The sequence below is a fragment of the Hyperolius riggenbachi genome, chromosome 10 (genome assembly GCF_040937935.1).
Source record: "Hyperolius riggenbachi isolate aHypRig1 chromosome 10, aHypRig1.pri, whole genome shotgun sequence".
NCBI lineage: Eukaryota > Metazoa > Chordata > Amphibia > Anura > Hyperoliidae > Hyperolius > Hyperolius riggenbachi.
This window is the reverse complement of record NC_090655.1, coordinates 113,045,398-113,333,755: the sequence shown is the minus strand read 5'-3', so window position 1 is coordinate 113,333,755 and position 288,358 is coordinate 113,045,398. Positions and strand designations below refer to the sequence as shown.

The following is a 288,358-nucleotide window of genomic DNA, read 5'->3' as shown; positions in this document are numbered from 1 at the left end:
GAGGAGGGGTGAAGCAGGTGCAATATCCTGTACACGTGAATTCGGGGAGGTAATTATAGAGGAGGACAAAAAAAGGTCATGTGCAGATCCGTTGGGTTGGTATCTGGAAACTAAAGAGGATATGTACAAAACAGAAAGATTGTGAAGAGCTTTGTAGGTTAGGGTTAGGAGTTTGAACTTGATCCTCTGGTTAATTGGTAGCCAATGAAGAACTGCACAGAGAGGAGCAGTAGAGAAAGAGCGAGAAGAAAGATGAATGGGACGAGCAGCTGAGTTCAGTACAGATTGGAGTGGTGCCAGTCTGCTAGTTGGTAGTTCACAAAGTAGTATGTTACAATAGTCCAGGTGAGATATTATAAGAGCATGTTTTGGTCCTGAGTGAGAAAACGTCAGATGCGGGATATGTTTTTGAGTTGGAGATGAAAGGAGCTGGTTAGGGAGTGAATGTGAGGAAACTATGCGACATTGCTTTGACAGACATAGTGTAGCCAAACTAGGCTTAGCTCATTTGCTTCTCAAATCAGAGATTATTTCATTGTGTGTAAAAAGATGTAGGGATTGGTGACAGGGATTGTGTGTCCTTAGGAGCCCTTTGTTTTCATAATTTTGCAATCACAATATGGTTCAGGACCTCTACCCAATGTGGAAAGGTGATGCATATTTATACCACTTACGTTCCTCTTTCCCCTATCCCCGCTCTCCGTTAGACAGGATGTTTAGGGGTTGGAGGTGCCCCATAAGTTTAGGCGCCTATGTTATTGTGGACCAACATGTCTACATGCTCACAGTCCAAATAAAATAGCACACTCTATTTGTAGCCACAGTTTGCATTTACTGCATTTCCTCTAGGCTAGCTAAAATGGGAATAGTGGATAACAATCATTTGTTGAGTAGCAGAAACCATTAAAAAAAAAAAAAACTTGTTAAAACAAAACGAGAGCACTAGAAATAGCAACACCATTGTGGCATACAATACTCTTTTGTAAATTGGAATGTTCTATTCAGCAGAAGCTATATGGCCACTGTTCAAGCAGCTACATCCTTTTGCACGGATGTACTTCTGTCCATGCCCTTTGTTATGGGAGCCCACTGGACACTAGAGGTGTAGCATCTTCAGTAAGGCTTGATAGCCTAAATGAGATCACAGATTGTTCTCTTGAACCCCTTGCACTAGAAACACCAACTCAATACTGAACAGCATCCAGCAGGGGCATAGGAATGGAGGCTGCAACCAAAACTGTGCTCCTGAACAAGAGGGCCCACTTAAAGGACAACTGAAATGAGAGGGATATGGAGGCTGCCATCTTTAATTCCTTTTAAGCAATACCAGTTGCCTTGCAATCCTGCTGATCCTCTGCCTCTAATACTTTTAGCCATAGACCCTGAACAAGCATCAGCATGCAGCAGATCAGGTGTTTGACATTATTGTCAGATCTGACAAGATTAGCTGCATACATCATGCAAAGATTATTCTAACTTATAGAAGACAATTAAGACTACTATTTATTTACTGAATGCTTACCGCTGAAATACAGCACGGTTTACCGCACTTTATGCATTTTCCGCACGTTTTACCGTATGTTTTACAGCATGTGAGAAGATTATGGAAGTTGCTATATTTATTTCTTTTTAAACAATACCAGTTGCCTGGCAGCAGTGGCGGCGCCAGGGGGGTGCTTTGGGGTGCTGAAGCACCCCCTAAAATTCTTCAAGCACCCCTAAAGCACCCCCCAGCATGAACTGACTTTCGGCATCTAATAGACGCCGAGTCAGTTCACCAGCAGCAGCAGCCCGCAGCTCCGGCAGCGGCAGAGCAGGGCTACAGTAAAATGGCGTCCAAAGCCCTGCTCTGGAGATTTCGAGTCTGCAGTGCAGGGCTTCGGGCGCCATTTTCCCGTAGCCCTGCTCTCAGCGCGGGAGTTTCAGTTGCTGGCTGCAGAGGACTGTGGGAGCTGCGTGCCAGACGGAGGCCCGGGACAGGAGGTCTTCAGCGGGTGAGTAGATATTCTTTTTTTTTTATTCATTAACAGGTGTATTTTCTGGTGAATTCTGCCACATATGATTGAAGTGTTTTCTGATCAAGTCTGCCACACATGATTGAAGTGTTTTCTGTTCAAGTCTGCCACATTTGATTGAAGTGTTTTCTGGTTAAATCTGCCACATGATTGAAGTGTTTTCTGGTTAAATCTGCCACATGATTGAAGTGTTTTCTGATCAAATCTGCCGACGTGATTGAACGTATTTTCTGGTCAAATCTGCCGACATGATTGAACGTATTTACTTTTCCAATCTGCCGACGTGATTGAACGTGTTTTCTGGTCAAATCTGCCACATGGTTGAACGTATTTTCTGGTCAAATCTGTCACATGGTTGAACGTGTTTTCTAGTCAAATCTGCCGACATGATTGAACGTATTTTGTGGCAAATCTGCTCACATTACGTGTATTTTCTTGAGAAGACCTGCACAATTATGTGAATTTTCTGGGGAAAGGGTCACCAAAACTTGGGCCCACTGTCTTTGCATTGCACTTTTAAAGGGAACTCAAGGTGAAAGTGATATGGAGGCTGCCATATTTATCTCCTTTTAAGCAATACCAGTTGCTTGGCTGCCGTGCTGGTCCTCTGCCTCTAATTCTTTCAACCATAGACCCTGAACAAGCCTGCAGCAGGTCAGGGCTTTCTGACAATATTGTCAGAACTGACAAGATTAGCTGCATGCTTGTTTCTGGTGTAATTCAGTTCACTACTGCAACTAAATAGATCAGCAGGGCTGCCAGGCAACTAGTATTGTTTAAAAGGAAATAAATATGGCAGCCTCCATATCACTCTCACCTCGGGTTCACCTTAAATTACAGTTAGCTCCGCCCTCATCCGGTCATGACCACGCCCATTTGTTTGCTTTGCGCGCCGCAGGTTATAGCCACACCCATTCACGTGTCGCGGGTCATCAGCTACCCCAGAAGTTGGTCCAGCACCTACATAGCACCCACCCCCCCCCCAAAAAAAATCCTGGAGCCGCCACTGCCTGGCAGTCCTGCTGATCTATTTGGCTGCAATAGTGTCTGAATACCACCAGAAACAAGCAAGCAGGTAATCTTGTCAGAGCTGACAGTGATGTCAGAAACCCCTGATCTGCTGGGTCAGGGTCTATGGCTAAAATAATTAGTGGCAGAGGATCAGCAGGATAGCCAGGTAATTGGTATTGCTTAAATGGAAAAAATATGGCAGCCTCCATATGCCTATCACTTTAGTTGTTCTTTAAAGGACTACTGTAGGGAGGTAGGGGGAAAATGAGTTGAACTTACCTGGGGCTTCTAATGGTCCCCCGCAGACGTCCTGTGCTCGTACAGCCACTCACTGATGCTCTGTTCCCTGTCTCCGGTTCACTTCCGGAATTTCCGACTTTAAAGTTGGAAAACCACAGCACCTGTGCAGCCGCGTCCTTGCTCCTGTTGACGTCACCGGGAGCGTACTGCACAGCTGCAGACCGGACTGGATCTGCACCGTACACTCAGTGACATCAGCGGGAGCGAAGACACGGCCGTGCAGGTGCAGTGGTTTTCCGACTTTAAAGTCGGAAATTCCAGCAGTGAACCGGAGGCGGGGACTGGAACATCGGTGAGTGGCTGCGTGGGCACAGGTCGTCTGCGGGGGACCATTAGAAGCCCCAGGTAAGTTCAACTCTTTTTCCCCCTACCCCCCTACAGTACTCCTTTAAAGAGGATTCTAGTCTAGTCCCAAACAGTTCCTGCTCACGACCCAAGAACCAGTCAGAAACCTACGCAATTCTTGGACGTTTACCAGATGATGATTTGGTGAAAAACTAACAAGATGTAAACATCTGAATGCTGATTTTTTCACACATGAGAAAAGCTTCATAAATTAGAAATTAACATTACAGGAAGATGTTAGCTGTTAAAGCTCCAGTAAAAAATCACTAATTAACACCTCATGATGAATCAAGTGGCAATGTCACACACTGCAGTAAAGTACCACTTGAATCAACACTTAATGGATAATGAATTTTTAAAATAAATTTTTATCATTCAATATCTCCAAGATGATACGTGCCACTGCTGCTGTCCTCTGTCCTTCCACCCCATGTGTGTAACATCACACTGCTATACATATAGAGTGATGTCACATGACACATGGGCCTGCGAGCATGGAAGAGGAGTATAGCAGTGACTGACTGAGCACACATCACTGAAGCAGCTAATTAAGCAACAGCACGCTCTGTCAGCACTACTCTGTAATGCAGAACAGACAGCAAGTGGGGGATATGAGGATAGGGTATAAGAAGATATACAGATGCTAGGGATCCCAGTCAAGGTGCGCCAGAGATATGACAAAAGAAGATGGGGAGGAGGCACATTTCTGGAAGCAAAAAAAAAAAAAAAAAAAACACAATACAAAGGCTGGATTTTAAACAGGAGAGTAAACAAGGGATGGGGATTTGGTCACCCCATTTTAAATGGGTAACCAGATACCACCATAAGCCCCGTTATGGTTTATTGATGAGTGAAAATGCTGATTCTTTTTTGCATTCATTTTCGCAAATCTAATGTTAATTTGGACTTTCAATGAAAATGCTATCGAAAATGATATTGTAATAAGTTTGTGATTTTTTTACCACATTGCAAAAATACAATGTATTTCCACAAAAATGTTCTCAAAATCGTTAATATCATTTTCATGACTTTTGTGAAAATTTGCAAGCTACACTGTTATTATTTTACGCGGAGTAGGTGAAGATGAGACCCTTGTTCTTAAGGGGATACTGTAGGGGGGTCGGGGGAAAATGAGTTGAACTTACCCGTGGCTTGTAATGGTCCCCCGCAAACATCCTGTGCCCGCGCAGCCTCTCACCGATGCTCCGGCCCCGCCTCTGGCTCACTTCTGGAATTTCCGACACCAGGAGTGTATAGCACAAGCCCAGTATGGTCTGTGCCTGCGCAGTACGCTCCTGGTGACATCAGGGGAAGCGAGGACACGGCAACGCAGGCGCAGGGGTTTTCTGACTTTAAAGTCAGAAATTACAGAAGTGAACCGGAGGCGGGGCCGGAGCATCAGTGAGCGGCTGCGCGGGCACAGGATGCCTGCGGGGGACCATTAGAAGCCCCGGGTAAGTTCAACTCATTTTCCCCCGACCCCCCTACAGTATTCCTTTAAAGCAGATCTTTAGTCAAAAAACAAAATACTTTCATCAGTAGAGGGCTTTGCTGTGTTTGCTTCTTACTTTTCTGTTTTTCTAAGGCTTGATTGACACTGTGTGCGTTGCATAATGCACACATTATAATGTGTGAACTGCAATGGAGACTGGACGTAGACTTAGAGGGCTTGTTCACACTATGGGCTTGATGCACTAAACTGTGATAACTCATATCACAGCCGCGTTAGCATTTTTGCATATGTTTTTGCGTGCAGTCGCAAATTTTCGTGTGCAATCGCGAATATTTGCGCACGGAAATTTGCGGTTGTGTGCAAAAACGCTAGCGCTGCTGTAATATGCATTATCACAGTTTAGTGAATCAAGTCCTAAGAGCGTTTGCATATTTTTTTTAAGCGCAGGCGATTTTAGAAATCGTCCTAAAAGAGCTTGTGCAATGATTCCCTATGAGACTGTCCAGAAATGAGCGGTTCGATTGTGATCCGCTTTCAAAAGCGCTGCCTGTACCATTATCTGAGCGCTTTGGCTCAATGGAAGGTATAGGGAAATCGCTAAGTTCTTGAAAAAGCGCTTTGTATAGTGATTTCCCGAGCGCCTCTGTGAATAAATTGTATTTATTCATTTCCGGATGAAAGAGTTCACTTTGACTGACGTCAGGTAGTGAAGAAAGTATCGCTCTGCAAAAGGGCTTAGAAAAGCGGTTTTCTAAGCACGAAGTGCGGGGAAAATCACAAACAAAACACTCAATAAATCACTCAGCGCTTGCGATAGCGCTGGAGATTTATAATGTGGACATAGTCTCACAGAGCCCTGGACAGACCCTTAAAAGAAAAATCTGCACTTACCTGGGGCTACCTCCAGCCCCCATGAAAGTTTGCCAAGGCATTGCCTGCCCTGCATGGCCACAGCACATTTATTTGGTAAATGTTGCAAGCAATGAATAGGGTGGCATGCATGCACATGACAGTAATTTTCATCTTTAAATGATCTACGGCCTCACATTTTTGTATTCCACTGACCAATACAAAGCTAGTGGAGGTAGTGCTTCAATCTTCTCTCTCCGATTTAATGTGGCCATACATCAAACTATTTTGGCGGCCGATCTACCAAGAGGCAGAGCTCTCTCTGATTGAATCTGGGGGGATGTGGCCGGGGTTTTCCGTTGCATTCATCGTCTGCGATTATCACACGCTGTTACCGCTGAGCATCCTATTGAGCACGTCAGACCGAGATTTCCCAGCATGCCCGAACGGTACATATCATCCATTGGGCATGCTCTCGGCGGCACAGATTATCTTAATAATTATCAAATCGAATGGTCAATCGGCCGCCAAGTCAACAGATGAATGGACACCTTTATACTGATACCAGAAAGGAATTTGTAACAGTGGTAACATGATCTCCATGATATATTCATCATTGTAGAGTATTTATTAGTTGAATTGGACCACTTATTGCATAGTGGATGGTCACTGTAAAAATGAAAGCAGAGGTGAGAGAGTATCCCACAATCACCACCAGCCTTTTAGAAGCTTCAGTCATGTGATCAGTCACATGATTGTCCTCAGAGAGAATTTATATAGAATAGCATCTCTGTTGGCCAGTAAACCCCCTCCAAAACCCCCTCCAATCAGTAATTGTGTTTAAAGAGAAGCGGAAGTGGAAAAAAATGATATAATGAATTGGTTGAGTAGTACGGATAATTAGAACATTAGTAGCAAAGAAATATTCTCATATTTTTATTTTCAGTAACATAGTTTTTTTTATAACATTCTCTAATATTTGCAGTTTACACACTACTCAGCATTCTAAATGATTTTACAGAGCAGGCTAGTGAACTTTTGAACTGTTCTCTGAAGAAAAAAAACAATACAGTGCCAGACACTTGAGATAATAAGCTTCAGAAGACCGAGCTCTCTGCGACTTTGAAAGTCGTGGAGCTCAATGGCTCTTTTGCATAGATAACTGGAGTTTCTTAACTCTTCCTGTACTGAAAGCAATATTAGACTTATGTCTCTGCTCCTAATGTTTTATTTATTAGCTGTACTACACATACAAATCATTATATCATATTTTTTTCCGCTTCAGTGTCTGTTTAAATCCCAGGAATCAATCAGAGACCTTGTGCACTTAACACAGACTATCCAGTCTGTATTTCCCTTACAGCAAAATATGAAAATTATCTTTTCAGAAAAAAGACTTGAAATGCAAAATTAATTTTGGGTATAACCGTTACTCATCCCTAATGTTTAGGGGAAACTGGTCAAATGGAAATGACCCCTCCAGCTAGCATGAACCACTGGAGCCAGAGCTGATTGTACGTCAGCAGTATGTCTCTACAAGTATCCATAGAAGGTCCACACACCACTTTAACAGGAACTATTTATTGCTCCATCACCATATACACACAATCGATTGTAAAACCGGTGATTGTTTGTCAAGGCAAGGCACAGTTATGTTCATATCACCAGTGTTATATACAACCCGGTTGTATGCACCGTGTTTCCACGAAAATAAGACACTAAAATTAATTTTTGCTTCAAAATATGTGCTAGGGCTTATTTTCAGAGGATGTCTTATTTTTGGGGGAAGCACTGGTAGTTTTCCTATACAAAATGTATATACTGCATGCTATGCTGAAACACAAGCAGCATGCACAGAGCTTGTGGTTTGCAGAAATTGGCTCAGCCTCTCACGTACAATAAATGGATTCTGCTGATCATGTGGGTAAGAGTCTATTTCTTGCAGGCCGACAACTCTGTCAGGCTCCCCAGAGCTATGATAGGATAAGCTGTGTGTCCTGGGAAAAGGTGAAGAGGTGAAGTGCTGCTGATGCTTATCACGACAGATCAGGAGGGCTGGCTCCAACAAAAACACTAATTGCCTGACACATACAGGACTGTAGAACTCACATTATGCTGCTGCTTTCCTGTATCCAGGCGTTGTATTGAGCGCGACTTGCTGGTGTCATGTGGGCTGCTGCTAGGGCTTACATTCAGGGAATGTCTTATATTTCAAGCATGCTAGAAATTCCTGCTAGGGCTTATTCTCAGGGGATGTCTTACTTTAGGGGAAACACGGTATGTAACACTAGTGATATGATCGCAACTGGAGACCCTGTGTGGCCCCGAAACAATCATCAGTTTTGCGATCAATTGTGTGTATATGGTGATGGAGCAATAAATAGTTTGTTAAAGTGGTGTGTGGACCTTCTTTGGATACTTGTATGGACTTTGGCTACTTGGTCGTGCACCCACCACCTCTGTCGGACGTTGGTGTCCGATCTTTGGGATTACAGTAGTATGTCTCTAGCACACTTGACAGGGGGACCGATAGGGGCCAAACACCCTTCAAGGGTGCCTAGCTTGGCTGCATACTTCAGCAACCAGTATGGAATACAAATGCCACCTGGAAGAGCAAGAACCCAACCGATCTTTATTTTCTTTTGTTATTTTTAAGTAGCTGTACATAAAACGTGCTGCTGGCACACTCCAACTAGCAGAAAACAAAACAAAATGGGAAGGCGGGTAGTGATTTTTGTGCCATTGCCTGAACCACTGTGCTGCTCTAGGCTGCAGCTTCCCAAGGCCTATGTGTGTCTTGGCTGCCAGATGGAACACTCCGAGCATTGTTCTTTCCCTCGCTGGATGATCTATTATAACTGCTACTTTCTGTCTTTGTGGTTTTGTATCCATTTCAGTAGCTAGGCAGCCTGCTTTGCCTTACTGCATGCAAAGACAGAGAGCTGCATTCCATCTGGAGAGAAGCTGTAAATGTATAAATCAAGATCCATGCAGCATCTGTGGAGGGGAAGCAAACAAAGGTTATGTTGTAGCTGAGAACAGGATGGAATGTATATTAAGCCTATAGGCACAGTGTTAACCTGAGTCACCTGACATACGTGGAAGTGACACAAAACTTCCCTATGCAACACTGACTGCTTTATAACAAAACACGTTTTCTTTCTCTCTTTTTTTTCTCTTCTTATTGTAAAAACAAAGTAAAGTATTCCTAGGCTGACGGCAGACTTGCCATCATACATAAAAGGGAATTGTTAGGCCGCTTCCAATAAATCTGCACCAATCCCAAGCCATAATTGTCATTAGAAACACAGGCATTAGTAACCCATATTTGCAAACACATGATAAGCCATGGGAATGCAACACACTTCCTGTGCTGTGTTTATGGAACTCAGGAAAACCTACTCATCGCTCATATTTAGTGCCTGAATGGTTTCATCAGATGTTCCCAGATAAGCCCAGTACTAGTTTCTGGGGTTGCCAAACTGCTGGTACTTTATACCATATATGGTGGTCGTGTCATGTGGTGGTCAGATTCTGGCATAAAATTATTAAGCTAATTAATAAAATCCTCTTGATCCATATTCGATTGGATCCCAAAATGTATCTTCTTGGCGTTCAACCTGATAACCTGTCCCACGCACAACATAAACTTTATACTATTTATTGCAAATGCCACCAAGACTTACATAGCTTCACAATGGCTGCAACCATTGTTGTCTTATCAGAGTGCTTTATCTAACTTTTAGTCTGTTTGTTTCTTTAAACAGATTGACCAATGTTTTATACCATCACCATGCCCGGAATCCAAGTTATTTTCATATGTTGAGATGTTTTCTATTAGATGAGCTTTGTATATTTTATCTGCTTTTCATAATATTGTAGAAGTTTACAAGATAATCTTCAACTTAGTGAACTCTTTTCTAACGCTTCCAATTGAAATTACCATGACTGCTTTATTCTGCTGTGTTACCTGTACATTTTACATGTTTCACAATAAGGTTTTGAAACTAAAAATACAGGCATTAGTTACATGTATTGAAAATATACTACAACCCGTAGTTGTACAATAACCTTCCTGTGCTGTGTCCAGGGAACCTGCTCTGGCATCCTACAAGCAGGATGTGCATAGCAACAGAAAAAATGTGACAGAAACTTCACAGGAGACTGCCATTTACCATGACATATGGATGTGAGTCCATAATTACAATAGCCCAGATCCTGTATATAAATGAAGTGCTATTTAGTTTATATGGTCACTTTCTGTTTATATACAACATCTTGGATTTAAGTATTTCTTGTACAAAGAACTGATAAGAACTGATAAAAAAATGATTCTCTCCCACATTTAATAGTTTCAGCTAATAGGCTGAGGTGCCTTCACCATAGCTCCAAGTAAAATCTAGTGAATTCTTCCTGTTTTTTTAAATGTCACCAGGAATATTTTGTCTGCAGTATTTAACAGTATAATGCGTTAGGGCCCATTTACACTTAATCAGTTGGTGTTAGTGTGCATTAGTACGCGTTGGTGTGCGTTTTTTCCATAGCAGTGCATTGTGAAAAAGATTTCAGTTAAAACGTGTTAAAGAAGAACTCCGGTGAAAATACTGTAATAAAAAAATGCTTCATTTTTACAATAATTATGTATAAATGATTTAGTCAGTGTTTGCCCATTGTAAAATATTTTAAATCCCTGATTTATAGTCTGACATTTATCACATAGTGACATTTTTACTGCTGGCAAGTGATGTAGCTGCTGCTTGCTGTTTTGGTAGTTGTTGTAAACAACTGTAAACAGCTATTTCCCACAATGCAACAGGGTTCACAGACCGGAAACTGCCAGGACCATGGTCCTCAGAGTTTCTTGTGGGAGGGGTTTCGCCCCAATATCAGCCATACAGCGCCCCCTGATGGTCTGTTTGTGAAAAGGAATAGATTTCTCATGTAAAAGGGGGTATCAGCTACTGATTGGGATGAAGTTCAATTCTTGGTCGGAGTTTCTCTTTAAGTGTGAAAGGTGCCATAGGAAAACATTTTGAAAATCAGTTTTCTTTCAGTTATAACTGAGATCAACTGATCAAGTGTAAAAGGGCCCTTATACAAATCAATACAAATAATAACTGTTGCTTTGCTTCTGTAGGGACAGCCTTACAATTTGGCTGGAGTGTTGCAGTGCGACATAATGGATACATTGTAACGCGGAAAGTTGTATTGCAGTGTCAGCTCTGTGCGATGTCCACAGTGTGCCTGGTGAGGTATCTGCGTTACTGCATAGCGCGCACGCTAACCGTGACGGTGAAGCATACTTTTCATTGACTATCTGCATCACTGAATGCGACACACCGTGCGCATTCCGTGCTGTGCAACTTTTCTGTTCTGTTGCATTCCTGTTTCTTTTCCACCAAGTGACATAGTATCTGTTCTGGGATCTGTCAGTCATGTATTCTTTCCAGAAGAGATTGAATATCATATCTTATCATCCAGGCACTCTCTGCTGTACATCGTTCATGATAAAACCAAGGCCGGATTTATACTGTTACTGCCCCTAGGTCAAGTATGTTGGGGCTCCCCTGTGCAGCAGCCATTCCATGTGTAGCCCCATCTTCCATGTGTATCATACATGTACACAAAGCCCCTCCCATGTGCAGCCCCCTCTTCCATGTGTATCATTCATGTGCAGCAGGCCCTTCCCATTTCCATTTGTTGCTCCCAATTTGCAGCCTTCTCTTTCATATGTAGCAACCCCATTTCATGCCCAGGTGCCCTCTTGGGCTGTAGCCACCCAAGGCCCGGGCCTTTGTGACCTTTCCAGAAATCCAGCCCTGGATAAAACCAATTGGGACTTATGGGGTATAACCGTGTTTACTTACCTGTGGTGTACTAGGTTAATTTACTTGCCAAAAGAAAAAAAAAAGTGTAGTATTATAAAAGAATGGCTGCCTGTCCCGGGGTGCCTGTGAGATGGCAACACTTCAGCTCTGTGCAGAGGGTTAGAGCTGGCTACCTAGAGCTCTCTACTGGCCCAAATCTCTGGCATCTGTCACCAAGCGAATTATCATATAAAACTACAGATCAGCAGTTACAGAAAATGTGTGTGGAGTGCAAATGTTTTATTGTGTCCGCTTTTAACTGTTTCGTGTATAGCAGTGACCTAACATTTCATATGTATATAAAAGATTATGTATTACAGCTCTTAGCAGCTAGCGCCATTAAAGACAACGATCACACACTGACTTTGTATTGTCTGAGGTGACCCAGGGAGCTTAAAACAAGAAAGCTTAAATACTGCAACGACTGTCCTTACTGTTTTATAAGAATACATAGAGGGAGGAGGAGGAGCAAGGAAGCATGGAGTGCGCTAATATTCAAATACCTCCTACGGAAAATAAAATCCCCCCCCCCCCCCCCCACACACACACACACACATACATTTTTTTATTTGTTTGTGTTGTGTACATTTTTATACCCTCACCCTGTGAGCAATTTAGCCTAGAAACTGCTCTGATTGGAAGCTGAAGCTTAGCTTCTAATGCGCACTCTGCATCACGCACACAGGGGAGGCATATGGAAGGGGGGGTCTTATACTCAAGTCAGCTTATACTCACCATTGGCGTGCTGATCCCTCATAGTGTACCTCCGATAGTGCCATGTTTCCCAGGGATCGGTGTTGATGACACAGGGTCACGCAGCATCAGCAACATCTGGTGGCAAGCTATTTTTTTCTAAACAATAACATGTGGGGGATTTCGAAGACTGATGAGCACTGTGCAGTGGGGGACACAGGACAGGTAACGTATAAATGCAGACAATGGGGTGCATTTATACACTAGGGGGCATCGGTGAGGCGGCGGACTAGGCCGTTTCCCAGGACATTTCTTGCTGATATCGATCGGAAATCGGCCTGCAGCGTATGGGCAGCCGACAAATCTCTCTCTAATCTTGGTTGAATCTGCCCTTCATTGCTAGATGTATGGCTAGCTTTACATTCATATTAGTGCAGGTTGAGCAGCTGCAGCTTAGAAGTGTAAATGATCAGAGATTTTAGGTAATCCTTTTGAAATTAAGTTTGGATTTGATTTTCTGTTCCAAGCTTTTATTATACTCAAAATGTGTACTAGAAACTTAGTGGACACATTTTGGTAAGTTACAGGAAAAAATGGGTATAAAAATTAATTGGATCACTGTTTGCACAGAAACGCCAGGGAGGTAAATAAGAGTAAGCCTACAAATCACTCTTACATCTACAGTAACTTTATTGTATACGAAGGCAGGCTATGTCTGGATATCTATAGAAATGACATATACACAAGGATGGGAGTCATAGTTGAATCTGAGCGCAGACAACTAGTACTACTGCACTAATGGCCTCCCCCCCCCCCCCCATTCATATGTTACTTTCCTTCAAAAAGTCTGTAGTGGATGACTAAAGATTTGGGAATAAAGCATTTTGTATTGAAGACATGGATGTGCCCTCCACTTTATCTAGATTTCACTGGATTGTCTTGGGAGCTGGCACTCCACTGTGAAAGCCTATTGCAGGTAGTGGTGCATCTGTTCTATTTTTTTGGATTGTTAGCCATACTGCTGTGATTGATTTTTAAATAGGAAGAGCACCCTGATAGTTTGTCTGCAAACAGAAAAAATGAACCTTTATTTTCCACCTACAATCGCCTATCTATTGTTATATATTGGTATTCATCCTAGGTAGTGCAGGTCAGGGGCGTAGCTAGAAATGACTGGACCCCATATAAAAAAAAAAATTATGGGCCCCCCGACCTTCCAACCCCACGGACCTTGGACCTCCCACCCAAACATTTTGTGGGGAAATCTGATTTCCCCACAAAACGCAACCAGATTGTCGGCAGATTTCCACACAATATGCAACCAGATTGTCAGCAGATTTCCCCACAAAATGCAACCAGATTGTCGGCAGATTTCCCCACAAAATGCAACCAGATTGTCAGCAGATTTCCCCACAAATTGCAACCAGATTGTTGGCAGATTTCCCCACAAATTGCAACCAGATTGTGGGCAGATTTCCCAACAAAATGCAACCAGATTGGCGGCAGATTTCCCCACAAATTGCAACCAGATTGGCGGCAGATTTCCCCCTAAAAATGCAACCAAATTGGCAGCTGATTTCCCAAAATAATGCAACCAGATTGTGGGCAGATTTCCCCACAAATTGCAACCAGATTGTCGGCAGATTTCCCCACAAATTGCAACCAGATTGTCGGCAGATTTTCCCACAAAATGCAACCAGATTGTCTGCAGATTTCCCCCTAAAATGCAGCCAGATTGGCAGCAGATTTCCCAAAAAAATGCAACCCCAAAAAAATGCAACCAGATTGGTGGCAGATTTCCCAAAAAAATGCAACCAGATTGGTGGCAGATTTCCCCACAAATTGCAACCAGATTGTCAGCAGATTTTCCCACAAAATGCAACCAGATTGTCTGCAGATTTCCCCACAAAATGCAATCAGATTGTCGCCAGATTTCCCCACAAAATGCAGTATATGTAGCCAGGTCTATAGTGGGCTAACATTAATTACCTGGAGGGAGGGTGGTTGGGCAGGCTGGCACGCTATTTGCGGTGCAGGCACTGCACTGGGTAGATAGCAAGGAAATGAGCAGCGCTACTTAAAAACAGACTAGTGCCTACCTGCAAAAGAGTGCAAGCCCCACTTGTGGGGTCGAATACACACCGAGCATACACATGACCTGTCTACCACTAGAGGAGGATGTTGGTTTCCATTAACAGCTTGTATGCAACCTATTAAGTACTTGTCCCTCCCACTGCGAAGAAGTCAATTCTCCATGGGAGGGGCCTAACACTAACTAAATCCTAACCTATGTATATGCATAGCCTGGGTGCGGCTAATCAAATAAAATTGAAAATTGCGCAAAAGGTGGATCAGCGCAACACCAGGCCGCCTCCGAATGGCCTCCATCAGAGATGCGCTGAGCCCCCCCAGGAACTACAAACACACCTTGAACCCAAACAGAAGCTCTGCATATACACCAAAAGCATGGCTGTTAAGTGGGAGCAGCTGACCAAAAACGAATTACATTAGTACATAGCAAGGAAATGAGCAGCGCTACTTAAAAACAGACTAGTGCCTACCTGCTCCACTTGTGGGGTCGAATACACACCGAGCATACACATGACCTGTCTACCACTAGAGGAGGATGTTGGTTTCCATTAACAACTTGCATGCAACCTATTAAGTACTCGTCCCTCCCACTGCGAAGAAGTCAATCCTCCATGGGAGGGGCCTAACACTAACTAAATCCTAACCTATGTATATGCATAGCCTGGGTGCGGCTAATCAAATAAAATTGAAAATTGCGCAAAAGGTGGATCAGCGCAACACCAGGCCGCCTCCGAATGGCCTCCATCAGAGATGCGCTGAGCCCCCCCAGGAACTACAAACACACCTTGAACCCAAACAGAAGCTCTGCATATACACCAAAAGCATGGCTGTTAAGTGGGAGCAGCTGACCAAAAACGAATTACATTAGTACACAGCAAGGATATGAGCAGCGCTACTTAAAAACAGACTAGTGCCTACCTGCAAAAGAGTGCAAGCCCCACTTGTGGGGTCGAATACACACCGAGCATACACATGACCTGTCTACCACTAGAGGAGGATGTTGGTTTCCATTAACAGCTTGCATGCAACCTATTAAGTACTCGTCCCTCCCACTGCGAAGAAGTAAATCCTCCATGGGAGGGGCCTAACACTAACTAAATCCTAACCTATGTATATGCATAGCCTGGGTGCGGCTAATCAAATAAAATTGAAAATTGCGCAAAAGGTGGATCAGCGCAACACCAGGCCGCCTCCGAATGGCCTCCATCAGAGATGCGCTGAGCCCCCCCCCAGGAACTACAAACACACCTTGAACCCAAACAGAAGCTCTGCATATACACCAAAAGCATGGCTGTTAAGTGGGAGCAGCTGACCAAAAACGAATTACATTAGTACATAGCAAGGAAATGAGCAGCGCTACTTAAAAACAGACTAGTGCCTACCTGCAAAAGAGTGCAAGCCCCACTTGTGGGGTCGAATACACACCGAGCATACACATGACCTGTCTACCACTAGAGGAGGATGTTGGTTTCCATTAACAGCTTGCATGCAACCTATTAAGTACTCGTCCCTCCCACTGCAAAGAAGTCAATCCTCCATGGGAGGGGCCTAACACTAACTAAATCCTAACCTATGTATATGCATAGCCTGGGTGCGGCTAATCAAATAAAATTGAAAATTGCGCAAAAGGTGGATCAGCGCAACACCAGGCCGCCTCCGAATGGCCTCCATCAGAGATGCGCTGAGCCCCCCCAGGAACTACAAACACACCTTGAACCCAAATAGAAGCTCTGCATATACACCAAAAGCATGGCTGTTAAGTGGGAGCAGCTGACCAAAAACGAATTACATTAGTACATAGCAAGGAAATGAGCAGCGCTACTTAAAAACAGACTAGTGCCTACCTGCAAAAGAGTGCAAGCCCCACTTGTGGGGTCGAATACACACCGAGCATACACATGACCTGTCTACCACTAGAGGAGGATGTTGGTTTCCATTAACAGCCTGCATGCAACCTATTAAGTACTCGTCCCTCCCACTGCGAAGAAGTCAATCCTCCATGGGAGGGGCCTAACACTAACTAAATCCTAACCTATGTATATGCATAGCCTGGGTGCGGCTAATCAAATAAAATTGCGCAAAAGGTGGATCAGCGCAACACCAGGCCGCCTCCGAATGGCCTCCATCAGAGATGCGCTGAACCCCCCCAGGAACTACAAACACACCTTGAACCCAAACAGAAGCTCTGCATATACACCAAAAGCATGGATGTTAAGTGGGAGCAGCTGACCAAAAACGAATTACATTAGTACATAGCAAGGAAATGAGCAGCGCTACTTAAAAACAGACTAGTGCCTACCTGCAAAAGAGTGCAAGCCCCACTTGTGGGGTCGAATACACACCGAGCATACACATGACCTGTCTACCACTAGAGGAGGATGTTGGTTTCCATTAACAGCTTGCATGCAACCTATTAAGTACTCGTCCCTCCCACTGCGAAGAAGTCAATCCTCCATGGGAGGGGCCTAACACTAACTAAATCCTAACCTATGTATATGCATAGCCTGGGTGCGGCTAATCAAATAAAATTGAAAATTGCGCAAAAGGTGGATCAGCGCAACACCAGGCCGCCTCCGAATGGCCTCCATCAGAGATGCGCTGAGCCCCCCCAGGAACTACAAACACACCTTGAACCCAAATAGAAGCTCTGCATATACACCAAAAGCATGGCTTTTGGTGTATATGCAGAGTACATAGCAAGGAAATGAGCAGCGCTACTTAAAAACAGACTAGTGCCTACCTGCAAAAGAGTGCAAGCCCCACTTGTGGGGTCGAATACACACCGAGCATACACATGACCTGTCTACCGGTCTGCTCCCACTTAACAGCCATGCTTTTGGTGTATATGCAGAGCTTCTGTTTGGGTTCAAGGTGTGTTTGTAGTTCCTGGGGGGGCTCAGCGCACCTCTGATGGAGGCCATTCGGAGGCGGCCTGGTGTTGTGCTGATCCACCTTTTGCGCAATTTTCAATTTTATTTGATTAGCCGCACCCAGGCTATGCATATACATAGGTTAGGATTTAGTTAGTGTTAGGCCCCTCCCATGGAGGATTGACTTCTTCGCAGTGGGAGGGACGAGTACTTAATAGGTTGCATGCAAGCTGTTAATGGAAACCAACATCTTCCTCTAGTGGTAGACAGGTCATGTGTATGCTCGGTGTGTATTCGACCCCACAAGTGGGGCTTGCACTCTTTTGCAGGTAGGCACTAGTCTGTTTTTAAGTAGCGCTGCATATTTCCTTGCTATGTACTAATGTAATTCGTTTTTGGTCAGCTGCTCCCACTTAACAGCCATGCTTTTGGTGTATATGCAGAGCTTCTGTTTGGGTTCAAGGTGTGTTTGTAGTTCCTGGGGGGGCTCATCGCATCTCTGATGGAGGCCATTCGGAGGCGGCCTGGTGTTGCGCTGATCCACCTTTTGCGCAATTTTCAACTGCACTGGGTAGGCAGTTAGGTAGCTGGGTGGGAGGGTAGACAGTTAGGTAGCTGGGTAGGCAGATAGGTAGCTAGGTGGCAAGGTAGGCAGATAGGTAGACAGGTAGGCAGCTAGGTAGCAGGGTAGGCAGATAGGTAGCTGGGTGGCAGGGTAGGCAGTTAGGAAGCTATGTGGCAGGGTAGGCAGATAGCTAGCTGTGTGGCAGGGTAGGCAGTTAGGTAGCTGTGTGGCACGGTAGGCAAATAGGTAGCTGGGTGGCAGGGTATGGAGATAGGTAGCTTGGTGGAAAGGTGGGCAGTTAGGTAGCTGGGTGGGCAGTTAGGAAGCTGGGTGGGAAGGTGGGCAGTTAGGTGAGCGGGTGGGCAGTTAGGTAGCCGGGTGGGCAGTTAGGTAGCCTCAGTTAGGTATCCGGGTGAGAAGGTGGGCAGTTAGGTAGCCGGTGGGAGGGTGGGCAGTTAGGTAGCCGGGTGGGCAGGCGGGCGGTTTTGTAGCCAGGTGGGAGGGTGGGCGGTGAGGCAGCCATGCGGTTAGGCGGCTGGGTGGGCGGTTAGGCAGCTGGGTGGGTGGGCGGTTAGGCAGCTGGGTGGGAGGGTGGGTGATTAGGCAGCTGGGTGGGTGATTAGGCAGCTGGGTGGGTGGCTGGGTGATTAGGCAGCTGGGCGGGTGGACGGTTAGGCAGCTGGGTGGGCGGGTGGTTTAGTGGGGTAGGGGCCCGACTCCTATCCCCCCTGCCTCACCTGGGGTCCGGGGTCTCCCCTCGTTTTACGAGCGGCGGGAGGTGCGGCATATTCAGCAGGCTCCGGCAGGGTAATCAGAAGCTAGAGGTTCAGCTGCCTCCCGGGCTACGTTGTCTCCTGTGTATGCCGCGCAATAAACCAGGAAGCAGTGCGCGCGGCATACAGAGGAGACACCGTAGCCCGGGAGGCAGCTGAGCCTCTAGCTTCTGATTACCCCGCCGGAGCCTGGTGAATATGCCGCACCTCCCGCCGCTCGTTAAAGGAGGGGGGCCCGCCGAGGTGAGGGAGCCCGGGCCGGCAGTACAAAAAAAAAGTCCTCTCAGACAGCTGCGGGCCCCCTGTGACGTAGGGCTGTCGCGGGGCCCCATCGCAACGCTATGGCTGCTATCCCCATTGCTACGTCTCTGGTGCAGGTTCATATTTATACATATATATGTAAGGCCTGCCACCTTCCCTAAAGGTAAATGGCTCCTCTTGCTTTGCCAAGGCTAGTAGTGGCTGGATAGTGTACTGGTTAAGGGCACTGCATTAGACATGGGAGACCAGGGTTCAAATCCTGGCTTAGGGTCAGTATCTATTCAGTAAGGAGTTCAAGGCAAGATTCCCTAACAGGGTGGCTGCTTGAGCGTGCGTACCTGCAGCTCTTGAGCGCTTTGAGTCTGACGGCAGAATAGTGCTATACAAATGCTTGGATTATTATTATTAAGGCTCGCTCCATTTTATCAAGGCGCATGCACAATCTGATAAACTGCACTCCTGAGCTCCTGCGGGCTGCACATGTGTGATGCACCAGGATGAAAACTACAGTGGGCCTCAGCAGATGAACGGAGGAGTCCCCCAGCTACCTCAAATTCTTCTGCAGCACTTTATAAAGTACAATATCATGTCACTGACTGTCCTTAGAGGAGCTCACAACAGAACAGGGCCTGTGTCAGGAGTCTGCACTGCAATGGATTGTGGGGCTACAATAATCAGGTGCTGAACATTAGGACACAGAAACAGCAACTGATCCTGCTTTCCTTCCTGAAGACAGCAGACGCACATAGGCTGTGATTCATTGAGCAATAATCCCTCTATGATACAAAAGGCGCATGATCTGTACATAAACAAAATCGCTAGAGACGTAATGGGGTCTTCTGGCTGCTCCTATAACGAAACCTTAGTAACCAGGCTTGCAAACAATGCCATTTTATACTGTGGACTACTCAAAAGATATCAGTAGTAATTACAGAATTATAGTGAAAATAATGTTTTCAGTTATCTATTAATTTACCACTACAAGTACAAATATTTTCCTGGAGCTTCTGGGCTCCAAGTTGCAGAGCTTGGTTAGAAGTCTGTGTAGAAGCGCCATGATTTATTTATTTATTGTATTTATAAAGCGCCAACAAATTACGCAGCGCTGGACATTAGCTCAGGTTACAGACAATATTTAGGGGTGACATACAGCAAAATGACAATACATGAATACAAGAAAGACCACAGTATGAGTACAAGGTAATGCTTAGTCACTGGAGGGGAGCATGGAGATTAGGCAAGTTAGGTTCACTCAGATGCATAGCATGGGTTCACAGTAATGGAGGTGCATGATCAGGTAGGACACAAAAGGAGGATTAGCAGATATCAAATAGTTCACTGGTAAAATGACTGCTGGCAGATATTGGGCAAAGCATTCCTTTTTTGGCACAAGGGCACCTGTCATATCTCGCTACCTTATTTGCAGATAGACGGTGGGAGCTACCTTTGTCTGCTAACAGAGGTCATTTGTAACTGCTGGCCAAAGTGGGAGTAATTCTATAGGGCCTGTAGCTGATGCTGGTACTGGTTTACATTGGTTCTTGATGTTCCATCGTTGTGTTTGAAACCCCATCGGGGGCATGGAATCACCAAATGCAACCACCGCTGCATGCTACACAGGGACATAGAGGCAAAGGGGGCAATTAAGTCTGTGGGGGCCCCCAAGGTGCCCCCTTCCCCTCCAGCTATGGTGACGCATGAGAGCGGGGATGCTGCGTGTACACTCCATATAGGAAAAGGAGGAGGTGACTAATGGACTGGATCAGGCCTGGCAGCTGGCTCAGAGGGTGTCAGGGGAGCCCCCCAAGTTACTTTTCCCCCAGGGCTCCATTATAGCTAGAACCGGCCCTGACACTACATGCAATGCCCCCAGGAATTGTGGTAGACAACTTGCACAACTGCTGGCAGATGCTCATGCGAATAGGGTTTGTTCACACCTAGGGCATTGTGTGTTTTTTTGTAAAGAGTAACTGTTAGACATTAAAGGGGAACTGAGAAGAGAGGTATATGGAGGTCGTCATGTTTATTTCCTTTTAGACAATACCAGTTGCCTGGCAGCCCTGCTGATCCTCTGCCTCTAATACTATTAGCCATAGCCCCTGAACAAGCATGCAGCAGATCAGGTGTTTCAGTGGTTCAGACTTATAAGTCAGATCTGACAAGACTAGCTGCATGCTTGTTTCTGGTTTTAATCAGATACTACTGCAGAGAAATAGACCAGCAGGGCTGCCAGGCAACTGGTATTGATTAAAAGGAAATAAACATGACAGCCTCCATATACCTCTCTCTTCAGTTCCCCTTTAAATACAAAATTAACTCTATTGCAGGCTGTTACAATGTTAAAAAGGATGCTAACCAGGGAATTCAAAACTTTAAAATCAATCTTACTTTTTTTTTACAATTAGGTTTTCTCTTCCCAGGCTCTATATTGGTACACAGATGCAAAAAAGAAGTGACATGGCATGCTGAATCAGCCTGAATGGCTGAAGCCTCTGTCACTCACTTCTCTCCTCTGTGATTGGCCGCCTGGTCTCCCCTTCATTGTGGTGGTCACGACCGCTGTTAGGGCGCATGGGCGGGGGGGGGGGGGGGCAGAGGCTATCTCCTGTCACTATCCTCGGCCCCGCTCCTCCAGTGGCATGTCCGCCCCCTCTGCCTCATTCCCCCTCTTTCCTGTGCTGAACATCGGGAAGGATAAAGGCGGCGCACACAGACTCACCTAATAATGGTTCCAGGTGCTGCAGTTCCCTTCTATACTCTCTGCACCACCGCCGGCAGAGAATAGATGGGAACAGCAGCGTTTGTATCCATTATTAGGCGAGTCTGCACCTGCTGCATTTATCCTCCCCGCTGTGCTCAGAATTAGTGCGGGGAGGAGAGAGATGTGTGTGTGTGTGTGTGTGTGTGTGTGGGGGGGGGGGGGGGTGGATTTTTTAACCTGGAGGGCACAAGATGGCCACTGCCAGGAGAATGATTACATTTTAAGAAAAAATAAGGAAATCCAAAATGTGGAGAGTGCAATACATCTGTGTATGTAAGTAGAGCAAGTATTTATCTACTTACATATGTATTTTTTTGTGGGGGGCATATTATGCCTAACAGTTGTTCTTTAACCACTTAAGCTCTCAGTCGTTTTCACTTTATGCATCCGAGCAATGTTCACCTCCCATTCATTCGCCTATAACTTTATCACTACTTATCACAATGAACTGATCTATATCTTTTTTTTTCCGCCACCAATTAGGCTTTCTTTGGGGGGTACATTTTGCTAAGAGCTACCTTACTGTAAATGCATTTTGACAGGAAGAATAAGAAAAAAACAGAAACAATTCATTATTTCTCAGTTTTTGGCCATTATAGTTTTAAAATAATACATGCCTCCATAATTAAAACCCACGTATTGTAATTGCCCATTTGTCATGGTTATTTCACCGTTTAAATTATGTCCCTATCACAATGTATGGCGACAATATTTTATTTGGAAATAAAAGAGCATTTTTCCCATTTTGCATCCATCACTATTTACAAGCTTATAAAAAAAAATATATAGAAATATTTCATCTTTACATAGATATTTAAATAGTTTAAACCCTTAGGTAAATATTTATGTGTTTTTTTTTAACCACTTGAGGACCCACCCTTTACCCCCCCTTAAGGACCAGCGCTGTTTTAGCTGATTTGTGCTGGGTGGGCTCTGCAGCCCCAGCACAGATCAGCGTGCAGGCAGAGCGACCAAATCGCCCCCCTTTTTTCCCCACTAGGGGGATGATGTGCTGGGGGGGTCTGATCGCTCCTGCCTGCCGGGTGTTGCGGGGGGGGGCACCTCAAAGCCCCCTTCCGCAGCGAAATCCTCCCCCTCCCTCTCCTACCTGGCCCCCCCTGGTAAGCCGGGCTGCACAGGACGCTATCCATCCTGTGCAGCCAGTGACAGGCTGTCTCCTGTCACATGGCGGTGATCCCCGGCCGCTGATTGGCCGGGGATCGCCGATCTGCCCAGCAGCGCCGTACAATGTAAACAAAGCGGATTATTTCCGCTTGTGTTTACATTTAGCCTGCGAGCCGCCATCGGCGGCCCGCAGGCTATTCACGGAGCCCCCCGCCGTGAATTGACAGGAAGCAGCCGCTCGCACGAGCGGCTGCTTCCTGATTAATCAGCCTGCAGCTGGCGACGCAATACTGCGTTGCTGGTCCTGCAGCTGCCACTTTGCCGACGCACGGTATAAGCGTGCGGTCGGCAAGTGGTTAAATTGTAATTTTTTTTTTTTTTTTTTTTAATTAAACATTTTATGTGGGTATTTTTGGGAGGGGGGGGGGGGGAGTAAATAGTGTTTTATTTAGGGAAAAATTTGTGTAGTGTAATTTTTTTTTACTTTTAGATATAGTTTTACTCTTTGGCCACAAGATGGCAACCTCGAGTTTGTTTACATGACGTCACTCTAAGCGTACAATGTCTCAGAAAAAGCGTAGCTTTCGAGAGAAGCTGTCGCTTTTTAAGCGGGGGAGAGGAATCCGTGATCGGGCACCATACGTCAAGGAGGACAAAGTGGTTAAGCGCCGGCGATTTTATAAATCATCCTAAAAGCGCTTGTGTAATGATTCCCTATGAGAGTGTTCACATCTGAGCGGTTCGTTTTCGCTCCGCTCAGCAAAGTACTGCCTGTACAATTTTTGAGGTTATTTTCCTATAATGGCAGGTATAGGGAAATCGCAAAATGTTTGAAAAAGCAATTTTAAGAATAAATACTGTATATTCCTGCGTATAAGACTACTTTTTAACCCTTGAAAATCTTCTGAAAAGTTGGGGGTCGTCTTATACGCCGGGTGTCATTGATGCCAGGTGATACGCCCTATCCTGTTACTGCCTCTCAGATCTCCATGCTGAGGGAGCGCAATCTATTCTTCCATACCGCTCTGATAAACAGGTAGACAGGGAGAGCTGACCAGTCTACTTAACCCTCCTGGCGGTTTGCAAAAAAATCGCCAGGGGGCAGCAAATCTTTTTTTTTAAATTTTTTTTTTTTTTTCATGTAGCGAGACAAAGTCTCGCTACATGATAGCCGCTGCTCAGCGGCATCCCCCCAGCCCCTCCGATCGCCGCCGGCGATCGGAGATCCGGAGATCCCGTTCAAAGAACGGGATCTCCTGGAGGGCTTCCCCCGTCGCCATGGGGACTCCGATCTGCCCCATAGCGCTGCCTGGCACTAATTGGCCAGGCAGCGCACGGGGTCTGGGGGGGGGGCGGCCGCGGCGAGAGGAATTGCGGCGGATCGGCGGGTAGCGGCGGCGATCGGGCACTGCACGCAGCTAGCAAAGTGCTAGCTGCGTGCAGCAAAAAAAAAATTATGCAAATCGGCCCAGCGGGGCCTGAGCGGTGCCTTCCGGCGGCATAGCCCGAACTCAGTTCGGGCTTACCGCCAGGAAGGTTAAGGAGAGTTGACCAATGCAACAAGTCAGTTGACTATATACTGTTATATACCGGGTAAGACATACTGTACAGCACCAGTATCTGTCCATACACAGCACCAGTACATGGTTTTGTTTATTTTTATTTGGTGTGTGTTGAAAGAGGGGTAGTCTTATACGGCGAGTATATCCCAAAGTCTATATTTTAGCTGGAAAAGTTGGGGGGTCGTCTTATACGCCGGAATATACAGTACATTGTATTTATTCTTTTCTGGGTCAAAGAGTTTACTTCCTGACTTGCATCAGGAAGTGAAAAAACAAATCGCTCTGCTAAAATGCTTTGAAAAGTGCTTTACAAAAAAACTAAGAGCATAGGTAAGCGCCCGGGAAGGGGAAAAAATCACTCACAAAATCAAAAATCACTTAGTGCTTCAAGATTATGAGGCTCCGCAGTATTGCTTACTTGGCCATCTCTCCTGCACAGCTTTCTTTCTCATTTCTGAGAATGGGTTTTCCCAGCTTCATCTCCCTCAAACTGTCCAATCACTAAGAAGGAGGGAAGGGTGGGGAGGTTGTATTCCTGGGAGCCCCTTCTTCTTGTCCTTGTCCTCCCACAACTATACTAAAATCTCAGACCATTATAATATTGTGAAAATGTTTAATAATCTAGGCTCAAAGTGTCAGACTCTAATCAGCTAATTCACCCAAAACACCCGCAAAGGGTTCCTATTTCTTTCATATATTACTTTCACATTTTAAAGAACAACTGTAGTGAGAGGTATATGGAGGCTGCCCTATTCATTTCCTTTTAACCTCTAGCTGATCGCGTCATGACGATAGGTGTGACCGCGGCGGCAGCCTCAGGACTGCCTAACGCCTAGCGACGTAAAGTCCTGGGGCCCGTCATCAATCGCCCTACGGCAATCACCGCTAGGAGACTGTTAGATAGTGAAGCCGCCATCTATTTAGTCTGTACAGTGCTGCGATCTACTAGAACTCTGTTGGTGGGAAGAAAGGGGGGGGGGGGTCACTTGTGTTCTGGGTTGTACGGCCCTGCAGTTGAGGCCTTAAAGCTGCAGTGGCCTATTTTGTAAAAAATGGCCTGGCCACTAGGGGGGTTTAAGCCCGTGATCCTTAAGCAATACCAGTTGCCTGACTATCTTGCTTGACCCTCTGCTTCTAATACCTTTAGACATAGATCCTGAACAAGCATGCTATTCAGACACTGCTGCCAGGCAAATGGTATTGTTTAAAGAGACACTGACGCGAAAAAAAAAATATGATATAGTGAATTGGTTGTGTACTATGAATAATTACTAGAAGATTAGCAGCAAAGAAAATATTCTCATACTTTTATTTTCAGGTATATAGTGTTTTTTCTAACATTGCATCATTCTATAATATGTGCAGATTACACAACACTCAGCATTCAAAATGAGTCTTTCAGAGCAGTCTCTGAAGTAATGACTTCTCCTCTAGCAGAGGAAAAGTAAATAGTCCAGGAACAGTTGAGATAATAAAAGTCAGATAACAGCCCTCTCCACGACTAACTTAGTCGGAGAGCTTAATGGCTTGTTTGCATAGAGAGAACAACTGGAGTTTCTCAACTCTTCCTGTACTGGAAACAATTACACTGATGTATCTGATCTTAATGTTTTATTTCTTAGCTGTGCTACACATACAAATCATAATATCATCATTTTTTTTTTGCTTCAGTGTCTCTTTAAGGGGGAATAAATATGTCAGCCTCCATATTTTTCTCACTACAGTTGTCCTTTTATTTGAATTACTGGACTATTGCACCTTTTAAATTGATGAAAGGACTTTTGCACATTATTCTAATTTTTTGGGTTTCACCTGTAGTAAAATTGTCTCCTGTGCTAAAAGCTTGGAAATCCATTTTCTGCAAATGCAGCCTGCCTGGTATGGTGCTTGAAGAACAATATTTAAATTCCTCAATGACAAAATTGCAATCATGTAGACAAGAGTTTCAGCAATTAGCCTTCTTTTCAGGGCTAAAAGCAGCTTTTGGTATGTACACAAATCCAGGTAGATTTTCTTTGCTCTGCGCTTAAAATAACAAAGGCAGAGAATTCAAGGAGGGTCCTGTCAGTCTGCCTTTACATCATGATGGCTGCGAGAACAAGAATCTCAACAAAACAACATGTTGTCCTATGCACTTCAGCCCTAATCAAGACTGTGTCATGGTTTAAAAAGCATAGATCCTACAGATTAAACTGCTTTCGTAGAAGGTTTGTACTAAGCAGACATGCATTCCTGACTTCTGAGACACAACTAGAGAACGTGAGCTAGAGAAACTGTAATTATCTATAAATAAAAGATGCGTTCTGAAAACACGGGATTATGTATCAGAGACTGCTTCATTTAGATTTTCCAAAAACGTTCCAATGAGGTCTCCTGCCTGCAGCTACACAGAGCAGGACTGGATTTGTGGTTTTTGTGTGACGCTGATTAAAGAGGACCTGTTCGAAAATGTGACAAGTGCTAGTTATGATGGAAGTATACACAGAATTTCCCTTGCGCTCTCATAGAATAAGCATTCTATAAAAATCTGTGCGGAAAACCCTTTGTTTTACAAAGTTACTGAAAGGGTTAATAGACTGTGTTTCACTTTACTGGAAAAGTTAGCAATTACATGCAGTGGAAGTTCCCCATTTGAACAATGATTTCAGTTGATTAAACTGAGCAAACACAGCACTGAGGGTTGGTTTTTTTCTCTGTAGGATTCAGTGACTGTAAGCAGCTCTGTAAACATAGGAGACATCGCCAAAAAGATTGCAATAAATTTGATTATATAGATATTCTTACACTTATTCTTTCATTAACATTACGTCAAATTCCATTCATCCCAGTCCACTCTAAACTACTTGCTAAAAATCTGTTTTCTATCTCCTCAGTTCTCAGGTTAATAGGTGTTACCTGAATCAACAATGTGTGTTCCTCCTCTGTAAGGCCCGGTGCACACCAAAACCCACTAGCAGATCCGCAAAATGCTAGCAGATTTTTAAACGCTTTTTTTTATTTTTATGAGGGGTTTTGCGGATTGCTGCTGCGGATTTCAGTGTAGCATATTTCATATATTGTTACAGTAAAGCTGTTACTGCACAGCTTCTGTAACAAAACCGCCTGACAAACCGCTCTGATCTGCCGTTTTTCAGAGCGGTTTGTGTTTTTCTATACTTAACATTGAGGCAGAAACGCCTCCGCAATCCAAAAAATGCCTCACCCCGGGAGGATTCGTTTCTGCAAAACGCCTCCCGCTGTGGTGTGCGTACCCCCATTGAAATATATTACCCTAGCGTATCCGCAGCCGCAAAAATGCTCAAAAGCCCGCTCGGTGTGCCCCAGCCCTAAATGGAGATTGAATGAGATGCAAATTCTTCTGGCTTCTATGCAAATTTAATGCAGCTTAAACTTGGCATTCAGTGCATCTGATTTCAAGTGAAGGTCTGGAAAACCTGGAATCTTCCAGAAAGAGAGAAAAAGCACAAGAGAGACCAGGAACCCCTTATGGGGTAGTATGTTATGCAAATGGTACATTAGACCAATAAACGGGTTGTGGAACGGAAATACAGAATACCTGTCCAGGCACTCCAAGCTGTGTTATGCTTGCCCTTAGACACTATTTACTGACGTGAGGAAGTGGGTAAACTCCTGTGAAACCTGTTGTCTGCTTTTGTTTTTATTTGCTACAAATAAACTACCTCTTTTTTACCCTAAACTATGTTATCCTGAGGTAAGGTCCTCTTGCCTCTATCCCCCCTCTCCTCCCCCCCCAAGTTGCATCTGATTTCAAGATGCATTAAATGTACATGCCAGCAATAAGTATTTGCACCCCATTGACTGTATGTACTCCTCTCACATGAGGTCTCATCATTCCATGATGTAGGTACCTTCCTTCCCCTATCGGTGCGTACACTGGACAAGTTAGCACCTCCTTTTCCTGGATAGGTATAGAGGCTTCCTTCTCTCACAAGGCCGCCTATGAATGTAAGCAGTTTCATGGCACTTCCGTCTATCATAAGGAAGTGAGCAGACAGCCCAGTTCTTGGACTGTTTCACATTTGAGAACAGGTTGACTACCTTACAGTAAAGAACAACTTTGATCAGGTATGGCCTGGCTAAGGATTACCTTAGTCCTAGGCGCCTTATTAAAACCAATATATCAGATTATGCTGTACCTTCAGCCCTGGCTACCACTGTTACACTCAGCCATGAATGCCACTTGTGTCGCAAATCATAATAGATTTTCCAACAATTCTCACAACTTGAATTTAAAGGGTGACTTCCATGGCTACCACCCCAACGATAAAGTCATGACAAAAACAACACTTTACTAGTGAGGGTTTATGGGAAACATTTTCAATGTGAGCAAAGGTCTGCTTTAAAGGGAACCCGAGGTGAAAGGGATATGGAGGCTGCCATATTTATTTCCTTTTAAACAATATTAGATGCCTGGCATTCCTCCCGATCCTGTGTCTCTAATACTTTTAACTATAGACCATAAACACGCATACAGCGGATCAGGTACTCTGACTCAGCTTTTACTGGATTAGCCATATGCTATTTCCAAGGTTTTGACTCAGACACTACTTATGCCAGAAGATCAATAGGGCTGCCAGGCAACTGGCATTGTTTACAAGGAAATAGATATGACAGCCTCTATATCCCTGTCACCTTAGGTTCCCTTTAAAATGTCCCATTGTCCCTTCAGCTGTGAAATCTGGAGAAAGGATGGTGGTCATATGGGAATTATAAAGCTCTAGTTTACGCTCCCATACTTTGTATTGTTAGTAAAGGTGAATGGGGGACTATGCTATTACTCACATATTTTATGGTTCGTAAAGGTGATTGGGGTACAATGCCATTACTCACATACTTCGTTGTTAGTAATTCTCTACCATCCACGTCGACCCGGAGGGGGAATAGTAATTAATGCCGCCGGGACTTGTGCAGGAGCAGGGTAAGCCTTATATCGGCTATACCCTGCTCCCAAATCTCCCGGTGGCATATTCTGAAGTACGCCTCACATACTTCATTGTTAGTGAAGGTAAATGAGGGACTATGCAATCACTTACATACTTCATTGTTAGTGAATAGGGCTGCTCAAATCTGGATCCGGGAGACACCCGGATAGTTGCTATCCGGATATCTCCCAGTAAACCTGTGCAGGGTGTTCAAGCTTACCTGTCTGACGTCTTCTTTGTCCATCCCTGCCGCCTCCCACGATGCGGTCCACGCGCATCACGTGACTGCAAACACTTCCTCCTTCAACCCGGAAGGAGGAAGTGTTTGTAGTTGCGTGGAACGCATCGTGGGAGGCGCCAGGGACGGACGAAGAAGACGTCAGACAGGTAAACTTGACCCCCCCGCCCAGGTTTACTGGGAGATATCCGGATAGCAACTATCCGGGTGTCTCCCGGATCCGGATTTGAGCAGCCCTATCATTGAAGGTAAAGCGGGGACAATGCCATTACTCCCATACTTCATTGTTAGTGAAGGTGAATGGGGAACTATGCCTTTACTCGCATACTTCATTGTTAGTGAAGGGGAATGGGGGACAATGCCATTACTCACATGCTTCATTGTTAGTGAAGGGGAATGGGGGACAATGCCAATACTCCCATACTTCATTGTTAGTGAAGGGGAATGGGGGACTATGCCATTACTCACATGCTTCATTGTTAGTGAAGGGGAATGGGGGACTATGCCATTACTCCCATACTTCATTGTTAGTGAAGGGGAATGGGGGACTATGCCATTACTCACATGCTTCATTGTTAGTGAAGGGGAATGGGGGACAATGCCATTACTCCCATACTTCATTGTTAGTGAAGGGGAATGGGGGACTATGCCATTACTCCCATACTTCATTGTTAGTGAAGGGGAATGGGGGACTATGCCATTACTCGCATACTTCATTGTTAGTGAAGGTGAATGGGGAACTATGCCATTACTCGCATACTTCATTGTTAGTGAAGGTGAATGGGGTACTATACTATTACACACATAGGCCCATATGCAATTAACCTTTTCACTAGAGTTATCTCCTAGGAGATAATTTTCATCTTCTCTTTAAACTAACTTTTCAGCATATTTACAATTGAAAAAATACCCAAAAGTTGTTGAAAAATTACTATCAAATGTATTTTGAGTATTTTCTTGTTTGCTGAAGAGAGAGGTATATGGTGGCTGCCATGTTTATTTCCTTTTAAGCAATACCAGTTGCCTAGCAGCCCTGCTGATCCTCTGCCTCTAATATTATTAGCCATAGCCCCTGAACAAGCATGCAGCAGATCAGGTGTTTCAGACTTTAAAGTCAGATCTGACAAGACTAGCTGCATGCTTGTTTCTGGTGTTATTCAGATACTACTGCAGAGAAATAGACCAGCAGGGCTGCCAGGAAACTGGTATTGATTAACCACTTGAGGACCACAGTCTTTCTACCCCTTAAGGACCGGCCACTTTTTTTCCATTCAGACCACAGCAGCTTTCACGGTTTATTGCTCGCTCATACAACCTACCACCTAAATGAATTTTGGCTCCTTTTCTTGTCACTAATAAAGCTTTCTTTTGGTGCTATTTGATTGCTCCTGCGATTTTTACTTTTTATTATATTCATCAAAAAAGACATGAATTTTGGCAAAAAAATGATTTTTTTAACTTTCTGTGCTGACAATTTTCAAATAAAGTAAAATTTCTGTATACATGCAGCGCGAAAAATGTGGACAAACATGTTTTTGATAAAAAAAAAACATTCAGTGTATATTTATTGGTTTGGGTAAAAGTTATAGCGTTTACAAACTATGGTGCAAAAAGTGAATTTTGCCATTTTCAAGCATCTATGACTTTTCTGACCCCCTGTCATGTTTCATGAGGGGCTAGAATTCCAGGATAGTATAAATACCCCCAAATGACCCCATTTTGGAAAGAAGACATCCCAAAGTATTCACTGAGAGGCATAGTGAGTTCATAGAAGATATTATTTTTTGTCACAAGTAAGCGGAAAATGACACTTTGTGACAAAAAAAAAGAAAAAAAAAAAAGAATCCATTTCTTCTAACTTGCGACAAAAAAAAAATGAAATCTGCCACGGACTCACCATGCCCCTCTCTGAATACCTTGAAGTGTCTACTTTCCAAAATGGGGTCATTTGTGGGGTGTGTTTACTGTCCTCGCATTTTGGGGGGTGCTAATTTGTAAGCACTCCTGTAAAGCCTAAAGGTGCTCATTGGACTTTGGGCCCCTTAGCGCAGTTAGGCTGCAAAAAAGTGCCACACATGTGGTATTGCCATACTCAAGAGAAGTAGTAGAATGTGTTTTGGGGTGTATTTTTACACATACCCATGCTGGGTGGGAGAAATATCTCTGTAAATGACAATTTTTTCATTTTTTTTTACACACAATTGTCCATTTACAGAGTTATTTCTCCCACCCAGCATGGGTATGTGTAAAAATACACCCCAAAACACATTGTACTACTTCTCCCGAGTACGGCGATACCACATGTGTGGCACTTTTTTGCACCCTAACTGCGCTAAAGGGCCCAAAGTCCAATGAGTACCTTTAGGATTTCACAAGTCATTTTGCGGAATTTGATTTCCAGACTACTCCTCACGGTTTAGGGCCCCTAAAATGCCAGGGCAGTATAGGAATCCCACAAATGACCCCATTTTAGAAAGAAGACACCCCAAGGTATTCCGTTAGGAGTATGGTGAGTTCATAGAAGATTTTATTTTTTGTCAAAAGTTAGCGGAAAATTGATTTTTATTGTTTTTTTCACAAAGTGTCATTTTCCACTAACTTGTGACAAAAAATAAAATCTTCTATGAACTCACCATACTCCTAACGGAATACCTTGAGGTGTCTTCTTTCTAAAATGGGGTCATTTGTGGGGTTCCTATACTGCCCTGGCATTTTAGGGGCCCTAAACCGTGAGGAGTAGTCTGGAAATCAAATTCCGCAAAATGACCTGTGAAATCCTAAAGGTACTCATTGGACTTTGGGCCCTTTAGCGCAGTTAGGGTGCAAAAAAGTGCCACACATGTGGTATCGCCATACTCGGGAGAAGTAGTACAATGTGTTTTGGGGTGTATTTTTACACATACCCATGCTGGGTGGAAGAAATAACTCTGTAAATGGACAATTGTGTGTAAAAAAAATCAAAAGATTGTCATTTACAGAGGTATTTCTCCCACCCAGCATGGGTATGTGTAAAAATACACCCCAAAACACATTGTACTACTTCTCCCGAGTATGGCAATACCACATGTGTGGCACTTTTTTGCACCCTAACTGCGCTAAAGGGCCCAAAGTCCAATGAGTACCTTTAGGATTTCACAGGTCATTTTGCGAAATTTGATTTCCAGACTACTCCTCACGGTTTAGGGCCCCTAAAATGCCAGTTCAGTATAGGAACCCCACAAATGACCCCATTTTAGAAAGAAGACACCCCAAGGTATTCCGTTAGGAGTATGGTGAGTTCATAGAAGATTTTATTTTTTGTCACAAGTTAGTGGAAAATGACACTTTGTGAAAAAAACAATAAAAATCAATTTTCCGCTAACTTTTGACAAAAAATAAAATCTTCTATGAACTCACCATACTCCTAACGGAATACCTTGAGGTGTCTTCTTTCTAAAATGGGGTCATTTGTGGGGTTCCTATACTGCCCTGGCATTTTAGGGGCCCTAAACCGTGAGGAGTAGTCTTGAAACCAAATGTCGCAAAATGACCTGTGAAATTCTAAAGGTACTCATTGGACTTTGGGCCCCTTAGCGTACTTAGGGTGTAAAAAAGTGCCACACATGTGGTACCGCCGTACTCAGGAGAAGTAGTATAATGTGTTTTGGGGTGTATTTTTACACATACCCATGCTAAGTGGGAGAAATATCTCTGTAATGACAATTGTTTGATTTGTTTTACACACAATTGACCATTTACATAGAAATTTCTCCCACCCAGCATGGGTATGTGTAAAAATACACCCCAAAACACATTATACTACTTTTCCTGAGTACGGCGGTACCACATGTGTGACACTTTTTTGCAGCCTAGGTGCGCTAAGGGGCCCAACGTCCTATTCACGGGTCATTTTGAGGCATTTGTTTTCTAGACTACTCCTCGCGGTTTAGGGCCCCTAAAATGCCAGGGCAGTATAGGAACCCCGCAAGTGACCCCATTTTAGAAAGAAGACACCCCAAGGTATTCCGTTAGGTGTATGGCGAGTTCATAGAAGATTTTATTTTTTGTCACAAGTTAGTGAAAAATGACACTTTGTGAAAAAAACCCAATAAAAATCAATTTCCGCTAACTTTTGACAAAAAATAAAATCTTCTATGAACTCGTCATACACCTAACAGAATACCTTGGGGTGTCTTTTTTTCTAAAATGGGGTCACTTGTGGGGTTCCTATACCGCCCTGGCATTTTACGGGCCCAAAAATGTGAGTAGTCTGGAAACCAAATGTCTCAAAATGACTGTTCAGGGGTATAAGCATCTGCAAATTTTGATGACAGGTGGTCTATGAGGGGGCGAATTTTGTGGAACCGGTCATAAGCAGGGTGGCCTTTTAGATGACAGGTTGTATTGGGCCTGATCTGATGGATAGGAGTGCTAGGGGGGGTGACAGGAGGTGATTGATGGGTGTCTCAGGGGGTGGTTAGAGGGGAAAATAGATGCAATCAATGCACTGGGGAGGTGATCGGAAGGGGGTCTGAGGGGGATCTGAGGGTTTGGCCGAGTGATCAGGAGCCCACACGGGGCAAATTAGGGCCTGATCTGATGGGTAGGTGTGCTAGGGGGTGACAGGAGGTGATTGATGGGTGTCTCAAGGTGTGATTAGAGGGGGGAATAGATGCAAGCAATGCACTGGCGAGGTGATCAGGGCTGGGGTCTGAGGGCATTCTGAGGGTGTGGGCGGGTGATTGAGTGCCCTAGGGGCAGATAGGGGTCTAATCTGATAGGTAGCAGTGACAGGGGGTGATTGATGGGTAATTAGTGGGTGTTTAGGGTAGAGAACAGATGTGAACACTGCACTTGGGAGGTGATCGGACGTCGGATCTGCGGGCGATCTATTGGTGTGGGTGGGTGATCAGATTGCCCGCAAGGGGCAGGTTAGGGGCTGATTGATGGGTGGCAGTGACAGCGGGTGATTGATGGGTGGCAGTGACAGGGGGTGATTGATGGGTGATTGATAGGTGATTGACAGGTGATCAGTGGGTTATTACAGGGAAGGACAGATGTAAATAATGCCCTGGCGAATTGATAAGGGGGGGTCTGAGGGCAATCTGAGCGTGTAGGCGGGTGATTGGGTGCCCGCAAGGGGCAGATTAGGGTCTGATCTGATGGGTAACAGTGACAGGTGGTGATAGGGGGTGATTGATGGGTAATTAGTGGGTGTTTATAGGAGAGAATAGATGGAAACACTGCGCTTGGGTGGTGATCTGATGTCGGATCTGCGGGCGATCTATTGGTGTGGGTGGGTGATCAGTTTGCCCGCAAGGGGCAGGTTAGGGGCTGATTGTTGGGTGGCAGTGACAGGGGGTGATTGATGGGTGATAGGTGATTGGCAGGTGATTGACAGGTGATCAGTGGGTTATTACAGGGAAGGACAGATGTAATTAATGCACTGGTGAATTGATAAGGGGGGGGGGGGTCTGAGGGCAATCTGAGCGTGTGGGCGGGTGATTGGGTGCCCGCAAGGGGCAGCTTAGGGTCTGATCTGATAGGTAACAGTGACAGGTGGTGATAGGGGGTGATTGATGGGTGATTGATGGGTAATTAGTGGGTGTTTAGAGAAGATAACAGATGTAAACAATACATTTGGGAGGTAATCTGACGGCGGGTTTGCGGGCGATCTAATGGTGTGGGTGGGTGATCAGATTGCCCGCAAGGGACAGGTTAGGGGCTGATTGATGGGTGGCAGTGACAGGGGGTGATTGATGGGTGATAGGTGATTGGCAGGTGATTGACAGGTGATCAGTGGGTTATTACAGGGAAGAACAGATGTAATTAATGCACTGGCGAATTGATAAGGGGGGGTCAGAGGGCAATCTGAGCGTGTTGGCGGGTGATTGGGTGCCCGCAAGGGGCAGATTAGGGTCTGATCTGATAGGTAAAAGTGACAGGTGGTGATAGGGGGTGATTGATGGGTGATTGATGGGTAATTAGTGGGTGTTTAGAGGAGAGAATAGATGTAAACAATGGATTTGGGAGGTGATCTGATGTCGGATCTGCGGGCGATCTATTGGTGTGGGTGGGTGATCAGATTGCCCGCAAGGGGCAGGTTAGGGGCTGATTGTTGGGTGGCAGTGACAGGGGGTGATTGATGGGTGATTGACAGGTTATCAGGGAAGATAGATGCATACAGTACACAGGGGGGGGGGGTGTCTGGGGAGAATCTGAGGGGTGGGGGGTGATCAGGAGGGGGCAGGGGGGGGGATAAAAAAAAAAATAGCGTTGACAGATAGTGACAGGGAGTGATTGATGGGTTATTAGGGGGGTGATTGGGTGCAAACAGGGGTCTGGGGGGTGGGCAGGGGGGGGTCTGAGGGGTGCTGTGGGCGATCAGTGGGCGGGGGGGGGGGGGGCAGATCAGTGTGTTTGGGTGCAGACTAGGGTGGCTGCAGCCTGCCCTGGTGGTCCCTCCGACACTGGGACCACCAGGGCAGGAGGCAGCCTGTATAATACACTTTGTATACATTACAAAGTGTATTATACACTTTGTAGCGGCGATCGCGGGGTTAACATCCCGCCGGCGCTTCCGTATGGCCGGCGGGATGTTACGGCGGGTGGGCGGAGCCAGTTGCCGGGGGAAGCGCGCGTCATCAATGACGCGATCGCTCCCCCGGCATGCCTAAAGGACGCGCCGCCTGAAGGCGTATTGCGGTCCTTTAGGCGTCCACTTTGCCGCCGCCCATGGGCTGTGGGCGGTCGGCAAGTGGTTAAAAGGAAATAAATATGGCAGCCTCCGTATACCTCTTACTTCAGTTCCCCTTTAAAAGGGATGTTATGACAAGTTATGAAAATATCACCTAGGAGAAAACTCAGGAGAAAAAGTGAATTGCATGTGGGCCATAATCTTCCTATTCGATGCAAATGTTCCAGAGAAAAAGGAAGCCATGTGCCGAACAGGTGTTTTCCACCTAGTGAGTAACTGTTAAAAAAACTGAAGGATGTTGACCAGGTCTGTCCAGTAAAACTGCAGTCGACTCAAGAACAAAACCTACAGGATCCAGCCAGCCAGACCCCTTTAACATATTTATTGCAAAAAACAGAGATGTGTAATGCATAAAGCTTCATGCATTGCTAATTAATTACCGGTAATGCACATGTACTATCATATGCAATGGCAGGCTAAACTAGGGCTATAACATGCACACATCCACAAATCAAGCCAGGAAAATTGAGGCGCAGGGTGAAGATGAAAAACTGCTCGCCCTGCTTTTGCAAATTTCCTAGCAGCGTTAAGGGCTGGTTCACACGGGCGTCTGCTGAGCTTTTGCTTGGCATTGCGTTCAAACGCCAGCGTTTAAAAGCTAGCTTTTGAAAAGCGTTCAAGGCTAGCAGTACTGGTCTCTGCTATTGTTTCCTCGCGTTTACTGCCTCTGAAAGCAGCATGTTGCTTTTGAGACTAGACGCAACGCTGGGATCTACTGCCAGGCTTTCATGAAAGCCTGCAAAAGCCAGCTCTAAACGCTCCCATTCACTTGCATGTGATGGCAGTAGATCCCAAAAAACGCTGCGTCTGAAACGCTGCGTTAAACGCCACAAAAACGCCCGTCTGAACCAGCCCTAACGGATACCTTAGCCCAGAGTTCCCCAACCCTGTCCTCAAGTACCACCAACAGTACACATTTTGCAGAAAACCACAAACGTGCACAGGTGAGGTAATCAGTGTCAGCAGAGCTGATTATCTCTGTGGATTTCCGCAAAACATGCACTGTTGGCGGTCCTTGAGGACAGGGTTGGGGAACACTGCCTTAGCCCTTAATAATTCAGCAATTGACGCCGTGTCTGTGTGTGCATAGGCTTACCGCACGTTCTGTGGCCCGGCGTCTGTCTCCGTTCGTCCTCGAGGTCCCTGTACAATGCAGATTGGCAGGGATGGTGTAGTGGCAGTATGTCCGCAGGAGTACATGCGCACTTCCTCGAGAAGACTTAGTCGGCGTGCGTGCCCTCTGGTGTCCAAGCGGACATACTGCGCATGTGCGCACAGTATGCCCAGGTCAGAGGGCACGCATGCCACCTAAGTCTTCCCGCGGGAGTGTGCGCATACTCCTGCGGACATACTATGACAGCACCAACCCCTGCATTGTACCAGGTTCTTTTGAGGACGAATGGAGACAGATGCCGGGCCACATGACTTGCGGTAAGCCTATGCGCACCTCCCCACACAGACACATGGTGTCAAGTGCTGAATTTATTAAAGGACATCCTCTACTGCGCCTGCGCAGCTGTCAATGAAGTCCACATTGTCCGGAGTGTACTGTGCAGGCATAGAACTACTGCGCCTGCGCAGTACACTCCGGACAATGTGGACTTGAATGACAGTGGCGCTTTCGCAGCCGCAGTAGAGGACAACCTCGAGGTCGGCCTTTGCACCAGTGGGGACCCCGGGCAGGTAGCTGGGAGCGGAGCTGCGACGTGGGAGGTGTCGGCTGCCATGAAATTTGGAAAGATGCAATTCGCTGCTAGCTACCATTAGCAGCTAAATTGCACTGGTTTTTTTATCATTTGCCAGTGCCCAAATTACCCTCTGAGCACCGCTATAGCCGTCATTCACATTACAGCTATGTCTGGCGCCCTTTTTACCTGCCTTGCTTTAACATACATGTCAGTGCTATGTAAACTTGTTTACACAAAGCAACTGGTACACTAGCAGATTCTGCTGCATGATTAATTCCAACAAAACAAGCAAAAGTGAAAATAGATTGTGACGCATGAAGTACTTTGGAAATATCGAAGCTTTAATCCATGTAAATAATACACAGACGTGCAAATTGGAATTGATTAGCATCATTCCTCCCCAACCACTGTACCTTCCCAGCATGAAAAATTAAACCACACATATGAATAAATATTTATATAAATTATGTGAATACGTGACAGTCTCAACGTTTATTTAGCTCGTTATACAGCATACTTTAAATACAGCAAATGAATATACTGAGCAGCAGTGTAGAGTAACTATTGTTTATTATCAGTATCAACGCTGACACCTCCAGGAAACCTGAACAGAGAGGCATATGGAGGCTGCCATATTTATTTCCTTTTCACATTGCCAGGGGCCTGATCTACTGGCTTCAGGCATTTCAGAACACGAGCTGCATGAATCAGGCAGCCAATAAACTCAGAGGGGAGCAGTCAGCCAGATCACCTGATCTGCACATTCATTCAGGGCCAATCAGAAATGGCAGAGGATCAGTACATTATCAAATAGGATTTCTATAAGTGGCCTGCAGTTACCCTTTCCACATTACTTTACGTGCTGAGATCTGTCAGGTAAAACAAGGGTTATAGGAGTAGATTAATTAAACTACGGTAAGCAGAATAGTGTGTCTTAAAGTAAATCTGAGATGAAATAAAAGGAATAATTTATACATACTGTATCTAGGGCTTCCTCCAGCCCCCTTCGGCCTGATTGCTCCCTCACCGCAGCCCTCCACCACCTGGATCCTACGCTAAGGCTCCCGGTAACTTCGGGAGTCGGGACTTACTACATATGCGAAACAAACATATGAGAAACAAATAGAAACTTCATAGGTTAGAACTGTAAAACTTCAATATTGCCTTCACTGCATCCACCAGTGGATACTTCTCCCATGGATCACAATAACACCACATGAGTGGCAGGCCCCCCCACTTAGCCCACACTCATCCCGGGTTCCTCTAAAGCAAGAGGTATGTATATCACTTTGGGGGGTAGATGTAATCCAGCCAGATCGCCAACCATCCATACTAGGACTCAAAGGGAGTATATATAGTGAAGTACGGTGTATTAAAAACATTAAAATCCAGAATTACACTCACAAATTTCCAGAAGTTACAAGCATGTCATATGGGGTGTTCCCGGGACACCACTCCCACCACATCAGCCTCTGACAATTTAAAAGGTGCCAACATGCCCCGCCATTCACCGTCACCCTACGCGTTTCACCTCAAAAGACTCATCATGGGCTTCCGATTGGCTGCAAGGTTTTGGCTTAAAGGATACCTGAAGTGACGTGTAACATGATGAGATAGACATGGGTATGTACAGGGCCTAGCACACAAATAACTATGCTGTGTTCCTTTTTTTCTTTCTCTGCCTGAAAGAGTTAAATATCAGGTATGTAAGTGGCTGACTCAGTCCTGACTCAGACAGGAAGTGACTACAGTGTGACGCTCACTGATAAGAAATTCCAACTATAAAACACTTTCCTAGCAGAAAATGGCTTCTGAGACCAAGAAAGAGGTAAAAAGGGGAATTTCTTATCAGTGAGAGGGTCACACTGTAGTCACTTCCTGTCTGAGTCAGCAACTTACATGCCTGATATTTAACTCTTTCAGGCAGAGAAGGAAAAAAAAAGGAACACAGCATAGTTATTAGTGTGCTAGGCACTGTACAAACACGTCTATCTCATCATGTCACTTTGGGTATCCTTTAAGACCCTAACTGTCTGCGCCCCCCTGGTAATAAGGCAAGCTAAAAAACATGTAATACTCAAATTAGGGAGCAGCCAGGCCAAAGGAGGCTGGAGGAAGCCCCAGGTATGTATGATATTTCCTTTCACTTCATCTCAGGTACATCTTACCGCATGAGGAGTGAGCTGGAGACATTCGGTTCACCCTGCTGCCACTCAAATTCCTGGAGGTGTAAAATACAGTACTGTTCTCCCTCAGTCATAGCAACTCAGAGAAACGTAATTTGGGATCTGGTGATCGGCAGAACCCAGAATTCCCCTTATGCTCCGCCCGCACTATAGAATTATTATTGCTATAGCGGCGCCGAGACCACCTGCTTCAAGGTTTAGAATGGCCAAGTCATGATGGCACACAGATACTCCCCATGTAACATTGGGAAGAGTCTGCAGTAGTCTCTGCACGTATTTGCACATTAGAACAAAGCGAGGACCTACAATTGGGTTTGTTAAAATCCTTATCTGTAGAGCTGAAATTCGACAGAAGCAGTTTCATTTTAACCCTTAAACTGCCGATGTCTTTAGATGTCTCTGAATTTCCGCCTCTATATCCCAGAGACATCTAAAGACTGTTTTCCGCAAAACTTCAAAAGCCTGCTGCAAATCTCTTTAAATGTTGCAGATTTTCCATTAACGGCAGCTACTTTTGGAAAAAAAAAAAAAAGACTTCTGCATTTTGTGGAAGTCTAATGCTCCGTCTACACGCTCCGATGTGGCTTATCAGCGGCTCGATTGATGAGATCCGACAGGTCCGATCTCGCCGCCGCTTGATTCCCCACGAGTGGACAATAGCGGGGAATCGAGCGGAAGATAAGCGGCGCCGGCCGGGACAAGCGGGTATCGAATCCGCCGGATCGCTCCGTGTAGACTGAGCATTAAGGTGTCTTCCGCCAAAATTACTGAATATTTGCTTTTTGTTTAACACCCCCCCCCCCCGGTTTTTTTTTTTACCAAATTGGCTAGAGATATGCTCCATATATTTGAGTATGACAAGATCAAGAACCCCTGAGCCCAACTAAAGTACCCCTTGGGGTATGCAGGCCATGTGTTGAGAACCTGTGCAGTAGAGGATTCAGGATACCCTTCTACATTACTGTGTGGGGAAAAGAGAGTGTATATCTCTGCTATTGCTGTAACTAATTGTACTTTATACTATCTTGCTGTTACTGTACCATCGCTGACCCTGAATGTGCCTTAGCGAAATAAATGATTCTGATTCCATACTGGCTTTTACAGATGTTGGTAATGTATTGCTTGGGTAGGTCAGTGGACTATGTTGGAGCTCAGAAGGTCTGGCAAGTGTAAGAGGCATGATGCCCTTGTACCATGGGGTGCCGGTTCTAGCACAGATTGTTAAAGGCGACATCTTGTGCAATAGTTCAGGCACTGTACACTAGCATCCGTTTATTCTTTTTATTATACAACAGCTTCAGTGAATATTTGATGAACTGCCTTCTATTAAACAGAGTTGGGACCACATGAACTGTACAAAAGTATATCACTAGCACCTATCTTCAGTACACTACATTTTAAATGACATATCAACACCAGTGCAATGAAAACTAGAGCAAAACTGCTGCACTTGCCCTGAGCTGCTAATCAGAATTTTTTCTTAACAGCTAAAACTCGATTGGCTGGCTTTGTATATCTGCTCCAATTTGCTTTGCACTAGACTGTCCTGTTGTTCAGGATGTGACTGAACAGTTAATACGGTCCCGGCAGAGAATAACTGGACACAGTTCACAATTCATACAGCAACAGGAAGCATTTAAAAACCAGACTGACAAACAATCAGCTTCTTCACTTGTGCACATTTTCAGTGTTAAATTTACAAGCATAACATCCCAGGTTTTTAAAACTGGGTGGTGCAGCATCTTTATTTATTTATTTATTTTTAAACTTGCAGAAACTATTAAAGTCCAGTGATGGGGATAGGCTAACAGCTGGTGGCTTACTTCAGTTGTCTCCCTCCAGCCAGTAATGAATATGACTGCAGATAGGAAACAGGATTTTTGTTATTCTGAATAAGCAGACTGATCGCCTAGCAGTGTCATTTAAATGGCTAGCGGGAGTAAGGCCTTGTTCACATTATCATCGCCAGTGCTATCGCAAGTGCTGGCGATTTATGGGGTGATTTTGAAAGTGCTTTTACAAGCGCTTTCAGGGCTTGTTCACACCAGAGGAGCTTTTTCATTTTCTTTAAAGGGAAGGTTCAGGGAGGGTGGGTAAAAAATCTAAATCAATTTCCACTTACCTGGGGCTTCCTCCAGCCCGTGGCAGGCAGGAGGTGCCCTCGCCGCCGCTCCGCAGGCTCCCGGTGGTCTCCGGTGGCGCGCCCGACCTGGCCAGGCCGGCTGCCAGGTCGGGCTCTTCTGCGCTCCAAGTCCTGGTACTTCTGCGTCCCACGCCGGCGCTCTGACGTCATCGGACGTCCTCCGGGCTCTACTGCGCATGCGCAGAACTACTGCGCATGCGCAGTAGAGCCCGGCGGACGTCCGGTGACGTCAGAGCGCCGGCGTGGGACGCAGAAGTACCAGGACTTGGAGCGCAGAAGAGCCCGACCTGGCAGCCGGCCTGGCCAGGTCGGGCGCGCCACCGGAGACCACCGGGAGCCTGCGGAGCGGCGGCGAGGGCACCTCCTGCCTGCCACGGGCTGGAGGAAGCCCCAGGTAAGTGGAAATTGATTTTGATTTTTTACCCACCCTCCCTGAACCTTCCCTTTAAGCACTGGCGATTTTTCAAAATCGCCCTGAAAGCGCTTACACCATGCTTTCCTATGCGCTAGTACAGATTTGGGTGTTCTGTTTGCTTTCTGATTTGAAAAGCGCTGCATGGACCATTTTCGGGGTGATTTTGCAATAATGGGAGGTATAGAAAAAGTGCAAAGCGCTAGAAAAAGCACTTTTGCCAGCGATTTTTGTGGGCGTTCTTTTCCCTGTCAATTTAAATGTGAAGTTTTTCCGGGATTTTTAGGTCATTTTCCCTTTAAAAATAAGGCCTAGGACACTTAGAAATCGCAAAAAGCGCTTACAAAAATGCCCAACGCACAGACACCTCTGCAGCCAAATAGATCAGCTAGGCTGCCAGGCAACTGGTATTATTTAAATGGAAATAAATATGGTAGCCTCCATAACCCTCTCACTTCAGCTGTCCTTTAAAGTGCCCATTAATGGTACAATATTTTCATCAGATGCATATCTTTCAGTACAATATTTATGCTCAAACTGTATAGAAAACAGCAATGTTGTTGGTGAAAATCAATGTAAAATGATTCATTGGTTGATTGGAACTAAAATTTCAGTCGATCTGAAAGTTACATTTTACGCTCATATATAAAAGCAAGAAAAGGCCCCAATCAACCAGTTTATGGGAACAATCGAGAATTACCTTCTGATTACTTTCGATTGTAAAAAGTGCATCGAAAGATTGCATCCAATGAAAAAATTGTACCGTTAATGGACACCTTCACTGAGACTCCTAAATATTTGCATTAAAAAAATACCTTGTTTCACTGATAATTTCACAGCTGCTGCACTGCTTGTTTGAACACTAGAATGTGCTGACAGTACAGTTATCATTGCAATAAAGTGGTTTTTGAAGCAAGGCTACATACTACTAGGTGTTTTTATAAGTAAACCTCAAATTTAACTCTTGCCGTTTTACCTCCCTAAAATACCGTATATACTCGCAAGCAAGCCGAATTTTTGACCCCCCAAAAGTGGGCCAAAAGTTGGGGGGTCGGCTTGCTTGCGAGTCATGGGTGGGTGGGTGTGTAGGTGCTGTCCCTCCCCGCTCCCCCCGCCGCTGCTATTACCTTAGGCGGCGCCGCTTCCACTATCCCCGTCCTCCTCCGGTAACTAATTCACAGCAGCGCGCCCCTCGCTGCTGTAATGACGGAGGAAACCATAGAGAGCGGCCGTTACTATGGGAACCGCTCTCTATGGTTTCCTGCGTCATCACAGCAGCGAGGGGCGCGCTGCTGTGAATTAAATAGTTACCGGAGGAGGACGGGGATAGTGGATGGAAGCGGCGCCGCCTAAGGTAATAGCAGCGGCAGCCGCGGGGGGAGCGGGGAGGGACAGCACCTACACACCCACCCACCCATACTGGGGCACTATGCTAGCTATATGGGGCACTATGCTAGCTATATGGGGCACTATGCTAGCTATATGGGGCACTATACAAGCTATACTGGGGCACTATACTAGCTATAATGGGGCACTATACTAGCTATAATGGGGCACTATACTAGCTATAATGGGGCACTATACTAGCTATACTGAGCACTATACTAGCTATACTGAGCACTATACTGGCTATACTGAGCACTATACTGGCTATACTGAGCACTATACTAGCTATACTGAGCACTATACTGGCTATACTGAGCACTATACTGGCTATACTGAGCACTATACTGGCTATACTGAGCACTATACTGGCTATACTGAGCACTATACTAGCTAAACTGGGGCACTTCACTAGCTATACTGAGCACTATACTAGCTATACTGAGCACTATACTGAGCACTATACTAGCTATACTGAGCACTATACTAGCTATACTGGGGCATTTTACTAGCTATACTGAGCACTACCTACCTATATTGGGCACTATACTAGCTATACTGGGCACTATACTAGCTATACTGAGGCACTACCTACCCATACTGGGCACTATACTAGCTATACTGGGACATACTGGGGGGATCACGCGGCCAGCGTTTCCTACCCCCGGCTTATATGAGGGTCAATCATTTTTTCCTGTTTTTTGGGGTAAAAGTGGGGGGGTCGGCTTACATGCGGGTCGACTTGCTTGCGAGTATATACGGTACCTCATTTTGCTGTAGGGTAACCACATAGACAAATGCAGTGTATGCAGCCCTTCACAAGTCATATGTATTCATATAAACTTAAAGATAGTGCGGTACATTTGCCTGTCTGTTATCTCTAAAATTTTCCCGTAAAAGCTGCTGAAAACAAAAATTGCACTTCCTGTGTTGGCATGACCACAGGTGTTAACTACCTAAAGACCACTCCACGCCCATGGGCGTAGCCGCGGTGGCAGCCCCAGGACTGCCTAACGCCAATTGGTGTCAAGTCCTGGAGCTGCAGTTTGCAGGAGATCGCGCGCATCTCCTGCCTTCAGTCTGAGTGTCAATTGTCACTCAGGAGACTGTTAGACGGCGAAACCGTCTTTACCTATAGTACAGCACTGCGATCAGCAGCAGCGCTGTACTGGGGACAGCCGTGTGACACGGCTGTCCCCCTGGGGAACAAGAGAGCGATCGGCTCTCAAAGGCAAAAGCCTATGACAGCCGATTGCCAGGATTGGCCGGCTGGGGGGAGGGAGAGGATTATAAAAAATAATAATAAAGAAAATAGCCAAAAATAAAGAAGAAAAAAAAATATTAAAAAAAATAAAAGCGGGGGGATGGCCTAGGGTGCTGTGTTGTGCGGCCCTGCTGCTTGCCCTTAAAGCTGCAGTGGCCACTTTAAAATTAAAAAGGCTTGGTCTTTAGGGGGGTTTAACACTGCGGTCCTCAAGAGGTTGATTACTGGTGATTCTAACTCTCGTTGGCCAACACAACCACAAACTGACGTCAGCCTTTGGGTTTCAGCTGTGCCATTTTGGGTATTATCATGCTGACAAACACCTCTGGGGATCATGGGAAGTATAGTCCTGTATCCAACAGCTAGTTGGTGCAAGAGACAGCATCAACCACTCCCAGCAGCCTTGCTCCTAGGAAAACAGAGAGGAACTAGAAATGTGATGTCATCAGGATATTCAAAAGTGTTTCAGAGCCCCATTTCCACTAAGAAATGTGATTGTTTCTCTCCAATTTCTACTGCTGTGATTTGGCAGCGATCCATCAGGTGCATTTGCGCTGGGGAGAAAACGAGAGCTGGAAAATATTTTCAAATGCTGTATCGCAGGAAAAAAAAACATAGGGGCGTAATTGTTGTGCGATTTTCCTCCACTCCTATACAAAGTATAGAGCTCAATCACACGGAAAATGCAGCAAATCTCATTACGAACTGATCCTAATAATGTAAATGTTCGCTATTAGTTTTTATTGAGTGTCACTTTACTTAGTGCTTTTGCGATCTGCAAGCGATCAGAATTGGATAGCTAAATGCTAGTAGTGGAAAGGGGCCCTTAAAAGCATTATTGTATTTATTTTAAGACACTTTAATTGCACTTCATTGTAAGTGGCTGATCAATAATCCAAGATTTTTACCTCATTTATTTAACCCCATCCACTGGCACAGCATGCCAATATGTACAGTAAAATCTGTTACTCTGCACCTATACTGATTGTAAACTACCTGCAATGTGTCTTCATTCCCATTAGAAATATATGCTTCTAAAATGTTCCAGTGCTTCTGGAGTGTTCATTCTTTTGTAAATTGTCCCTCTGCAATCCTGAACAGCTAGGTGCAGATCTAATAAACACTTCAGTGATATGGAGCACAGGTGAGTGAAGAGTAACTTAATGTAAACAATAGCACTGACATTGTACCTTAAAACAGAGCTAAAATCAGAAGTACAAACATATCATAATTTAGCAAGGACTCATTTTAAAGAGGAGCTGTCAGCCATACTATCTCTCTCTCTCTCTATATCTATCTATCTATCTATCTATCTATCTATCTATCTATCTATCTATCTATCTATCTATCTATCTATCTATCTATCTATCTCTCTGTTCTATCTACTTACATAGCATATGTATTGCACTGTCCACGTTTTGATTTTAGTGATTTTTCTATACTAAAAAACAAAACCCTTCTTGGGATTCTCCATCTTGAAGCAATCCTGATGTCATTTCCTCCCTTACTCTCCTTTGCTTGATTGTGTATGCATTGCTCGCCCTCCTCCCAGTCTTCAGGCACTCCCACCAAGCTCCACAATAGAAAGTGCATTGTCTCAGCATGAGAAATATTGGCCAATCAGAGAGGAACAGAGGTGTGGCAGGGGAAAACAGGAGGGAAAGAGTCTTCAGCCAATCAGGCTGCATTAGTTAAGTCTGAGAGAAAAGTAAAGAAGCTAAAAAAAAAAAAAAATAGCATGCCCTGCAACTTCCTTTGTGCAGCAATGTACTAAAGAAGAGTCCGGTAAAGTGGGGAATAATCATTTATCAACAAGTAAAAGTGATTTTTAACTTTTGGATTGTATGGTTAGCATCCTTATTACTTGTTTAACAGATAAAAATAAAGTATTGATTTTTGATTTTATGCCCCACAGTTATGTTAACCACGCTTGATTTTAGGTACACGATCATATGAATGGAAAGTGGAGATGTTGCCAAGAGCCTTGTTTAATTGTCATAACAAAATAAAAGAAAACAAAAACACAGCTGGAATCTGGATGCTATAAGTGACCACCACATGTCATGGAATACACTTGGGATAAGTACCTTCATCTGAAACGCTAAAATAAATAGCAACAAAAGGCAGCTAAAATTGTGTAGGTCCAATGGAAACAACATTAACGGAGACAAAAAGTGAAGTGATTAATTAACCCCTCCCCCCACAAAAAAAAACATTCCCCCCTCACCCCACTTTCTCACCTGTAGTGTGAAATGGGTCATCTGAGCATTATTACAGAGCAGCTTCTATTTAATGGTATTCCTATGTAACCCACTGACGCCAAGAAATAGTACAAAAGGCATTAAACATGGAATCTTTTTCTGCACCTACAGTAGATCTTCAGTTACACTGGAGTCTAAAATACATCACTAATTCATTGAAAAGATTAAATACATGGCATTTAGGCTAAAAAACTGTTTAGACATGCTTTGTTTGCAATGAGCTACTGTAGGCCAGCAGAGAGTGTTTGTGTTGTCCGGTGACCAGGGAGAGGTTAGCTGTGACCTCAGAGTCCTCTGCACGTGAAAAGAATGTTGGTGGTAGAGAAGTCTTGTGTGTTTCCATGGCTCTATCCCGGCCATTATTTCTTCTTTGCATTCACATTTTTGCAGACCCAGTTCATGCCGTCCTAGAGAAAGAGACAGGCAGGTTAATCACATGCTAGGCACCATTTAAATGCGGCTGAAATTCACTACCTCACTTCCATTCCAAGTAAGAAACGAAAAGCACTGTATTCATGGACTCCCCTCGCTATGTTGGGGCCACAAATTACTGCTTTATTTCCAACTCAGACAATGTTATCTTTTTGTCATGTACACAACACGGATCATTTTTATATTCTAAAGCATTTTGTTCAGACACAAGCTTGCTCTTAAAGAGTAACTGTTAGGCATTAAATACAAAATTAATTTTCTACTGCAAGCTATTACAATAGTCAAGAGGATGCTAACCAGGCAAATCCAAACTTTAAAATCAATCTTACTGTGCTCCTTCTCTCCCTATGCCCCCAGGCTCTAAGATGGTACGCAGACTAACGCAGACGCAAAAGAGAAGTGACATGCTATGGTGCATCCGCCTGATTGGCTGAAGCCTCTGTCACTCACCTCTCTGCGCTGTGATTGGCCACCTGCTCTCCCCTTCACTCTCTATGCTTCAGCCGCGTTAGTGCGCAGGGAGGGGCATCTGGGGGCTGTCTCCTGTCACTGTCCCCCTCCCCCTCGGCCCCCCTCCTCCAGAGGCATGTGGGCTCCCTCTCTGCTGCATCTGCCGTCCGCAGAATTCTCCCTCTTTCCTGTGCTGAATATTGGGGAAGGATAAAGGAGCTGCACACAGACTCCCTGAATAATGGTTCCAGGCGCTGCAGTTCCCTTCTATACTTTCTGCACTGCCTCAGAACAGATGGGAATGCCAGCACTTGGATACATTATTAGGCGAGTCTCTGCCTGCTGCCTTTATCCTCCCTGCTGTGCTCTGAATCAGTGCGAGGAGGAGGGGGAGATTCTTTAACCTGGAGGGAACAAGATGGCCCCTGCCAGGAAAATAATATGAATTGAAAATTAAAAGAAACCAAAACGTGGACCGTGCATTACATCTGATATGCAAGTAGAGCAAGCATTGTGGGGGGCATATGATGGCTAACAGTTGTTCTTTAAAGGATACCACAGCCCAAAGGCTGTGGTAAAATCAAAGTTGCAATGCGGAGGGAAAGAAAGATACATACTTACCGCTTCCCTCGTTCCCTGCCGACGGGTCCCGCTCATCTGTTACAGCTCCCGGTACCGACCCGACTCTCCTGACCCTTCACCCGGACATACTGTGCTGCGCATGCGCAGTATGTCACTATACTCTTCGCTTCTGCCGTCGCATCGTGACGGCAGAAGTACGGACACTCCCCCGCCTCCTCCTCTCCCAGCGTGTGCGCTCCAATCTAAAGCTAGCGTGACATGCTGGCTGGAGTTCGCACTGGGATAATCGATGTGGAGAGAGCGGAGGGGGAGTAAGTTAAAAAAAAGACACTGCCGGCTGGAGGGAGGGAGCGAGTGAGTGGGCGGGCAAGTGGGCGGGCAGGCAGCGAGTGGGCGGCGAGCAGGCAGCGGCAGTACAGCCCAACCATTCTGTACATAGATGCAATGACATCTATGGTACAGCGAGAAAATTATCCCCACATTTATCTCTGCATATGTGCATGTATATACATGTGTGTACATGTATATATACACATGTATATACATGCACATATGCAGAGATAAATGTGGGGACAATTTTCTCGCTGTACCATAGAGGTCATTGCATCTATGTACAGAATGGTTGGGCTGTACTGCCGCTGCCTGCTCGCCGCCCACTCGCTGCCTGCCCGCCCACTCGCCCGCCCACTCACTCGCTCCCTCCCTCCAGCCGGCAGTGTTTTTTTTTTAATTTACCCCCCCTCCGCTCTCTCCACATCGATTATCCCAGTGCGAACTCCAGCCAGCATGTCACGCTAGCTTTAGATTGGAGCGCACACGCTGGGAGAGGAGGAGGCGGGGGAGTGTCCGTACTTCTGCCGTCACGATGCGACGGCAGAAGCGAAGAGTATAGTGACATACTGCGCATGCGCAGCACAGTATGTCCGGGTGAAGGGTCAGGAGAGTCGGGTCGGTACCGGGAGCTGTAACAGATGAGCGGGACCCGTCGGCAGGGAACGAGGGAAGCGGTAAGTATGTATCTTTCTTTCCCTCCACATTGCAACTTTGATTTTACCACAGCCTTTGGGCTGTGGTATCCTTTAAAGGAAACCTTCGAGGACAAAAAAACCAGATCTACTTACCTGGGGCTTCCTCCAGCCCCTAGCAGCTGATCTGTCCCTTGCCGCAGCTTCAGTGTCCCCTCCGTTGCAGTTGCCGACCTTACTAGGTCGGCATCTTCTGCACCTGCGCAAGCACACGGCCGCAGAACGCTGCAAGCCACATGAGCACGATCACGAGCGGCGTGACCTCAAGCAAAAGATGCCGACCTGGCGAGGTCGGCATCAGCAACGGAGGGGACAGTGGAGCTGTGGCAAGGGACGGATCGGCTGCTAGGGTCTGAAGAAAGCCCCAGGTAATTAGATCTGTTTTATTTATTTTTCTTCCGACATGTCCTTTAAAGGAAACCTGAAGTGACAGGAATATGGAAGCTGCCATATTTATTTGCTAATACATATGGCAACCTCCATAACCATCTCACTTCAAGTGTCCTTTAAAGCAAACGGAAGCAGACCAGGTAATATCAACAGAGCATGTGATGAAAAATTACACCACAAGAGGCTACCTGCTGTAAAAACTGCATTTTCAGCGCTCCCAAAAATTGCTTCAAACAAGCCTAGAATTGCTCTGAAAAACCACTTCAAAAACAGCTTTTTGGTGTGCACTGGCCCTTAACAGAGAGACCACCTCTCAGCAAGAATATTAATTTACATATTACTCACCCTGATATAAAACTTTCAGAGAAGAATTTTGACTGTAGGTAGTTGTAGGTAGGTAGTGTGGAAGCCAATAGTTGAATATTGGTAATAATACAGTATATTGCCAATATTTTAACTCTTGGAATCATCTGGCGCTCAAGTAAGCACACAGAATTGATACGTACTTGTAGTAGGAATAGTACAGACGCTTTTCAGATCCTTCTGCAGCCCACTGTGGCCATGCCCCCGATGTGTATGAGCGCAATGGCAGGCTTGGAGAGTATCTGGGAAGCGTCTGGATGATCCTGCTACTTTGGTAAGTATCCATATCTAGCAAACAGATAACATTTGAAAATGTACCAGCTTTTCTCCTGTGCCGTCAGAAATACTTATTAATTAAAAACACTAACATTTTCTCCATATTCAAAACTGCTCTGTAGTTCTGTTTCATTCCTCACATACTCACTTATTTACAATCCTGCATTTAGTGGAAGGATGGGTATAACACTAGCAAAAAATACAAAATAAGCACTCTTCAGACTTCTGAGTTTAACCTGCAATGCGCACGACTGTCACAGCCATGATTGGAATACAGCAGCCATTTTGTTCTCTGCTAGTAAGTGGCTTCCTGTGTGGGCATATCCAGTGATGCTTGAAAACAGTAGGCCAGGCAGCAGAGAAGCATAAAGTATGGTAGGTAAAAAAAAAAAGCAATTAAACATAATTGAGAAAGGAATGCTCTACTTACGTTTTATGCAGACAATGAAAATAAAGGTGAACTTTGACAGTGTTTGACATAAAGTTTCAAAGGTGCTTTGGAATAAAAACAAAAGATTTTTTTTTTTAATTGAGGCCCTCAGTGCTCCAGCACCAGCTTCCTGTTTTATGGCCTCAGATCTGAAAGTGCTGTTGGCCAAGATCTTTTTACATTACAATGAACAGTTCTGCTGCTGGGCACCTTTTGTAGTTGAGTGGTGGGGGTGGTGCTGAAACATTAATCACCGTAAATTGGAAAATACATTATTTTCTAAGTTGTTTGGGACTGACTGACTGAATGTACCCAATACACCTCACAATAGTGCAATAAATTAGATGCTAAATAAAAAAAAAAAATTCTAATATTTATTAAAAAAATAAATGTTCTTTCAATCAATGTTCCATCCTGAAAGACTACTCTGCCCATTAAGCATGATTAGTGCTGCAGAAAAGGGGAGTGTTTGGGGAACTATGTGCAGGAACAGAATGTTACGAGTGGCTAGATAGCTGTGTACTGCACTGAGCAATACAAATTTGGCAGTGGAAGTAACAGTGTTATTATTGAAACTATTGTGTATTTATATAGTGCAGACAGCTTCTGCAGCACTTCACAGCGTACATAGTCCTGGTCACTAACTACAGACCGTACACATGCCTGACTTAAGTCAGCTGTGGCGGGCGATAACAACCGCCTCAGCCATTAACCAGGTGTGTGTACGGGAGCCCCCAACCCCTAAGCAATCCACCCGTCGAATCTACTCACCCCTGCGACGCCAATACCATCATTTGCACTGATCCCCCGCCCACCGCAATGAATGCGTCCACATGTGTCTGCACCCCAACCGCCGCATAGCAACAAGGCGCATCAGTTAGGGCTGGTTCAGATGGGCATTTTTGTGGCGTTTAACGCAGCGTTTCAGACGCAGCGTTTTTTGGGATCTACTGCCATACCATGCAAGTGAATGGGAGCGTTTAGAGCTGGCTTTTGCAGGCTTTCATGAAAGCCTGGCAGTAGATCCCAGCGTTGCGTCTAGTCACAAAAGCAACATGCTGCTTTCAGAGGCAGTAAACGCGAGGAAACAATAGCAGAGACCAGAACTGCTAGCCTTGAACGCTTTTCAAAAGCTTTCAAAAGCTAGCTTTTAAACGCTGGTGTTTAAACGCTGGCGTTTGAACGCAATGCCAAGCAAAAGCTCAGCAGACGCCCGTGTGAACCAGCCCTAACACCGCTGAATTGGCGCCAGTGGATAATTAAATCTTAATAACAAGCATCGTTAATGAAATTAGTTAATGATTAATACCAGTTTAAACCAGATAATGAAAAGATATTAACGTTAAAAATCGTTACGTAAATTAACCATACAGCTTAATCCAACCCTACTCTCACACAGAACCCTCCCCTGGTGGTGCCTAAACCTAACCACCACCCCCAGTGGTGCCTAACCCTAAACACCCCCCCCCCCCAGTGGTGCCTAACCCTAACACCCCTCCCCCCGGTGTTGCTTAACCATAAGTTCTCCCCCGGGTGGTGTCTAAACCTAACCACCCCCCTGGTGGTGCCTAACCCTAACCATTCCCCCTGTAGAAACACCCTTACGCACATAAAAACAATAATATTTTTGATAACTTAAAATCCGTATGTACAAACTAAATAATATGAGCAAAACTAACATATTTCAAAAACTTGAATGTTCTAATGTTGTTAACGATATTTATCGTGCACCTTTTTTTCTGCTTTGGGCGCTGTATTCGCAATAAATGCATTAGAGTTTATGTCGGCGCCTTTTTTGTCCACTAGTCGCCGACACCCTTTTTTTTTCTGCTTCCGATCAGATGTTTCTGACTGAAGTCTATTAGCTGCATGCTTGTGTCAGGTGTGTGATTCAGACACTCTTGCAGCCAGAAAGATCAACAGAACTGCCAGGCAACTGGTATTGTTTAAAAGGAAATTAATATGGCAGCCTTCTTATCCCTATTACTTCAGGTTCCCTTTAACTCTGAATAACTCTGCAAGGTTTGATATAGACTGGAGAATGCCTGTAATATACAACAATCAAGCTGGTAAGAGACCTTTTGTGCTGGTCAGGTTGTGCGGCTACTGTACGATGCATGGAAGAACCTACTGAGCTGTCACAGAGCATATTAGATGGGGGCTGAACTGCTTTTTCTGACTGCACAGCTGATAAATTGCACGACAAAGGCTGACAGGAACAAGAAAGGAGCACAAGCACCATGTGTGGATATCTAGGGACAAAAAGACATTCAGGGTTATGAAGTGCAATTAGGTAATTACTTAGAAAACAGGTGTACCCAGATCCAGATAACATCTTTGGAGCAACATAATAGTTCTCCTGAAGCATACCAAAGCCTGGTACATCATAATGCAGCCGCTCAGCAGACAGGTGTACGCAAGCGTCAGATAACATCTCTGGAACGTCACACTAGAATCATTTTCCAGGAGAGCAATACCTGGCATAGTGCTCTGCTAGGGGAAGAGCGCAGCATGAAACGTACCCTTCATTCCGTATGGGAGGATTATTTCAAATCAGAACCAGAAGACTGTAAACAATAATCTACACCAAACCCCACTAGCTCAGTCACTATGGAGGCAGATGGAAGTAGGTGGTGACAGATGGAGGCTCGGTGAAGATGCTGCTGTGCTAATCATACGCCTAGTGCATGGCCCACAAAATGGATTGATAGGCTGTAACAGGTAATGAATTAAAGGGACACAGTCTTTTTTTTTTTTTTTTTTTTTTTTTTAAACCATCTGTCAAAGTATTTTAAAATTGAAGTAAAAATCATAAAAAAAGCTAAAAAATATGTGGGCGGTACCAGATATGCGTATTTTTGAATATACAGTATAAACTTGTGCAGCAGCATATGGCTATTTAGAGTAAGGGGCACAAATACAATTACTGTAAGGGGCGGGTCACCGTGCTTCTGATGGTGTCTCGTTCAGCTGACGGTTTTCTGAAACAGAGCAGAAAAGCGTTCAGCATCGGTTCCGGTCATCCCATCAATGTGTTTACAGCCTTCTAGGGCACACGGAAGCGCAGAACATAGCCGGATCCTAGATGCTGCATCCAGACCAAGATGAGGGGATCTAGCACAGCGATTGTAAAGCCGCAACCATTGCTTAAAAATCCTGTTTTATTTATAATGCTATACATTTGAATGGGGAGCGCTGGAACAATAAATGACGCAACTGCCGCTTTTAGATGCCTGTGTGAGCCAGCCCTTTATTCTGTTTTATGGGGAGTAGTAGTTCCACCTTACCGTGCATTTGTTGTGCTAAAGCTGCTGTTACGGAATATCACCCCCCTATTCCCAACAAAGACCTCAAATAGGATAATAATCCCAGCTGTAAAGTGCATACAAACCTTTAAATTTTGCCACCTGCTGGGATCAGGACTCAATGTGTTTCTAGACTCCATGCTAGCGGCACGTTGTGTTGCTATAGAGGGGGGAGGGTCAATAGAACTGCACATGATGGAATGGGCCAGGTGAGTGAGAGAACAACGCCCTTTTTACTGCAGGGAAGTTGAAAGGGTCAATAGCCCTGCTGTGTTTCCTAGTTTAAAATACAGTGTGGGTTGTTAATTTCAAATATGATAGAATGATGCAAAGCTATAAAAAAAAAAAAAAAGTTATATACCTGAAAATAAAAACGAGACTCTTTTCTTTGCTACTAACGGTCTATTAATTATCTATACTACACATACAATTTATTATATCATACATTTTCACTTCAATGTTACTTTAATATTAAGATTAGTATAAACATTAATGTAACTAATTTCAGGCGGAGGCCCTCCCTCCTGCCACAGCAAGGGATCCAGTAGGATTTGGGACAACTGCTACACAGGCTCACAGAATCGCAAATGCAAACAAAATCACCCCCCCCCCCCCCCCAAAAAAAAAAAAATCACATTCATTCACACATTTCTTGTGTTTGCGGTATGGGATTTTACGCATCTGCATTTTCAGAGATGGTGGTAGCCAGAATCAGCCCGATGGTAGCTCATTATTTGCAGCTAACAGTCAACTTTATGAATCCTGGGAAATGTGGTCATATTTCCAACTGGTGCAGGTGCACTGTAAAGGTACCTGTACGTTTTATATATTTAAAGCTATGAAGCCAGCCTAGGCAGTAAGTTCTGCAGTTATACTATGCTTTTATGCTAGGAAGGCGCTTATTGTGCATTGGATTCAACCAACCAACAGTGATAGACCAAACTACTCAGCTCAGAGTTCTGCAGTTGTTAGGATGGAGTACAGGTAGTTCCTGGTTAACTAATGAAATAGGGACTGCAGATTTGTTCTGAATTTGCCCATAAATCAAAGCACTGTGCCATCTCTGTCCCTTGCACCTCCTCTGCGCCTCCAGTGTCCCCCCTCTATGCCACCTCTGCCTACCCCCCAGGGAATTTGTCTCCCTGTGACCTCGGTGTACAACAGCAAAATGTCATTTCACTGGTTTAAAAAACAATTTCTTTGATTTATTTTTAAATTGAGCTTCTTAAAAACTACAAGGCCTTCTTGAAATATTCGATTTGTTCCCACACAGATTTCACATTTTGGCCATTCATATTGGCGAGTTGTTTGTAAGTTGCGGACTACATAATATATATAATCAACAATCCAAATTTCTGATTTGACATTTTTACTCACCAGGTGTGTGCAGTCACAAGCGCAAATACTACATAAGAGATGGGCTGTTTCAGCAAAGTATGCTACAATCCTTGCAGTGCTTACAGCAGTGGAGTTAAACTTTAAATTAGAGATAAGAACACCCTTTTGTAATATTTAGGTGGATACATTCTGAATGGAGGCTGGGGGACTGTTTTCATGCTGCCTGGAGTTGTCCTTTATCATATTTTTATAACATACAAGACAAACGTGGCATTTGCAGGAATCCGAGGAAGCAGTTAAGTCTGACCTCATCCCTGAGACCGCGCTATCTGCATTCACCATTACCCAGCATTATAATCAATAAAATATCTATCCTGCACACATTTTCCCAGCTACCTACTGGCTGCGGTGAGCAATGAGAGTGGAGAGAAATCTGCTGGAGTATCAGATGCGTCTCTGGAATGAAGTCATCCCATGGCTCTGTAGCCTGATATCCATCTGACCGTATCAACAGCCATCATGCCAAACATGAGACAAGGCCCTTCATTAATTTTCAATGTGGTTTCGAAGACTCATTCAGAACAGCTGATCCAGCTTAAAACAATAAAGATGTGCTGACACCTTCCTCCTACTCTGTGCACTTATTCCATAAACAACGCTGGCCTCTCTGCACAGCCTCCTCAGCTCATCTATCTACTATATACACTCACAGCTATTAAATATGGTCTGCTCAACAGCATGAGCTCTATAGAGTGCTATGGATTAGTGTAAGGACAAAGGGAGCTGCAGCATGTTATTATAGCAGGCATGCACTGTGTGTTTGAATACGCCCATTGCTGACCTCACGCTACAATCGCTTGCATGGTGATCCTTGCTTTTCAATCTTTCAGAGCTACCAGCTCAGGAAGAATACGCAACAGGCGTTCTAAATCAACCCTGGTTATTTATCACTTAACTAGCTGCATACTCATTGCAGAGGTGTGCAACTACTGAAGCCCAAAAGTCAGTTAGGGCTTGTTCACACTATGAGCGTTTGCGTATTCTTTTAAGCACTGGCGATTTTAGAAATCAGCCTAAAAGTGCGTGTGCAATGATTCCCTATGAACGTGTTCACATATGAGTGGTTCGCTTGAGATCAGCTTTCAAAAGAGCTGCCTGTACCATTTTCTGAGCGCTTTGGCTCAATGGAAGGTATAGGGAAATCTAAAAGCAGTTTGTATAGCGATTTCCAGAGCGCTTCTATTAACCTCCCCGGCGTTCTATTGAGATCGCCAGGGAGGCTGCGGGAGGGGTTTTTTTTAATAAAAAAAAAACTATTTCATGCAGCCAACTGAAAGTTGGCTGCATGAAAGCCCACTAGAGGGCGCTCCGGAGGCGTTCTTCCGATCGCCTCCGGCGCCCAGAATAAACAAGGAAGGCCGCAATGAGCAGCCTTCCTTGTTTGGCTTTCCTCGTCGCATTGGAGTGACGTCATGGACGTCAGCCGACGTCCTGACGTCAGCCGCCTCCGATCCAGCCCTTAGCGCTGGCCGGAACTGATTGGTCCGGCTGCGCAGGGCTCGGGCGGCTGGGGGGACCCTCTTTCGCTGCTGCTCGCGGCGGATCGCCGCAGAGCGGCGGCGATCAGGCAGCACACGCGGCTGGCAAAGTGCCGGCTGCGTGTGCTGCTTTTTATTTGAGGAAAAATCGGCCCAGTAGGGCCTGAGCGGCAGCCTCCGGCGGTGATGGACGAGCTGAGCTCGTCCATACCGCTCAGGAGGTTAATAAATACATTGTATTTATTCATTTCCGGGTGAAAGAGTTCACTTCCTGACTGACGACAGGAAGTGAAAAAAAGAATCAACCTGCAAAAGCGGAAAGCGCAGGGAAAGGAGATTAAAAAAAAAGTGCTTGCAATAGCGCTGGCGATTTATAATGTGCACATAGCTTAAGGGCCCATTCACACTCGGGCGCTTTTCTCCCACAATTAGCTGATGCCCGGGGGTCAGCAAAGTGTTGTTGCACAAGTAATCCTATGGGATTACTCTCACTGCAGCGAATGCAATTATTGTCGATCGCAAACGCGCTGCATGCAGCTTTTTTCTTGCGATTATGTTGCAATTCTCATTCCCTAGAACTAGAATCTTCAAACACAATCGCCAAAACATTGCTAGAAAAGTCATGCAAAATCTCTAGGAATTTTTGTTCACGGTTGTGAAGGTCTAAGGTCTGGTTCAGACTCCGGTCGCAAAAAAATAAGCATTATAAATTTTCTGCGATTTTTTTTTTTTTTTTTTTAGCTATTGCATTCTGCAATTTTTGATGGAACCAGAATCGCATTGCGATCAAAATGCTGCACCCATTTTGCTAACACTGCAGTGAGAATGATCCCATAGAAATACATTTTTACAGCACTTTAATGATCGCTGGTAAAGTGCTGAAACAACCCAGCATGAACATTATAAGGCAATTAAAGCTTTTTTTTTTTTTTTTTTTTTTTAAGAACAAAAGTCAGAAAGTACATGTTTCATAATCACACAGTATAGGTCTTCTTTAGGGCTGGTTCAGACAGACGTCTAAACAAGCAGAACAGCAAATAATGCTTTTACTGTTATTGAGCAGAAAAGTATTGCGGTGGGAATGTGGACGGCACGCTGCAGATTTCTGCAGCCCGCAGCCAAAATGCTATAGCTGTGCCATTAATCGGGCTGCGGCCGAATCGGAAACTGCTGCGACTCTTAGTGGAAATGAGCCCTCAACCTGAATACTGTTTAATTCAGATACATGAACAAATGCCTCAATATGAAACATATTGTTTAAACCGTTTGTCATGTTTCTGTCAACCTGGTGCTATTACTTCAGCAAAGTCATATCTCAGACTCGTGAGGACAGTATACCTGAGGCAGGACGATGCCAGAAACATGTAGGGTGTACCTCTGTAACACAGTTGCATTGCTGAGCAATGTGACTGACCAACCCTGAGCATAGCGGGAAAAATGCTTTCATTCTGATGGAAAGTATTGTAAGGGGCTAACTATTACAGCATTTTCAAGGCAGTAACCGCCAAATTGTAATTATCACCAGCACTGAGAGCTAGCAATAGTTCAACGCAAGTAAGTATTTGCATGATTCAACTGGATAAAAAAAAATGCAGTTTAAAGGCCTTTTTCCACTACCCTGCGATTTGCGATTTGATTCTGATCACAAATCGCAAGAATCGCAAGGTACTTTAATCTAATGGAAACTGCAGCAGCAATTTCCATTAGTGCGATCCGATTGCGATGCGATTTTGGTCAAAGCGCAATAGTCGTCCTGCCGCGTTTTGTATGCGATTGAGCTATACTATGAGTATAGTAGCTCAATCGCATGGTGGAAATTAAAACGCGATTGCAATCGCGATCGCAATTCATAGTGGAAAAGAGCCCTTAAAGAAAACCTGAACTGAAAATTAAAAGTCAAAATAAGCATACACAAGTCATACTTACCTCCCGTGTAGTCTACTCCTCTGTGTCTTTCTCCTGTCCCACGTCCTGTTTGTTCACTGTGATCAAGGGAATTTTCCTTCCTACATTTTGAAAATAGCCATTACCCATAACAGCTTTCTGGTCAGCACACAGTTAAACTGTAACATCGCCCACTTGAGCCATAGGAAAACATGGACATTACCTGGTACATCAGTTTTCCTCTCAGCTATAACTGACAGCAACTGATATTTTACTGACAGCAACTGATATATTTCAGATCTGACAAATTATTATCAGAACTGGAAGGGATTATTGTCAGAAGAAAATGGTGAGCCTCTGAGAGGAACTGATGGCAAGGTAACTATGTAATGTTCATTTGAAGTTACCTCATGTGTTTATTTTAAATATTTTTACTCAGTACAGGTTCTCTTTAAGGTTACCTTGCCTGTGAGATAAAAATTGCTGATATGAAATCAACATCTTCTTTTGATTCAAGACAAGAGACTCATCCCCACCTTTGATGCCCAAAAGCAAGGGATTTATGATGGAATCTGGAAGTGCCCTTTAAGAAGGAAACTCCTAGTTTGGAATTACAAGTTTGGAATTCAATTTAATTTAGACGACCCCCTTTCTTGGGGTTCTCCCTTTGAGAGTCATCTATACTGAGTTGTAGGTGAGAACATCAATCACATCTGACAGAACTGAAGATTTACCATCTGTCTGCTCCAGGGGTTCCACCACCATAAACCTGGACTGCTTAGAGTGCCTAACCACATCACCGCTGGCATCCTTGTTGCCTGAATTAGAAGGTAAAACAGACCTTGCAGGCATGCTTGTAACCATCAAAGGCATGGAGAGTTTTGTAGGATGCAGATAGTGATTTTTATAGGAAAAAGAACATGCTTATCAAAAGGATGACTGTGTGACACCCCCCGCCCCCTCAATTGGCTGCCAAAAGGGTCTTGTATGGAAGATATATGCCAAGATCAGCATATATTAACTTCTAAATATTATCTGCCTGTGCACATTCCTGATTTCTGCCGAATAAGTGTGGCATATGCAACGTTCTAATTATAATCAGTCTTGCTGCAATTCTACCCCACCCTTCCCTTCTTAACAACATCAACAGCTCAATAGCTAGATGGACGTTGCCCATTATGGCAACATTATGGAACACATGCTGTATGCATGCACGCCTTCTCCAATGTCCAGGGTCTATTCTATGCCGTGGGTGCCTAGGACCTTATGACATGTACAAGGTCGCATACATGTTGTTGCGTTGTGGGGTAGAGGCGCCCCCCCTGGTGGCGATGGACAGAAGACACGGAACATTGGAGGAGGTGCGTGGGCAAATAGGTGAGCTTAGGTTCTACTCCCATATTCACCACGAGCCTGTGGGGTGCAAATTACATAGGGGAGACCTGGGGGCCTGACAGGTGGAGGTGGCTGCACAGATTTCATACTGAAATCTACTGGAAATCTGTGTACATTACAGTGGCAACAGCCCAGATTTGATCAGTCTATCGAATGGTCGAATCTGCTGGCCATCTGCCAATATACGGGCACAGAGCGCATAAGAATCCTCACCAGGCTGTCAGATGAGCATAAATACTAGAGCAAAATTGCTCCACTTCTAAACAGCAACAAAGCTACCTCATTATGTCTGCTGGCCTGCACGTCATGTAGATTTACATAGAACCATAACCAGACTGTTAATAACCAAGGTTTTAAAAATGACTGCAAATATCCTTGTTGTTCCTTTCTCCTCCAATGTCAGTGTAATGTTGCTTTCTGGAAGGCGTGGCTATGTTAATAACCACCGCCAACATTCAGGAGACAGAAAAGAGATGAAAGGAAGGTAGCACCTCAGGCAGGGAGGATGCAGGGGACTGCTAGGAGTACCCGGCAAGCATTTGTCCAACACAAGGAGCAGCAGGAGTCACATGACTGCACGCGATTAAAATGCAGGTATTTCGGGCTGGTGTTAAACATTCAATATACAGTGGTGTGAAAAACTATTTGCCCCCTTCCTGATTTCTTATTCTTTTGCATGCTTGTCACACTTAAATGTTTCTGCTCATCAAAAGCCGTTAACTATTAGTCAAAGATAACATAATTGAACACAAAATGCAGTTTTAAATGATGGTTTTCATTATTTAGTGAGAAAAAAAAACTCCAAATCTACATGGCCCTGTGTGAAAAAGTGATTGCCCCCCTTGTTAAAAAATAACTTAACTGTGGTTTATCACACCCGAGTTCAATTTCTCTAGTCACCCCCAGGCCTGATTACTGCCACACCTGTTTCAATCAAGAAATCACTTAAATAGGAGCTATCTGACACAGAGAAGTAGACTAAAAGCACCTCAAAAGCTAGACATCATGCCAAGATCCAAAGAAATTCAGGAACAAATGAGAACAAAAGTACTGTAATTGAGATCTATCAGTCTGGTAAAGGTTATAAAGCCATTTCTAAAGCTTTGGGACTCCAGCGAACCACAGTGAGAGCCATTATCCACAATTGGCAAAAACATGGAACAGTGATGAACCTTCCCAGGAGAGGCCGGCCAACCAAAACTACCCCAAGAGCGCAGAGAAAACTCATCCGAGAGGCCACAAAAGACCCCAGGACAACATCTAAAAAACTGTAGGCCTCACTTGCCTCAATTAAGGTCAGTGTTCACGACTCCACCATAACAAAGAGACTGGGCAAAAACGGCCTGCATGGCAGATATCCAAGGCGCAAACCACTTTTAAGCAAAAAAAACATTAAGGCTCGTCTCAATTTTGCTAAAAAACCATCTCAATGATTGCCAAGACTTTTGGGAAAATACCTTGTGGACCGACGAGACAAAAGTTGAACTTTTTGGAAGGTGCGTGTCCCGTTATATCTGGCGTAGAAGTAACACAGCATTTCAGCAAAAGAACATCATACCAACAGTCAAATATGGTGGTGGTAGTGTGATGGTCTGGGGTTGTTTTGCTGTGTCAGGACCTGAAAGGCTTGCTGTGATAGATGGAACCATGAATTCTACTGTCTATCAAAAAATCCTGAAGGAGAATGTCCGGCCATCTGTTCGTCAACTCAAGCTGAAGCGATCTTGGGTGCTGCAGCAGGACAATGACCCAAAACACACCAGCAAATCCACCTCTGAATGGCTGAAGAAAAACAAAATGAAGACTTTGGAGTAGCCTAGTCAAAGTCCTGACCTGAATCCTATTGAGATGTTGTGGCATGACCTTAAAAGGCGGTTCATGCTAGAAAACCCTCAAATAAAGCTGAATTACAACAATTCTGCAAAAATGAGTGGGCCAAAATTCCTCCAGAGCGCTGTAAAAGACACGTTGCAAGTTATCGCAAACACTTGATTGCAGTTATTACTGCTAAGGGTGGCCCAACCAGTTATTAGGTTCAGGGGGCAATTTCTTTTTCACACAGGGCCATGTAGGTTTTGAGATTTTTTTTTCTCACTAAATAAAAAAAAAAAAAAACATCATTTAAAACTGCATTTTGTGTTCAAGTATGTTATCTTTGACTAATAGTTAACGGTTTTTGATGAGCAGAAACATTTAAGTGTGACAAACATGCAAAAGAATAAGAAATCGGGAAGGGGGCAAATAGTTTTTCACACCACTGTATGTAATCAGTGCATTGTAATAATTATCCACAAGAAAATGAGAGAAGTTTGTGAGCAAAATGCAGTTTGTGCTGTGCTTGGCAAACTGCAGGTGGGAAATGTCATTAGTTGCTGTGGGCAATGCGGACTGGTCTGTGAGACATGTTCACACAAAAGGCCTGTTCAGCTGTAGATGCAGGAAAGAGCAAATGACATAAGATGGAAAAAGTGGGCAGGCAGGCAGTTCTTTAAGCCTGAGCTCTACAGAATTTTAATCTGCCATCCATACCAGCATCCCACATGGAGATATGATCAGAGAGGAATATTTCGCTGAGACATCACTGTAAAATCACGCTCGCCTAGTAAAAATGGCCACACCACACGGTGCAGCTTCCAGCAATGTAGAGAACGAGGCCTAACTACACTTAGCAAGTGTACAGGCATGAAGGAAGATAATAAAGAGGAACAGTAATAAAATCCGAGTGAAACAGAAATGTAAGATTTGTACATCTAAAGTTTAACATTTGATTCTTGTTCTTTCAATAACTCTATAGTTTACTACCACTAAGCTAAAGTCAAGACATAAAAAAAAAAAACAATTGTAAAATAAAATTGTATGGAAGGTAATGGTTTTACATATCTTTCCACTAATGCTCTACTTATGTTCTTTTTAGTGATGGTCACGTCTAGGAGATCTCATTGAGAAGCATGTGATTTGTTTGAACTGTAGGCACAGAGGCACCAGTAAAAGTATAAAATATATTAAATGTTTAAAAGGAGGAGTTAGTGGTGGACTTACCTCCCCAAAGTAGACACAATTCTGTTGATTATTGTCAACAAGTATAGAGGTGCTTGGTTTCCTGACCTATCCACAATAGTTTGCTCCAATTACCGCCTGATGAAGGCAGATTACACCTGCGGAACGGGTTGCACTGCGGAGTATATGAACAAAGCTACTTGTTGACAATCAACAGAATTCTGTCTACTTTGAGTAGGTCAGTCCACCACTAACTCCTCCTTTTAAAAGGTTTTTAATATATTTTATGCTTGTACTGGCACCTCTGTCCCTACCTACACTTCATATTATAGTCCACTCTTGGTGGAGGGGTGAAACCCCCTTTTTTCTATTTACAGAGAGTGATTTTTTAACCTAAATGGGGTCAGGTCTAATTTCCCCACATGCCTATATAGTGGTTGCCTGATTGGTAACCCATGTTTGTGAATATACTTTATTCACTTTTACTATGTAATGCCTGTTGTACCTTAACATACTACTAGTAGGCTCTCAGTTTCCCTTTTAAGTGCTTTGTTTGATCAGCTGATAAATTTGCAAAGGTCTGATTTGCTGTGATCACATCCTGCTTTAGCACATGATAACTAGCAAATCAGAGCCTCACATATATCAGAATCATTATTGTAACTCTGTTCAAGGCGATGTCCGTCTGAGGGAGAAAACTAACAGTTTCTCTCAGTACCATTATGGGCTGCCTGATATATTGGCAAAAATATGATTATCCTACACTGCAAAAAGATTGAAAAGCTTGTTCAAAGTAGAACTACGTGGTGGCTTTGCTTTATACTACTATGCATGATCTGTTATGATGCCAACTCCATTCATAACACTGAATGGGGAAATGCAGAGAAATGCATATAGCCATGCATTACTATAATGTACCGGGCTCTCTCCAGAAAATTATTATGGCTGGTGCCAAAAAGTAAATTTGTCCAGTTCTGAGTGGTGCCACATGACCTATTTAGTTTGCCAAAGTTCTGATGCCCCTATTAGTGTGGTAAAGTTTTCCATATTTTGCTATGTCCAAACTTCCTAATGCCTGTAATCCAGTCCCAGCATCCCAGAAATTGCCCCCAGCTTTCTAGTCCCAGCATCAAGGGCGTTTCAGCTTTGTTGGGCTCCCTGTAATTTTTCTCTAGCATTGTGGTACTTTAAAAGTTTAGACAGGCTCTGAGACCGCGTACATGTATTTAGGCCCTGGGAAATTTGGGTGCAGGTTAAAGCTGAAAAACAGCTCACCCTGCGCCTGCAAAATTCCTATTACTAATTACTATTTCTTTTCTAGGCCGCCACGGACTCTGTAGTTAGACATCATTTGGCTGCCAGCTATTGTTGGCTCAAGAATAATGCTGCTTTTATAGTAATTTGGGTGCCGTCTTTTGACGGCACCCAAATTACTGACAGAGTACCAGTATTCACATGACACAATGCAACAACATAAATCACCCACAAAATTTCTCCCCACCAAAATATAGCAGAGCTCGGACTTGGGATATTTGCTGGGGGAAACTCTGCTATATTTTGATGGGGTGCAATTTTGTGGATTATTTAGGTTGTTGCACTGTACCTTCTCCTGATGAAGCCCTGTTTCAGGGTGAAACACGTTGTTTGCCTCCATATCCTTCTCACCTCGGTTTCCTTCCATGTAGAGCTGAATTGGAATATACATAAAAATGTATTTACCAGCATACAAACTGCACCACAAAGTGTTGGCTGAGAAGCATACCTACAATACCCGTTCTCTTTTCCAAATGACTTTTAATAGCCCCACCCAAGTTATCTTGCATCAGATAACTTCTGGCAGGCCTGTCTCTTCTGGAAAAACTCGGCCTGCTTAGTGCAGAGCCGGTGCAGGGAGCACTTTCATATTTACCTGTTCCGGACACTGGATCGGCTCTCCTCTTCCTCCACCAAGCGACCGCTGTAATGCTGGGTACACACGGTACATTTTTTCGAGCGATTTTCTGACCCGATCGTTTCTTTCCGCTCGATTCTGCACTAGATTCTTCACTCGATTGTCTTATCTTCGCTAGTTTTTCTTATTTTTTCCATTCAATACTATGAGAAATCGAGCGCAGAATCGATCAAGAGTAATATTTGACATGAGGGATTTTATCAATCGGATCCATCTATCACACGGAAAATCGTACCGTGTGTACCCAGCATAATGCTGACGTCCTGTTCTGGGTCCTGATCACATGTTATAACGTGATCTGGACCCAGAGGATGGTTACTGCATCAACCAAACATCGATCACTTGCAGATAGTACATTACACTCTCTTAGTTAAAAGACATTTATGTCGTCTTTAATACAGGTACCATATTTGAATCTTCCCATCCCGCTGGCACCATGCCAGTAATTAAATAGAATCTGTAAAACTGTTCCTCATTTGTGTGGTAGCGGCTCAATAAAAGCAACCTACAATCTAATTAAGTTGAAGTTCGGTTTACTTTTAGTGGTTCTATATATTACTTCAAGTACTTTTTACAGTGTCTGGTACTGACAAATTTACAGGGAAAAAGTATTGCCTGTTAGAAAGAAGCGAATGAAACTGCCATCACAACAGATAGAGCTTGTACTTTAAGCTTCATGGAAAGGAGACTGCAAGAGAACACGCCAGCCAGACATGGGTGCTTCCCAAAGCACGCTCTACTGCCATCTGGTGGTGACCGACGCTAGTGTTACTAAGCTACAGCAGCACACCATAGCAACCAGCCAGAGGGAGCGATAGGGAAGATTCATGTGGGAGGAATTGGGATTGATGGTGTTAATTTTCTGCGGCTGTCTGCTACTATTCGGGTTTGATAGGGAGGAATCTGAGTGCTGGCAAAGACAGGCTTCCCTTAGATAACCTGATAGGAATACAGGAAAGGAATGGGAGGAGGCAGCCCCTCTGGCAATGAAGGAAGGATGGATTTAGAAGGGACGGGTGGATGAGGCAGCTGTGAAAGTGTAGAAAGAAAGCAGCATTGTGTACAACTAGATGATATTAAAGCAAGATCCCCATCAGCACAGCAGCGGTGTGAAAGGAGATGGCAGGGAGTGCACAGAGCCAGTTCCGAGCAGTCCCTTGCCACAGGCCTGCAATGGATTTCAATTGACACAGCACACCACTCCTCCCAAGAGGTCAGCAAAGGCAGGCTCTTAAAGGAAAATCCCCCGTTACAGATACAGCCATGAAAAGATCCATATGAATGCACTAGCTGTACACTACAGCAATCAGCAGAGACCCGAGGTTAATCAACGCACATACTTATGAAATAATGCATATGCTGTAGTAGTGAAATATGTTTATTTGTGTGAAATCCTATTTTTATTTGAAAAGGCTCTTGTATTTATCATAATAGGCAAACAATACCTTCTAGAATCGGTACCTACCTCTGTCTAATCACATTCTATAACATTATATTAGAGTACAGCAAAGAGGTGAGTACCCCGTGTTGTTGGCACATGTGCCCACGCAAGTATTCCCCCACTGTCTCTATGACAACACAGATGTGCATGAACACTATGACGGTGCATGCATGGAGAGGTCTTCAGGTTACCTTCTGCTTGACTGTACTTTGTAATGCAACATAAGAAGGTGCTATATAAAAGAGGAGCTATAGTAAAAAATACCATAATAAATTAAATGGCTTACTTTTTACAATATACATTTATAGATTTAGTCAGCGTTTGGCTGTGGTAAAATCTTTCCTCTTCCTGATTTATATTGTGAAATTTATCACTGCTTGGCAGTTGGAAAAAGCCGTCATTTCCCACAATTCAATGAGGTTCACAGACTGCAAACTGTTAGGACCATGGTCATGACATCTCACCGGGAGGGGCTTCACCACAATATCAGCCATATAGACCCTTCTGATTTGAGAAAAGGTATAGATTTCTTATGGGAAAGGGGATATCTGCTACTGAATGGGATAAACTTAATTCCGGAGTTAAGGTTCCTCTTTAAATGTGGAAGAGAGAACACATCACATACTGGTATTTTGCTGCCACTTCTCTACAGAATGCACAGGAGTGCTATTAAAGTGGATCCGAGATGAACTTTTACTCCTTGCATAATTGTGTTCCTTACATATAGTTTATAGGGCATTCCTCAAGCCAAATACTTGTTTTGTTTTGTTTTAATACCCTAATTTCCTATAAACTAAACAAACCACACCCACAGCTTCTCCAGAGTGCCTTGGCGCTTGCAAAGGATTGTGGGATTTCAGTCTGGGCAGGTGAAAAAGGTGTTACTAGCTATAGATTTCAGAGGCAGAGTTTTCACAATCTGAGAGCTGCAGTGCAGATACAGATCAGTTGCCTGTGTAATGGAGGAGATAAGAGTGGAGTTTTCACAGAATATGCAGATTAGCATGCCTAGATACAGATAAGCTTGCCTGTGTGTGTGATTGTGTAATAGTGACAAGCAGAAAACATGTCTGCTCCCATTGTATCACAGGGAAAAATATTAATATACTGTTGAAGCTGTTTGAAGATAGATTTGCTGTGTAAACTATCTAAACTTTAGATAAGATATATAGACAAGTCACTTGTTATATTTAGTTTTTCATCTCGGATCCGCTTTAAGCACTAGGAATGTTTGAAAGGAGAAGCTGGTACAGACTTCTAATGGTTGTTGATTATTATCAAGGCAGAGCAATGTATGAACTGGCTTTTCCACTTGGCTGAGTGTGCTTGTTCCTCTCTATAGAGAAAGGAGTGGAGAGAGGCAGCAGGTGAGCACGTTTAAAGCAAACCTTCATCAAAAATCTGCTTAATGCAGTAGGATTAGCCATACTATTCCAGTGGGGAAAAAAAACATGTATAGGTAGATAAATACTTGATCTACTTACATAAAACATTGTACTGTTCACATTTTGATTTCAGTGAATTTTATATAGTAAATGAAGAGAATTCTGTTCCTGGTGGTGGCCATGTCTTTTGCCCACAGTTTAGGCTAAATTCGGATGTCATTTCTGCCCTTTACTGTTTTTCTTTTCTCCTCCAATCGCTGAGTCACCTCAGCTTTGCTTGTAAACACAAGTGAGCAGGGGGTCGTGTTTCAGATAAGCAGCTAGGTAGGGAAATAAATGGAAGAGGAGGAATATATTATAGATAAAAAAGAACCCCCAGCATGCAGCAGTTTGGCACCGACTACTACAGGGCCAGTGCTCCTAAGGTATGTGATAACTCCAAATCATAACAGCAGAATTTTTTTTTTAAAGTTTTGAATGCAGGATTAGCATATTTATCACTTAATACACTCAAACCGGTTGCTGTTGAAATTTGATTTTTATGGTGACTATCCGGCTTTAATAAGTGAAATGTGTGTACAGATGTAATGAGTTATAATGCTGATTTGCCTTCTGCGTTTTCACACTTTGTGGCATGGACATTTTCTAATTGATGTACTCATGTTTTAGGCCATTGGTGTTCAGGAAGTCAGACCCCAGCGTTCTCTTGAAACACACACAAATGCTTAAAATAAAGAAAAAAATAGCCTGCATGGAGATTATTCAGCACCTGTATCTGACTGCCAGTGCGAGGAGAGGGTGTGACCATGCAGTGCGTTATGTTATGTTGCGCTTTACCATATTTTAGCTAACAACTGTCTCTGCATAAAAATAGCAACTTAAAAAACATGTAAAGTGATCCAGACTTTGCCAGAAATAAAGGTATTTCTCTGGAGTTCTTCCGATCACCATATTAAGAAAAGTGGTAGTCATTTCATCTGCTCTTTACCATTACATAGTTGGATTGAAAAAAGACATACATCGATCAAGTTCAACCAGCAACAATAGCTTTTATAAAGTATTCACCAGTTTTACAGAGTACAGTAACTCTGAGGACCTCCCAATCTAATCTTTACCATAGACATACTGTAATGTCCCTACCGTAGTCCAACGCTTATTTTAGGGAGAACCAATACATTTCTGAATATACAGTGGGTTGCAAAAGTATTCGGCCCCCTTGAAGTTTTCCACATCATATTACTGCCACAAACATGAATCAATTTTATTGAAATTCCACATGAAAGACCAACACAAAGTGGTGTACACATGAGAAGTGGAACGAAAATCATACATGATTCCAAACATTTTTTTACAAATAAATAACGACAAAGTGGTGTGTGCATAATTATTCGGCCCCCTTTGATCTGAGTGCAGTCAGTTGCCTATAGACATTGCCTGATGAGTGCTAATGACTAAATAGAGTGCACCTGTGTGTAATCTAATGTCAGTACAAATACAGCTGCTCTGTGTGGGCCTCAGAGGTTGTCTAAGAGAATATTGGGAGCAACAACACTGTGAAGTCCAAAGAACACACAAGACAGGTCAGGGATCAAGTTATTGAGAAATATAAAGCGGGCTTAGGCTACAAAAAGATTTCCAAAGCCTTGAACATCCCAAGGAGCACTGCTCAAGTGATCATTCAGAAATGGAAGGAGTATGGCACAACTGTAAACCTTCCAATACAAGGCCGTCCACCTAAACTCACAGGCTGAACAAGGAGAGCGCTGATCAGAAATGCAGTCAACAGGCCCATGGTGACTCTGGACAAGCTGCAGAGATCTACAGCTCAGGTGGGAGACTCTGTCCATAGGACAACTATTGTACAGGATACAGAGGCGCCAATAGAATAAAAGGTAATTAAATGAACTTAAGAAACCAACTGGTTAAACAGAGAAGGCAGCGGTGGTCTTACCCCCTCCAAACAGACACAGGCAAGGACTGCGATTCAGACAGTCAACAATTTATTCGGAGTTCCGAATAAATTGTTGCCTGTCTGAATCGCAGTCCTTGCCTGTGTCTGTTTGGAGGGGGTAAGACCACCGCTGCCTCCTCTGTTTAACCAGTTGGTTTTTTAAGTTCATTTAATTACCTTTTATTCCTTTGGCGCCTCTGTATCTTGTACACTACATTGAGTCCACCCTGGGTGGAGGGTTGTTACCCTATTTTCCGGTCTACAGAGAGCGACTTTTTATTCCTGGGGTCAGGATTGTTCTCCCCACCTGCCTATACAGTGGTTGCCTATTGGTAACCCTGGATTGTAAGTATAATTTTAACTTCTCATTTATTTTGTTGTCCCCAAGACGAATTACACTATTGGGGCTCTTGGTGTCCCTCTGCTTTATAGGACAACTATTAGGCCCGGTTCACATTAGCGTTCGCTATCCGGATTTTCCGGATCTGATCCGGACCGCATACTGTACAAACGGAACGTACGTTCCGCATAGCAATGCAAAGGCTATGTGGACATTCACATACGTACGTTCCGTACAGTACGGAGCCGGACCGGATCCGGACTCTTTTCCAACATGCGCTATTTTTTGGGTCCGGATCTCCGGCCCACGCACCCGGACCGGAGCCTGACAGCACCATCCGGAACACAGAAACCAATGGGGAACGGAAGGCACAGAACACACTGCCTACAAAAACCTGACGTTCTACCCCACTTCCTATGCGTATCCAAGCGGCCATTTCGGATGGGGACACATGGGCCAAGCATGTCTGGAGTGGAGCAGCAGTGACAGACGTGCTGGAGCTGTTTGGCAGAATGTCGGAGGGGGAGGTGAGGCCTACAGCGGAGGAACCTGATTGTACATGTGCACCAGGTGCACCTTCTGCTGACCCGAACATTTTTTTATTTATAATTAACTATTTTTTGCCCACGGATCCGAATGGCAGCCTGATGCATGCCTGATACAAATGGATCGGATCCGGATCGGAACCGTACGGTTCTGATCAGGATCAGGTCAGGATCCGATCAGTATCCAGTCCGTTTACTTGCCAAAACGCAAGTGTGAACGGGGCCTTAGTCATGCACTGTACAAAGTTGGCCTTTATGGAAGAGTGGCAAGAAGAAAGGCATTGTTAACTGAAAGCATAAGAAGTCCCATTTGCAGTTTGCCACAAGCCATGTGGGGGACACAGCAAACATGTGGAAGAAGGTGCTCTGGTCGGATGAGACCAAAATTGAACTTTTTGGCCAAAATGCAAAACATTATGTGTGGCAGAAAACTAACACTGCACATCACTCTGAAAACACCATCCCCACTGTCAAATATGGTGGTGGCAGCATCATGCTCGGGGGTGCATCTCTTCAGCAGGGACAGGGAAGCTGGTCAGAGTTGATGGGAAGATGGATGGAGCCAAATACAGGGCAAACTTGGAAGAAAACCTCTTGGAGACTGCAAAAGACTTGAGACTGGGGCGGAGGTTCACCTTCCAGCAGGACAATGACCCTAAACATAAAGCCAGGGCAACAATGGAATGGTTTAAAACAAAACATATCTATGTGTTAGAATGGCCCAGTCAAAGTCCAGATCTAAATCCAATTGAGAATCTGTGGCAAGATCTGAAAACTGCTGTTCACAAACGCTGTCCATCTAATCTGACTGAGCTGGAGCTGTTTTGCAAAGAAGAATGGGCAAGGATTTCAGTCTCTAGATGTGCAAAGCTGGTAGAGACATACCCTAAAAGACTAGCAGCTGTAATTGCAGCAAAAGGTGGTTCTACAAAGTATTGACTCAGGGGGCTGAATAATTACACACACCCCACTTTGCAGTTATTTGCAAAAAATGTTTGGAATGATGTATGATTTTCGTTCCACTTCTCACGTGTGCACCACTTTGTATTGGTCTTTCACATGGAATTCCAATAAAATTGATGCATGTTTGTGGCAGTAATGTGACAAAATGTGGAAAACTTCAAGGGGGCCGAATACTTTTGCAACCCACTGTATTTTTAGGATATGGGAGGAAACCAAACTAGCCAGAGAAAATTGAAGCAAACATAACTCTGTGCAGACCGATTACTGTCTTTAATTACAATATGGGGCCAATTTTGAAAAGCAGGTCAACTAAACCTACCAGTAAGTTCTGGGGATGTGAGAGGAATCTGGAGTGCTTGAAAAGAATTCAGGTAAATATAGGGATACATACAAATTTCATGCTGGCTAATCCATATTAGAACCTGGAAGCACAGGACAAGGCAAATGCTCTTAGCCACTATACAGACTTACATACTGCACAAAGTTTTGGTTAAAGAGGCACTCTAACGGCACACAGTAGAATGCAGCAAATTATTCAGGCCATCCACTTTTACAGTGAATTTCCTAGTTTCAGCATGAGTATGTATTCCTACATCTACAGTATATATTGATGTATTTGAATGTGGCCTTGCACTTACAGCATACATGTCAAACTCTGGCATGTGGGTTTTCCCACTGTGCATTATGTTTGTCCCACTCCAGATCACCAGGGCAGCTATATTGGGGGTAAAGCCCTAAATCACCAGTGAAGCCATATTGGGGAGGAAAGCAGTAGACACCAGGGAACTGTATAGGGAACTGAGGAGGGCACTACACACCAGGGAACTGTACAGAGGAGGGAGGGGCTCCATTAGACACCGATGAAAACTGTATGGGGGAGGGAATTAAACACTAGGTAGTTTACTAAGGCAGGGAGGTGGCCACTAGACATGTGAGTATTCCTAGAGACCAGGTGTATTTTGTACTGGCTGTCAGTAACCCAACATTCTGTAGAGCTGCACCTAAAAGGACTTAAAGAGAAACCGTAACCAGGAATTGAACTTCATCCCAATCAGTAGCTGATACCACCTTTCCCATGAGAAATCTTTTCCTTTTTCACAAATGGATCATCAGGGGGCTCTGTATGGCTGATATTGTGGTGAACCTCCCAAAGGACCTCACAGCACTGAGTTGCTGATATCACACTGGGGGAGCCTTGTTGCATTGTGAGAAATAACCGTTGTTTCCAACTGCCAAAAAAGCAAGCAGCATCTCCTTCCACTGAGATCACCTGCCGGCAGTAAAAATGTCACCATGTGATAAATGTCAGAATGTAAATCAGGGAGAGGAAAGATTTTACAATGAGCAAACTCTGACTAAATCATTTGTGCATAATTATCGTAAAAATTAAGTACTTTTTTATTACATTATTTTCACTGGAGTTCCTCTTTAAGATGCCACCACATGTGATTAAATTTAGAATGTAAATCAGGGTGAGAAAAGATTTTACAATGGGCACAAACTGAATAAATAATTTATAGATGAGAAAAAAAGCCATTAATTATTATTTTCACCACAGTTCCTCTTTAAAGAAACAAGGATTAAAATAACAAATACTACATACTGATCAGAGTCTGACTAGGCATTTCGGTAAGTGGCTAGGGCCTGGCTGACATTTCATGTGACCTTGTCTCCCATTTCACTTTGCTGGAGAAGCCAGGTAACAAGCAGGAGTGAGTACAATGTGTAATCTTATGACAGGTGGCCATAAGCAATACAATACAATGCTCACATTTTACAGCAATTCAATAAAAAGGATCAGTTGTACAGAAAATCAACAGCTTTTTTTATTTTTTTTCAAGATATCTGATTGAATTTTTTTTTCCCAATAAAATCGATCAGGAGTGGTGGATTTTTCTGATCAATCTTTATGAGAACTGAATGGTGTAGGGTAGATTGTCAAAATCCTGACTTAAAGCGGTATTGTCACCATAAAAATCAAAATTCAACAGCAACTGGTCTGAGTGTATTAAGTGATATAGGTGCTAATCCTGCATACAAAACTTGCAAAACTTTTTCTGCTGTTATGGTTTGGAGTTATCACATACTTTATGAGCACTGGCCCTAGAGCCAAACAGTGCCAAAGAGTTGAATGCTGGGAGTTCTTTTTATCTATAATATATTCCTCCTCTTCCATTTATTTCCCTGCCAGCTTCTTATCTGACACACCCTCTGATTACTTGTGTTTACAAGCAAGGCTGAGGTGACTCAGCGATTGGAGGATAAGACAGTGTAGTTCCTAGTATACAACTCAGTGGGAGTGTCTGAAGACTCTGGGAGGAGGGCAGCTAATGAATACACAATGAGCAAGAGAAGGGAGGGGGGAAAACAAGAGAAGGATATGATGTCAGTATTAGCTTGGCAAGATGGCGACTGCCTAGAATAGGATTTTCTGCTTTTCCTTTATAAAATTCCCAGGAATCATTACGTGGATAGCACAATACATCTGTTATGCAAGTAGAAGTAGTATTTATCTACTTATATATGTTTTTTTTTCTAGGTTAGCATGGGTGTCGCTTGTTCTTTAAAGACCAAATAATGTTTTTTCAGATTTTTTCAATAATTTATTTACATATTTGGGGAAAACTGAACACAAGTATGATTTTTCATATGTTACGATCAGTCAGAAAAATTGTTTATAATTCTTGAATTGAAAAATAAGAATATAAAAATCGGGGACGCGTTTTGCATGAATCTCTCTCCAGTACTGACACCAATGCCATACCAGGGACATATTTAGAAGTGGTCCTAAAAATCAAGACATTTTCTATGTTCTTTCATATCACTATAAATGCCTCTAAAATAACAGTGAAAAAAAAATGTATACATAAAACCATCTGTGTTGTATGAGGCATGGTTGCTATGGAGATCATTCCTTCACGAACACCGATGTCCAATTTTACAGTACTCAGAGATGGATATATAAATGGACAAGGTCATGTTAAATTAGAGTACAGATGCATAAAATCCTGCAGAATTCTGAATTAAATGTGAGCCTAGCTATACATTCCGCACGTTCTTCTGCCGATTCAATGGATCTAATCCTAGGAAAGGCAGGAGAGTCATTCCTGTATGTTCTTCGGCACAATCATTACATTTAATACAAGCTAGCAGGGACTGGAGTGTCTGATGTGGCAGCAGGAGAACTAACTATTCCTCTCTATTATCAGCAAGATCTATAGCATCAATAGTGCTGGGGGGGGGGGGGGGGGGGGGGGGGGTAAATCTCTCTCAATGCTGCTGCAAGATCAGAATCAGCAGCAATTTTTTTAATCAGGTTCTTTTGAAGGAACATTCTGACACAAATACAGTAAGGAGAAGAAAACTGCTCGCTATTATATCGTGGAGAAAAAAAAAATCTTTCAGAACCTGCAGATTCTACAGCAGCTTTAGCCCCATCTACACAATACCATTCTTTGTGCGATTCGATTACGATTCTATTTACAATCCGATTAAATCAGACATGTCCCATTGGGATTCGATTCGATTCAAATTGCCATTGTTTTGCAATGGCAAATCGAATCCCGATCGGACATGTCGGATTTAATCAGGTCGTAAATAGAATCGGAATCGAATCGCACAAAGAATCTTATCGTGTAGATTGGGCTTTCGACTATCGAGAATATATTTCATCTACTATTGTCCAATCATTGCAGTAGAGAAATGTTAGATTTTAGCTTTTATTGTTAAGTCAGATAGGACACTAGACATTCCCCCCCCCCCCCCCCCCCCCCAATTCTTCATGAGATACGTCTTAAAGTGTAACTGTCGGGCATACAATCAAAAATCAATTCTTTATTTTAATCTGGTAAACAAGTAATACGGATGCTAACCAGGCAATCCAAACGTTAACATTTCTATTACTTTTCTTGTTTATAAATGATCATTCCCCAGTTTACCTGACTCTTATTTGGTACATTGCCGCAAATAGGAAGTTGCAGGGCATGCTGGGTTGTCTTTTTTTTTGCTTCTTTATTTCCCCTCAGACTTAACTAATGTACAGAAGCAAAAAAGGACAACCCAGCATGCCCTGCAACTTCCTTTGTGCGGCAACGTACCGAATAAGAGTCAGGTAAACTGGGGAATGATCATTTATAAACCAGAAAAGTAATATAGATTTTAACTTTTGGATTGCCTGATTAGCATCCGTATTACTTGTTGACCAGATAAAAATAAAGAATTGATTTTTGATTTTATGCCCGACAGTTACACTTTAATAGGAACCTGAGGTGTGAGACCTATGGAAGCTGCCACAATTACTTTTAAACAATAGCAGATGCCTGGCAGTCCTGCTGATCTTTCTGGTCAGTTGGGTCTAAATCACACACCTGAAACAAGCATGCAGCTACTCTTGTCAGATTTGTCACAGACATCTGATCTGCATGCTTGTTCAGGATCTGTGGCTTAAAGCAGGGGTGCCCATTATGTCGATCGCAATCTACCAGTATATCGGGGCCACACGCTGACTCTCAGCGCGGCCGCAATAGGTCAAATTGTGCTTTGGTCAGTCAAATATTTTCTAGGCCAGGTGGCAATCTATATACATTTTGCATATGGATGCTGCCATATGTATTTCCTTTTAACAATACCAGTTGCCAGGCTGTCCTGCTGCTATTTCTGGTCTGTAGTGTCTGAAGCACACACCTAAAACAAGCATACAGCTAATCTTATCAGATTTTTTGTCAGAAACACCTGACCTGCATGCTTCTTCAGGATCTATGACTAAAAGTATTATGCTAGGTACACACTATGAGATTTTCTGGCAGATTTACAGTCAGATCAATTATTTCCAACCTGTCCAATCTGATTTCGGATCATTTTCCAATTGATTACCGACATTTTTCTGTTCACATTTATGGGAAATCGATTGGAAAACAATTCAAAATCATGGACATGTAACATGTTGGAAATGACAGTAAATCTTTCAGAAAATCTCATAGTGTGTAAGAGGCAGAGATTTGAGAACAGCACACCCTTCTGAGCATCTGGTACAGCATGGCTGTGGCCAACTGTCTATACTGGCCAGTGACTGAAAGTAAAAAGGTAGTACTGATACATGTTACTGTACCCATTTCCAGCCAGCACAGTTTTCCTGTGAAATCTTATAATGGCAAAAAAAAATCAGAAGCCAAGAGGAACAGCATTAACGATCAAGGGTCACTGGTAAAGCCCTAGTAAACTAAGAAAGTAAGGGGGGTCATGGCAGATTGGTTTAGTCCTATCCTGCAATTTTCAATCGTTGTCTGTAGTCCTGTAAGGTGTGTTTCTTTATCCCCTGCCAGGCATCTATCTTTCCTTTGGTGTTAGGATTGCGGCACTGTAATTGAGTTTTACATGTGCGCCACCTAAAATTAGTCTATGCAACTTTACACCGCCAGAATTAGAACACAGAGCTGCCGTTCTAGCAGAGGACAGACCACTAACTGCATTATAGAAAACGCAGCGAGAGTGGTGACAATGTCAGGACAGTACTGATCTACCCCTGAAGTTTTTTTTTCTTCAACGTATGGCTTTAGTAGGGATGTATCACATTTTAGATTTTCCTTGAGGTCGGTTTTACACGTGAGCTGTGCGTTTGCAGTGCGAGTGCACCGACAATCATATGCATAGCACAGACAACCCCCCCCCCTTGCCAAGTGACATACTCCTTGCTGGACAGGAAGTACGTCACAGGGATTTCCATGGTATTCCTAGTTGTGTTACGTTGTATCGCATAAGCACACACAGGGCCGGTTTAAGCAACAATGGGGCCCCAGGGCAAAATAAACCTGGGGGGCCCCCCCAACATATACCCCGGAACAAAAATCGGCATTAGGGGACCTTTTTTGCAGCTAGTATAGTCAGGGTGTGAAGTCCCAATCGGTCGGAGCGCCACATTCTGGCTATCCCAGCCTGCATGGGGGACAAGGGGTTAAAAAGTTTCAGGAGGGGGGACCCCACATAATTTTTTAAAAATTCCCACACTCTAAACATAAAAAAAAATTGGGAAAATAGGAAAAAATGCCAGGGATCTTCATACAGCCATATTGCGGCTGTATAGCGATCCCTGACCAAGGCGCTGCGGCTGCGTATAGACCCCCTGGAAACCCCGTCAGGAAATTTATTGCGCTTTCGTTTGATGCATGTAAAATTACACTACTATTTGGTTTGCTACTAAACGTGACATTTACCGCATTTAAAAGTAAACTTTTTTCCTTCGAAACTTTAAAATCGATTTTCTCAAAAACTATATGGTCTTTTTGAAAAATTGTTTTTTCCTCTTATTTCTAATGATCTCCTTAACATATCCTGCAAATTTAGGGTTTCTAGCATTTAAGGTGGATTTGCTATTAACCATTAAAGTCGGCAGGTTTTTAAATGTGTACTTTTTTCCTTTGAAACTTTAAAATCGATTTTCTCAAAAACTATAAGGCCGATTTGAAAATTTATTTTTTCCTCTTGTAGCCACTGGGGGCCCCTACAAGCTCTGGGGCCCTGGGGCAGCTGCCTCCTTTGCCTCTATGGTAGCGCCGGCCCTGAGCACACAGCAACGCCGGCGCCATCATTTTTAAAAGGTATGCGTCGCCCATTTACTTACATTATTTTTGTCGCACTGTTACCCCTCCATCGGCTCTGCAGCTGATTGGGCACTTCTGGCGCGACACATTAAGTGTGCAAGGCCCCATTGCCTTGCATTGCGGTTACGTAAAAACAGGGTAAAGCAACGCAGGTTTTCAATGCAAGTGTGAGAGGGACCTCAAAGTGAAACGCTACATTTACTGAGAATATTCTGGATAGTGTTATACATTTTTAGGGTCTTATTCATAAATAATTAAAAAAGGATTCAAAAAAAAAATAAATAAAAAAATACTGACCTCAGTAAAATAAGAGCGATGCCGGGGGATATTAAAGTTTCATTCTTTGCATTTCATGGCAAATCACAGATAAAAGGAAAACAGACGCCGTGATCCTGGTTTTATTCAAAAACACCCTTTTGTACCCCAAACCGTGTACTGTTGCTACAGTTGCAAATATCTATTACATTACAAAATGAATTATGAATTGCTGTTAGATCAATGTTTCTTGATGAAAGTGGCATTCTACTGCTGTGTGGCATGCAATGTGACATAAAAACAGGCCCCAACCCCACCCCTTGCTTCTCTAGTCACCCTTGGTTGCCCTGTGGATAGATACAGGCTTGATGCTGCCGGCTGCATCGGGTAAATGAATTTGCTCGTAGCGGCCTCCTTCCTCGCTGTAAAACCTCATAGAATAAGCAAATATCTACTAGGAATAGTCAGATGGCTGTAAAATGATGGGTCTCAGGATCGATTCCCTAGATATCCCTATTACAGCAACAATCAGCAGTGCTGCATTTCCCAGCTGCCCACTGGGGCCAATAAGAGGTCTGTAGTAGTCGTCGGAATAAGGAGAGCAGAGAATCTTCTATTGTAAAATCACTACTTTAAGCACAAGGCGCTTATGAAAAATGCATAGTGTCAAGGAGCAGTGATTAAAATGCAGCCGTACAGTATATATTTTTCATCAGAGCCCTTTATCAATATGGTAAACCTATTTGGATCTCAGAGACAGACTGTGTGTGAAAGAGAAAAAATAAAAAAGGAAGGGGGAGATGAGAGGCTGAGCGAGAAAGGGAGGAGGGAGAGACACACAGAGACAGCTGTGGAGCTTAAGTGAGAGGCAGTTCTAGAAACAGAGTATGAGGGGAAGGGGAAGCTTACACTGAAAATATGCTGGGTGAAAGGGGGCAGAGGGAATAGGAATAATAATGGTAATATATACAAAGGCACAAATCTATTCCCTGATTGTATGAAGACCACCAGCATACAGAAAACAGGAGGGGGGGGGGGGTGTAAGGAGAAAGGCAAGATAGCTGGACAGGGACATAGGAAGAAATTGGCATCCTTGAGGCTGGGAAGAGTCAGAGGCTGAAAAGCAGGAAACTGCTGTAAGACAATGACACACAGATCACTGGAGCCCTCAGGGGAAGCTATAATGTCAGATACTGAGGAGGCTATGGAGAAAACGCATAATTATGCTGAAGAGGAGGACAGAGAGTGATGCAGGAAGAGAACAAGGATTTGGATAAAGTAAACCCACAGCTTCTTTTATCAACACAAAAAAAGGTCTCCACTACATGAAGAATAGTTATGACATGCTATAAATGAAACTGTGGAATTGCACACACACACACAAAAAAAAAAAAAGTAAAGGGAACTAAGCACCCTTAATTTCACTGGAATATCTCCTGGCATAGAAGCTGCCATGTACCCCTTCTCACTGTCCTTATTTACAAAGGTCAGAGATGCTATCTTGACACATCTACTCTCAATCTCTTTGAAGAAACTGTCCTAATTACCCACCCCCTCTGTTGATAAAAAGGTATTCTTTACTTCTTGGTAATGACTACTATAAAACAATCAGCTTTCTGAAATCACTGTGACCGGGGACTGACAGGCAGGCCTACTGAAGTAGGCTAATAAAACACAATTGCTAAACTTTGAATGTAAAATAAAAGGGAAAATGAAAGTTTATTTTAATAATGAGACATATTGTTGGCATGCATTTTTCATGTGCGATTGAGATGCCCTGGTGCTAAAAATGGTGCTCGGTTCACTTTAAAAAGTGGACCTGAACTCAGAATGTCCTTTCTGCTCTAAAATATACACAACAGCAGAATAACCTTTAAACAAAAAACATTTCTTTGCTACAGCTAATACAAATCCTAAAATAAATCTGGAGTGTTTCTACTTCTTGAATCATGGAAGCAGACATATTGTTAACAGCCTGTGCTTTCAAATGAGCTTATCTGCCATCTCTGCCATGGCAGTCATGTGACACAGGGGAGAGATCAAATTACAACTAGTGATTACACACAAATGAGGGGGAAATAAACAGGCTAAACTCTATAAATATATACAGGGTGCATTTCTCTGTTTTCCTTCTGTCCTTGTTTTCCTTCTGTCCTGTGTAAGAGTTCAGATCCACTTTGAGGAGGAAGAAAACTATAATTGTTTACGTCGTCAGTTTATTTTCATCTCGGGTTCCCACTTCAGCCTACAGTGTCGAATCGTATGCATCCGCGCAAAGTTCATTCGCCAATAACTTTATCGATAATTATCACAATTAATTGATCTATATCTTGTTTTTTCCGCCACTAATTAAGTTTTCTTTGGGTGGTACATTTTGCTAAGAATTATTTTTTTCTAAATCCATTTTAACAGGAAGATTAAGAAAGAAATGGAAAAAAAATCATTTCTCAGTTTTTGGCCATTATAGTTTAAAATTAATACAGGTTACCATAATTAAAAATGATATTTTATTTGCCCATTGGTCCCGGTTATTACACCGTTTAAATTATGTCCCTATCACAATTTATGGCGCCGATATTTTATTTAGAAATAAAAGGTGCATTTTTTTCAATTTGCGCCCATCACTATTTACAAGCTTATCATTTACAAGCAGGGCTGTGGAGTCGGTCCAAAAATCCACCGACTCCGACTCCTCAGTTTAGGATTCCACCGACTCCTCTAATTTGCATATAACAATTTTGTTGATTAAAAGTATGTAACATGAAATTCGTCTCTTAACTGCCAACGCTTAGGAATTTTACAAGACAACTGAAGTGAGGATATGTAGACTACTATATTTATTCCCTTTAGACTAAAACTAGTCCTTGGTAAGAGTACTTGTAAAAGGTACAAACCGGAACAAAGAACATCTATCAGGCCTTAGGCAATGTAAGTGTGGGTACATGTAAGAATGATGTGCAGGTACTCTGCAGGGGAATGAGGAGATTGTAAACAGACAACACCTCTGTGTTCAATGTGCACAACATTCTCAGTGGATTCCCTGCAGCTCTGTGGAGAGTGCATATGTAGAGTATAGTACTACTGTGTAACAAAGTAAACCTGAGACAGATGAAATTAAAGTTTTATACATACCTGGGGCTTCCTCCAGCCGCCTTCAGGATAATCAGTCTCTCGTTGTCCTCCTCCACCACCTGGATCTTCTGCTATGAGTCCAGGTACTTGAGCCAGTCGGGCGTAGTGTGCATGCACACACTCCGCCGCCAGGAGCATACTACACCTGTGCAGCACTATTGCGCAGGTGCAGAATTTTCCTGGCTGTGGGAGCGGCATGCGGCCGGACAGCGCTGACTGGCTGAATTACCAGGACTCATAGCAGAAGATCCGGGTGGTGGAGGACAGCGAGGGACTGATTAGACTGAAGGGGGCTGGAGGAAGCCCCAGGTATGTATAAAACTTTACTTCTCATCCGTCTCAGTTACCCTTTAATTTGTAGTCACCAAACCAAATTTTAACAACATATCAAATTATTTGATTTCATCAGCAAAGGGAGTGCATACATTTGCATAAATCAGCATCAATGCAGAATTATTTCCATCTCGTTGACCATCTCTATTAGTGACACAGCTAAACATCAGGCTTTATTCTTACAGCATAGATGTTATTTAGTATATATAAGAGATTCCTGTGTACACATCATATATACAGTCACAATCAGATATGTATATCTGACCTTAAAAATACGGGGACTGCTTTATTGAAGCAGCACAAGTAACTAATTTTGATTGGTTTATTTCATTTTTGTGGACTGAACACAGCTATTACTGTATATATACATTATTTTTAATGACTATTATGTGAGAAATAGAACATTTTATCATATTTTCTATTTTAATTACAGTTACAAATTCATTAGGAGTCGGTGCATTTTTTCCCGACTCCAGGCACCCAAAATTGCCCGACTCCACGACTCCGACTCCACAGCCCTGTTTACAAGCTTATCATTTTAAAAAAATATAATAAGATACTCTCTTGACATGTATATTTAAAAAGTTCAGACACATACTTTTTAATTGTGATTTTTTTAATCTATTTATATTAAAAAAATGTATTTGGGTAATTTTTGGTGTGGGAGGTAAACAGATAATTTTCAATGTAAAAAATGTATGTAGGTGTAGTTTACTATTTGGCCACAAGATGGCCACAGTCAAAGTCCTGGAGCTTACGATCATGCTACCAGGAACTATAAAGATTCTGGTTTTTTTTTTTTTTGCAGAAATACCGCGCTTTGATTAGAAAGCGTCGTTTTTTTTCGGCGGGGAACTTAGATCGGTGAATGGGAATTATATTCCCATTCGCCGAACGGGGGGGGGGGGGGGGGGAGGGTGTAACGGCAGGCAGCAGGAGCTGCACAGTCTATCTGGACGGATAGACTTAAGTGGTTAACCTTATAGCCGCAAATTTATTTAGAGGCTTGCAAGTGATTGCTTCAGGCCAAATTATTTTAGCACATGTTTTTGTTTTTTTTTTTGGTTACATTTCCCTGCTAATAATTAGCACTGCCGTAATGTGTCACTAGGGGGCAGTGTGAGACAATAGCAGAGGACTTCTGCCTTCAGTTTCTGTATTCTCTGCCAGCAGAAAGCGAGCAAAGCATTCCAAGAATTTACAGCACAACGAGTTCTGCCAACTGTGGTCAAAAACAGTGCAATTATCTCAAACAAGATAACTTTATTGAAGCTGCTTATGGGTTAAAGGGATAAGTTGGTAACACAGCTCTGAAAAGTTGCAACAGTCCCATGCTCCACTCAACTTCCTTACCATTCTTGGCATTCAGCGTTTCAGAGACATGACTGTAATCCCCACTGCAGCCACACTTACCAACTGACAGTCAAGTTAGAGTCAGGCATGCCCCAATAAGACGGGAGGTGAGAGTGGAGTATGAAAAGGCTGCCCTGCTGTTTCAGTTGAGGATCTCTCCACCTGTGATCTACTACAGCTGCAAATTTAGATCTTTATAGTGCTTTGTTTTTCCAATACAATTTTAAATACCCAATTTTTATTGTACGGTATGTATGCAGCTAAAAATGAGTAAAGTCAGCAATGCTTTGGATGGGCAGAGGGAGTGGGCTAGGAGAGTGGTCACAGTAAGATACTTTAGAATGACCACTACCACAGCACTTGCACTCTCTAAGAGAAGCCATGGTGAACAAATCAGTTTTATTAGGCAAGTATGTAATTATTTTCCCAAGTTTAATTTGCTTCACCTAAAAACACCTTTCTTATATGCCAAAACGAGAAAGTAAGCAGCAAGGCTGCCTATTATTGTGCCTGACTGCATGCTACTATGCTTTATTCTTCATGCTTATATAAGCTAAAGTTATAAAACCTCTGGATATAGTATACAGTGGGCGGTGCACGCGTTATATGTCAGTTTGAAACCTAGGGTCAGCTGCTCTCTTCAGGCTGGTTGTGAGTTGAAGCTTGATAACATTTGTAAGACGGGAAGAATGGCACCTATGCTGGATATACAGTACTGTATAAAAAAGCATCCTGGGGAAAATGAGGAATAATGTGAGCATAAAGAAGAGGATGCAGTCTTACCACTTCCACTTTGCTACAACCAATAAAAGTATCACCACAGTCCTCCTACGGGATTGTATGTACTCCCGGGTATCTCGTCCTGCCCATGATGCCATAAGGGTGCTGCGCGGTTCAGTCTTTGAAGAAGTCGAAGTTGCCAGGATAACGGAACTGCCAATGGGACCACGAAGGGACCCAAAGGACGCCGAGGGACCTCCTGGGCTATCAGGGGCTGAGGGAAGCCCCAGGTAAGTCAAGATTCCATTCTTTTGTGGTCAGTGTCCATTTAAGGGATATGTTACCTTGTAGTCCACTAAATGTGCAAGTGCAGTACCTCCAATGGGAGGACAGAGCTGCTCATTTGCAGCAGAGAATGTACCAGGGCATGGTGGGCCATTTCTAGGACAATTTCTGATATAGTAAACTTCTGATATATTAACCACTTTTACTGGTCCTTTGGAGTTTATCTATAACGAGATTATACTGTATCTGTACTTGTGTTGCTGGTTGTCCTGATAGTACAATGTGTTGAACTACTCATGTATCCATTTTGTACAGCTCTAAAAAAGATGTTGGTTCTATATAAATAAAAAAATATTATAATATATATATTTAATATTTAATCAAACAATTACTTTTTTTTTGTGGTTTGTCATTAATAGAATATGTATTTGTAAATGAATATGTTGTTACTGCAACAGCTACATCTCACTCTGGTGCCTGTAACCATTAGACATTTACTCATTAAGTATTGAATTGGACATGTACTCACTGACCACTGAATTGGGAACACTACTAATAGTCGCACGGCCTTCCTTTAGGCATCAGACCAACCCCAGTTCTTCATGGCATGGATTTCATGAAATGTAGGATACCACATCCCAAACAACCACCATGGTCTCAGGGTTGGGCACCACCGGGGAGAGTCTTAGGGTTAGACACCACCATGGAAGGTTTCTATGTGAAGGTAGGGTTAGGTTTAGTTAGTTATAGTAAAATATCAGTAAACATTACCAATATTTTACTATGGCATTTAGAAGTAGAATATCGCTAATTGCAGTGATATTCTACTAGCGGCAATCCCCTGCACCCTTTTTTTCAGACGCCTTTATTTCATGTATGCCATGGAGGCACCTGCTAAGCTGCACTGCCTGCAGTGACGCTGTTAGATGCTTTAGGCATCAGCAGTGCTGACAGGAAGACACACTAAGGGCCTGGGCCCATTAACACAGTTGTGTCCACTTCTGTCCGCTTTTCAGCATCTGTAACATTGATGTGTAACTGAAAAGCGGGCACAACTGTGTCAGTGGGCTCAGGCCCTAATGGGAGATAGTACAGCAGGAAGGGACGTGGTTTAATAGTGCAAATTGTCACAGTAGAACCTGCATTTACACTACGTAAACTGTTCTCTGCAAAAGAAAAACACAATACAGTTGAGATAACCTAATCAGAAGTCAGAGCTCTCTGCTACTTTCAAAGTTGTAGAGCTCAATGGCCATTTGCATAGATAACAACTGGAGTTTAACTCTTCATGTACTGGAAACAAATAATAGACTTATGTCATTGTTCATAATGCTTTATTTCTTGGCTGTACTACACAACCAATTCATCATAATTTTTTTTTTTTCGCTTCAGTGTCTCTTTAATGCATGTAACAAGATTTCTTTGAAAATGATAATAGTTAGATGCACATTCTTATAAATTTATAAAAAAAAAATCCTAACGCTACACTAGGATCAAAACGATAAAGGATCGTACGCCTGTTTGGTTGCTGGTTCTGGATCCCCAAGGCAGTGATAATACAAATGATCACAGGAGGAATCTGCACACAGACTTCAATCAGAAACTATGCAAGTTTGTTCCATCAAACCACGTACAGACATCTGATCGTACACAGACAATCATTTCGGGGCCTATTCGGTCGCCTTTGTCAAGGCAAGGGCAGAAAAACATATATACGGATATGTTTTTTCTGCGCTTGCCTTGACAAAGGGAACCGGATAGGCCCCGAAACGATTGTCTGTGTACAGTCAGATGCCTGTACGTGTTTTAATGGAACAAACTTGCATTGTTCCTGATTGAAGTCTGTGTGTGGATTCCTCCTTTGTTCTAATTATAGAATCATTTTGCACATAGAGAAGCTTAAATCAGTTTTTTTTTTTATAAGTGCAGTGCCACCATCTTCTAGGAAGTACTCATTTTAGAAGCCCTTAGCCTTTTTGTCATGACAGATTAGGAAGTTGTTTTTGTCACAGATTGTTTAAGTCTAGGAGAGGATAAGAGTCTGGGTTAAACTAGAATTGTGATTGCAAATAAAAACAATGCAGGGGAAACGCAGGATGACCGGTTTCCTGATACCTGGATCGGAGACTGCTCATAGCTACAGGCTTGGTTGCATTGTGACCTTTCATGGAACTCTGCTGAACAATCTACTTTTGATCACAGTCCTACCAACTTTAAAGGGCACCCGAGGTGACATGTGACATAATGAGATAGACATGTGCGGGTACAGCGCAAAGCATACAGATAACTAGGACGTGTTCCTTTACTTCTTTTTCTGCCTGAAAGAGTAAGGGCCCATTCATGCTGAAGTAAAAAATGCTGTGTTTACCAGAACACAGTTGAATGCAAAAATGGGTGGTTAATGCATCCTGTGTTATCAATAGGATGCGTTTGCACTTCAAGCGGAACACAAATACACAACACAATCACCGGACTGCAAAAACAAAGTTCCGACCTGCTGCAGCTGCACTGCAAACACGAATCGGACGGAAAAGTTACAATTAAGTTACAGGTAGCTTTCAATTGACATTAGGGCACGTATATTGTTGTATTCCTTTGACCTTGCCCTGCCGGCTATCGATTTCTAAATGGTCAGATTTTTGGCATACTTTGTGGCCCTTCGTCGGGCTTGCCATTCAGTACCCGCTTACCCACAACTATTTTCTTTTTGATGCTGATTATTATTTGCAACCTTGTGGAGCTTTCATGGAAGCAAAGTTCTCCCCTTTTCTGGCTAACCTATACATGGGTTGGTTTGAAGAACCCCACCTTTTCAACAATACAAATGTTTTTTCCGATCATGTTGTGTAGTATGGCAGGTATATAGATGCCACACACCCGACGAGGCTTCTGGATTCGTTGATGTCCTTAACAACTCATTGAATCTCCCCTTTACTTTCCAGTGGACCCTGGTTGAGACCTGCTACTTAGACCTTGATTTGAGAGAGGACCCTCTCACTAGCGCTATAATTTCTCATACTTATTAAAAGCCCTGCAGCGGGCATTTCTCCCTTAGGGCCAATAGTTGCCATCCTTTTCATATAGCCCGGGCAGTTCCTGTGGGTGCATCGTTTCAGGCTTGCAGAAACTGCTCTGGGGAACATGGAACTCACTTGAGATTGTATGTTCACGTCTTAGAGAAAGGGGGTACCCCAACTGGATCCTAGCCAGAGATGCTAAATTAGTTTCAGAGAGAAGCAGAGAGCAATTGCTGACCCCCCGAATTTAACGGTAGCGAGGCTTAAACCAAGTGCAATACTGTCTTTGTGACTGCTTACAGCCAGGAATATTGTCGTATAGTAAAAAATAGCAAAAAGCTATTACTAGTCCTTCTGGCTGACTAAACACCATCATCAAGCCGGGTGTTAACTTTGCAAGCAGGTGAGCTTAAACCTTGGGCAGTATCTTTTCCCCCAGCCATTGCTCCACCAATACATGCCAACCATGTTGATTAAATACTGTAGGCCAAGGATGGCAAACTCAATCTCACAAGGGGTCAAAATCGAAAACATAGTCACAAGCTAAGTGGTGTAACTATAGTGACCGTGGGGGGCTTGCATCTCTCCGTTCTGTAGTGAAGTACAGTAGCCCAGTTTATTAGTTATAGCACCTGTCCCAAAACTTCTTTAGGTCTCCTGTGATCTTCCTGACAGTCATGTGCTCTATGCTGCATAACTCTGGCTCCTGAGACATGCCATATGATTGGGAGAGGGAGGTCTAAAAGCACAGAGCCTGCCATTGGAGCAGGGGGGGGTGGATCCATGGAGAGGGACCCATGCTAATTTCTTTGGGGATGGGGGTGTGTGTCTTGTGGGTTATTGCTGCACCCCAGCCCATGCTGACAATCAGAAACACTGTGACCGGAGTGCTCCTTCGAATGGGCAGGCAGTGAGCGGTCTTTGTTTTGCTGCTTACAAATGATAGACATTGGAAGCTCTTGAGGGCCACATAGAATGGCAAGGAGGGCTGCATTCGACACGTGGGCCTTGTGTGACGCCTGTCCTGTGGGCTCTTACAGGTGTGGCTTCCCTACAGGTTATGGTGTGGTCCTAGGAGCAAAGAGTAATACAAATGGTGTAACAGAAGTGCCAACAAAATAAGCAGTGTTCTCCCCAGGCTCTTTTAGCAGGGTTCTCCACCCGGCAAGTTTTGGTGAGCACCAGGCTCACTTCCTCCTATGCTGTAAACAGAGTTGCGCACAGAAGCACTGGTCCTGTATTCTCTCATCTCGCCCCACCCTGCTACTTTTTCATGCTACCTGGCTACATTTTCAAGCCACCCAGCTGGAAAAAAAATTATGGGGAGCACACTGATAAGTATATATGTTGGCACCTCTGCTACAAATTTGTATTACAGATTGTCCACCACTGGTGGAGGGGTATTGCCCCCTTTTTACCACAGAAAGCGACTCTACAAGCCTGAGTGGAGTCTGGTCTAATCTCCCTACCTGCCTTTTCAGTTGTTACCTTGGAGGTAACCCAGACTTGTGAGTATATATACTCTCGTTTGAAACGACACCTACCTCCTGGTGCACTAATATAACTACACTATACAGGCCTCTCGGTTGTCTTCTTCCTTTTTCTAACAACGCAAAGAGCTACATTACCTCGGTGAAGAACGGCAAAACCTTTACAAACAGCATCTAAATTGCAATATGAAATATGTTGTATATTTTATTACATGCTCATCCTGTCGCCTACAATACGTTGGCGACACCACCTGCCATCTTAGACAGTGGATAAGGGAACATTATAAGGGGGCAAGTTGGCACTGAGATTTCCAATGTTGCCAAACATTTTTGACAGATTCATCTTGGTGACATGTTCTAAGTGTTGTGCACATTTTCAGGCCTCAGTATGACCACTTAGCGATTAGGCCTTATGAGGATTTACATATTGTGGTACTTTTTGGTAACACTATTTTGTAGTCTAACTATACAGGTGTGTTTTTTATTTATTTATTTTTTTTTATTATCCTTGTTCATTGCCTCTTCCCCTTTTTGCTTTTTTTCTTGTTTTCCTTCTGTATTTCAACAATTACCAAATTGCTGAGGTTTCCTTTTCTCATATTTTTTTTTTATTACTTGATTTTATTTATACTATAGGGGGTCATTCCATCCTCTTCAGGTCAGATCCTCCCCCTTTGGATGTGCAGGTGGAGATGTGGCTATTTGCTATATATGACACACACCCTGCACCAGAAACCTGTGCTATAATTAAGGACTATTTGTTAGTCTGAAACATGTCAACATGATGGTGTTTTTTTTACTTGATCCAATAAAGCAATATTTAGATACTGTGGACACCGGTGTCCTCTCTCCTTGAAAAAGCGGGGTGATGCCTTGCGTAACTAGTGGGACTGTTCTGAGGGGATTCCTGTCTCTCCCTTGCTTTGCTGCCCTTGTCCACACCATCTCCTGGGCTAAGTAATAATATTTTTGCACCTTCTTTCCTCTCATGCACTGCACTTAATGGGCTGCTCCTAGGTTGTGTTGCATTAATATTTTATACAGTTTAACACTGTTCAATTTACCTATGTTTGATTTGGTTTGCACAAGCACTTTGTGGTTTTCAAATACTATGGAACATTCTATGAATTAGCGCTTATATCTTTAGAAGTGATATGTCATTACACTACTGACACTCTTAGCACTCTACTGAACCTTGGTTCATCCACCTGTGGGCTCTAGTATTGAACCCACAGGTTTGGTGTATCAGATCTTCATATACTGTTCAAAAGGTGTGGTTTAGCATAAATGATTTTCGAGACAGTGGTCCTTTAACCTCCCTGGCGTTTTGAATACCACAGCCGTGCGAGGGTTTTTTTTAACCTAATTTTTTTTTTAAAAAAAATCATGTAGCTAGCCTAGCGCTAGCTACAGAATTTCCCCCTCCCTACGGCGACCGCCCGTCCCCTCCGGCGATCACGCCCATCAGGAAATCCCGTTCAGAACGGGATTTCCTGCAGGGCTTCCCCCCCGTCGCCACGGTGACGAACGGAATGAAGTCATCAACATCGTGACGTCACAAGGAGTCCCGATCACCGCATAGCGCAGCCTGGCAGTGATTGGCCAGGCTGCGGGGGGGGGGGCCTTCTTTTGCGTCGGGTAGCGGCGGATCAGTGGCGATCAGAGAAACACGCAGTTAGCAAAGTGCTAGCTGCGTGTTTAAAAAAAAAAAAAAAAAAAATTCAAATCGGCCCACCAGGGCCTGAGCGGTGCCCTCCAGCGTTACTGGACGAGCTGTGCTCGTCTGTAACGCTACGGAGGTTAAAGCGGACCCAAATCAAACATTTTTTTAATAAAATATTTAGTTGCGCCACTCTGACACAAACAAACACTCCTTCAAGCCTATGATCATTTCAGTGCATGCTTTTCACCCTTCTCTTTTCATAGCTAGGGTTATACTGGGGGCAGCCATTAGCAATTCCTCCATTGCTGGACACCATCTACTCCACCAGTTTGCCGGAAAAATCCCGGCAATTTGAAAGGAAGGGAGGGGTTCCTCCAATAAATGTAAAATATTTTATATTTGTCATCATGCAGCTATAAAAAGGCTGCTATTTATTATTATAATTTAGAAAATAGATTTTATTTCTGGAATCTTGTATTTTTAATTTGGGTCCACTTTAAGGGTTTTCTGTCCTAGCCCTCTCACAGATGGTCAATGTGCTAATAATTCTGGTAGGCATGTACATTTAGTGGAAACTGTACACAGCATGGAACTGGGCCAATATAAAAAAAAAAAAAAAAGTTAAGAAGTGCATTTGCTTGACCTAATTCCAAAGCTGCATGCAATCTGGATTAAATTTGCATCTTATTGACCATCTCTAGTGCACTATCCAGATCAGCTGGATACCAAACTGGTAAAGTTGTTGCCTTTGATGGGGTATTTGAGCTTTTGATAAGGGTTTGAATATTGCTCAATCAAGCCAGTACGTAAAACAGTAAAGTGTCTTTAGGAAAGGCTCCCTAATGATCCTGGGTACCCGTGGAGCGCACTATAAGCCGCTCCAGCCCTTAAATTGAACCTGAGCTACGGCAAAATCAGATACTTACCCTGAAGAGTGGGAAGCCACAGGATCCTATTGAGTTTTCCCTCAGTGGTTGGACGCCTCCCATTGCTGAGTGCGGCCCCCCTTCACATCGTGGCCGCGCTGTTCCTCTTCCTGGACCATGGCCGCGGTGTTCCTCTTCCTGTACCATGGCTGCGCGAGCCCGCAGCTCTGGCTTACTGCGCATGTGCAGGCGGGCTCGGTCGGCTATTGCGCGGCCATGATCCAGGAAGAGGAGCTGTGCGGCCCCAAGGTGATTAGCAACAATTCTTTGATACTAATCTTCCAGGGGGGCGTGCTCAGCGATGGGGGAACCACAGAATAGCGAGGGAAGCCTCAATAGGATCCTGAGGCTTCCCTTTTTTAAGGTAAGTATCCAATATTGTACCCGAGCTCGGTTACACTTTAAGTGCTTTGAGTCCACCAGTAGAAAAGCATGATATAAATGTTCTGCTTCTTGTCTAGTCCACTGTAACCAATTACTGTAACCAATTACTCATCATCCATTGTTTGTGATGGTGGCTTGTTTGGACGTACTGATTTTATGGAACTGTGGCATATGTCTCTAATAGACCATGCATGCTCAAATTTTGTTAAGTCATTATTTAGCAGACCCTCATTCTATAAGACTTACTTGTACCCCTTCTCCTGTGAGTGCTGAACATGACTGGATCTGCCAGACTCTGTCTCGAATCGTGTGCAGGTTTAAACCCTCAGCGATTTCTGAGGCTGGTGCAGCTGTCAGTAAATCTTGCTTGTTAGCAAATATCAGTACGGGGACCCCACTAAGCTTCTCCTCATCCAGAAGTTCAGCCAGTTCCTTGGAAAACAATACAGGGCATTTAAAGCACAGAAGCAGAGACATTCTGTAAATGGAAAGCTTTTCATAAAGAGTAACTCAACAACAGTACATGACTTAGCCTGACAGACTATGATAAATATGCGCAAAAGTTGCAAAAGTATTCGGCACCCTTGAAGTTTTCCACATTTTGTCACATTACCGCCACAAACATGCATCAATTTTATTGGAATTCCACGTGAAAGACCAATACAAAGTGGTGTACATGTGAGAAGTGGATCGAAGATCATGCATCATTCCAAACATTTTTTACAAATAAATAACTGCAAAGTGGGGTGTGCGTAATTATTCAGCCCCCTGAGTCAATACTTTGTAGAACCACCTTTTGCTGCAATTACAGCTGCCAGTATTTTAGGGTATGTCTCTACCAGCTTGGCACATCTAGAGACTGAAATCCTTGCCCATTCTTCTTTGCAAAACAGCTCCAGCTCAGTCAGATTAGATGGACAGCGTTTGTGAACAGCAGTTTTCAGATCTTGCCACAGATTCTCGATTGGATTTAGATCTGGACTTTGACTGGGCCATTCTAACACATAGATATGTTTTGTTTTAACCACTTTACCCCCGCTCGTACGGATTTCTCCGTCCCTTTTTCCATCCTTTAACCCCCAGGGACGGAGAAATTCGTACTTTGCGCACTCCCGCCGCTGCCCGCGCTCCCGCTCGTAAACACGCCGCCCGCCGCTAGTAAACACGCCGCCGCCCGCTCAGAAATCAACGAACGGGGAAATCCATTCCCGTTCGTTGATCTAAGCCCCGCAATGATCCGCTGCTGCTCGGCTGAGCAGCGCGATCATTGTGAGCAATAACAAACTCCCAGCCTCTTTCTACTTCCTGCAAGCGTCCGGAAGGACGCTTGCAGGTCGCATGAAACAAAAAATTACTGTTGCCATCTTGTGGCCAAATAGTAAAACTACACCCTAAGCATTTTTTAGACACAAAGAAACTACTTTTACACAAAAAATTAACTCCTTACCTCCCACACTCCAATTATTATTTTTTTTGTAATTAAAAAAAATAAAATTTACAATATAAAAAAAATACATAAATAGTTACCTTAGGAACTGAACTTTTTAAATATTTATGTCAAGAGGGTATAACACTGTTACTTTATAAACTATGGGCTTGTAATTAGGGATGGACGCAAAACTGAAAAAAATGCACCTTTATTTCCAATTAAAATATTGGCGGCAAACATTGTGATAGGGACATAATTTAAACGGTTTTATAACCGGGATAAATAGGCATATACATTTAATGGGTTTTAATTACAGTAGCATGCATTATTTAAAAATTATAAAGGCCGAAAACTGAAAAATATTTTTTTTTCCCACATTTTTTCCTATTTTCCCATTAAAACACATTTAGAATAAAATTATTCTTGGCATAATGTCCCACCTAAAGAAAGCCTAATTGGTGGCGAAAAAAACAAGATATAGTTCATTTCATTGCGATAAGTAATGAAAAAATTATAGACTAATGAATGGAAGGAGCGCTGAAAGGTGAAAATTGCTCTGGTGGTCAGGGGGTAAAACCCCTCAGTTGGGAAGTGGTTAAACCATTCCATTGTTGCCCTGGCTTTATGTTTAGGGTCATTGTCCTGCTGGAAGGTGAACCTCCGCCCCAGTCTCAAGTCTTTTGCAGTCCCAGTCTCCAAGAGGTTTTCTTCCAAGTTTGCCCTGTATTTGGCTCCATCCATCTTCCCATCAACTCTGTCCAGCTTCCCTGTCCCTGCTGAAGAGATGCACCCCCCGAGCATGATGCTGCCACCACCATATTTGACAGTGGGGATGGTGTGTTCAGAGTAATGTGCAGTGTTAGTTTTCCGTCACACATAGCGTTTTGCATTTTGGCCAAAAAATTCCATTTTGGTCTCATCTGACCAGAGCACCTTCTTCCACACGGTTGCTGTGTCCCCCACATGGCTTGTGGCAAACTGCAAACGGGACTTCTTATGCTTTTTGTTAACAATGCCTTTCTTCTTGCCACTCTTCCATAAAGGCCAACTTTGTACAGTGCATGACTAATAGTTGTCCTATGGACAGAGTCTCCCACCTGAGCTGTAGATCTCTGCAGCTCGTCCAGAGTCACCATGGGCCTCTTGACTGCATTTCTGATCAGCGCTCTCCTCGTTCGGCCTGTGAGTTTAGGTGGATGGCCTTGTATTGGTAGGTTTACAGTTGTGCCATACTCCTTCCATTTCTGAATGATCGCTTGAACAGTGCTCCGTGGGATGTTCAAGGCCTTGGAAATCTTTTTGTAGCTTAAACCTGCTTTACATTTCTCAATAACTTTATCCCTGACCTGTCTTGTGTGTTCTTTGGACTTCATGGGCTTATAAGCAGCCTGCAGGCTTTATAAAGCAGCAGAGAACTGTTTGGGAGTGAGTTTCTCCAATTGTGTGTTTGGTAAGTTCTTTGGACTTCATGGTGTTGTTGCTCCCAATATTATCTTAGACAACCTCTGAGGCCCTCACAGAGTAGCTGTATTTGTACTGACATTAGATTACACACAGGTGGACTCTATTTTGTCATTAGCACTCATCAGGCAATGTCTATAGGCAACTGACTGCACTCAGATCAAAGGGGGCCGAATAATTATGCACACACCACTTTGCAGTTATTTATTTGTAAAAAATGCTTGGAATCATGTCTGATTTTCGTTCCACTTCTCATGTGTACACCACTTTGTGTTGGTCTTTCATGTGGAATTCCAATAAAATTGATTCATGTTTATGGCAGTAATATGACAAAATGTGGAAAACTTCAAGGGGGGCAAATACTTTTGCAACCCACTGTTTGTTTGCATCATTGTTTCATAAGTCAAAAGCAGAAAGTGCAATTTATTGCACGCCTTTGCACTCTTTAGCTGCAGTGACAGATTTCTTCCACAGGGTGGAAGGATCAGTCAGATAATGTGAAAGCTTATGCGTCAACTTAAAGGGATACTGTGGGGGGGGGGGGGGGGGTCGGGGGAAAATGAGCTGAACTTACCCGGGGCTTTTAATGGTCCCCCGCAGACATCCTGTGCCTGCGCAGCCGCTCACCGATGCTCCGGCCCCGCCTCCGGTTCACTTCTGGAATTTCTGACTTTAAAGTCAGAAAACCACTGCGCCTGCGTTGCCGTGTCCTCGATCCCGCTGATGTCATCAAAAGCGCACAGCGCAGGCCAAGTATGGTCTGTGTCTGCACAGTACACTCCTGGTGACATCAGCGGGAGCGAGGACACGGCAACGCAGGCGCAGTGGTTTTCTGACTTTAAAGTCAGAAATTCCAGAAGTGAACCGGAGGCAGGGCCGGAGCATTGGGGAGTGGCTGTGCCAACACAGGATGTCTACGGGGGACCATTAGAAGCCCCGGGTAAGTTCAGCTCATTTTCCCCTGACCCCCCTACAGTATCCCTTTAAGCAAGCACTTCCATCTCAGCAGCAGTTGACAATGATATCAGGCCACTGTTTCAGTGGAGCAGATGGCGAATTGTCACAATGAACAGTGTAAAAAGAAAAGAAAATCAGAGTAACCACAGATACAGTTGTGTCAGTGTATCCATAACACTATCCATTGTAGTCTAGGGTCCAATTTTATGGGGAAGCCAATTAACTTGTCTGTAGGTTTTTGGGATGTGGAGGGAAAACCAATGTGCCCAGAGAAAACCCATGCAGAAATGGGGAGAACATACAGTGGTTGGACAAAATAATGGAACCACCTTGAAAAATCAACAAAATATATTTTAATATGGAGTAGGTCCACCTTTTGCGGCAATAACAGCCTCAATTCTCTGAGGTATGGATTCATACAAAGTGTGAATTGTTTCCAAAGGAATTTTAGGCCATTCTCCAGTTAAAACACCCTCCAGTTCTTTTAGAGACGATGGCGTGGAAATCTACTTCTTGTGAATCTTCTTTAAGCTCTAATAATGACCATAAATGCTCAATAATGTTGAGGTCTGGGGATTGTGGTGGCCAGATGAGATGCTCCACTTTATTAGAATGTTCCTCATGCCATTCTTTAACAATTCTAGCTGTATGGATTAGGGCATTATCTTGAAAGATGGCATTCCCATCCGGAAACAGTTCTTGAACCATAGGATGAACTTGGTCACCCAAAATTCCTTAATAGTCTCTGCTGTTAATTTTTCCATGAAGAGAAATCATTGGCCCGGCGGATTTCCAAGAAAGAGCACCCCAGATAATCACAGAACCCCCGCCATGTTTTACGGTTGGGAGAAGGCAGTCTGGATGAAATGTTTCTTTCGGCTGTCTCCAAACGTACTCTCAGCCGGAGGTCGTAAATAAGGTAAGCGATGATTCGTCAGAGAAAATCAAATTTTTCCACTGCTTGAAGGACCAATTCTGGTGGTTTCTACACCACTAAATGCTTTGAAACATTTGTCTTTGAGAGCAGAGGTTTTCTAATTGCAGTTCTTCCATGGAATCCAGATTTGTGCAGCTTCCGACAAACAGTTTTTGTGGAAACTGGATTCTGTAAGTGTTCATTCAGCTCTGCAGTGATTTTAGGAGCCGTGGTCTTGTGAGCATTTCTAACAATTCGATTTAGAGTCCGACGGTCTCTCTCAGAGAACTTTGACTTTTGGCCACAACTGTGCCTTGCTGAGGACGTTTCTCCTTCTCTTTCAAAGGCAGTCATTACTTTGAGACAATACCTCTTGAAATGCCAAGCATTCGGGCAGTTTCTGCTACAGTAGCGCATGCCATTTGAGCACCAACAATTTTACTCTTTGAAAGTCTGAGAGATTTGCCATTTTTATACAATTATAACCAACTTTTGTTTAAATATCTGTAAAAAACTATTTTAAAAACATATCCAATAACAAAAATAAACAAAAAAAATGTTTTTTCTTCATATGTCAAGTTTTGATTGCTTAAAACATGTTCATAGATTATGATGCCAAAATGTTAGGTGTTTCCATTATTTTGTCCAACCACTGTACAAACTACTCATAGATAGTGCCGTGGCCGGAATTTGAACCAGGGGATTGATGAAAAGAAGGGGGGGGGGGGGGGGGTTTAGTATAAAAATCAATTGCGTCATTGCAGTCTCATACAGGCTACCAAAGTGAGATTTTTTTTTTTTTTAAAGTCATATTTACCTAATGCTAAAATCTTGTGATTGCAGCTGTAATCCTACAACCACTAATTCCCATACCTCTCAACAAGTATCGCTACCATATGCTATGACCCAGGTGGTACTGGTAAGTCTACCTAAGCCATTTAACGGCAGACACTTTATTATAAAACCAGTTCAGGTTTAAGGTGCCCATACATCATTTGATATTGCAGCCCGATCAATCTTTCGATTGATTTTCTGATCGATTGATCAGACATGCTGGAAAATCTTGGTCGCAGGTGCTCAATTCGGTGCTTGGTGGCAACGGTTTTCAATATCGTAATGATCTACATGCCCAACGGATCCCCGGCTGGTGAACCCCCCACCAAGTGTAAAAGTGTCCAACCCGTGTGCAGTGTAAAAGCCTCACCTGTCCGCTGTCACCACTAATGCATGTACCACGTGGCACTGGTGCATGTGTGACATCACTACACATGCCTAATGCCACGTGGTACATGCGCTCACAGTGACACCGAAAGAGGTCAAGAGAACTGTCGGCGAGGATGGGGGTGTGGTCAGGCAGGTGGCAGAAGCACCAGACAGATTTCTAATCGATTTTGTGCTGAAATCTTTTGAAAATCTGTGTGTGGTGAATGGGCAGGCAACAGATCCCTCTCTGATAGAATGTGATCAGAGAGGGATCGGTCAAATGGTTGATCTGCCCATACAACAAAGTGATGTATAGGTACCTTTACTAGAGGAGTTCCAATGCACGGACAATGCTCAGAGATCACTGAAGTTGCCGTGGTAAACCAGGTCCAAAAATACTGCAACATCCTCTATTTCTACTGGGGAACTTTCATTTTTCTCCTACATTCACCTCTGACTAGATTCCAAAAACAGTACTAGCACTGTTTCATAACTGTGAACATGTTGACAAGTGCGGAAATGTCTGTCATGTAATACCTGAGAGGACTATACCAACCTGGCCTGTTTCTTCAAATCGTTTTCTGTCAGCACTGTCAATTACATAAATCTAAAGCAAGACAAAAAATAAATGCATAAGTTCATCTTAACAACATTCTTTAAAAGTGTTGTAAGCATTAAGTGACTATGTCCTGGAGACATGGTTTATTTACTATATATGAATATATACTATATGTATTAATACATACATAAATACATAAGCATCCATCATGAGTATCAAAAGTACCATTTACTCCATCCATAATTCATGGCCTGCAGTCCTCACCTCTAAGTAGTATCCTTCTTAACCCCTTTATATTTCAGGACATGAATTTCACATCTTAGTTAGGGTGCATACACACATCAGACCATAGTCTTTGGAAAATGAAAGATCAGACCAATTTTACCCCCTTCCATGTAGTATGATAGCCATACCTTCACAGTCTGTTGTATTGAGCTGAACTCCCCATCAAACAGAAATCTTTGCAAGATGCTGCACACAAAGATGCTGCACACATTCAAAAGAACAGTATCTGCAAAAGATCTGTTCCTGCAAAAGATCCATTCCTGCAATATGCATTCATAGTCTATGATATCTGCAGATCCTCATACACGCCTTGTTTAACAGACATTCATCTGCAGATCAGATCCACCAGGTTGAATCTTCATATCTGCAGATGATTGTCTGATCTGCAGATGAATGTCTGTTAAACAAGGTGTGTATGAGGATCTGCAGATATCATAGACTATGAATGCATTTTGCAGGAATGGATCTTTTGCAGGAACAGATCTTTTAAAGGTGTTCAGCATCTTGCAAAGTTCAGCTCAATAGAATAGACTGTGTAGGTATGGCTCTCATACTACATGGAATGTGGTAAAATTGGTCTGTGATCTTTCATTTTCCAAAGACTATGGTCTGATGTGTGTATGCACCTCAAGTCTTTCCTTACATTTCAGGATGTGAAATTGCTGTGATGCATTGAAAGCAGCCATGTGCTTGTGCATGTAGATGAGTGCCCCTCTCAACGCTCGTGCCCGCGCACCTGTGTAAAAGTGAATGATTGCTGCTGTAGCAAACAGCAGCAAAAAATTCATAAAAACTTGGAAAAAAAACGAAAGCCGGCGTTGAAAAAAAAAATTTAAACTGACAGTGTCACACTAAAAAATAAAGTGTCTTTTTCCCCTGAAGTGAAAACCCCTACCTAACTAATTAACCCCTTGTGTCACCTATACTTGGCCTTAAAGTGGATCCGAGATAAACTTTTACTCATTGCATAATGGTGTTCCTTTCATATAGTTTATAGGGCATTCCTCAAGCCCAATTTTTTTTATTTTGTTTTAATACTCTGATTCCCTATTAACTAAACAAGCCTCGCCCACAGCTCCTTTTGTGCCTTGGCACTGTAGCAAGGGCTTATGGGAGCTCAGTCTGGGCAGGAGAAAGAAGAGGTTACTAGCCATGGATTTCAGAGGCAAAGGGGAGGAGGGAGGAGGAGAGGGGACTGAAATTGGATATATAGAAAAGTTACTTGTTATAGTTAGTTTTTAATCTTGGATCCGCTTTAAGATTCCTGGATACCTGTGACAGCTGCCACAGGTAGCCATGAGATGCGATTGCTAGGGCGACAGTTCGGGGACCCAACTCTGTATAGTTCCATTAGTGTATCATTGCCTAGCAACAGCACTGTGGTCCCCAAACTGTGCACAATAGCAATCGCATCCAATCGTTCCAGGCACACAGGCTGCTGATAATGGTATGCTACATATCCAACTAGTGATGATATAGGGCATGGATAGTATTTTAGCCGAGACGAGTCACGTGAAATATTTTGAGGTGTTTCATACCTGTGGCACTTGTCAGGTGACAATTAATAAGGGTGAGAAAATAAAAACATTTGTATTTTTTTCATTTACACCTATTGTTCCCCTCTAAAATGCCAATAAAATTAAATCTCTTTCTTGGAAAAAAAAATAAACAAATAGAATTAATATTGATAGAAACCCTAGATTGTCTTGAAAAATAAATTATAATATACAGTAAAACCTTGGTTTGTAAGCATAATTCATTCTAGAAACATGCTTGTAATCCAAAGCACTCATATTCAAGCAAATTATAAAATAAAAATGTAAACTGGTGTCATAAAGAACAGAAAGCGTGCATCTTCCATCCAGCCATTCAATTTCTGTAAGTGAACATCAACAATAGTAATGCAGTGAATTATACAATCCATGTACATCTACTTTGATTGTAGTTTCTTGTGCAGGCTAGTTACATCTGGAGGTGGGATTGAGGGACTAACGTGGGCCTAGTGACGGCCGTTTAGCTTCCAACAGGACGCTTGGTCACACTGCGTTCCACTATTATTATATTATTATGTGCCCAAAGCATTTAAGTTTCAGTATTGCTCTATACAATGAATAATCAGTGCCAATAATTCCAATAAGGATTGACCGATTGGATCTTCTTGAAAGCCAAGACACTCTCAGAAGACTTAGGCCGGTTTCTCACTGTAAACTGGCAGCAGCGATGCGGTGTGTCGCTTCCACCACACCACATTGCCAGAAACAGGCCTTCGGGGAATACTGCGTTACTACGTGGTATTCCCCATCTGGCACTGGGCCAAGCAGGAAATGACGCACGATTGCAGTCACTCCCTGCTTCGCGGTATGCAGAAGTGCGCAGAAGCGCATTGTAAAAGTACGCTTTTACGCATGCGCACCATGACTTGTAATTGGTTTTAAATCCCCACATCGCCATAGACTAACATGACTTCAGGGCCAACTCAGATCGCTGCAGAAGACGCGCAGTAATGTAGTTCTGGCTCAGTGTCGGGGATGCAGTGAAAAGGTCACTGCCCGGCGGTGGCGTGCGGTAAAAATATCACACCAATGTGAAAGGGCCCTTACAAGTGTCTAAACACACACAGACGACCAGGTTGATCTGGCACATTAGAATTATCTCCAAATGCCAAAAAATTCAGTTTACACTCGCTCTTAAATCTGGCAACCATATTTTCTATACAGGTTTTTTTTCTGGACACAAATCCACTTGCTCATATAATTGGTTTGATTTTTTCTACAATTCTGCCCAAAGCAATAAGAAAGATTCCAGGTATCCAGGTGTAGAGACACCTCATGGGAATTAGGGGAGGCCTGAAAGATGTAGAATTTCTATTTCTGCAACCCTGAGACCGATCACGTGGTTATAGCTGAATCTACCTCTTCATACTTCCTTTTAGGATCGAAATATAATTTTGTTTATAAATAAAAGTTCATTAATATCACAGTGATCAACAGTCCTCAAGAAAAGTACAACATATAAAATGGAAAGAAACACAAATGAAATACAGAGAGACATAAGAATGCTTACAAGAACATCTGTATTTTCAAAGTAATTCCTCCAGTACGGTCTGATTTTCCTTTGCCCGCCGATGTCCCATACATTGAGTTTGAATCCCTGAGACTGTACGCTCTTAATGTTAAATCCCTGAAAAGCAAAGCACACACAATGGAGCCTGGAACATGATATAAATATATGCACAATGCAAGAAAGTACTGTCCACAAACACGTCAGCAAGGGCTAATGTACACAGACATCAGTTCACAACTCAGCTGTACCAGTGTCATGCACTGTAAATGTGGGCATTAATGTTTTGAAGACTGGTCAGTTTCTTTTTATTGTATTAAAGAGACTGTATTGAGAGAGGAAAAAAAAAAAAAAAAAAGTTTCCCTGGGGGTAGGGGAGGGGGGGACTCACCTCGGGAGGGGGAAGCCTCTGGATCCTATTGGATCCTATCGAGGCTTCCCCCGTCCTCCTCCGCCCCACGGTGGTCTCACTGCAGCCCACTGAATCCACAGCCGAAAATTTGTCAGGCTGTGCAATATTTACCTTTCACTGTTCCAGCGGGGGCTTTGTTGCGGCTCTCTGCTTGGAAATGGCTGATCTCAGTTGGGTCCGCTCTACTGCGCAGTCACAGGAGACTTGCGCCTGTGCAGTAGAGCAGAATCGACTGGGATTGGCTATTTCCACCTATTTCCAAGCCGAATGCCGCTAATGCGCCTGTGCTGGAGGCGGGAAGGTAAATATTTACATCCCCGCCATTCTGGGAGCTTGATCGCTGCCGCCGTGGGGTGGAGGAGGATGGGGAAGCCTCGATAGGATCCAGAGGCTTCCCCCTCCCGAGGGAAGTACCCCCCCAGGGGAACATTTTTTTTATATACAGATCCTCTAAGTCTGGTACACGCATTCAATTTTGATTGCCAGTGACTGGCCAATTTTAATACCTCCTTGTAGTATGAAGGCCAACGGATTTTGAATACTATGAACAGATTGTGCAAGTAAGCTCTCATAATGAATGGAAGTGGTACAGTTGGCCAATCAAACTTGGATGCATGTATCAGGCTTCAGAGTTTGGACAGGAGCCTCTCATAGGCTTTTCACAGAATCATGCCTGCCACTGTAGTGAGTGGAATCCATTGATGGAGAAGGGTTTAGTTTAGCGATGTGTAGTTCGCGAATGAGCTGGCTCTAAGAGCCGATGCTTTAAAGCGAACGAAAAGAGCCGATGCCCGCCAAGAGCAGAGCTGAAGCTTCAGCCCCTCCTCCTTAGCTTTGCTCTGACCTCCGTCTTCCTGTTACTGGCTGTGTATGGGCTGCCTGCAAGATGGGGGAGGGGCTGCTGCCAGCTCTGCTGCTACAGGCATGGGGGAAGTAGCCTGCAGGAGATGAGCAGTGATGAGTGGTGCGCGTGACCATTGGAACTTCTGGACTGACCAAATAACTGAGCAGGGGGAGTTAGGAAGCGCCCGGGCAAGTGGTCTGTATCTTAAGACTTATACTTCAGATATAATAGAGTATTGGTTAGTGTACCTTGAGGAAGTCACACTCACACGTAGGATAGTTGCAATAAGAAAATTCTTCAGGCTTTATTTAATGTGGCACAATTTGACAACACGTTTCGCGGTCACAACCGCTTCATCAGGTCAGTAGATGTGCCCTATACTTTTTGCATTAGAAAAACTTCTGAAGACTGAGTTCTTTAATTTAGCAGACATTGGAATGCAGTCAGTATATATAGAGGAGAAAATTTCCCCGGGGGGGGGGGGGGGGGGGGGGGGTTACGGGTACCTACAGAATCGCCATTCCCAGATGACCCAGTATTTACTACCGTATGGTATGACTATCTAGAGTCCTGCTCGAGGGGAATGATGGAACGCATTACTAATAAACGAAAAAGTATCATAGAAGAACTCAAACCCCAAATTCAAAATCAAAAGACGATCTTATCAGAGTATACAGATTCAAAGCAATTTAAAGTCTTCTCTCATGTTCTCAATAATAAACTTAATCGTTTTGAACTTGAAATTTCAGAAAACAAACTGAAAAAAAAAAAAACTTAGAGATAGGAATCTCTACCTAAACAATAAACAAAGAACATACAGACCCAGACCTTCCAAACCCCAAGAACAAAGGTACTCACAAGACGAACAGATACCTGGGATAGGACAAGATGAACCTCCAACGAGTAATATACATAATGAAGGTTCAGATCCCAGATGGCCAGATGCACACAATACATCTAATGTACGTCCCTGCTACATTCCATCAGTACCGAGACACCAGACACCGAAAAGGAGGAGGTAGTTTAGAAACCAAAAACAACAAAAACATAGGTAACAGCTGGAACCTAAGCGACCACGACACCATTGGGAATACCCACCACTTAACCACCCAAGAAACCCAATACAGAGGGTAAAAACATTGAGCCCCAATGGGAGTCCAAGACAGACCCAATCACACCTAGGAGGGGACACCAAGAACAAAAACAACAACAACAAAGAAGCAGAGAAACAGAGTCGGATGATGGAGAGACATTCAGCACACCCAGTGCTCCCGGCCACAGTAGGAACGATATACAAACCATGTCACCGACGGTGAATCAGTCACAGTTAACAGATGAACTACTTGATCTTAGTATCTACACTGAACCACAGACTATCTTGACCATAGAAGGTCCAGAAGAAGAACCTATATACAAGCAATGAGAAACGGATGCGACCCCCACTCCTCCACGCATGACTCAGAGAATAAAAGAACCCCGACGGACCAGACTACCTCAACTGATGAAACGTCAGAACGAGAGCGGAGACCAGAAGTCACATCGGAAACAAATCACCGATTACTACTCCCCAGCACCAGAATCCAACAGTAGTTCAGGATCTAACCTCACGAGCAATACCTCTTCATCTTCTTTTTTAGAGTTACCAACAGTGATGGGAAAAATACCTCCTCTACGACCAAAACTAATAGATCCACTAAATTTTCTGACACCACTCACAATATCATCACCTATAAGAATGGCAAAAAGACCAGCACCAAGCCCAGAAAGAGGGGAAAGAGAGGGGGTAAAAAAGGCAAACAGAAAACTCTCCATCTAAGAAACCAGACCAAGCCGGAAGAGAACAATAGCAAAAAACCAATATTCAATCTATCTTCATATATCCTCAATCATACAGAAGAGAATGTATTAAGTAGAGGACTTTCTTTTTGTCGGATCAAACCATCAAATCTGTACGATCTGTTCATAGATCTAAATTCATTCACTAGGAAACTCACTCTGAAGAGATACTTCACAATGAAGACTTTAAAAGGACAAACATGCACAAAAGACCGAACCGTGACTCCAATCATCCTAGATATAGAAAATGGAGAACCAACGACCGTTATAGATCATGAAGACTTGGCTCTCGAGAGATATATACGCACGAAACTGAAAAATAAATCCACCTTCTACCCGACCAGCCATAGGGGACCTTTTATAGAGAGTTTCTATGAACAGGTCCTGGACGATTTCAAGAAGATGGAGAAGGACAACAACTCAAAATCTAACGAAAACAGAAAAGACAGCAATAAAAAAAGCTGAAAACCAACGAAAATATTGTGATCAAGGCAGCAGACAAAGGGGGAGGAATAGTGATAATGGACAGAACAGATTACCTGAAAGAAGCAAACAGAATCTTGGATGATAAAGAATACTACGAAATATTAAGAGAAGATCCCTCTAAGGAATATTCCGGACAATTGAACAAACTCATAACATGGGCTTTCGAAGAGGGTATCATCAACAAGAATGAGAAGGAATATATTACGATATCCAACCCAAAATTAGCGCACTTTTACCATCTGCCAAAGATACATAAGACTCTGCATAACCCTCCAGGACGCCCAATCATAGCAGGTATAGGATCCCTCATCTCACATCTATCGGAATTGGTGGACCTACACCTGCAATCCTATGTCCGGACACTACCGTCCTACCTAAAAGACTCTACCAACTTACTAATCGAACTAGAAAATATACAGTGGAAAAAAGGCTACAAATGGGTTACCCTAGACGTCACAGCGCTTTACTCCAACATTCACCATCGAATCGGCCTAGCAGCCGTCTGGCATTTCCTCACACTCGACGAAAAACTACCTACTAATCAAAAGTTCTTTCTGATACAAGCTATAGCATTTATACTTAGTCATAATTTTTTCCAATTCATGGGGACCATATTTTTACAGAAGAGGGGCACAGCCATGGGGGCGGGCTTCGCACCCAGCTATGCCAATTTGACCATGGGTCTATTGGAACAGCTGCTATTGGGACTCACTAATCCCTTTGCAAAAAATGTCATTTTTTATAAGAGATATATTGACGATCTGATTCTAATATGGGATGGAGATACTACATCCATAGGTGCATTCAAGGACTACCTGAATGACAACGATTGGGGAATTACCTTTACATCAAACTACAGTGAACTCGAGATTGAGTATCTAGATGTGGTTCTATACCACGAAAATCATATCATCAAATCCAGAAACCACTTCAAGAATGTAGATTCTAACTCCTACATAGACTACAAAAGTAGTCACTACAAAGCTTGGAAGAATAACATACCCTTTGGGCAATTTTTAAGGATTAGAAAAAACTGTACTGACATTAGAGTCTTTGATAAACAAGCTAAAGTCCTGACTCAGAAGTTCAAGGAGAAACACTTCCCGAGCAAGTTGATCAAAGAAGCAATGAAGAAGGCGAGGAAAACAGATCGCAGCAAACTATTACAAATAAATACTAAACAGAAGAATCCAATACAGAATGTACCCAACTTCATCACCAGGTTCTCGAGTCAACATAATCAAATCAAATCCATCCTGGCCAAACACTGGACCTTGCTACAAAAAGACCCGTATCTCAAAAAAGACTTAGAGGAAAAACCAAAATGCACTTTCCGGAGAGCCAAGAACCTTAAAGGGAAGGTCCAAGCAAAAAAAAAAAAAAAATGAGATTCACTTACCTGGGGCTTCTACCAGCCCCATGTAGCCATCCTGTGCCCTTGTAGTCACTCACTGCTGCTCCAGTCCCCCGCTGGCAGATTTCTGACCTCGGAGGTCAGGGCCACATTGCATACATTTTTACGCATTCCAGCTAGTGCAGGAACAAAACTTTACGCGTTTCACCACTAACGCGTAAAAATGTATGTGTTAATGTTCCTGCACTAGCGGGAATGTGTAAAAATGTACGCAATTCGGCCCTGACCTCCGAGGTCAGAAAGCTGCCAGGGGGGGACTGGAGCAGCAGTGAGTGACTACGAGGGCACAGGATGGCTGCATGGGGCTGGTAGAAGCCCCAGGTAAGTGAATCTCAATTTTTTTTTTTTGCTTGGACCTTCCCTTTAAAACACAACTAGCCCCTAGCAAAATTAGAAACGTAACAACAAACAACACAAATACCCAGAAAAATGATAACCAAGGAATTGTAGCCCGTTGCAACCAACCAAGATGCCTATGCTGCAGCAAGATACAGGTAGGAAAGCACGAACTCCAATCCACGACCAACGGAGAAAATTTCATAATTAAACACAGGATGGACTGTACCTCAGACTTTGTCATTTATGTGGCGACATGCCCCTGTGGGCTTCAATATGTAGGCCGTACCACCCAACCCCTGAGAACCAGATGGGGCGTAACATAGAGAATGGATTTATGAAACACGGCCTATCGAGACATTTCAAATTGCATCACAGTCAAAACATAGATCGGACCTACATTTGCCCTATCGAACACATCTCAGGAGAAACCCAGGACCGGCATGGAAAACTGAGAAGTAGGGAAATGTATTGGGTGTTTCGACTAAACACCCTACAACCTGGAGGTCTCAATGTCTGTCTGGAACACAACTTTTAAATATTGCTACCAGAGTTTCCCTGGGGAATCTAGACTGACCCATCCAACCCTAACTCCTCTCCACCCCCGGCCCACCCTCCTCCCCAGGTCCCTCGGTGCCACCCCTCCTGTCCTCCCCCTCCCCAATTCTCAATCCCCCCTGTGTCTCAATTGAGCCCCTTCGTCTCTCCTCTCCCCCCGGGTCCTCTTTTTTTTCCCCCCTGTCTCCTTTCCCCATCCCACCCTTTCCCACCAGTCCTACACCCTCCCCTCCCCCCCCCCCTCCCTTGTCATATGAGACAACCCACCTTCGAACTGGGAAACATGGCCTTAGTGTATCTCCTATATGCCCTGCTCTTTATTTCTACTATTAATTAATATTATATAGATAGTAATCCAAGGTTTGGGATAATATAAGAATCCAATCATCACATTTAAGGGTAGTAAACCCCCTCTTTTCTCCTATACCTATGTATATATACCAGGCCCTACTGAGCTTGTACTTATATGTTACTTATGACTTGTACTGCCAATGTAAAAGCAAGTGTCTTTTTAAAAACAAGTTTTTGTCAAAATATGTTCTTTCTAAAATATGTTTCTTTTAAAATATGTTTTCTTAGACTGTTCAATCTAAAAATATTTGCCATCTTATGTTTATATATATGTATATGTCTATATATTCATATTCGTTATACTTGTAATGTTGCATCTTTAGAATATTTATATTCCTTGAACTACAGCTTCAATTATTCCCTATCAGGGCATCCCCAGAGAGGAAAGGTGCCCTCCTCCCTCCACCCATTAGAATCAGACCTCGGCTAATCATGCGCCCCTTAAACATGGCCGCCCCCTGTGGTCCTCTTCAAAATGGCGGCCGGGAGTGAATTGGAGCTCTAGTGCTCAGCCTCTCACTCCCCCTGACCATCATCTAGCAACCTAGGAGCGCCTCCCCTGCACTACCACCCATCGTGACCCACCCTGGCCACCGTCCCTCCACTGACGTCGCCGGCACTACGTAGTGCGCTCCCCGCACGCGGTGACGTCAGGATGCTTAGGTACGCGGCTATTTTATCTGAGCCGGAATCCTGTGCGCACCTCTAAGGCGCTCAGGATCGGGACGTCTGTCTCATAGGTAAGAGACTATCCACATTGGCTACATCCCTACCTCCTCACACGGGACCCCAGGGGGTACATGCCCCTGGGATAAAACACCCCCATTCTACCCAGTATAACTCACGAGGCAATTGCTTCCTCGCATCCACCCCAGTACCAGCATAATCCCCAATAAGGGATAGTTCTCTTAGAGCTGCGGCTCATCCTCTTATCCTCTCACCGCAGCACTAGTCCATCTTAGTGATGAGGATAATACCTTATGGCCCCAATAGGACCCTTTTACCTCACTCCAGGGCACCATTTCCTCACCCCATCCCTATCTCCTAGTCTCCTTTTCCTATTTTCATCCCCCCCAGGAGGAAACCCCCCCCCCCCCATAGAATACATGAGCCCTGAGGAACCTCTATACCCAAGGATCATTCCTAACCCCCAGTTCCATACATATCCCATCGCGGTGTCCCGCTGGCATTACAGTAATACCTATTACAACAATCAAATATACGAATCCCAGAGATACTAACGTCACTATTCTTGCATGTTGCACATATCAATTTAATAAGCCTTACTATATACATGCATCTATATATATTTTTGTATGTATTATTGTGTATATGTCGGTATTTACCTGATGTCGTTATAGCATGTTATTATAATTTCTATACAAAAAAAAAATTTTTTTTTTTTTTTTTTTTTTATTGTTATATCTTGACTGTGTTCGCAGATATATGCCCATTTTTTAGTGTTTTTAGTCTTTCTTAGTGCTATTATTTTATCAGTTAGAGAAACGGTTCTATGGATTCTGAGCATTGCCTTCTTGATTTTAAGGGCACATCTACTGACCTGATGAAGCGGTTGTGACCGCGAAACGCGTTGTCAAATTGTGCCACATTAAATAAAGCCTGAAGAATTTTCTTATTGCAACTATCCTACGTGTGAGTGTGACTTCCTCAAGGTACACTAACCAATACTCTATTATATCTGAAGTATACAGTAAGTCTTAAGATACAGACCACTTGCCCGGGCGCCTCCTAACTCCCTCTATCCCAGTTTTTGAACCCCTAATCCAGGGGAAGGGACCCCTGGAATCATTCCCGGTGTCCTGTCTCTTTCTGGAGTTGCGACCTACTAGAGCACTAGAAGCAAGGCCGAGTGGGGACGGTACTTCCCCACATGCGAAACGCCTGGTTGCTGCTTAGCAACCAGTATATTGTGAGTATATCACCTCAAGTATTACACCTTTTCTGGTGCCCCTTGGATAATACACCAGATCGGACTCCCGGTCTCTCTGTGTCTTTTTTGTCTTTTCTATAAGAACCTGAATATAACTGAGCAGGCATTTTCGAACTTCATAATTGTTAATTGAACTTATCAATTTTTTTATATACTATATGTGGTGTCAGAAAAGCAGGAAGTTGTCAGTCTGTAGGGGATAATTAATGTAATGTGTATATTTAAAATGGACCCGAAATGCTCTCCTCCACTCTGCACTGTACATGGGAGTGGGTGGGGAGGGAGCAGTGGCGTAGCTAAGGAGCTGTGGGCCCCGATGCAAGTTTTACAATGGGGCCCCCCCAAACACTCTATACATAATTGATACGGCGCTCCAACACCTGCCAATGGCAACTACAGTGTCTGAGGTGCAAGAAGGGGATGGGGAACAGCTAGTTAATGATTACCACTATTCAAAGTATCTATAGAAGTGACTATAATGAGCACAGAACCAATAGAAAGCTAATACTATAGTTGAGGGAGGGCCCTTCGGGGCCCCTCTGGCCCTGATGCGATGGCTACCTCTGCAACCCCTATTGCTACGCCCCTAGGAGGGAGGCAGTGGCACAGAGATACACAGCTATCCATACGGCGAGGGCGGGACTCTATTAATATGGGCAAATGAGGAGCCATTCGGGAACCATAAGAGCAAGCTCTTGAAAGGGAGCGGATCCAAAAGTTTAGTTAATGCTCAACCAATCCCTCATGCAGAGTGTGCGGTGCAGATTGGCAGCTTGGACACACCTCCCCTCCCAGAAGGCATGACAGCTCAGCAACTTGGTAGGAAGGAGGACAAAGAAGTGTGGAGATCCTGTGACTGCTGCTGATTTCAAGAAAATAAAAAAATAATTCAGGTGCATTTTTAACAGCTGTACTATACTTTTGTGACTAGAGGGAAGAGGAGGCAGGTGTTCGTTTAATAAAAACGTTTAATGTAAAGGGGCTTTAAATGGCACATTAAGTGAGATGCATATGGATGTTGCCATTGCTGACTTTAGAATTCTACTCGCTTGGTTCCGATGACCCTTAATAAGAATGTATATCAGATGTTCTGCCTACGTTCTTATTTTACTGGCTGCATGCTGAATTCCATTTATGTGTGACTCATCAGCTACTGAAGCCAAAAGATTAGTGTGATAGACAAGTAGCCAACTGATTTGTTGGGTTTTTTTTGTTGTTGTTTAAAGGGAACCCGAGGTAAGAGGGATATGGAGGTTGACAGGTTTGTATCCTTTTAAATAATTCACATTGCCTGGCTTTACTGCTGATCCTCTAATACTTATAGCTATAGACCCCGAACAAGCATGCAGATCAGATATCGATGTCAAATCTGACGAGATTAGCTGCATGCTTTTCCAGGTGTGTGATTTAGACTCTACTGGCCAGAAAGGTCATCAGGATGCCAGGTAACTGGTATTGTTTAAAAGGAAATAAATATGGCAGCTTCCATAGGTCTCACACTTCAGGTTCCTTTTAAAGGGAACTGAGAGGGATATGGATGTTACCTTTTAAACAATACCAGTTGCCTGGCAGTCCTGCTGATCCTGTGTGCAGTAGTGGCTGAACCACACACCTGAAACAAGCATGCAGCTAATCCAGTCTGACTTCAGCATCTGCATGCTTGTTGAGGGGCTGTGGCTAAAGGTATTAGAGATATGAAATCATCAGGAGAGTCAGGCAACTGGTATTATTTTAAAAGGAGAATCCATATCCTCAGTTTAGGTTTCCTTTAAGAAAAAAGGATACAAGAGGAAATTCGCTTTTTTCCTCTATGTGGTGATTTTTAAAGCAGAACTATAGTAACAAATAAAAACCATAAGCATAATAAAATATAAAAAGGCAATTATCTCAGTACCTAAGTACACAATGATGTAGTAAAAGTATTGTTTTTAAAGTCTTTTAGATTAAAAATTGCCTTTTAAAATTTTGCTTAGTACTTTGCAGGTCCACTTCAAAACTGAAGACAAATTAAGGCAAGGACGATCAGACAGGAGGGCTTAAAAGTTTTTTTCGAAGTGAACAAAATAAATGTAGCTTTACATATCTGTGGCTTCTTCCAGCCCCTAGAAGTCATTGGTGTCCCACACGGCAGCTCCTGTCTTCTCCTAAATCCCGCTGGCAGCTTCTGAAGGACCACCAACCCGCACGCGAACTCACCTGTCATCGAGAGCGTACTGCGCAGATGCAGTACGCTGCAGATGCCATTGGTGCATTTTAGCCTGGGGCGGGAAGACACCTGCGCTAAAGATGACAACTCATCGGGGGTTGGCCATACTTCAGAGGCTGCCAGCAGGACCTAGGGCAAAGCTGCCCAATAGGTCGATCTCGGTAGATCGCGGCCTCATGGACGCGCCTCATTAAATGTTGCGTCTGGCAGCTGTAGAACGCACGTCGCCCCTTAGCCCGCCAGAGCGCTCATGGACCCTCAGCCGCGGGAATCAGGTAGCTATCTACTACCTCCTATACTGCAGGCACATGTACCTAGATTACCTACACTGTAGGCACATATACCTGGCTAACCTACACTGTAGGCACATATACCTGGCTAACCTACACTGTAGGCACATATACCTGGCTAACCTACACTGTAGGCACATATACCTGGCTAACCTACACTGTAGGCACATATACCTGGCTAACCTACACTGTAGGCACATATACCTGGCTAACCTACACTGTAGGCACATATACCTGGCTAATCTACACTGTAGGCACATATATCTGGCTAATCTACACAGCACGCACATATACCTGGCTAACCTATACTGAAGGCACATATACCTGGCTAATCTACACTGCAGGCACATATAGCTGGCTAACCTACACTGCAGGCACATATAGCTGGCTAATCTACACAGCACGCACATATACCTGGCTAATCTACACAGCACGCACATATACCTGGCTAACCTATACTGAAGGCACATATACCTGGCTAATCTACACTGCAGGCACATATAGCTGGCTAACCTACACAGCACGCACATATACCTGGCTAACCTATACTGAAGGCACATATACCTGGCTAATCTACACAGCACGCACATATACCTGGCTAATCTACACAGCACGCACATATACCTGGCTAACCTATACTGAAGGCACATATACCTGGCTAACCTACACTGCAGGCACATATACCTGGCTAACCTACACTGCAGGCACATATACCTGGCTAACCTACACTGCAGGCACATATACCTGGCTAACCTACACTGCAGGCACATATACCTGGCTAACCTACACTGCAGGCACATATACCTGGCTAACCTACACTGCACGCACATATACCTGGCTAACCTACACTGCACGCACATATACCTGGCTAACCTATACTGAAGGCACATATACCTGGCTAACCTATACTGAAGGCACATATACCTGGCTAATCTACCCAGCACGCGCATATACCTGGCTAATCTACACAGCACGCACATATACCTGGCTAATCTACACAGCACGCACATATACCTGGCTAATCTACACAGCACGCACATATACCTGGCTAACCTATACTGAAGGCACATATACCTAGCTAATCTACACTGCAGGCACATATAGCTGGCTAATCTACACAGCACGCACATATACCTGGCTAATCTACACAGCACGCACAGCACCCCCGCTGGAGCCAGCAAAGGTAAATATTGAACTGACAGTCGGCACAGTCGCCGGCTGTTCGGAAGGCTGCGGCGAGACCCCCGTGGGACAGAGGACGGCGTGGGAAGCCTCATTAGGATCCGGAGGCTTCCCCCACCCGAGGTGAGTACCCCCCAGGGGATCTTTTTAATGTTACAGAGTCTCTTTAAAAACAAGTTGCATGCAAGCTGTTACAGGAAACCAACATCCTCCAGTGGTAGACAGGTCATGTGTATGCTAGGTGTGTATTTTACCCCACAAGTGGGGCTTGCACTCTCTTGCAGGTAGGCACTTATCGGTTTTTAAGTAGCGCTGCTGATTTCCTTGCCATGTAACCTATACTGAAGGCTAACCTATAGCCAGGTATATGTGCGCTAAGCTTAGTATTTGAAATGTTGGTAGATCTCCTGGCCTCGGCGAATTTTAAAGTAGCTCGCGAGCCGAAAAAGTGTGCGTACCCCTGACCTAGGAGAAGACCGGAGCTGTGGCAAGGGACAACTTCTAGGGGCTGGAAGAAGCCCCAGGTAAGTAAAGCTACATTTATTTTGTTCACTTTAGAAATCCTTTAAGAAATACCCAAATGCCTTATGGTGACCCAGACCACTAGGATAGTGTAAGGGGCTAAAGGAAACTAAAAATCCCTCTTTCAAATAAGCGGAACCAGAGAATCGGGGGTGCGCATACAAACAAATTCTGTACAGTGACGTGACCTGAAAAGCAACCCTTTGCTCAGTCTATGCAAAGCACAGGAGGGCTTGTGTCACTGACCTGTGTTGGAGTGATGTGACTGATGTCCTCTGAAGCCAGCTGCTTTAGTAATGTGGTCTTTCCTGCATTATCAAGCCCCAGGAGCAGGATCCGTACCTCCTGGTCTGGCGCACTCTTCAGTTTACGCAGAATAGACAGTAAACCCTACGATTGCAAAACAGGGAGTAAGGACAAAAAGACACTCCTTATAAATGATAGGAAATATTATTATTGTGCATTTATATAGTGCTGACATGTTAGGCTTTTAATCCTCACCTGGATGACACCAGAAAACGATAAGACAGGGTTCACACATGTTAAATTTGCATTCCTTTTCAGGCAATGCAAAATTGCATATTGCTGGACATCTTATGTAATCCTTGGGGCCTATCAGGCTTTGAGAAAATTGATTTCTGCTCTGCATTTAGAGAACTAAAAATAATTGCATTCAAAAAACATCATGCATTATATTTTGTAGTAGTTCAAAGTACATTCAAAGTACTTTGAATGCTAACACCTATGTATGGCTTTTGTTTTGCGTTTTTTAAGCAAATTATGCCTGATGATGTGTTTCCTGTTCCAACATCCTGTCTTCTGACTATGGATAAAATAAATATGTCAGCGCAGGTAAAGTGCACAAATAAAAATGCAAACGTATCAACGCCCCCCAACGGCTTGATAAGAGTCCATCTGAAAATTGTTAACAGTATTCAAACTGTCAATATACAAAGGCCCTGGAATTCAGATTATTATGCAATGCTATTAATAAATACCACCAATAAATTATTCTTGTTCCTTTGTACGGCAGACTATGGTGCCATCCATCAACTTAATTATCAAACCAACAAAACAATAAACAAAGGATGTAAAGCTCTTGAAAAGGAAAGATATATTGCTGAGGCTGGTTATATGGTTTGATCCAGCTCCCTAGTCCAAGGCCCCGCTTATCGGATCTATAAAAAACGTAAGATCAAAATAAATAATCCAATGAAGACAAATTACATGAGACAAATAAGGACTACACACATGCACAGATGAAGCTACTGTATAACCAGCCATCTTATTATTGGTAGTAAGAGCTTGATGGACTTTGTGTCCACCACAGCAGATTCCAGTCAACCTTATCCCGAAGCGCTAGCATCGCGCACCCTGAAGCGCTAGCATCGCGCACCCTGAAGCGCTAGCATCGCGCACCCTGAAGCGCTAGCATCGCGCACCCTGAAGCGCTAGCATCTCGCACCCTGAAGCGCTAGCATCTCGCACCCTGAAGCGCTAGCATCTCGCACCCTGAAGCGCTAGCATCTCGCACCCTGAAGCGCTAGCATCGCGCACCCTGAAGCGCTAGCATCGCGCACCCTGAAGCGCTAGCATCGCGCACCCTGAATCCTGCGCCTGTTCATCTTAACCCGAAGGCCACTACATTAGAATAAATGGGGTACCTGACCCACATACTAAAATGTAGCAGCAACCATACAGCATGTAAGACAGTAGGCTAGATTTAGCACTAAGGACCAGGATAGGAAATTAGGGATAAGTACCAGAGATGGGAGAAGGGGGTGGCATGAGAGAAGGTTAGGTACCAAGAGGAATAAGCCACTAAGGATATCAGTTGATCCACTGGTCCAGAAGAATGGGAATACACACTGCTGTCTATAAAACATTATCTGCTGAAGTAATCCCATCATGTCAGTCGTTCAAAATGGCCGAGCATCATCGTGGATCATTTATCTTTTCTTTAAAGGACAAATGCAGTGAGAAGAATATGGAGGCTGTCATATTTCCATTTATACAATACCAGTTGCCTGGCAGTCCCTCTGATCTACTTGGCTGCAGTAGCGTCCAAATGACACCAGAAACAAGCATGCAGCTAATATAGTCAGATCTGACACTAATGTCAGAAACACCTAATCTGCTGCATGCTTGCTCAGGGTGTATGGTTAAAGGTATTAGAGGCTAAAGGCTAGTACACACAAGCAATTTTGATTGGCCAATGATTGGTCAATTTTACCACCTCCATGTAGTATGAGGGCCAAACAGATTTTCAATTCTATGCAGATTATATAGGTAAATGGTCATACTACATGGAGGTGGTAAAATTGACCAATGATTGGCCTATCAAAATTGCTAGTGTGTACTAGGCTTAAGGATCAGCAGGATAGCCAGGCAACTGATATTGCTTAAAAGGGAAAAAAAAAAAAAATATGGCAGCCTCCATAATCCCTCCTGCTACAGTTGTCCTTTAAGCCGTTGTTTAAAAATGTAAAGCATAAAAGACACCTGAACGATGCGTCATTCATTTCAAACTACTTTTCCTACCTGCGTGTCGGAAGCTATATTCAGACAAATTGCAATTCCTGCGCATGCTATCTAGTTCTCCAGACTGAAAGGGGCACTACAGCGAAAAACTGTAAAATGTAATATGCACAAACATATACAAATAAGAAGTACATTTTTTCCAGAGTAAAATGAGCCATAAATTCACTTACAGTAGCTTGTAGAAATCTGACAGAAGTGACAGGTTTTGGACTAGTCCATCTCTTTATAGGAGATTCTCAGGGATATATTTGTTTTCTAAAGCACTTAGTGAATGGCAGTTGCTCTGTCCAACTGCCAAAAAACTGTGTAGGAAGCAGGGAAGCCGGCCAGCATCATTGTTTAAATCCTTTTTAGGGAATATCTGTATAAAGAATAAAAGCCTTGCTGAGAATCCCCTATGAAGAGATGGACTATTCCAAAAACTGTCACTTCTGTCAGAATTCTACTACCTACTGTAAGTGACAGCAACATAGGAGAAATTTATGGCTCATTTTACTCTGGACAAAATGTACTTCTTATTTGTATATGTTTGCACATATCTTAAATTTTACAGTTTTTCGCTGTAGTGCCCCTTGAACAGATCTGCAGCAAATTACAGACTGCAATAAATTTAGACAACTACTCTCACTTTGCTTCATAAAGTTTGCCTCTCTTTTCTGTTTGGTTAACCAGCAGAAAGACATATCACTTTCTCCACAGCACATAACTGACCCGGCTGTAAAAACACACAATGGCTTTGTTTTCTATCTGATCTTGAAATCCAGGTCACGTGACCAGGAAAAGGTATTAAGTGCTTTGAGATAGTTAATGAGATACATCAGCTACTTGCTAGGTCTGTGCCAGGACCATATGGCATTAACTGCTGCACAGTTTACTGTCTGGTTTGTCATCAGAAGCATGTTTTCTGGAGTGATGCATTCTGGGTGATTCATTTTGCACAGAGGGAAGACAATGTCTTCATTTTTAACCATAAAATATACTTTGTACTCATTAACAGTGTTCCTACTTTTTCATTTTAGTTAATCCTGGTGGTTCTGGGTCACCGTAATTTAAGCTATGCATACATGTGAGATAAATATTGCCCAAAATGGATTTCTGTGATTGCTGTGGATGACAGTTTTCCTGCAATGCGAGTACAGATGTGCTTCCAGGCTCTCTGCCAAGCAGCTCATTCTATCCTAATGAGTGGAGACTGGGGAGGGGGGGGAGAAGAGGAGCAATAAGAACTACAACAGCAATCAGCCAAGTATTTACCAACTTGTTTAATGGCTGAAGAGAAGAAGATGTGCTGTTGGAGGAAAGCAGTACATTAGTCCAGGCTTGGGCAAACTATGGATCATAGGCCATATCCGGCCTATATCATTTCAGTGGCAACAGACACTTAGGGCCCTTTTCCACTAGAGCGATTGTGATTGCTGAATCGCAAATCGCTAGTGATTTTTAAATCGCTAGGGTTGTTACTTTATCATAGAAAGCATGAGAAGTATTTTCCACTACAGTGATTCGATTTGGAAATCGCTAATCGCAAATCGCAATCGCTTGCTGGAGCGATTTTTACAATGATAATGCAATGCAAATGAAAATCGCAAATCGCAATCGCATAACAGAATTAATGAAAAATCGCAATCGCAATCACTGGCGTTTGTGATTTGTGATTGCGATTGCTAGTGGAAAAGGGCCCTTATATTGGTGTCTGTTGCCGCCCAAGATCCTCCATCTCCCCACTGCAAGCTCCGGTATTTGCAGCAACTGTCGTCCTTCCCAAAGAAGATGCTCAGCGCATGCTCCCTCCACACAGTTTGGCCGCGCTCCTGAGCCTCCATATGATCTTGCCACTCCCACTCATCACCACAACCAATGAACTGTTAAAGGGAACCTAAACTGAGAAGGATATGGATTTTTCCTTTTAAGATAATACCAGTTGCCTGACTCTCCTGCTGATCCAGTTTCAGGTGTATGATTGAGCCACGATTGCAGCCAAAGTTCAGCAGGACTGCCAGGCAACTGGTATTGTTTAAAAGGAAGCATCCATATCCCTCTCAGTTTAGGTTCCCTTTAAGAGGGAGCATACGCTGGAAGTCTTCTTACGGAAGGATGCCAGCGACACACTGCAAATACTGGCCTCTGAGGCAACCCCCGAAGACTCAGAGCTTGTTGAATAGGTTATCATTACCACACTCATCTTCATGCGCAAGCATGACCGTACTGTGCCTCATGCACCAGTGGCATGGCCCTGCTTGTGCACCAAGAGGAGCACGGATGTGAACTTCTAGAGGGTTCCAGGCAGCGGCGATCTATTATACAAAGATCGGCCAGCGTAAGGGGCAATAACTCACCCGTAAATCATTAGAGGTCTGAAACTATGCCACCATTTCCAGCGAAACCACCGTGGCGTTTTTTTTTCTTTTAGTGGTCTGAACTCTGCCCACCACCCCACCTGTGTTGATTCCACTCACCCTGAGCTCGGCAGCCACATATGGCTCAATATGAGGCTAGCCAAGCCAGGAGCGGGCTGAGGCAATGCTGTGGCCACAGAGCTTTGTAACACTTTGGATAAAAATGGCTATGGCGGTCTTGCCGATGAAGGGGAGTTTCAGAACTGAAATGATTTATGGACAAGCGGGTGAGTTATAGACACTGACACCTGGAGATCCTTGCAGCTCTCACACAGGGCATTACAGCAGGCTCTGTTCCTACTTGCGGCAAATCACGTGCGACCAGCAGGAGTGGACAGTGTAGTGTCTGCTCTGATAGACCGCTGTGGTCCGGTTGGAGCCTGGGGCAGATGCATTACCACCATAGACTATATGGTGAACATATCCGCCTATTCTGGATTATCGGGGAGTGCACAGAAGTGGGGCCCGCTTACTGCAACGGATCCATGGAGTAAGAACAAGTCAGATATGTAAAATAGGACTCACTTTTTACTTTTTCAGTTTTGGCATACAGTAAAATGGACATAATGTCTATTTTACTGTCAAGTTGGAACACAACCTCAAGGGCTCTTTCGCCCTTATTAATGTACAATCTTCATCCTCTTTAAAACTGACATACAGCGTAAATAAAACAAATGTGTATAAATACTTAGATTTCTTTTAAACATTGCTAGGTTGATTGGATTTCTCAGAACAATAGCCTTACAGATCACCGAGTAATGAAGCCACAAAAAAAGAAGCCTAAAGTTCAGAAATAAAGTACTGTTTTCTGCTAGTTACCTAGGCAACCTTTTGTTCAGTTTGTCTATACAATTACAGCCTATAGATTAAAGTGAATGGAAAGAGAACTATACTGATGCTAGCTGTAGATACGGAAAACCAATGCTGCCATTCATGGACTAACAACCACTTTCCTGTACAAAAGTTGTATGCCTGCTCCATCAGGTGTAACATACTGTACAATTCTGTTAGTACTGTAGATTGGGGAATTATGTAGAACTATTTTCTCGAGGCCCCATTTACTAATGTTGCATCGCAGTACTCTTCCTGGACGCTCCCCTGCCACAGCTCATGCATGGAAGAGAGTTGTTTTACAGTTTTTATCTATTTTGCAACTTTATAACGTTGACTTAACTGACAGTTCTAGTACGATATACTCTAAGATGCTAAGCCAGCCCCTTTAACCCCCCCCCCCCCATGGCAATCACAGAAATCATTTTGGGCAATGTTTATCTCATATGTATGCATAGCTTAAATTACGGTGACCCAAAACCACTAGGTCTGTGCATTTGAAAGCACAGTATCTTAAAATTAAAGTCATTTGGTTCCCAAGTGCTTCTGCCTTACTGTTACTGATTTTTGGCTGGATTTTGACTACTCTCTGCCTGCAGCCTGCACCGACCTCTTCCTGAATTTTGACTACTCTCTGCCTGCAGCCTGCACAAACCTCTGCCTGGATTTTGACTACTCTCTGCCTGCACAGACCTCTTCCTGGATTTTGACTACTCGCAGTACTCTTCCTCAACGCTCCCCTGCCACAGCTCATGCATGGAAGAGAGAGTCTGCCTGGGTTTTGACTACTCTACCGACCGCCTGCACAACCTCTGCCTGAGTTTTGAGGACCGTCTGCCTGCCACCTAAGACTAAGAGCAAAGGGGATAAAGTCCGAAAGGATTCACGCTTCTACAGCCCCGATTGTGGTGTCGCCCTTTGTGCCATTCCCTGTTTCAAAATATACCACACGTGAGAGGTGTGGTGTAGGTACATATGTACATACTGTATAGTCTGGTGTAGGCCTGAACAATTTTAGGAAAAAATAGAATTGAGCGATTTCTGTCCAAAATCGTCAGGTCGATTCAATTCACGATTTCCTGTGCCTCTCTGTCCCCTTGTCTCTCTTTGTGCCCCCTCTGGATCTCTCTCTTGCCCCAAGCTGCGGAAGTGCTGGACATACCTTCCAGCACGAGTCCAGCGATGCCAGTCTACCCACTTCGCCTCCTGCAGGCTCTAATGAATGGCATACTCGTGACATAAGGGAACCAGGAAGTATTCCGTGCACAAGAGCCGGCAGACGGCGAGAGAGGACAGACAGCGTTTGACTCGTGCAAAAGGTATGTCCAACACTGTTGATGCTGCGGGCCACACACAAAGGGACTTCCCCCATGCAAAAATGACATTATGGCGAAAATTGCTGCTTTGACGATTCCGAAATTGTCCGTCCAGAAAAACTGCGCACTGCAAATAACCTGAGATTTCGGCCATATGCCTTCGTCAGGGGAATCCCCCGACGAAGGCATATGGCCGAAATCCGGATTAGGAATACTTTTAGATATGCAATAAACACAAGAATTTGTTTGTAAGTGCAATTTTGTGTAGGTCTGTCAACTTTGGGCGCAGTCTGCACTATGGCGTTTGTCCCCTCTGCATCCCCATAACCAGGAACCAGCCGGCAGAGTCCTGGAACACATTGGACTGCGGGAATCACCACTGGCGGAAGGGGAAGGAGACGGTTTCCGCATCTCCGTGCGACCATCCGCGTGCATACAGCTCCGCTATCCATGCGGACCCCGTACAATCGTACGCAATATAAGGAGGACGCTGAACACTGATAGGGAGGTATTTCCATACTCCCAAAAGGTACTGTGTCACACATATGAACTGTCTCTCAGGAATTGTTGTCCACGAGTATTTGCAGTGCGCATTTTTCTGGACGGACTTGATCATATTGATCTGTACCATTATTGTAAGCGCCAAGTGCTCCATTATTTTCTCCCATTTCTCCTGTTTAGGGCTTGAGGACTGGCCCTGAGCTCACCTTGGCTGCTGCTGTTCGCTATTGCGCTCCTGCTCCGTTTTTTACTGTAGATACCGAAATTGTGATCTAGGTGATCACGATTATGGTTTAAATTAGATTTATCTTTCAGGCCTAGTCTGGTGCCTTATTTTTACAGTTTCTCTATTTTTTAAGTTTATTTATAAATTTTATTATTTTAACAATTTTGTGTTCCAGTCTTTTATTCAGGGCTGTGGAGTCGGTACAAAAACCTTCCGACTCCAACTCCTCAGTTTATGAAACCACGACTCCAACTCAGAGTACCCAAAATGGCTCAGACTCCGACTCCTCGGTCTAATACTTAACAGGGCTGTGGATTTTGTACAAAAATCATCCGACTCCGACTCCTCAGTTTACGAAACCACAACTCCGACTTCCAGGTGCCCAAAATTGCCCAGACTCCGACTCCTCGACTCCACAGCCCTGCTTTTATTTATATGCAGGATGTCTACCAGGTCTTTATTCGGATATATTTTAGTGAGTTAAGACTTAAGAATTGGAGGCCTAAAATTCTTGAAAACATGTACCGCTTTTAGACCCATAAATCCAGACAGAAATGCACCGCCAGGGAGGTTAAAGACAGGCGCTACGCCCCTCTCCCCCCCCCCCCCCCCCGATGTTGCGACGTCCGCATGGTCAGCACGCACGTCCTGCCCCTGTCCTCCTGTACTGTCCAACTTCTGCCCGTGTTGGACAGTAGGGACACAGGGTTTTGCAGGGATATGGGTTTTATTATATAGGATTATCCCTAACTGTTCCTCACCTCTCAATCTAATCATTACTGTATGCAATAAGGAGAAAAGTCTCCAGCACTGCACTTCACTGTCAAACTGTAGTTAAGTCTAAGGCCAGTTTGGGTAGGAGCCAGTTAATCCATTTGTGTTTTTGGGACATGGGAGGAAACCTCCCAAACAATGGGAGAACATATACATTTTATGGAGATAGGCTTCAATTCATCAAAGGGTGTTCGATAACAAAATCCCAGTCCTTAAAATACCGCATTCGGTATTTTACACTTCACTGTGCTAATTCATCAATATTTTCACATGTGTGGTAGATGTTCGGTAAGTTACCAAACTACTAGGCTTCAATTCATCAAAGGCTGTTCCATAACAGCAGAGTGGTGCAGAGCAGCTTGGAATGTCCCTGTGTTGTTATAAGCTGATTACAATAGAAGGCATCCAGACATCCCTTTAGATGTAAACGTGTTATATTTACTGTTTATACTGCCTCTGCTGCTCTGAATCTGTCCATCAGTCTTTCTTAACATATTACCTATTTGCCACAACGTAGATGAACTTCCTGGAGACATTAGAAAAAGACACCGAGAGCCCAATATGGTGTAGTATGCTCAGGACAATAGTGGATAATGTAATGTGAGAAGGTTATACTCACAAACAAGGGTTACCGCTGAGGCAACCACTGTAAATGCAGGTGAGGAGATTAGACCTGTCCTCACTCAGGGTTAAGAAGTCGCTCTCCGTAGATAGAAGAAAGGTAGGGGTGGGTCCCCCTTCCACCAAGGGTGGACACTATAATGACTTTGATGAACAGAGGCGCCAGCAGAATAAAAACAATTAAAAGTTTTAAAATATGCTGGGGAGGCAGTGGTGGACTTACCTCCGAAAGCAGACTAGACTACTTGTCTGACATAAACAAACACTTTATTAGTACCCCAATATATGCAACGCGTTTCGCAGGACCAAGCCCGCTTCATCAGGCAATAAAACAGGGGACAAAACAGTAGCTCTCAGGTAGCACATATAGCGCCTCTGCGCCTTCCTGGAGACATTACAAATGCCATGCTTGGTGATTTCACCACCAGCATCTTTGCATTTTCAAACAGGGACTCAAAGGGTTACAGCACCGAAGGGTATCTGGGGATATCTTTTGTCCCATTCTCTCTGCTCACTGCCTGGGGGGTCTGAAAGCATGTGTGGAGAAGCCTGTGTGACCTATCAGCAGCACTTGCAGGAGAACAGGGGCTGTTTCTATTGGCTGACTGCTCCTGTTAATCATGAAAACATTCACACAGAAGGCTTTCGGAGCCTGTAATGACAGGGGAGAGCTGGAGATAATCACCCAATGTGTTAGCGAATGTGGTAACCTTGATGAATTAACATTTACTGACATTTGCTGACATGTGTTGAGCACATGTCGGTAATTTATCTCATTGCTCTGCCATTTCAGCTTCTCATTCGGTAACAGCTTTGATGAATTAACATTTTCTAAAGTGCTCCGTTAAGTCAGCTGTTTTCAGCATTACCGAATGCGGTAATGCTTGATGAATTGAAGCCTAATGCTGCGTACACACTGGCGACTATGGTCGTTTGAAACAGCTCATTAACGATCGTTCCGCCGACAATCGGGGAAAGAACTTTCCCCAACGATTATTAACACGAACGGCAAAAGAACGACATCGGGAAGATGGAAATATCCAACCTGACGGATCATATCTACCGACAATCGTTACAAAACTATAGTGTGTACAGACATCGGCCGAGAACGATCGTTACAAGGGCTAATGCGCCTGCGTTGAATTCTGCCCAGCTTCAGTACTTCCTTTGTATCGCGGCCTTAAAGAGACTCTGTAACAACAAAAACCTCCCCTGGGGGGTACTCACCTCGGGTGGGGGAAGCCTCCGGAGCCTAATGAGGCTTCCCACGCCGTCCTCTGTCCCACGGGGGTCTCGCCGCAGCCCTCCGAACTGCCGGCGACTGTGCCGACTGTCAGTTCAATATTTACCTTTGCTGGCTCCAGCGGGGGCGCTGTGGCGACTTTCGGCACGGAAATAGACGGAAATACCCGATCTCCGTCGGGTCCGCTCTACTGCACAGGCGCCGGAAACTTGCGCCTGCGCAGTAGAGCAGACCCGACGGCGATCGGGTATTTCCGCCTACTTCGGCGCCGAGAGGCATCAGAGTGCCTGCGCAGGAGCCAGGAAGGTAAATATTGCGTCACCGCTGCACGGAGGGCTACAGCGAGACCCCCGAGGGACGCAGGACGGCGTGGGAAGCCTCATTAGGATCCTGAGGCTTCCCCCACCCGAGGTGAGTACCCCCCAGGGGCCGTTTTGTCGTTACAGTTCCTCTTTAAAGATTGTTACATTGCTCATTTCAATTAAACTTTGTTTTCAAGTTAACAATCATATATTTGTATCTATTGTAACTCCATGTCAGTGGTTTTTTTTTAATTTTATATAAATATGTACGCAACATTTCCTTTTGATCGTTCTTTTCTGCGAGAACGATCGTTAAAATGTGTATGATGATCGCTGCATCCCATCGTTGCATTCCAGTCTTTCCAATATCGTTCGTCTGGTAACTATCGTTCCTTGCAAACGATAGTTATCGCAAGTGTGTACGTAGCATTAGTGTCCTAGTCCAGATTCAAGCTAGGGACCCATTGCTGTAGGCGTAAGTGTTATCCACTACACCACCATGCTGTCCATGTTTTACTTACCTGCGGCTTCTTTCAGCCCCCCATAGTTTTAAATTTCATCTGTGTCCTCCGGGTTCCCTCCATTGTGCTGCTGACCCAATCGGAAAGCTCACCGACTAGTCTAGTCGCGGGCTACTGTGAACACCACCTTGATCACATTCCTGTAGCTGGGAGTGTTCTGTGCATGCACAGCTTGTAAAGTCTTATAACTAACTGCACATGCACAGAGCACTCCTAGCTATGGGAAAGCGATCAAGCAGGTGCACGTCTGGAACAGCGCATGTGCAGTAGCCCTCAACTAGACTAATTGTGATCTTTCCGAGGGGGCCAGAAAGACTGCCGGACTGGAGAAAGCCACAGGTAAGTAAAACAACTTTTCGTCCCCGCCTCAGTTATTTAAGCAAATCCAATGATGCTATTCATGAATCTAAACACAATTTTCACCTTGACAAAAGGTAAGAGACAGCAATATGAATTTGGTAAACATTACACCTGTAGGGTATGGTACTGGATTGAATGCACTACAGCAATGTTTCTCAACAAGTTCCCCCTTTTTTGGGCTGGTGCACACCAAGAGCAGTTCTGAGCGTTTTTAAAACTCTTGCATGCTGAAAACCGCTTGGCTAATGTATTACAATGGAGTGGTGCACTCCAGAGCGATTGGTTTTTTCCCCCAAACACAAACTCGGGGGCTGCAGCATTTTTGAGATTTCTAAGGAGTTTCTGCCTCAATGTAAAGTGTAGGAAAGTGGAAAACCGCTCTGAAAAGTGCTAGATCAGAGCAGTCTTCCAAGCATTTTTGTTACAGTAGCTGTTAAGTTACAGCTGTACTGTAACAAAACATAAAAACGCTACAGAAAAAGGCTCCAAAAAACGCTTCCCTCCACGAGTCACACTTATGAATCATGTTTGATGCAAGTCGTCTGACGCAGGTTAGATGTACCGAATTTTTTGGACTATAAGACGCACCTAGATTTAGAAGACAAAAACCAGGAAAAAAAAAAATATATATACTAAACTTGGTGCGTCCATGGTGCAGGGGCGTCTTATAGACCTTTCCCCCAAAAAAACTGTATATTTAATCCCACCCCCAGTTACAGTAATCCCTTGTTCCCCTTACAGTAATCACCCTCTACGTTAAAGTAAGCCCCCTGAATAATTCCCTGCCCCTCCACAGTTACAGTAATGCCCCCGTTACAGTAATCCCCTGCCCCAACCTCAGTTACAGTAATGAACCTCAATTACAGTAGTTCCCCCTCAGTAATCCCCTGCCCCCCACCTCAGTTACATTAAGTACAGCACTTACGATCCTTCAGACCCTGTTTCAATCCTGCAGCTGGTCTCTGCTCTCTCTCTCTCTCTCTCTCTCGCTGCTCCAGACACCATACAGCAGTTGCAGCACCACAACTGATCCAGCACTCCAGACCAGTCCGTCCCCACAACAGAAAGCCAAACCTCCGAGAACCCAATCTTCCAGTCACAGCATCCTGCAGTAAAGCATGCATGCACAGCACTCTGCTGCTCACATGCTGCTATATTCTTCCACCCGCTCTGGCATTCAGGTCTTCTCCTCCTCCATCGCTCCCTAGGCTTCTTTGTGGCTTTCACTGACCTCCATGATACTTCTGGGTAGCATGTGCACATTACCGCGCTGGCCGCTTACCGCGGACCGGCCGCGGCTAAAAATCGAGGCCCCGGCTTCAATTCACGGACTAGGCCGCAATCTCCGAACAGCCTCTGGAGTTGGCTGGGTCCTCCTACCTGACGTGCAGCCCCTCCTCTATATTGGAAAGTGTCCCAAAGGCTTGCTGTTCTCCACGAGGTACCGTACATTTCAGTATTTTAGCCATAGAGGAGGAGATCGGGACGGGCTCAGTCCACCAAACGCACATGTCCTCTCTCATGCTTGCAGACATTTGCCGCTCAGCTCCTCCTTCCCCGCAGTAGATTGACAGCGGGCAGCGAGGCAGATAACGTACTTCTTCGGGCGGCTGTAAATGTTATTCCTGACACTGCTGCAACTGCCGCTCAGCTCCTCCTTCCCTTCTCGCCGTAGACTGGAAGCGAGTTAGATAGCGTTCTTCTTCGAGCGGCTGCAAATGTAATACCCGATACTGCTACAACTGCCGCTCAGCTCCACTTTACCTTCCCACAGTAGATTGACAGCGAGGCAGATGGCGTACTTCTTTGGGCGGCTACAAATCTGTTTCCCACAGCTTATTGCCTCATTTTGCTACTCGCTGTGCTGTATAATTTCAAAGGAGATGAGTGGAAGGTGCAGGAGACACAGTGACGGCAGTCCGAAATAGTATTCGGACTATAAGACGCATTGATTTTTTCCCCCCACTTTTGGGGAAGAAAAAGTGCGTCTTATAGTCCGAAAAATACGGTATCTTCTCATTGGACTGTAATGATGTTAACCTGGCTATGAAGTTTGGCAATAAATGCTGAAAGCAGGAGTGTGCCCGGTCTATTTGCTTTGTTTTACTACACATATTACTGAGAGCAGCTGACTGATTGTATAAGGACTGGTTCATTTTACACTGGGTCCGTCGCTTTCCATTATAACTGAAAGCACAACTGTGCAAGGCATTGTCCATGTCTCCCTATGGGTCAGTTCATATTATATGCGTTTTAACTGAAAGCTTTTTTCACAATGCACTGCTATGGAACAACTAATCAGTTAAAATGCATTAATTGTTCAGAGCACACTGTAAAAGAGGCCTAATAGAACATAATATGCTTCTCAATAGGTGCCAAGCAAGCTGTCTGTACAGTGTTCAAACATTAACTGTCACCTGTGAAGCTCTCTAAAGCTGGCTTTGGGGCATACATGCAAAAATGGCGTCAGCAAATTTGGGCACAGGGTGAAGCCGAAAAACGGCTCACCCTGCTCCTGCAAAAGTCCCGGTGGCGTTAAGTACTATTCCCCCTCCAGGCCACCATGGACTCGGGGAAAGATGTAAATTTGGCTGACAGGTATTGCTGGCAGCCGAATAACGCTGTTTTTAAAGTAATTTGGACTATCTTTTGGAGGCACCAAAATTACTAAATGAGTGCCGCTATAACCGTAAGGGCGGCTCATGATGCACCCAAATTTACCAGCGCTGTTTTGGGCTTTGGGTGGCAATAGTTGAAATTCTATATGCAGCTTTAGCCAATGGCCGGGAGAGAGGATTGAGTTACACATGGAGTAGGCGCTTGGGCAATCAGAAAAAATATGGACATGCCAATTTACACCAAGCCATTTTTTATCAACTGAATATTGATTAGACCCATATCTAATCAAGCCTGGTGAGAGTGAGACTGGGATTCTCACAGCTTTGGACTGCATTAAGCAGTACAAAGCTGGCATCAGTGAAACTGATCAATATTCAGTGGTGCTGATTAAGGAGCCTTTCACACTGTCTGTTGTATCTCAAGGAATGCGATGCAATGATATTCCTATGGGGGCTTCACGCTGAGTGCGGTGTGGTGGGTTCCGATGGAGCAACACACAACATGCTGAGCATTAACAGGGTAATGTGCATGTTTACAGTAGCAGTGAGGCACACATTTATTGAAATGTATGGCTCACTGTATGGTTGCACTGCAATGATACTGTTCGATGTGATTTTTTTTGGCACTGTCACGCTTCGATCTTATCGCAACACGCACAGTGTAAAGGGCCCTTAGTTTCAATCAGGGGAATATTGATCAGATACTGTATGAGCATAGCAACCAAGAGACAGATCTCTCTCTGATCAAAAAGGGATCTGTAGGCTGCCCATAAAACGCAGACCGATTCCCAAGCAATTTCATACTGAAAGTGGGCCTTGTGAAGCCATCCCCCTAATGTTAAATGTCGTGCCCCCCCCCCCCCCCCCCCATGTACTTTACAATACCTGTCCTTGTTTGCCACTGGCTCCGGGTTTCGTCCATACAAGCGGCACATGTGTGACATCACACGCCCACGTAGACACCGGCAACCACAGGAGGCACATGTATGGACGGTAGGTAAGGTATAGTGCACTGGGCACTGGGGGGCACAATAAGCATTAGGGGACAGCATCGGGGGTTTTTGTTGCTCGTCTTGATATCACTTGCTGTTATCGATGTGCACCTAACCACGATGGCCTGACATCTTGCAGCGTGTCCAATCGAATTTGCTTGCATCTCGATCAATCATGCACGCGGCAGCAGGGCTGTGGAGTCGCAGTTGGAGCCCGGGCAATTTTGGGCACTCAGAGTTGGAGTCGGAGTCGTTGATTTCATAAACTGAGGAGTCGGGAGTCGGATGATTTTTGTACAAAATTCACAGCCCTGTTAAGTATTAGACTAAGGAGTCAGAGTCGAAGAGTCAGAGCCATTTTGGGTACCCGGAGTCGGTGGTTTCATAAACTGAGGAGTTGGAGTCGGAAGATTTTTGTACCGACTTCACAGCCCTGCGTGGCAGCACAGATTTTCATCCAATTTGATAGTAAATATCAAATTGGTGTTTGGCTACCTTAACAAAAATGGCAGTGTACAACAGTAGATAACAGGCAGTGGAGAAACTGTGATCCTTAAAGGGATACTGTAGGGGGGGTCGGGGGAAAATGAGTTGAAGTTACCCCCACAGACATTCTGTGCCCGCGCAGCCACTCACCGATGCTCCGGCCCCGCCTCCAGTTCACTTCTGGAATTTCTGACTTTAAAGTCAGAAAACCACTGCGCCTGCATTGCCGTGTCCTCGCTCCCGCTGATGGCACCAGGAGCATACTGCGCAGACCAAAGACCATACTGGGCTTGTGCAATACTCTCCTGGTGACATCAGCGGGAGCGAGGATGCAGCTGCGCAGGCGCAGTGGTTTTCAGACTTCTGAAATTCCAGAAGTGAACCGGAGGCGGGGCCGGAGCATCGGTGAATGGCTCCGTGGGTACCGGATGTCTGCGGGGGGCCATTAGAAACCCTGGGTAAGTTCAACTCATTTTCCCCCGACCCCCCTACACTATCCCTTTAAAACAGAAATACCCACTGGTCACTCCTAGCAGCATATGTGTACATACTGTAAAGAAGGGGGGGGGGGGGGGGGGAGGAGGAGGATGTACTTCAAAGTGCAGCTCTTCCTGGCAGTCACTTACAGACCAGATGGAGTAGTAATAGTAGGTAAATTAATACAATTAGGTAAGTATGCATTTTTCCCGAGGATCTGTATTGTTAATTGAGCTGTAATAAATCTGCTTACCTGCCAGGTATAAGAGATACTGTAGATGTATCAAACATAAGTTATTGTGGACTGCTACTGTAATAGCACAAACTCTTCTTCACTAATTGTACAACGCTCCTCACTGTATTCTGATATGACTCAGGTTAGGGGTAAAAACTTTTGCCACCCAGAAAATGACACTTCTTTACAAAAAAAATAAATAAATCCAGTCCTGGTATACAGGATCTCTTATATTCCTCAATCAGATGAATTAAACACACGTAAGCCCGGCCACACTGGCACTGACTATACTGCACTACACAGAAGCCTAGAAGAGTGATCCCCTTTCTGAATGATTTAATCCGGGGAAAATCTTCTTACGTGAGTCAGGCAGCAGCAGCATCAGTCAGCGGTGCCTCAGCTCCCCCATCCCTCCTCAGCATCATGGCGTCCCAGCAACGGGGAATCTCTCCATCCATCCCGGCAGGCAGCCGCTCAGCTCCTCCATCCACTCACCTTCCTGCCTCCCAGCTCTGCCCGCAGCCCGACACCCCAACCTCCCCCCCATCTAATGCTCCCAACCGTCACACTCACCATTCTCTCCGCGACACTCCAGGTTACTAGGGGCAACTACGTCACACAAGCCGCTGCTAACGTGTGACGTCGAAAGGGCGTGTCTATCTGCGTGCGCGAGAAGACCCGTCCTCTGCGCGGTGAGCCGCAAAGATTGCGCGTGCGCCTCATGGTTGATCCTAAGTTTTGACTGCGCATGCTGCTTAGTTATATTGCTCTGCTTTTCATTCTGTCAATGTGGGCAGAACCTCGATCCCACACGTCATTGGCTAGGCTTGCAAATGCAAAGTTCTGATTGGATAGGAAGAGAGTAGTCGCTGGCGTGGACGGAAGAAGCGAGTGAATGAGTTAGTGCATGTTGGTGTAGTGCAGGAGGTGGCTGTGCTGCTGCAGGTATGGTATATACTATATAATTCTATGTGATATATAGCATACTGTAATATGCTCTTTGGCACACAGCTCACCAGACTGTGTATTCTGTATTGAATTATTCAGCAAATTGTAGTAGCAATAAAAAGCCATGTGAGGTGACGCGAGGGAGGGGGAATTGCTGGTTTTTGGAGCTGTTGCTACTGTTTATGTTTTTTAATTTAAAGTGAGACCACACTTTTACTCTTGAAAGATGCTGTGAACATATGTTGGTACTGTGTTGGACAAAAAAAAAGTATGTCATTTGCAGCCTGATATTAATTTTTAAAACAGAAGCTGAAATTGCACCTCTTAGCAGGACTGGCACCTGTACTCTCATTGTTACAGACCCCCCCTCCCCCCCCCCCCCCCCAGGGGGAAAAAAAAATCGAGCAGCAGTTTCCCCACAAAATGCAATCAGATTGGAAGCATATTTCCCCACAAAATGCAATCAGATTGGGAGCAGATTTCACCACAAAATGCAATCAGATTGGGAGCAGATTTCCCCACAGAATGCATTCAGATTGGCTGCAGATACACCCACAAAATGCATTCAGATTGGCTGCAGATTCACCCACAAAACGCATTCAGATTGGCTGCAGATTCACCCACAAAACGCATTCAGATTGGCTGCAGATTCACCCACAAAACGCATTCAGATTGGCTGCAGATTCACCCACAAAACGCATTCAGATTAGCTGCAGATTCACCCACAAAACGCATTCAGATTAGCTGCAGATTTACCCACAAAACACATTCAGATTGGCTGCAGATTTACCCACAAAACGCATTCAGATTGGCTGAAGATTTACCCACAAAACGCCGTCAGATTGGCTGCAGATTTACCCACAAAATGCATTCAGATTGGCTGCAGATTTACCCACAGAATGCATTCAGGATTGGCTGCAGATTTACCCACAGAATGCAATCAGGATTGGCTGCAAAGTTACCCACAGAATGCAATCAGGATTGGCTGCAGATTTACCCACAAAATGCATTCAGGATTGGCTGCAGATTTACCCACAAAATGCATTCAGGATTGGCTGCAGATTTACCCACAAAATGCATTCAGGATTGGCTGCAGATTTACCCACAGAATGCAATCAGGATTGGCTGCAGATTTACCCAAAAATGCATTCAGGATTGGCTGCAGATTTACCCACAAAATGCAATCAGGATTGCCTGCAGATTTACCCACAAAGGGCTCTATTCATAAAAAATTTGTAGCGAAAAAACTCCTGGAGGGAAAATACCGCAGCGGTATTTTAGACTTCAGGGTGGTCATTCATAAAAATGTTGGCAGTTGCGATGCAAGTGCGGAGATCTCCCGCTGAAGGCTGGCGGTAAGCTGTCGGAAGGCATGCGGAAACACTTACGCCGGCAGATTCCCTCAGTGCACTGCTCTCTCTGGGAGGTCTGTCCCATTCACTTGTATGTAATCCGCAGGCTTCTCGCTAAATCAGAGGAAGCGGTATTTCCCGTCCACACACCGCTTCCTCTAATCTTTATGAATGGCCATTTTGTTACTTTTTTCTAGATAAATCTAGAAAAACACTGCAGAAGGCGGAAATTTCTCGCTCTGCTGTGGAATTGTAGATTTTCATGCGGGAACAGCTTTTATGAATGCCTACTTTGCTAAATGGTCGGGAAAGTCCGCTGTTTTGAGTGGAAAACTTGTGGTAACGGTTTATGAATAGAGCCCAAAATGCACTCAGGATTGGCTGCAGATTTACCCACAAAATGCCGTCAGATCGGCTGCTATAATGTCAATTTACAGCCCCCGTGCTGCCGTCGCCTCACCTCAAATCGGCTGCTATAATGTAATATTTACAGCCCCCCTTGACTCCACTGGGTTCGAACATGATGGACTTCATGATTAAATGGTGCCCTACGCAAGATAGCAGCTTTTGCCTCCCCCTGATGGTCACCTGGCTTTTTTTTTTTTTTTTAGTAAGATGGGGTGGCGGCTTGCACCCATCAGGCCCCTAGACTCCCTCTTGGCCCTAGGCAACTGCCTAGAATTGCCTTGTAAATTATTATTGTAGATTATTCGGCTCTGCTCAAAACACTCAGAACTATTAAGATTTGGAAGGGTAATGATTGAGGTCCCATTTACTCTGCATCTATTTTTGCATGATGTAAATCAGTGGGTTTCTTCACAACGCATATAAAATAGAGAAACCTCTCATAATGCTGGAAAGGCAAAGCTGTTAAGGTCTCTGGAGAACAGGGATCTGTTTTGGATGTGATTTTAGAATGCTTGGTATACAGTTTGGGTCATATTGAGTAAGGACCTGCAATATGAACATCATAGTTTCCTTGTCCCTATAAAGTGTTTTTGCGTTTACTGGGAATACTGAGGTGAGACCATTACCTTCTTTTCTCCACTTGTGTAGGAGACTGGTACCAAGGTGACCATCATGAACAGAGAGCGTGAAAGATCGCTTCTATAGGTGCCCAATAACGGTACAATGTTCAAATGCGATCCAATGCTTGAAATATAGCGATCGGACTGGTTTAAATATAAAGGGCTTGATGCTGCTGATCAACAACAAATGATCATAATATGCATAACTTTACTTGCCACTAGTTGTTCGGTCCATTGCATTGATTTAATTTAAAATGATCGGATCAGTTATTATTTTTCATCCCGTTTAAGATCACTTGTGATGGTTTCCGACCTTAACCCGCTGATTGCTATAATTGGATTGGACTGTCCAAAATTGTACTTTTAATGCCCACCTTAAGGAAGATTTGTACAGGCAAGGGAACTTTCTGCTGCTGGTGGCCATACATCTATCGATTTGGCGGCCAATAGACCATCCGATTTGATAATTATCGCATTGGATGGCAATCGGTGCCACAACAAGCATGCCCAATCGACTATTTGACTTTGGGCTGATATTGGTCAAATTTATCGATTAGACATGCTGGGAAATAGCAGGCTGTCGTGGTCGATTGGGTGCGCATCGGCAATGGCATGCAATATTGCGAACGCGATAGAACTTCCACGGTATATGTTGGTGCTTTATAAATGTTTGTCTGCTGTCCCTCTCCAATGTTATATGCGCCCCCGTGTCCCCATGCATTAAAATACTTTACCTGTTTGCTGTCCACCGAGTGTCCACTGTACTTTCGCATTGGTGTCTGTCCCACGTGACTACCAGCACATAGCATGTGGGGCGCATGTGTGGCGTCACACACGGGCCACACGTGCTGTAATGCTGGCAGCCATGCGGGGCGCCAATGTAGAATAACAGCGGACACTTGACGGACAGCGGACAGGTAAAGTATTTTAATGCACGGGCACAGGGGGGCGCTTATAACATTTGGGTGGATGCAGCATCACATTGCTGATTCTTCTCTTGTGCTTGGTGAGGTCAATTCTCTAAAGATTTAATGTTGAAATCAATCGGGAGTCACCTGCAGTGTACAGGCTGCCAAGAGATCTTTCTCTGATCAGATTCGATCACAGAGAGATCTGTCTCTTGGTCGATTTGTATGGGCAACTGAACCTGGTCCTTTAAAGGAAGCATCAGCTAAAATAAGCTTCCCCCCGATCTACTTACCTGGGCTTCCTCCAGCCCCTTGCCGCCGATACGTCCAGCACCCCAGCTCCGCTCCCAACCGCCGGCCCAGGATCCCCGGTGGTGCAGAGGCTGACCTTGAGGTCGTCCTCTTCTGCTCCTTTGCCAGCAACTCTGTCAATCAAGTCCACGTTGTCCAGAGTGTAATGCGCAGATGCAGTAGCTCTGTGCCTGCAGTAGTTCTGCGACTGTGCAGTACACTCCGGACAACATGGGCTTGATTGACAGCGGTGCTTGCGCAGGCGCAGCAGAGGACGACCTTGAGGTCGGACTCTGCCCCAGGAGGGACCTCGGGCCGGCGGCTGAGAGCGGAGCTGCGGTGCTGGATATATTGGCGGCAAAGGGCTGGAGGAAGCCCTGGGTAAGTAGATCGGGGGTAGGCTTATTTTGGCTGATGCTTCATTTAAATACCATACAGTGTTGAAGGTTTTGGTCGCATTTGTTCACGCCTATTTTTTTTTCCCTCACCTGCAGAAAAAAAGAGCTTTTCACTTCTTTCCTATCTGTTTTCTCCTTGTTTTTGTATTAAAATATATTTACTGGCCACAAATGTGCATGGTATGAATAGTAAAACGATTTGATATTTGTCAGCTTGATGGATCAGCTGATTGATGTTTTACTCTGATTAGCCTTGTGCATAGATCTGGTTGTACCCACTGTAGTTATTCTTCCGGTGTACCAGAAACTGTATTTTCAGCTTATACCACACATTTTAATCAGCCCATTAAAGTGTCTGAGCTTTGACCCCTATTTCCTATAAACCATTTGGGTTTCCAGAACCTTTCCAATATCTGAAGATTTGTCCCTAGACTAGACAAAAAAAAAAGCTTTGGAAGAAAAGTAAATCTGTTCATACAGCAGATGCACTTTTTTTCTGCAGTGCTTTACAGCAGGCATAGAACAGTTCACATCACCAGTACATGGATGGATTTTTACTGTCTGAAACAGTTGTTCAGTCAGATGGAAGGCTGGACTGCATACTTGATGGATAGTTCAGCCTGACGGCCCCCAGCGCCTTTTGGCTGCAATTTTAATGCAGCCAAATGGCAGCATTTGTAGCCCTCTGCATGCCAGTGGGGAAAAAAGTGACATGTTGTGTCTAAATGCAGCTGTAGTCAGGTGTGACGTAATGGTGGGCTGCCTCTCCACTGCCCATGCCGAGCGCTAGCAATTGCCTGGCTGGTGCACAATAGCAGTGAATTCACCTCCTTCAGCCTCCTATGTGATAGAGGCCTAACAATTATTATTTTAGGGTTCTCCAATTTGGGAATTTGATTGCATTGTGTTGGATTGCAATGAATTATAAAAGGGGTTCAGTGTAGGGATCAAAAGCACCTAAACGAGAAGTAGAGAAAGACCAGGAGCCCAGTGGTGCAGTACCGTTAGGTATAGGGGGACGAAAGTATATATGATTATATACTCACAAAGGTGGTATAAGCCTGTAAGGGAATTCACCGTCCCTGCTCGGTGCTTCAGGTCCTGCTGGATACTGAACGGTCACGTTTCTGTAGTTCAATAAACTTTCCAGAACACTGTAAAGCTATTACCTTCAAAGGAGGTCTGACTGATAGAAGAGTGGGGTGGAAGCACCCAAAATATATGGGTGTTAAAACTTTAAACCATAATGTGTAAACAAGAGGTTATCGATTAACTCTTCAGAATTTACAGATACCAGTTCAACTGGAAAAGGATTTATTCAAAAAAATAACGCATTTCGCGGGTCATATTTCGCTTCCTCAGCTCAATACAAAAAGGCTTTAGCAGCATAAGGAGTAGGGTGAGGCGCCTACACTCTACTCCTTATGCTGCTAAGGCATTTTTTTTATTGACCTGAGGAATCGGGATATGACCCGCAAAACGCGTTGACAATCTTTTGAATAAATATTTTTCCAGTTGAACTGCTGTCTGTATCTTTTGGAAAGGTAAGCAATTACCTCCCATTTGCATGTTTTAAAGTTTTTTAACACCCATATATTTTGGGCGCCTCCACCCCAACCTTCTATCTGCAATGAATGATGATAGGTAAGTTTTTTTTTTTTTTTTTTTTTTTTTCTGGCCATCATTTCATTGACGCAATCACATATTAATGTATGTGACATCATAATTTTTCTTTCTTACTAAACCGTACTTTGATCTTTATTAAGACTTATTCGAGATGATTCATGTTGCTGATAGTCATTCACTCAGCAGATCCTATCCTATCGTGTAACAGAGGTTACACCAGGTTCCAGTGTCTGCTACAGCATACACGGATTGGGCTCTGTATACAGTATAAAGGGGGGGAAAGTATAAAAATTCTGTTTCACACATAGGGCTTGATTCACAAAAGAGTGCTAACTGTTAGCACGGCCGTTTTCGCATTGCGCTTGATCGCGAATTTTCGCGCAAAGCGATAACGGTTTTGCGCGCAAACGCAAATTTTCCCGCGAAATCAATGCCGTTTTCGCGCGAAAATTCGTGATAGCGCGCAATGCGAAAATTGGCGCTAAAACGGCCGTGCTAACAGTTAGCACTCTTTTGTGAATCAAGCCCATACATTCACACATTAGACTCTGGAGGCAAAAAGAAAAATCAACTTAATAGCTCGCCTTCTTAATATAACTTTTTGTATTTTTGTTTTGTTTCCTTTATCGTAAATACCTTTTTGTTTTGATGTAAATGCTGCAAAGACTTCTGTGCATGTGATAGGCAAGCGCTCTTTGACACACTCCTGAGGGCAATGGCATTCAAACCCGCACTTCTGCTGGCTGCTCCACTTCATAGATAACAGATATAGGTTTGTGTTGATTGGTTGTTTGATGATTTTGTTGATTGATGGGGAAGAAGACGAGCTGTAAGACGCAATCCATTCCACAGCTATAGTTGGCTTGGCAAATATTTTCTGTTCTTTACCCTATAACAGCTCATATCGTAAGGGCCTATTCAAATGACTGATGCCAGCACCTCCTACTGTGTTCTGTGGCCGAAACGTGAAGCAAAGCACTCATGCGGAACGTGAGAAAAATGAGTCCACAGCGGGGGATAAGAGACGCCCAGGAATGATAAACCAATTTAAAACTTGAAAATCAAGGGGAATTAGAGGTGGATTACCTCAATGATAACACAATACTGGAAACAATAAGAAATGTATTTGCACTAGGTAACGCGTTTTGTGAGTTCATATGTCTCACTTCATCAGGCCAAGTCTTAGTACCCACAAATCAATTTAGAGGATACTCCCTACTAGACTCTTGAATAAATGCTAAAAAATATAAATATACAAGAAAACACTATAAAAGCTATATGACAAATATGTCAGATGCACATACAGTCAGGTGCATAAATATTGGGACATTGACATAATTCTAACATTTTTGGCTTTATACACAACCACAATGGATTTGAAATGAAGTGAACATGATGTGCTTTAAAGAGACTCTGAAGCGAGTCTAAATTCTCTTTTTTAACCTGTATTCATGTTAAGCCCCATAAGCCCAGCTAAACTGCCACTATCCCGCGGCAAAACGAGGGGTTAATACCTCCCAAATCCCCTCCATGGTGCCCGGGGAGTGCTTCCTGATTGAGGCAGAGCTACAGCCATAAGCTCTGCCTCAAGCGCGTCAGTGCCCATTGATCGCCGCTTCTCCCCCTCCCCTCTCAATCTGCCTTCACAGAGAGGGGCGGGGAGAGGCGGAGATCTGTGTGGAGATTGACGCGCATGGAGGCAGAGCTGCAGCTCATAGCTCTGCCTCCATGAGCAGCAAAATCCACGACCAAGAAAGGCGTGGATTTTGCAATGCCGATTTTGCGGGTATGAACCCCTCGTTTTGCTGCGGGACAGCGGAGGTTTAGCTGGGCTTATGGGGCTTAACATGAATACAGGTTAAAAAAGAGAATTTAGACTCGATTCAGAGTCTCTTTAACTGCAGACTGTCGGCTTTTATTCGAGGGTATTTACATACTTATCAGGTGAACGGTGTAGGAATTACAACAGCTTGCATATGTGCCTCCCACTTGTTAATGGACCAAAAGTAATGGGACAGAATAAAAAATCATAAATAAAACTCTCACTTTTTAATACAAGTTGGAAATCCTTTGCAGTCAATTACAGCCTGAAGTCTGGAACGCATAGACTCAGCTTCCACCTTCCCAAATCCCTATTGCGTCTTCTCTTCCGTTTATATGCACTTTACCACGTGATTGAAGATTTTGTATACAAATCTCTGAACTTTTTGGAATATTAAAAGAAAAAGTATATTTTGCAAGTTTTGGTTTCCTGATTTTTTTCTGCTATATCCCTGACTATATAATAGTAATATAGCTGTATATGGAACACTTGAGAGGGGAACTGGAAATTAACTAATTCATGCCAGAGTTAAGAGGCCCATACACTTACCGATTTTCCCGCCGATATACAACACTGTGATCGAATCGGCTGTGAAATCGGCGCACAAATGCTGACCGAATGATCGATTTCCGTCCAAAATCGATAATTCCCAACGATTCCTGTCGTTCTGTCCGTGCGGAAGATTTCCCTCGATCACCGGCAGGTCGGGAGTGCGTCCATAGCGGCGTTCGAATGCTTGACGACCGACGCAATACAGCGGCAATACATTGCCTACTCCGGCCGGCGCGAGTCCCCTGGTCTCCGCTGGGTTCCGGACCGGCAGGCTTCACTTCTTCCTGTCCCGACAGGAAGTTTAAACAGTAGAGCGCCCTCTACTGTTTAAACTTCCCCGGATAGGAAGTTCAGTGAAGCTGCAGCCCTGGAGCCCAGAACGGAGAAGGGACAGCGGAGACCGGGGGACTTGCGCCGGTCGGATCAGGTAATGTATGCAAGGGGGGGGGGGGGCAGCTTCACAGATTGTGATTGGTTTCGTGCTGAAATCGATTCACAATCTGTTTGCAGTAAAGGCAGCCATACGATCCCTCTCTGGTCAGAGAGGGATCTATCTGCTGGTCGATCTGATGGCAAATCGACCAGTGTATGGCCACCATTAAATGTGCTTCTGTCACATTGAGCAGCTCTGTGAGAACTGAACAGATGCACAGAAGAATAGGCCGTTTTAGGTCATGGCTTTTTGATATGGTTCCTATCTGCTTGTGACTAATGTCTGTGGTAATCATTGCCTAACGTTCCCATTGCAGTCTGCTTACTAGTCATTGTGAAGGGAAGCTATAGTATACAGTGGTGTGATAAACTGGCTGATACCATCTCAATTACTCCTATATTTCTTTTCATATCTTTGACACTACAGTACTGTATATAGTTTGGGATGTCACAATAAAATGTATTATAAGACAAAATGATCCACAATAAACACATAGGTTTTTAAACAATTGCTTTATTTTAAAGTGTCTTTTTGATTTTATATTTAAAGAGAAATGAGAGAGGACACACGATTTTCAGCAACGAGATGGTGGATCGGAGGCCATCTAGCTTTATACCGGGCTTAGGAATATACAGAGTTGGCAGGGCAGGAGTGTTATCTGAAATCTGTTAGCGATCAAATGAGGCATTCATCAGTTTTCAATAAATTATCAATTACCTGCCCAAATGAGGCACTGTGGGCCTCATGTATGAGTACGTTTGCTTTTTTTATTGTCCATCTGAGATCCGGTTTATTGGGCTAATATCTTTGACAAGAGAAGTGAAGAGAAAAAGCTAATGGTTGAGACCACTGTATTACATGTGAAAACGTGAGAGGCCAAAGGTTTACAACACCAGATTTTCCATCCCCATCTGATGGTGCACCTGGCCAGCCCTCACTCACACAGGACACAGCTATCTGTTATATCAAAAAACAAGAAAAGAGCGAGTGCACACCAGTGCCCAATGCTTCCAGGCTACAACTTCACAGTGGTGCAACATCAGATTCATCATATACATTAATTACACAATAGGGAAAGTTTCCAGGAGCAGCACACCGTATCCTTCATACAAAAATCCACAGCTTTATTCTTCAACTTCATTAAAAACAGTGGCAGCATTGTAGGTATAAAAAACACATACTTATGGGCACATGAAGACTTTTGGAGGAAGAAGGTCGACAATCGTTTTGCCCTGTTATCTGGGCTTTATCAAGACCATTGCTGCTGCTGTTTTTAATGAAGTTGAAGAATAAAGCTGTGGATTTTTGTTTGAAGGATACAGTGTGTTGCTCCTGGAACCTTTCCCTATACTGTAACAGCTATCGTTATGTTAGTCCTCAGGCTCTGGCTGGAGAAGTCCACAGACTGGCAGTCTCGGAGTGTCATGCATGATGTCATAGCATCCTCACTGGGGGATGTGCAGGGAGTAAAGGGGCCTGAGGAGGACCCTGAATGAATTGTGTGTGAAGGGGGAGGATAGAGTAACAGGCTGTAGAAGCTCAACTTTAGGTTCCTTCAAACTGCACTTGCACTTCATATGCACTTGCATATTCATTTGTCCTATGTCTTTTCTGATACATATGAATGTCCATATGTATTTTTTTTAGCACTAATAATGCATTTTAACCAGTTCCCCTCCCACGGGATGAGTATCTACACCCATAAAAACATCACTTTAGTTCCAAAGGATTTAGATACTACTAGTCTTGTGTGTTTACTAGTAGTGCGTGCGTGCGTGCGTCTGGCTACACACAGTAGGGCACAGATTGGTGAATGGGAACATGTGTTCCCAAAGCCAATCAAAGTGAGTAGTGAATGAATACGCACTGTTGCAACCAGTAACCATGACCATTCATTCTAAACAATACAAACTGTCACTTCCTGCTAATGTAGAAGCTGTGATTCAGGGGTCTAAGTAGACAGGAGACTGTGTGGGGAAAAAATTACATTAATCAAATTTAAAAACAAATTGCCTATACAGTACATACAGAATAATATTCTAATGAACACCTTCTGCCCTCTTTCCCATCACTATATAAAACACTTAAAGACGTAAAAAGAAAAAAAAAAAAAAAAAAAAGCCAAAATGATGGAATTCTATCTTGGGGACTTGGCTTTACTTGGCTTTTTAAATATGTATGCCATGAGGCTGTATTACTGTTATTTTGCAAATAAGGGCTTGTACTTATTGGTAGAGCACAATGAGAAAACCAAAAAATTTTTTTCAACCAGCTGGGCGGTATGGACGAGCTCAGCTCGTCCAGTACCGCCGGAGCCTGCCGCTCAGGCCCTGCTGGGCCGATTTGCCCCAAATAAAGTGCAGCACACGCAGCCGGCACTTTGCCAGCCGCGTGTGCTGCCCGATCGCCGCCGCTCTGCGGCAGCAGCGAAAGAGGGTCCCCCCAGCCGCCTGAGCCCTGCGCAGCCGGAACAAAAAGTTCCGGCCAGCGCTAAGGGCTGGATCGGATGCGTCTGACGTCAGGACGTCGGCTGACGTCCATGACGTCACTCCGCTCGTCGCTATGGCGACGGTGTAAGCAAAACAAGGAAGGCCGCTCATTGCGGCCTTCCTTGTTTATTCTGGCCGCCGGAGGCGATCGGAAGAACGCCTCCGGAGCGCCATCTAGTGGGCTTTCATGCAGCCAACTTTCAGTTGGCTGCATGAAATAGTTTTTTTTTAATTTAAAAAAAACCCTCCCGCAGCCTCCCTGGCGATCTTATCAGAACGCCAGGGTGGTTAAATTCACCTTTATTTCCAAATAAAATATTGTCATCATACATTGTACTAGGGACACAATTTTAGCTTTCAGCTCAGCAGCAGTAAAGCATTTGAGCACACCAAAATCAGCCAGCCTAGCTCAACATGGTTGGCTGCAATCAAGCAAGGTTGTGTTGAAAAAATGAATTAAAAATGCACCAAATGTCACTCATTTTATGCACTACTTAGCTCATACAGATGTACGTTAAGTACTGTATATTTTAGCACTTGCAAAGTGCACTTAAAAATGTCTTCAAAAAGCACATCAATTTTTAAGGATTGTGGAGGGGTGCATTCAGTATTTAAATGGAGGATACATATTTTGACTTTACATTTTTTTCCGAAATAAACAGTAATGCGCTTTGTGTTATGAGTAAAAAGATATATGGTAGTTAAAAGGTTCCTCGCCAAACTTGGCTTGTGTAATTAATCATCTTCTAATATGGGAATGTCCTTAATGTGACTTTTCTGGTTCTTTGTCATCTGAGTCAGCAGTGGCTATTTTTTTCTCTTTACCAAATGGCAGTGCTGTAAAGGTCACAGAATATACCGGTAGTTGTAAAAACCTGTTTAACCACTTGAGGACCTAGGGCTTTCTACCCCTTAAGGACCGGCCACTTTTTTTCCATTCAGACCACTGCAGCTTTCACGGTTTATTGCTCGCTCATACAACCTACCACCTAAATGAATTTTGGCTCCTTTTCTTGTCACTAATAAAGCTTTCTTTTGGTGCTATTTGATTGCTCCTGCGATTTTTACTTTTTATTATATTCATCAAAAAAGACATGAATTTTGGCAAAAAAATGATTTTTTTAACTTTCTGTGCTGACATTTTTCAAATAAAGTAAAATTTCTGTATACATGCAGCGCGAAAAATGTGGACAAACATGTTTTTGATAAAAAAAAAAAACCCATTCAGTGTATATTTATTGGTTTGGGTAAAAGTTATAGCGTTTACAAACTATGGTGCCAAAAGTGAATTTTCCCATTTTCAAGCATCTCTGACTTTTCTGACCCCCTGTCATGTTTCATGAGGGGCTAGAATTCCAGGATAGTATAAATACCCCCCAAATGACCCCATTTTGGAAAGAAGACATCCCAAAGTATTCACTGAGAGGCATAGTGAGTTCATAGAAGATATTATTTTTTGTCACAAGTAAGCGGAAAATGACACTTTGTGAGGAAAAAAAAAAAAAAGTTTCCATTTCTTCTAACTTGCGACAAAAAAAAATGAAATCTGCCACGGACTCACCATGCCCCTCTCTGAATACCTTGAAGGGTCTACTTTCCAAAATGGGGTCATTTGTGGGGTGTGTTTACTGTCCTGACATTTTGGGGGGTGCTAAATTGTAAGCACCCCTGTAAAGCCTAAAGGTGCTCATTGGACTTTGGACCCCTTAGCGCAGTTAGGCTGCAAAAAAGTGCCACACATGTGGTATTGCCGTACTCAGGAGAAGTAGTATAATGTGTTTTGGGGTGTATTTTTACACATACCCATGCTGGGTGGGAGAAATATCTCTGTAAATGACAATTTGTTAATTTTTTTTACACACAATTGTCCATTTACAGAGATCTTTTTCCCACTCAGCATGGGTATGTGTAAAAATACACCACAAAACACATTATACTACTTCTCCTGAGTACGGCGATACCATATGTGTGGCACTTTTTTGCACCCTAACTGCGCTAAAGGGCCCAAAGTCCAATGAGTACCTTTAGGATTTCACAGTTCATTTTGAGAAATTTCGTTTCAAGACTACTCCTCACGGTTTAGGGCCCCTAAAATGCCAGGGCAGTATAGGAACGCCACAAATGACCCCATTTTAGAAAGAAGACACCCCAAGGTATTCCGTTAGGAGTATGGTGAGTTCATAGAAGATTTTATTTTTTGTCAAAAGTTAGCGGAAAATGACACTTTGTGAAAAAACACAATTAAAATCAATTTCTGCTAACTTGTGACAAAAAATAAAATCGTCTATGAACTCGCCATACTACTAACGGAATACCTTGGGGTGTCTTCTTTCTAAAATGGGGTCATTTGTGGGGTTCCTATACTGCCCTGGCATTTAAGGGGCCCTAAACCGTGAGGAGTAGTCTTGAAACGAAATTTCTCAAAATGACCTGTGAAATCCTAAAGGTACTCATTGGACTTTGGGCCCTTTAGCGCAGTTAGGGTGCAAAAAAGTGCCACACATGTGGTATCGCCGTACTCGGGAGAAGTAGTACAATGTGTTTTGGGGTGTATTTTTACACATACCCATGCTGGGTGGGAGAAATAACTCTGTAAATGGACAATTGTGTGTAAAAAAATCAAAAGATTGTCATTTACAGAGGTATTTCTCCCACCCAGCATGGGTATGTGTAAAAATACACCCCAAAACACATTATACTACTTCTCCCGAGTACGGCAATACCACATGTGTGGCACTTTTTTGCACCCTAACTGCGCTAAAGGGCCCAAAGTCCAATGAGTACCTTTAGGATTTCACAGGTCATTTTTGTTTCAAGACTACTCCTCACGGTTTAGGGCCCCTAAAATGCCAGGGCAGTATAGGAACCCCACTAATGACCCCATTTTACAAAGAAGACACCCCAAGGTATTCCGTTAGGAGTATGGTGAGTTCATAGAAGATTTTATTTTTTGCCACAAGTTAGCGGAAATTGATTTGAATTGTTTTTCTTCACAAAGTGTCATATTCCGCTAACTTGTGACAAAAAATAAAATCTTCTATGAACTCACCATACTCCTAACGGAATACCTTTGGGTGTCTCCTTTCTAGAATGGGGTCATTTGTGGGGTTCCTATACTGCCCTGGCATTTTAGGGGCCCTAAACCGCGAGGAGTAGTCTTGAAACTAAATGTCGCAAGATGACCTGTGAAATCCTAAAGGTACTCATTGGACTTTGGGCCCCTTAGCGCACTTAGGGTGTAAAAAAGTGCCACACATGTGGTACCGCCGTACTCAGGAGAAGTAGTATAATGTGTTTTGTGGTGTATTTTTACACATACCCATGCTGGGTGGTAGAAATATCTCTGTACATGACAATTGTTTGATTTTTTTTACACACAATTGTCCATTTACAGAGAGATTTCTCCCACCCAGCATGGGTATGTGTAAAAATACACCCCAAAACACATTATACTACTTCTCCTGAGTATGGCGATACCACATGTGTGAAACTTTTTTTGCAGCCTAGGTGCGCTAAGGGGCCCAACGTCCTATTCACAGATCATTTTGAGGCATTTGTTTTCTAGACTACTCCTCACGGTTTAGGGCCCCTAAAATGCCAGGGCAGTATAGGAACCCCACAAGTGACCCCATTTTAGAAAGAAGACACCCCAAGGTATTCCATTAGGTGTATGGCGAGGTCATCGAAGATTTTATTTTTAGTCACAAGTTAGTGAAAAATGACACTTTGTGAAAAAAACCCAATAAAAATCAATTTCCGCTAACTTTTGACAAAAAATAAAATCTTCTATGAACTCGTCATACACCTAACAGAATACCTTGGGGTGTCTTTTTTCTAAAATGGGGTCACTTGTGGGGTTCCTATACCGCCCTGGCATTTTACGGGCCCAAAACCGTGAGTAGTCTGGAAACCAAATGTCTCAAAATGACTGTTCAGCGGTATAAGCATCTGCAAATTTTGATGACAGGTGGTCTATGAGGGGCCGAATTTTGTGGAACCGGTCATAAGCAGGGTGGCCTTTTAGATGACAGGTTGTATTGGGCCTGATCTGATGGATAGGAGTGCTATGGGGGTGACAGGAGGTGATTGATGACTGTCTCAGGGGTGATTAGAGGGGAAAATAGATGCACTCAATGCACTGGGGAGGTGATCAGAAGGGGGTCTGAGGGGGATCTGAGGGTTTGGCCGAGTGATCAGGAGCCCACACGGGGCAAATTAGGGCCTGATCTGATGGGTAGGTGTGCTAGGGGGTGACAGGTAGTGACAGGAGGTGATTGATGGGTGTCTCAAGGTGTGATTAGTGGGGGGAATAGATGCAAGTAATGCAATGGCGAGGTGATCAGGGCTGGGGTCTGAGGGTGTGGGCGGGTGATTGGGTGCCCTAGGGGCAGATGGGGGTCTAATCTGATGGGTAGCAGTGACAGGGGGTGATTGATGGGTAATTAGTGGGTGTTTAGAGGAGAGAACAGATGCAATGCACTTGGGAGGTGATCTGACTGCGGGTCTGCAGGCGATCGGATGGTGTGGGTGGGTGATCAGATTGCCCGCAAGGGGCAGGTTAGGGGCTGATTGATGGGTGGCAGTGACAGGGGGTGATTGATAGGTGATTGACAGGTGATCAGTGGGTTATTACAGGGAAGAACAGATGTAATTAATGCACTGGCGAATTGATAAGGGGGGGGTCAGAGGGCAATCTGAGCGTGTTGGCGGGTGATTGGGTGCCCGCAAGGGGCAGATTAGGGTCTGATCTGATAGGTAAAAGTGACAGGTGGTGATAGGGGGTGATTGATGGGTAATTAGTGGGTGTTTAGAGGAGAGAATGGATGTAAACAATGGATTTGGGAGGTGATCTGATGTCGGATCTGCGGGCGATCTATTGGTGTGGGTGGGTGATCAAATTGCCCGCAAGGGGCAGGTTAGGGGCTGATTGATGGGTGGCAGTGACAGGGGGTGATTGATGGGTGATAGGTGATTGGCAGGTGATTGACAGGTGATCAGTGGGTTATTACAGGGAAGAACAGATGTAATTAATGCACTGGCGAATTGATAAGGGGGGGTCAGAGGGCAATCTGAGCGTGTTGGCGGGTGATTGGGTGCCCGCAAGGGGCAGATTAGGGTCTGATCTGATAGGTAAAAGTGACAGGTGGTGATAGGGGGTGATTGATGGGTAATTAGTGGGTGTTTAGAGGAGAGAATAGATGTAAACAATGGATTTGGGAGGTGATCTGATGTCGGATCTGCGGGCGATCTATTGGTGTGGGTGGGTGATCAAATTGCCCGCAAGGGGCAGGTTAGGGGCTGATTGATGGGTGGCAGTGACAGGGGGTGATTGATGGGTGATAGGTGATTGGCAGGTGATTGACAGGTGATCAGTGGATTATTACAGGGAAGACCAGATGTAATTAATGCACTGGCGAATTGATAAAGGGGGGGGGGGGAGGGGGGGTCTGAGGGCAATCTGAGCGTGTGGGCGGGTGATTGGGTGCCCGCAAGGGGCAGATTAGGGTCTGATCTGATAGGTAACAGTGACAGGTGGTGATAGGGGGTGATTGATGGGTAATTAGTGGGTGTTTGGAGGAGAGAATAGATGTAAACAATGGATTTGGGAGGTGATCTGATGTCGAATCTGCGGGCGATCTATTGGTGTGGGTGGGTGATCAGATTGCCCGCAAGGGGCAGGTTAGGGGCTGATTGTTGGGTGGCAGTGACAGGGGGTGATTGATGGGTGATTGATGGGTGATTGACAGGTGATTGACAGGTTATCAGGGGGGATACATGCATACAGTACACAGGGGGGGGGGGTCCTGGGGAGAATCTGAGGGGTGGGGGGGTGATCAGGAGGGGGCAGAGGGCAGGGGGGGAGATAAAAAAAAAATAGCGTTGATAGATAGTGACAGGGAGTGATTGATGGGTTATTAGGGGGGTGATTGGGTGCAAACAGGGGTCTGGGGGGTGGGCAGGGGGGGGTCTGAGGGGTGCTGTGGGCGATCAGTGGGCGGGGGGGGCAGATCAGTGTGTTTGGGTGCAGACTAGGGTGGCTGCAGCCTGCCCTGGTGGTCCCTCCGACACTTTATTATACATTATACACTTTGTAGCGGCGATCGCGGGGTTAACATCCCGCCGGCGCTTCCGTATGGCCGGCGGGATGTTACGGCGGGTGGGCGGAGCCAGTTGCCGGGGGAAGCGCGCGTCATCAATGACGCGATCGCTCCCCCGGCATAGGAAAAGGACGCAACGCCCTAAGGCGTATTGCGGTCCTTAAGGAATCCACTTTGCCGCCGCCCATGGGCTGTGGGTTAAAGGGACTCCGAGCAGTGCAGAAACTATGGAAAGATGCATATCATTTTAAAGCTTTCTTTCTCCTCTTTCCAATGATATATAAACCACCACCCTACGCCTTTTAGTTTTCGCTATTTTCGCGATTGAATTTGCTGCGGCCGCGATTTCGATCGCGAAAATAGAGAAAACTAAAAGGCGTAGGGCAACGATTTAGGTGTCGTCAGAAAGAGGAGAAAGAGAGCTTTAAAATGATATCCATTTTTCCATAGTTATATTGTATTACACAGGGCGACTTTTTGTCAAAGTCAGCAGCTGCATTCAGCAGAATGGAGCTGCTGACACTGGGGAAAGTGTCGTCCTCTGTAATACAATATAACTATGGCTTGATGGATATCATTTTAAAGCTCTCTTTCTCCTCTTTCTGACGACACCTAAATCGTTGCCCTACACCTTTTAGTTTTCTCTATTTTCGCGATAGAAATCGCGGCCGCGGCAATTTCAATCGCGAAAATAGCGAAAACTAAAAGACGTAGGGTGGTGGTTTATATATCATTGGAAAGAGGAGAAAGAGAGCTTTAAAATGATATGCATCTTTCCATAGTTTCTGCACTGCTCGGAGTCCCTTTAAAGGGAATTTCAACTTCTGGTGAGAAAAACTTTTTTTTTTCTTTCTTGTTTAAAGTGGATCTGAACTCTTGCATAGGACAGAAGGAAATCATAGAGAAATGCATCCTGTATTTAGAGTTTAGTCTGTATAATTCCCCCTCATCTGTGTCTAAGCACAAATTGTAATTTCATCTCTCCCACATGTCAGCTGACTGCCACAGCAGATAAACTAATTTTAAAGAATATCTGCTTCAATGAAAGCAGGAAGTAGAAACGGTGCAGATTTATTGCAGGATTTGTATCAGCTGTAACAAATAAATTATATAAGACAGTATACTAAATAGAGACATCTATTTTCATTTATTTAATGTTTTTTTTTATGGAGGAAAAAATTGACCCCACTTTTCCGATAAATATCTCATTACATGTACTGAAAAAACATCAGATTGATCATCTGTTTTACATTTTTGGAACAACTGATCGTATCCTATATAATAAAAAGCCCTTGTGTCCCTGCGTACTCCTGTGTGTTCGTGCGTTTAGCCTAGGCATGCAGGCGGACTTGGGACAGCAGGAGGATGGGGCAGACGTTTGTGTGTACAGTCTTTATATTTGTTTGTGCTGGATAGGAAGTACAGATTGGTTTGTTGACGGTAAAATATTCAATGTATTTATGACATTTTATTTCCGATCACATTTAACGGATCGCTCGGGCGAATTCTTAGCTGAGAATTATACTGTTAGTGAGCACCTGTAGGGTTCTGCCCAAAACTATCATGAAAGATTGTTTCAGCCAAGGGAAATCTGAAATCTATTGAAAATCTGTGTATAGTCTGTGGAAGGATTCAATCCCGCTCAGATCTAATTTGGTCAGAGAGGGATTGATCTGATAGAATCTGGTGGCCATCTACAGTATTAGTGTATGGCTACCTTTTGATATACCCCATTCTCTTATCATTTCATATTTTTTTATATAATAACAGGCAAATCAACATGGAAGTTGATATCTCTAGATTCGACATTGACGTCCCACGATGGGATCAGAATACATTCATGGGCCGGTTGAAGCACTTCTTCAATATAACAGACCCCAGGACTGTGACCGTATCTGAGCAAGAGCTGGACAGAGCCAAGCAGCTTGTTGAGGCTTGCAGGTAATTTCAGAGTGTTTTCTTTCATTCTAAGATTGTATAATTCTAACACTCCAAATAAAACCTTTCAGAAAATAGCAGGTGATGCTGCTTTATAATGGTGTATGTGGAAAACCTTTCTTTGCACAGCATTGCAGCCTCTAATAATTGTAACAATCACATTTAAAGCTTTCAAGCTTTATGCTGTTATAAAATGATTGAATTGCAGTCTGTCATTTTGTGAACATTTTCCATTCTTTTGCCCTACTAAAGTATCTGTATTCAATGTGTAAACCAAGTGTGTGTGTGTGTGTGTGTGTGTGTGTGTGTGTGTGTGTGTGTGTGTCCCAACAAATAAAGTTATATACTTACCTAGATAGAGGGTAGCCTCTAAATACTCCATTTCCCATGTCTTCCCCAACCCCGCCCTTGCTGCACACTGACCTCTAAACATGTCCAACAAGAGCTTTTCAGATATATTCTCCTGGCCACACTTCCCGCCGTGTACCACTTCTGCAAAAAGGAGAGTGTGGCCACAAACCAATAGAGCATCCTGGCCAGCAGCAGTGGGATCTAGGAGGAAGTGGAAAGCCTCTGAAGGATCCTGAGGCCCCGTTCACACTGCATGCGTTCGTCATCGGACAGTGCGTAGATGTTCACACTGCATGCGTTCCGGACAGTGCGGTCCGGGAACGCATGCTGCACACATTTTTTGCAGAAATGTGCGGCTGACCAATTCACCTCAGTGAATGGGATCAGCCACGCAACGTATACAAACGTGGATGGCGTGCGTTCGTATGCGTTGCGTTCCAAACGCACGGCCGTCCGCGTTTGCTAATGTGAGCGTGGCCTGAGGCTTACCTTATCCCAGAGGGGCTGCCTCAGGTTTGCTGTAAAGAACAACTGTAGTGAGAAGAATATGGAGGCTGCCATATTTATTTCTTTTTGGCTGCAGCAGTGTCTGAATAACACCACAAACAAGCATGCAGCTACTGTTGTCAGATCTGACAATAATGTCAGAAACATCTGAGCTACTGCATGCTTGTTCAGGATGTATGACTAAAAGTCTTAAAGGCGGAGGATCAGCAGGATAGCCAGGCAGCTTGTATTGATTAAATGGAGATAAATATGGCAGCCTCCCCACCCCTCTCGCCTGAGGCTAAGATGCTGTTTCTAATGGCCCATACTCACGAGGGACTTTTGTCGCCTCAACACGCGGCGCGCGCGTGTTGCGGCGACAGGTCGCCCGTGAGTATGGGCCGTTGCACGCGCGCGCACCCCGAACTGTCGCCCGTCGCTCTTGTCGCCATGCGATTGAAAGTTTCAATCGCATGGCAACAGTCGCCGCCGCACCTCCGCCGCAACTGTCGCTAGTCCGCGTGAGTACGCGGACTAGCGACAGCAACCTCCATAGAGGTAAATGGAGCTTCCGGCGGGGGGAGGAGGAACGTCGGCGACAGCTTCCGTCTCGCCGCTGGTCCCTCTTCCGCGTGTGTACGCGGAGGGACCTGGAGAGAAGCTGTCGCCGGCCTGTCGCTAGCACGCTCACGTGTGCTGGCGACAGGCCACTTCTGCAGCCCGTGAGTACGGGCCATAACAGTCTGTTCTCTCCTCCTACTACAAAGTTCTAAAGAGTAAAAACAGACCTGGAATGGCATCTTTGTCTTTACTGCCCATGTGATTAGGCCACTCATGTGACTTGCAGAGCATCGATTGCCTGCTTTGCTTACAGCTTTTGTAAGTGCAAGTGCAGTCTAATCAGCAGCAGGGGGTGGCATATACAGTAGCAGAGACAGTGTGCTATTTTGATCCAGAGCCTTGAGCTTTGGGAAACCTCAATGCATTGGCTATCATTCATAAAGGAGCTGGTGGTAAGGAGAATCAGTGCGGGAAAACACAGCTGCCGGTGTTTTAGACTTCAGGCTGCTGATTCATAAAAATGTATCCAGTTGCGGTAGCAGTGCGGAGATTCCCCGAACTAAGCTGGCGGTAGGCTTGCGGAGACACTGAAGCAGCCGAGTTGATACATTTCTCCGTGTTCCGCTCTGCTGCAGCTGCCTGGGAGGTCTGTGTGTCTCCATTCACTTACATTGTTATCGCCACATCAGAGGGAGCGGTATTTCCCGACCTCACACCACCGCTTGCGGTGATCTTTATGAATTAACATTTTGCTACATTTGTTCCGATAATCACCACGCAAGGCGGTGATTTATCACTCTGCTCAGTAATGTCAGCTTTTGATGCGGAAGGAGCCTTTATGAATGCTGACTTTGCTAAGTGGTCGGTAAAGTCAGCTGTTTTAAGCATTTCCGCATGCGGAAATGCTTTATGAATGATAGCCAATGTATTAAAATAGGACAAGAAATATACCAATAGTTAACATTACTATGGTATCAATAATTCATCTGTGTTGAAAGATTCCATTCTCATTAGACACTTTAATGAAGCAAAGCTACACAGATGCAAGAGTTCTTCCGAAACTATAGGATAATCATATTTATAATGGTGTTAAAGTGGTCTTTGCTAGAATAGCTTTGCTGCCTTCAAGGTGTCAGCATATTTCAGATTGATACTACAGTACTAACTTTGTTAACGCAACAATACACACACATACATTATTGTGTTGTAAGTTGGAAAATAACAGTTGAAATTCTTAGTTTCCCACAGCTTCAGTTTAACCACCCTGGCGTTCTGATTAAATCGCCAGGGTGGCTGCGGGAGGGTTTTTTTTAAATTAAAAAAAAACTATTTCATGCAGCCAACTGAAAGTTGGCTGCATGAAAGCCCACTAGAGGGCGCTCCGGAGGCGATCTTCCGATCGCCTCCGGCGGCAAGGAATAACACGGAAGGCCGCAATGAGCGGCCCTCCGTGTTTCGCTTCCCTCGTCGCCATGGCGACGAGCGGAGTGACATCATGGACGTCAGCCGACGTCCTGACGTCAGCCGCCTCCGATCCAGCCCTTAGCGCTGGCCGGAACTGTTTGTTCCGGCTACGCTGGGCTCGGGCGGCTGGGGGGACCCTCTTTCGCCGCTGCACGCGGCGGATCGCCGCGCTGCAGCGGCGATCAGGCAGCACACGCGGCTGGCAAAGTGCCGGCTGCGTGTGCTGCTTTTTATTTGGTGGAAATCGGCCCAGCAGGGCCTGAGCGGCAGCCTCTGGCGGTGTTGGACGAGCTGAGCTCGTCCAGACCGCTCAGCAGGTTAAAGAGAAAGTGAAAATAATGTAGTAAAAAAAAGTGCTTCATTTTTTACCATAATTATGTATAAATGATTTAGTCAGTGTTTGCTCATTGTAAAATCTTTCCTCTCCCCGATTTACATTCTGACATTTATCACATGGTGACATTTTTACTGTGGGCAGGTTATGTAGCTGATCCTAGCTGTTTTGGCTGTTAGAGACAGCTGTAAACAGCTATTTCCTGTCTGTGAACATTGTTACATTGTGGCAGTTTGCCCAGAGTACTGCGATCCCAGAGTTTCTTGTGGGAGGGGTTTCAGCACAAAATCGGTCATACAGCGCCCCCTGATGGTCTGTTTGTGAAAAGCATTATATTTCTCATGTAAAAGGGGGTATCAGCTACTGATTGGGATAAAGTTCAATTCTAGGTTGGCGTTTCTCTTTAACTATTCAAGGAAATATGAGCAAGCTACAAAATCTAAAAAGCTGCTTTAAAGGGAACCTATACTGAGTAAAATTATTTAAAATAAACACATGATGTAGCTGTAAATGAATATTACATACTAACCTCACCGTCAGTTCCTTTCAGAGGCTCACCATTTTCTTCTTACAGTGATCCCTTCAGTTCTGACAATATTTTGTCAGAACTGAAATATACCAGTTGCTGTCAGTTATATATCAGCAGCTGTCAGTTACAACTGAATGTGCAAAGTAATGTCCATGTTTCCCTATGGCTCAAGTGGGTGATATTACAGTTTAACAGTGTGCTGACCAGGAAGCTGTTATGGGGTAATGGCCATTTTTAAAATGGAGGACGGAGAATTCCATTGATCACAGTGGACAAACAGGACGCAGGAGAGGAGAAGGAGATTGATGACTCGACTACACAGGAGGTATGTATGACCAGTGTATGGTTATTTAAGCTTTTATTTTCAATTCAGGTTCTCTTTAAATTAGAGATTTTTGAATTCTATATAACAAATTAAGACATTTAGTGAAAATATCTCAGGCAGACATGCCTGCGCTACAATTGTTTTTTTTTTTTTTTTCAGGGCTTTTTTTATCCAAGTTAATGTAACAAAGGTAGATTGTTGCTAGGCAACGGGAGGACAGCTGGTTATCAAAACATCTCCAGTGGCTGGCATAGATCAATAAAACTGTCAGGTTTTAATGATCAGCTTTTTGTGTGAAATTCATTAAATCGGCTCTGTCACTTAGGAAATGTGTTTTCAGCTAATTAAAACTGCACATCCATCTCTGTTTATTAAATATGGTGACTTCTTTTAGCTTCATTGCTTGGTAAAAGGTTGAAATATTAAATTGGTGTACAATTCGTAGCAAAGAACATGGCCTGTTCATACAGGTGTCTACATGGGGCTTGGTACAAATGAGCACGCCAAATAAAAACTTAGTGAGATAAAACTCTGATATAACATTCAATAAAAATGTGTTTTCCTACTTTTTATTACCAATACAGTTTTATTGTATTTGCTTTTGTGCACAAGTAATACTGTCTGTTTACAAATTACAAGTTCCCCAAGTACAGTTTATCTACTCTGAAAGCTGCCATTGCATTTTATTCAAGCTGCTTTTTATTACATATTAAAATTTCCAGTGAGCACATCTGAACTGTGTGTATGCTTGAAGCACAAAGTGCTTCTTTTCAGTTACACACAATGTAACAACTGAGGAATGTAAACAAAAGATACTGTTATCTCCACTTCGGATCGGATGCTAAGCTGAAGGGGCTTTCCATAGGAAAAAAAGGTGCTGTGTTTAACTGTTTGAATGCTGTTCTGCTACAATTTTTGTTTGTGCTAGTAGGTTTAAGGCTGTAAGGAATCTCTTAAAGCAAAGAAGAAATGCTGAGTTTCAGACCACTTTAAGGTGCCCATCAACAATACAATCTTGATTGTATAATCTTACCAAATCCATTGTGGTAGAAAGATAAGATGAGGGAATTTACTTTGAATGGATAGTTAAGTTAGTCCCTTATATTACATAGAAGCTGTAAGATTGATCAATCAAGAATGTATTATTTATGGGCACCTTTAAAGTACTTAAAGAGGAACTATAGTGAAAATAATGTAATGAATAAAATTGCTTCTTTTTTACAATATACTCATGTATAAATTATTTAGTGAGTGTTCGCCCATTGTAAATATTTTTCCTCACCCTGATTTACATTTAAACTTTTGGAACACAGAGTAAACAAACATTCAACAGAGATGTACATGACAGCACTTAAAGTGGATCCGAGATAAACTGTTACTCATTGCATAATTGTTTTCCTTTCATATAGTTTATAGGGCATTCCTAAAGCCCAATACTTTTCTTTTGTTTTGTTTTAATACTCTAATTCCCTATAAACTAAACAAGCCTCGACCACAGCTCCCCCAGTGCCAAGGCACTCTCAGACTCCTGTAGCAAGGGCTTATGGGCAGGAGAGGGGAGTGAAGTTTTCACAGGCTGAGGGCTGGAGATGCAGATCAGCGTGTCTGTGTGTAATGATTACAAACAGAACATGGCTGCCCTCATTGTATCACAGGTTTGCCTGAGGAAATGAGGAATGGCCTCCTGAAACTAGTTGTATTTGTTACATTAATGAAAGAATCAGTTACTTCCACCACAGGTCTCCTGGGCTCTCTTTCAGCCACTTCAGTGCTACTCACCAGGGGTGCTCATCAGGACTCTCGAATTTGAATGTACCCGAATATCTGGTAGATTTTCATGGTTGTTGAATTCGAAGAGCGATCCTGCTCCCAAATTCGAAGTCGAATTTTCCTGAATAGTGCCTCCGTGATCACGAATTCGGATTCAGCTACCGTCGCCCAAAACCCAACGACTTTAAGTATTCATTGCAAAGCCCCCTTAAATGCCAGAATCACCAAATTTGCAGGTTATGTTAAAAAGAAAAGTGGGAGCAAGGGGAATTTTTTTTTTCAAAAAGACCTTATACTTTTTGAGAAAATTGTTTTTAAAAGTTCAAAGAAAAAAAACGATACATTTAAATGCGGGTTCGTGGGAAATATTTCCCAGCAGTTAACAGCAAAGGCCCCTTATATCCTAGCAACACCAAATTTGCAGGATATGTTAAAAAGATAGTGGGAAACAGTATTTTTTTTAAAAAAAATTAAAAATGTTTATTTTGGGGAATGTTCGGAGTGTGGGAAATCTGAAAAACAAATGACGTGGGGTCCCCCCTCCTGAGCCTCTGTAATCCCTTGTCCCCATGCAGGCTGGGATAGCCAGAATGCGTAGCCCAGGTCGACTGAGCTATACCAGCTCGCATGGTCCATGGTATGGGGGGCTTCCCCCCCCCCCCCCCCCCCCCCCGGAGCCCTTGTCCAATCCTCCAATCCATGGACAAGGGGCTCTTCCCCCACCTCTGGTAGACCAGGAGGAGGTGGGTGCGGTGACTCCCTGGGGGGGGGGGGGGGTTCGTGGTGGCATCTAGGAGTCCCCTTTTAAGAAGGTGACCCCAGATGCCCACCCCCCTCCCAGGAGAAATGAGTATAGGGGTGGAAAGTACCCCTTACCCATTTCCACAAAGGGTTAAATGAAATAAAAACACAACCACAAGTAAAGTATTTTAATAATCTTAATTAACCAGAAATACTTACCTGTACCTTTAAAAAAATGTTCCCACGTCAATATCCTCGGTAATGATCCAACGTATACAGTATCCTCTATCTTGCGATCTTCAATTAAGTTGATTAAAGATCTCCCACGGCAATTACCTATACTATACCTTAGAATGCGTCCTGCCGACGCATAGCGCCGGCTCACGCTGTCCTCCCCGCCTCCTCACCTGTCACCCTCACTTAGCCTGGCACCTGTTGCACCAATGGGTGCATCGGGAGCCAGGCTAGGTGACGGTGGCAGATTGGGAGAGACAGCGGGAGCCGGCGCTATACGTCCTGCACAGGACGCGTTCTAAGGTATAGTAACCGGCTCATCAATGAGCCGGTTCTTTTTGTATTGAATCAAATGAATCGGTTCAGAGCTGATTCATTCGATTCAATGCAAAAAGAACCAGCTCATTGATGAGCAGGTTACTGTTCCTTAGAATGCGTCTGTAACAAATGGGGAATTATCTCCGTGGTCAGCGCACAAGATGTGCGCTGACACTGCGGAAATCCTCCACAAGCGTTTAAATAACAGAACCCAGCTTTGGTGCAATGCACCTGTAGAGAGGAATTCCCACCGGCAGAGGAATAAACCGTCTGCACTGCCACAGATGCCAGCTAGAAATTGTACGAGGTGAAGCAATACAAGATAGCCCCTCGAGAGAGAGTGAGTACAGAGACAGATGGCTCGATTCACAAAGCGGTGCTAACCCAGTTAGAGACTTTAGGCATGATAACCATTGCACCACTCTGGTGAAAAGCCAGTTTAGGTGTGATAAGTTTAGGCATGATAAGTTTAGGTGTGATAAGTTTAGGCATGCTAAGTTTAGATAAGTTTAGATCGCTTGCAAAGTCCCGCACGCAAAGCAGCGCCATTAAACTTTATACGAAGTGCACCAGTCTTTGCTAGCGTAAAACTTTTGATCAGCTGTGCACTGCGGTGCTAACGCAGTTGGCGCTTAAACTTATCACACCTAAACTTATCACACCTAAACTTATCACACCTAAACTTATCATGCCTAAACTGAGTTTAGGCATGATAAAGGGCTTTTCACCACGGTGCTAACTGTTAGCACCGCTTTGTGAATCAGGCCCAGAATGTATGTATGTACACCAATCTAGTCGCCACCTGGCGACGGCGAACACACAAGAGCAAAGACCAAGTGGGAACGCAATCGCAAGAATGGCGATTGCTAATAGCGACACAAGTCTGAGTAAAGACAGAGCATAGGAAGAATAAAGGCAGAACCGATAACAAACTGTAATCCAACACAAAGGAGCAGACAAGACTAACTACACGCGGTCACCACACGTTAAGCGCAATAGCTACAAAGCGCGTGCACGGCAGGTCACCGCACGTTAAGCGCAACAGCGACAAAGCGTACCAACCCTGACTAACCACTGAAACACGAAAACAAATAGAGAACGCGAACGCTTGCTAGTAGGTTACCTTACCGAGACAACAGCAAGCGTTCGTTCCAGACAAGACAGACAGAAGGAGTTACCAGTAGCAACTGCAGCTCTGGCTACACTCCTAGACAGAGTACAGAAGAAACCACTGCCTCTACCGCTAGGGCGGCTGTGATCCAGACAAACAGATAGATGGAGCAACCAGTAGCAACCGCTGCTCTGGCTTACACTCCTAAGACAGAATACAGAGAGATCCACCGCCTCTAACGCTAGGGCGAATGCGATCCAAACAGACAGAGCGATTTCCTGTCAGTCGCCGCTTGTGACAGAACCATCGCAACAGATAATACAGAACAAGGCAAGACAGATGATAAACGACCTCACTATGCTAGAAGGAATGCTAGTGCACTCCCAAGGATAACTACTCTAAGATAATATTAGCAAACCATTAGCAGAGGGCTGAGACTCCAGGTAAGTCTAGCAGGACCGAACCTTTATGACCAGCAGGGATTTCTTGGAGGAAATGGTATTTATACTGCTAGCCTTCAAAGGAAGCAGCAAAGCAATTTGCATGACAAGTGGATGCAAATCCCTTAACAGAACAGCAACTCTGAGGCAGGGAACACAGTTGACTGTTCTCGTGCGCGTTTTCTCATGTTAATCAATGTGCTAGTACACACTTACTATGTTGTTCGCGCGCAGAAAAAAAACTGACATTCTGCATCCTGATTCTGCACATTTTGGCAATTTTCTGTATCAAATACATCAGCTGCTGTGAAAAAACGCGCGTTTTCCTGCATGGAAACACACTTAGTGTGCAGAAAAACTATGCAGAAAAATGCGCGCGGAAAACTGAAAGTCAAGTGTGTTCCCTGCCTGAAAGTTGCAGAGTGAAGACAGGTCTCCTTTCCAGGGACCTGCAGCATTCAGACCTGAAAACTGGTCAAAAAGCTGCCTGCCTGTGCAGACAGCAGAGCAGATCATTACAGCGCCCTGTGCAGGACATATAGCGCCGGCTCCCGCTGTCTCTCCCCACCTGCCTGCACCTGTCACCCTCACCTAGGCTGGCACCAGGTGCCAGGCTAGGTGAGGGTGACAGGTGAGGAGGCGGGGAGGACAGCGGGAGCCGGCGCTATACGTCAGCAGGAAGCATTGTAAGGTATAGTATAGGTAGTTGCCGTGGGAGATCTTCAATCAACTTAATTGAAAATCGCAAGATAGAGGGTACTGTATACGTTGGATCATTACCGAGGATATTGCCGTGGGAACATTTTTTTTTAAAGGTACAGGTAAGTAGTTCTGGTTAATTAACCACTTGACGACCAGTGTGGTTTGCCTGATCTGTACTGCGTGGGCTCTCCAGCCCGCAGCACAGATCAGGATTATGCCAGGGCGATCAGACTTACCCCCTTTTTTCCCCACTAGGGGGATGTCCTGCTGGGGGGGTCTGATTGCCGCCGACTTGCTGCGCTTTGCGGGGGGGGGGGGGGCTCTTCAAAGCCCCCCTCCGCAGCGTTTTCTGTGCTCCCTCTCTCTCCCTCCCTACCTCTTTCTCCCTGGGCTGCACAGGACGGATATCCATCCTGCGCATTGTAGGATAGGCTTCAGCCTATCATATGCCGGCGATCCCCGGCCAATCAGAGGCCGGGGATCGTCGATCTGCCTTACGGCGCTGCTGTATGATGTAAACAGCGGGGATTTCTTCCCTGCATGTTTACATTTTGCCGGCGAGCCGCGATCGGCGGCTGTTCACGGAGACACCCTCCGTGAACGGACATGGAAAGGCCGCAGACGTCGAACGAGCGGCCGTTTCCATGGAAACCCGCAGACGACCAGTTTACGCCAATCGGCGTTAGCTGGTCGCCAAGAGGTTAAGATTATTAAAGGAATTTTTCCGTGGTTGTGTTTTTATTTCATTTAACCCTTTGGAAATGGGTAAGGGGTTCTTAGAGGGGACTCCCAGACGCCACCATGAACCCCCCCCCCCCGGGGGTTGTCACCCCCAACTCTTCCTGGGGCACCGGAGGTGGGGAAGAGCCCCTTGTCCATGGATTGGACAAGGGCTCCAGGGGGAGGGGGAGGCTTGGCCACCCCTCCCCCCCTGGAGCCCCCCATACCATGGACCATGCGGGCTGTTATAGCTCAGGGTGCGAAGCCCCATTCGGCCGGGGCTCCGCATTCTGTACCAGCCTGCATTCTATCCCAGCCTGCATGTCGCATTCTATCCCAGCCTGCATGGGGGGGGCAAGGGGTTACAGAACCTCAGGGGGGGGACCCCACATCATTTTTTTTTTCAGATTTCCCACACTCAGAACATTCCCCAAAAATAAACATTTTTAATTTTTTTGTAAAAAATATAGTTCCCCACTATTTATTACATATCCTGCAAATTTGGTGTTGCCAGGATGTAAGGGGCCTTTGTTGTTAACTGCTGGGAAATATTTCCCACAATCTGTCATTGACCGGCATTTAAATGTATTGTTTTTTTCTTTAAACTTTTTAAATCGATTTCCTGCAAAAAGTATAAGGTCTTTTTGAAAAAAAAAATTTCCCCTTGCTCCCACTTTTCTTTTTAAAGTGAGTGTTTACCGTTTTAAAAATAAAAAAGTCGGATACTCACCTAAGGAGAGGGAAGGCTCGGTCCTAATGAGCCTTCCCTCTCCTCTCCCGGTGCCCGGTCCCGCGCAGGATCCCCTGTGGCAGTATTCGACCAGTTCGGTCAAATACTGCCACTTCCGCATGCCGAAGGGAGCTTTCGGAAGCCTTCGGGAGCACTCGGGCTCCCGAAGACGGGCCGCTCCATACTACGCATGCGCGAGCGACCTCTATGACGCACTCTCACATGTGTAGGATGGAGCGGCCCATCTTCGGAAGCCCGAGTGCTCCCGAAGACCTCCGTAGTCCCTGCGGCTGCGGACGCGAACAGGGGAGCCAGCGCAGCACCAAGGGCACCGGGAGAGGAGAGGGAAGGCTCATTAGGACCGAGCCTTCCCTCTCCTTAGGTGAGTAACTGACTTTTTTACTTTTAAAACGGTAAACACTCACTTTAACATAACCTGCAAATGTAATGATTCTGGCATTTAAGGGGGCTTTGCAATTAACCCTTAAAGTCGGCGGGTTTTGAATCACGAATTCGTGATCACGGCCGAATTTTCCCCTGACCCGGATCCGAATGAATGAACCTGAATCGAATTCGAGTCCATTCGAATCGGGCGAATCCCAATTTGACCCAGACCCGAATTCGAATGTACTCAAATAGAATTTGGGTACATTCGAGCATGCCTGCTGCTCACCACCCAGCCACCTCTGTAGTGCATCTGAACAGAGCAGTGTGTGGATTGCCAGCTTTTTAGGAATGAGACTTGAGTCTCATACAGCCCGCAGGTGCCTGCAGCTCTGGTGTTACAGCCAGTGCTGGGACACCAACAGCTACAAATCAGACAGCTGCTCCTGATATCCTGCTTCCAGCCACAGGATCCCTTTGGACAAAGAGCCTGCTTCTGACCTGGTCCCTGGTCTGAGTGGGACAAAAGCCTGCAAGCTGAGAATACCCATAAGGGCATATCAGTCACCACATCAGGTGAGATCTGTCTACAACCGGCTGGTCTCCCTTTTATCATCAGTCTTCTGAGTGCGCACTTTTTGTGTTTTTTTCCCCACCCCATGTCCTTTATAGATCTTATTGTATCACAGGAAGAAATAATCATATACTGTTGAAGCTGCTTGAACCTAGATTTGCTGTGTAAACAATCTAAACTTTAGATAAGATATAAGTTACTTGTTATAGTTAGTTTTTCATCTCGGATCCGCTTTAAGATGTCGCTACCTGTGCTAAATTTAAGAATGTAAATCAGATAGAGGAAAGATTTTACAATGGCCAAACACTGACTAAATCCCTAAAGTAATATTGTAAAAAGTAAGCAATTTTATAACCTATATTCTTTTTGTAACCGTTCCTTTTTACTTCAGGAGGATACAATATTTTGCAGTACACTGACTATTCTCTCTCTCTCTCTCTCTTCTTCTCCTTCTCTCAGTTTAACAATTTTTATAATACATTTGTGGTAAAGCTTATTGCTTCACTGAAAGTAACCTTCAGGTATGGCATTCTCAGGTTTCTACAGTCTGTTTTTGTAACAGATTTTTTTTTCATGCTCATTGAGATACTGTACATCCACTGCTGAAGGCCCAGATTAGACTGTGTATTCTGTGTTTAGAGCAGGTGGCACTCCACCAGGCACCAGCATTGAACAGCTGCACTATGCCAAAAAGCTATATGACTCCGCCTTTCACCCAGACACCGGAGACAAGATGAACCTGATTGGCAGAATGTCGTTCCAGGTCCCAGGAGGAATGGCAATCACTGGCTGCATGCTGCAATTTTACAGGTGACATTATTCATCATTAATTACTACATGTATGATAAGGATTTGCTTTTAAAACTTAAATCACACCTAACTTAAGGCAAAGCTAAATAAGGTAAGCAAGAAGGTATGTTCATGCTGGATCCACATACCATTGTTGTCCGTTCCTTGTGTGGCCTCCCCTTAAAGTAAACCAGATATCTAAAAATGGCAAAAATCGATACCTACCCGGGGCTTCCTCCAGCCCCATAAACAAGTCTCCATCCCTCGGCATCCTCCCGCGGTCTGCCCAATAACGTCAGTCCTGGTGTACTGCGCATGCACGGGAGGTCCGCTTGTGAAGTAGACCCAGACTGTATCCGACTGAGCCAGTTACAGGGGCTGATTCCGGCTGAACGGCAGACCGCAGGCGGACGCCGAGGGACTCTGACATGTTTATGGGGCTGAAGGAAGGCTTGGGTAGGTATCGATCTTTGCTATTTTTAGATATCTGGTATACTTTAAGAGGAGGGAATGGGAACATCGCAACAAAGCTGCCTCATCCTGCCTGAAACTTTTTTCATAAAGTGGTTACAGGAGCTGGGGGGAATGAGGAGAGGAACGAACAACACGTAAAGGTATGGGGATCCAGCATGAGCATACCGCTGTGCTTAGCTTAGGTAGCTTTGCCTTAGATTAGTTGTGCTTTCACATTTTTATGTTATACAAAAAAGTTTTGTGACAACACAACCTTTTACATAAGGACACCCTTCTGATTGACGTTTCTTACCCAAATTTGTTCAAACCTGCACATCCTCTAATCCATTAAAATTTGAGTGCTAAATATAATCAGAGTGCTTAAATGTTACTGCTGCAGGCACACTGTGATAGGATGGAAGGGCCACTCTATTCATGTTTAGTGAGTGGGGCTGCACCACCTGTTGGACTCAAAACGCTTAAGAGCTGCATCCACTAGAAGTTAACTCAATATGCCACCCTGCAGTGTTAGGGAGTCTTACCCAAGGACTCTTTACTGAATAGGTACTGGCTTCAACCAGGATGCAGACCCTGGACTTTGATGTTAGAGCCGGTGCCTTTAACCAGTAACTCAGCACCTCATCCTCCCCCCCCCCCCCCCCAATGAAGCAGGTGATTTCGGTGCTCAGAGGCGAAACCAGGCTCCCCATAGCAGCAATGTTATGCTGCACAGGGCGCCGTGGTGATTGCTGGACCTTGAATTACACCTCCCTCTGAGTCACTACGACTCGAGGGGGAATAGTATTTAACGCTGCCGGGGAGTTTAGTGGCAGCAGGAAGAGCCGTCTCCCGGCGCCCAACTCACCAGCGCTGTACTAATACGTAAGCCCCTTTAAGTGCTTCTAAACGGGCCTAAAAGTGTCCCCATTACACAAGCAAGGGTGACTGTAATTTACCCCCTTTTCCTCACCATTCCTTGCAGGTCTTAATGTTCTGCATTTGTAGGATGACCTAATCAGGGGCGTACCTAGAAAGCCCCGGGCCCTCCTGCAACAAAAAATTAAACCTCCCCCCCCCCCCCCCCCCCAGGGCCCGCTCAGGGACTTTTCGGGGGCAGGAGGGGTCGCAGCATAAAAGGAGAGCTGTGGCCGCAGATCGGTGGGGAGGGGGGAAATCCCCCCCCCCCTCCCTCGCCTCGGTCACTCCTCTCAGCGCTCCCCTCCTGCAAGCATTCATTGGTGGTGCTTGTGGCACTCGCGGCGGCGGCAGGCAAGCTGAGCACATACCTCCTTCTGGCCAAAGGTCTCCGATCACTAAGTGCTTCATAGAACTTCCTGTTTACACAGGAAGTTCCATAAAGCACTTAGTGATCGGAGAGACCGGCCAGAAGGAGGTATGTGCTCAGCTTCCCTGCGGCTGCCACGAGCACAACCAATGATTGCTTGCAGGAGGGGAGCACTGAGAGGAGTGCCCAAGGCGAGGGAGGGGGGGGAGGATTTCTCCCCACTGATCTGCGGCCACAGCTCTCCTCTTATTCTGCGACACCTCCTGCCCCCAAAAAGTCCCCAAGCGGCTCCTACGGGGGGCCCCGCCCCCCCCCCCCCCCCCGCGACTGCAGGGGTTGCATCCCCTATTGTTACGCCAGTGGACCTAATAGGCATTATGCCTGCATTTCCACTTTCTGGAAGTACTGATGAGAGTAGGACCTGCTGGGGCTCCAAGCCCACCGACTTTAATAATCAGCTTGAGTTCACATCATCAGGGTTGCAGTAATGCACCCTTTTCTTTTTTCTTTCTCTTTTTTTTTTCTGTGAGCTTCAGCTTTATTTTAAAGGACTTACGAGGCCTGTTTTCTAAAAAAAAAAAAAAAAAAAAAAAGTTAGATACCTGTGTTAGTTTGTAAGGCACGGAGGACACCGTCCGCACCCTCTGTGCCGTTCCGCCGGACCCCCGCCTTTCAATATCCCCCCGAACGTCCCCCGACCGCACTGCGCAGCCGCGGCCAGCTCCGGCGGCCATCTTTGTGAAGGCTGGAGAGCCCGACCCGGGCCGTGCAGTCGGGGGACGTTCGGGGGGATATTGAGCGGCGGGGACCCGGCAGAACGGCACGGAGGGCGTGGACGGCGTCCTCCGTGCCTTACAAACTGACACAGGTATCTAACTTTTTTTTTATTTATTTTTTTAGAAAACAGGCCTCGTAAGTCCTACACCTCCCAACTTTTTGACATAAGAAAGGACATTTTAAGACGTGCCCTTGTCACGCCTCTATCCACGCCCCCACCACACACATCATCATGCATACCACAAAGAATTTAGAAGCCAAAGATGTAGTCTTATTATTCAAACCACACTGGTCTTTTCTATCATCCTTAGTTATCCTTCATTTTAACATTAACAAATAAGAAATATGTTAAATGTAAAGGATGGTGATAACGTTTAGAGTTAATAAGGTTAAAAACATTTTGCAGTAGAAAAATAAACATGTTTTCTCAGATCTGCACATCAATCCTAAAAGAGAGACAAATGAAGAAGAGAGAGGGATTTGGTTCCCAAAGAGGGACTGTCCCTCCAAAAAAGGGACAATTGGGAGCTATGGTTTAACCATTTAATAATTAAATTATTAATGAAAAGTGCCATTTGGGTTTTCTTGAGCTGCAAATGAACATTACATATCTGTACCACATATATATTAATCTTTCTTGATACCCAATAGCCAGCATCAATGACATTAGTAAGCAATGTCAAATAATATCTGACTCTTTTGTGGTTTTAATATTGCAGGTTAAAAAATATAAAGCTCTAGTATGGGAAGCTTGCATGTATTCCCAGCTGTTTATCTGATATGTCCACACAGGTTCATCTCAAAGGTCTGCTAATCATTACCCTGGAGAAAGATTGCAGGGCCTATAATAATGTGGATGAGCATGAATAAATATAATGTGAGGTTAAGTAACCAGAATACACCATTCTACTTGGTCAGCAAACTCTGTGCTGATGCTGAACTTCTGTGCTCACATATATGAAGCTAGGTCAGACAGCTGTGTAATTCTCATCTGTTTATGCTTGTGGCTAATGTGTAGCTTGGTGACTAAAGTGATTAGCCTCAGAAATCTATGTGAGTTTTGCTCTCCATACACAGATATAAAGCATTGGGTCAGCTTTTAACAAATCTGTACGAGTGTGTTGCTTTGATACAGTAGGTTCACACTTATGTGAAAAACGTATCCGTGGCTCAGTTTTTTGGCCCGGATCAAAAACGGAGCCACGAATACTAAGGTTAAAGATAGCAACCCTTTTCATTTAAATAAAAAACATCCGCCTGCGTTCAGAGGGATCAGTGTTCAAAACCTGAACGAACCTTCCGGATTTGCAACACTTTTTCACGGACCCCGTATACATGGAGGGGTAGTGAAAATGAATAGGGAAACGGACCCCCCTCTACACAGGCAGTTTTGGACACAGAAACTGATTTAGTTCTGTGTCCCAGCCTGTTGCCGCCATGCTAGAAGGGGGTAGCGGGGGAGGAGGGGTGGCGGGGGGGGGCATCCGCCCCCCACCCCCACCCCCCCAAACTTGGTCCCATGTCCCCACTCCCCCTCCAGCTACTTTGTTAACATATATAGCACAGCGAGCTGGGAGCTTACCTTCTTCCTCCGCTCGTCATGTCACTTCCTGCCATGCGGCCCTCCGAAGTATAGAGGGCGGCATTGCAAGAAGTCAAGATGCCCCCGTCCTGGCTGCTACCCCCTCTCCCCCACGGCTGGGCATAACTTTCAATAGACTGGAATCGTATGCTATAAAAATGCATTTTCAGGAAAAACGGGGGAGAAAAAAAAAGTGTAGAAAAACGGATCCATTTAAAACGGATCCAATCTGCAAGTGGACCAGTGTGGACCTAGCCTTATATTAAGCTCTTTTACTCTACTTACCACTTCCGGGCCACAATTTGTATTCAAATTCCCAGTTTGCCTGTGTTATTGGCAAATGGACGTTTTAATCCATCAATCGCCGCTGCCATGTACGCGTGCTCCCCCTGCACATTACTCACTGAGACTGACACATCTGTGATTGGTGATGTGAGCACATGTGTTCCCTGAGCCAATCACAGTGCCTGTAAGGGAATGTTCATGGCTTCAAGGAGAAGCCAATGAATTTTCCTGTAACAACACTGCCTGTGTGCTTTGAAGTCTATTCAGACGACACAGAATAGTGTGTGTGGAGACATCTAGTGGTAAAAAAAATTATAGTTTTCGGCCATTATAGCTTTAAAATAATACATGCTACCATAATAAAAAAACCTATGTATTTTGTTTGCCCGTTTGTCTCGGTTATTACACCATTTAAATGTTGTCCCTATCACATATGGCGCCAATATTTTATTTGGAAATAAAGGTTCATTTTTGCATCCATCACTATTTACAAGTTTATAATTTAAAAGAAAATTGTAGTATACCCCTTCACATGCATATTTAAAAAGTTCAGACCCCTAGGTAACTATTTATGTTATTTTGTTGTTGTTTTTTTATTGTAATTTTTTTTTCCATTAAACATTTTATTTAGGTAATTTTTTTGGTGTTGGGAAATAAACAGTTAATTTTTATGTTATACTGTGTGTAAATTGCCTTGAAAAATGTATGTAGATGTAGTTTTACTATTTGGCCACAAGATGGCCACCTTGATGTTTTGTTTTTTCCTTGTGCTTCTCGCTTCCGGGAAACACAAGGAGGCTGGGAAACTTTTTTTTTTTTTTTTTTTTTGCAGAAAGACTACAGCCTCTGATAAGAGACCGTCGGTTTTTCTGCTGGGGACTTAGATCGGTGAACGGGAACCATGTTCCCGTTGACTGATACCAGGGCTACCGGGGAACGGCGCGGCAGCACGCCCGTGATCGCGCGCGCTGAAGCCCGGCACCACAACAGAGCAGCCGCCTGGACGTGAGGATCACGTCTGGGCGGCTGAAATGGTTAAAACTATAGGGGATGGAATTGGAGAAAGCACTTTTTTTTTAAAGAAAGTAAAGTAATTACTGTACTGAAAACAAATATCTTGCCCCCCACCCCTCCCCCAAAAAGTAATATGTGGCGAAAAAAACAAATTTCGGTTTGATAAGTAGTGATAAAGTTATTGGCAAATGAATGGGAGGCGCGCTGACATGTGAAAATTGCTTTGGTCTGTAAGGATAAAAACGCCTTAGTGGTTAAAGAGCACAATCCAAAAAAATAAATGCAATTTGTGTGTACAGCAAATGTGTGTACAGCAAAAAATGGTGAAAAAAAATCCACTTTTGTTGGCCTAGTGCTGATTATTTCAGTACTGCCATTTATTACTCCCCTTCCACAGCACCAATTTTATAGGTAGGGAGAGTGAGGCCTACTCCTCCTACTGCCACATTTTCCATGTTCTCAGTCTTTGCCGTGCTGCCTGTGTGGATGTATTTCTGCTTTTTCTATTTCTCATGACTTTCAGTTAACCCATCTCCCATAAATTAATGGTAACTGACCTCCACTTACTTCTGCCCACACTACTTATAAGGTTCTGTCTCCCTCTGTGTTTTGGCGTGTACTCTTTGTGTACACAATGGCTTTAGTGTACACAACATGCAGGTCACACCATGGACTTCCAGGCTGTAGAGCATCTTTGCCCTTCTCTGCATTGAGTGGCAATCCATGGCATTGGCACACCAGGCACAGGGGGAGGAGCAACACTTTAATAAATTTGTTTAACTACACGTTTTCTAGCACAGCTATGGTCATCTAGAGCTACAAACACACCTTGGCAATCTGTCGCCCAAAATGATCTGTACAGATTGTTTTGGGTGGCAGTTCTGGAATGTCTGCTGTACAGACACACTGTTCAGCTCCTGACTGATCAGCAGTGTACTGGTCTATGGAGAGGGAGGTGCATGGTAAAATAAGACAGACACATCATAAAGGTGGCCACTAATGATCCAATTTTTACCACAAAATCATTCGAGCAATCAGTTAATTCTGATAGGAAGAAAAATCGTTCACTCCACCACCAATGAACCAATCTTTGCTTCCCATCTATCACAACCAACAAGAAAATCCGAAATTTTGGTTTGCTGAAAATCCAATCCGACGGATATTTTTATAATCGCTCATAATCGATTCTGCCAAAGATTATTTACAACCAATTCGATTAGAATTTTTGATCGCTCAAATGATTTTTGAACTGTTAGTGGCCACCTTCAGCCTTTAAACCTGTACACATGCTAGATGAAACTCCGATAACGACTACCTCTGCTGAAAAACCATCACAGGTACAGCAGCCCCAGACCCTACTCTGCCAGCGATCCTTCTGGCAGATTGCTTCGGCCAATTGGTGGCATTCTTCTCTCCACCTACTCCACCCGCAGCAGGACATCTGTCCCATACCGCTCCCCTCTCCCAGCATAGCAACAGAGCATGTTGTTAGTCTGCTTGTCTGTCAGCCTTCTGCACCAAAAAGTTGACATGCCTCATACGTGTGTACGAGTCTTTAGGCTAGGAATGCATACTGTTGCTATGGAGCTGGGAGGATGAACAACATACGGAAGGGGTATGGAGGATAAGCATGCCCTCAACCTGTGCTTGGCCGAAATGAGCCAGCACTCTGGATCTCTTGGTGGCTCCGACCAAGATTCATCTCGCATGTGTATGAGTTTTTAGAAAGTCTTAGCCAGGTTGATGTCTTTTATGGCAATTCTTCTGCTGTACAGTTATACAGATACAAGTATTTCACCATAATTCTTTTTGTTGAACATTCTAACAGGACTGTTCCTGCTGTAGTGTTTTGGCAGTGGGTCAATCAGTCGTTTAATGCACTTGTGAACTACACCAACCGGAATGCAGCATCTCCAATTACTCTTGGGTAAGTCTTTGTTCTGGTATATTTTTTTAACAGGCTTGTACTGCAGTTTATGGCAGGTTACATTTATATCAACTGCTCGGTGTCAGTACTCTTAGTGGTGAAGGTCAACTTCTCAGACTGTCTGTTGGCTCTGCTGTGCTTAAAGACTGGGTTCCACAGCTCCTCCAAGGTTAATATACTTTCAGTTGCTGTATTTGAACATTAAAGAGACTCTGAGGTCCCCTAAAAATGAGGTTTTTACTTTAAAAACCTCGTTAAGAAAATTGCCCCTCCTAAAACGCTGCATCCCCGCGGCTGGAACCGCCATAAATTACCTGGAGCACATCGCAGGCCTCCTTCCGCATAGAGGCATAGCTTTTGGCTGCAGCTCTGCCTCTACACGCGTCCATCAGCGCGGACCGTCAGGAAGTGAAAAAACAGAATCGCTCTGCAAAAGTACTTAGAAAAGCGCTTTACAAAAAATCGTAACACGCAGGTAAGCGCCGGGAGGAAAAAAAATCACTCCGAAAATTGCCAAACGCTGGCCTCAGCGATTGTGATTTGAAATGTGAACAAAGCCTAAAGGTGGCCACACACGATACAATAAAATGATCCGATTTTACGGTAATTCGATAAAAACGATCAGATCTCTCAAAAAAATCGAAAACTTTTTTTTCATTCGACTGAAAAATCTGATCGGATTTCCCGTTTTCTTCGATTTTTATCGTTCCGGAATGCCAGATATTTTTCTTCAATCTTTCTAAAGATTGTATGGTGTGTGTTAGATTGTCAGTTTATTAATATACACACCTCAGCAATTTTTTCAGAGTTTCCAATCAGTTTTATACTAATTGGGAAAAAATTGAACATACGTGTGTGGTACATTGGTCATATTTTTGAAATGTTACAATCAGTCAGAAAAATTGATTGCTATTCTTAAATTGAACAGATATTTAAAAAATTGTATGGTGTGTGGCCACCTTAACCATTTCCGGACCGCAGTGATAGAGATCTACGCCCTGTTTTGATGGGCTCCTGGCTGGCAAGGCGTAGATCTCTATCACCGGCGCCGCCGCTCCCCGCCGCGATCGCGCGCACCGAACCGGCTGCACTTAGCTGTCTTATGACAGCTAAGGCTTCCGGGTATCGGCAGGAGCCGTCACTGATTGGCTCCCTGCCGTGTGATCGCTGTGAGCCAATCACAGCGATCACCCTCCGAAAGGCAACATAGTTGCCGTTCCGCCTCCCTCTCCGCCTCCCTCTCCCTGTCACTGTGGATCTTGTGTGACAGGGAGAGACGCACAGCCTGCAGCCGTGACAGGCTGTGCGATTTTAGTGTAAAAATAAACTTTTTTCCAGCTCTCCCCCCCCCCATGTATCCCTTGATCCCCTCCCAACCACCTATATATAGATCTATATATATATATAGATCTATATATATATATAGATCTATATATATATATATATATATATATATAGATCTATATATATATATATATCTATATATATATATATATATATATATATATATATATATATATATATATATATATATATATATATATATATATATAGATCTATATATATATAGATCTATATATATATAGATCTATATATATATATAGATCTATATATATATAGATCTATATATATATAGATCTATATATATATATATATATATATAGATCTATATATATATATATATAGATCTATATATATATATATATAGATCTATATATATATATATAGATCTATATATATATATATAGATCTATATATATATATATAGATCTATATCTATAGATCTATATATATATAGATCTATATAGATCTATATATATATAGATCTATATATATAGATCTATATATATATAGATCTATATATATAGATCTATATATATATAGATCTATATATATATAGATCTATATATATATATAGATCTATATATATATATAGATCTATATATATATATATAGATCTATATATATATATATATATATATATATATATATATATATATATATATATATATATATATATATATATAGATAGATCTATATAGATAGATCTATATATATATATATATATATATATATATATATATATATATATATAGATAGATCTATATATATATAGATCTATATATATATAGATCTATATATATATAGATCTATATATATATATAGATCTATATATATATAGATCTATATATATATATATATATATATATATATATATATATATATATATATACATATATATATTACTGGATTGTGATTTTAACCACTTGCCGGCCGCCCCTACCTAGGGGCGGCGGCAAAGTGGAGCCCGCAACGACCGCGCAATACGCCGATCGGCGGCGGCTCGTTGCGGACTAGCTGGCCGGGGATCGCACGCTGGATGTGCCCACCCGCGACGTCAACCCGCCAGCCAATTAGCAGCGGCGGCGGGTTGTTAACCCCCGATCTTCCGCATGTAAAGCGGATAATACGCTTTGTAATGTATACAAAGCGTATTATACAGGCTGCCTCCTGCCCTGGTGGTCCCAGTGATTGAGGGACCACCTGGGCAGGTTGCAGCCCTCCTAGTAAGTACCCAAGCACACTGATCCTGCACCCTGATCGCCCACTGCACCCATCAGACCCCCCCTGCCCACCCCTGGGACACCTGTTTGCACCCAATCACCCCCCTAATCACCCATTAATCACTCCCTGTCACTATCTCAACGCTATTTTTTAGATTAGGTCCTAAACTGCCCCCTGGGGGCTCCTGAACACACCCCCCCCCCCCCCAGACCCTTAGATCCTCCCTAGACCCTCCCCCCTGTGTACTGTATACATCTATTCTTCCCTATAATCACCCACTGATCACCCATCAATCACCCCCTGTCACCACCTGTCACTGCCACCCATCAGATCAGACCCTAACCTGCCTTTTGTGGGCACCTGATCACCCACCCACACCCTCAGATTGCGTGCAGACCCACCCTCAGATCACCTCTGAAAGTGCATTGTTTACATCTGTTCTCCCCTCTAATCATCCACTGATCACCCATCAATCACCCCGTCACCACCTGTCACTGCTACCCATCAGATCAGACACTAATCTGCCCCTTGCGGGCACCCAATCACCTGCCCACACCCTAAATTAGCCCCCCAGACCCCCTCTGATCAACTCGCCAGTGCATTGCTTGCATATATTCTCCTCTGTAATCACCTACTGATCACCTATCAACCACCCCGTCACCCCCTGTCACCACCTGTCACTGCTACCCATCAGATCAGGCCCTAATATGCCCCCTGCGGGCTTCTGATCACCCGGCCAAACCCTCACCCGCCCCACCGCAGTGACAGAAATTTTTTTTCTGATCACTGCTGGTACGACTTAATTGCCATGTCCAGGTCATGATTTGAGAACATTCCTGCACTTCAGTGCCAATACAACCTGTCATCTAAGAAGCCACCCTGCTTATGACCGGTTCCACAAAATTCGGCCCCTCATAGACCACCTGTCATCAAAATTTGCAGATGCTTATACCCCTGAACAGTCATTTTGAGGCATTTGGTTTCCAGACTACTCCTCGTGGTTTTGGGCCCCTAAAATGCCAGGGCAGTATAGGAACCCCACAAGTGACCCCATTTTAGAAAGAAGACACCCCAAGGTATTCCGTTAGGTGTATGACGAGTTCATAGAAGATTTTATTTTTTGTCAAAAGTTAGCGGAAATTGATTTGTATTGTTTTTTTTCACAAAGTGTCATTTTCCACTAACTTGTGACAAAAAATAAAATCTTCTATGAACTCACCATACACCTAACGGAATACCTTGGGGTGTCTTCTTTCTAAAATGGGGTCACTTGTGGGGTTTCTATACTGCCCTGGCATTTTAGGGGCCCTAAACCGTGAGGAGTAGTCTAGAAACCAAATGCCTCAAAATTACTTGTGAATAGGACGTTGGGCCCCATAGCGCACCTAGGCTGCAAAAAAGTGTCACACATGTGATATCGCCGTACTCAGGAGAAGTAGTATAATGTGTTTTGGGGTGTATTTTTACACATACCCATGCTGGGTGGGAGAAATCTCTCTGTAAAGGGACAATTGTGTGTAAAAAAAATCAAAACATTTTAATTTACAGATATTTCTCCCACCCAGCATGGGTATGTGTAAAAATACACCCCAAAACACATTATACTACTTCTCCTGAGTACGGCGATACCACATGTGTGACACTTTTTTGCAACCTAGGTGCGCTAAGAGGCCCAACGTCCTATGAGTACCTTTAGAATTTCACAGGTCATTTTGAGGCATTTGGTTTCTAGACTACTCCTCACGGTTTAGGGCCCCTAAAATGCCAGGGCATTATAGGAACCCCACAAGTGACCCCATTTTAGAAAAAAGACACCCCAAGGTATTCAATTAGGTGTATGGGGAATTCATAGAAGATTTTATTTTTTGTCACAAGTTAGTGGAAAATGACACTTTGTGAAAAAAACAATAAAAATCAATTTCCGCTAACTTGTGAAAAAAAAATGAAATCTTCTATGAACTCCCCATACTACTAACGGAATACCTTGGGGTGTCTTCTTTCTAAAATGGGGTCACTTGTAGGGTTCCTATACTGTCCTGGCATTTTAGGGGCCCTAAACCGTGAGGAGTAGTCTAGAAAATAAATGCCTCAAAATGACCTGTGAAATCCTAAAGGTACTCATAGGACTTTGGGCCCCTTAGCGCAGTTAGGGTGCAAAAAAGTGTCACACATGTGGTATCGCCGTACTCAGGAGAAGTAGTATAATGTGTTTTGGGGTGTATTTTTACACATACCCATGCTGGGTGGGAGAAATATCTCTGTAAATGGACAATTGTGTGTAAAAAAATCAAAAGAAATCTCATTTACAGAGATATTTCTCCCACCCATCATGGGTATGTGTAAAAATACACCCCAAAACACATTATACTATTTCTCCTGAGTAAGGCGATACCACATGTGTGACATTTCTTTTGCAGCCTAGGTGCGCTAAGGGGCCCAAAGTCCTATAAGCACCTTTAGGCTTTACAGGGGTGCTTACAATTTAGCACCCCCCAAAATGCCAGGACAATAAACACACCCCACAAATGACCCCATTTTGGAAACTAGACACTTCAAGGTATTCAGAGAGGGGCATGGTGAGTCCGTGGCAGATTTCATTTTTTTTTGTCACCAGATAGCAGAAATGGAAACTTTTTTTTATTTATTTTTTTTGTCACAAAGTGTCATTTTCCGCTAACTTGTGACAAAAGATAAAATCTTCTATGAACTCACCATGCCTCTTAGTGAATACTTTGGGGTGTCTTCTTTCCAAAATGGGGTCATTTGGGGGGTATTTATACTATCCTGGAATTCTAGCACCTCATGAAACCTGACAGGTGCTCAGAAATGAGAGAGATGCTTCAAAATGGGAAAATTCAATTTTTGCACCATAGTTTGTAAACGCTATAACTTTTACCCAAACCAATAAATATACACTGAATGGGTTTTTTTTAATCAAAAACATGTTTGTCCACATTTTTCGCGCTGCATGTATACAGAAATTTTACTTTATTTGAAAAATGTCAGCACAGAAAGTAAAAAAAAATCATTTTTTTGCCAAAATTCATGTCTTTTTTGATGAATAGAATAAAAAGTAAAAATCGCAGCACCAATCAAATAGCACCAAAAGAAAGCTGTATTAGTGACAAGAAAAGGAGGTAAAATTCATTTAGATGGTAGCTTGTATGACTGAGCAATAAACCATTTAAGCTGCAGTGGTCTGAATGGAAAAAAGGCTCTGGTCCTTAAGGGTGAAAAGACTGCGGTCCTTAAGTGGTTAAGGGTGCGTCATACATCTATCCAGTTTTGGTTGGCCAATTTTATTGCTTCCATGTAGAGGGCCAACAGGTTTTAAAAAGTCTCTTTGCCTTCCAGTTGCTGGAACAAACTGTCACCACGCTCCAAGCTGGTGTACACCCCCCAGATACTCTGACCAATCATGGTCATACAGCGCTCATATATAAATACCAGCCCCTCTGGTAACATGGCTGAATATGGAGATTTCCACCGGTTGTTGCTCCAAGGTTATATCATGCATTGGAATTATTCCCACATAAAATCTAAAAACAATGCACTCAACTTAGCACAATGTATGCCAAATTACAATACAAATGAATTACTGTATGGGGCATAGTAAGACCTGACATCTCGCAGAGCGATAAAGGGTCTCCCCTTCTCCTGAAACTGGTCTCAGTACGTGGGTCGGGGCTCTGCCATTGATGCTGCATAACTTTTTCCGGTTAAAATAGATAAATACATTTACATTAAACACACTTTAGTAGCGCCTCCATAACTGTTATAAGTTTTTATTTTCTTCCTTCTATAACTATGAACGGCTTGTCAGTCAAGTAGAGCTTGAGGCCCTGGCTGGCTTCCTTTGGGATGGTGGCAGTGTACAAAGTGTCATCGCTTTCTGCTGCCTTGATAGTGGGGTGGTGTTGGCTTGACCTAAGAAACTGGTCCCACCTATTACACTTATGCAGTTGCAAAGCATAAAGGGAGACATTAAATGGAGATGTAAAATGAAAGGACACCGAACTTGACCTACACATGTAGAGCGAAGACTGAATCTACTTAATGGAGGGTATAGACCAGGGGTGCTCTTTAGGCAGATCATGATCTACCGGTAGATCTTAAAGAACATCTGGGTAGATCCCACCTGAGTGATGGATTATCTGTACTTCGTCCCTTTGACTTGAACTTGATTCGTACGATATGCTGTCCTGAAGTCGTGCACAGCAGTGTAGAGTATTATGAAGTTGCAAGGTGGGGAGACATACATGTAGAAGCATTATGTGCTACTGCTGGTTACAATTTTGCCGTACACTGAGTCCGGCAAAAATGATATTGTGAGTCTATTTGGTCAAGCACTGTTCTATTTGGCTTAACGAGGAGGACTCTATGATATGCATCTAATTGATTGGTGGCATGTGGTAATCACTAATAGACTCCTGCTGTGCATGTGCTGCAGTTGTGGCTTGAATTTGTAGGTAGATTCTACCTGGTAGATCATTTTCAATTTGTAATTTTCAAAGCAGCTGATAAGCTGAAAAAATGTGGGCACCTCTGGCTTAGTGGATGCCAGTCAGGGTCTACTGCTCATGAGCAGACCTCCCGCGCATGCGCAGTAGACCCGAACTGACGTCACTGAGCCTGGTAACTGAGCTCACCGCGGGAGGACAGCGTGGGACTTAGACATGTTTATGGGGTGGGAGGAAGCCCCAGGTAAGTATCAGAGCTTTAGTATTCTTCGTCTCTGAGCCTCTTTAAAATTATTTTTTTCCATACATTTATACTGTTCATTCCAACATACAACATGATTAGATGTCATTTTGGCGGGCTGTATTTTATGTCTCTATGGCCATTTTATTAAGAACTTGGCACAATGGCCAGTAAGGTGCAGAACATTGACCCTGCAGCTCCTTGTGCATATTTTTCACAGGTGCTTGATGCATTTCTATTAAATATAATGTTACATTTTACTCTGCTTGCGACAGCTTTGTGCGCTAACTTGCTTCTCATCATCTAATCTGCTATGATCATTTATTATTTTGGAGCGATGAATTGGGAAGCTGTTTTTTCCTGTTGCCTAATGTTCAGTGTATTAGCTATGCTTTTTTGAGTTTCATTACTTCTGCATTGAAGCCTATTAAACTCATAATATGCTGGCCTCTGTTCTGTTGAGATTTGAGCCATACTGGCATGTCTTCTGTTTTCCAGACAGATTGGAGTTGCCTATGTGACCGCCACTAGTACTGCTCTGGCCACAGCAGTGGGGCTTAACCTGTACACCAAGGTATGTATGTGTGAGTGTGTATACATATAGTATCTAGTCTTGTACTGGGCCGGTTCTTGACTTTTTGCCGCCTGAGGCAAACTTGTGAGGATGCCGCAGCATTAACACGCTGCCTGGCCTACTATCTGGAGGGGGAGCGCAGACAGGGGGACCCAGGTGAGGGAGGGGGGTCTGACACCCTCCCCACCGTTGTCTGCTGCCACCTCTTCCTGGCTGCTACCCCCTCCAGCTCACCTCACGGCAGGCCCTCCCACGACCAGGCGGACGGCTTTAAGCTGGATAGTGGCAGGCCAGGCACACTTCCTAGTCCTGCCTGGTGCCGCCCCCAGACTTCCGCCACCTGAAGAAGACGCCTCACTTGGCGTCATGGGTGGGTCGGGCCTGGTCTTGACTGGTACAACCAATCCGTTATGAGGTTGATACCAAGCTGAGAATCCTCAGATTGTAGCTACTATTTTCTGACATAGGGGCGCATGCTAATTCCAGGCTAGTGACTCCTTAACTATGAAGCTGAATGGATTTAACTTCTTGGAACTAATAACTTGCCTGCAAGCCTGACAGTGGCAGCTTTCATCTGAGAATTCTCAGTCTGATACTTCCTCTGTTACATTTTTATTATATACTGGAAATAATCCCACCCTTTTAAAAACTGTGCGCACATGCTCCCGTGCACAGCTGCAATGCGCGAGCACACGCCCACCCCCCTCCTCCTGCTCGTGCAGCGTATGTGCGCTGGCCAAAACACAAGGACACTGGAGGACGCAAGGACACGGGGGTTTAATTAAGTAGGATTTATATGTACTGTATAGTATATTTTCTCAAATTAAGACAAGACAGACAAGACACATAACATTTATATAGCGCTTTTCTCCTGGCAGACTCAAAGCGCCAGAGCTGCAGCCACTAGGACGCGCTCTATAGGCAGTAGCAGTGTTAGGGAGACTTGCCTAAGGTCTCCTACTGAATAGGTGCTGGCTTACTGAACAGGCAGAGCCGAGATTCGAACCCTGGTCTCCTGCGTCAGAGGCAGAGCCCTTAACCATTACACCATCCAGCCTCTGTCCAAATTAACAATATCTAAAAAAAAAAAAAATGTTATACAAATCTCTACATTCTCTATAAGTAATGGCTTTCTACAGAGACAATGCATTATTATTATTTAGTATTTATACTGTATAGCGTAGACATCTTTCACAGCGCTTTACAGAATTTACAGTCTTGTACCTTAACTGACCCTCAGAGGGGCTCACAATTCTACTATAGTCATCTGTCCATCAAAGGACAAATCAGGCTGTGTATGCATTGCCCAGTGGGCCCTTCACTATAGAAAGTGCATTGTCTTGGCATGAGAAATATTGGCCAATCAGAGGTGTGGGAGGGGAAAACAGGAGGGAGAGAGTCTTCAGCCAATCGGGCTGCATTAGTTAAGTCTGAGGGGAAATGAAGAAGCAAAAAAGGACAACCCAGCATGCCCTGCAACTTCCTTTTTGTGCACCAAATAAGAGTCAGGTAAACTGGGTAATGATCATTTATGAACAAGAAAAGTAATAGTGATTTTAACTTTTGGATTGCCTGGTTAGTATCCTTATTACTTGTTTACCAGATAAAAATAAATAATTGATTTTTGATTTTATGCCCGACAGTTCCACAGAGACAGAGGATCAGCAGGAAAGCCAGGCAACTGGTATTGCTTAGGGCTGCTTTCACAGTGGGACGTTACAGGCGCACGATAGAGTAGCCTGTAACGCAGCCCACCGCATAGTAATGAAAAATCAATGTGCTGTTCAGAGTGCCCACGTTGCGTTACATTGTAACGCTGCACGTTCTGGGAATGTGCAGCATGCTGTGCGTTATACTGGGCTTTAGCTGAGTTAGGCTGCTTGCACATGCTCAGTGACTAGCCACATGGCTAATTAATATTCACTGCACTGTGGTGACGTAACCTGGACTCATAGTGTTGTCTGGATCATGAATGAATCATTCATTTGATCCAGATCTTTTTTGTGAGTCGAATCATCTGGATCATCACAAAGAACGATTCAGTTCACAGTGTTTGTCTGTCTGGAAGAAACAGGAACATACAGTATGTACAGTGCAGGGAAAGTCCTGTCCTGCTAGTCATTTCACCCCCAGTCTGCTTCCCTAGTAAAATGATTCAAATGATTCGGTTCAAAGATCCGGATCTTTTCAATGATTTGAATCATCCGAATCCTTGAAAAGATCCGGACTTCCCATCACTATCCTGGAGCGGCTGTTCTATCAGTATAGATAGAACGAAAACAGCGCACCAAGAGCCGCATAACGTGGCTCAATCTGACGTCCAACTTCAACACCACCATGCGTTGCGTTAGGGGCACGTTATGCAATCTTAACGTCCCCTAAAACGCAACGTCTTGGTGTGAAAAGGCCTAAAATAAAATAAATATGACAGCCTCCCTATCCCTCTCACTTGAGTTGTCATTTAACATTTTGGTCTATTGTCCACCATGGCAAAGTTCAAACCAGCATGTGCACGTAGCTTCGGCATACACAGGAAACAGAGAGATGACATTACATTATTGCCAATCAGAGGCTTACAAATCCTTCACCTGATTACTTTGTGCTGCTCCATGAATTATTTTTAAAGTGGAATCAGAATGTAATGATTTCGATAGAAGAAACGAATAATCCTTTTAGAGCCTTTCTTATAAGGCCGAAAAAATAAACAATTATTTATTTTCAAAATCCATTCCTAATAAATACCGTACATGTATTTAAAGTATTGAACATTTCCCTTTAGTGCTAAGCATGCTAAAAATAAATAAAACCAATATGTGAACACAAATGATATGCTCTATACTTTAAATACTCTCATATACCGGTACTCTATAAAAACATTTTTTCAAGTATTTTAAAACTATAATCAGCTCTAAAGACACACAATAAAGGGGAAGAGGCACCCAGAGTTAATAAAACTATGTTGAAAAACAATAAAAATGGGAAAAAGGGTGAGGTGGCGTACCTCAATGAAGACAAATTTACATATCAATTAAGTTCATTATGCATTGACAATGCGTTTCGTATGTGGCCACTTCCTCAGGTCAAATAAAATGCCAAAGGATGCTGGTAGCAACGAGTAAGTTGCCTTACTCATGGTTACAGGACCCTTTGGCACTTTATTTGGCCTAAGGAAGTTTGCACACACCCACGAAACGATTTGCCAGTGCATAATAAAATTAATTGATATATGAATTTGTCTTCATTGAGGTAAGCCACCTCACATATTTTCCATTTTTATTGTTGTTTTTTTTTTTTTAACATAGTTTTATTAACACTGGGTGCCTCTTAAGGCCCATACACACGTCGGATTTGCGCGAACGACGGGTCGTTTGAACGTTCCGTCGTTCGCACGTTTCCGCATGAAATCCGGCGTGTGTACAGACTATCGTTCGGGAGATAAGACTGGTTACCAACGATCCGCCGGGCGGATCGCTGGTAACCAGTCTTATCTCCCGAACGATAGTCTGTACACACGCCGGATTTCATGCGGAAACGTGCGAACGACGGAACGTTCAAACGACCCGTCGTTCGCGCAAATCCGACGTGTGTATGGGCCTTTACCCTTTATCTTGTGTCTTTACCCTCCTTTGGGAGGGGTGTGACTCTCCTTTGATCTCTGGTGGCATTGACCACCCTTCCGGTCAATCGGGTTGTGTTTTTTCAAGAGTGCGACCATCCCCAGCTTTGCCTGGAAACCCAAGTGGAGGCGGGGTTATACATCACCTGCCTCCAGTGGTTGGTTGCCCTTCTGCAACCCACCTTTGTGAGTATCATTCACTTACCAGCTCTTTTTCTTCAAATTACTGTGACGTTCGGCACCATTTGGGCTCCTGTTGTCTCTGTGCTTTTTCCTTGTAGGGTATTTTTTATTCACCCCCAACAGTTACACATCAGCTCTAAAGAGGCAGTCAGGCTGCAAACATTACCCCTGCATTCATTTACAGCGTTTTCTTTTAAAGTTAATAAAATATAGATGCTAAACGAACTGTGGTTAAAGACAGGTTTATAAGTTGTACATCTCGTTAGGCTTCTATCTATTCTACAAGTAACCACAAAAGACATTAAAGTAGCCACTAGCACAGCAACAGGGGTAACACATTAATGGCTGCTATTCATGAAACTGCTGAGCTGGAAGAAAATAACACCTACATTAAAGTTTTACATTGACCCAAGTTTTTCCAGCCGCTTAAAGGATCTGTAAAGTTAAAACGCAGGTCGGTTTTATGTTAAAGCCGCAGATAACATGTACAAACACATATGTATGCTGCAGAAAGCTTTCTGTGCACAGTACACATCCTCTATCCACATAGGACTCGACCCTCCTGTGATGAATCAACGGATTTTTATTGCATACATAAGCGGTGATATATCACACAGAAAGCACAACTTTTTGTGTGCTAGAATCGATCACCGCTTATGTATGCAATAAAAATTAGTTGATTCATCACAGGAGGGTCGAGTCCTTTGTGGATGGTGCGATTGACTGTGACTATATATAGGGGCTTGATAGACCTCTCACCACACTGGACTCCCCAGAAAAACTGAACCATCTTTGTGGCTGGCAGGTACCACTTCACATTTCACAGTACACATCCTGCCATTGATTTCCTTAACACTGATCCATAGGCTAAGCTATAATAACAGTAATGTATAAAGTTTACTTCCTTGACATAGTAAGGAGGATATGGGAAGCCTCTGGTGGATCCAGAAGCTTCCATCTTCTTAGGTAAGTATCTATTTTTTATTTACTTCTATTTGCCTCAGGCACATTTTAAAAAGGCAAATGGAGATGACTTACAAGTTTCAATGTGACTGTAGCACAATGGGTGGGGCAATAAACAAATAAAAAAACAACTTAATACATCTGATATTTTCAATGCAGGATAATAACTCTTTTTTTTTTTAGAGTTTCCCTTGCTGATGTGTTACCTACTATTTACAACTGACACCTGTTTTTAAATAATTTTAGGGAGAAGGAATTTGGGGGTTAGGGGGGTGTTTTGTTGGGGATGGGGGTTTGCGCGCTAGGTGAAAGTGTGACCTATTTTTTGTTTTGACTGTCTATTTATTGTTTAAAGGGGAACTGAAGAGAGCGGTATATGGAGGCTGTCATGTGTATTTCCTTTTAATCAATACCAGTTGCCTGGCAGCCCTGCTGGTCTATTTCTCTGCAGTAGTATCTGATTAAAACCAGAAACAAGCATGCAGCTAGTCTTGTCAGATCAGACTTATAAGTCTGAACCACTGAAACACCTGATCTGCTGCATGCTTGTTCAGGGGCTATGGCTAATAGTATTAGAGGCAGAGGATCAGCAGGGCTGCCAGGCAACTGGTATTGTCTAAAAGGAAATAAACATGACAGCCTCCATATACCTCTCTCTTCAGTTCCCCTTTAAAGGGAACCAGAGAGGAAGCACCCTTGTGTATTTTACCATGTATATCAGTAAGAACATTAGAGAAAACACTTACCATGCTCTCTGTTTCCTCCTCACTGCTAAAAGTGTCTGTTAACAGCAGTCACAAGAATCCCAGACTGAGCAATTAAATCTGGCTTTGCTGGGAATGAATATTGCTGAGTCATTATAGCAAAGCCACAAGGGGGCAGGCTTGGGCTTGAAATAACACCACAGAAGACAGACTTAGCTATAATCTTTCTGTAGCAAAGCTAGACGGAGCAGCCTGACTTCTCAGTCGGGGATTCTTATCAGACGTGATAACAGTCAGATTACACAGAGAACAATGAAACAAAGGGCAGATTAGGTGTTTACTGTCATGTTCCCACTGATTTATAAGGTAAAATACAAGAGGGTGCTTCATCTCTGGTTCTCTTTAAGTCTCTAATGCTAGCTATACACGTTGCGATTTCCCATTAGATCGACATGGTCGAAACAATAAATTCTGACATGTCCGATCTGATCCCGATAGATAACGTGATACATTTTGTGCAGTAGTGATCTAAAAATCATTTGTGTTATCGATCAGGAGCAGATTGAACCTGTCAGCAATTATTGCTTCGAACCCATCAATCTGATGGGAAATTGTATCTGTGTACCTAGCATAACATTTCAAAAGCATAGTCTGCCAACTGATAACTAGTTCCTGGTGTTCGACATGGCTAAAGTCCCATTCACACAAATCACAAAATGCTAGCGATTACCACTAGCGTTTTGCGGGAGTGTTTCTTCTGCGACTAACGCGGAAAAATCACTGGACAAAGTAGCGTGTTGGGAGCGATTGCTCCAGAATCGCCACCAAAATGCTACAGGTAACGCGTTTGCGATTATTGCTAATTGCAAAACGCCCGCGATCGCGGCAGTGAAAACACTGGCATAGGATAACATGAGCTAAGTGCTTTAAAAAACCGCTAGCGGTTTGCGGTGAGCGGGAATCGCGCGATTCCCGCTTCGGTGTGAACAAGCCCTTATTGCACAGAAGAAAACACGGCCCCTCTTTACAACTCTCAAGGTCCCTCTTGGAGTTGTAAACAGATTAACCAGCAAGCTCATGGTGAACCAGAACTAGGAGACCAAAAAGCTCTCCTGCTAAAATGCTATGCAAAGAAAAGTTTGCTTTCTTCAAACAGAAGGCATTTGCGATTATGGAGTTGTAAACTGATTTTTATTTATGTGTTAATTCTTTGGCATTGCAGAAAGCTCCACCATTGATTGCTCGCTGGGTTCCCTTTGCGGCTGTTGCTGCTGCTAACTGTGTGAACATTCCTATGATGAGACAACAGTAAGTTTTTGTAGTGATATAACTTATTTTAAGTGGGATCTCTAAAATGTTTGCTAAAGCCCTCACCCCCTTCACAAGTAAGTTATGGCAGTCTTAGTTGTGAAAGTGAATACCATTTCAGGCCTGAATTCTATGGTCACATGACTACATGACAGACATGTTTTGTCACAGACTACCTGGTACTAGTTTGGCACCCTGGTGGTCCAAGACACACCTCTTCCCCTACAGCACAGTAGAAAGTGCATCTTTAGCATAGGACTCAGCACCCAGAATGCCAGATGCTGGCAAGAAAAAGAGCTGTGGCATTTGTAGGAAGGATCAATATTCTGCATTAATAAAAACATATATGCTACTTTATTCTAATATTTTGTATACGTTTTGGGGAATTGCATTTAGCTTTACCTGTGATTACAAAATTACAGCCGATCGGCTTGTAATTTTGTTTTGATAAGCTCCTATCCTTTTTATTGCAAGGTCATATATTAGAGGTCATAAAACGTCTTTGTTGCTCTACATACACTTATGATAGCGGGATAGTGATTCAAAGTTCGGTAGTCATTATTTCTCTGTATGGGAGATGAATAAACAGCTGCCATCTCATTTGGATTTTATATCTGGTTTAAACTGCTAACCTAGTTTTTCAACCCATGAAATTAAATTAATTGGGAACGCCAAGAAAGTTCTGTTTAAATTTAGTTCTCCAGATACAATTACAGGCGTACATTTGAAAAGGGCGCCTGGAAAAAAGGGCGCCTGATATAGACGAAAAAAGCAAAATTCGGCTGTAAAGAGCGAAATTCCAAATGTGTCTACAAGGAGCGCCTGGTGTAGCCGAAATTCCAAATCAGAATCAATTTATTTTGCCAAGTAAAGGCAGCCATACACTCAGAGCCGTCTCACCCACCAGGCAGCTATAAATTCCTGCCTGGAGTGGCAGGAGGAGCCAGGTGCGCTGTTGAGAGTTGAGAGAATAAATGCCTCTCAGCCCACTTAGGTTTCAGTTTACACAGCAGCAGCTAACAGCAGCACCTGACTGGACTCATAACTGGATTCACTCACTGATTAATTCAGTTCCTTCAGCTCAATGATTCAAAGAACCACAGTACTGAGTCAGTGAGAGAAGGCTCGGAGTACAGCATCAGCTTCTGAGTCCTGACTCTTCACTCTGATTCACTGATTCATTCAGTTCCTCTCTCTCTGCTACTAGTAACTGAGTGGATGTAGAGACTGAGCGTAGCAGGATTAGCAGCCAGGCATGGACTGCCCCCCAGGCTTTTATTCAGTGATTTAGGGATGGTCTGGTGTATTCAGGTTTGTTGTTGTACAGTGATGTGAAATACTAGGCTAGCTGATAAAAGTGCAATTCGAGGACAGGCAAGCTGGTAAATATACACAGCATGATGCAGAGCTTGCCTGGAGGGTCCCTGGGAAAACATCTGTCTTGTCTCTCCCCATTGTTATAATGACTGCATGTGCAGATATGGTGTTAAACAGGTTGAAAAGTTTTGACAGTCCCTAGACTCCAGGAGGACTCTTTTTTGACTTGTATGAGAGACTGGCAGTGACAGGAATCCTATTACCGGCAACTAGTCTCTGTGTAATTTGGGACTGCAATACAGATTAGCTCTCTGCTCCATCTCCTGCTATTCTCCTTTAGACTGTAAGCTCACAAGGGCAGGGCTCTCTCCCCCTTTTGTGTCTTGGAAATCATTATACATTTTATTCATCATGTTACTTTTATCACTGTCATTACCACTTCTGTATTTTGTATTCTGTATGCTGTATCATTTTTTTGTATTTTGTCACTAATTATGTATCTTGTATATTAGTGTACACCATTGTCTGTATTATTATGTACCCCATATTTGTTTCTCACTTTGTACAGCGCCACAGAATATGTTGGCGCTTTATAAATCAATATTAATAATAATTCTCTGTCTCACTCCACTCCTCTCTCTGGGCTAGTGCACGACAAAATCACAATAGCAATCGCTAGCAATTTGCAAATGCGACTTGACAATTTGGGCTGAGGCTGCCATGATAATGGGCCTCAAGTCTGTTTCCCCACAGGCCAAAAGGTCCCAGTCCTCCCCTGGTAGCAGCATAGTGTGTGTGTATAGTGTGTATCTACTGTGTGCTGTGTGTGTATAGTGTGTGTGTGTATACTGTGTGTGTGTGTGTGTGTGTGTGTGTGTATAGTGTATATCTACTGTGTGCTGTGTGTGTATAGTGTGTGTGTGTGTGTGTGTGTACTGTGTGCTGTGTGTGTGTGTGTGTGTGTGTGTACTGTGTATAGTGTGTGTGTGTGTGTACTGTGTGTGTGTACTGTGTATAATGTGTGTGTGTGTGTACTGTGTATAATGTGTGTGTGTGTGTGTGTGTGTGTGTGTGTGTGTGTGTGTGTGTGTGTGTGTGTGTGTGTGTGTGTGTACTGTGTGCATGTGTATATTGTGTGTGTGTGTGTGTGTATGCCGCAATAAGTATATTTTATGGTGAAACGCTCTGCTGCATTACAACTATTTTGTGGTGAACCCATGCCGCAATAAGTGTAATTTCTGGTGAAACGCAGCTGTATCATGATTTTCGGGGGTCTTGGGGGGTGGGGTTCACCACAGGGGTGGGGGGTATGGGGCTGGGGGGCAATCACGAAGGGGGGGGGGGGCGCACCACAGGATTTCTCGCCTTGAGTGACAAAATGGCTAGAGACGCCCCTGCATACACTGTTCGATTATGCCACCAAATCGACCAGCAGATGGATCATTCTATGATCGAATCTGATCAAAGAGAGATCTATTGGCTGCCTACACTGCAAACAGATTTTGAATCGATTTCACTATGAAACCGATTCACAATCTGTGGAGCCGCCGCCTCCAGCATACATTACCTGATCCGGCCAGCGCTGTCTCTACTCGGCTCTGGTCTCCAGCTTCACCTTACTTCCTGTTGGGGGAAGTTTAAGCAGTAAAGGGCTGGATAGTGTAATGGTTAAGGGCTCTGCCTCTGACGCAGACGACCTGGGTTAAAATCTCGTCTCTGCCTGTTCAGTAAGCCAGCACCTATTCAGTAGGAGACCTTAGGCAAGTCTCCCTAACACTACTACTGCCTATAGAGTGCCTCCTTGTGGCTTTAGCTCTGGCGCTTTGAATCCGCCAGGAAAAAAGCGCGATATAAATGTTGTTGTTTTTTTTTTTTTTTTTGTTTTTTACTTTTTAAACTTCCCCCGACAGGAAGTAAGTGAAGCCAGCTGGAGCCCAGCGTGGAGAAGGGACAGCAGGGACACGCGCAGGTGGAACAGGTAATGTATTGCCGCTAGCGTCGGTTGTTGGACATTCGAACGCAGCTATCGACGCACTCCTGACCCACGGAGATCGTGTGAAATTTTCCGCACGGGCAGATCAACAAGATTGATTGTTTTTGGGTGAATATCAGTCGAACGGTCAGCGTTTGCACATCGATTTCACAGCAGATTCGATCACAGTGATCGAATCTGCTGTCTTATCAGTGGTAAATCAGCCAAGTGTATGGGCACCTTAAGTTTGCACTTACAAGGAATTTGTCAAGGACAGTATGTAAGTATAATGGCAGTAAGCAATATGAGAATTGTTCATTTTCAGTTCTGTGATGATCACTTTCAAGTACTAGCAGCTCCAGCATGGTTCAGCATTAACCTCCCCAGCGTTATGGACAGAAATGTCCGTTCAAAAAAACATGCTGTGAACAGTATAAACCTGCATACACATCAATACTCCACTGCACTGTATACTAGACCCTTGCTTGACACATTTTGGCAAGTTACAGGAAAAAAAAAGTTTTAAAAATAAATTTTTCCATTAACCTCCAGGACAGGTCCACCACGAGAACGACAGGCTCCTCCCAGGAACAGGAAACGTCCAGATAGAGTACTCTATAAATCTTTGTCCAACCCCTTGATCCTCAGTTGACGTTTCCTGTTCCAGGGAACAAGGAGTGCTCTTGTCGCTCGCCGGTCCTTCAGACCAGGTGTGTTTGGGACCCGGTTGGCGGCGGATGGTGGACCTGCCTAGAGAGGTATTGGGGTCTGGTGGGGAGAAAGCGATGGTTACCTTCTCCCATGGCTGTCCTGGCTGCCCGAGTTGCGGTGGATCCGGAGGACACGCGCGGCGTCCATGATTCCCCTGGAGCGGAGGCTAATGGCGCCGGAAGTGACGTGGATAGTCATGCGGGCCTCCAGAGGGTAGGCAGCTGATTGCCCTCAATGGCGGCGTACGCGTGACGTACTTCCGCCCTTACGCAGCGTCACTTCCGGGCGCGTGGGGAAGAGACGCCGGAAGCCTGCATGGTTCGGCAGTTCGTGGGCTGAACGGAGCGGGATGGACGCTAAGCAGGAGCCAGGAAAGGTAAGCGTGGCGGAGGCTTGGTGACCTATATGGTATGAGCTGTACGCCCTATGCCGCGTCTGTACTGAGGTCTGTTATTAATTTTGAGACTATGCAGTATAACATAACAGCCTGCTTAGCGTCTGATCTGAGGTCTGTATAACTATGCATAGAATAGAATGCTGGTGCAGATTATTCAGGGAGATATAAGGAGATGTGTATATATATGGTTGGATATTAATGCCTCATAGATATATATGGGTATATATGTGTAAATCATTAGTGTATGGGCAGCATAACAGTTATATGATTGGCCTTTATGATATACTCCCTTGACGACTATATGCAAAGAAATATATATTATAGATATCAGATGGATTATATGTATATGATATGTCTATACATGTTCCTTCCTTCCTGGTCTCAGGGTTGCTATCACTCTTAATATTTGTGCACCAGGGTGTTTTCCCTTTTGTTTGAGAAAGAGGGATGACATTAATTTTGTTGTTTGATTATGTTATAGGGCCCGGAGTCTACTAAGCCGACAAAGCCAAGAAGGCGGTGCCCGCTCTGTGGTGCAAAGATGGCCCATAATTATAATGTGCAGTTTTGCAAACCTTGTTTAGTAAAGCTAATACAGGGACAATCAGGGGGAATTAATGTCAGCCATTAAAAGGGAAATGGCTGACACAATTAAATCATTAAAGAAAGTATTTGCCTCTGCTATCCCCCCAGCAACAAAGGCAGTAATTCCAGGTACGAGTACGACCATGCCGGCCGTGGAGATACCAAATGCTGAGTCTCAGCCTATTAAACATAAAAGTGAAAAGAGAAATATTGTATCTTCCTCTGAGGAAGAAGATATGGAGGGTGAAGAGGAAGATAATGATGAATCAGACTCTTTTGCTAAAAATACGGACAGCCAGACTAAGATTAAGAAGATATCCAGGTTTAGATTCCGGCTGATGAGACTTAGCAGCTTATCTTGGCTATTAATAAAACTTTAGATATTGAATCCAAGAAGTCGGAAGAGGTATCTATGCATGATAGGTTATATCAGGGAAGGAAGCCAAAAGAATCTTTGACTTTCCCTATACACAGATCTACAAAGAATACCATATTAAGTCAGTGGAAATACCCGGACAGAAAGTTGTTTATGTCAAAGGGATTTATGAAAGGGTTTCAGTTTACAGAGGAAGATGTTAAGACTTGGGATTGATGTCCTAAACTTGATACAGCATTCTCACAGGTTAATAAAGACAACGAATTAGCTTTTGAGGATCTGTGGTATGTGAAAGATCCACAAGATAAGAAAGTAGAATCTGCCCTTAGAGGCCTGAACAGCAGCAGGTGCAAATTTTAGACCAGCAGCAGCTACAACATGTGTAGCAAGAGTTCTATCCCTATAGGTTAAAAAAGTAGAAGAAAAAGTGGATAAGGGAGCTTCTAAGGAAAAAGATTCTAGAATCATTAGAAGTAGTTTCCAAAGCAACAGACTATATAACTGACGCAGCAGCCGAGAACATCAGAGTAAACGCAAATCGGAAAGGGTGTACAAGGTCAAGGAAGCTGATGGACCTGGGCAGGGACATATTAACAATAGCAGAGAAAAACTTCCTTTCATTGTCAGCAATACATCTGAAGAGGTCATTGAACACGATGGCAGACTTTCTGAGCAGACACAGAATGTCAAAAACACAAATGGAGATATCAAAGAGGATGTTCAGAAAATTTACCAAGCAGTGGGGTCGGCCGCGTTTAGACATGTTTGCAAACAAGGAAGACACAGAGTGCAGGAGGTTACTCCTTGAATCCAAACGAGGTATGGTAAATAGGAAAGTTCCCAGTTGGGATTTATCCTTAGTTTTGAAGGTATTGAAAAGAGAGCCCTTTGAACCCATATCAGAAATTCCCTTCAGACTCCTAACAAGGAGGATTGTATTTCTCATAACTATTACCTCGGCTAGACGGGTGAGTGAGTTAGAGGCCCTATGTTGCGACGAACCTTTTTGTATAAAGGATGAAGTAATACTGAAGACCTGTGATGATTTTCTGCCTAAAGTAGCTACAAATTTTCATAGATCTCAAGACATTGTATTACCGTCATTTGAAGAAGAGCCGGGGTTAGATGTCAGAAGAGGTCTTATATGCTATTTAGAGAGAGGGTAGCGGAGTTTAGGAGTTCTAGAGCCTTGCTAGTCAACACTTCAGGTGCTACAAGATGCGGAAAGATGTCAAAAATATCTATAGCTAAATGGGTAAAACTATGCATAGAGGAAGCCTATAGGATTACAGGAAATACTGTTAGATACAGTTAGAGCCCATTCAGCCAGAGCAGCAGCCACTTCATGGGCTTACAGAGCGGGTGCTACGCCAGGAGAAATCTGCAGAGCGGCTACGTGGTCAGGTCTAAGCACCTTCTCTATACACTACAGAATGAACCTGATGTCTGCAAGGCAACAATCATTTGGAAGGAAAGTCCTGCAGGCAGTCAGCCCACCCTAAATTGGTAAGATTCTTGCTCATCTTCTCGTGGTGGACCTGTCCTGGAGGTTAATGGAAAAACCAATGTTAGTTACCTGGTAACATCCTTTTTAGTAACCTCCAGGACAGGTCCGTAACCCACCCGAGTAAAGGATTTATATGTGTATATAAGTACAGGAAAAGTATATGTATATGCAGTATGAATATTAAAACCCCTTTGTTTTTAGGAACAGTACTTGGAATTGACTGAGGATCAAGGGGTTGGACAAAGATTTATAGAGTACTCTACAGTGTTCTCCCCAGGACTAATCAAGTGGGCGGGCCGCCCGGCTGGTTTTGAAACCCCGCCCGCCTGTTTTGAACCCATCAGGCATCATTTTTTTCATAGTATTTTAATCTGCGCGTCGATCCTCCAGAAAAATGGCGGCCGCGCAGCCTGGAGCCGGGGACACTTTTTAGTGTAGTAAGCTCCTCTCCCAGTCTCGCAGTGATGCGTGAACTGGGCGGGATGAGTCAGCGTCCCCCACCAATCAAGGCGCGTCTGTATCACCCACCGGCTGCCTCGCTACGGACCCGCTCGCGGTGGTTGGCTTGGCACGCATGCCGCTTGCTGGCAGAGGAGGATGGAGGAATCTGGGCAATCAGCAGGGCTTTGGAGGAATCCGGATGGAGGAATCCGGGCTATCAGTGTACTGCAGCCTGCCTGACATCGGGTGCAGAAGCTGGGGGAGACCTTCGGGAAGCAGCGGAGGATTTCACAGCATACAATGTGAGGAGCAACCTGCTGCCATGCTAACCGAGAGGGAGGAGGGGACCTACCTACAAACTCACACACCCCACTAGCCACCAGACTGACCTACTTTGCCACCACCCACCCCACTAGCCCCCAGCTTGACTTTCTTTGCCCCCCCCCACCAACCCCATTAGCAACCAGCCTTACCTACTTTGTCACCCACCCACCCACCCCACTAGCCTCCAGCCTGACCTACTTTGCCTCCCACCCACCCCACTAGCCACCAGCCTGACCTACTTTGCCACCCTCCCACCCCACAAGCCACCAGCCTGACCTACTTTGCCACCCACCCACCCACCCCACTAGCCTCCAGCCTGACCTACTTTGCCTCCTACCCACCCCACTAGCCACCAGCCTGACCTACTTTGCCACCCACCCCACTAGCCACCAGCCTGAATTACTTTGCTACCCACCACCCCACTAGCCACCAGCCTGATTTACTTTGCTACCCACCCCACTAGCCACCAACCTGACCTACTTTGCCTCCCACCCACCCCACTAGCCTGACCTACTTTGCCACCCTCCCACCCCACTAGCCACCAGCCTGACCTACTTTGCCTCCTACCCACCCACTAGCCACCAGCCTGACCTACTTTGCCACCCACCCACCCCACTAGCCTAACCTACTTTGCCACCCTCCCACCCCACTAGCCACCATTCTGACCTACTTTGACACCCACCCACCCCACTAGCCACCAGCCTGAATTACTTTGCTACCCACCACCCCACTAGCCACCAGCCTGATTTACTTTGCTACCCACCCACCCCACTAGCCACCAACCTGACCTACTTTGCCTCCCACCCACCCCACTAGCCTGACCTACTTTGCCACCCTCCCACCCCACTAGCCACCAGCCTGACCTACTTTGCCTCCTACCCACCCACTAGCCACCAGCCTGACCTACTTTGCCACCCACCCACCCCACTAGCCTAACCTACTTTGCCACCCTCCCACCCCACTAGCCACCATTCTGACCTACTTTGCCACCCACCCACCCCACTAGCCACCAGCCTGAATTACTTTGCTACCCACCACCCCACTAGCCACCAACCTGAACTACTTTGCCACCCACCCACCCCACTAGCCTCCAGCCTGACCTACTTTGCCACCCTCCCACCCCACTAGCCACCAGCCTGACCTACTTTGCCACCCTCCCACCCCACTAGCCACCAGCCTGACCTACTTTGCCTCCTACCCACCCCACTAGCCACCATCCTGACCTACTTTTCCACCCACCCACCCCACTAGCCTGACCTACTTTGCCACCCTCCCACCCCACTAGCCACCATTCTGACCTACTTTGCCACCCACCCCACTAGCAACAAGCCTGACCTACTTTGCCACTCACCCACCCCACTAGCCACCAGCCTGAATTACTTTGCTACCCACCACCCCACTAGCCACCAACCTGAACTATTTTGCCACCCACCCCACTAGCCTCCAGCCTGACCTACTTTGCCTCCTACCCACCCACTAGCCACCAGCCTGACCTACTTTGCCTCCCACCCACCCCACTAGCCACCAGCCTGACCTACTTTGCCTCCCACCCACCCCACTAGCCACCAGCCTGACCTACTTTGCCTCCCACCCACCCCACTAGCCACCAGCCTGACCTACTTTGCTACCCACCACCCCACTAGCCTCCAGCCTTACCTACTTTGCCACCCACCCACCCCACTAGCCACCAGCCTGACCTACTTTGCCACCCACCCCACTAGCCTGACCTACTTTGCCACCCACCCCACTAGCCTCCAGCCTGACCTACTTTGCCATCCACCCAACCAACTAGCCACCAGCCTTACCTACTTTGCCACCCACCCCACTAGCCGCCAGCCTTACCTACTTTGCCACCCACCCCACGAACAACCAGCCTGACCTACCTACCTACCTACCCATACCACTAGGCAGCAGCCTTGCATACCTACCTACCCCACTAGCGGGCAGCCTGACCTACCTAACAGACTAGCCCACTCCACTAGCCATCAGCCTAACCTACATTTGACATTGGGGTAATCGTTTCTGCATTTAACATTTTTAATAATTATTTATGGATTGTACATTTTGAGTAATGGTTTATGGATTGGACATTTTGAGTAATGGTTTATGGATTGGACATTTTGAGTAATGGTTTATGGATTGGACATTTTGAGTAATGGTTTATGGATTTTATATGTGGCATAATGTCTGTTCTATTGTGTCTGATTCTGATTCTTGCTAGTACTGAGTTAGACCCCTTTTTGCTTTCAGAACCACCTTCATTCTTTGAGACATTCCTCAGATTTCTGTCATATTGGCATGATCGCATCATGAGACCACCACATCTTGAGGGAAACGCTACGCTGCATTTTTATGGACAATTTGCCTGCGTTTTGTGGAAAAAAATTAGGGCCCTTTTGCATTACATTGCTACATCACAGTTAGCTACGCCCTGTCATGGGCACGCCCATTTTCTGACACGTCATGGCCACGCCCATTTTATGCCACCCGGCTACTTTTTCATGCCACCCGGCTGGAAAAAAATTCTGGGGAGAACACTGCTCTATCTGGACGTTTCCTGTTCCTGGGAGGAGCCTGTCGTTCTCGTGGTGGACCTGTCCTGGAGGTTACTAAAAAGGATGTTACCAGGTAACTAACATTGGTTTTATCACTGTTTGCACAGAAATCCTGGGGAAATTGAACGCTGGGGAGGTATGGCTACTGACTGAGGAAAAAAGCTGTTCCTGTGTCTAGAGGTTTTAGTTGCGATTGACCGGAATCTTATTACTGAAGGCATGAGCTGGAAGATGGAGTGAGCAGGGTGAGAGGGGTCAGAGACAATTTTGGATCGTCCAGGGAAGGTAAGCTACGGCCAATTATCCTTTCCGCTGTTCGGATAATGCGCTGCAACCTCCCCTTTTCTAATGTTGAGCAGGAGCCGAACCATGCAGTCATAGATGATGTCATGGTGGATTTCGATGATTGCAGTGTAGAACTGCACCATTAGATTTTTAGGTAGGTCAAACTTTTTCAGCTGCCGCAGGTGGTACATCCTCTGTTGCGCTTTGATGATAGTGGCAGTATTGTTGTCCCATATTAGGTTGTTTGAGATTGTGGACCCAAGAAACTTGAATGACTCTACCTGGGTTATTGTGGATCCATTTATGGTTAGGGGGAGGTGCTGGGGGGGAGATCTCCTAAAGTCTATTATCTCCATGGTCTCCACGAGGTGCCCCTTCGTCTACAAGGGGCGCCTGGTGTAGCTGAGATGCCAAATTCGGCTACAAAAGGTGCCTGGTGTAGACGAAAAACTAGTTTTAGTTTATAAAAAGGATGCTGTTATAGGCAAAATTTGTTGGGCTATAAAAGGGCGCTGGATATAGCCTAGAAAAGTAATTACTATGACCTAACTTCTCCCTACTCTCACACAGAACCCTCCCCTGGTGGTGCATTACCCTAAGACCCCATCCCCCCTCCCTGTGGTGCATAACCCTAAAGGTGCGTACACACATGCGACTATAGTCGTTTGTAACGATCGTTCCCCGATCTTTACCAACGACGATCGTTACAAAAAACGAACCAACGACTATTAAGGCAAACGACGAACGAGCCAAATCGCTACAAAAGAAAGTTCTGTCTCGGCGGATTTTAACCAACGACGATCGTTTGCAAAAGTAGTACATCGTTGGAAACGGTCGTTCATACTAGGCTTGACATGCGCATTTCACTATTTCTCCCTGAAACTTCTAATTTTTATGCGCAGGCGCAATAGTTGCTTTACGTGATGCAACGTTCGTTCTAACGATCAGATCGTTACACACCTTTTAAAACTAACTTTACTTAGGTCGTTCTTTCATCAATTAAAAGTTCGTTCGTCGTCCTCAACGAACGATCGTTGTCGCATGTGTGTACGTAGCATAAGACTCCCCCCGCTTGAGATGCCTAATCCTAACCCCCACCCTGCACCTCCTCATCAAAAATATCGGCTATAAAAGGGCGCCCTTTTGTAGTAGAATCAAAAACCTTGTAGGTGAAAACCTTGTAGCCGAATCAAAAACGTTGTAGCTGAAAACCTTGTAGCCGAATCAAAAATATGGGCTACAAAGGTGCACCCTTTTGTAGGTGAATCAAAAACCTTATAGCTGAATCAAAAATATGTGCTACATAGGGGGCGCCCTTTTGTAACCAAAAACCTTGTAGCCGAATCAAAAATATGGGCTACAAAGGTGCACCCTTTTGTAGGTGAATCAATAACCTTGTAGCAGAATCAAAAATATGGGCTACAAAGGCTCGTTAAATAATATTAGTAGCAATATCGTAAATAACAATTTAAGTGCAACGTTAATTGACAAAAATGATAACAAAAATGGTAAATAACAATTGAATTGTGGTATTACACTATCGGTGAATGTACCGATAATGTTGAACCTAACTATGACCTAAGCTCTCCCTACTCGCACAGAACTCTTCCCTGGTGGTGCCTAACCCTAAGACCACCCTGGTGGTGCCTAACCCTAAGACTCCACTGGTGGTGACTAACCCTAAGACCACCCTGGTGGTGCCTAACCCTAAGACTCCACTGGTGGTGTCTAACCCTAAGACGAATCTAGTGAATCAAGATATAGAAAAAAGTGTGGCACATCCCTCTGGCATATGAACTGCCCTTGATGGTTGCTGCACAGACCTGGGAGATCCACTACATACACTTCATAGCCTAGGTCACCGACGTGTGCTCCGCATAAATAAGCAAGAAAGAAGTTCAGTAAATCGCAGCAAAAAGATCCTAGAGGCGTGCACCTTCCGTCCTCCAATTTATTTCAAATCTCGTGACAACATAGCCAAATGGCTGTATCTTGTAGTATCAAAGTGGCAAAAACAGCATATCAAAAGTGTATAGTAAGTCTTACATATCTTCACAGTAGTGGGTCATCCCGGTGGAGGTGGGTGGTGGGCTAAGCGACGGCCGTTTTGCGTCTCCTGACGCTTGGTCACGCTGCGTGACCAGGCATCAGGAGACGCGAAACGGCCGTCGCTTAGCCACTCTATCGCCCACCACCCACCTCCAGCGGGATGACCCACTACTGTGAAGATATGTAAGACTTACTATACACTTTTGATATGCTGTTTTTGCCACTTTGATACTACAAGATACAGCCATTTGGCTATGTTGTCACGAGATTTGAAATAAATATGAGGACGGAAGGTGCACGCCTCTAGGATCTTTTTGCTGCGATTTACTAACCCTAAGACCACCCTGGTGGTGCCTAATCCTAAGACCCCCCCTAGTGGTGCCTAACCTTAACACACCCTGATCCCCGCTAACAATAATACGATAAATTTCAATTCAATTGCAGCCACCCGCTAAATAGAATAACGACTTTCTATATTACAATAAATAACAACCGCGCCCATATATATCGATAAATATCAATTGCGCCCATTTTTGGCAGCAACTTTTTCAACTGCTCCTACTGCGTGTACTCGAATATTATCCTGCCTGAATTTAAGCCAGAATTTAAACCGAGTTGCTTAAAACTGAAAGCAGTGATACTGCTGAACTGAATATAAACCAAGGGTAAATAATATTCCCCCCACAATTTACTGCTGCTTAGTGTTCATCGATTATTGTGCACCAATAATGCTCAGTATAGCTGACCCTCACCCCTTCACGTCATAATGCTTCATTAAGATTAGGAATCCTCTGCCATGCCCCGACCTCTCACTGCAAAATGCTCATAAAGAAAATCCAAGGAGTGATTGTATACTTATTTCCCAGGGCTTCATCACTGAGGGAGGGGTGACACTTGATTGCACCAAAATTTTTGGATACTATGCACATTGGTCTGAGTTTCAATACTTGCTTCTTTCTTTAGCAGCTAATAATTGTTGATGGGGAAAAAGCAAAAGAAAACAGTTGAAATATAGAGGCAATACATAGGTGGTGGTCCCATCGCAAACACCTGCTTGTAAATCTGTGCGGTATAGGCTGCAATTAGTCTATGTAACCAGATGTACCTGGGTGGCGCAAGTGCAGTGTCTCATTTCCAGCACTCTGTCTGACTGCAAGAGCCAGGAGTCCAGACAGAGCATTGGAATTGAGGCAATGCTTATGCACCGCACAAGTACGTCCGGTTCAAACCTGGATCTGGTTGCGAATGATTCCAGAGCAAATGACTAAAGGCATAGCCATGCTGAATAGGTCAGGCACATGGGTAAGTGTCTGTAAACATGCCCACACCTATTTATGGTCTCAGTTTCTTTTCAGAAGTTATTAGAAGTGCAAATTTACATCAATGCATCAACATGTATGCTAATTTCTATTAAAGGACAACGGAAGCGACAGGGATATGGAGGCAGCCATATTTATTTCCTTTTAAAAATTACCAGTTGCCTGGCATCCTGCTGTTCCCTGCCTTTAATTCTTTTAGCCATAGACCCTGAACAAGCATGCAACTATAAATATAGCAGCCCCTATATATACTTCTCGCTTCAGTAATTCAGGATTTACAGGATATCACATACAGAAAATGGGTTCAGTTTCACCAGCAATATTTTTGTCCCATACTTCCTTTAGTACAAAATGCAATTTTGCATGCGGGAAAAGTCATGTGACTTTTTACAAATGTGAACCCTGCCTCAGCCATTGCCCTGTCCACCAGCGGCCAACCTTGTTGTGATCACATGACTGCAGTGTAAGGTAGTTATACATTCAGCCACTGTGCACTTTGCATTGTGCTGGGGGAAGGAGATGCCTTCATGGACACTGATTTTATTTTTAATGTCATTTTAGGGCGGAAACTATCTCAATAAATTTGAGTATAGGCAGGACTTTCTGGTACTGGTGAGGAGATGGCTCAACATGTGATAGTCTCTTTTCCTATGGTACCTAATACCGGTGGCCTCCCCAGTCGCAAAGGGAAAGAATTTGCTTATATCAAGGTACTTGCAGTCACCATGTGGTACATGTGCTGCATTTAAACAGCTGTCTCAGTTTACAGGTTCACGTTGAGGCCAACAAGTAGAGATTTTCACCTAAAGCAAAGTTTGTACCTTCCATACATTACAGCCACTTTATCATCAAACTGTAAGGACTCATTATGCAGCGTCTAAGGAGTTCTTGGCATACCAGACTTCTTTTATGTGCACGTAACAAAATAACATGTCTTTTTCTTTTCAGACAAATCTTGTTTTATTTTTTTATAATTTCTGTCTGTATGTAGATTACTACTGACGTTATTTGAACCTCTTGCGCTGTCGGAGTGTTGTAGGTTTGCTTTGTATCTGTATGTTCACCTGCAGTTCAGCTGATGAGACTGGCGAGTGGCAGTGCAGCTGAATGCTAGAGGTTATCTGAGCAGTCAGACTTGATTAACTGAAATTGTCCTGCTTGATGAGATGTCTTTGTAACCTTTTTCTCTCCTGTGTGCTGTTTAGGGAAATACTTAATGGAATTGCTGTTACTGATGAAAATGACAATACGCTGGGACATTCAAGGGTAGGTCTGTGACGGACAAATATTTAATAAGAATCTTTTTATAAAAGCGCTGCATCAAGAATAAACCATCCATTCCTGCTCTGCCATCAGTTTGAAGGTGAAGCTGGCAAAACCGGCGCTGGAAATTTTGGCGCTGCCATAGGCCGTAATGTGAATTACAGTTATAGCGGCACTCAGTCAGCAATTTGGGCACTGTCAAAAGACAGAGCCAACATTCTGATTAAAAACAGCATAATTCGAATTACATCTTACCCCCGAGTCAATGGCGGTCTAGAAGGGAATAGTAATTCATGCCACCAGGACTTTTGCAGGAGCAGGGTGAGACTTTTTTGGCTTTACCCTGTGCCCAAATTTCCTGACACTTTAAAAGGGAACCTGAATCGAAAGGGGTAAAGAGGCTGCCATATTGATTTTTAAATATTAACAGTTGCCTGGTAGCCCTGCTGATCCTATTTGACTGCAGTATTTTCTCAGATCTGACAATTATTATTATTGATTTATAAAGTCCCAACCGTGGCGTTGATAATGCCAAACATCTGATCTGCATATACTTGTTTAGTGTCCTATGGCTAAGGCCTCGTTCACATCATTTAGCGCAGATGGATGTGCGATCGGAATGCAACGCGTCCGATCGCACGCCATCTGCGCTACTATGCGCTGCGCTGCAGATCCCATTCATTACAATGAATGGGATCTGCGCTGTGATTACCAAAAATGTGTGCAGCACGCGATAGCGCAATCGCGCTGCCACGCAGCGTATATGATGGGAACGGTAGAAGGGCTGTCTATGCCCTTCTACCGCTCTTGCGCGTCGCACACTATACGCGCTGCCAAAATGCGCACGGCAGCGCGTATAGTCTGAACGAGGCCTAAAAGTATTAGAGACAGAGGAACAGCAGGACAGCCAGGCAATGTAAATTGTGTAAAAGGAAATAAATAAGGCAGCCTCCATATCCCTCTCACTTCAGGTTCCCTTTACATATATGCGTATTAATGAGTAATCCCTGCTGCCTCTTGCCCCATCTGCTGTCAATTATTTCTGCTGTATTGCCCTATGCAAACATTGTTTTATGCCTGATTTGGTGCTCTGCCTCAGCCTACACCACCATCACTGATTCCTGATGCCTCCTTTGCACTCCTAATCCAATGTTATTGTACACCCCCTGCTTCCTGATTTAGGGCTTGTACACTCCCTGCTTCCTGATTTAGGGCTTGTAGACCCCCTCCTTCCTGATTTAGGGCTTGTACACCCCCTGCTTCCTGATTTAGGGCTTGTAGACTCCCTGCTTCCTGATTTAGGACTTGTACACCCCCTGCTTCCTGATTTAGGGCTTGTACACCCCCTGCTTCCTGATTTAGGGCTTGTACACCCCCTGCTTCCTGATTTAGGGCTTGTACACCCCCTGCTTCCTGATTTAGGGCTTGTACACCCCCTGCTTCCTGATTTAGCGCTTGTATACCCCCTGCTTCCTGATTTAGGGCTTGTAGTTTTCCCAGCTTACTAATTTAGGGCTCATATACTTCCTGCTTCCTGATTTAGGGCTCGCACACCCCCAGCTTCCTGATTTAGGGCTTGTATACCCCCTGCTTCTTGATTTAGGGCTTGTATACCCCCTGCTTCTTGATTTAGGGCTTGTATACCCCCTGCTTCTTGATTTAGAGCTTGTAGTCCTTCCAGCTTCCTGATTTAGGGCTTGTACACCCCCTGCTTCCTGATTTAGGGCTTGTACACCCCCTACTTCCTGATTTAGGGCTTGTACACCCCCTGCTTCCTGATTTAGGGCTTGTACACCCCCTGCTTCCTGATTTAGGGCTTGTACACCCCCTGCTTCCTGATTTAGCGCTTGTACACCCCCTGCTTCCTGATTTAGCGCTTGTATACCCCCTGCTTCCTGATTTAGGGCTTGTAGTTTTCCCAGCTTACTGATTTAGGGCTCATATACTTCCTGCTTCCTGATTTAGGGCTCGCACACCCCCAGCTTCCTGATTTAGGGCTCGTATACCCCCTGCTTCTTGATTTAGGGCTTGTATACCCCCTGCTTCTTGATTTAGAGCTTGTAGTCCTCCCAGCTTCCTGATTTAGGGCTCATATACCCCCTGCTTCCTGATTTAGGGCTTGTACACCCCCTGCTTCCTGATTTAGGGCTTGTATACCCCCTGCTTCCTGATTTAGGGCTTGTAGACCCCCTCCTTCCTGATTTAGGGCTTGTAGACCCCCTCCTTCCTGATTTAGGGCTTGTACACCCCCTGCTTCCTGATTTAGGGTTTGTATACCCCCTGCTTCCTGATTTAGGGCTTGTACACCCCCTGCTTCCTGATTTAGGGCTTGTACACCCCCTGCTTCCTGATTTAGGGCTTGTACACCCCCTGCTTCCTGATTTAGGGCTTGTACACCCCCTGCTTCCTGATTTAGGGCTTGTACACCCCCTGCTTCCTGATTTAGGGCTTGTACACTCCCTGCTACCTGATTTAGGGCGTGTACACCCCCAGCTTCCTGATTTAGGGCTTGTACACCCCCTGTTTCCTGATTTAGGGCTTGTACACCCCCTGCTTCCTGATTTAGGGCTTGTACACCCCCTGCTTCCTGATTTAGGGCTTGTACACCCCCTGCTTCCTGATTTAGGGCTTGTACACCCCCTGCTTCCTGATTTAGGGCTTGTACACCCCCTGCTTCCTGATTTAGGGCTTGTACACACACACTTTGCATTTTAGGGCTCATATCAAATCCGTATACATGCATTACTGCAAACGCATGTGTTTTTTAAATAGCAACTGCATGCATTTTTGCATAAGGAAAACATTTGTATTCCTTCCCAATGTGTTGGTGTGCGCTGCATTTTTCAAAGGTCACTGTTGAATGCATTTTTGTACAGAGATGTATGCAATTAAAGAGGAACTCCAGTGAAAATAATTTAATATAAAAAGGTGCTTAATTTTTACAATAATTATGTATACATGATTTAGTCAGAGTTTGCTCATTGTAAAATCTTTCCTCTCCCAGATTCACATTCTGACATGTATTACATGGTGACATTGTTACTGTGGGCAGATTATGTAGCTGTTCTGGCTTTAACAGACAGCTATAAACAGCCATTTCCTGTGTGTGTCATTGTTACATTGTGGCAGTTTGCCCAGAGTACCGTAGGGTACCAGAGCCTCTTGTGGGAGGGGTTTCAGCACAAAATCAGTCATACAGCGCCCCCTGATGGTCTGTTTGTGAAAATCATTATATTTTTCATGTAAAAGTGGGTATCAGCTACTGATTGGGATAAAGTTCAATTCTTGGTCGGAGTTTCTCTTTAAATTCAAATGCCTGTTTTATCCACTGAGAACAAAAGTAAAAAGCACCAAAAAAATAAATGGGGGGAAAAAATGTGTTTTTTATGCATCTTAGTGCTTTTATTTGTGTGTGCAAGCCTTTGTATAGTGTTCCAATTGCCTCATGCCCCCTCCTGCTCTGCTGTCACTCATGCTGGGTACATGACTCCTTACCTTCACAGATCATCGCTGCCCCGTTTCCTGACTTGCAGTGTTTAAGGCAAACCTGAAGCAAGGCAGAAAAGAGAAAAAAAGCACTAAGATACTCATTTCAAAGCAAGAAGTTTTGAATCAGGATGATGTCATTACCATTACACAATGGTAAGCTTTTGGCTATTGTGCCTTCATCATGATACAGGATTCAGCCTGATGAAGGCACAATAGCCGAAAGCTTACCATTATATATTTTTACGTTAGCCAATAAAGGGTGGTATCCCTATTCCAAACGTCTTGCTTTTACTGATGGCTAACAGGGTACAATACTCCACTGCTACTATTTTACTCATTTAAGAAGGCTTTGGATCCCAAACAGCCTTCCTGGTCCTATCTCTGTGCTCTTGTCCTACCGCTGTCCCCCATTCAAATTCCACACTTTCAGGTCCCTCAGCGCTTTCTGAAGACCGGTGCTTCTGTAGTGTGCATGCGCAAGCCGGATGTGCTCCTCTTTGGGAGTACTTGGGACATGAGTACTTCCAAAGCCTGCATGAGGAGTCATGAAGCAATAGGGCCCATTCACATTTAGGCGATTAGCAGATGTTTGCCGCAAATCGCCGGCCTTTGCTAGCCCTTTTTAAAGCGCTAGCGCAATGTTAACTATGTGGCAATGATCTCACTGATGTGATCGGCAGCGATTCGCGCTAAACGCAAAACATGCTACATGCAGCATTTTTTAGGGTTTTATTGAGCGATCATGATTGCAATGTATTTCAATCGCAATTGTTTAAAAAACACAAAAATGTCCAGTGAAAAATACCTGTTAATCACATAAAAATCTTCAGCACAAAACGTTAGCGCTAATCTCATTCAGCCTGCATTTGTATAATCTGCAGTCATCAGCTATTTTAAAACACTGTGTCACACTTCCAAGTTTACAGGTTTAAAGCAGAATTACAGGGTGGTCACACGCAGGGATGAAGACTCAATCCCTCAAGCATCAGTTCAGGCCAGAGTACTGTAAATTAGCAACATACTCTGTTGCTATTGAGGGGGGCAGAGGGATAATGATGCAGGAGCGGTAAAAATGAGATCAATAGGCTTGGCCTGCACTCGGCAGAGACGATAGGGAAGTCAAAGATTTCAGATGTTTACAGATTACAAAATGAAAACTGACTGTGTGTGGGTGTTTTTTTCTTAAATTTAGGGGAAAAATGTGTTTTCAGCATTTACTGTTTGTGGGAAATGTCACGTGTGCAGTAGTAATGCTTGTTTACAGTTTCAGCTTTGTATGTTCAACAGAGACCTTATTGTACAGTAGAATTGAGATACTGTATAGTTCTGGCTCTATAAAAAAAGGGGGCCTAGCTCTCTAGAGTTAGACATATAACATTAAAGTGGGACTTTCTGGTCACAAAATCTTATGAAAGAAACAAGCAAATGGGACTTCAAAAATAAAAAATAACATCCATTTGTAATGTTTCTGTGAACAATGCTGCCCTGACATTTCTGGGTACTGCTTGCTCCTACCGTAGTACCGACTGGCTTTGCCTTGCTGGCTTAGTGATTGCCCTTAGTACTGGCCTGGCAATGCTGGCTTAGTGTTCTTCCCTGGTACTGGCCTGGCCTTGCTAGTTTAGTGATTGCCCCTGGTACTGGCCTAGCCTTGCTAGCTTAGTGTTGGCTCCTGGTACTGTCCTGGCCTTGCTAGCTTAGTGTTGGCTCCTGGTACTGTCCTGGCCTTGCTAGCTTAGTGTTGCATCCTGGTACTGGCCTGGTCATGCTGGCTTAGTGATTGCCCAGTACTGGCCTGGAATGCTGGCTTAGTGGTTGCTCCTGGTCAGTACCAGGAACAATCACTGGCTTAGTGTTGGCTTTCAGTACTGGCCTTGCCATGCTGGCATCGGAATTGCTTACAACTCTGTCCTGGCAGTGCATGTGAGTGATTGCTCCTAGTACTGGCCTGGCCATGCTGGCTAGTGACTGCTCCCAATACTGGTCTGGCCATGCTGGCTAGCGATTGCTCCCAACTCTGTCCTGGCAGGGCGGGCTAGTGATTGCTCCCAGTACTGGCCCAGCCATGCTGGATAGGAATTGCTCTTAGTACTGGTCTGGCCATGTTGGCTAGTGATTGCTCCTAACTCTGTCCTGGCAGTGCTGGTGAGAGATTGCTCCCGGTACTGGCCTGGCCATGCTGGACAAGGATCGTTCCCGGTATTGGCCTTGCCATGTATATCAGCGATTGCTGCATGTATTGCCCTGACAATGCTGGCTCCTGCATCCTGAGAAGGTGTACACTGATTTTGCACAGCATGAGTGCTACTATGCATAGGGTTTCTCTACATCCAGTTAGGGTGCAGAATGCTCATAAAATTCTCATTGTCATGATTTCTGTTTGTTTTAAAATAGTCAACTGAACAAAATTCGCTGTAGTCACTAATTGGGGTGGGAATTTCACATAAGATTTAGAGGGATTACTGAACTTTGAACATTGCTCTCCACCTTAAGTAGTCTCGATGGGCTTCTGCATTAACTTTATGTTACTGCTAAATTCCTGTCTTTTAAATAGTAACTATGAAAGTACTTTGCTCTTGGAATTCTTTTCTGGTGCTGTTCTTGCTACTTGTATTACATAAATCCTTCAGTAGAGGGCAGCACTTCCCTATTTAGGCTGCTAGTTGTTACTGAGAAACAGAAAACCATTGTTAAAAGACCAGAGCAAACCAAGCAGGAACAACCTAAACCAGGCAGAGTACAATCAATATAGTAATCTGCCAAAGTCATGTCTGAAATAAACAGTGTGTGCAGAATGATCTCACTAGCAGAAACTGATGTGCTCATGTTACTTGCAGTCTCTGGCCCACCTGCCGCTGAGGAACTGCAAGTCCCAGCATGTTCCCAATACATGAGGGTTATGTTCTTGTTGACTCTGTGGTAGACTTCTATCTTGGCACAAATTCATGTTTGTACCCTATAAATACCATGTGTGTGAAGCCTTTGTTGAAGTTTGCTTTTTAAAGCACTGATGATTACTTACTGACTTCTGTGTCATTTTTCTTTCTTTATCAACACAGAAAGCCGCAATCAAGGGCATAAGTCAGGTGGTAGTCTCCAGAATAGCCATGGCTGCCCCCGGGATGAGTAAGTGTTCCTATTGACTGTTTAACTAGTAATACAGTTGTGTGATATTGTGATGAATGACTGAGAGGTGGGCCATGGAGCAGATATTCTTGGGCCCTTTCCATAAAGTGAACCCGAGATGAAAATTAACTAATAAAATAAACAAGTGCATTTATCATCCTACTCCTAAAAATGACCTTTATTTTAGACCTTTATTTTAAAGGATACATCTGGCATTAAAAAAAAAAGTCAGATTTGCTTGCCTAAGGCTTCCTCCTGCCCCTGGAAGCAACGCCTCTCTCGGGGTCCCCTCCGTAGCAGCCGCCTATCCGGTCAGGTCAGAGGCCTCTGCACGTGTGCAAGTGCGCATCCTCGCGGTCACACTCTTGTAACCAGGAGATTGCCTGAGAGTAGAGTCCCAGGTAAGTAAATCTGATTTAAAAAAAAAAATCAGATGTATCCTTTAAACATTTACAAAATAGATGGAATGGTTTATTGTCTCTGATAAATGGCAGCCTATTAAGTGTCCCAGATTAAAAATTCATGAACTATTGACCTTTTTCTATTTCTCCCCTGCCCTCAGAAGTTGTATTTTGACAGGAAAACTTTTATGGCTGTAATTTGCTCATCAGTGAGATTTACTATGTTCCCAGCAAGAAGACTCTTTCATGCAGCAAAATAAAATAAGAAAACTGCCTGGTTATTAATGTTATGCAATGTACATACATATTTATCTTATAGTGTAACATATCACCATGGGTACACTATAAGTCTGCTTTATGTAATGATTATTTTCCCCACAATCCTTCAGGGCAAGGTGAGACGTCGCCCCTCCCAGACGCAGGAACAGACAGCACTTCCCCTATAAAAGAATCAAATGGTTAGTCCACCCTCTGTGCTGTTTGTTCCTGCGTCCAGGCAGGTCGGCATCTCCCCTTGGGATTAAGCCTGTGTGCTGGGCTGCAGGTGTTATTTCCTAGGGTGGCGGAGACGATGGTACTGAGGTCGTCTCGCCTTCACCTCACACTGGACTGTGTCTGTGAGGTTGCCTACCTTTCTCAGCCGAATGTGGTGGAGCAAGAGTGGAAGGCACGGCTTTCCTTTCCGCCTATGGAGGAGTCGGAGCGGGAGAGGACCGGACGCTGGTGAGTCACGTGTGCTGGATGCGGAGGTAGATTTGCATGAGGCTGGTGGAGGCGTAGTTTCCGGCGGGTATGCCGGAGGCTGCCTCTTGAGCCTGTTGGTCCGGGTCTTCTGTCACTTCCGGTTCCGGCTCCAGTTCCGCCTTGCGTGACGTCCGTGGGCGGAAGTGTTTAAAGGAAAGAGCGCGTGCAGGCTGGTGGCGGCGTTTTTTTGTTACTCTGCAGTGGACAGACTGCAGTCTTTGGGCAGGATATCGTTGCATGATGTCTGCCGCTGATAAGACTGAGGGTAATCCAGCCGCCCAGAAGGTGAGGCAGAGGGTCTCTTTCTGGGGATTGCATGCATGTTTATTGGGCTATCTGTATCTTATACTGCTTTGTATGTTATTGCAGGCCAAAACAACTGAAGCAGTGAGGCCTCCTCCTACTTATAAGAGATGCCCTGTATGTAATGTGAAATTGCCATTGCCCTATGCCAAAACTTTATGTCAGCAATGCACTGATAAGATTTTGGGGGAACAAGGTGGGCCGTCGGTCCAAGAGACCTTGCAAGCTTTTAGAGAAGAGATAAATTCCTCATTAGCTTCATTTAAATCCTCTTTGTCTGTAGCTGCAGCTTCTACATCTCAGAGTACTGTATCTGTGACTCCAGCGATTGAGGGGGAAAGTCAGGAGCAGTTGGATGTGAATGAAAGTTCAGCTGATTCAGATTCAAAAGAGGTAGAAATTGATATGCCTTCCCGGTTCAGGTTTCGGGTTGAAGATACCGAAGCTCTGATCGCGACGATTAATGAAACACTGGAATTAAACAATGAGGCAGCGGTTTCTTTATCCCTTCATGACCAATTATATAAAGGTATGGAGGAAAAGAAAGGTCTCACGTTTCCGGTGCATAATGCTATCAAACAGACAATTCTGAAAGAATGGAAGGATCCAGAAAAGAGGCTGTTTATTTCCAAAGCATTGAAACGCAGATTTCCTTTTACGAGTGAGGATGCGGCGTTATGGGACAAATGTCCAAAATTGGACTCTCCTTTTTCGCAGGTGTCGAAACAGGGCGATTTGGCATTTGAGGATCTAGGGGATCTTAAAGATCCTGCAGACAAAAAGATTGATGCCTACCTTTAAAGAACATGGGAAGCGAATGCGGCTACCTTTAGACCAGCTATAGCTTCAACATGTGTGGCTAGAACATTGGAGCTGTGGATTAACCAGCTCAAGGCAAATATTTTAGCAGGGGCTTCAGTAGAGCAGCTGATGGAATCAATTACGATTCTGAATAAGGCGGCAAATTATCTGGCGGATGCTTCCGCAGAGACTATTAGATTTACAGCCAGGTCTACTGCCCTGGTAAATGTTTCTCGGAGAGCCTTGTGGCTCAAGACTTGGGATGGTAATTTAGCATCCAAAAATAGATTATGTGGAGTCCCCTTTTCAGGAGATCTGTTATTTGGGCCAGATTTAGATCTAGCGTTGGAAAGAACTTCTAATAAGAAGAAGACATTTCCAAAGAAACAAAAAGTGATAAATCCACAAGAGGAGGATTCAGATCGAAGCCATCAGAGGGGCAGTCAAAACCACAATGACTCGTATCAGGCGGTCGGGGGAAGACTAAAATATTTTTGCCACACTTGGTCAAAGTGGGTGAAAAGTCCATTTATTCGGCAAACAATCAGATTTGGTTACCAAATCGAGTTTGCCTCACCCCCTCCCTCAAGGTTTGTGATCTCAAGACCGCCAAAAGACTTAAGTTTAGTTCCAGAAATGTTGAACATTATAGAGAACATGTTAAAGCAGGATGTAATTGGCAGGGTTCCAAAGAAGGAACAAAGAGAGGGGTTTTATTCAACGATTTTTCTGGTGAAAAAGCAATCAGGGAAATATCGTTTGATTCTAAATTTAAAGAAACTGAACCCGTTTATCAGGAAGAAGAAGTTCAGGATGGAATCAATATTCACCATAAGGGAACTATTATTTCCGGAGGCATTCATGGTCTCATTAGACCTCAGGGATGCTTATTGGCATGTGCCAATTCACAAACGATCCCAAAAATTCTTAAGGTTTGCCCTTCAGGTAAATGGAATACTGATGCAGTTTCAATTCCTATGCCTCCCGTTTGGGATCACTTCCGCACCAAGAATGTTCACAAAAATTCTGGGGGAAGCTTTGATTCCTTTAAGAGAAAGGTCGATCATGGTAATTCCTTATCTAGACGACCTTTTGATAATGGGCAATTCAGTGGCAGAATTAAAGAATCACCTGCAGGCGGTTTCAGATCATCTGCAGTCATTAGGTTGGATAATAAATCAAGAAAAATCAAGCCTACTACCAAACCAAAGAATGTTGTTCTTGGGCATTTCGATAGATGCGCTGGATCAAAAGTTCTATCTTCCAAAGGAAAAAGGGGAAAAATTAAAAAATGCAATTCTGACCCTTCAAAAAGAATGGCGACCTTCATTAAGAATGATTTCACAGGTGTTGGGAATAATGTCATCAACAATGGTGGCTGTACCGTGGGCATTGTCGCATCTCAGGAAGCTTCAAAATTTCCTGTTGGAAAATTGGGATGGACAACCTCGGAGTCTGGACTTCAGGGTGTCCATTCCAACACTAGTGAAGTCATCGCTGCAGTGGTGGTTGGAGGACTCCAATCTACTGAAAGGCAATCTGTGGAAATATCCAACAGAGAAGATTCTAACCACGGACGCAAGTTCGTGGGGATGGGGTGCTCATGTGGACCATGCAGCATTTCAGGGCAGATGGTCAAGACAGGAGTCCCAGAGCTCTTCGAATTTGAGAGAATTGAAAGCTGTGGGTTTGGCACTGACTCAGGCAAAAGAGATAATATTCAAGACACACGTATTAGTACAGTCAGACAATGTTACGACAGTAGCATTCATAAACAAACAGGGAGGCACGAGGTCCCGGTTATTACAGGGAGCTGCGGCAGAGATTTTATTCTGGGCAGAAGAGAATGTGTTGTCCTTGAGAGCGGTTCATCTCAGGGGCACTTTGAATTTAGATGCGGACAAGTTGAGCAGAAACAAAATTCTAGCCTCAGAATGGTCACTGAACAAACAAGTCTTTCTGCTGATCACGGAAAGATGGGGTGTTCCGTCAGTAGACCTGCTAGCATCTCAGGAGAATGCGCAGATACAAAGTTATTTCTCGTTGAATCCAACAGACAATGCATTAGGGATAAATGCGTTCAATTACCAGTGGGACTTTCCGTTGATTTATGTTTTTCCTCCCCTGAACATGATCCCGGCAGTGCTGGAGAAATGGAGGAAGGACCGAAGGAAAATGATTCTGATAGCTCCTGTTTGGCCAAGAAGATCTTGGTTTGCGGTAATGAAAAGGTTCACGGTGGAACAACCGTGGTTACTGCCCCTCAGACCAGATTTGTTGGTCCAAGGAGATCTGTGGCATCCACATCCAGATCGACTGAATCTGGCGGTATGGATCCTGAACTGACTTTGTTAAAGGGCATGGGGGTGTCAGATAAAGCAGCCTCAACATTGATTGGAAGCCGCAAGGAGGTAACAAGGAAAATTTATTTAAAGTATTGGAAAGTTTTTCATGTCTGGCTGAAAAACTCTAAGTTTGATAGCATGTCTATCCCAGCAATTCTGGATTTTCTCCAGGAAGGTTGGGAAAAGAACGTGTCGGTCAGTACTCTGAGAGTACAAATGGCAGCGCTTACTGCGTTCTCTGGTGTGCCTATTTCTACCTCTCCTTTAATTGTAAGATTTATGAAAGCAGTTGCAAGAAAACTTCCCGTTTTCAAACCATACGTGTCTCCTTGGGATCTGTCTGTGGTTCTGCAGGGTCTAGTCAAGGCTCCTTTTGAACCACTAAGAGATTGTACGCTTAAAGTTCTTACTTATAAGGTAGTTTTCTTAATAGCAATTACTACGGCGAGGCGAGTTAGTGAGATTCAGTCCCTGTCAATTAAAAGTCCTTACTTTCAAGATTTTCAGGACAGGTTGGTACTTCAGACAGATCCAAAATTTTGTCCTAAGGTGATGTCAAAATTTCACAGGTCCCAGGATATTGTGTTACCAACCTTTTGTGTGAATCCGAGGAATGAGAAAGAACAGAGTTTCCATTACTTAGATGTTAGAAGATGTGTATTAGAATATCTGGCCAGAACGGCGGATATCAGAAAGTCAGATGCATTATTCATTTTACATACAGGTAAAAATTCAGGCCAGGCAGCTTCTAAATCGACTATAGCTAATTGGATTAAATTAGCAATTATTGAGGCTTATAAGGTTATGAATGTTGATCCGCCAGCTTCCTTTAAGGCACATTCGACTAGGGCCATGGCGGCTTCATGGGCAAATAGAGCAGGGGCATCTCCTGAACAAATTTGCAAGGCGGCGACATGGTCAACGTTTTCTACGTTCATTCGCCACTACCGGATTGACGCATTATCTGCTCATGACCAAGCGTTTGGGAGAAAAATTCTTCAAGCAGTGGTCCCACCCTAAGGTTATATTACTTGTTTATCGTCTCACCTTGCCCTGAAGGATTGTGGGGAAAAAGCAGAGTTAGTACCTGCTAACGATGTTTTCAACAATCCTTCAGGGCAACGATCCCACCCGGGTGTTGTTGTCTTGTCAGATAGTGGCACTGATTGTGGGTTAGTGGATTGTTCACCTGTCGGGTACTTGTCTAAACGCACTGAGGGTGGACTAACCATTTGATTCTTTTATAGGGGAAGTGCTGTCTGTTCCTGCGTCTGGGAGGGGCGACGTCTCACCTTGCCCTGAAGGATTGTTGAAAACATCGTTAGCAGGTACTAACTCTGCTTTTTTTCTGTGGGGATGGGATTTGGGGTTAGCAGGCTTCTGGTGCAGTTAAACAATAACATAAATACGTCATTCCATCTTTTGTCATTGTATTTGTGTGTTATTTGTGTGCACAGTTGTGTGTGTTATTTTGGATTCCATCTGCCAATGTCTTAGAGTATGCTTAAGGGCCATATCTTTATATAAGAAACATAACAAAGTAGCTAGGGCACCATAGGGCTGACCTTGAATAACATTCAGTTGCATTTGAACAAATATGTCATTTGCATTCATTAAGGGCCAGGTCACACTGCACAGATAGCAGATAGCCAGCACTGTGTATCATTGTCCAGGTGTCCCCTTTCTTCGCCACCTTCATTAGTGCTGACAGTCCAACTGTTATGCTGGGTACGCAAGTTGCGATTTCCTGCTCGATCGTCGGGATTGATCAGGATCGATTTGATTATTTCCGACATGTTCGATTCAGTTTCGTTGGCTGGCAGAGAAATAGCTGGATGCTCCACCAACATTTTTGCCATGGAATCGGCATATAAAGAGCAAACAAGATGGTATGTAGAGCCTGCCAGGCTGGCTACATTAGCAGACTCAGCAGACTCTAGATGTTTCAGAGGATGTGTATGAGAAGGTACCATGTCTGGTGACAATGCTCGCTACTGACCAGACTGTGGAACAGGACTTTTTGTCTATTACAGTCTCCTTTCACATTACCACACGTAAAGGACCATGGATAGACCTTTTCCATTGCAAAATAGAAGGCCTGACAGAGAACCAAAACAAATCAGCCTCTTACCCACAGTATTCCTATTGGCAAAAATGACCATAGCAAAGAATTGGAAAAAAGCTCTTTTGAACTTTCTTGAGGTCAAAGCCCGTATGTTAGATTTTATGGTCAAAAAGAAACTTACTAGTGCTTAACGCAACACATAAAAAATTCCTTTGCATACGACAACCTTGGATACAATTGGAATTCCCTGGCTTGGACTCCGAAACAACACATTTTGGCAATACCTTACTCTTTTGGACCTACCCCCCCCCCCCTCCTCTTTTTTAACCCTCACTTTCTTCTGTTTTTCTCTTTCAACACCCCCCTCTCCTTTATCTAACCTTCTTCCTCTCCATTTCTCCAGAGGTGGGCACACTAAGGATGAGAGGACCCTCCCCTCCCTCTCACATACCCTTTTCAGGATTTCAGGTCTGTGGCGCTGCCTGCCACTGAACCAAGTGATCTATTTGTTCTTCCTTACTTTGTTTGTTTACAAGGTTGACTGTACAAGTTTATGTTTACAGCCTGAGCCTCTCCAGTACAAGAAGCTTGATAGCTACTGGAGTTGCTGACATACTTTTGCTTATGGATGCTATTACTGCTCACCTGCGTGGGAAGCATCATTATGTCCTCTCATAGATGCACACACTTGTAACATTGTTCAAACGTTATATGTGAAATGTTCAATAAAAATTTTGAAACCAAAAACCTAATGGGATGTGAGGTATGAAATTTCTGTATAACAGAAAATAAGGAGCCTGAAGTACACAAAGAAAGGCCCAGGCCTAGAACAAAAAAGCAAAATGTGACCTGCTTGTTATGTTTAGACTGCTGAAATCAATCACACTGATTCAACAGAACACTGATGCTGTACAAAGTCCTGAATACTTAGATATAATCTACGACTGAACTGACAACAATGAGCTGAAATCTGATGACTACCTGTCTAGAAAACATATGTATTGCATTTGCTGTTACTACCAGCCCTTGTATTAATGAATGGAAAGAACACAGGTCCTTACTTGCTTTTCTTTAAATATAAAGCAGCAATCACAATGACTGACAACCTAGGGCAGGAAAAGCCTCTCTGGTTGTTAGGGTATTAGAGCTGTCCATCTCCACGATCCCTCGGAGACGGGAGCATGTGACATTGTAGGACTTTCACCAACCACTACAGGCTGCAGCAGTATCTCCACTCAGAGAAATAGGTAAACACAGCTTTTAATGTGGCCTGGCTGAAATCCAATAGCCTACTATTCTTTTGTTTTCATGAAATTGTGAAGCTGTAGCTTAAAACCTTCTAGGGTCCTGTCCTGTCTAACCCCGATCCCAGTTTGAATGCTCTCTCCAGCTGGATTTCTGGAATGGCTACATAGGCCAGGGACTATTGCCCAAAGGAGTGGCTGGACATGGATGAGGAGGCTGCAAAAGGAATAGAGGGGCTGTAAATGGGGGCTGCTGGCCAAGGGAGCTGTATGTGAAAGAAAAGGGTTGTTGCACATGGTTGTTACACATGAAAGAGGAGGGTAAACAGGGGAAGAGAGCTGATGAACTTGCAATCAGTACTTGCCATTAGGAATGGTCAGTGAAATGCAAAAGGGCCTATTGATAAAGAATGGCAATGGATGGCCACTTTTCCATCCGCTTTCCAAAATCTTATAGCCGCTTTTAGAAGCTCATATTTATAAAAGGGGATCAGATTTCACTCTCTGCTGTTAAGTCAGTACTTTGGCCACCATAATTAGCCTAAAGCATAGGTCAAAAGCTTAATTCATTGAGGCCAGTTTTACACCTATTTTCTTGCGTGGCAGTTGATGCGATGCTCCTGCCGCATCTCACCGCAGCGCAAAAACTGATAAACATATGACCCTGCGGCAAAGTGCACCAACAGGGTCATCTGCATAGCGCCGTCCCCGTATAGTGACAAATTCCATGCTTGGGAGCAAGTACATCACTGGTATTGCCATCGGTCCACACTTGCGCGCAGCACTGCGCTCTGCTGTTCACACATAGTGTGTAGCCCATGAACTTCCATTACCCCAAGAACCGTACGTTAAGGGCAGTTCTTTCTGTAATGCGCTGTTGCCCTTGCGTCAACTTAGATACTTCAGGCGCTCTGCAAGGGACCGCAATAAGTGTGACAGTCTCCATAGACTTTCATTGCTTTTGTGGCCCCTAGTGGTAAAATAGGGCAACAGAAGCTCTGTATAGTGCAAGCAATATCTATAAGTGGTATTAGTAAATGGCCACTACTAAGTTAAGATAGCAATAGTCCATTAACTAAAATGAATAAGGGTTTGTAGGCCTAAATTTAGTTTAAGTATAAAATGTAACTTTTATTGTAGAAAACAACTTGTCAGACAAACACACCACAATGTAAACACATAAATACATGATACAATATTATTAGGTGATGTGAAGCCTAACACACTTTTGTAGGACTCTATAATGGCTGCTTCTTCAGAGGCAGAGAATTGCAGTTAAACATTTGTGATGATATGGATTAAAAGCCGTATCAAATGTCCTGTATCATATCCACATAGATATGCCCAAGGTATCCTTCCAATACATATTTGTCCAACTGGGTCGGTTGTCATAACCAGCATGCCTCTGTACATATATTTGCAATGGATATCTCCCAGCGCTGAAATACAGTACCTAATGTTCAATTCAGGAAAACATTAAACATTCTGTGTGTCTAATACACAAGCCAGGTTCTACATCCAGCGCACGTCAAAAGGAAGACTAATGTCAATGTCCTATACGTTGGACTACAATGTCCAACTTGTGTGCGTACAAAATTACCACACCACACTGTGATGGCCACTTTGTATTCAAATCGTGCAGTCACTAGCATAAACCAATCCACTCGGCAGTGTATCAATAGAACCAAGCATCTCAGCCGCAATGTGCAATTATACCCAGCAGTCTTACCACCCTTCTGCATGCAACGCTAGATCGATAAATTCTGGCGCTGGATGGAAGTCCAGAGTTGTCCTTGTCCTCAGCTAGGTCACCCGACGGGATCCCCTAACGAAGGCTGAGGCCAATATCCGTTGCAACAAATCCTTTTCCCTGAGTCTAGGGACGGACTCAGTTTTCCCAGCTGCTGCGTCCAACACTGCGCTGCTTCAATCCATTGTGTATATTCTGTACAACTGGTTCGAATTACCTGTCCAGAGGATGTATAAAGTGTTTGCGGTAAAACCCCGTTCGTGGAGTCAAGCATGGCGTTGGACAGAAAAAGGCTGCATAACCATGTTGATAGACGCCTACAAACCTTTATTCTTTTTGATTAATAGACTATTGCTGTTTATTAAATAATAGTCCTAAAGCAGAAACTGGCAATCTGGTGGAAAAATGACGAGCCACTTTATAAATCTGATGATCTCAAAATTTAATTAAATGAATGACACTTTTTGGGTTAACAGCCTGTTCACCATTTTATAAATAGGCCCTTAAGACCACCCCCAAGCTGAAAATTCCTCTGTATGTAAGGCCCGGTTTACATGGATGTTTGGAGGGTGGTAAAAGACAGCTGCAGTGCTTGTTGTTTAAAGAAAAAATTAGGAGGTATACTACGAAACATTTTTAAATTATAAGCTTGTAAATTGTGATGGACGCAAAATGAAAAAAAATGTATCTTTATTTCCAAATAAAATATTGGCGCCATACATTGTGATAGGGACAACATTTAAATGGTTTCATAACCGAGACAAACGGGCAAATAAAATACATAGGTTTTAATTATGGTAGCGTGGATTTTTTTAAAGCTATAATGGACGAAAACTGAGAAATAATGAATTTTTCTTATTAATCCTGTTAAAATGCATTTATAACAAAATAAGTCTTAGCAAAATGTACCACCCAAAGAAAGCCTAATTAGTGGCGGAAAAAACAAGATATAGATCAATAAACTGTGTTAAGAAGTGATAAAGTTATTAGCGAATAAATGGGAGGTGAAAATTGCTCTGATGCACAAGGTGAAAAATCCCTGCGGGCTGAAATGGTTAAAGCGAACCTGAAGCAAAATAAACTTATGACATAATGAATTGTACATGTACTACAGATAAGAAATAGAACATTAGTACCAAAGAAAAGAGTCTCATATGGTTTTCCAGTGCAGGAGGAGTTAAAAAGCTTCAGTTGTTATCTATGCAAAAGAGCTGCTCTGAGCTATTCAACCCACTGGGTAGAATCAGTCCTGTTTTCTGAAGCACTTAAACAGCCAAGAAACAGTGAGAGACACCTTGAGATGAGGTCTTACTGCAGGAAAGTTCAAACTGTCATTCATTCTGCTTTGTGTCATAGCTTAAAATACATAGTGCGGTCTTAAAACTGCAACTAACGGTATGATGCAATGTTTATATATATATATATATATATATATATATATTGAAAACCATTTTCTTTGCTACTAATATTCTACTACTTATCCATACTACACATACAATTCATTATATCATAATTTTTTTTATCACTTCAGCTTTGCTTTCAATTCCATGCTTTAAAGGGACTCCGAGCAGTGCAGAAACTATGGAAAGATGTATATCATTTTAAAGCTCTCTTTCTCCTCTTTCCAATGATATATAAACCGCCGCCCTACGCCTTTTAGTTTTCGCTATTTTCGCGATTGAAATTGCCACGGCTGTGATTTCAATTCGTGAAAATAAAGAAAACTAAAAGGCGTAGGGCGACGATTTAGGTGTCGCCAGAAAGAGGAGAAAGAGAGCTTTAAAATGATATCCATCTTTCTATAGTTACATTGTATGACTTTTTCCTAAAGTCAGCAGCTCCATTCTGCTGAATGGAGCTGCTGACACTGGGGAAAGTGCCGTCCCGTGTAATACAATGTAACTATGGAAATATGGATATCATTTTAAAGCTCTTTTTCTCCTCTTTCTGGCGACACCTAAATCGTCGCCCTACGCCTTTTAGTTTTCTTTATTTTCGCGATTGAAATCGCTGCCACTGCAATTTCAATCGCGAAAATAGCGAAAACAAAAAGGCGTAGGGCACGGTTTATATATCATTGGAAAGAGGAGAAAGAGAGCTTTAAAATGAAATGCATCATTCCATAGTTTCTGCACTGCTCGTAGTCCCTTTAAATTGTACTGAACATATTGCACAGACACACTTCTACATTTAATTGTATGAATAGTATTCGTTTAACCACTTCACCCCAAATGGGTTTTTACCCTAACGGACAAGATCGATTTTCACCTTTCAGTGCTCATCCCTTTCCCAATTTCATCCACTATAGTTTTAATATAAACACTGATACTGTACATAAAACCCACACATTTTATCTGCCTATTTGTCCTGGTTATTACAAGATTTGAATTATGTTCCTAATACAAAGTATGGTGACAATATATTATTTGGAAATAAAGGTGTATTTTTCTATGGTGTTTTTTTTCACTATTTTCACATGCACACACGCGGGAATGTACGTGTACACGCGGGGGCGCACTCTGTGCACGCACGCAGCAGCAGCACTGTTTGACTTATAAAAACGTCCTGGAGCCATTAAGAGGCTGTAGCAGGACGTTTTTATAAGTCAGCTTGTCATTAAGTGGTTAATATGATTGTGTCGGCTATTAGTCTCTAATATGTTATTATTTGTTTTCAGTATTACTGCCAATTCTGATGCAGAAGCTGGAGTCTTTTCCCTTTATGAAAGTAAGTAGTTAAAACCGCAAACGTGTTTACATCACTTGGTACAGTAATAAGCTTTTATACGGTACTTCATTAGTAACTTGTGAAAGCATGTGAGAGAAATTACTGGACTCCTGAAGGAAAACAAGTACAGGTCTGTTGTCCCTCACCATCATCTGACAAGCTGCGATCTGTATCACTACATTAGCATTATCTTGACTAGTTCTACTTATGCTTCCTTTATTGCATAATTGAGATCTGCTGATTACAAAAACTAGAGCAAAACATGAACTGATACCATGGCAGACAGATTCCATCACCTTCGTATTCGGCGGGATAAATATGGCAGCCAGCTTTTGGCAGTAGCTTAGTTTTGGCTTACTATTTACTTTGGTGGATCCTGACAGAAGATGTCAGGATCCATTGATCAAGCCATAAAGTAGCAAAGCAGGTGGTGTGTTCACCAGCTGCCTTTCGTAGGAGTTGGGTGCCATAATAGTAGAAATGCTATAGTCCGCGTCCCGCGCACAGGTAATTCAGGGTTCTCTTCCCTCCAAGTTGCTACGACTTAGAGGGGGCATAGTAGCAGTGGCTGGAAAGTGTACTGGTTAAGGGCTCTGCCTCTGACACAGGGGACCTGAGTTTGAATCTCAGCTCTTCCTGCTTGTTCAGTAAGCTTGCACCTATTCGGTAGGAGACCTTGGGCAAGACTCCCTAACACTGCTACTGCCTATAGACCGTGTCCTAGTGGCTGCAGCTGTGGCACTTTGAGTCCACCAGGAGGAAAGCGCCATATAACACCTCTGGCAATTTGAGCTTGGCTCACCCTGTGCCAACTCACCAGAGGTGTACATATACGTTTGCTAAAGTAGAACTAAGCACATTATCATCTGCATCCTTAAATACCTATGAATTCCATTCTAAAGATTAATTTTAGGCACACCTCACCTACTGCAGTGGTGGTGCAGACCTATTATACTACCACAGACCTACAGGTGTCCACATAGTAATAGGTATGCACTACCTTTGCAGCCCCCATGACATTAAGCCAAGGCACTGGTATAGCTTTGCAGATTCTTTTGGAGAGTACAGCACAGGTGGGCATGTTGCTTGGCAGCAGTCCTTATGGAGAAGTTATTAATGATTGAGCGGGTCATGAGGAGTCGGGGATCAGAGTCAGGAAAGAGCGAGCAGCAGAGCAGATGCCACACACAAGATGGCATCATTCAGCCATAAGGAGGACACTCGTGTTTGCAAAAGAGGGAAGGTAAACAGGCTGCACTGTACGAAAAATAGTACTTTATCACACTAGTAAACAACATCACATCTAAAGGCTACGTAGTTTTTCAGCCGACTTTTCTGATGACCAGCAAATATTTTTTTTAGCAAGTGATTGTTTTCGTGATTTTGGGAGGAGTACAGGCACGCGATTACTCGAATGACACTTGGTGATGTGCAGCGATAATCTTTAACCACTTCACCACTGAGGGGGTTTACCCCCTGACCACCAGAGCAATTTTCACCTTTCAGCGCTCCTTCCATTCATTCGTCTATAACTTTATCATTACTTATCACAATTAAACAATCTATATCTTGTTTTTTCCACCACTAATTAGGCTTTCTTTAGGTGGGACATTATGCCAAGAATTATTTTATTCTAAATGTGTTTTAATGGGAAAATAGGAAAAATGTGGGAAAAAAATTATTTTTCAGTTTTCGGCCATTATAGTTTTTAAATAATGCATGCTACTGTAATTAAAACCCATGAAATGTATTTGCCCTTTTGTCCCGGTTATAAAACCGTTTAAATTATGTCCCTATCACAATGTTTGGCGCCAATATTTCATTTGGAAATAAAGGTGCATTTTTTTCAGTTTTGCGTCCATCCCTAATTACAAGCCCATAGTTTATAAAGTAATAGTGTTGTACCCTCCTGACATAAATATTTAAAAAGTTCAGTCCCTAAGGTAACTATTTATGTACTTTTTTTATTGTACATTTTTTAGTTTTTTTTTTAATTACAAAAAAAAAAAAAATTTGGGAGTGTGGGAGGTAATTAGTTAATTTTTTGTGTAAAAGTAATTTATTTGTATGTGAAAAATGTGTAGGGTGTAGTTTTACTATTTGGCCACAAGATGGCCACAGTAACTTTTTGTTTTAATGCGACCTCCAAGCGTCCTTCCGGAAGCTTGGAGGAAGTACTTGGAGGCTGGGTAAGTGTTTACTTTTCACAATGATCGCGCTGCTCATCGGAGAGCAGCGGATCATTGCGGGGCTTAGATCAACGAACGGGAATGGATTTTCCCGTTCATTGATCTCCGGGCGGCGGCGTGTTTACTAGCGGCGGGCGGCGTGTTTACGAGCGGGAGCGCGGACAGCGGCGGGAACGCGGAAAGTACGGATTTCTCCGTCCCTGGGGGTTAAAGGATGGAAAAAGGGACGGAGAAATTCGTACGGGGGTAAAGTGGTTAAGATCTCAGACTCCGCGCAATGTACCGCGATCGCTTGACTTCCCACGAGTGAGTATTCAGCTTAAAGGTGTCCATTAATAATCCAATTTCACAGATGGATGACCGCCTGATCCAATAATCGCGTTCCATTGGAAAAGATTGTTTGGCCCGATCAACAGAGAGGGGAAAATTAAGAGTTTGTCCCATCTTCAACGTAATTATGGATAGAATGATTTTTTCTTTTTTGATCCATACCATTAATAGTTCCCAATCCAATCTTTTGTTGTGTTAATGGGCAGCTTAAAGGCCAACTGTAGTGAGAGGTATATGGAGGCTGCCATATTTATTTCCTTTTAAAGCGGAATATAACCCTGCATTTCAACTTTGCTCTAAAACATTATTTACAGTATATTATATGCAACCAGCATTTTTTTTTTTACTAGACCAGCATTGGAAGGGTTACACAGGGCTTTAAAGTCCCTAGAGATTTCTGCAACCGAATCCGAACTTGAGTTAGATACTTTTTGTTTACAAATATGTGTTTATTATGACTCATCTCTCTCACTGAGAAGGAACTTGGAGGACAGCCAAAGAGATGTATCTATTGATAAACAGTTACACACTAACTAAATAGAATGTAAACATCTGAATGTCTGCACGGAACTTAAAACCTCTGTGTTTAACCCTTCCAATGCTGGTCTAGTAAAAAAAAAATGCTTTTTGCATATAATATGCTGTAAATAATGTTTTAGAGCAAAGTTGAAATGCAGGGTTATATTCCGCTTTAAGCAATAACAGTTGCATGGAAGCTCTGCTGATCTGTTTGGTTGCAGTAGTGTCTGAATCACACCAGAAACATGCATACAGCTAATATGGTCAGATCTGACAATAATGTCAGAAACATCTGATCTGCTGCATGCTTGTTTAGGGGCTATGGGTTTAATCCAAGACATTATACTTACTAGAAGTGAGGATTCAAAATCGTGTAAGAGGCTGCTTGCGTCACCTCTTATTTCCCAGAATCTGGCCAGGACCTTGGAGCGCTGAAGAGAAACTCTGGCATCTATAGTAGGAGATGTGGAGGACGCTCGTCCTCCGCATCTCCTGTCCTCATCCTCTGTAACTGTGTCTTATACAGTGGTGTGAAAAACTATTTGCCCCCTTCCTTATTTCTTATTCTTTTGCATGTTTGTCACACTTAAATGTTTCTGCTCATCAAAAACCGTTAACTATTAGTCAAAGAAAATATAATTGAACACAAAATGCAGTTTTAAATGATGGTTTTTATTATTTAGTGAGAAAAAAAAACTCCAAATCTACATGGCCCTGTGTGAAAAAGTGATTGCCCCCCTTGTTAAAAAATAACTTAACTGTGGTTTATCACACCTGAGTTCAATTTCTGTAGTCACCCCCAGGCCTGATTACTGCCACACCTGTTTCAATCAAGAAATCACTTAAATAGGAGCTATCTGACACAGCGAAGTAGACCAAAAGCACCTCAAAAGCTAGACATCATGCCAAGATCCAAAGAAATTTAGGAACAAATGAAAACAAAAGTAATGTAATTGAGATCTATCAGTCTGGTAAAGGTTATAAAGCCATTTCTAAAGCTTTGGGACTCCAGCGAACCACAGTGAGAGCCATTATCCACAAATGGCAAAAACATGGAACAGTGATGAACCTTCCCAGGAGTGGCCGGCCGACCAAAATTACCCCAAGAGCGCAGAGAAAACTCATTCGAGAAGCCACAAAAGACCCAAGGACAACATCTAAAGAACTGCAGGCCTCACTTGCCTCAATTAAGGTCCGTGTTCATGACTCCACCATAAGAAAGAGACTGGGCAAAAACGGCCTGCATGGCAGATATCCAAGGCGCAAACCACTTTTAAGCAAAAAGAACATTAAGGCTCGTCTCAATTTTGCTAAAAAACATCTCAATGATTGCCAAGACTTTTGGGAAAATACCTTGTGGACCGACAAGACAAAAGTTGAACTTTTTGGAAGGTGCGTGTCCTGTTACATCTGGCGTAGAAGTAACACAGCATTTCAGCAAAAGAACATCATACCAACAGTAAAATATGGTGGTGGTAGTGTGATGGTCTGGGGTTGTTTTGCTGCTTCAGGACCTGAAAGGCTTGCTGTGATAGATGGAACCATGAATTCTACTGTCTACCAAAAAATCCTGAAGGAGAATGTCCGGCCATCTGTTCGTCAACTCAAGCTGAAGCGATCTTGGGTGCTGCAGCAGGACAATGACCCAAAACACACCAGCAAATCCACCTCTGAATGGCTGAAGAAAAACAAAATGAAGACTTTGGAGTGGCCTAGTCAAAGTCCTGACCTGAATTCTATTGAGATGTTGTGGCATGACCTTAAAAAGGTGGTTCATGCTAGAAAACCCCCAAATAAAGCTGAATTATAACAATTCTGCAAAGACGAGTGGGCCAAAATTCCTCCAGAGCGCTGTAAAAGACTTGTTGCACGTTATCGCAAACGCTTGATTGCATTTATTGCTGCTAACGGTTGCCCAACCAGTTATTAGGTTCAGGGGGCAATTTCTTTTTCACACAGGGCCATGTAGGTTTTGAGTTTTTTTTCTCACTAAATAATAAAAACCATCATTTAAAACTGCATTTTGAGTTCAATTATGTTATCTTTGACTAATAGTTAACGGGTTTTGATGAGCAGAAACATTTAAGTGTGACAAACATGCAAAAGAATAAGAAATCAGGAAGGGGGCAAATAGTTTTTCACAACACTGTATATCACAATCCAACATTATTTCAGGCTTTCATACAGGACTACCATGTTTCATAGGAATATGTGTTTATATTATACTTAAAGGGGCACTATGGCGAAAAATTTTAAAATGTAAAATATGTGCAAACATAGACATAAAAGAAGTACGTTTTTTTTCCAGAGTAAAATAAGCCATAAATTACTTCTCTCTTTGCACGGCAAAGTTAGTGTCACCTTTTCTCCAAGTGCAACATTATTGCCACTTTATGATGTATAGCAATGTTCATGTTTATGTTGTCTTCTATTTCTGCAGAGAATTCATTTCCTTCATGCTCCATTACAAGTTGGATTAGCGGGTGGTTTGTGAGTACACATTTTCACTTCTTTGCAGCTAAACACCCAGCATCAAAGGACCATTCCTTATCACACCTACTGCAGTGTGATACTGGAACACAATGAACTTCTTTCTAGCAGTGTCAAATGTTCCCTAATATAGGACAACATGGGCGTGGCTCACACTCCTCACCACACAGTGAGGCCTAGGGCTCAGTCAGGACTTGGATCCTGGCCAATATCATTCATAAATACTGAGGATGTTTTTTCATTTCTTAAAACACATGGACCTGCAGGAAGCTAACAACATATCATCAGTATTATTTCTGTAATCTTTTTTTAGTGTATTGATATTGCTGAAGTGATATAGAAAGCTCCAATTTTATCCTTTCGGTAGCTCATTGAAACAGGTTTTCTTTAGCGTTATCAGTTTTGGCTTTCTTTATGGGGCCTCTTGCACACTTGCCGACTATGTCGCAACATGGTAGGCTTCCCCCCCCACAAGGACCAAGCAAGTCTATAGAGACTTGCACAGTTCGGGCGACACAGTGCACCAGAAGTCTCAAAATTGCTGCAATCCTGACGCAAAGTCTGCAGTGTGTTAGCGCGTGTCCAGTGCCTACCGCACGGATTATGCAGTAATGCAAGTCAATGAGCGACGCAGTAAGTGTGCACGACTGGAGAATGCCATTGATGTACTTCCTGCCCAGCAGGAAGTATGCCACTAGCCAGGGGCAGACCTATGAATATGACCTTGTTGCTGCACTGTGGTGCATGGTCATATGAAGCCCCTTGTAACAGTAATGTCCCACGCCGTCCTCCTCCGATCCACCGTTCTCCGTCGCCGGTCTAGCGCGGCATGTTTCCGGCTGCACGGCTGTGGCCGTGCGCCTGCTAGCTCCCGCTCGCGTCATCGGAAGCGTACTACGCAGGCGCAGTACAAGAAACCTTTGCACTGCGCCCGCGCAGTAAGCTTCCGATGATTCGAACGGGTGCACGCATTACTCGTCTGTGTTAACGAATAACTGAGGCGGGGAACGGCAGATCGAAGGAGGATGGTGGGGGACATTACTGCTACAGAGGGCTGATAGAAGCCCCAGGAAAGTGTCTGTCTTTACCCTCAGCACACCCCCACAGAACCCCTTTAAAGAGAACTCGAGGTGGTATTTTGGGGGGGCAGATGGTACAGAGAGGCATGTTGTCTGCCTCATGATATGCCTCTGTGTTCCCACACTGCCGCTTTCTGCCCCCCCCCCCCACCGCTGCGCTATAGCCCCCCGAGATTAGCGACCATATTTGTCGCTATCTCTGAGGCAAGCATATGGGAGAAGGATTCCCTGTTTAAAACGCCCGCCTGGGGCGTTCCTGCAGGGTCTCCAGAGCTGCCACTGGGCAGCTCTCTCTCCCTGGCTGCTCCCCCTGCCACTCCCCCACCTCCCTGCACGTCGTGAATGAGAATGAATCTCTCATTCCAGCGCCGTGACCCAGAGGTCACGAAAGTGAAAGTGGACCCCCCAGTTCTGTCAGGTGATCTCTGGTTACTGAGAGATCTGAAGAAGGGCAAAATATACCTGGTCTTCCAGTATGCTGTGGGGGGAGAATTCCACATAGCTAATCAGCCTAGGCTAAGCATCACTGGTAGGGCAGGTTTAGGTACAATATACAGTATTATATAGATATAGGAAGTTTTTCTGATGCTGAAACCAGGAAAATTACCGCAAAGTACTGAACTTACGCCATTCTGCTGTATGTCGTCACAGTTCATTTCTGAACTGTCACGCATTTCTGAACCGCGGTCACGCATATATGATTTTAACCTTGAATTTGTAATATGCATATTGTACTAATTGATTGCACAGTACTGCATAATACGGCCCTTTATCAATACAGGATGATAATAATCTAGTTTTGAGTACTGACGTGCTGCTTGTTTGTTGCCGTGGCAACACCTGCAGGTTATGGCATGGGGTTAAGCTATAGACCGTCATTAGAAGATTCTCACCTAATCTATGCTGGTTTTTTTTTTTTTTTTTTTGTCAAATTAAGCAACACTGTAATGTAACAGATACTGCCTGTTTTCGCCTGCCATATTATAATTTAGGGAATATTGATCTTTCACATTACTTTATTATCTTTGTATACTGTGGTGTTTGTCATAAAAGGTTGCTCCTCTCCACATCCCTATCTTTATAGAAAATGACATGCTGTCCTGGTGGATTGTGTACGTCAGTATGGACTCAGACTGAAATATTGAAGTAGGACTGTGCTTTGCAAAGCTCACTACCATCCAATGTCTGTAGCAGCCTTTAGACATGTTGGACTCATCTGCTAGTCGGACATGGATTGAGCTTCATCCCAATCAGTAGCTGATTTTCCCATGAGAAATCTTTACCTTTTCTCGAATAGATTATCGGGGATGTCTGTATGGTTGATACTGTGGTGAAGCCCCTCCCACAGTGTGATGTCACACAAACTGCCATGCAACCAGTATCTCCCTCTGTGCATATGTATATCATCTAAAGATGATTATGGTATGTGTTGGCTGATTCTGGATCAAACAATATGAACACATTACATGGCAACTATAAATCATTTCTTGATCTCTCTCTTTTATTTTTTGACTTCTTAATTTGCAATGTATTGATTGATTTTTTTTTTTTCATCTTTTCGCTTTTCCTCTTCAAAGCACTAATATCGCAAAAAAAAAAAAATCTGACAGAACCGACAGGTTTTGGGCCATTCCATCTCCTCATGGGGGAATCTCTGAGCTTTCTTTGTTTTCAACAGCATTTCCTGAACAACAGTTGCCAGTTAAACTGCTGTTCAGGGAATGCTGTTCAAAACAAAGAAAACCCTGAGATTCCCCCATGAGGAGATGGACAACTGTCAGTTCTGTCAGATTTTAAGTTCCTACTTTTTTGTGATAGTGGTCCTTTAAGAAGAAGGAGCCAGTCAGGCTTCTGGACATCATTCAGGCCTGATGCATCTGCTTAGGGTCCTTATACACTGTATCAGTTGGCTGTCAGTTGTAACTGAAAGGACAACTGATGTGTAGTCCAATGTCCATGTTTCCCTATGGCCTCTTACACATTGTGGGCTTGATTCACTAAGACAAATAGCATGCAAACATCAACCTGGCTCAAATACCCATAACCACAATTGTCTACAAATAGCTTCTGGGATCTGTTTAAGCACAAACTACAACATCTTCACTGTTAAGGAGTATCACCAAACATTAGTTTTCTTATACAAAAATACCTTTTATTATAACATCTTTAAGATGGTTTCATAAAAATCCCCATGCTTTGATTGGCCCAATAGGCTGCTTGTCACTTGACAGGAAACTTGACAGGCAGCCTATTGGGCCAATCAAATGTCCTTTAAAGTGACTGGACCCGCAGGAGCTCAGGGCAGGACGAGTGGAGCTCTCGTCATTGGCAATTAGCAGTCATACGTTCGTATCGCTCGCTGTGCTACTCTGATGAGGTGTGTTAACTCTGATAAGGCATATTAACTCTGATAAGGCATGCTATGTGTCTTAATGAATCATGCCCTATATATGCTGAAAAATGAAAGCTTTATTTACAATGCATTGCAATGGAAGGTTAAAGGGACTCCGAGCAGTGCAGAAACTATGGAAAGATGCATATCATTTTAAAGCTCTCTTTCTCCTCTTTCCAATGATATATAAACCACCGCCCTACGCCTTTTCGTTTTCGCTATTTTCGCGATTGAGATTGCCGTGGCCGCGATTTCAATCGCGAAAATAGAGAAAACTAAAAGGCGTAAGGTGACGATTTAGGTGTCGCCAGAAATAGGAGAAAGAGAGCTTTAAAATGATATCCATCTTTCCATAGTTATATTGTATTACACAGGGCGACTTTTTCCTAAAGTCAGCAGCTCCATTCTGCTGCTGACACTGGGGAAAGTGTCGTCCTGTGTAATACAAGTAACTATGGAAAGATGGATATCATTTTAAAGCTCTCTTTCTGGCGACACCTAAATCGTCGCCGTACGCCTTTTAGTTTTCTCTATTTTCGCGATTGAAATCGCGGCCGCGGCAATTTCAATCGCGAAAATAGCGAAAACTAAAAGGCGTAGGGCGGCGGTTTATATATCATTGGAAAGAGGAGAAAGAGAGCTTTAAAATGATATGCATTTTTCCATAGTTTCTGCACTGCTCGGAGTCCCTTTAAAGTGCAATGCATCACAACGCATTAAAAGGCATTCAGTGTAAAAGTGCCCTTAGATTGCCTTTAAGGTGATCTGTTTCTGGATGATGATCACCTAGTCTGGCAGTTCTGATCTTGTGATGTTGTTAGTAGCTATATTATTACCCACTTTATAAGCCTGGGCCATTGTTATTTTTTACACAGTTCTTCCCACTGCAATAACTTGGTTGCTCTGCTGAGCCAATCATTCATGCGTATGACTGATGAAAGTTCCTGAGAATGCCCGGACGTTCCACCATTTGACCCCAAGAGGGGGTCCAAACTCAGTGGGGTGGGGGGTATATGCACACAATAGGGGTAAAGAGGCGCCCAGGTTTGAATAAAACTAGGTTGAAAACAATAAAAATGTAAAGGGTGAGGTGACTTGCCTCAATGATGACAGTCTCATAAGACAATGAGATTTATTATAGCACAGGCAAATTCTATTGTCTTATGAAACCGTCATCATTGAGATAAGGCACTTCACCTTTTACATTTTTATTGTTTTTAATCTAGTTTTATTCAAACCTTGGCGCCTCTTTACCCCTATTGTCTACTAATACAGTGTTTGCTCCAAAAGTACAGATGCATTTATATTTGTACACTTTGAACTGTTAAAGAGTGCTGTTTGTGCTATTTGTTCTGACACCATTCTGAATTCCTGTGCTCTCCCTGCAGCCTCCTCTTCATGGTTCCAGTGGCCTGTTCCTTGTTTCCACAGCGATGGTAAAAACATTTTTTTTTTGTGCTAATTCTTCAGATTTAAAGTGAACCCGAGGTGAGAGTGATATGGAAACTGCCATATTTGTTTCCTTTTAAACAATAACAGTTGCCTAGGAAGCCCTGCTGATCTATTTTGCTGTAGTAATGTCGGAATAATGCCTAATACACACAATGAGATTTTCTGCCAGATTTACTGCCAGATCGACTATTTCCAGCATTTCTGATCGATTTTCCTCAGAAGTGAGCAGAAAATCAATCGGAAATCAGTTCAGACTTGCTGGAAATAGTCGATCTGGCAGTATCTGCCAGAAAATCTCATTGTGTGTATTAGGCATAACACCAGAAACAAACATGCAATGCAGCTAATCTTGTCAGATCTGACAATAATGTCAGAAGCACCTGATCTGCTGCATGCTTGTTCAGGGTCTATGGCTGAAAGTATTATGGCCCATACTCACGGGCTACATTTGTGGCCTGTCGCTAGCACACAGGAGCGTGTGCGCGACAGGCCGGCGACAGCTCGTCGCCAGGTCCCTCCGCATACACACGACAGAGGGACCTGGCAACTGATACGAAGGAAGCTGTCGCTGATGTTCCTCCCCCGCCGGAAGCTCAGGGTATTCCCTGCTGGTTGCTGTCGCTAGTCCGCATACCCACGTGGACTAGCGACAGTTGCGGCGGAGTTGCGATGGCAACTGTCGCCAGGCAATTGACCGTGCCAATCGACCTGGCGACAGTAGCGACGAGCGACGGTTCGGGTGCGTGCCCGTGTTGCGCCCCATACTCACGGGCGACCTGTCGCCACAACACGCGCGCGCCGCGTGTTGCGGCGACAATTATACCCCGTGAGTATGGGCCATTAGAGGCAGAGGATCAGCAGGATAGACATGGAACTGGTATTGCTTTAATGGAAATAAATATGGCAGCCTTTATATAACCCTCACCTTGGGTTCACTTTAATTACATATTGAAACAGAAATACATCTTTCTGTGTCTCAGGTACAAATGTGACTGCTGATATGAGTGAAATAGTGTGTAAAGCTGTGTACTCACCACCTGACGGGTCCTGCGACGTCCCCTTGATGATGGTCGTGGGCAATGCCTCTTCCTGTTGGCGAGTGCGCACAACGTCACGAGATGCTACGCGCCGTTAGCGAACTAGACTTAAACGTTTGCGATACTTTGCGCATGAGTTGTTGAGGATCTTAGCGATCCGATCCGGTCGTTATTGCAATGTGACATTATGTGGTCGCCTGTCTGTACCCACGTCACGATATTGCGGAAACGACTGCTCAGTGCTCTAAAAATCGTTGGTCAGCGGGAAAATTGTTGGGAAAATCACAATATGGGTACTTAGCTTAAGTGATTAGGCCATTTACTGAGGCTGTATGCCCACTTGCGAGTGCAGACTCTCAAAATGCTTGAATCTTAAAACAGCGATTCTGGAGCGATTTAAAGGAAAGCAAGTTTGGACCATCACTTTCCTCTGAAAATGCTGCAGGTTCCACGTTTGCGATTTCGGCAAGTCGCAATTGCTCTGTGGTCTCCACTCCATTGACTTTAATTAGCCTGGCGGTTTTGGAATTGCCAGTGGCTAAAGCCCCATTCACACAGGGAATTGCAAAATGCTAGCAAAACCACTAGTGATTATCTGCGTGTTTTTTCACTGTACAGGAAAGTGATTTTGGAGTGTTTGCTTTTTGCACATTTTTTTTTTAACATTGAAATGCAATTGCTCTAAAATCGCTAAAAAATGCTGCATGCAGCGTTTCAGCTAATAGCTAAGTGTGAACACTGCCATACGCTTTACATTGCAGTAGCACTTTTTCAAAACACTAGCAATCACCAGTGATTAAAAGCGCTGTTGAAATAGCTAGTAAAATGCTTCAGTGTGAATGAGGCCTAAAAAAAACGCTCTAGTGGGCTTTAGCCCTTAGATGAGTCACCATAACTAATAGTTAACGGTTTTTGATGAGCAGAAACCTTTAAGTGTGACAAACATGCAAAAGAATAAGAAATCAGGAAGGGGGCAAATAGTTTTTCACATCACTGTATGCACTGATTAATCTCTGCATTGAAACAGATAACTAAACTCATTTTCCACAGAGCATTTCAGGATAATGAATGCAATAACGAGCATGTTACATAGCAATTATTCATGCTTTGAATAGTAAGGTGCACGTTATAACACACTTAGTATAGCAAGACAAGACACAGAATATTTATATCATGCTTTTCTCCTGGCAGACACTGCAGGCACTAGAGAGAGAGCTGCGGGCACTAGAGAGCACGCCAGAGCTGCAGGCACTAGAGAGCACTCTATAGGCAGTAGAAGTGTTAGGGAGCCTTTACCAAGGTCTACTACTGAATAGGTGCTGACTTGCTGAACAGGAAGAGCCGAGGTTTGAACCCTGGTCTCCTGTGTGAGAGACAGAGCCGTTAGGGCCCGTTCACACCTATAATCGCAAAACGCCGGCGATTACCGCTGGTGTTTTGCGGGAGTGATTTTCCCGCGACTAACGCGGAAAAATCACTGAACACTGCGGCGGTTTTGGAGCGATCGCAATTAGCGTGCAATCGCGAAACGCTAACCGCCGGCAAACTGCTGCATGTAACGCGTTTGCGGTTAACGCAAACACTGTCATTTGCTCCAATGTGTAGCGTTTTTTTAAAAACCGCTAGCGGTTTGCCATGAGCGGGAATCGCGCGAATTTGGTGTGAATGGGCCCTTATAACCACTACACTATTCAGTATGCATTGCGTTATGCCCACGTTGTAACATGAGTGTTATGCAATGCACATAGAGTGAATTTAACCTTAGCCTCACCTCTTAAGCCCAATCTACACGATACTATTCTTTGTGCGATTCGATTACGATTCTATTTACGATCCGATTAAATCAGACATGTCCGATCGGGATTCAATTCAATTCGATTTGCCATAGCAAAATAATGGCAAATCGAATTGAATCGAATCAAATCCCGATCGGACATGTTGGATTTAGTCGAATCGCTAATCGAATCGCACAAAGAATCGTATCGTGTAGATGGGGCTTAACATTATGCCTAAAGCCAATGTTAGATTAGGGGAGTGGGTTGGGGAATTGTTTGGGCTGCCAGAGTGTCTACAACTGGGTACTGCCACAACTTTTCATTGGCGGCTGGAGTGAAAGTACTGCGCATGCGTGCTTTAATCGCGCATGCGCAGTACTTTCACTATTCAAAAAGTGTGGCAGTGGCAGAAAATATTTTTCTTTCAGGTAGGGTGTACACTCCCAAACAATCACAGCCGGCCGCCGTGATGACGCGAGGCGGCCGGCGTGTGACGTAATCCGCGTCATATGCGGAAGGAGCAGCCTGACACTCGGGAGAGTGTTGCCCGGGCTGCGGCCTGTCAGCCATTCCGGAGCGGGAAGAAGGAGAGGAGCCAGGACGCCGGCGTGGGACCTCCCGACCAGCACTGGGCTGGAGAAAGCCCCTGGTGAGTACAACTTTTATTTTTTAGATGAGCTCGGAGTCCCTTTAAGCAAAAAGAACATTAAGGCTCGTCTCAATTTTGCTAAAAAACAACTCAATGATTGCCAAGACTTTTGGGAAAATACCTTGTGGACCGACGAGACAAAAGTTGAACTTTTTGGAAGGTGCGTGTCCCGTTACATCTGGCGTAGAAGTAACACAGCATTTCAGCAAAAGAACATCATACCAACAGTAAAATATGGTGGTGGTAGTGTGATGGTCTGGGGTTGTTTTTGCTGCTTCAGGACCTGGAAGGCTTGCTGTGATAGATGGAACCATGACTTCTACTGTCTACCAAAAAATCCTGAAGGAGAATGTCCGTCCATCTGTTCGTCAACTCAAGCTGAAGCGATCTTGGGTGCTGCAGCAGGACAATGACCCAAAACACACCAGCAAATCCACCTCTGAATGGCTGAAGAAAAACAAAATGAAGACTTTGGAGTGGCCTAGTCAAAGTCCTGACCTCAATCCTATTAAGATGTTGTGGCATGACCTTAAAAAGGCGGTTCATGCTAGAAAACCCTCAAATAAAGCTGAATTACAACAATTCTGCAAAGATGAGTGGGCCAAAATTCCTCCAGAGCGCTGTAAAAGACTCGTTGCAAGTTATCGTAAACGCTTGATTGCAGTTATTGCTGCTAAGGGTGGCCCAACCAGTTAGGTTCAGGGGGCAATTTTCACACAGGGCCAAGTAGGTTTTGAGGTTTTTTTCTCACTAAATAATAAAAACCATCATTAAAAACTGCATTTTGTGTTCAATTATGTTATCTTTGACTAATAGTTAACGGTTTTTGATGAGCAGAAACATTTAAGTGTGACAAACATGCAAAAGAATAAGAAATCAGGAAGGGGGCAAATAGTTTTTCACATCACTGTATTTTCTAATACACAGTAAATAGCAGTGGTGTAACAATAGGGGGTGCAGAGGTTGCGACCCCACCAGGGCCAGAGGGGCCCTCCCTCAACCGCAGTGTTAGCGCTTCAATGGTGCTATGCTGGCAATGATCACTTCTATATATGCTTTGAGGGCTTGTTCACAATTTTTAAAATCGCCCACAAAACTCTTGTGCAATGAATCTTTATGAGAACTTGAAGTTTCATATCACTGCGGTTTGTCCGCTGTTCGTTTAGCAAAGCGGTGCCTGTACCATTTTTGGGGCGATTTTGCCTCAATGGAAGGTATAGGAAAAACGCAAACGCTCACAAAATCGCTTTGTGCATCGATTGCGTTCGCATTTTTAAGAATAAATACATTGTATTTATTCTTTTCCAGTCAAAGCGTTCACTTCCTGACTTGCGTCAGGGAGTGAATTCTAAAACCGCCCTGGAAAATCGCTTAGAAAAGCGCTTTTACCAGAAACAGCCAAAATTCTCCAGGCGCAATTTAGCACCTGAAGGGGGGAGCATGTAAAACGCTGGCTTTTGCAATTTTGTTTTTAGGTGTGAATGAGGCCTGAGAGATGTTTACACCTCTCTCATACTGTGGTTGTCCTTGGCAGGTTTTGTTTAGTCCATATGAATTGCTATGTATACAATGCTTGGGGGCCCAATGCAAAACTGGTAACCGATGGTAGCTAAAGTAGTAAAGTAGATGCATGACTGTCATCTGTAACCTGCGCTGCACAGGACCCGGCACCTTCTATGCTTTTAAAGATAGTCTTGTCTCACTGGCTGCTGTTTTCAATGGCACATCTTTCTCTGTATGTTATACCTATGTATACCTTATTTAACCATTATTCATTCACTATTTTCACGGGTATTATTTTGTTTGATTACAGTTCTATGGCTGTGAGCAAGCTAGAACCAGAGCTTCAAGAGTCTATCCGGAAGCAGCATGGAGGCAAAGTTCAGTATGTTTACTTCAATAAAGGCTTATAACCTCCAAATCCACAGAGCTCCACACAGAGGACGCACAACAAAGACCCACTTTGTCCTCTCACAGCCAAAGGACTCTCTAATTCCCTGGAAGTCGGCTCAAGCCACAACTGTGTTCTTTTCAGTTCTGGATAGAGTTGGGGAGGGTTTTAAAGGACACCAAAGCTGAAAAATATAGGAGAAACGGGGGAGCTGTCATGTAGTGATGCCCGTCTTGGCAACCCGGAAGAGGGAGACGGAGAGCAATTAGCAGGATCGGAGGGGCAGAAAGGAGAATGGGGAAAGTGGTGGGCATCAGGACGGCTCACCCAGTTTCTCCTATATTTTTCGCCTATGGCATCCTTTAACCGCCATCAAGTTGCTAAAGTAACCATAAAGTATAACTGGGCAATATAAACTGAGTTTATGATAATTAACTATGTAATCAGAGGTTGTCTTCAGTGATAGCGGTTTGTCTAAATGTTCAGTCATTCCAGAGACTGAAGAAGATGTAAATGTAGCTGGGAGTGAGGTGAGCTGAGCTGCTAAGCTTCCTTGTTAATCAGTAAAGTCATTCACTACATTAAAGGACCAGTAGAAGGACTGGAAATGTCAAATGAAATTACTTTTAGTCTGACACAGGAGAAGTTTGGCTGTCACTTTTTAAAAAATATAAAAATGTATTAAAAATACATAAATATATTAAAATATATAAAAATGTAGCAGAAATCAGATGCTTAAAGTGTAGCTGAGACCAGTAAAATAAAATAAAAATTATGTACCTGGGGCTTCCACCTGCCCCCTTCAGGCTGATTGGCCCCTCGCCGTCTTCCCACACCGCCTGGATCCTCCGCTAGGCGGCCCGCTAATTCTGTGCAGTCCAGCCGTGCAAGCTCCTGCAGGCACAACATTCTCCTGGTGACGGGAGCGCAATGGGGTGCACGGCCAGGCCGATCATGTGCAGTGCGCCCTGACAGGCCGAATTACCAGGCTGCCTAGCGGAGGATCCAGGCGGTGTGGGAAAGACTTTGAGGGACTGATCAGCCTGAAGGAGGCTGGAAGAAGCCCCAGGTATGTATAATTATTTTTTATTTAAGTCCTTTCAGGTTTCTTTTAAGAAGAGGGAAGCCTCTGGATCCTGCAGAGGCATCCCCCATCCTCCTAGCCCTCACTGTTGCTGCACGCGGACCGCTGAAACACTTGTCAGATATGTCACGTAGCTGTGCTCCTCTTTTTGCACAAGCCAGACTGTGCCTGTGCAGTAAACTGGAGCCACTTGTGTGCGGCGTGACTGTACACATGCAGGTGCAGGACGGCTGCGCTCCTGCACAAAAAGGAGCGGGTCGCAATCTTCAAAAAGGGTCCTAGGCAGTGCTGGACTGGAGGAGGACGCAGGAAGCCTCAGCAGGATCCAGGGGCTTTTTACCTCTTCAGTGTAAGAAGGGACTAGCTAAAGTATCCATTCAAAGTATATTCATTATATATACTCTAAAAGTACACATAAACAGTACAATTTTTTCACCCAAATGCGATCCCCTTTCGATTCAATTTTAATGATAGAATTGTATAGAAAATTCGCCATTTATGAAGGCAACCAATAAGGAAAGATTCTTTGGTCAACTGATAAATAGGATAAAATCGATCCGAAAGTTGGATTTTATTTTCAAAGTTGAAGAAAGAATCGTACAGTAAATGTGAACAAGCGAGAATTACCTTCCGTATATTTTAGATCATAAAAAATTGCATTGAAAGATTGCATTTAGTAACGTTTGCATAGATTTGGTAAGATTGTACAGTCAAGATTGTATCATTGATGGGAACCTTTAAGCAGGCCATACACACAGCTATTTTTACCTGCAGATTCGATCACTCTGATCAAATCTGTAATGCGGTGAACCATATCGATCTTAACTTTGATCAATTTGCTGCAAAAGTGGATTGAAATTACAATCAGAACGTACAATAATTTTTAATCGGTTGATGGTAGATCGACAGCCCATAGCATTGCACTGGATCGAACAGTGCAAAGCTGCAGTTCGATAGATTTTCAATAAATTTCATGCTGGAATCTATTGAAAATCTGTCAATCCCTCTCTGAACGCAATGAGATTGTGATCAGAGAGGGATTGTTCTTTTAGCCACATTGGATGACATTCTGAACGTGTATGGTCAATTCTGGAGTCATGTTTTATTGTGCTGTTTTTACTGAAGGGAGCCTCTGATTATATAGTTCATCATATGTCCTGTTCCTAACTCCTCCCCATTTATTTTCTAGTGATACTCTGGGTAGTAACATGATCCCAGTGTGTCGACAGGACGTGAGGGGTGGCTAGGATGCTACTAATGAGCATTTTTCATTCTGTTCCTGTTGGCGATAGGTGTATCTCACTTCCTCTCCTAGTGACACCTGTGTCATAAAGCCTTTTCTATTGTTATTAGTATTATTTTGAATTTGCAACTTTATATTTTCCCAAAAGTTCACCTCCTATTGTACAATAAAACCAAAGAAATTAAACAGTATTTGTACAAATAAAAAAATCTGTAAAATATTAAAATGTGTTTTTGTTTCTGGCTGGTAAACAATATAATAGAACAATACATTTTGATGAAATGATACTCCTTTGCAATACTGGAAGAGCTGTGTGACTTATTATAAAAAAACAAAAAAACATTTTAAACAGAAATGTTGACTCTGCATGCGCTGTAAATTTCCTGTAAAACGCTCAAATGCCTCTTTTCCATGTCTGACCGCTTCTGTCAGCAGGACAGGAATTTCCTTGTGCTTTTGGGCTCTGTCCATGAGAGAAAACTTCTAACAGCCATTGCATCAGTGCAGTAAGTGAGGGGTCAGCAGCTCTGGGCACAGAAGTACTGGCTTGTAGTATGGCCTGCGGTAGGCCGCATTCTGCTGTTGGGGCACCGGTGGTCTATCACTTTGTCCTGACTCGTCTGCTGCTGCCTGAGCTCAGCAGAAAAACTGAGGTCAGACTGCTGACTGGGTTGTCTTGACCAACTGAATTACAAGTCCAGCTGGACAGAATTACCGTTTAGCTATTCATTTGCATGCCATTTCACACACAGCACCACATTTTACAGTCACACTTAACGTACACCTGGAGTGAGAGGGATATGGAGGCTGACATATTTATTTCCCTTTAAACAATGCAAATTACATTTAGCCATAGACCCTAAACAATCCTGCAGATCAGATGTTTCTGACTAAAGTCTGACTGAATTGGCTGCATGCTTGCTTCAGTTGTGTGTGGTTCACATACTACTGCAGCCAAACAGATCAGAGGAACTGGCAGGCACCTGGTATTGGTTAAAAGCAAATAAATATGGCATTCTCAACATGCCCCTTACTTCAGGTTCCCTTTAATTCCCAATAATTGTATTGTTAGTGGCCACCTTGTTTTCAATAGATTAGACATTATATTGAATAGTAACATTTAATCTAATAAAAAATCTTTTGAAACAATGACATTTGTGATCAATGTTACAATCATAATATTGGTTGAATACAGATTGGACATGCTGGTTCTTTGCCCCCTACTACCCTCTGGGAGATCAAGTGAACAGGGGATAGGACATCTGCAGGCAGCAGCAGTGTACTGTTGAGGTTCTGTGTGGCTTTGTATTATGCCAGGTAGTATAATGCTAGCACCTGCAGCTGTGAGAACAATATTGACTAAATTTCTGCTGAAATCTTGTCTGAAATCTTTTGGGGCAGAGTGTTAAATGATTAATATCTTGAAGGTGTCAATCATTTAGCTGATCTACCACAATTCCAATAGCCTATTTTTAGCAACCTTCATTGTGTTCTCATATGAACGAAGTAAAGGTTATTGTCACTCATTAGTAGATTTATTTTAACCAGTTCCTGCCCCATGACTTGAAAATTAATCACTGCACTCTCCTCCCTACAAAATCCTAGAAAACAATGTTTATTTATCACTGAGCTGATGAAAACTCTACAGAAAAAAAATTACAGCAAACCCCTTTCCTTCCCCCAGGGAATCCATTGGCAGGGCTAGTGAGTAAACAAGTGTAAAATAAACATTCCAGGAGAAGACAAATGTAACAACTGAGTAGGGTATACAATCTGTTACTAATACATTATGAACCCAAATGAACTGTTTAACCACTTGCCGACCACTCCACTCTAATTGGTGTGGACGCGGTGGCAGCCCGAGGACCGTTCAATTGGCGTGTAGTCCTGGGGCAGGGTTTTGCAGGAGATCTCCACTTGAATGACTGAGTCACCCAGCGTCGATCGCTACTAGAATTGTTAGATGGCAAGACTGTGACATGGCTGTCCCCCTGGGAGGCTCAGGAGCGATTGGATGTCATAGGCTTATGCCTATAAAAAAAATTGTAAAATGTATTATGAATAAAAAATCCCAAATATATATAAAAATAAAAAACAGGGCAGCAGCGATCAGATCCCACCAATAGAAATCTCTGTTGGTGGGCAGAAAAGGGGGGGGGATCACTTATGTGCGGAGTTGTATGGCCCTGCATCAAGCCCTTAAAACTGCAGTGGCCTAACTTGTAAAAATAGCCTGATCACTGGGGGGGGGAAGGGGGGGGATAAAGCCTGTGGTCCTTACGTGGTTAAAGAAACAGGAGAGATGGACAAATAAAATGTGTGTTTAAAGTACAATAGAACTGTGTACATTTACATTAAAGCTATAATGTATATGAAGAGGCATTATTGTGGAAAAATTATCAGCTTTTATTCACATTTGAGAAAAAAAGTGTCCAGTATAAAATTATACCCTTCACAAACTGTCAGTCTGTGGAAAAATCCCAAGTTCTATACCATTCCAAATAGTCCAAGCTGTTCTACAGTATCCTAATTACCCTGATTAATTGGGAACAGCTGTTTTAATCAACTCAACAGGTAAAAACAGCAGCTCTCTGCAGTTGATTTGTGGACAGTCATGGCTAAGACAAAGGAGCTCTGTGAGGACCTGCGGCTGCGCTTTGTGGCTGCTCACAAGTCAGGAAAGTACTACAAGGCAATTTCTAAATGTTTTCAAGTTCCAGTGGTTACAGTGCAAAGTATTAAAAAAATACAAGATGTTCCGAACTGTGGGAAATCTCAGAGGACGTGGTGGGAAGCCAAAAGTGACACATGATGGCCAGGAGGATAGTGAAAGAGGTGAAAAAGAATCCAAGGATCACCACCAAGGCCATCCTGGTGAATCTGCTCTCTGCTGGTGGCAATGTCTCAAGGCAGACAATCCAACAGACACTACACACTGGAAAAAAGGAGAAGCCTTCAACCCAAAGAATAACATCCCCATTGTCACACATGGTGGTGGGAACCTAATGCTTTGGGGGTGTTTTTCAGCCAATGGACCAGGGAACCTAATCGCAGTAAATGGCACCATGAAAAAAAGAGCAAAACATGAGGATTCTCAACAAAAACATAAGGCAGTCTGCAGAGAAACTTGGCCTTGGGCACCAGTGGACATTTCAGCATGACAATGACCCAAAACACACAGCAAAAGTGATGAAGAAATGGTTAGCAGACAACAACATTAACGTTTTGGAGTGGCCCAGCCAGAGTCCTGACTTGAATCCAATTGAAAAGCTGTGGAGGTAACAAAAGATTAGGGTGATGGCAAGTAGACCCTCCAACCTGAAAGATTTGGAGCTCATTGCTAAAGATGAATGGACAAAAATACCTGTGAAGACTATGCAAAAGGCTGTTCTGCAATTATAGGAAGCGTTTTATTGCTGTAATAGCCAATAAAGGCTTATTGAGGAGGGTATGAATACATTTGGAATGGACAATTTTTACTCAAATCTCAATAAAAGCTGAGAATTTTTTTCCCCTCAATACGAGTCGTAATGCCTCTTGTACATCGTCTTATCTTTTTGGAAACACCTTTGTCATTTCCTGTCAAAAAATTACTTGCTGGTTGAATCCAGGGCTGTGAAGTCGGAGTTGGAGTCGTTGATTTCATAAACTGAGGAGTCGGGAGTCGGATGATTTTTGTACAAAATCCACAGCCCTGTTTAAGCATTAGGCTAAGGAGTCAGAGTCGAGGAGTCTGAGCCATTTTGGGTACTTGGAGTCGGAGTCGTGGTTTCATAAACTGAGAAGTCGGAGTCTGAGTTGCAGTCAGAAGATTTTTGTCCCGACTCCACAGCCCTGGTTGAATCAAAGTAACAAAGTCAAAATTTGGCAGCGGTATGAATAATTATGGGCAGCATTGTAGTTGTGATTATTATTTATAAAGTTATTGCCATAGTAATCAGCGATGAATTGTCAAAACGACCAGGTTAGGGAAGTGGTTAAAAAGTCACACAGGTTTGACTGGATTACACGTTCTCCAACATAAGGGGGTAAGGTAGAAACTTTACACCTCTCTGCGAGAATACCTATGCCACAATTATTATGTAGTTATTGAACACATCTTCCACATTGCTTTATAGAGTATGTAGTCAACTGTACCTCAGAGGACCACACCGATTAATCCTGACCATAATCCTAGTCCAATGCCCCTACCATAGTCGAAGGACAATTTTGGGGATTTGGGAGAAAACCAGAGTGTCGGGGAAAACCACACAAATACGGGGAGAGCATTCAAACAAAATGCTAACTATTCAAGTGTATAGGGCCACAGAGGAGTTTGTATTTGGTGTTGAACACAAACCATACTCGAGGCCGGATACCAATCATGGTTGTTTCTTTTTGGGTTGGGATATTTTTCTTGCCTTACATTGGTCCTGTGACCCAGTCCACTGCACCTTGCATTGTTCTTACAGTACAAAAAAGTAATTGGTGATTTAATGCTTCACGAATGGACTGAACCAGCTGAAAGATCAGCTTTCATTTCTGTTAATGGATGGTTAGTTGCTATGCGTTACATCTCATCCTTCCAGTGTACCACATTATAAAAGCCTTTATATGCCTCTTGGCCTATATTTAGCACAATGGAGCAAATGGTCATTTATCATATACTGCGGATACCAAACATATTCCTCATTATGCCTGAGAATATAATGTTCTCAAATGTATTCACAGAGTGACCTTCTTCTACAGAGATTGCACTGTCAGCCAGAGGAATGGGGCTGTAGCTTTCTTCATAACCACATCAGAGTCTTTCTTCTCCAGACTGTGTAAGCCCAGACAATATAATGCATTTACTGAGCCAGATGAAACCACTCTGGCATTTACTATACAAAATACTTAGCACTAAAATGGTTACATGATAAAATACTTATGTTTATGAGCTTTAGGGGGAGTCCATCCAAAATGGGTGGCTGGTGGGAGCTTGAATTATGTACCCGATTCCCACAGTATAGCTCAAGCCCAAACAATTTTATGGTATTGGAAACAGTAGAGAGTAGAACCTTTCTCAGGCTCTTAAAGTGAACATGAACTGAGTAAAATTATTTAAAATAAACACATGATGTACCTGCAAATGAATAGTACATCCTTATCTCGCTGTTAGTTCCTCTAAGAGGCTCACCATTTTTTCTTACGATTCCTTCCAGTTATGACAAGATTTTATCAGAACTGAAATATATCAGTTGCTGCCAGTTATAACAGAAAGGACAACTGATGAGCAAGCTAATGTCCATGTTCCCTATGGCTCAAGTGGGCGATATTACGGTTTTAATGGCCATTTTCAAAATGGAGGAAAGAGAATTCCATTGATGACAGTGGACAAATAGAATGCAGGAGAGGAAAAAGAGATTGATGAGCATTCTACACAGGACTGTAATGATATGCTCAGCTGCCTGTGCAGGCAGGCAGCTTTTTGACCATTGTTCAGGTCTGCATTCTGCAGGTCTCTGGAAGAGAGACCTTTTGTCAGTTTTTCAGCTTGCTGTTGCTGAGGAATTTGCATACGTTTGTCATGCAAATTACCTAGCCACATCCCTTGTAGGCCTGCTCTATATATACCATGTGATATCACAGAACTTGGCTGGTCATAAGGATTCCTCCTGTGAAACACTCTGGAGAGTGTCAGCCTTGTTCATTGTTTGAATATCAGCTTAGAGTAATACCTGGAAACTGCACTGGGCAGGTTTCCCTAGTGCAGTTAGGATTGCTTATCTGTTTTGTTTGTCTGTTGCGATTGTCCTGTCCCAGCGGTGGTCGACAGGAAATCGTTCTGTGTGTCTGGGTGCTAACCGTGTTCGCGTTTAGCTAGCGTTTGTTATTTTCCGTATCTCCTCATTGTATGATTTGCTGTGCCTTTGCTACTCTCGTGCTCTGCCTTGCTGTAACCTTGTGTCACGTCTGGCGATCGCACCTCTTGCGATCGCGTTCCTACTTCATATCTGCTGTGGTGTGTGCACCGTCGCGGGTTGGCGAATAGTTTGGTGCACACACATACAATCTGTCTCTGTGCTCATTCTCAATCGCCTCTCTTGCGATTGCGTTCCGTCCCTTTGTGCAATTCCTGTCTGGCGTGTGTGGTAGGGCAGAGGAGCTATTCCTCTGCACTCCACAGCTCCCCCTGTCGACAGGAATTTCCCTCTACAGGTGCATTGCACCTTCTGCTGGGTTTCTGCAAATGATACGTTTGTGGAGGATTTCCGCAGTGTCAGCGCACACGTCTTGTGCGCTGATCACGGAGAGAATTCCACAAACGTTACAAGGACTCTGTGTATGTATTGGTGGTTTTTGTTATGGATGGGTGTCAAAGTGGAAAGGAAAAAAGTGCCCCATTTAGATACTTACCTCAGTAAAGCGGAGCCACTGGATAATCCATAGGCTTCCGTTTCACCTCCACCAATCCAGTGCTGGACCCCCCGAGCCTCTTTGACAAGGACTTGTCAAGAGGTGTGTACAGCTTTTGCACCTACGCAGTACTTTGGCTCAGCTTTTTTCACCGAGGTGCAAGGCATCCTGTGCAGTGCAGCAGCGCTTGATCTACGGGAGCGCGGCTGCAAACTTCCAGAGGGTCTCGTTGCTGGACTGATGGTCTCGAGAGGACCGAGGTAAGTATGGAACTTTATCTCTTTTGAAAGAAGTTTATTTTGAAGAACAAATGCAGCCAGCGCAGCTCCCAGATTGAGGAGTCTTTATTTGAGGTGCTGATTTTTTTGTTTACCGTTATAGTCTGGCGCACAAAATGACACATTCACTATTCACTAAAAGTATTCACTATTTGCCTCCAGCACTGACCAGCCGGTAATTCACAATCTGCATGCAGTAGCATTGACAGATGTAGCAGACAGCCAATAGGGAGAGACAGATAGCCTTCTTCTCACCCCATTTGATCCGATACTCTAGAGGTCGAGATTTCAGAATGCGGAAAAGGAGACCTTTAACTATTTCTGCCGCCCAGGCGGCTGCTCTGCTGCGGTGCCACGCTTCGGCGCGATCGCCCTGGGATCAGTGAACGGGAACATGGTTCCCAATGACCGATCCGTGTCCACAGCAGAAAAACCGAAGCACTCACCCTTGTGCTTCCGCTTAGTGAGAAGCACAAGGAGAGAAAAAAAAATTCAAGGTGGCCATCTTGTGGCCAAATAGTAAAACTACATCTACATATTTTTTACATTACAATTTACACATATAATAACATTAAAAATTAACTGTTTATTTCCCACACCAAAATATTACCCAAATAAAATTTTTAATGAAAAAAAAAATAAATTACAATAAAAAAAAAAGACATAAATAGTTACCTAAGGGTCTGAACTTTTAAAATATGCATTTGAAGGGGGTATACTACAAACATTTTTTAAATTATAAGCTTGTAAATAGTGATGAACGGAAAAAATGCACCTTTATTTCCAAATAAAATTTTGGCACCATACATTGTGATAGGGACAAAATGTAAATGGTGTCATAACCGAGACAAACGGGCAAATAAAATACATAGGTTTTAATTATGGTAGCGTGGATTATTTTGAAGCTATAATGGCCGAAAACTGAGAAATCATGAATTATTTCCATTTTTTTCTTATTAATCCTGTTAAAAAGCATTTATAAAAAAATAATTCTTAGCAAACTGTACCACCCAAAGAAAGCCTAATTAGTGGCGAAAAAAACAAGATATAGATCAATAAGTTGTGATAAGTAGTGATAAAGTTATTAGCGAATGAATGGGAGGTGAAAATTGCTCTGATGCATAAGGTGAAAAATCCCCTGTGGGCTGAAATGGTTAAAAGGGCTTTTCTGTATCCCTTTAGATGTGCATATCTATATACTGGTATTCAGAATACCTCCCTCTAGTGACTGCATCACAACTAAAGGGATGCCCTGGACATAAAAAACAGACTCATGCACACCACTTGTGAGAAGACTCGCAGCTTCCTGCCTGACCTGCTCCGCAACTGGTGAGACTACCAAACAGGAATTCGTGAACTGAAGCATGTTTTTTTTTGTGTGGTTTTTTTTGGGGCATATTACCAAACTTCTTCCGCATGCGGGAAATCAAATCTGAATTTGGAAATCTTAGTAAATTTGGACGGAGCTTTCATGGGAATCACTAGAGGACTACAAGGACCAAGTGACCAATGCTGCAGCACTGTTATCTATATTATGTAGGGTATTTTATTCTTTAGTAAGCTGCACTATGATGACTGGGAGGCAGCCCTCTAGTTAGTATTTGTTGGGCATGATAGGGGCTTCAATTGTCATCAGGCAGGGAAGCAGATATATGACCATTACGGTTTTCCATATTGAGTTTTCTAAAGTCCCTGCTGTGTGCCATATACGGGTGGCTGGTCGTATTTTGCTGTCTGCAGCTTCAGTTTAATACAGCCTTGGCTTTATTGGTGCTTCATGTGGGAGACAGAAAAAAAAATCACATTTATGGCTTTGATCATCTTATTTTTCTGAACATTTGAAAATAATACCAAACAAAACAAAAGGAAACCGAGTAAGGCAGAGCAAGAAAAACAAAATGTTCACAAGACAGAGGTTTAAACACTGTGAGGAAAAAACAAGCGTGGAGATGAAAATACCTGATATTCAGGCAGTGTCCCTGGCTGAGGACGATGCTACGTGCAGTGCAGGAGGTACCACTCTACGGTACTTACACTGTACACAACTTGCATTTAACTTCTTCTAAAGCCTCATCTACATGGTACAATTTTACAACAGATCAACTGATCTATTAGATAATTTCCATACGGTCCAATCGGATTGCGATATAGTTTGCAATCGATTTTGGGTACATTGGGTATCAATGCAAAATCTATCGCAAAATTGATCAGAAAGAATTTGGACGTCTTCACACGATGCAATTTCTTATTGGATCACCGGTCGATCTGTCGGAAAATTGTACCGTGTAGATGAGGCTTTATGCCTTAGCTGTTGCCGAAACAGCCCAGGGAGATGTCAACAGCTCTATATTTACATATAAAAGCCCTCAGAGATCTGCTCAGTGTTTTAGAGCTCTTTCACACTGTGCAAGTTGCGTAATGCAACGCTAGCAAAAAGTTGCACCATGCATTAGACATGCTAAGGGACTATACAGTGAAGCATATAGTACAATGTAAGTATGCTTCACTGCCACTTTAAATGCAAGCATTGTGTGCATTAGTGCGTTGGAAGACGGTGCACTGCACTTGGTTTGAAAGGCCTATCGAAATATTGCATTGCGTTGGGATGTGTTGATGTTGGTGGCGACACAGCAGACTTGGTGTGACCTGGGCCGAATTTGTGGCAAGGTCACATGGGCCCAGGCCTAGGGAGCGGGAGAGAAGTGGTGACTGGCACTCGGGCAGTTAATAGCCTGATATTCTGGCTACCAGCTGCCCTGACCAATAAAGCAGGCGGCTACGGACTTGGGCGTTGCAGAGTTGCAAGTGGAGCAGCAGCCAGTCACTTGCCTCTCCGCTCGCCTCCAGTGCCGAAACGTTGTCTTCCTTTCCATCGGCCACCGCTATACGTCTCTCTCTCTTGTGATTTGCTTGTAACATGCCAATGCGTCACATGAGAGATGCTGGCTGGAAAGAGAGACACACGTTTCAGTGCTGTGGTGGGAGTAGGGATATACTGAGGTAGGGAGGGATGTGTCAGGCTACCTATACTGAAAGGGGGGGGATCTGGCTACCTATACCAAAGGGGGGTCATCTGGCTACTTATACTGAAGGGGAGGGGGTCACCTGGCTACCTATACCTAAGAGGGAGATCATCTGGCTACTGATACTGAAGGGGGAGGTCATTTGGCTACCTATACTGCAAGGGGTCATCTGGCTACCTATATTGATGAATGGAGGGGGTCACATGGCTACCTATGGTGAAGAGGGTAGAGGTCATCTGGCTACCCATACTGAAAGGTGGTGAGGTGTTGATTGAGATGCTGTTGGATAGGTGGCTGTGTCTCAGAAATAAAGTTGAAGAGGTTTACACCTCACTGTGAAAATATGCACAGCTGAATTAACAAACAAACAAAAAAAAAATCATCGTCTACATACACTAAAGAAATTCAGGCTATGTTCACTGTGTGGTGAGATGCGTTGAACAAAATATTTGCATTGTTAACACAATGCAATTATATTGCAATTGTACATTCACATTGATGTGCGGTGTACACATGTGTTAATAGCAGCAGTACTGTATGAGTCACTGTAAGCAACCCAGCGCATGCATTACGTGCAATGAGACTTTTCTGCTGCGTTGCGTTCCTGTTTATACAGGGAATGCAACTCCCCACTATGAAAGTAGCCTCAAATGATCAGGAAAAATCTGTATGCAAGGGACATGTACAAAACACAGTACTTCAGGGCTGTGATCTTTAGGCTCTCAGTCGGCAATGCATTAACCACATAAGGACCACAGTCTTTTCGCCCCTTAGAGAACCAGAGATGTTAGGGGAAAAGATTTTATACATACCTGGGGCTTCCTTCAGCCCCATAAGCCTGGATCGCTCCCACGCCGCCGTCCTCCGCTGCCTCTATCTGCCGCTGCCGGGTCCCGTAGTTTTGGCCAGTCGACGTAAGCACGCGGCCAATTTTCCGCATCACAGGGGCTCCCTTCGTATCCTTACGTGTGCGGCTCCATACTACGCAGGCGCATGCGTAAGGATATGGAGGGAGCCCCTGTGATGCGGAAAATTGGACGCGTCCGCCGAAAGTGACGGGACCCGGTACCGGCGATAGAGGAAGCAGAGGATGGCGGCGTGGGAGCGATCCAGGCTTATGGGGCTGGAGGAAGCCCCAGGTATGTATAAAAGCTTTTCCTATTTTTTTATTTTCCTTCCTCTCTGGTTCCCTTTAAGGACCAGACACTTTTTTTCCATTCAGACCACTGCAGGTTTAACGGTTTATTACTCGATCATACAACCTACCACCTAAATGAATTTTCCCTCCTTTTTTTGTCCCTAATACAGCTTTCTTTTGGTGCTATTTGATTGCTGCTGTGATTTTTAGTTTTTATTATATTCATCAAAAAAGACATACATTTTGTAAAAAAAAATGATTTTTTTTAATTTTCTGTGCTGACATTTTTCAAATAAAGTAAAATTTCTATATATATTTTTGTCCAAATGTATTGTCTTTGATAAAAAAAAAAACCCATTCAGTGTATATTTATTGGTTTGGGTAAAAGTTATAGCGTTTACAAACTATGGTGCCAAAAGTGAATTTTCCCATTTTGAAGCATCTCTGACTTTTTTGACCAGCTGTCATGTTTCATGAGGTGCTAGAATTCCATGATAGTATAAATACCCCCCAAATGACCTCATTTTGGAAAGAAGACATCCCAAAGTATTCACTAAGAGGCATGGTGAGTTCATAGAAGATTTTATTTTTTGTGACAAGTTAGCGGAAAATGACACTTTGAAACAAAAAAAAGTTTCCATTTCTGCTAACTTGTGACAAAAAAAAATGAAATCTGCCACGGACTCACCATGCCCCTCTCCGAATACTTTGGGGTGTCTCCTTTAAAAATGGGGTCATTTGTGGGGTGTGTTTACTGTTCTGGCATTTTGGGGGGTGCTAAATTGTAAGCACCCCTGTAAAGCCTAAAGGTGCTCATAGGACGTTGGGCCCCTTAGCGCACCTAGGCTGCAAAAAGGGGTCAGACATGTGGTATCGCCGTACTCAGGAGAAGTAGTATAATGTGTTTTGGGGTGTATTTTTACACATACCCATGCTGGGTGGGAGAAATATCTCTGTAAATGAGATTTTAAAATACGAAGCAGCAGCGTGTTGGGATCCAGACGCGTCCGACCGGCAACACGTGTGATGTCACGTCGTAACTCCGCCTGCTCTGCGGACGAAGTTACGGCGTGACGTCACACGTGTTGCCGGTCGGACGCGTCTGGATCCCAACATGCTGCTGCTTCATATTTTCACTGGCGTTTTTTCACTACTATTAGAGCGGGTGAGACAGCTTTGGCAGGGAGCTTTGGTAGTCTGTCAGCTTCATTCAGACTTGCCCCTGCATATCCCATATGCTCTTATATAGCTTATGTTGTATAGCAAGTGACTTACGCTGGTTCATTTTTTATGAATATTTTTTATGGATAATTTTACTTTTTAATAAATGAATAAGACTTTTACGCAATGAGGAGCCTTTTTTTGTCATATTAAACAGCATTACACGTTTTGGAGACCAATCAGAGTGGAAGGAGACCTGCCAGAGAGGCTGTGGGGTGGCCAATACCCCAAAGGCGACACTTGGCCCTGACGGTCATCATATCTGGTGAGTCCCCACCTGATGGGGGATGCTTCTGTGATGCTATGTTAAAGACTTTCTTACATTAACATCTACTGAAGCGCTTACTGCCATTACGCTTGCTGATGTTACACACATTATGCAGGAGCACTCCACACGATAGGATCTTATAGGACTTTTGTGTGATTAATGTTAATGGACCTATACTCATATATCAGCCAATACTATTTCGGCTGGTGGATATCTTGATTTTACTATTAGCATACATTGTATGTGAATTGACATCGTTTGCTGTGTATATGATATTGAAGGAGAAGTAGTATAATGTGTTTTGGGGTGTATTTTTACACATATACCCATGCTGGGTGGGAGAAATATCTCTGTAAATGGACAATTGTGTGGAAAAAAAATCAAAAAATTGTCATTTACAGAGATATTTCTCCCACCCAGCATGGATATGTGTAAAAAGTGTGCGCCAGGTGGGCGGAGCCTGTTGCCGGCGGCTGATAGCGCCACGCGTGATGCGATCGCCGCATAGCCACGCCCCGCCACTGGTCAGCCGACCGGATGACAGCAGTCGTTTGGGCACAGCACTTACGTCCGCCTATCGGCTGTAGGCGGACGTAAAGTGGTTAAAAACATATTTCTCCATCTCAATATTTCCTACGTTGTCTTTTGCACTTGTCGCTTAAAGGATACACGAGGTGGGTAAAAAAACTATTTTTACTTACCTGGAGCTTCTTCCCACCCCTACAAGTCACATGTTTCCCTCGCCGCAGCTTCAGCCTTCTCCAATCTTCCGCTGGCAGCCACTGAAGATTGCCAACCCCCGGGTGTGTTTGCATCATGGGCGCATGCGCGGTGTACTACCGATGAGGCATGGGCAGAAGACACCGAACCATCTGGGGGGGTGGCAATCTTCAGAGGCTGTCCTTTTCCACAGGCTGCTGAACTACGCACTCAGTGAGCAGTTGCCAGGCAGCAGCAAGCAGTTGTGAGAGTTGGAGAGGCTTTTCACTGCCTATCAAATGCTCATGGAAAAAGGGCCTTAAGAAGGGCTGGATTTCTGGGCAGGCCACAGAGGCCATGGCCTAGGGTGAAAAAATCAGCAGAGCGTAGGACTTGGAGAGATAAGAGGTCACATGTCAAAGTAAATCACCTCTCCTGCTTTGCTCTGGTCTGCCTGAATTCCAGAGATCCCTGCATCTCTCTCACTTGTGCAAAGTGTGTGTTATGGCAGTCAGCATCTGCTGTCACCTGTATGATGAGAGGGGACAAACAATCTGCTGTGAGAAGAAAAATATATGGGCTCAAGTAGCAGAACTCTTGAGTTCCGATTAGTTTTTTTTCATGCAGCACGCATTCACAGGCAGGAATTAGCAGCTCTCCCCGACTGATGTTAGTTTATTATTATTTATGCTACAGTTTAACTCATTCCTGACTTTTTTTGTCAGCAAAGTACTGTGTTAACCATCAGGGAAAGCAGGATGTTTTGAAACAGAATGACAACTGTGTTACATTTATTTATATTTACAAAACAATCAATGCATCTCCTGCTGACTGTATATATAGCTGGGTGTCCTAACATCTTGTATACAGGAACAAAGTCTGAAGACGGCTCATTAGCCAAAGACTCACTGTTTTTCTTTTGGTTAGCCAATAAAAAGTGTTATTCTGTTATTCTGCTAAATTGTCACTGTGTAAAGTACACCTGAGCTTTAGCTAGGTACACACAGTGCAATTTTCTGACAGATTTACTGTCAGATCGACTATTTCCAACATATCCACTCTGCTTTCCAATCAATTTTCTGAATGATTTTTCATAGAAGTGAACAGCAAATTGATCGGAAAATTGATCGGAAATCAGATCAGACATGATGGAAATAATCGACCTGACAGTAAAGAAAATTGCATCATGTGTACCTAGCATTACACTACATCTATGCCAGTGTGTGTAGTGTCGGATCCTTCTACTTACCTGTTCTCTGTTTTGGATGGACTTCTTTGCATTGTGTTACCGTCACCTGTTTGTGGCTCTGACTGCAGCTAGTCGCACAGAGGTCAAAGAAGCAGCGCTGTCCACAGGGGCTACTTGTAATTTCGCACTTTTGTACGGATGTGCACAGGAGCTGAGGGAGTGTTATGGGTATGCGTACTTCACAGGTGCTGCTCATACATGAGCATCATTTCTGAAGTATGCAAGCCCAGAACACTATCGCCTGCTGTACATGCAGACAGGAGCGCAAAATTACATGGTGTGGACAGTGCATGCACTGCTTCTTTGTTGAACAGAGGGGAAAGCAGTAAAACAGAGGGGGGCCCGCTCAAACTAGTCAGAGTTGGACAGAATATGGGGGGGGGGGGGGGTTGGTGACAGCCGGCCTAGGGCGCTGGAAAGTACAAATCCGGCCCTGGCTTTAAAGGACTTCCAAGGCCAAATGTTAAAAAAAAGTAAAATACCTGGTTCGCTTTTGTAGGCACGGAGGACGCCGTCCGTGCCGTTCCACCGGGTCCCCGCCGCTCAATAGCCCACCGGGCCGCTCTGGACTTCGCAACCCGGGTCGGGCTCTCCTGCCTGCACTAATATGGCCGCCAAAGCTGGCCGCGCAGTCCGCTTAGCCGCAAGTGCTGCTGTGCAGCTCTAGGGCCAGCCCCCGATCCACACTACAGGCTGTTTCCTGTTGTGTGGATCGGGGGGCTGGCCCTAGAGCTGCGCAGCCGCACTCGCGGCTATGCGGACTGCGCAGCCGCGGCCAGCTCCGGTGGCCATATTAGTGCAGGCAGGAGAGCCTGACCCGGGTCGTGGGGTCAGGAGCGGCCCGGGGGGCTATTGAGTGGCAGGGACCCGGCGGAACGGCACGGACGGCGTCCTCCATGCCTACAAAAGCGAACCAGGTATTTTACTTTTTTTTAACATTTGGCCTTGGAAGTCCTTTAAGGCCTCTTTTCCACAAACTGTTGAGCTGTGTGCTCAGCAAGCAGTTACCAGGCAGCAAGAAGCAGTTACCAGGCAGCAGGGAGCAGTTGAGAGAGTTTGAGAGGCATTTCACTGCCTATCAACAGTTCTTGGAAAGGAGGCCTAATAGATGGGGCAGGTTTATATGAGTTACATTGTGCCAGGAAGCCTGGAGGTCATTCTGTAAATCACTCCAAACAAGAACAGCCAGTCTTGTAAGTTTAAATGAATAGAACCTCATCTGTGAGCCAGCTGCAATATTATATAGCAATCCTCGGGCAATCTGGATGTGTTATCTCCAAAACTCAAGGTAAATCCATCAACTGTCTCAACTTGCCCTGCTGGGTTTTGTGAAGCACAAGCTGAACTAACATTTCATAAGATGACATAAAACAGTCATAGGCTAATTACAAAGCATCTTGGTTGGTGCAAATATAGGCAGCTTGAAACTGCACCAGGCAGAATAATCGGCTGCTGACTCTGATTGGTCCTATCACAACAAGGGGCATATATTTGCATATCGTCTACATACAATTTGCATCACCTCAAAATTATTAGCATCTTTTTAACCATGTCTACTTATTTGTAAAGCAAAAAATGCCAATAAAAATGTATTGAAGCCTACATATTTATAAAGCAGTTATAAATTGTTGCTTTAAAGAGTAACTGTCAGGCTGCAGAAGCTAATTTAAACCTCTATTCTCCTGTGTTAAACAGTTTAGACGGAAGCCAAAAAGGCAATAGTGAAGATAAAAATCTCTCTTTCATTTGATGTGTGCTTATCAGCAAAGCTGTTAGACCCAAGCTCTTAAGAAGAGGACGCAAGCCGCATACCATACTGCAAAACATTCTGGGGCCCTCCCCTCAGCTGCTAAGGAGAAGTTACAGGATCAAGTTTCAGCAGCTTGTAACTCAGTCCAGCGCACAGCACTGAAAAATCTCCGGGCAGAGTACACTGCAGGAGTCCGCTATTGTTCCTAGCCACATGGCTAATTAATATTCACTGCACACTAGTGTTATTCAGTAAGAGCTTTTCTGTGATCAGGAAGCAGAGAGGACATGACGACACAATTGGCTTCATATGAGACAGACAAACATGGAACCTGCCATGAGCTGACAGGAGCATCATTCTCTGCAAATACTATATAAAAATTCTGTGAAGTACAAACGTGGACAGTGAAATGCATATGTAATGTAAGTACAGCCAATCTTTAGCTACTGATATATGTGTTTATTTTCTCTGAGACCTTATACCTAACAGCTCCTCTTTAAGGCTAGTTCACATTGAGCACTGAACCGCGATCGCGTCTGCAGTTGTGATTTAGCGGGCATAATCTCGGGTTTTACTGCGAATTGCGTTCAATAGAAGAGAATCACAGCGCAATCGTCACCAAAGTGATGCATGCAGCGCGTTTGCGATTGATCGCAATTGCAAATGCTGCAGTGAGAATGTAACCATAGGGATACATTAGCAGCAGCGCTTTGCTGGTGTGAATCAGCCCTTAGGCTTAGTTCACAGTGTTGCAGTGTGGCATTACGGCCGCTTTGTACCGTGGCATACCGCACAGCAATGCACCAAGTACAGCTATGTTCATAGTGCAGCAGGTGCATTGCAGTACAATGGCGTTCGTTAACAGATACAGAGTAGGATACGTTTCCTTGGCTGCATGCTTCACTTTATGCCACGTAAAGCTGCTGCAATGTACGGTATGACTTTTTCATTCCGTTGTGTTATACAGGGAACATAATGCGACGCCCCATTGTGAACATGGCCTGAGGGCTGGAACCCACTACAGCGCTTTTTTGAGCGTTTAGGGAGTGCTTTGAATCACTAGCGATTTCCCTAAACGCTCTGCCAATGTAAATAAATGTAACAAATTCCACAGTAGTGATTGCGATTACCAAAATCCCAATCTCAGGACATGCAGCATTTTGGGAGCGGTTGCGCTTCAATGTAAAGAATTGAAGCGCTGGCAAATCGCTCATGAATCGCTACACATAGCAAATTGTGTGCGTTTTTAAATTACTGCAAACTGTCACAAAATTAAAATAATTACAAAGGACCAATCAGGATTTATTTATTTTAAACAAGCTAAAAATATTACACTTTTTAAAATCGCTACCAAAATCGCTGGAAAACACTCATGAAATTGCTTACAGGTGTCCTTTAAAGAGGAACTCCAGTGAAAATAACTAAATTTAAAAAAATTCCTTCATTTTTACAATAATTATTTATAAATGATTTAGTCAGTGTTTGCCCATTGTTAACTCTTTCCTCTCCCTGATTTACATTCTGACATCACATGGCAACATCTTTACTGCTGGCAGGTGAAGTCTGTGGAAAGAGATGATGCACTTTTGGCAGTTGGAAACAACAGTTATTTCCCACAATGCAACAAGGCTCCCACAGTGTCATGTCAGCACCCTGGTGCTGACATCACACTGTGGGAGGGGTTTCATCACAATGTCAGCCATACAGAGTCTCCTGATGATCCATTTTAGAAAAGGAAAAGATTTCTCATGTAAAAGGGGGTATCAGCTACTGATTGGGATGAAGTTCAATCCTTGGTCACGGTTTCTCTTTAAATTTCATAAAGCCTTTACCTTCAAAAATGTGATGTGACTGTAAGCCAGGTACACACATCTAATTTTGATTGATCAATTTTACCACTTTCATGTAGTATCTTGGCCCTCATAGTACATGGAGATGGTAAAGTTGGTCAGTCATTGACCAATCAAAATTGGATGTGTGTACCAGGTTTTAGAGACGAGGCTTGCCACTTCTTTATCAATAGGCAGCAACATAGTTTTTCGGGTTTTTTTAAATATGCCAGATTGCATTTTATAAGGTTTGATATTTAATGGCAAACTGGTCTCAAAGTCTGCAAAATGTGAGCATTTCATACAATAAATATGAAGCACACCTTAAAACTGAAAGAATGTTTTCAAGTTATTCATCCCATGATGCCCTGCTGTATCCGTCACTTGCTGGCACAGTATCCTGCGCCTATTACTGGCTGCTCTAATGACACTGGCACGCTCCTCAAATACAGCAGTAATCCTCTATTAACAAAGCAAATCTTAGGTACAGTCTGCCAGTAATGCAATCATGGCAGTACATCCAAGAATAGCTCCAGTAGTGTAGCTAAGGAGCTATGAGCCCTGGTGCAAATTTTACATGGGGCCCCCAAGCACTCTATACAAAACAATTGATATCTAGAGATGGCCCGAACCGTTCGCAGGGCGAACATCTCTGGGCCTTGTACTACTTCTGGGTCGCTATGACCCGGAGTAGTACGCCTGCGCTGCCCAGCCTAGATCGCGCTCCTGTTGCCGGGCACTCTCTGCGCATGAGCATGATGTCGTTCATGACGTCACGCACATGCGCAGAAAGTGCCCGGCAACAGGAGCACGATCTAGGAGGCGCTCCGCTGGGCAGCGCAGGCGTACTACTCCGGGTCATAGCGACCCGGAAGTAGTACAAGGCCCAGTGAAGCAGAGATGTTCACTGGCGAATGGTTTGGGAACCGTTCGCGACATCTCTGTTGATATGGTGCACCAAAACCTGCCAAGGATTTCCACAGTGTCAAAGGTGCAAGAAGGGGATGGGGAGCAGTTTGTTAATGATTACTACTATTTAATTACTACTATTTAAAGTATCTATAGAAGTGATTATTACCAGCACAGGGCCAATAGAGAGCTAATATTGTGCTTGAGCAATGGCCCCTCTCACCCAAGGGCCCTGATGTGGTGGCTACCTCTGCAACCCCTATTGCTACGCCACTGAATAGATGATTGCTTTGGGGTGGCTATGAACTTCCGGGGCTAAAGCCCTTTTAGCCCTCCCCAGCATCCCCCACATCACACACTCAACAAGTGAAGACCCTCTAGATCAGGGGTCCCCAAACTTTTCCGGTCAAGGGCTGAGTCAACAAACTTCAGACTGCTGGGGGGCCGGAACATACATAAAATTATGTTGGAAAAACATTACATTGAATCTAGGTATTGATTCCCCCCAATGATGCCCGGAGGAGACCTCCCAGCAGCAGCCATTCTGTCATGCGGTGTCTGAAGAACGTCTTTGTGCACCAGACAATGAAGCATACCCAGGTGACAATATGCCCTCCAGTTGGACAGCAGTGTCATCTGATGCAAAATTGGATTGGAAATCAGCGAATGACTGCTCACTGGCTTCTACAGTATGTGGATGGGTGGTGCCAGCACTGCTATTCTATATGCGGGCTGTTGATATTTAACCACCCTGGCGTTCTGATTAAATCGCCAGGGTGGCTGCGGGAGGGTTTTTTTTACATAAAAAAAAAACTATTTCATGCAGCCAACTGAAAGTTGGCTGCATGAAAGCCCACTAGAGGGCGCTCCGGAGGCGTTCTTCCGATCGCCTCCGGCGCCCAGAATAAACAAGGAAGGCCGCAATGAGCGGCCTTCCTTGTTTTGCTTACATCGTCGCCATAGCGACGAGCGGAGTGACGTCATGGACGTCAGCCGACGTCCTGACGTCTGCCGCCTCCGATCCAGCCCTTAGCGCTGGCCGGAACTGTTTGTTCCGGCTACGCTGGGCTCGGGCGGCTGGGGGGACCCTCTTTCGCCGCTGCACGCGGTGGATCGCCGCGCTGCAGCGGCGATCAGGCAGCACACGCGGCTGGCAAAGTGCCGGCTGCGTGTGCTGCTTTTTATTTCATTGAAATCGGCCCAGCAGGGCCTGAGCGGCAGCCTCTGGCGGTGTTGGACGAGCTGAGCTCGTCCAGACCGCTCAGCAGGTTAAGGGTGAGTGGGCCACATCTATAGGTTGTACATTTTGTGTTTGGGGGGGCCAATGAAGAAGCCTTGGGGGCCGCATTCGGCCCGCGGGCCTTAGTTTGAGGACCACTGCTCTAGATGTATCAGTCATTTCTGCAGATCAAGCTGGTTCTTTAACTTATCTTTGTTGTGTCCAGCCCACACAACGAGGGCAACATTGTACACATGCAATTTTTCATGTCTCCAACAATAGTCTGTAATCATTTTGGAAGAAAATCTAGGAAGACTGTGGGTGTCCACTGATGTCATTGGTCTTTCCGCAATCCACCAAGCTAGATAGTGCAGTTCAGATGACCGCTATTAGAGCCCATTTCAGCCAAAACCTGCAGCATTTTTCCCTGCCTGCGAGCTGCATGTGGAAACGATGCCTATTCCTGTAAAGTCATGCCGTCCAGATTGTACTGCTGCGCGATTCTGGGCGGCATGCTGCAGATTCCATCAGCACGTACCCAAATCCCTATAGCCTACTGTTAAGCACATTTGTGCTCTTGTTATCTCAGAAACGCGCATGGTGCTAATACAGTAATTGGCGGTGCTACCCTGGTATTAAAATTGCGGGCCTTTCATGCATCAAGCCCATTGTGTGGTACGCCATGCGCTACTTGCGCACTACAAATTTCCCAGCCTTCTGTAAATCATACCCAATGATCTGGCTTAGAACAGGGATGTACTGTATATTGTACATTGTTGTACTGTTTTAGGACAGCGAGAAAACCTTTTCAGTGTATATAGGCACAATACAAAAGACAAATTGATAAAACAATGAAAAAACAAACAAAACAAATTAAATAACTATGCTGTATTTTGTTTTTTTCTTTCTCTGCCTGAAAGAGTTAAATATCAGGTATGTAAGTGGCTGACTCAGTCCTGACTCAGACAGGAAGTGACTACAGTGTGACCCTCACTGATAAGAAATTCCCCTTTTTATCTCTTCCCTGCTCTCAGAAGCCATTTTCTGCTAGGAAAGTGTTTTATAGTTGGAATTTCTTATCAGTGAGGGTCACACTGTAGTCACTTCCTGTTTGAGTCAGGACTGAGTCAGCCACTTACATACCTGATAATTAACTCTTTCAGACAGAGAAAGAAAAAAAGGAACACAGCATAGTTATTTGTGTGCTAGGCACTGTACATACCCATGTCTATCTCATCACGTCACGTCACTTCGGGTATCCTTTAAAAGCAAGAAGTTTAGAATCAGGATGATACAATTTATTGGCTAACTTAAAAGAATAAGAATAAGCAAGTTTTCGGGCTTCCATTCTGTTTGCTTGCAACTGGCTTTAAGAAACACCACAGCTGTGAAACAGCCCTCATCCAAGTCTGCAACGATCTGCTCATGGCAAGGGACAGAGGGGAATGCTCCATCCTAATCCTGTTGGATCTCTCAGCGGCTTTTGATACAGTTGACCATGAAATCCTGCTTAACAGACTGCAGGAGTACTGTGGCATCAGTGGATCAGTCCTCCAGTGGTTCAGATCATTCCTGACTGACAGAACACAGAGAGTATCCCTAGGACCCATAATGTCCAAACCTGCACCTCTACAATTCGGAGTGCCACAAGGATCAATCCTATCCCCTCTGCTGTTTGCAATCTACATGTTGCCACTCGGCACACTTATCCAACGACATGGCCTGACGTACCACTGCTACGCCGATGACACACAGCTATACCTGTCCTTCAAACCTGGTGGAACAGACCCTACCCCAAAAATAAACTCTTGCTTAGCTGAGCTACAGGCATGGATGAATGATAACTGGTTGAAACTGAATGCTGACAAAACTGAGGTCCTGTTTGTCCAAAGCCAGTGCCCGCCATCAAAACAGCTCTATCCTAAAGCAACACCAATCAGGATTGGGAATTCAGACATAAACAGCTCCAACTTTGTGCGCAGCCTTGGCGTACTAATCGATGGGGAATTGAGTTTCAGAAACCAAATTTCATCTGTAGTTAAATCCTCCTTCTTTCATCTGAAGAACATTGCAAAGATTAAACATCTGATTCCCCCAGAGGATCTTCCAACCCTAGTCCACGCCTTCATCACATCACGTCTGGACTATTGCAATGCCCTTTATGTTGGCCTCCCCAAAAAGGACCTGCGTCGCCTGCAATTAGTGCAGAATTCTGCTGCCAGATTGCTAACAAACCAGCCTCGCCACTGTCACATTACACCGATCCTTCGCTCACTGCAATGGCTACCAGTAGAATGGAGAATACTCTTCAAGATTGGACTGCTGACATTCAAATCCCTGCACAGTCTAGGCCCTGGATACATGAAGGACTTGCTGAAGCTGCACCACACCTCTCACAACCTCAGATCAGCAAGTTCTGTAAACTTGGTCACTCCCAGAGTGCACCTCAAAAAATCTGGAGATAGAGCCTTCTGCCATGCTGCCCCTACTCTCTGGAACTCCCTACCACACCCAGTAAAGACAGCACCATCCCTGGAGCTATTCAAATCCAGACTGAAAAGCCACCTGTTTAGCCTGGCATTTCCAGATTTATAAAATGTCTTCCTCTGTACCACGATGGTCTGAGCCATGCTTATGCGCTTTGAGTCCCACGGGAGAAAAGCGCTTTACAAATGTTATTTGTTGTTGTTGATGGAACAGACAGCTACAGTATATACAGGATCTTCTCAAAAAATTAGCATATTGTGATAAAGTTCATTATTTTCTGTAATGTACTAATAAACATTAGACTTTCATATATTTTAAATTCAAATACACACAACTGAGGTAGTTCAAGCCTTTTATTGTTTTAATATTGATGATTTTGGCATACAGCTCATGAAAACCCCAAATTCCTATCTCAAAAAATTAGCATATTTCATCCGACCAATAAAAGAAAAGTGTTTTTAAAACAAAAAACTCAACCTTCAAATAATTATGTCCAGTTATGCACTCAATACTTGGTCGGGAATCCTTTTGCAGAAATGACTGCTTCAATGCGGCGTGGCATGGAGGCAATCAGCCTGTGGCACTGCTCAGGTGTTATGGAGGCCCAGGATGCTTCGATAGCGGCCTTAAGATCATCCAGAGTGTTGGGTCTTGCGTCTCTCAACTTTCTCTTCACAATATCCCACAGATTCTCTATGGGGTTCAGGTCAGGAGAGTTGGCAGGCCAATAGAGCACAGTAATACCATGGTCAGTAAACCATTTACCAGTGGTTTTGCCACTGTGAGCAGGTGCCAGGTTGTGCTGAAAAATGAAATCTCCATCTCCATAAAGCTTTTCAGCTTTTCTGTACATGCAACATCAAAAGGGGATACATAGATTTTTTTCAAGCATAACTACATGTCATGAAGATGCCTTAAGTGAAACAGAACATCTAAATAGGGTGGGAGGTTGTTAGCTGAGTACCCTACTGCTTCCCTACATTAAATGATAAACGAGGTGAAGTGACATGATAAGTTCAACATGTGTATGTGTACTATGCTGTGTTCCTTTTTTATTTTCTTTCTCTGCCGGAAAGAATTAAAAATCAGGTATACAAGTGACAGTTTCTGTCTGGGTCGGAATATAGTGTAAGACTCACTGATAAGGGATTACATTCATAAAACACTTTCCTGGCAGAAGATGGCTTCTGAGAGCAGGAAAGAGGTAATAAGGGTCAATAGTTCATAGATTTTAGTTCTGGCATACTTCAATGCATGTGTCATTTATGCTGGGCATACACGGTCCAATCCGGCGGCTCGATTAGCCGCCGGATCGACTCCCGCCGCGTCCTCACTCGTCCCCGCAGTCATCCTAATTGATTCCCGTCCCCGCGGGCGCTTCCTTATCTTCTGCTCGACTCCTCGCTATTGTCCGCCCATGGGGATCGAGCGGGCGGGGATCGAGCGGGGTCATCGGACCTGTCGGAAATTATCAATCGAGCCATCAGCAGCTCGACTGATGAGGGGGGAAACGAACCGGGTATCCCCAGCATTAGAAGAGACAATGAAACAGTAAAAAGTAGATTTAAAACTAAAATAAAACTGTGGGATATACAATACAGGCATTTTTAAGAGAAGGAGGGTAGATACAATCAGTTTATTATTTTCAATCAGAACAAAAGATCGCAGGAGCGTGCACTTTCCATCATAGGGTTTATTTCTACTGAAGTACCATACGCAGCGTGACCAAGCGTCTGTAGACGTGAAATGGCCGTCGCCCGCCACCTTCTGTGCCCACCACCCACCTGAGGACCAACCACACTACGGATATTTGTTTGCACAAAAATTGTATGGCTTTTGCACTGACACATGCAGCAATGGATTGTACTTTAAGACTGTCACTTCAGTAGAAATAAACCGTATGACAGAAGGTGCACACTCCTGCGATCTTTTGTTCTGCTTGAACTGTTTCTTACAGTATTTGTTATGCGGCGCACACGTCCAGTGACAGTGGATATTTGAAAGGTGGAGCCAGTTGGGCAGAGAGTGATTTTAAGTCCAAGGAGGACAGGCCCTATAGGTACTAGAAAGCAGAGGTAAGTCGCTTTATATCTAAAAGAGCTATTTGCTCAAAAGGAGGGAACAGGCGTATCAGGTTACTCCTCAGTAGGTTAGAACACTTCTCATAAGTGCAGAGACCAATATATAATGTGGAGGTATTTGCTGATCCCCCACAAAAACGATTGTGGTGTAGCTATTCCACATAGAGGTCGCATGTAAACCTACTACACTATACAGAATATACAACAGGTAAGCTCAAATGCAGGCTTCATAACCTGCATAGGGAGCCCCTTAGTAGTATAGTATATGCTGCAAAGTGAAAATACTGGAGAGATTGCAGAGTGGATATGAGGTGCTATTTACAAAAGTAAATAGTTTGTAAATAGCACCTCATATCCACTCTGCAATCTCTCCAGTATTTTCACTTTGCAGCATATACTATACTACTAAGGGGCTCCCTATGCAGGTTATCAAGCCTGCATCTGAGCTTACCTTTTGTATATTCTGTATAGTGTAGTAGGTTTACATGCGACCTCTATGTGGAATAGCTACACCACAATCGTTTTTGTGGGGGATCAGCAAAGACCTCCACATTATATATTGGTCTCTGCACTTATGAGAAGTGTTCTAACCTACTGAGGAGTAACCTGATACGCCTGTTCCCTCCTTTTGAGCAAATAGCTCTTTTAGATGTAAAGCGACTTACCTGTGCTTTCTAGTACCTATAGGGCCTGTCCTCCTTGAACTTAGTGTTTGTTCTATATTCCCCGGTACAAAATTTTCTCGGTCTGTGTTTGTCTAATCAGCTTGTATCTAGACTGTTTCGCTATTCAATAAGGGGCAGCAGCTTAGTAAGCGGGAGCGAAGGCTTCCTCCCATTCTATATAGAATTGAGAAGATTTGCTTTTACTGATGGCTAGCATGGTATAAGGTTACTTGCCATCTCTTTTTGTACAGCATAGTGATATTATGAACAAAAAAAAGTTGGGGTAGAGTCCTCCATCATAATTAGGTATAGTCAACCTTTAAAAATGATTAGGCAGAGTCTATCCCTCCCCCAAAAAGAACCATAATTAGGCAGTGTCCCCTAAACATAATTAGACAGAGGATCCCCCAAAAAGCATTATAAGGAGGCTAACTAACTCCAAACCCCACCCCCCTCCTTCCCCCCAAAGAACATAGAGAGAGTACACTCTTATACAAAGTCATAATTGCCTAAAGGTGCTCTCCCCTCCTCCAATCCGTGGTGACTGTGGGGGCACTTGTAAATAAAGCCCTTGTGCTCACCTCTACTCTTCCACAGAATGATTGGGGCAGCACGGCTAGCATTCAGGGCACGTGACCCAAGTATTTCACATTAGCCCCCTCTAAAGCAGGAATCCCTCAATATACTTTGCAAAGTGATTTGGAAGCTCATAACTCTCACCTTGTGGCACTGGAGTCCCGGGTTCATATCCTGGTGAGGCCGTTATTAGCATGGAGTTTGCAAATTCCTCCCCATGTTTGCATTTGTTTTCTCCAGCAGGCACTCCATTTTCCATCCATGTCCCCAAAATATCTCATCAAAGTAACAGGGCTGCCCACAAAACTGGACAAACACTGTGCTGACAGTAAATGTGTGACCTCTACAGTCGCTGACTTGTGGGACTCCTGAGAATCTTGGGGCCCTGTTCAGTTGCCCAGTTGACCCCATGGATGCACCAGCCATGCCGAGCACGATAGATAGATAGATAGATAGATAGATAGATAGATAGATAGTAACAATTCAAATGAACAACAGTAAGATTCGTTTTCTTGGTAAAATGATGCAGCATGATACACAATGATCTGGCTTTACAACATGGTCAGTGTCCTGCTGATTTATGACAACAAGGAAACATCTTCAGGGTAAACAGCTATAAAGCAATAGACACAGAAGCTGAAAATAAACTTAAAAAATAATGTGCATTCCTAACTAATTGCATCAGGGCCGGGCCGAGGCATAGGCTGGAGAGGCTCCAGCCTCAGGGCGCAGTGTAGGAGGGGGCGCACAATTCATTCAGTTGTCATTCCTAATTGTGTATGAAGCAGAAAGAAATAAGAAAAGGGGATACATAGCAGTGACTGCAAGCCAGATAACTAGATATTAAGGTGTTGGGGAGGTTGTGGGCCCTATGGCCCTCTTAGTCTAATAGCAATCAGTATGTGACAGCTGGGGTGGGAGGGATGGAGGGGCGCACTTTGGTGTCTCAGCCTTGGGTGCTGGAGGACCTTGTCCCTGCTCTGAATTGCATTCCTATATTAAATACACTTTGACAGTTAAACCTGTTACAGAAAACAAAAGAACAGGCCTTAATTACATGGCAGAAAGTCCTGAAGGTGACCTGTTTAGCATTAGATCACATTGGTGTGTAAGAAGAAATTGCTTTTCGATCCAGGCATCCATTTTGTTCTATAAATAACTTATCAGGAAAATCCAGGAAGGGAGCTCTCTGGCTTCTCCTTTCCTTTAGGTCAGAAAACCCTTCCAGCACTTAGGCCTCGTTCACATCTGAAAAGCACAAAACACTAGCGCTTTGCACTAGTGTTTTGCGCAAGTGAATTTGCCGCGATTAACGTGGTAAAATTACTGGACACTTCCGCGATTCAGAGCGATCGCGATCAGCACTTTATTAAGCACTGTACCGCGATCGCTCCAGAATCGTGGCAAAAATGCTGCATGTAATGCGTTTTGCAATTGGCGCTAATCGCAAAACGCCCACGATCGGTGCCAATCGCGGCAGTGAGATCACTGCCATAGGGTAAAATAGCACTAGCGCTTTAAAAAGCACTAGTGCTTTAGGGATTAGCGGGAATCACCCGTTAATTGCTCAGATGTGAACATCTCAAAGAGGATCTGTAATGTATAAAACATCCCCTGACCCCTGGGGATTACTTCACAAACCAGAAGCCTCTGGGTCCTAATGAGGCTTTCCACATCCTCCTACGTCTACAGATCCAGCGCTGGCTATACGAAACCACAGCCAACATAGATGTCAGCTGTGGTGCAGGTGCAGTAGCCCCTGCAATATTTATCTACCGGGATCCAGTGCAGGCGCAGTAGTGGCTTTCCGATCGGCTCAGGGGAAAATAGCCAAGCCGGATAAGGTCCGCTCTACTGCGAAGGAACCTTTACAGGCGAGTCTCAGGAAATTAGTGGCCAAAGATTATTCTTGTATGCACTTTTTTTTTGTATGCACTACTTCTTTGAAGGCACTCGTCTGGCCAGTGGGTTTAATGTAGTTCTGGGTTGACTAAAACTAGCATTGCATCTAAATCTCATATGTACTCTCATTGTCTATGATTGTTGAGAATGCCCAGTAACAACACAGCAGTTGTTTAGCAACTATGTCCATCATTACATGGCAATCTCCCAGTATTGTCATCATATAAGTTCAATGGCTGTATTTCAGCATCACGCCATTGTTTGTTGTTCTGTGGTCTACAAAGAAAGGGCACAGAGCAGCTGTCCACTTTGTCTTGCTCAGTCATGATGAGGGTGACTCCGATCTCCTCCCAGACCATGGGTGCCCTTCCGGGATGGTATTATTGAAGGAAAGCACTCTGCTTATTTTGGGCTCTGGTCCAGAGATCCTTAAAGCTCCTGGCTACCGTTTGTTGAAGCATCTCTCTCTTTTTAGTATTGTTGTTTATCATACCCCATGGAATGCCTGCCATTTATTAGATACTGGCAGAACAATTATTGAAAATGAGAATACTGTTTCTCTTAAACCAGTGTTTCTCAACATTCATTTGGTATGCACCATTTATGAAAGCCTGTACAAGGGGTACCTGAGTATACTTTCCCTGGTATAGAAAAAATTAACTCAGGTACCCCTTGACACACATACATTTAATAGAAGTACAATGTAATCGTTTATAAATGATTTCCAAGCATTATTTCTAGCAGTGGCTGGATAGTTTACTGGTTAAGCTCTCTGCTTCTGACACAGGAGACCATGGTTTGAATCTTGGCTCTTCCTGTTCAGTAAGCGTGCACAGATTCAGTAAGGAGACCTTGGGCAAGACTCCCACTGTTACTTCCTGCTGAGTATGCCCTAGTGGCTGCAGCTCTTGTGCTTTGAGTCTGCTAGGAGAGAAGCGCAACATAAATGTTGAGTATTGTCTCTACTGCTTTTAATTAGCTAAAATTCTAATTTGGTGACATTTATATAAGATTTGTAATTTTCTAATTCTATAAATTGGTTATAATAGTTTTGTTAAGCTTAATTACCCCCCTGGACCCATCAGAAGTACACCTGGGGTACACACTCTACACATTAAGAACCTAGGCCTTAAACAATAGCCTTTTTTGCACTTTAGCAGTCCTTAGTATCTATGTCTTGAAGAATGAAGGTAAAGGCGTCTGTATTAGTACAACGTTGGTGAGCTGGGCGCAGGGCAAGCCGAATGACAGCTCTCCCTGCTGCCGCTAAACTCTCCAGTGGGATTAAACACTATTCCCCCTCTGAGTTGTAGCAACTCGGAGGGAGGTGTTATTCGGGTTCTGGCATTCGCTGGAGCCCGAATTACTCTTACTCGCCACGCGCAGCATAACATTGCAGCTATGGGGTGCCTGGTTCCCGAACCACCTGCTTCGAGGTAAAGGCCGATTATTAAGGAGAGATTGAAACTCACAAACTGATACCCACCAGAAGATTTTTGCGACTAATCATTAATGGCAAACAACCGTTTGCCTGATAACATAACATCGTTTATCGAAAGTTTGTTAAACCGTGTCCAATGAACGCACATTACCCATGACAATCGTTTATTTTGAACGATGGTCATGATGGATCCCGTTGTGGATGGTCATTCTGATCCCCAGTGATTACTCAGTCGCATTCACGCCCAGGGGCAAATCCAGGATTTTCAAGGGGGGGGGATTCCTGATAGGTCTCTTTTGGCAAGCCGCACACTACCGCGCATGCGTTTGCCCACAAAATCCACATGATGCACAGCATTTCTCCACAAAATACACACAATGTGCAGTGTTTCCCTACAAAATACACATGATGCAGTAGTGTTTCTCCAAAATATATATAATGTGGCAGTGATTAAGTAGCCAGATAACCCCCCCTTTATTATGGATAACAAAATTACCACACCCCTCTTTAGTATAGGCGACCAGATGACCCCCATTTATCACACAGGTAGCCAGATGAGCCCCCCCCCCCCCCCCAGTTAGGATAGGTAACCACATGATCCCCATTTAAAGTATATAGCCAGATGACTCCCCGTTCAGTACATTCCCCCTTGTATTTCGCCAGATCCCCCTTGTATATATAGCCAGTGTATATAGTCAGATCCCCTGTATATATAGCCAGAGATCCCCCCTGTATATAGCCATATACCCACTGTATGTAGCCAGATGCCTCCCCATGCATATAGCCAGTGTATATAGCCAGATCCCCCTGCATACAGCCAGTGTATATAGCCAGATCCCCCTGCATATAGCCAGTGTGTATAGCCAGATCCCCCTGCATATAGCCAGTGTATATAGCCAGATCCCCCCTGCATATAGCCAGTGTATATAGCCAGATCCCCCCTGCATATAGCCAGTGTATATAGCCAGATCCCCCTGCATATAGCCAGTGTATATAGCCAGATCCCCCTGCATATAGCCAGTGTATATAGCCAGATCCCCCTGCATATGGCCAGTGTATATAGCCAGATCCCCCTGCATATAGCCAGTGTATATAGCCAGACCCCCCTGCATATAGCCAGTGTATATAGCCAGATCCCCCTGCATATAGCCAGTGTGTATAGCCAGATCCCCCTGCATATAGCCAGTGTATATAGCCAGATCCCCCTGCATATGGCCAGTGTATATAGCCAGATCCCCCTGCATATAGCCAGTGTATATAGCCAGATCCCCCTGCATATAGCCAGTGTATATAGCCAGACCCCCCTGCATATAGCCATTGTATATAGCCAGATCCCCCTGCATATAGCCAGTGTGTATAGCCAGATCCCCCTGCATATAGCCAGTGTGTATAGCCAGATCCCCCTGCATATAGCCAGTGTATATAGCCAGATCCCCCTGCATATAGCCAGTGTATATAGCCAGATCCCCCTGCATATAGCCAGTGTATATAGTCAGATCCCCCTGCATATAGCCAGTGTATATAGTCAGATCCCCCCTGTATATATAGCCAGATGAACCCCCCCTCTCTCCCTCTCACATATGGTGGATCATGGAATGGCTGGCTGGCTGGCTTCCAAACATCCCCCCCGCCCTGCCTCTAAGTGAGCCCTGGCTGCACTTGCCTTATCCAGACTCCAGCTCATCCAGTAGCAGTACTTCTCTCTCCATGGACGCATACTCTGATGTCCAATGGCCTTCAGGGGGAGGAGCGCGGCCGCTACGGCTGGATGGCGTGGTGACGTCACGTTAGAGCCAGGATGAAAAGGTAGCCAAATAGCCATTGAGACCTGGGACACCATCACCGCCGCAGAGAAAGGTAATGTATCTCTGCGCAGCACCCCTAGTACCCCCCATCTCATACCGCCAGTCAGAGAGACCCTCCCCCAGGGGCGTAACTAGAAATCACTGGGTCCCCCTGCGAAAATGAGGATGGGGCCCTCCTCATAGGCACCAAATAACCGTAATGGGGCAGCGTTTCACTATAAAATAATCCTAATGCAGCAATGTTTCACTAAAAAATAATCCTAATGCAGCAATGTTTCTCCAGAAATGAATCGTAAATTGGGCAGCATTTCACCAGAAATGAATCGTAAATTGGGCAGCATTTCACCAGAAATGAATCGTAAAATGGGCAGCATTTCACCATAAAATGATCGTAAAGTGGGCAGCATTTCAAAATAAAATACTCGTAAAGTGGGCAGCATTTCACTAGAAATTAATCATAAATTGAGCAGCATTTCACCAGAAATTAATCGTAAATTGAGCAACATTTCACCAGAAATGAATAATAAATTGAGCAGCATTTCACCATAAAATATTCGTAAAGTCGGCAGCATTTCACCAGAAATTAATCATAAATTGAGCAGCATTTCACCAGAAAATAATCGTAATGTGGGCAGCAGTCATCAGAAAATATTCATAATTTGGGCAGCAGTCATCAGAAAATAATCGTAATGTGGGCAGCAGCCATCAGAAAATCGCAATGCGGGCAGCAGTCACCAGAAAATCACAATGTGGGCAGCAGTCACCAGAAAATCGCAATGTGGGCAGCAGTCACCAGAAAATAGCAATGTGGGCACTATAAAATAATCGTAAAGTGGGCAGCGGTCACCAGAAAATAATTGTAATGTGGGCAGCAGTCATCAGAAAATAATCGTAATGTGGGCAGCAGTCATCAGAAAATAATCGTAATGTGGGCAGCAGCCAGCAGTCATCAGAAAATAATTGTAATGTGGGCAGGAGTCACCAGAAAATAATTGTAATGTAGGCAAGAGTCACCAGAAAATAATCGTAATGTGGGCAGGAGTCACCAGAAAATAATCGTAAAGTGGGCAGCAGTCACCAGAAAATAATCGTAAAGTGGGCAGCAGTCACCAGAAAATAATCGTAAAGTGGGCAGCAGTCACCAGAAAATCGTAATGTGGGCAGCAGTCACCAGAAAATCGTAATGTGGGCAGCAGTCACCAGAAAATTGTAATGTGAGCAGCAGTCACCAGAAAATCGTAATGTGGGCAGCAGACACCAGAAAATCGTAATGTGGGCAGCAGACACCAGAAAATCGTAATGTGGGCAGCAGACACCAGAAAATCGTAATGTGGGCAGCAGACACCAGAAAATCGTAATGTGGGCAGCAGTTACCAGAAAATCGCAATGTGGGCAGCAGACACCAGAAAATCGCAATGTGGGCAGCAGTCACCAGAAAATCGTAATGTGGGCAGCAGACACCAGAAAATCGTAATGTGGGCAGCAGACACCAGAAAATCATGCAGTGGGCAGCAGTTACCAGAAAATCGCAATGTGGGCAGCAGACACTAGAAAATAGCAAAGTAGGCAACAGACACCAGAAAAAAATGCACCTGTGAAAACAAAACAAATCACCTGACAGAAGTCTCCTCTCCCGGCATCTGGCGCGCAGCTCCCCAACGATCCTCCTGCAGCACATCTCCCGCGCTGACAGGCAGAGTGCAGGGCTACAGGAAGATGGCTCCCGAAGCCCTGTACTGGAGACACAATCTTGCCGTAGCCCTGCTCTGCCTCCCGGGAGAGTGCGGGGCTGAAGGGAAGAAGTTCTACACCTGGCTGGGGGGTCACGCAATCGGGAGGGCATAAGCGCTCCTCCCACACACAGCTGGCGGGCCCCCCTGCGGCGGGAGGGGGTTGTAGCCTCGGCGTACAAACATGAGCAGGCGGCAGCTGCGCTATAACATCCGTGGCTGCCACTGCTCAGATTTAGGAGGCACTTCCGGTCTCGGTGCGAGGGGGTGGTTCCAGACACCCAGAACACCCCCTTCCGTGCGCCAGTGACGCCTGTTATTTGTTCCCACCATACTCAGTTGTGAAAGATGGATTGGGGAACACAATCATTTGTTGCATCTTTCGTCGCTCCTGATCCATCTTCCAAGGTCTTGTGGTGGGTATACACCTTAAAGGGAACCTAAACTGAGGAGGATATGGATTTTTCCTTTTAAAATAATGCCAGTTGCCTGACTCTCCTGCTGAGCCTGTGTCTCTAATACTTTTAGCCACAGCCCCTGAACAAGCATGCAGATCACTTTTAGCCACAGCCCCTGAACAAGCATGCAGATCAGGTGCTCTGACTGAAGTCAGACTGGATTAGCTGCATCCTTGTTTCAGGTGTGTGATTCAGCCAGAGAGTTCAGCAGGACTGCCAGGCAACTGGTATTGTTTAAAAGGAAACATCCATATCCCTCTCAGTTTAGATTCCCTTTAAGCCTGAGGGATTTCTCAGCAGACCACTCTATGGGGTTGACTCACTATAACAAATAGTGTGCCTTATCAGGGTTAACATGTCTTATCAGAGTTAACATGCCTTATCATAGTTAACGGACCTTATCAGAGTTAACATGCCTTATCAGAGTAGCATAGCGAGCGCTACAAACTTATGCCTGCTAATTGGCAATGACAAGAGCGCCACTCGTCCTGCCCTGAGCCCCTGCAGGTCCAATCACTTTGAAGAACATTATCCCCACACTTTGATTGGCCCAATAGGCTGCCTGTCACTTGACAGGAAACTTGACAAGTTAAATTCGTAGCGCTCGCTATGCTACTCTGATAAGGCAGGTTAACGCTGATAAGGCTTGTTAACTCTGGTAAGGCATGCTATTTGTTATAGTGAATCAACCCCTATGGGTCCTCTCAACAGTGAAGGAGCTGGGCAGGTTTAGCTGTTACAGAATCTTGGTGGAGACTGGAGACTGGACTGTGTGCAGGATGTAAGGTGAGTGCCAAAGCCATGGACTAAATTACACCCTCCTACCTTTCACTGTTGGGTCGCTCCAAGTGCAGTAGCCTCCAAGAAGACAAGAATGGACAGAGCTAATGGAAGGGGGCACTGTAGGGTTCCAGAGGTTTCACATCACAGAGTGGGGAACAGCTCCAGTAAGCTATAGGTCCGCACTACCAAAAGTTAATGACAGAATTTTATTGTAAAATTCCACAATATCCCGTGCAACAGGTCAATATAGACAATTGAACAAAAGGAGAAAAAATCAAAAGGTTGCACCAGGATATGCTAATAATATGTTACCTTTATTATTCACATGAAAGTATTAAAAACATAAAAACAGAGTAAAGGGGGTGGGGTATGGCCATAATAATACCACAATAATTGCATATGTTTGTGTCTACCATCAAGGATATATAGGTATGACCATAAGGTTATATGGGTATGACCATATGGGTATGGGTAATGACAGTAATTGCTCCCAATAGAAGTACATATCAAATAATCATATGATACACCAACCATAAATATAAATAACTTTTGAGAATATACAATCATAGAATACTACGTGTGTTCAATGAAGAGAGAAATAACAAAGTGCAATGATGCATATATTACTCTGCGGAGCAGAGCAATAGTGCAAACCAACTGCACCTGCAACGTCATGTATAAAGTGCAAGTGCTGTGCAGAGAGAGCCACCAAGGATATAGGAGGGAATGTATCGCACTGAGCAGAGTGTGAATAGAAAAGCCACCCCAGCGAGGGAAAGAGTGAGATTGAGAAGTTACATCCACAAATAGAGAGAGGTGAGGCAAGCAAGTAGCGTGTGAAAAGGAAATGACATTCTATCGGTAGGGTAGGAGACGGTGTGGGGAAGGTATACTACCTGGATGGAGACTGCAAACTAGCACGCTACACGAGCCTGACGCCTGTCGTGGGGGAACAGCTCTGGGCTCTCTTCCTCTAGGCTCCTCTAGGCAACCGTTCGAACGGGGCAGAGGCATTCAGACTTTTCCACGTGGGCCTATTATTCTTCAGGTGAGGTCCGAGGGTGGCCACGTGCCAGCAATCCCCATTACAATGAGATGTAGATGACTAATTGACTGTTTATGTAGTCAAATCTGATGGTGGAAAAATAGCAGTTGGATGCCCTAGATTTCTGTTTATTGACGTTGTATCCTCCTAGAGCAGCATATTTATGGTCATTTTATACTTTACAAGGTCCAAATATTATTAAAGTATAATATTAACAGCATATGCCATCATGAATGATGATTTTTTGCTTTGCTACATACTGGTTAACTCGTGAAGCAAGGTAAAACATTTGCATCAGGCGAAGAGATTAAAGGGGCAGCTGTGTTTACAGCAAATAGTCAGAGTAGGAGGAGAAGCGAGAGCGAGGCAAATAGGTCATCATTGGGGAAAGCAGCTTGTTGTGCTGTGTAAGGAGTCTGACAGTGAGTGAGGAGGGGGGTGGCAGGAGAGCAGAAGTGTTTTATTTGACTTGCACAGCAGAAGGGAGGAGGTGGCACTGCTGTCCTGACTGAGGAGGAATGGAGTGGCTGAGGGTGAGCAGTTTGTTTGTCACAGACTCACAGCCAGCCAGTATGCTATTGTGTTGAGCTGCAGCATGTCATGTGAGAATATAAGGCTGGTTTCACAGTGGGACGTTAAAGTCCCACTTTACAGCAGCCAGTAACGCAACCTAACTCACAGCACTGTAAAATCAATGTGCTGTTCACAGTGCACAAGTTGCGTTAAGGTATAACGCTGCACGTTAAATGGAAGTGCAGCATGCTGTACATTATACCCCTATAGAGCTGCATTAGATTCTTTGCATATGCTCAGCCACATGGCTAATTAATATTCACTGCACTGTGGTGACTCGTGGTGGTACTCGTAGTGTTGTCCGGAATCGTTCATTTGATCCAGATCTTTTTTGTGAGTCGAATCATCCGGATCATCACAATGAAAGATTCCGTTCACAGTGGATGTCTGTCTGGAAGAAACAAGAACATACAGAATGTACAGTGCAGGGAAAGTCCTGTCCTGCTAGTCATTTCACCCAGTCTGCTTCCCTTGTAAAATGATTCAAATGATTTGTTTCAAAGATCCGGATCTTTTCAACGATCCGATTCAAATGATCTGAATCCTTAAAAAGATCCAGACTTCCCATCACTATCCTGGAGCGGCTGCTTTGAGAGCCGCATAACACGGCTCAATCTGACGTCCAACTTCAACACCACCATGCGTTGCGTTAGGGGCACGTTATGCGACCTTAACGTCCCCAAAAACGCAACGTCTTGGTGTGAAAGTAGCCTAAATGAAGCAGAGTAAATTGTCGGGTGCTGTGCGATCATTCCAAATCGGGAGGGGGGGGGGGGGCTGCATCCTCACACGTTTGCCTCAAGCAGCAAAAATTCAAGAACCAGCCCGGGGTATACAATAATACATTCTAGGACACCAGTATAGGACATCTAATGATGAATCAGATACACAGAGTTTTTATCTTCTCCCCATGACTGTGTGGGTTTCCTCTGGGCACTTTTGTTTCCTCCAACATCCAAAAATCATACAGATAAGTTAATTGGCTTCCTCCTAAATTGGCCCTAGACTACTATACATACACTACATCATAGGTTCTCAACGTGTGGTACGCGTACCCCAGGGGGTACTTCTGAGGGTTCTAGGGGGTACTCGGGCTTGATTATACTTAACCAAACATAACAAATTTAGAGTTTTAGAAAATGATAAATCTTATTTAAACAGCACCAAATTAGTATTTTAGCTAATTAAAAGCAATAGTAAATGCTTGGAAATGGTTTAGAACCAATTATAATGTACTACGATTAAATATATATTTGTCAAGGGGTACGTGTGATAATGTTTACCATGCTAGGGGGTACTTGGTGAGTACAGGGTTTTAAAAGGGGTACATACCAATAAAATGTTGAGAAACACTGCACTACATGATACATAGATAGACATATATGTCTATGGTAGGGATTAGATTGTGAGCCCTCTGAGGGACAGTTAAGTGACAAGACAATATACTCTGTACAGTGCTGCGGAAGATGTCAGCACTATATAAATACTAAATAATGATGAATGCATAGACCTGCTGACTGACTGCTTTTGATTCGTGTATATTGCGGTAGTGCTATATGGAGATCACCTGAGGATCTGAACCAGGAAGAATCGAAGAGGCTGAACTGCAAGGTAACAGCTTTAGGTGTGGATGAGTTTACTGAGATAACATCAGTACAAAAACAAACCCTGACATAGCTCAGTGATACCAAATACAGGTGTCACCTCTGATTCCTCCCTTCTCTGTGTGCTCTCCTCCCATCTCTGAGCTCAGACAGCACAACATATTGACAGAACGCTCTGCCTAATCGCCTGTGGAGTGTGGACAATGTACATCTGATATCTCTACAAGCTGCTCTGCATAATGCACATACGCAGCACTGGTTAATCTATGGTAGACATCTAACTCAAGTATTTCCATCTATCTGCACCTTCTATTGGGATCATTTAATGAGGCTGAAGAAAGCTGGAAGTGATCTGGCAGATCTGTACTAGATACTTTCCAAATAAGTGGCAATTATGTGGCAAATGTTTGAAACCTTCACCTGGTGCAGTGCTGGACAATATATAGGGATACATACAATGTAAACAAGAGGTGACAAACAGAGGGGTAACAGATGGTTATTCAACATAGCACAAGGTTATCCATGCAAACAGGAAAGTAGATGCATGGTCATGTGATTTTACAAAGACCCAGCAATTCAAGTCCAAGTTAGTCCATGGGAGTCATACCTGCGGTTGCAGGATCAAGAAGGACACATTAGGGGAGAGGGGGACCCTGTCAAAGGCTTCTAATCTAAAGGCTTATTATATCAGAACATAGTGGAATAACAAAAAAAATAGGGTTCGTGTTGTTGTAGTCATGTGCAGCACAGACAGCATAGCTCACAACAGGCCCTTTTTTTGGAGCGACAGCCCCTCTTTGAAAACCAAAACCTTCTGTCCCATTTTTTTTTCTTCTTCTCACTCAGGGCTGTTCTACTTGTCCCTCTTTCCTATCTCAAAATGTTCAGAGGTATGGTACAGTGCAGTAGCGTATCCAGAGGGGTGCAAGTACGGCTCAGGCAGCAGTGGTGGCGGGGACATGAAGGGGAGGCAGACAGCAGTGGCATGGTGCCACAATGGCACCCAAGATGGGCGCCATTGTGGCACCACGCCACTGCTGTCTGCCTCCCCTTCATGTCACCATCACCACTGCTGCCTGAGCCCCCCTCCAAGTCACAGTACCAGACCACAGATTGGTGGCAACAGCAGAGACAGAGAGGGCGCACATGATACCCGCACCCTAGGTACTCCAAATGCAGAATAAACGGCATTGGTAGCTAACTTCCTGTATTTAGAGTTGGGCGTGGGTATCACGTGCGCCCTCTGTCTCTTCCATGCTGATCTCTGAGGTCTGTTACTATGACGCCAGGGATCAGGTGGCACCGGGACAAAGCAGTGACAAGGACTGGTCGCCTATGATCTGAGGTCTGCAATGGCTTTGGCATCCAGCCAGCACACTGCCCCAGCCTGCACCCTGCATCACCCAGCCCCAGACTGCACACTGCCCCAGCCAGCATCCTGCCCCAGATGCAATTTCAGTGCTTACCATAGGCGACGTACTACCCAGATACACCTCTGGGACAGTGAGACTTTTCAATAAAGGCAGGCTATCCCAGTCTCATCAAAGATGGCATCTTGCGGTAGGTACCGCATTTTTGGGACCAAAAGTGGGGAGAAAAAGTCACTGCATTTTATAGACCAAATACAGGGAGTCCCCGACTTATGAACACCTGCCAAAACTAGCACCCAGTGAAACAAACGGCGGTCAAAACAAACAACCTGTCATGATTTCCGGGACTCCCTGTAGAGTAATCCTGCAGCAGAAGTGGCATTTGTTATGGCATCTGCTACGATTAACGATGTCTTCTCTCTCTCTCGTGGCTTCTCCTGATTGCATGAAAATAAATAAACAAACAATTAGGTGAGGGTTTAAGGCCCACAAGTAATAATCAAAATGTTATAAATCATAACTTTTAATTACAATCTTAATAGATGCTCAGATATGATAATATACATTTAAAAGTCCAAATACCACGAGCCAATATCGTCATTGGCCTAATGCATGTTTCATGGCTTTGAAAACATCCACTTCCTCAGAGGCAGAATTAAATAATATCAGAAATCGTGTCAGACGGCACATAAAAACATAGTATATGTAAAAGCAGTACACTTCCACCTTTCAAATGTTCCAGATGTCAGACAAACGAACACAGACAAACACAGAACATTTATATTGCACTTTTCTCCTGGCAGACTCAAAGCGCCTCCTTTTACATCTGGTCAGTCAGGTGCCAGTCAGAATATAATAATAGCAATGCAATTGGCTAGTAAAAATTAACCACTGAAATAGTGATCACTTATATACTGTATGGACCCTAAAGTAGTATGGCCGCTATTCGGTATGGTTCGGGAATACCTATAGCTGCTGATGGTGCAGCCCAGCCAGGCCACTCCATCAATTAACCACTTCACCTCCGGGGTTTTTTCTTCTTAAAAACCAGGGCAATTTTCACCTGTCAAACCCAAAACAATGAGCCTAAAAGTTACCCAGTCATGTCAGCTGGGAGTAGATCCTATATCGGGAATCAATGATATAAAAAGGAACTAGGGTCGCCGACTCAAAATCTGTAAATCCCAAAGCAAGAACAAGTAGTTCGCAGGGGTCTCAAACTCGCAGCCCGCGGGCCATTTGCGGCCCTCGATACAATATTTTGCGGCCCTCGCCAGCAAAAGCTTCCTTATAGTTCGCTTCAGTGCTCCCAAGTAATCCGCCGCATCCCTGCCGCTAAACAAGTGCTGCAGAGCCCCCAAATCGCCCGGGGCAATCCGCCGGCATTTCCTGGAAGGGGCAGAGCTTTCAGCTTCAGCTCTGCCCCTCCTGACGTTGATTGACGCCTCTCCCCGCCCCTCTCTGTGAAGGAAGAGTGAGAGGGGCGGGCAGAGGAGGCGATGCGCCGCGATTGTGAAATTCCTTATGCGGCCCAGTCTCATCCTGGCTTTGCCTCCTGCGGCCCCCAGTTAAATTGAGTTTGAGACCCCTGCTCTAATACAATATGAAAAAACAGTATTTCAACACTACAGCAGTGGTTTAGAAAATGTTTTGTTACCAACAACAAGGAATTAAAAACAATTAAAATCAAGCCTGTACCCCCAAGCCCATAAACCCCATGATTCTCTAATAATGATAGTGGGCTCCACCCTTACGTTCTCTCACACAATAGTGTATTGACCCAATAATATGTACCTCACCTACAAAAGCTGAATAATTTGAAAAAATATGGTGAGACACTGGGTCAATATCACTACTGGTCAAGAAGCAAATAATGGTCTAAATAAATTGCATCCAATAAAATATTATGAGATACACACTAGTATGGAAAAGGTACGGTGCAAAATACTATATAAAAGTGCTAGTGCATTGCAGCAATATATATAAGTATCATACATAAAAAACCGTGCATAAATAAATTCACAAAATAATGAAGATAAGTGACACCCGTGCAAAAAGAAAAAAAAAACATCACCATGAAATAGAAAAAGAAAAACAAGTGGAGTATAAAGAACCGTGAGGATCGTGAAGGATCAAGAATAGGATCCACATCAGGATCAAGGAAGCAATATAATCAAAAATATAATGAAAGAGAGTGGCGTGGAGCTTACCAGCAAGTGAGGTGTGACAGGGCCTGAGGGGTCAGAAGATTCTACCAGATACACTGAAGATACCTCAGGGATAATGTCTGCTGTTGTTGGCGCTATTTAAATACTGAATTTCCGCCTAAGGACGCGGCCGCGTCATCGGTGTTACATAACTGTAATATCAGTGCAAATATTTTTCAATCCACACGTATTACTAATAGTCCATAATATTTAGTACCATGATCTCTATCAGAGTCACAGAAATGAGGAATATAGAAAAAATTCTCATCAATGATCAGGATAATTATAGAGCGACAAAGAAGAACAAATTTTCTTCCCCATCTTTCTATTTTTTTTTATATTTCTTTTCTTTTTTTTTCTCTTTAATTTCTACCTGTCAACATGCCTTCCATTCATTTGCCTATACCTTTATTACTACTTACCACAACAAAATAATCTATATCTTGTTTTTTTCACCACCAATAAGGCTTTCTTTGGGGGGAACTTTTTGCTAAGAATTATTTTATTCTAACTGTGTTTTAACAGGAAAAATAGGAAAACATTGAAAAAATACATTATTTCTCTGTTTTCTGGCATTATAGTTTTAAAATAATACATGCTACTGTAATTAAAACCGACACATTTTATTTGCCCATATGTCCCGTTAAATGCAACGTTTAAAATATTTCCCTAGTACAATTTATGTTGCCAATATTTTATTTGGAAATAAAGGTACAAATTTTTTCAGTTTTGCATCCGTCACTATTTACGAGCCCATAGTTTCAGAAAAGGAACAGTAATATACCCTCTTGACATACATATTAAAAAAAAGTTTAGTCCCTAAGGTAACTGTTTTCATAATTAAAAAAAAAAAAGGGTAATGATGGGATAGTGTGGGAGGCAATGGGTTAATTTATGTATTTGTGGGTCTTTTTTAAAATTAAATGTGTGTAGGCGTAATTTTACTATTTGGCCACAAGGTGTCATCGCGCATTACTTCCTATTGCTTCTCTTTTACGCTAAATAGGAAGTAATGCGCGCATGGGTTCCGTCAGAACAAAACAAATGATCGCAGCATCTCTTTGATGCCTGCCACAATTCATACAGGGACAGTGTTTAATGAATGGGAACTGCATTCCCATTCATTCATCTCCTATCTAATGATCGGTGGTGATTAAGAGCGCGGGAGCGCACAACAGGAAGGGATGTAGTAGCTTCGTCCCTTCAAGGGGAAGAGGGAATTTGCAGGAACGTAGTTACTCATCCCAGGGGAGGGGAAGTGGATAAAGTGAACTTCTTTTACACATACTATAATTTTATTTGACGTTTGCCACGATTTCTGATATCACTTAATTCTTCCTCTAAAAAAGCAGCTAGTTTAAAAGCCGTGAAGCATGGGTTAGGCCACTGATGATATTGATACATGGTCTCCTTTGTCTAGCTATATTGTGGGAGCAGGAAGAGCCGCAATAGTTTAGGGAATGGGTGTGGTAGAGCACTGTTCGGCCTGGGACCCACAAGCAGCACTTTTCTAAGTGCTTGTGCTTTGAAAAGCTCTTGCCAATATAATGCTATAGGGTATTTTCTTTAAATCACATGCCTTAACCACTTGAGGACCACAGTCTTTCTACCCCTTAAGGACCGGCCACTTTTTTTCCATTCAGACCACTGCAGCTTTCACGGTTTATTGCTCGCTCATACAACCTACCACCTAAATGAATTTTGGCTCCTTTTCTTGTCACTAATAAAGCTTTCTTTTGGTGCTATTTGATTGCTCCTGCGATTTTTACTTTTTATTATATTCATCAAAAAAGACATGAATTTTGGCAAAAAAATGATTTTTTTAACTTTCTGTGCTGACAATTTTCAAATAAAGTAAAATTTCTGTATACATGCAGCGCGAAAAATGTGGACAAACATGTTTTTGATAAAAAAAAAACCATTCAGTGTATATTTATTGGTTTGGGTAAAAGTTATAGCGTTTACAAACTATGGTGCAAAAAGTGAATTTTGCCATTTTCAAGCATCTATGACTTTTCTGACCCCCTGTCATGTTTCATGAGGGGCTAGAATTCCAGGATAGTATAAATACCCCCCAAATGACCCCATTTTGGAAAGAAGACATCCCAAAGTATTCACTGAGAGGCATAGTGAGTTCATAGAAGATATTATTTTTTGTCACAAGTAAGCGGAAAATGACACTTTGTGACAAAAAAAAGAAAAAAAAAAGAATCCATTTCTTCTAACTTGCGACAAAAAAAAATGAAATCTGCCACGGACTCACCATGCCCCTCTCTGAATACCTTGAAGTGTCTACTTTCCAAAATGGGGTCATTTGTGGGGTGTGTTTACTGTCCTCGCATTTTGGGGGGTGCTAATTTGTAAGCACCCCTGTAAAGCCTAAAGGTGCTCATTGGACTTTGGGCCCCTTAGCGCAGTTAGGCTGCAAAAAAGTGCCACACATGTGGTATTGCCGTACTCAAGAGAAGTAGTAGAATGTGTTTTGGGGTGTATTTTTACACATACCCATGCTGGGTGGGAGAAATATCTCTGTAAATGACAATTTTTTCATTTTTTTTACACACAATTGTCCATTTACAGAGTTATTTCTCCCACCCAGCATGGGTATGTGTAAAAATACACCCCAAAACACATTGTTCTACTTCTCCCGAGTACGGCGATACCACATTTGTGGCACTTTTTTGCACCTTAACTGCGCTAAAGGGCCCAAAGTCCAATGAGTACCTTTAGGATTTCACAAGTCATTTTGCGGAATTTGATTTCCAGACTACTCCTCACGGTTTAGGGCCCCTAAAATGCCAGGGCAGTATAGGAACCCCACAAATGACCCCATTTTAGAAAGAAGACACCCCAAGGTATTCCGTTAGGAGTATGGTGAGTTCATAGAAGATTTTATTTTTTGTCAAAAGTTAGCGGAAAATTGATTTTTATTGTTTTTTTCACAAAGTGTCATTTTCCACTAACTTGTGACAAAAAATAAAATCTTCTATGAACTCACCATACTCCTAACGGAATACCTTGAGGTGTCTTCTTTCTAAAATGGGGTCATTTGTGGGGTTCCTATACTGCCCTGGCATTTTAGGGGCCCTAAACCGTGAGGAGTAGTCTGGAAATCAAATTCCGCAAAATGACCTGTGAAATCCTAAAGGTACTCATTAGACTTTGGGCCCTTTAGCGCAGTTAGGGTGCAAAAAAGTGCCACACATGTGGTATCGCCGTACTCGGGAGAAGTAGTACAATGTGTTTTGGGGTGTATTTTTACACATACCCATGCTGGGTGGGAGAAATAACTCTGTAAATGGACAATTGTGTGTAAAAAAATCAAAAGATTGTCATTTACAGAGGTATTTCTCCCACCCAGCATGGGTATGTGTAAAAATACACCCCAAAACACATTGTACTACTTCTCCCGAGTATGGCAATACCACATGTGTGGCACTTTTTTGCACCCTAACTGCGCTAAAGGGCCCAAAGTCCAATGAGTACCTTTAGGATTTCACAGGTCATTTTGCGAAATTTGATTTCCAGACTACTCCTCACGGTTTAGGGCCCCTAAAATGCCAGGGCAGTATAGGAACCCCACAAATGACCCCATTTTAGAAAGAAGACACCCCAAGGTATTCCGTTAGGAGTATGGTGAGTTCATAGAAGATTTTATTTTTTGTCAAAAGTTAGTGGAAAATGACACTTTGTGAAAAAAACAATAAAAATCAATTTTCCGCTAACTTTTGACAAAAAATAAAATCTTCTATGAACTCACCATACTCCTAACGGAATACCTTTGGGTGTCTTCTTTCTAGAATGGGGTCATTTGTGGGGTTACTATACTGCCCTGGCATTTTAGGGGCCCTAAACCGTGAGGAGTAGTCTTGAAACCAAATGTCGCAAAATGACCTGTGAAATCCTAAAGGTACTCAATGGACTTTGGGCCCCTTAGCGTACTTAGGGTGTAAAAAAGTGCCACACATGTGGTACCGCCGTACTCAGGAGAAGTAGTATAATGTGTTTTGGGGTGTATTTTTACACATACCCATGCTAAGTGGGAGAAATATCTCTGTAAATGACAATTGTTTGATTTGTTTTACACACAATTGACCATTTACATAGAAATTTCTCCCACCCAGCATGGGTATGTGTAAAAATACACCCCAAAACACATTATACTACTTTTCCTGAGTACGGCGGTACCACATGTGTGACACTTTTTTGCAGCCTAGGTGCGCTAAGGGGCCCAACGTCCTATTCACGGGTCATTTTGAGGCATTTGTTTTCTAGACTACTCCTCGCGGTTTAGGGCCCCTAAAATGCCAGGGCAGTATAGGAACACCACAAGTGACCCCATTTTAGAAAGAAGACACCCCAAGGTATTCCGTTAGGTGTATGGCGAGTTCATAGAAGATTTTATTTTTTGTCACAAGTTAGTGAAAAATGACACTTTGTGAAAAAAACCCAATAAAAATCAATTTCCGCTAACTTTTGACAAAAAATAAAATCTTCTATGAACTCGTCATACACCTAACAGAATACCTTGGGGTGTCTTTTTTTCTAAAATGGGGTCACTTGTGGGGTTCCTATACCGCCCTGGCATTTTACGGGCCCAAAACCGTGAGTAGTCTGGAAACCAAATGTCTCAAAATGACTGTTCAGGGGTATAAGCATCTGCAAATTTTGATGACAGGTGGTCTATGAGGGGGCGAATTTTGTGGAACCGGTCATAAGCAGGGTGGCCTTTTAGATGACAGGTTGTATTGGGCCTGATCTGATGGATAGGAGTGCTAGGGGGGTGACAGGAGGTGATTGATGGGTGTCTCAGGGGGTGGTTAGAGGAGAAAATAGATGCAATCAATGCACTGGGGAGGTGATCGGAAGGGGGTCTGAGGGGGATCTGAGGGTTTGGCCGAGTGATCAGGAGCCCACACGGGGCAAATTAGGGCCTGATCTGATGGGTAGGTGTGCTAGGGGGTGACAGGAGGTGATTGATGGGTGTCTCAAGGTGTGATTAGAGGGGGGAATAGATGCATGCAATGCACTGGCGAGGTGATCAGGGCTGGGGTCTGAGGGCATTCTGAGGGTGTGGGTGGGTGATTGAGTGCCCTAGGGGCAGATAGGGGTCTAATCTGATAGGTAGCAGTGACAGGGGGTGATTGATGGGTAATTAGTGGGTGTTTAGGGTAGAGAACAGATGTGAACACTGCACTTGGGAGGTGATCGGACGTCGGATCTGCGGGCGATCTATTGGTGTGGGTGGGTGATCAGATTGCCCGCAAGGGGCAGGTTAGGGGCTGATTGATGGGTGGCAGTGACAGCGGGTGATTGATGGGTGGCAGTGACAGGGGGTGATTGATGGGTGATTGATAGGTGATTGACAGGTGATCAGTGGGTTATTACAGGGAAGGACAGATGTAAATAATGCCCTGGCGAATTGATAAGGGGGGGTCTGAGGGCAATCTGAGCGTGTAGGCGGGTGATTGGGTGCCCGCAAGGGGCAGATTAGGGTCTGATCTGATGGGTAACAGTGACAGGTGGTGATAGGGGGTGATTGATGGGTAATTAGTGGGTGTTTAGAGGAGAGAATAGATGGAAACACTGCGCTTGGGTGGTGATCTGATGTCGGATCTGCGGGCGATCTATTGGTGTGGGTGGGTGATCAGTTTGCCCGCAAGGGGCAGGTTAGGGGCTGATTGATGGGTGGCAGTGACAGGGGTGATTGATGGGTGGCAGTGACAGGGGGTGATTGATAGGTGATTGACAGGTGATCAGTGGGTTATTACAGGGAAGGACAGATGTAAATAATGCCCTGGCGAATTGATAAGGGGGGGTCTGAGGGCAATCTGAGCGTGTAGGCGGGTGATTGGGTGCCCGCAAGGGGCAGATTAGGGTCTGATCTGATGGGTAACAGTGACAGGTGGTGATAGGGGGTGATTGATGGGTAATTAGTGGGTGTTTAGAGGAGAGAATAGATGGAAACACTGCGCTTGGGTGGTGATCTGATGTCGGATCTGCGGGCGATCTATTGGTGTGGGTGGGTGATCAGTTTGCCCCCAAGGGCGGGTTAGGGGCTGATTGTTGGGTGGCAGTGACAGGGGGTGATTGATGGGTGATAGGTGATTGGCAGGTGATTGACAGGTGATCAGTGGGTTATTACAGGGAAGGACAGATGTAATTAATGCACTGGTGAATTGATAAGGGGGGGGGGGGGGTCTGAGGGCAATCTGAGCGTGTGGGCGGGTGATTGGGTGCCCGCAAGGGGCAGCTTAGGGTCTGATCTGATAGGTAACAGTGACAGGTGGTGATAGGGGGTGATTGATGGGTAATTAGTGGGTGTTTAGAGAAGATAACAGATGTAAACAATACATTTGGGAGGTAATCTGACGGCGGGTTTGCGGGCGATCTAATGGTGTGGGTGGGTGATCAGATTGCCCGCAAGGGGCAGGTTAGGGGCTGATTGATGGGTGGCAGTGACAGGGGGTGACAGGGGGTGATTGATGGGTGATAGGTGATTGGCAGGTGATTGACAGGTGATCAGTGGGTTATTACAGGGAAGAACAGATGTAATTAATGCACTGGCAAATTGATAAGGGGGGGTCAGAGGGCAATCTGAGCGTGTTGGCAGGTGATTGGGTGCCCGCAAGGGGCAGATTAGGGTCTGATCTGATAGGTAAAAGTGACAGGTGGTGATAGGGGGTGATTGATGGGTGATTGATGGGTAATTAGTGGGTGTTTAGAGGAGAGAATAGATGTAAACAATGGATTTGGGAGGTGATCTGATGTCGGATCTGCGGGCGATCTATTGGTGTGGGTGGGTGATCAGATTGCCCGCAAGGGGCAGGTTAGGGGCTGATTGTTGGGTGGCAGTGACAGGGGGTGATTGATGGGTGATTGATGGGTGATTGATGGGTGATTGACGGGTGATTGACAGGTTATCAGGGAAGATAGATGCATACAGTACACAGGGGAGGGGGGTCTGGGGGGGGGTCTGGGGAGAATCTGAGGGGTGGGGGGGTGATCAGGAGGGGGCAGGGGGGGGATAAAAAAAAAAATAGCGTTGACAGATAGTGACAGGGAGTGATTGATGGGTTATTAGGGGGGTGATTGGGTGCAAACAGGGGTCTGGGGGGTGGGCAGGGGGGGGTCTGAGGGGTGCTGTGGGCGATCAGTGGGCGGGGGGGGCAGATCAGTGTGTTTGGGTGCAGACTAGGGTGGCTGCAGCCTGCCCTGGTGGTCCCTCGGACACTGGGATCACCAGGGCAGGAGGCAGCCTGTATAATACACTTTGTATACATTACAAAGTGTATTATACACTTTGTAGCGGCGATCGCGGGGTTAACATCCCGCCGGCGCTTCCGTATGGCCGGCGGGATGTTACGGTGGGTGGGCAGAGCCAGTTGCCGGGGGAAGCGCGCGTCATCAATGACGCGATCGCTCCCCCGGCATGCCTAAAGGACGCGCCGCCTGAAGGCGTATTGCGGTCCTTTAGGCGTCCACTTTGCCGCCGCCCATGGGCTGTGGGCGGTCGGCAAGTGGTTAAAGAGAACCTGTACTGAGTAAAAATATTTAAAATAAACACATGAGGTAACTTCAAATGAACATTCCACAGTTACCTTGCCATCAGTTCCTCTCAGAAGCTCACCATTTTCTTCTGACAATAATCCCTTCCGGTTCTGACAATATTTTGTCAGATCTGAAATATATCAGTTGCTGTCAGTAAAATATCAGTTGCTGTCAGTTATAGCTGAGAGGAAAACTGATGTACCAGGTAATGTCCAAGTTTCCCTATGGCTCAAGCGGGCGATGTTACAGTTTAACTGTGTGCTGACCAGAAAGCTGTTATGGGTAATGGCTATTTTCAAAATGGAGGACGGAAAATTCCCCTGATCACAGTGAACAAACAGGACGCGGGACAGGAGAAAGACACTGAGGAGTAGACTACATGGAAGGTAAGTATGACTTGTGTATGCGTATTTTGACTTTTAATTTTCAGTTCAGGTTTTCTTTAAGTGGGATCACAAACATGGCATTACATTAGTAAGAGCTTTTCAAATCACAAGTGCTAAGAAAAGCGCTGCTAGTGGGTTCCAGACTGTAAAGTAAACCTGACACCAATGCACCATAAGTTTTTATACATACCTGGGGCATCCTCGAGCCCCTGTAGTCTGTGGGCTCCCTTGATGTTCGTCCAGCCCTTTCCGTTTTCCCGCTCCCTTGGTGGACGGAACCATCCTCCCGCTCACACTTGGTGGTCGGGGAGTACGGCGCATGCATGGCCTGGCCACATGCCTCCTTGGTTCCAGCTCCCATGGCTGGGAGTGTTCTGCACCTGCCCAGTTAGTTAAGACTTGTAACTGTGCAGGAACAGAATGCATTCGGCACAGGAGTGCGACCAAGTAGGCGTGCTGCCAGGGTAGCGCATGTGCTGTAGTCCCTGATCTACTCAGATGGAAACTTTAAACGAGCTGCCTGCTGGAGGTTTGATGGGACTGGGCAGACACTGAGAGATCCCATGGACTACAGGGGGCTAGAGGAAGCCCCAGGTACTGGTACAGTAAGTATAAATCAGGTGCAATTTAAGGCCATTGGAAAAATAAGCTTGTTTAGAACGCATTGTGATGCTCTATGTACACAGACTTAGGGAAGTGAGGAATTATTCTTTTGCTGACACAAATCCAGAGAGTATTGAGCAGGGTTGTACAGGTGTTGTGGGATCACACACATAGCACAGCACTGTTAGGCCTGGGACCCACAAGCAGCACTTTTCTAAGTGCTTGTGCTTTGAAAAGCTCTTGCCAATATAATCCTATGGGGTATTTTCTTTAAATCGCATGCCTTAAGTGGGATCACAAACATGGCATTACATTAGCAAGAGCTTTTTAAATCACAAGCGCTCAGAAAAGCGCTGCTGGTGGGTTCCAGGCTTATTTCCCATTCACCAGCCGGGCGCTTGCTAGCACTCAGCACAGGCGCCTCCCCTATTGAGCTACATGTGCTGAATTGCATCTGGACACGCCCTCCTGTGACGCACCAAGTCACTTTTCTTTTTCTGCTGGGTAACACCTCGGCGTGCCAAATTGCAATGGCAGCTATATTGTTAATGTACTGCAAAGCATGGATCATGTCACCCAGAACACAACGTTCTCCTCGTCCTGCTTCCTTTACTTCTGGTTATCATGCTGCACTGACCTGTGCTGAGCCAATTAACTGACAAGGAGAAAACAAACACCTTAGTTAATTACTTTTAGTTCCAATATTACACACACATTAATAAACATCAATTAAGACAATTAGGAAACCCATTGCAAAAGAGTGATTATAAACAATATACTTAAGAAATGTTCCAAGCAAAAAGAAAAGTTTGTCTATAACAATTTATGTTTTCATACTGGAAACTCAACGGCTGTCAGCTGTTCTCCTACACCGGCCGAGTGCTTGTTTGGTA

General features: G+C 44.1%; 2 protein-coding genes across 3 annotated transcripts; one reads left to right on the top strand and one right to left on the bottom strand.

The window, feature by feature from the left end:
• Positions 1 to 47,802: 47,802 nt before the first annotated feature.
• Positions 47,803 to 132,292, bottom strand: ARL3 (ADP ribosylation factor like GTPase 3). Its single transcript, XM_068257547.1, has 6 exons — positions 132,202 to 132,292; positions 115,435 to 115,578; positions 102,804 to 102,920; positions 99,453 to 99,503; positions 93,177 to 93,362; positions 47,803 to 48,202 (listed from the first exon to the last, which is right to left on the bottom strand). The coding sequence occupies exons 1-6, from the start codon at positions 132,202 to 132,204 to the stop codon at positions 48,155 to 48,157; spliced, it is 549 nt and encodes a 182-aa protein (XP_068113648.1). The 5' UTR covers positions 132,205 to 132,292; the 3' UTR covers positions 47,803 to 48,154.
• Positions 132,287 to 238,463, top strand: SFXN2 (sideroflexin 2). Of its 2 annotated transcripts, none has more exons than XM_068257546.1 (12): positions 132,287 to 132,320; positions 151,344 to 151,514; positions 163,925 to 164,095; positions 171,299 to 171,397; positions 179,162 to 179,237; positions 185,926 to 186,011; positions 201,055 to 201,115; positions 207,661 to 207,727; positions 220,058 to 220,107; positions 225,586 to 225,635; positions 230,495 to 230,542; positions 235,833 to 238,463. In XM_068257546.1, the coding sequence occupies exons 2-12, from the start codon at positions 151,354 to 151,356 to the stop codon at positions 235,930 to 235,932; spliced, it is 969 nt and encodes a 322-aa protein (XP_068113647.1). In that variant the 5' UTR covers positions 132,287 to 132,320; positions 151,344 to 151,353; the 3' UTR covers positions 235,933 to 238,463. The 2 variants fall into 2 exon arrangements, with proteins under 2 accessions (XP_068113647.1, XP_068113646.1); XM_068257545.1 differs by lacking the exon at positions 132,287 to 132,320 and adding an exon at positions 132,414 to 132,573.
• The last annotated feature ends 49,895 nt before the right edge of the window (positions 238,464 to 288,358 follow it).

Coding starts and splice junctions, on each gene's coding strand:
- SFXN2 (XM_068257546.1), top strand. CDS start 151,354: ATGGAAGTTGATATCTCTAGATTCGACATTGACGTCCCACGATGGGAT. Junction 207,728..220,057: donor CATGGCTGCCCCCGGGATGA/GTAAGTGTTCCT, acceptor ATTTGTTTTCAG/TATTACTGCCAATTCTGATG. Junction 225,636..230,494: donor GTTGGATTAGCGGGTGGTTT/GTGAGTACACAT, acceptor CTCTCCCTGCAG/CCTCCTCTTCATGGTTCCAG.
- ARL3 (XM_068257547.1), bottom strand. Junction 102,921..115,434: donor GTCACATCACTCCAACACAG/GTCAGTGACACA, acceptor TTTGCTTTTCAG/GGATTTAACATTAAGAGCGT. Junction 48,203..93,176: donor TCACAGGAGAAGGGGTACAA/GTAAGTCTTATA, acceptor CTCTTTCTCTAG/GACGGCATGAACTGGGTCTG.